The sequence below is a fragment of the Rhinoderma darwinii genome, chromosome 5, assembly GCF_050947455.1.
Source record: "Rhinoderma darwinii isolate aRhiDar2 chromosome 5, aRhiDar2.hap1, whole genome shotgun sequence".
Classification (NCBI taxonomy): domain Eukaryota; kingdom Metazoa; phylum Chordata; class Amphibia; order Anura; family Rhinodermatidae; genus Rhinoderma; species Rhinoderma darwinii.
In genome coordinates, this window is record NC_134691.1 from 109473715 (window position 1) to 109762072 (window position 288358).

Genomic DNA, 288358 nt, shown 5'->3' on the forward strand with positions numbered 1-288358 from the left:
TGGCTGTATGTTTCGGGTCATTGTCGTGCTGGAAGACCCAGCCACGAGCCATTTTTAATGTCCTGGTGGAGGGAAGGAGGTTGTCACTCAGGATTTGACGGTACATGGCTCCATCTATTCTCCCATTGATGCGGTGATGTAGTCCTGTGCCCTTAGCAGAGAAACACCCCCAAAACATGTTTCCACCTCCATGCTTGACAGTGGGGACGTTGTTCTTTGGGTCATAGGCAGCATTTCTCTTCCTCCAAACACGGCGAGTTGAGTTAATGCCAAAGAGCTCAATTTTAGTCTCATCTGACCACAGCACCTTCTCCCAATCGCTCTCAGAATCATCCAGATGTTCATTTGCAAACTTCAGACGGGCCTGAACATGTGTCTTCTTGAGCAGGGGGACCTTGCAGTCACTGCAGGATTTTAATCCATTACGGCGTAATGTGTTACCAATGGTTTTCTTGGTGACTGTGGTCCCAGCTGCCTTGAGATCATTAACAAGTTCCCCCCGTGTAGTTTTCGGCTGAGCTCTCACCTTCCTCAGGATCAAGGATACCCCAAGAGGTGAGATTTTGCATGGAGCCCCAGATCGATGTCGATTGACAGTCATTTTGTATGTCTTCCATTTTCTTACTATTGCACCAACAGTTGTCTCCTTCTCACCCAGCGTCTTACTTATGGTTTTGTAGCCCATTCCAGCCTTGTGCAGGTCTATGATCTTGTACCTGACATCCTTAGAAAGCTCTTTGGTCTTGCCCATGTTGTAGAGGTTAGAGTCAGACTGATTAATTGAGTCTGTGGACAGGAGTCTTTTATACAGGTGACCATGTAAGACAGCTGTCTTTAATGCAGGCACCAAGTTGATTTGGAGCGTGTAACTGGTCTGGAGGAGGCTGAACTCTTAATGGTTGGTAGGGGATCAAATACTTATTTCTCTGTGCACAATGCAAATAAATATATATAATTTTGACTATGTGATTTTCTTTTTTTTTCTATAATCTATCTCTCACTGGTAAAATTAACCTAGCCTAAAAATTCTAGACTGTTCATGACTTTGACAGTGGGCAAACTTACAAAATCAGCAAGGGATCAAATACTTATTTCCTTCACTGTATAAGCCAATTTTTACTATATCTTATAAATTAAAAATGCTTCTTTCTCCACTTATCAGGCTTAACTGTTCATTCATTCTGAATTTAGAGGAGATGGACTATCAGATTACAGCTGCCAATGAAAGTCTATGGAGAAGGGACAGGAGCGGAGTGAGGGAGAGGCAGAGAAACACTGAGACCCTGCTGCAGCTGCTAGTAAGTGTTATATCTCCCCCAGTGCTTGATTCACAGCTACACTGCTCATTGTTTCTATATGATGTCCTCCATGCTACTGTGGGTGCTAGAGATAGGAGAGCATTACGTTCTCTTTTCTCTGTGCAATGTATAATAATAATAATAATAATAATCTTTATTTATATAGCGCCAACATATTACGCAGCACTTTACAATTTAGAGGGAACATGATATAGGAGTGTATAGGAGACATGATAGCAGTTCGGCTCCACCTATTAGCTCAGGGAAAACTGAGAATTAGAAATAGTGACCTCAGGGGAAAAACTGCCTAAAAAATGCACGTTACAAGTCATATTATGGCCAGAAATAGTGTTATTCCTTATGTACACACTTCTAACAGCTTATTCGGAAAAGTCACCTGAAAGGTTAGGAATGGCTTAACAACAGACGCAGTTCAAGATGTGATGTACAGCGTTTATTGGCAAAAGAAAGAAAAGATAAAAGGGTGAAGGTTCAGAAGCAATCATAAGGTCAACAAACATTAAAGCAAGATAAACTTTCTTTAATTTGATTAGCGACAAAACTTATTTTAATAGATTTCCGATAGATTTCCTAATTCATTGTGTAATATATTTTGGCTATAAACCATGACTGGTGCAAATTAGAATGGCAGATTATTTTGTTTTCTTAACAAGGCCAATACATTTTTATTTCACTATAACAAACATTCAACAAATGTTGTGACACAGCAGACGGTAGAATGGAATTATTTGCAGGGTTTGGAACAATATATATACGGTGGGGACTGTACAGGTTAAGGCTTAGCTCTCTAATAGGTATCAGAAGCAGAGAAGCAGTTTTCACTGATAATGGAAAGAAAAATCCATATTAAAAGCACACACAAAGAAAACAATGTGATGCCAAATCATTGTGTAACTAAACTAAGAACACACATATGATCTCTTAAAGAAGTACACATAATGCACACAGTAATGAATGTCAATGCCGATTGCTGATCAGCAGGGTTCAACTTAACAATGTTTATAACATGAAAAAAACAACAACCTTGATTCAATTTAAAACTAAAATAAGGACTACCCCATATGTAATTAGATGGGATATTCATAGCACACGTCATCTGCAGTTAAATAGTCTCACAAGATTCAAGAGGTCTCCTTTTAATCCGTCATAGTAATAAAACAGAGTAAAACAAATGTAATATTCAAGTGGTGTACTTTAAGATGTGTTATTGGCACGTATAAGGTGTGGTCAAACAGTACTATACAGCTTCTAGGGTCTCGCGGTAATTCTTTTTTCTTTTTGTAAACAAAGGCTTACCACCTAACAAATAATACTTTGTTCAGAAGAAGGCATGGACTGTATATATAGTACATTACGTTCACATAGCCTAATATTGTGGTGAGTGTGTGTACGTGCAGATATAACTGGAAACTGAGACATGGAAAAGAAAAAATGCTGCCTTTTAATATTTGCTTCATGCAATACTGATTTAAATATGCTGAATTGCATTGCTTTTAATGGGAAGATATGTCTGACGATGTCTTTGTAAATGGTCAAGCTAAATCCTTCAGGGCTGTAATTTCCCCAGACAGAAGTCAGCCAGGTTCTGTCTGTTGCTCCGCAGAGGTGCTCATATTCCTAATGGTGTACAAGACTGAGCTTGTTTTCAAGCTCCATTATTCCTGCAGGCAAAGGAAAGACACAGTTATAAGAGCCCAGTAGGGAACCAGCATATTGTACTGTACTGGCTCCAGATAAATCACAGTGGGAGAACACACATCTAGCATCTCAGATGATCTTTATCGGGAGGACTGACAAGTTGCCAGTGCCGAAACCATTTCAATAATGACACAGCTTTCAAACTGTGTCTTTCACAAATAGAAAGAGGTTCTGAAACCAAAAATAATATGTTTCCTTTATTATACGCTTCACAAGGTTATCAAATGCACACAGCACAGCAAGAAAAAGCCAAACTGCAGCCACTTCAGGCCATTCAGCACCCAGCACACAATGCAATAAGTGGTTTAGATAGCGTGTTGTTACGTGTATGACATATGCAGACATGGAGTTAACACTAGAGAGTGAGCATGTGTAAGAACCACCACTTGTATAATTGCCCATTAATTACTGCTTGTACTTTTTTTTTACATTAGGCGGGTATAGGCTTTATTCTGGGGAGCGATTGGTACAATGAGGCAGGCACAGGTATGGTGCTTGGCTGTCAGTGCCACCAAACCAGACGTTTTCCCCTGTACCTGGGGCTGTTATGGCAGATTCAAAACCAGTGGAAAAATATGTAATATAAAAAAAGAGCAGGTGAGGGTGACTCCGATCTACTTTACTGTATACTGTGTGCACTGTATAGGATCCTAAAGAAACTTCTGTCTTCTACATGATTTACTGTTTTTTTTTTTTTGCAGCTGTGAATGAGTTTTATGTAAGGACCTAATTTTTTTCTTATTTTGAGTTAACATTTTGCTAGCTTTGGAAGCAACTGCTATTTTTCCAGAAAGTTATGGTCTCAAGTTACAATATCTTAAAATTACGTTCAAACAAATTAATATTGTAATATGAAGGACCACTGTATTTTATTGCTATTTTTGTCCTCTATTGCTCCAATAAGAAAGCAAAGATTATATGAAACGCTTAAAAAGGGTTTTTCCACGACAACTCCTGTTTTTTTTTATTTTTATAACCCGTCAATCAGACAGGTAATTAAAGCACGTTAGGTAAGGACCCAACCTCTGTTACTCGCAACATTGCTAAGAACGTAAGGGTCCAAATCTCCATTCTCGGCCATTGAGCAGGATAAGCATGTGCCGTTTGTCCCTCCAATGGGCTGGTATAACTTTTTTTCTTTTGAAGGATGGAAGAGAGTAGTAGACTACACTATTCCATCCTGAAGGATCCTGCAAAAAAAAACGTATACTGCGCGGTATAATATTTTTTTTTTTCATACATGGGAAGTAGAGATGAGCGAACCGGGACAACCGAACCCGGTTTCGGTCCGAACATCGCGAAAAGTTCGGTTCGCAGCGAATCCGAACTTCACCGGGTTTGGCCGAACACGTTTTGACCGAACCCGGGCGGGCAGAAAAAACATTACAAAAATATTATACTAATCAGCAGCCACTTGTCTCTATCAATCACTGATAGAGAAAAGAGGCTGCGGATTAAAAATAAAATAAAAAGCATTTCATACGTACCCGGTCGTTGTCTTGGTGACGAGTCCCTCTTCTTCCTCCAGTCCGACCTTCTTTCCTGACGCGGCAGCCTGTGATTGGCTGCAGAGGCGGTCACGTGACGTGCATGACCGCCACTACAGCCTGTGATTGGCTGCAGCGGCGACATGGATGAAACGTCATCGCTGGAGGCCGGACAGGAGGAATGTAAGTATGAACGTATTATTATTATTTTTTTATTACATTAAAATTTTATTTTCCGCGCGCCGAGCATGGTACTGTCAAGGTTACTGAAAGAGTTAGTGCAGCCCATTAACTCTTTCAGCACCCTGGACAGTACCATGCTCGGCGCACGGAAATTACAGGTTCGGTCAGAACTAGTTCGGTCCGAATCAAACTTTTTCGTGAAATTCGGCGAACCAGCCGAACCGAACTTTTCATAAGTTCGCTCATCTCTAATGGGAAGCATCAAGAATCATTTGTAATGCCCTGCCCAAGACTCCGCCCCTGCAGATGCTCTTGACATCTGTCCATATATGGACAGTGACATCAAGAGCTTCCCCAGGGCCGAAATTCCCAGGCAGAGCGCTAGCTGATGCTCTGCCAGTGGACTCTGGAAGCTCCCAACGTCACTATCCATATATATGGACGGGAACTTCCCCAGGGCCAGAGTCCCTGATCGACGTATCGGACTTTGTTGCTGCCTTCCGTTGGAGGTATAAGTCGGGAGTCCTCCCGAAGTATACCTCTGACGGAAGGCCAAAACGCATTTTGAAGAGGGCCTTAATTTGTCACATTGTCTATTTCTTAGGGCTACAAACAAATACAGATGGGACCAAAAATACAGCCATATAAATGAGCCCTTAAAGTCAATCGCCACCTTTAATTATTATGTCATTTACAGGTCAAAAATGTATTCTGATTAACTTTATAGCATTTGGAGCTTAGTTTTTGTGATACCGATCTCCGAATCTCCTGTATAGAGCTATAACACAGAAGATTCTGGCTCCCTGCAGCCTCCACTAGAGAGAGTTTACTGCATACTACAGAGTTCAATGTAAAGTATTGCTGTAAGCTCCCTGTAAAAGCGGCTTCATGCATCCAGAATTTTAACTTTCAAATTTATGTCTATGCAGGCGATTTGTAAGAAAAACTGAGCTCCAAACTCTATAACGATACACTGAAATGGTAATCTGTGCAGAATTTGAACCTATTTTAATAGAAAACGAAAAAATAGTGTTTAGGGGTGGACATTCACTTTAAGAATAAACATGGTGCAACATGTCACAGTTTAGGGCCTGTTCACATCACTGTTCATTTCCGTTCCGGGGTTCCGTCGGAGGTTTCCGTCGGGTGAACCCCGCAACGGAAAGTGAAAGCACAGTTTCCGTTTCAGTCACCATTGATCTCAATGGTGACGGAAACATCGCTAATGGTTTCCATTCGTCACCATTCCGGCAGGTTTCCGGTTTTCCGACGGAATCAATAGCAGAGTCGACTGCGCTATTGATTCTGTCGGAAAAGCGGAAACCTGCCGGAATGGTGACGAACGGAAATCATTAGCGATGTTTCCGTCCCCATTGAGATCAATGGTGACTGAAACGGAAACTGTGCTTTCACTTTCCGTTGCGGGGTTCACCCGACGGAAACCTCCGACGGAACCCCGGAACGGAAAGTGAACGGTGATGTGAACAGGCCCTTACAACCCACTTTTGCCTAATGAAGTTTATAATATGGCCCCATCTACCCCAATACTAATGAGAGTTTGTTTATCATTCTGTGTTTTTGGATTCCTTTTGGGAATGTTTTCCTTGTTTGTACTGCTGGGATCCATTCTTGTTTTTGGTCTTATAACACTCATGTAGATGAGACCTATGACGATTAGTTTACCATCATATATTACAATAAGCTGTAATGTTTTGTTATCTTATTAGTGATACTTTCCATTGACAATGTAACAGAATGCTATGCATATGGATATGTGCAACTACGGTAAATATTGTATGAAGCAACATCATTTAAAGAGGCACTTACAATTTCCATTGCTTGCAATTATTAACCTGTATTACTGGGGCAGGCAGTGTAAAGACAGGTGCTAGTCTGCCCAAAAATTTCCAAGCAATGAAATAATTCAATTAAACATCACTGTATTCATGTCTTTGTGATCTGCCTCTTTAAAGCTATTAAACCCAAAGAGCATTGGGTGTATACCCTTCAGCCATAGACAGCATTCAATGATCAGCATGCAGAAAATCCATTATAAAATAATATTATGTATAAATGTGATTTGTTCATGCATAAAAAAAAAACTGCCAATAATAAGCAAAGGGGAAGATGCCTTTTGCACATGCCAGCCTGCTTGGTCCAGGAAAGCAATGGATGCATCTTACCTTTGGTCAGTCCTCCCCATCTTCAGGTGTGATCTCTGTCTCTTTATGTACCACTACTTTGGTCACTGACATGTCAGGGTGCTGCTCTTTGGCCTCTTTAATTGCCTGAGCCAGCGCCTAACACAAGAAGAACCAAAAAGGGACGGAAACAAAAGGGGGTGGAACATGCATGATCAGTGGGAGGTGGATATCCATGAAAAAATTACACCACTTACAAATGAGGAGAGACAATTAAACATGAATTACTTGTAAATTTCATGTAGAAGGCACACAAGAGTTTACACTTAGCCCATTCTTCATCAATATTTTCATATGCAATGTCAATTAAAATCCTTGTGTTGAATGAGGTTGTAATGAAGACAGAAATTGTAGATATACATGTTCTGACACCACAGGTTAATAGTTAAAGGTGAAAGGGTTAAGTATGACCTCTGGTTACCATTTTCTGCTGATGAATCACTCACATCAGGTTACTGCAGCACCCTAGTAAGTATATATAGAATGCTTCCTTGCAGGCGTTTTTACCTGATCATGGTCAATGTCAGCATCTCCTGTAATCACTATCCGCTTTTCAATTCTGGTCTCTGAAATGCCTCCTTTCACAGTCTACGCAGAGATGAAAATAACAACAAAATCAGGAATCAAAAATCAGTTCATGCAAGAAGTTTTCTCTCTCTCTTATCAGGCCTGACCATTAATTCATGGTGGCTGGGTCTGATGTTCCACACTCTGTGCAGGTACGGATAAGAAAAACTTTGTGTGCAATACGTCTAAGCAAAGTAATTGAAACAAGTCTTTTTCCTAATCTCCCAAACTGCTTGTGCAGTTTACCTGCACTGAGTTTAAATTAGCTTCCCACTTGAGGAAGCGCACAGGTACTGCTTACAAACCGTAGACAAACAAGCAACGTCTCAGTTCTGTTTACCGCCGTATTTCTTGACAATGACGTAATTGGTTATATTGCATTCCAGCTTTCAATTCTAAACCATTTTCTGTATTTCTGTAAGACTCAACAAAAAAGTCAAGCTAAACCGTTCGTTGGTCTAAGGGTAAGTCCACACGTAGCAGACCTTTTCCGCTACGGATTTGCCATGGATTTCACCCTATGCATTGCAAAGGGTGAAATATGTAGTGAAAATTTGTGGCATTTCTGTAAAAGATGAGCATATTGTGGAATTAAAAAACTGCAGCAAGCTCCGATTTCCACACCGATTTTTTTCCCTTCATGTGGATGGGGTTTTGAAAACCCCATACGCATGTATTATATTATAAACAACCACAAAACAGTGCATAAAAATACTGGCACATACAGCATTTAACTATTATGCACATTTTATTTGTGTGTTGTAATAAAACAAAAGGTTATATTTTATAAATACTAACAGACTGGAGATCAGTGGTGTCCGATATATCTGGCAGCAGCTTTTCTCACCCTGCTCTATTGAAATAACATGCACATACTTTCAAAAGTATTTATATGTATAGGAAGAGAGCTCTTTCTAGGACTAGTATATTATTGACCTGTTATGATAGGTCATCACAGCTTTGCAATGTCTGATTATACTACTGTGGTATATTTCTCCCATAGGAAATAATGTCACATCACATGCAACACCATTATTTCCAGTAGGTGTCATTTATTACTGTGACATGAGATTCTGCATTAACGGATGAGACAGAGAATTGTTGCTCCACTGTTTGCCCCCAAGTAAGACACAATACTTTCCTATACCATTCACATATGTGAATAGCAAGACTTCCTCTAATATTATGAAATTATGTATCTGACTAGCTTTTATTTTTTATAAACCAGTCCTAAACATATGCTATTAATGCTCATGGGGGGTGGGGGGGGGGGGAACGAAAAAAAAAACCAAAAACAAAACAGCATCAAATGAATTTCAAGTCTCAATCAGTGTGCCTGTATTATAAATTATCACAAAATTGCCTTTGGCTAATATGATCCAGCCTCAGATAACGTACTAGAAGGTAATCACGATAAGAATTCTAAATTAGTCCTGTTGAAAGGAATGCAGAATGTGGGTGAAATTTGTACCTGTATATATTAAATAAGGGTTCACGCACATGGCTGAGCAATGTACTTGGAGATTTTATAGCAGTGCAGGGAGGCCGTTCGAAATATGGAGCCACATGACCTCCACGTCCTGCCTTTAAGTCTATGACGGGTGTTGTGTATATACAGAGCTATTCTCCCCTTGAAACACCGCTTCTAGGGGAGAATAGCTCCGTACATAGGCCATCTGATGGAGCTTACAGAGTTTTTAGCAAATTTGCATAATACGGCTGTAAATACTTACCTTGGCACCCACAGTGTTGAAATCTTTGGGTTCTTAAGGCCTGCCTTCTCAAGAGCATGAGACCGAGACAGCATGGTCCAATCTGCCCGTTGTTTGTATAAATGTATTTGTATTCTGCTGAAGCCTATCATATTCTTTAAATAGCTGATCATATGGATTATTAAATCATTCTGGTGTCATGCTCTGAAGGAGGCATGATAAGAGAACCCTTGAGAACTCATCACAGGAACCTAAGTAAGGACACTCTTACACAGTACAGATTTGTTCAGTATTTTAAATCAGTATTATTAAGCCAAAATGGCTTCTCTCTTTTCCATGCATTATTGGTTTTGGAAATCTGGATGCAAAATATGGATATCAGGATGCGGATAGACTTAAATATTGTGGCGGGAGCAGGGAGCCATCAGCTTCCTGCCAAGCTATACACTCTTTTAGGCCACATTCCCTACGAGGTTTTGGTAACTCGATGCAGACTGGCACAATGCAGTGATGTCGTTATGCCTGCCTGCAGCGAGCTGCAGGCTACAGGCCAAAATAGACCTGTAACTCTCCCCTTCCCCTATCTGACCACAATCTACTTACATTCTCTTTTCTTTTCTCTTTAACTCCTGCCCAGTCCGGAAACTAGCACACCTTCGCAAGAACCTTAAATCTTTTGATACTCATACACTGTATGACACTGTTCTACCACGATTTACCTTTTCTTCACTTCATGAACCAGAAGCCGCCACTGTTCAATAACACCACAATTACTTCAGCTCTCCACTCATTCGCCCATCTCACATACAACAGAACTCAATGAATCAATAGGCCACACTGGTACAACAATCTGCCAAAAAAACAGAGGCAAGCTTCCAGGGTTGTTGAGCGACGTTGGAAGAAAACCCACTCCTAGGAAAACGTCACCACATACAAATAAGCCCTTCTCAACTACTTTGCTACGGACATATTTTCCGTATCCCACAACCCAAAACAATTAACACTTTTAATTCCCTACTCAGTCTCCATGTGCCTGAGAAATTTGTCACACATTTCAAACACAAGATTGACAACATTAGAGAAAGCTTCAATCTACAGTCCCCGCAACCCCTCTCCACAACAGCTAATTTATTTTCCCCATAACCGACTTCTCCACCATTATTGATGGAAAGCTTTCAACCCTACTCTCCAAATCACACCCTGCACTTGACCCAATTCCATCCCACCTCATCCCGGATTTATACCAGCCCTGAGCCACCTCTTCAACCTATTACTATCCACTAGAGTCTTCCCTTTTATATTTAAACATGCAACAATCACACCTATCCTTAAGAACTCATCCCTCGACCCCTCCTCTTTGTCCAGCTATCGCTCCATCTCGCTACTCCAGTTTGCTTCATAACGCCCTGGACAACAGGTCTACCTTGAACTGTCCTACAGCCCCTCATCCAACTCCTATTTTACCATCTACAATCTGGCTTCCGACCCGAACGGTGCACTGAAACGGCCCTTACAAAAGTCACTAATGATCTTTTCATGGCCAAAGCCTCACGACATCACTCTTTGCTCCTCCTCCTAGACCTGTCCTCTGCCTTCGGAACAGTCGAATACTCCCTCCCGTTACAAATTCTCTCATCCCTTGGCATCACAAACTTGGTCGTCCTGGATCAACTCATACCTCACCAACGGAACATTTAGTGTCTCCCACTTACACACCATCTCCTCGTCTCAACCTCTCCCTGTTGGTGTCCCTCAAGGCTCTGTCGTGGGACCTTTGCTTTTCTCCATCTACACCTTTGGCCTGGGACATCTTACCAAACCCCATGGCCTTCAATGCCACTTTTGTATTGACAACACAGAAATGTACCTCTCTGGCCCTATGTTACCGCTCTGCTTTCTAGAGTGTCTAACAGCTATATCCTCATACTTCTCCTCCTGCTTCCTTAAACTCAACATGAACAACTGAAGTAATCCCCCCCCCCATCTCACTCAACCTCCTTACCAGAACTATCAACCACTGTTAATGGTTCCACACTTTCCCTATTCTCACAAGTCTGCCGATTCTGGATAACCGTCTATTGCACGGTCTTGCAAACCACACACACGCACACACAAGCCCTTACTACGTCTTGCCGCCTCCACCTCAAAAACATCTCGAATCCACTCTTTCCTTAACCTCAAGTTAACAAAAATGCTAGTACATGCCCTCTTTATCTTCCACCTGGACTACTGCAACATTCTTCCCTGTGGCCGCCTATCTAACACTCTTGCACCCCTCCATTCCACCCTCAACACTGTGCCTCTCCCCTCATTTCACCTCTGCCTCTCTCCTCTGCCAATTGCTTTCACTAGCTACCCATTGCCCAGCGAATTCAGTTCAAAATATTAACAATGACATCTAAGGCTGTCAACAACCTGTCCCTTCCATATACCTCTACCCTAATCTCAGGATGGAAAGTTTGTGTAGAGGGTGGGGAATTGCCTCTAAATAATACAGTCATACAGTAAACAGCTGAGCAGAGGATGTGGCTGCCTTTTTCACCCGAACACCAGCAGCCACATCCTCTGCTCAACAGCGTCTATTGTATTGAACACAGCCAGACTGTCCTAGCACTCATAATAGTGGCACCAGAGTTATTGCAGGTAAGCTTTTCTAAAGAGGTGGGTTTTTAGGTTGCTTTAGGAAGGTTTGGATGGTGGGAGAAAGTTTTATGTGTTGGGGTAGAGTGTTCCAGAGTATAGGTGATGCACAGGAAAAATCTTGGAGACGATGTGAGGGGCATATAAGAGGAGAGCAAAGCAGAAGGTCTCGTGAGAACCGCAGATTACATGTGAGGACGTACCAGGATATTCGGTCAGAGATGAATGGAGGGAATAGGTTGTGGACAGCATTGTTTGTCATTGTTAATATTTTGAACTGAATTTGATTAGCGATGGGTAGTCAGTGAAGGGATTAGCAAAAGAGAGAGGCAGAGGCGAAACGAGGGTAGAGGTGGCTTAACCTGGCAGCAGAGTTGAGGGTGGATTGGTGGGGATAACACTTGATTACTACTGTTGTCAGCAAGCGTTCTCTTTTGGCACAGCAGTGCTAGGACAGGCAGGGCAGACTTTGTATAGTATAACAGACTTTGCCAAGCAGATGATGTGGCTGCCGATGTTTGTGGAACAGGAGACTAGAAACCTCTCTCCGATTACCGACAGCCACATTCTTTTCCCAGTCAGCTCTAGAAGGAGATATGAGAATAGGGGAAAGTCCAGTGTGCACAACACTCCAAGTCCGGTCAAAGCTTCATAATGAATTTCTTTTTAACACCCCTCTACCTTTGAGAAAATCCTGCATACGCCCAAGGACAGGCATTTTTAACTGTATGTCTATACAGCTGCCTACATCTGCTTTTAATGGTATATGTCTACCATTATTGGTCTACTTTTTGTTTTGTATACAGTTGTATACAATCTTCTACAACTTTCAATACAGTTGGGACTGTGGGATTCTGAAGTATTCCTGGCCAAACATATGCCAAAAGGATCCCCCCTTTTGGCAATTATTTGCCCACTAAAGTCTACGGGTGTATTGGCGGATATGCTTTGAGATTTTTATGGTGTAGATGTCAATAGTAAACCACAATGAATTAATCCAGAGTGGAGTAGTTGAGAACCACACTACTTTTGCATCAAACCATGGAGCAAAAGTACTTATTTGTCATGGTTTTTGTTTTTTGTTCTTGCCTGCCATGGTATGGCATGTATTTATACATTTTGTATTCCATACAAAAAAAAAAAGAGTTGAGATTTCAAAGAAAACAAAAAGTATTTAGAAGAAGTATAAGACATTCACCACAGTTTACTCACCCATTAATATAAACACTGAAGTAATTACAAGAATCAACTAATGCATGTTTGCAATATGAAGAGCATGAAGGGTGACCTTGAGAAGCATGTTATAAGCAATTTGACATGAGTACTTGTTCTGAATCATGGTGGAATGGCGTACACATAGCTAGGTGATTAACTTAATCAGTGAAAGATTTTTCATTTTTCACAGGTTGTGTCTGTTATAGCCAAGATAGTGAGACATGAGCCAAGATAAATACTAGGCCAGGGGAATACCAAAAACATTTTGAGGACAAAAGATCGGCATTGCAGTCAATGATATGTCTTACCAATTTTGAGAGTGAGAAGGGATACAGTATGGTGAACAAGCTCATACAGACCAGTTAAGTATTGTTAACACGGAGCAAAATCAAACTGGGATAAACCTGCTGCACAATTTGATATTAGATTATTTTATTAATAATAGTAATAAGTGGATTCTGCTTTGCTCTATAAATGTTTGTAATGAGTAGGAATTCTATGTATTTTCCATGTTACACTTAGTCAGGTTTTCTGGTTAGTAATTTTAGATGTTATAATGTGGAAAGGGACGTTTTTCCATTGGACACATATAATTTCCCTAGTGCCTTATTCCTTACCAGGTGTAAAAAGACATAAATACACAGTCAGAACTTACTTTGGTAATGTGTGTAGTAGTTGTAGTGCCAAGAGTTTCTGAAGTAATTGTCTGAGCGCTCATTAATACACCAGGATCTGTATCAGGACGGGATACCATCTAAAAACAAAGTGATGCAAGGACTTGGGTTTAATAGCAACATGGAATATTTCTTGGACCTGTGCACTCTGGGGTATATTATGTTCACTAAACCTTAATTATGAATGAATCCACCATAAAAGTATATATTAATATTCACAAATGCATAAGTGTATCCCTGTGTCACAACAGAAGCAGAATACTCCATAATTGTGATTATAGGGTTTACCTAGCTCTCAAATCCTTAGTGGTCTCTTGAATACCAGCCGGATCTAAAAATTGTGATGCCCTCAAAAGTGCACAAGTATTTGTGAATATTACTGAGAACATTACTAAGAGGTATCTACTAAAGGCAGATTAAGATCACTAAAGGACATAGAGCATATGCAGTGAAGTTAATGAGAATCAGCTCAAATAAATATAATAAAGCTACTGCTTCTCCTGGGGAAGTTGTCTTCATGGAGTAGCTGTTCTTTACCATAAACATAGCCCTCAGCTATCTCCACTACATGGTACCAGGCAGTTCCACATATAATAATAGCCCATTTTTCATAGAACAAAAGCAGAATGTAAAGCACAATTTTTAATTCAGTAACATTTTATATTGATATTAGCCATTTCCTTACATGAATTTGAAGTCTGATTTAAGTTAATGACCATCATGTAAAAAGTCAGATGATAAATGTAGTTCCAGTATGTGAACTCTTCTGTTGTATTTAATGGCAATGGTAATGTACACAACATTATGACTTGCATCTGGACAAATCATTTAATAGAAATATCTTATTTTTTTTCAAAACAATTGTTCTTTGTTTATGCAATGCATTATTCTCTGTAAGGCCTCATGCACACGAACTTTTTTTTTTCCTCCCGTAAATACTGGCGTAAATACGGGTCCTTGGTCACACGTATTCGACCCGTATTGAACCTGTATTTACGGACCCGTGCCCGTAAATACGGGTCCGGTGTCACCAGTATTCCACTCGTATTTACAGGGCACGTTTTCGCTGCAAAATTGCACTGCACTAATCGGCAGCCGCTTCTCTCTATCAGTGCAGGATAGAGAGAAGGGGCAGCCCTTTCCGAGGTAAAAGTAAAAGAAATTCATACTTACCCGGCCGTTGTCTTGGTGACGCGTCCCTCTTTCGACATCCAGCCCAACCTGCCTGCATGACGCAGCAGTCCATGTGACCGCTGCAGCCTGTGATTGGCTGCAGCGGTCACATGGGCTGAAACGTCATCCCGGGAGGCCGGACTGGAGGAAGAAGCAGGGAGTTCTGGGTAAGTATGAACTTCTATTTTTTTTATACACGTTGATCTATATTGTGATTTGTAGCCACTGTCCAGGGTGCTGAAAGGTTTACTGCCGATCGTTTAACTCTTTCAGCACCTTGGAAAGTGACTATCCCCTGACGTCGCCTAGCAACGCTCCCATAATTATGGGTGAACACACGTAGTCACTCGTAATTACGGGAGCCCCATAGACTTCTATGGGCCTGCCCGTGCCGTAATTACGGCCTGAAATAGGACATGTTCTATATTTTTCAACGGCACGGGCACCTTCCCGTAAGCATACGGGGAGGTACCCCATAGAACTCTATGGGCCCGTAATTACGGGCGTTTTTACGTTCGTGTGCATGGGGCCTAAGGCCCCATGCACACGACCATGTTTTTTCCCTCCCATAAATACTGGCATAAATACGGGTCCTTTGTCACACGTTTTTTAACCCGTATTTACGGACCCGTTTTCTCTGCTTCTCTTTATTTAAAAATTTAAATCAGGCATGAGCCTGCAGACAGGGGAATCCCCTGACGTCGCCTAGCAACGCACACACGTAGCCACCCGTAATTACAGGAGCCCCATAGGACATGTTCTATATTTTTCAACGGCACGGGCACCTTCCCGTAAGCAAATGGGAAGGTACCTGTGGCCAATAGAAGTCTATGGGCCCGTAATTACGGGTGTAATTACTGTCGTGTGCATGGGGCATAAAACTTTAGATGTATATATTGCAGATACAAGAACTGTTGGGTTACAGGATAGCTTCTGTGAGGCAGCTTGCTTCATCAGCAGTATATTTCATGCTATTGTCAGCGAGAGTATTTGGTCCATCTTTTATGTCTTGTTTTTCTTTAAGGTTTTTTGCAGTTACACAAATATATTACAATGAAATAAAAATACAAAAACATTTTTAACTAATGACAATTTCACCACTGGTAGCTTGTTTCTAGGAACACTGAACTGCATAACTGTAACTTTGTTAAGGCCATATTCACATGAATAGACTTGAGTCTATTGAGGGACCCGTGAAAACAGGCAAATATAGGACATGTCCTATCTTTTCACGGGCCGTTCACACGGTCTATTAAAAAAATACGGCCGTGTGAATAGCCCCATAAAACACACTGATTTTTATGCAGCAGTGTGACGGTCGTTAAAAAAAAGTCATCACACGGCCATTGTCACCGTTCATGTGAATAAGGCCTTACAGAACTAAAACATGAAACACACTATATATCTGCTACCAACAGACATACGTAGCTTATAGCGAATCGGTCAGATATTTATACTTCCTTGTCTGAGGGCAGCATAAAGAAGTGACTGACACGCAAGTAGGAGTTTAGGTATAATCATATATTCACGCACCCTCGCCATTTAGCCGCTGATTGTGCACAGGGAGAAAAGTTAGCTAGAGTGGTCCGATCTCAGAGAGGGAATACATATATTCTTCAAATGAGGGATGAGAGGGGTCAATGCTTACTACAGATTTTATTCATGCCTCTGGTTCCTCAAGGGTGAATTCTACCTCACAACAGTTAGATTGTTTGGAAGGTGTTTCTTTACTATCTCTGGGCCAAGAAGAAAGAGATGCCCTGGAGGAGTCAATTACTCTAGAGGAGATTCAGCAAGCGGTAGGAAGTATTGCAAATGAAAACACCTCGGGCATCGATATCACACCATTATAGAGTTTCTAAGAAATTTTGGGAATAACTTTTTATGCGATTGCTTAATATGGATTAGGATAGCTTTGGCGGTTGCCTGATTCGCTATATTAAGCGGTGGTTGTTGTGCTGCTCAAGGAGGGGATTTGAATCTGCTGGATTCCTATAGTCTGGTGTCCTTATTGACATCGGACATCAAAATACTGGTCAAAAGTTTTGTCTAGAAAGCTGACAAATGTAGTGTTGTAAGTCATTAACCCCGATCAGTCTGGGTTCATGCTGTCCAAACCCTGCAGGATTTTTCTAATTATCCGGAAGGTCCCGGATAACTCCTCGAGTATAGATGCTGCTAAACCGTTTGACAGCAAAGAATGGGAGTATCTGTGGAACGTTCTGGAGAAATTTAGCTTTGGTTGGAATTTTCTCCATTTCGTTAAACTGATGTATCAGGCTCTGACTGCTCGTATTCGAGCTAATGGCGCACTTTCAAGGCATTTCTCTTTTGGCAAGAGGGACATGGTGCTTCACTACCCATAGTTATGGATGTTATAAACCACTTTGGGAGGTATTCTGGGTTGTCCGTTAATTGGATGAAATCCACATTACTGCCATTATCTACCCCTATAATAGGGAATTGAGGATACCCTGTGTTTATAAAATATTTGGGTATTAGGGTGACTAGCAAATGAGGGATTATATATCTTTATCTCACCAGCCCCTATTGATGACTGAGTGAAAAGATTAACGTGTGAATTCAAATGCCCCTGTCGGCCCTGGGTAGAACAAACTTGATTAAGATGACAATGATGCCGCAGATACTCTACATAATTCAGTGCGCCTATATGGATTCCAAAATACGAATATTTGTGAAAATTTATTTTCAACTTGGGGGGGGGGTTTCCATTGTTAGAGGCCCTGGAGCCTCATACATTTTGAATAGAGGCTGCGGGTAAACAAAGCTTTTTGCTTATTGATAACGTGTGATGGTTTTGTAAAAGACTCTTAGGTATATAGGGCAGCTCAAAATTCATTCCTCTGTGGGACAATCCTTACCTGTGGGAATTTTACCAACCGAAGGTATTGCAGAAGTAGGAACAGTAGGGTATTATATAACTGGTATAATTATTTGAGGATGAAGAATTTAGGACATTTTAGAGTCTTAGAGTGCAGTTTAGTCTGGATAACTCCCTCTTTTATCAGTTCTCGAAAATCAGTTAACCAGATCACAAAGGGGCTCATATCCATACTGTATAACAAACTTCTATCCGAGCATTTGGGTGTCCTCCTTGAACCCACTAGACTGAACAGGGAAGTGACCGTGAGGCAGCTATCTACAGATATTTGGGAAGAAGTGGTGGTGTCACTAGGAACTTTATCTTTGAATGTGTTCCAACGTCAGTCCCAATTATTCCTCTTACACAAGGTGTATAGCACCACTATGGTACTCTGGAGCATGAGGATAAGGGGAGATGCCAAGTGGCCCAGGTGCACTGAGGAATTAGCAGATATTAAACGTATGTTCTGGTCTTGTGGAGCTTTATTGGGCCTAAATAGGGATGTGAATGATTTAAAACAAAGAGTGTATAAGGATTTATTCTCCTTGGAGCCTAAAGTAGGATTGTAGGGATATGTGGGGGATCTTGTAGAAGACCGTGTAGTAAGGATGCTAAAGTTAAATCTTTAACAAATGCCGGCTACAGTTGGATACAGAGGTTATTGGTACTGTAAATACAACAATTCTTAGGTATGGAGAATAGATTTCAAGAGAGGGGTCTCTAATAAATTTGAAAAACAGTGGGGTAAATGGATTGAGTACCCAGGCATGGCTATAGCTAATCTACTAGGAAATAGAATGAGTATGCGAGTATTGTACTGGCCAGTTATTCTGGAGAATGTATACTGTATGACACTTGTAATGCTGCATGGCATGTTATTTGATATGGTTAATAAAGTGTTTGATTTAAAAGTCCACATTGCCATTTCTGTGCTGACATCAGCGAGTAAAAATGCAGTCAGATGATCAATCCTAGAGATATGTATCGAGAAAATCATAGTGTATACATTTTCTATGCAAAAAAAGACAAAGACTTAGCATTGCCCTATATGTACTGGAGAGACATTCCATGACATGAAAAATTTGGGTAATGTATATGCCACACACAATGAGCGCTCACTTCCTTTCTAGTGGCGGAAGTCGCAGATAGCGCAGTTCTCCTACTCTATACAAACGCAATCCAAGGATTTGAAAAAACGCATTGTTTTGACCGAAACGTCATCTTTATGTCTGTGGATTGCAAATAAAAATACTTCTGATTCAAGAAAGAATTGTTGAGTGCCGGATTTTCTTGTATAGTTTACAGATTTGAACCCTATCTGAGCACCTCTTGTTTCGAGTGCCGTGGTTTCTTCAAGAACTATGCCACACACAAAGCATGAAGCTTTGGATAATGGAACATAGTAAAGGTTTTTTAGAAACGTGTAAAAAAGTGCCATTTATGTAATATCTTCAATATCTAGTAACTGTTCATTTTTTTTTTTGCATCTAATGTTAGACGGCAAATATTTTCATTTTCTGGAGTACAATGAAAAGAAAAGGTAAAGCAATGAAGTTAGTCAACCCCTTCCTGTGTGACAGGTCCCCCAACAATGAATAGATCACGATCAGCTGCCAGGGGATTTGGCCTCAAGTTCTCATTCCTGAAATGTTACAATGCATCTACTGAAATTAATGGCTGTCCCTGTAATACATGTATGAGCTGGGTCCAGAAGAAGAGACCATCTTTCCAGCCAGACGGCTGATAAGACCGTGTAGAAAAAAATTCTGAATGAACACTATTGTATTCACTATTCTTCAGCAGAAAAACACACCACTAGCTCACGCGAATAAATATGGCATAAAGCTATAGTTAATACATGTGGCCTTGTCTCTGATTTGCTGCAATATTGGTTGTAAATTTTGAGTTTTTAGTAAATGTTCCAAGAACTGCTTCTATGGAAAACTACATTGCAATAATACATGGATGACCCAAGACTGCAGTTGTTCCATCCATTTTTTTTTTTATTGACCTGCAGCATTGCCTAAACATTTGTTATCCGGCTGTAGTGTGTAAATGGGAGTTTTCTAAATTAACATTTGACAGCTGCTGTAAATGACCTCAGCAGCCAATCTGCAACAAAGTGTGAATGTACATTATGTTATGTGAATTAGACCCTTTGCCTCGGTGAGCTGTGTTAGACTACTTGAGGTCACTGAGCAGATGTCTTTCTTGTGTTGGTTGCATTGTACTGTTAAAGCATTCAACCTAACATAAAGAAGAAGCCCAAGATTGCATGTGTTTCTAAAGCCACAGAACCAGTGACTTGAAACCAACAGTCATACCATACATGAGGATGGTTAGGTCTGTCTTGCTAGTATGCTCCAGGACAATCAAATTCTACTAAGCTTCCTACGTATTCTAATTGTTTGATGGTAGTGTACTTAATAACCAGTCCACTGATTGTATGTAAATGTTCTACCCATATTAAAACATAACAATGACCAGGTCAACAGCTAAAATAATTATATACTCGTTAAAGACAAACAATTCAATGAACCACTTTTCTTAATCCATTCCTTCCTTTCCTGGGGGAAAACAACAAACTTTAAAGGGGGCCTGTCACTAGGTCATATAAGTTGAACTGATTTACCGACCTGAATAGCACGGTCTCCCTGATTCCAGCACTGTTTTTCTTTTTTTCCTGGACACCCCTGTTCCAGAGATATGACCCACAGTTGTGTTGGCTCCCTCTATGCTATTTGGATGTAGTTAGCCAACCGGGCGTGAACTACCCTAATGCTGCCTCACACTGATTGATCAGGGGCAGGGAAGCTAGCTCCACCCCATTGGCTAAATGCAGGAAATTAGCATATAGGGAGCCAATACAACAGTGGGTCATATCTCTGGAAGAACTTCTAAAAAATTTTGTGCCATTTTGGCTACTAACAGTACGGACTTATAGATGTGATAAGGGCAGCATATTAAACTGACAGATCTGCTTGAAGAAACTCCCTCTGTTTTTTTTAACTACATTTACACAACATAAATAAGTATTGCAAGTGAATGCTTTTGAAGTGAAAGGTCCCTTTTGAGTATTGATTGTGTTTTTGTTTTTTTTTACCTCTGACGATTCATACGTAATGGTTTTTGTTTCTGTATGTATAACAGGTACATCCTTAGTAGAACTGTCAGGCTTCTCTCCATCTGCAATAGTGCCAAAAGTGATGATCTCTGTTTTCACAAGAGGAGACTGAGAGAAGACAAAGAAAAAACATGTTTTAAATAATGTGTTCGTACAAGAGAAATGCTATCATACTAATCAAGCAAGAAAGAAAACCATCAATCTCATTAAAGGCCTGTCTACACCTAACAATTACTGCTCAAATTCAAACGAATCCGAGTGATCGCAAAGATTATTGGCCACTGTAAATGCACAAGACAATCAACTATAACGTTATCATTGGTTCTTCAGATAGCAAAAATATTGTTACCATTTGCCAAATTGTTGAGTTTGCATTCAATTTTGGTCTTTGTACATATGATAATTGTAATGATGTAAATGTTTCTGTGCTAGAATGATTTTAGGTGTCAGGGATTAATTGGTGGGTAATAAAACTTGTGGTGCGTAAACGGGCCTTCTTTTTAGTTTGCATTGCTGTTGGAGTAACTCATTTCTGAAAATATGAACAAGGTGGATGTGTAGAAAGCATGGAAATATGACCTCACAAGTTACCTGCATGATTTTGTATAGTGACTGTATTCTGTATATAGAGCAGAAGTAAAATAGTCTATATATGCTAATAGAGAAGCCATGGGACGATGAATTCCAAGTGACTTCTGGAAAATATCAAGTCATCCTGCATTTAGGAGTAATATATCTCAAAAGGTACTGGTATTCTCCAGCAGAGATCCAGCTTAAATGGAGTTTTCAGGACAATGCTCCCTACTACTGGCGGGAAGCAAAATCTTCAAAACAGTGCTGACGGTGGTATGGTTTTCAACAAAAGTCATGTTTCAAGTTTTCGGACATGTCTGTTTTAGTAAATACTTGTGCTCCAGAATTGTTATTTTATTGAGAGTACCTTTTCTTAAAACTTTGCGTTGTTCCATTTCTTTTATTGCTCCTAGAAATGTATGAATAGAGTGACAAATGGACACCATTCCCCTTGTTGAAGCGACATGTCCCTATATAGTCTCACACAGTCAAATCAGTGCTGCACTTTCAGACTGTGTAGGGACTCACCCTATAGACAAGTAGAATGGTAAAGCCCAGTTGTAAAAACTTATTTATACCATTTCCAAGAGGAATAACAGATGGAAATTGCAGAAAAGATGTTCCAGAATTGTTGTTTTATGGAGAATACAAGTATTTACTTACATTTTAGGTATGTCTACAGGTCCTCTTTAAAGGGTAGGACAGGTGGCACTAGAGAGACAGAAGTCTGCGTTCTGAAGTTATACATGCAATTTAATCTTGATCATGTGTTTTCAATATTTAAAAATATATCATGTATATTTTACCTGTAAACTTTATTTATTCTAGATTTCAGATTTATAAAATGGCAATAAAAAACCAAAATTATCTCGAATTTGCTATATTATCTATCCATCAGGTCTGGAACATATCTCTATGTTCAATCTGTGCTTTTTTATTTGTGTGTTAACACCACAGACAATATATTTTAAGCAAAATATGGTGATCTATTATAGCTCCATGTCTCTGACAGACGCTTCCCAAATATTACAAAGTTACAGTGGAAACATACGTGGGACTAAGAATACATTATGCTGGTCTTAAATTCAGTTGCTAAGCTGATCTAGGCATTTGAGAACACCTTATATTACATTATTTTCATTATTTGGCCTTTTGTAAACATGTATTCATTCCATAGCATGATAATCATATGCAGCTAAGAAAAAGCTTGCGATAGACCCCGTGAAAGTTTCCACTTAAATTTCCTTTATCATCTTTTTGATCAAATTCGATTTAACATAATATTTATTTAATAAGAATTAAAGCCATATGATAAAGTCCACCTGATATCAGACTGTAGACATCTTGCAGATGTGCTTCTAAGAGCCTCTGGAATTGGATATGAAAGTAGTCCGTACACACATTCTGATGTCCAGATTACTTCTCATAACATGACTGGAGCCTTATCGGACTGTGGCTAGGTCAATAGTGGGTGCTCTTAAAGAGGCTCTGTCACCACATTATAAGTGCCCTATCTCCTATATAAGGAGATCGGCGCTGTAATGTAGGTGACAGTAATGCTTTTTATTTAAAAAAAACTATCTTTTTTCACAAAGGGGCGATTTAAGTTTATGCTAATGAGCTTTCTTAATGCCCAAGTGGGCGTACTTTTACTTTCGACCAAGTGGGCGTTGTACAGAGGAGTGTATGACGCTGACCAATCGGCATCATGCACTCCTCTCCATTCATTTACACTGCACTAGAGCCTAACATTACTACAGTGTCCTGATAATGAATACACATGACCATCCAGCCTGGACATCATGTGTACTCAGAATCCTGACACTTCTGAATCTTCTTTTGTGAGATTCCGGCAAGTGAAACCAAATCTCGTTTACCTCCGTAATCTCGCGAGATTTCGTATCCGTTGCTGGAATCTCACAAAAAAGAGTCAGAAGTGTCAGGATTCTGAGTACACATGACGTCCAGTCTGGATTTCATGTGTATTCATTATCAGGACACTGTAGTAATGTTAGGGCTTGTGTATGAGGCTGCACATAGTGATATATCTATATCGCTAGTGCAGTGTAAATGAATGGAGAGGAGTGCATGATGCGGATTGGTCAGCGTCATGCACTCCTCTGTACAACGCCCACTTGGTCGAAAGTAAAAGTACGCCCACTTGGGCATTAAGAAAGCTCATTAGCATAAACTTAAATCGCTCCTAACTTTGGGAAAAAAGATCGTTTTTTTTAAATAAAAAGCATTACTGTCACCTACATTACAGCGCCCATCTCCTTATGTAGGAGACAGGGCACTTATAATGTGGTGACAGAGTCTCTTTAATGCCAACTAGTTTATCTCTATTGACATCTTGAAGTTGCCTCATTTAGATATACACCGGTCTAATGACCATTGCACTTAAAGTTGATTCACGGCATACAAGGTCTTGAATAGGGAGTAGAATTTTACCCATAAAATATACTTAACAACTTAAACAAGAAATTTTGACCAGCATCACCCAACATGAAGCACTTTATAAACAAACCCATGAAATGTAGCAAAAGGAAAATAATGGAATGCCTAATGTGCAAAGCTCTGTATAGAACAGGCATGATGTTGCCAAACTGCGCACACACACAAACAATAAATAAATAAAAACACTTGATATCAGCCAGTTACCTCCTCTGGAGGCTTGCCATCCAGTAACTCTGCGTCATGAGCCTTTCTGCCATGCTGCTCCTCTTGAGCATAGCTAGCAGCAGAAGCATTAGCAGCCCCATCTTCCTCTTTAGCAGTTTCCTCTGTTAATGCAGCACCCTCACTCCCTTTCAAGCCAGAAGCAATGATTGTGTTTGCCTGCTCTGCACCATCCACCTGCTCTGCAGTCAGGTGGGCAGCATCCCCACTTGCATGCATATCCCCCGTTTCCTCCAAACCGATTATGCCCTGCACAACCTTCTCTTTCGTTCTGTGTTCGGTGTCCTCCTTTTCAGTTATTATGCCACTGGTCTCCCATTCTGTGTTTGTTTCAATTTTCTGCAAGGAAAATGGTGCAATGTTAGCCAAGCAAAAAGTATTAAGTGTTAACAGGGAGTCAGATGGTTTATAAAATTGCCAATAAAAAAATGTACTACATTATTCAAAAAACTTGACAAAAAACCCTGATGCCATTACACACCTCTGCAAACTTTTCACATGAGAATACACGAATATAAAGTGGGAGATTATCATTCTTTCTTAATAGCCAGCAGTATAAAACCTATTATAAATAAGAACTTTGGGAGTTGACTTATTATTTATAACCTTGTATAGGAGTAAACTTTTTTCATTTATAAATTGAAACACAGAGCCATGTGATCTAACACAATGAAGTGCAAATCTGAAATTTAATATAAAGCACTTTCTGGATTTTCTGTATACCTAATGGGCCACTAAATGAAGTGTTCTAGTGAAAGTGAATTTATTTACATTTTATCCATGTTTGGAGCCCATTTCCAGGATATAATAAAAGAGCACTTACACTTGCTTGGCATATATAAGTATTTTATTTATTTCCCTGTTGCTGCTCTGTTTATGTCCCATTAAATGCAAAGTGCTTAGCAATAGAATTTCCATTACTTGGCACCAAATGGCCAGGAAGCTCCATCATTTTGCCCTCCAAGCTATATTCACTGTATGTATTTCCAGACACATTTTATCTGTATCATTTTTAGAGTAACATCTAAATTATTCTAAGTGTAGCAGTGATTGTAGCCCATTGTGTCAAGGCATTTGCAGAAATGCCAGTCTCAAATTACCCATTCCTGTCAGCATCAATTTTCAAAAGCATAAGCAAATTACAAGCAAAAGTTGGATAATAAAACTGATAAAAACATCCAATGAGCAGCCACCTGAGCCCAGTTTTGTGAAGTAGTTGTAACCTCTCCTATGAACTCAGATGGCTTTCTTGTAGACTCTAACAAACTGTAGATGTCAGAACCATCCATGAGTTTGTCACCAGAGGATTGTTTGGTCTAAACAGACAAAGAAATGAAATGTCATATTGGGAGGGCAGAAACAAAAATAGAAGAAAAGTACAGACTGATAGATATAGAGAGACACAGACTGTAAAATAGACATAGAGACACACATTGTAACAACAAAGAAGAAAATATGTGTAATTGTGGGAAAAAGGAAATATTTTAGAGATATCATAGAAAGCTTTGACCAGGATTCGGTAATATTCACTCCCCAGCAGTTTCAATACGGTGACTATTTAAATTTAACTTCACTCAGAGCTTGAAAATTCAGGTGGGACTTCTGTAAAGCCAAAATCTCCAAGTCATGCTCGCAAGAGTCTAGGAGGCAGAAATATGGGGAGTTGTTTGAAGGGTTCACACACTTAAAAGATGTTTTTGTGAGTCTCAGCATGCAGGTCACCACCGATTTTCTTGCTCTACTTACAAAATACTAACTGTAAATTAAAAAAAAAAAAAAAACATATTTATGACTTCTTAACCCTACAGAGCCACTATTTTGTTATACAGGTAAAACCAACTGTCAAGTGCGAGGACATCACCAAACAACTGCTCAGCTTCCTATAACCTAGTGAATGAGACAGAACATTTGAGCGAGTCAGATATTGAGGTTGTTATTGTAGCCACATCTAAATTTTCAAGTTACGAGTTGAGTTAGGTTTTCATTTTTTAAAAGCTATGGGAGCATAGTCAAACTACCACTAGACAATTTAATTTACATACTTTTTTAGAACAGAGGTTGAACAAGATCACAAGTCCTACCAGCCAGCCTCGGAAGGGTCATTCAAATAAGATTAGAAGTGTTTTAGTCAAAAGTTGTAAGAGATAAAGAAAAAGGAACGAACAGCAGGAGTAAGAAAAGATGACATTACATAACCATAAACATTAGCAGGATAAACATACAACACAAGGAGATCTGGGAAAGAAGAAGCCATGAAGGTTAAGGACGTGGCAGAACTAAGGAACGTAAAAGTAGCATTCATCTCTAATGCCTGTAAGAAATGCTGGAAAGCAGAGGGCCCTATTCAACAACCTAAATACATGAAAAATATATTTTTGTAGTAGTAGGCAGGGCCAGCTAATAAAGAATATGGTACTCATTGGACTTTTTACTGCTCTTTCACCACATACGGTAGTACCTATACAATATGTAGTTGACTTATCTTAATAATATAAATTTAAAATGTCGCATTTATTTCAAAGATTTCTCAGTACACATTCACACCTTTCATCAAAATTAGATTATTATTAACTGTCCTCCAACATTTTCCAAGGTAGGTACAGTCATTTATATGTAGACCTGTGATGACTCTTGATTTATAGATAAAAAGATGCTTTAATCATGAGGAATTCGATTATATAACATGGGTTACTTCTTTTACCCATCATGGCGTTTATACCAGGGAAGTGTCCAGAATTAAGAAACGATATAATATCTGTCGTTTAGAAATGTTTTTAACGCACAATCAGTCTGAATGGTTAAAGCCAATAAACACAGAGCTCTACAAACCGTATATTACAGAGTTGGTTCTCAAAATAAAAATGAATTAAACCTTTCAATATATATTTAAAACTTTTCACCCATAACAATGGCAAATCATTTTTTATCTGAACTCCGATAGCCAGTAATTCCACCAAACCCTGCACATCGCTCAGCTGTCTCCTCAGAAAGGGGCGTACGTAGAGGTGAGAAGACCCCATAGCAAAGATTAAAAAGGGGCCCACTACACCTCTAACCATCTGGGACAGGAGAACATGATGCTTGTTTACTTCTGATCTCCTTTCCAGGATCCCTGTGTTAATTCCCCACACCCATGTTTGTTAACATTGCGGTACACAGGGGGATTCTTGCAAAAGGTACTCTTCGCCTATTAAAATAAGGGATACAGCCAACCTGGACTGTGCCCTCTTTCTCAATGGGCACCTTAGCAGCTGCATGGTCCGTCTCTATGGTGCTTACGCCTCTTGTTCAAAGATTACAAGTTATATACTTCACTGAAAGGAACAATTAGACTGGGGTTATAATAGGCTAAAGCCTAGCCTTCAGTTTAGCCTATTATAACCCGTCTAATTGTTCTTTTCAGTGAAATATATACGTAGTTCATCCTACTGTAGGAAGATATATACGTTATATGATTAGTCAGTGAGAGTAAAGACTATTAAGTTGTTTTTTGGAATTGCAGTTCTAAAATTCCACATTATTGTTAAGGCTTAGGCCTCATGCACACGACCGTATTTTTTCGCTCCCGTAAATACTGGTCCGGTGTCACACGTTTTCGACCCGTTTTGCACCAGTATTTACGGACCCGTGCCTGTAAATACAGGCCCGGTGTCACCCGTATTCCACCCGTATTTACAGGCACGTATTCTCTGCAAAATTGCACTGCACTAATCGGCAGCCCCTTCTCTCTATCAGTGCAGGATAGAGAGAAGGGGCAGCCCTTTCCGTGGTAAAAGTAAAAGAAATTCATACTTACCCGGCTGTTGCCTTGGTGACGCGTCCCTCTCTTGACATCCAGCCCGACATCCCTGGATGACGTGGCAGTCCATGTGACCGCTCCAGCATGTGATTGGTCTGTGATTGGCTGCAGCGGTCACATGGGCTGAAACGTCATCCAGGGATGTCGGGCCGGATGTCGAGAGGGACGCGTCCCCAAGGCAACGGCCGGGAGGCCGGACTGGAGGAAGAAGCAGGAAGTTCTCGGTAACTATGAACGTCTTTTCTTTTTTTTTTACAGGTTGCTCTACATTGTGATCGGAATTCACTGTCCAGGGTGCTGAAAGAGTTACTGCCGATCAGTTAACTCTTTCAGCACCCTGGACAGTGACTATTTACTGACGTCGCCTAGCAACGCTGCCGTAATGACGGGTGCACACACGTAGCCACCCGTCATTACGGGAGCTCCATAGACTTCTATGGGCTGCCCGTGCCGTTATTACGGCCTGAAATAGGACAATTTCTATCTTTTTCAACGGCACTGGCACCTTCCCGTAAGAAAACGGGAAGGTACCCGTGGACAATAGAAGTCTATGAGCCCGTTATTACGGGTCGTAATTACGACCCGTAATAACGGGAGTTTTTAACGGTCGTGTGCATGAGGCCTTAGCATTACATTCACCCATCACATAGTATATAGTAGCACAGAAAGATGAAGAGTTGCATGGAAACGTGAGTGTGTTTACACAGCACAACACTGAGCTTATTAAAATAAGGAATAGCTGGATACGCAAGTACAGATAAAAAGAAAGACGCCACTATCAAGAAAGGGATAGAGGTGGTTAATAATTAATCTTACATTTAAAACCGCTTAGTACGTGAATGTTTTGATGTTTTTAGTACTGAGCAGATGAAATGTCTTTCCATACCACTGTGTTTATGGTCTCTTTTGCGTGCACAACATTTTGTGAGACTTTGTTGAATAGGGCCCATATCTGTTAGATCTGAGAAATTGCTGAAGCACACAAATCTAGAAATGGCAAGCTGCATCATTATTGGATTATCAGTTATTTGTTTTTGTCTGGTTATAAAGCTTTACGATGCCCACTTTCGGTTGCAGTGCTTATAAAAAAAAACTGATAAATAAACGTTGCCTGCCAAAATAAAGTAAAGCTGCAAGTGAACAGAAGGGAATTGTGAAGCAAGGGATGTCTGCATTTCATGCTGGTGATCATTAGGATGGGGCATATTGCCGCTTTTTACCACCACTTTGGATGCTGACGATTCTGTGACATAGTGAGCAGTAGCAATGGTAAACGGTTGATCTCTTGTATATCTCCACTCAGATAGCTTTTTATCTTTCCAAGCTGGAGCCTCTGTTTTAATAACTTCATATTCGGGATATCCTACAGTCTTGGAAGTCATCACACTTTCGATCATCTTCATCTCTGTGTCCACATCCTGCACCTTTGTTAGAGTCTCTTCTATTGGACTTGCCAGCTGAGAGTCAGACTCCTTAATAGGAGTCAATGATTCGGACACTCTTCGCTTTATGATCAGTCCCTCCTGGGTTTTCCTACCCTTGTCATCGCTAATGGGTTCTAGGATCTCAAACTCGCCTACAACTGGAATTCGTTTCACAGTTTCAGAAATGTCTTTCTCCACTTGTTGAAGGACTTCAAGAGAGGATGGTTGTGATACCTTGTCACCTTCTTTACCTTTACTTGTCATTGTTACAATTTTACCAGATACAGCGTCATACGTTTTTCCCAATGCGTACATTTTCTGTCTGCTTTCCTCTTCTCTTGCTCTCATTTCCATTTTCAAGGCATCGAGACTCTGAGTTCCGATAGGACTGGTTTTAAATGTTCCAACTGGTTTTTCACTGCTCACAGTTGTCACCTCGTAAGTCATAATGCTTTTTGTTTCACCATCAACTACCTTAGTGGGTACTTTGTCTACAATAACCCAATCCTCAGTGCCCTATGTGAGATATAAAATCTAAATTAGAATTTGTCACTCTTTCATTTATTGTTTTACTGAACTGCAGTAAAATACAGGGACAAATGTATCAATGGTTTTGTAAGAACGACACTTTACAAAGGGTTGTTATACTACAACCACATCTCTTCTATATACCACGCCAGAATATGGTGCTAGTCTATAATAAGTCTGGCAAAATCATTGTGAGCGGTTACATTCTTCAGATACATCTTTTTATGGGTTTTTCTAAAAAAAAAAAATCTGTCTTACATGTCACAGAACATGATTAGAAATCCCTACTTATGCCATTTTTCTGGCATATTTTGCTTGATAAATATACCCTGCATTGTCTGAGTTGGAACATTTCACAATGTTCAGCGTTAAATATGAAATAAATATGTTATATTTTCTGTCCTGGCTTACACTGAGGACACTTAAGCAATGGACTAATCCTCTTTAAAACATTTTTTAGCTGCCGTTTATGGAAATCTAGCATAACTCACGAAGAACCTGATTTATATTTAAAGTGGAGGATTATATCTAGATTAAACGAATAAAAAATAACCTCAGGGGATGATGGGGTACTTTTCTGCATAATGATTTGATGAGAAGTAGCCACAGGGCTGGTGGCCCTTGCTTCCCGAAGTTTCTTCACTATGTCCCCTGGCTAGCGGAAGAAAAACCAATAAGAATCCAAGAATCAGAAGAATTTCAGTTTCATTTCATATACATTTTTGTTGATTATACGGACAGATATACAGGTCTACACTGGGCAACTGACATCTCGCCACGTATTACACACTGTGATGGTAATAAATCTTTCAACTGAACATTAATGAAATACCCGATATTAATATTGGTTATGCTGAAAAATACCAATTAACACTATGTAGGCAAGAAATTTGAAGATTATCTATTTTTTAAAAACATCTGCCTACTCCCCAAAACTTCAATCTGCCACTGATGGCACATAATATTTGACAAGTGTACTACATGATTCCAAACTCGTTCACATTGCTATTGAGTGTAGACAAAAAAAAAAGCTGAACAAAAACAGTAAATGTGCCTCACTGCCTATGTAACACGAGGAGAAAACGTCTCCTATTAATCCTCCATGAAGAAAGGTTCTGTGTATGTGTCGATCCCTGTACACTGGTCACGATCCCATACACAGGACAACAAACAGTGGTCCAATCTTTCTAAGTGTGTTTTCATCTGATTGGATAGCTAAAGAGCTTTGGGTGTGCCCCAAGGACACTCAGTCAAGTCCTTCTTGCACTGGCTGCCGATGCCCTGCATACACAATAAATTTACCATCCTGAAAATAAAAATAACGGAAGCGTAATAATCAAGACTTCAATTTTACAAGAAAACAATAGATTTTTATCTCTACGTTTTAACCAATGTATAAAACAAACAAATGACACAATCAGACATGCCATGCGCTACAAAAAAGAACACACAATTTAGGGTTTTGTGGTTTCTGTGCCAACAAATTATTTACCTGAGATTCTAACATTGAGTAGCTTGTCCTTTCCAAAGAAATACGTCTTTCCATTTCTTCCTTTTCTTCTTTGGTCTGCATTGGAAGACAGATTAAATTATCACTGATATCACTTTCTCCTTTCCCTTCGTACATTCAGAAAAAGAACATTATTACTCATCTTATAAAGTGCAGGGTCAGAATATGTGTTAAACTGCAGAAATACACTTGGGTATTTAACCTTGTAAAACACTGAATATTCAGAGTACATTAACCCCTTAAGGACGCAGCCTAGTTTGAGCCTTAAGGCTCAGAGCCCATTTTTTAAATCTGACATATTTCACTTTATGTGGTAATAACGTCGGAATGCTTAAACCTATCCAAGCGATTCTGAAATTTTTTTCTCGTGAGACATTGGGCTTTATGTTAGTGGTAAAATTTGGTCGATATATTCAGTGTTTATTTGTGACAAATTGCAAAATTTAGAGAGAAATTTGAAAAAATAGAATTTTTCCAAATTTAAATACATCTGCTTGTAAAACAGATGGTTATACCAGCCAAAATAGTTACTAGTTCACATTTCCCATAAGTCTACTTTAGATCGCCATAGTTTTTTGAGCATTATTTTATTTTTCTTGGACGTTACAAGGCTTAGAACATAAACTGCAATTTCTCATATTTTTAAGAAAATTTCAAAAGCCTTTTTTTTAAGGTACCTGTTCAGTTCGGAAGGGGCTTTGAGGGGCTTATGTATTAGAAACCCCCATAAAACTAGACCCCTCAAAGTATTCAAAATAGCATTTAGAAAGTTTTTTAACCCTTCAGGCATTTCACAGGAATTAAAGCAAAGTGGAGGTGAAATTTGCAAATTTCCTTTTTCTTGCTGAATTTAAATTTTATTCTGTTTTTTTTCTGTAACAAAGAAGGTTTTACCAGAGAAATACTACTAAATATGTATTGTCCAGATTCTGCAGTTTTTAGAAATGTCCCACATGTGGCTCTAGTGCGCTCGTGGACTAAAACACAAGCCCCAGAAGCACCTAGTGCATTTTGGTGATTCTTTTTTATTAGCATATATTTTAGGCAGCATGCCAGGTTTGGAGAGGTATTAAGGTGCCAAAACAGTAGGAATCCCCCAAAACTGAACCCATTTTGGAAACTGCACCGCTCAAGGAATTCATTTATGGTTATTGTTACCATTTTGACCCCATAGTTTTTTCACAGTGCGTATTTGAATTGGGCTGTGAAATTAAAAAAATGACAATTTTTCCAATAAGATGTAATTTTTGATCAGAATTTCTTATTTTCACAGGGAACAAAGATGAGGAGGGGTAAGCTGTGCGAAGTGCATCAGGGTGAGTAAAACTGTGGTAAATTAAAAATAAAGGGATGGATGATAAATTTTAAAACACACTTTCATACAGAGCTCTGGTTTTTCGGGACACGCGTCACATTGATATATTGTGTCCTTCCTTATCGCCCTCTTATAGAAGACTTTGCACCTCTTTTGACTTTTTCCCTTCTTGCCAGTTTGGGGAACTTCTCCTAAAAAGTGTTGCCCTGGTACGATGCGTGTGGCCCCGCTTCCAGGAGTACTGTAAGGCTTCAGGACTTGATCTGACAAATCCACCCCTCCCATGTACCTATTGTAGTCCAGGATGCAGTCTGGTTTGGGGGTCTCTGTACTGGTCTCCCTTGTCTTGTACTTGACACACAATATGTTGCTGCTAGATTGTGCCCTGCTCTCACCCGTTCTGAGTGTTTGCCCTGCAGAGTCTTAGGGAGGCCTCTCAGATTTCTTCTAGCAGTGCCGCATGCCGCAGGACTTGAAGCGAGGCAGTTGAAGAGTGGGACGCTGGTATAAAAATTATCCAGGTAGGAGGTGGTAACCCTGGTCCAGCAGTGGGTACACCAAATCCCACACAACTTTTGTATTAACTCCCAGTAAAGGGGGGGCATTCTGGGGGCTGAATACTGGTGTCCTTCCCTTCATATATCCTAAATTTGTAGGTATACCCAGATGCACTCTCGCACAGATTATACATCTTCACGCCATACCTTGCCCTCTTACCCGGCAGGTACTTGCGGAATTGAAGCCTCACTTTAAAATGTACCAAGGACTCGTCAATAGAAATACTCTTCTCGGGGGTGAATGCTTGGGAAAACAAGGGCACTGAAACGATTTAATAGGGGTCTCGGTTTATACAAACGGTCAAAACTGGGGTCATCTCGGGGTGGGCATGGCTCATTATGAGTATAATGTAAGAAGCAAAGTATTGCCTCATTTTTATTTATTTTTTAGTTTCCAGCTCAGTTCTGAAGCTGCTTTGAGGGGCCTATATATTAGACACCCTAATCAAACACCCCATTTTAGAAACTAGACCCCCTCAAAGTATTCACAACAGCATTTAGAAAGTTTATTAACCCTTTAGGTGTTTCACAGGAATTTAGAGCAAAGTAGAGGTGACATTTAATTAATTTAATTTATTAGGCACCATGTCCGGTTTGAAGAGGTCTTGTGGTGCTAAAAGAGTGGAAACCCCCCCAAAAGTGACCCCTTTTTGGAAACTAGAGACCTTGAGGAATTCATTGTAGTTTTCTTGGGGTGCATGCGACTTTTTGATCAGTTTTTATTCTATTTTTAAGAGGTGTGGTGACTAAAAAACAGCAATTTTACTATTGTTTTTTATTCAATTTTTTTTTACAGCGTTCACCGTGCGCTATAAATGACATATTCACTTTATTCTGCAGGGCGATACGATTACGGCGATACCAGATGTTTATAGTTTTATTTATGTCTTATGGCGTTTGCACAATAAAATACATTCTGTAAAATATCATTTACTTTTTGTGTTGCCTTATTCTAAGAGCCATAACTGTTTTATTTTTCCATCAGGAAACCCGTGCGAGGACTTTTTTTTTGCGTAACGAACTGTAGTTTCGATCAGTACCATTTTTAGGTACATTCGACTTTTTGATCTCTTTGTATTCCATTTTTTGGGGGATGAAGTGACCAAACAATTGTGATTCTGGTATGGTTTATTATTATTTTCTTTTACGGCGTTCACCGCGCGGGATAAATAACGACATCGTTTTGTAGTTCAGGACGTTACGGATGCGGCGATACCAATTATGTATAGTTTATTTGTTTATTTATATATTTTTATTAATAATAAAGGACTGATGAGGGAAAAAGGGGGATTTTTACTTTTTGCACTTTTAAAACTTTTATTTTCTTATTTTTACCCAACTTTTTTTTACTTTTTTACACTTTTTTTAACTTTGTCCCATTAGGGGACATGAGGGCAGGAGGCTCTGATCGTTATTCTAATACACTGCACTACATACGTAGTGCAGTGTATTAGAGCTGTCAGCTGTTCGCTTCTCAGGACCCACTAGGCTTCCGTCGATGGCGTAGCCAGAGTCCATTGTTAGTACTCTGGTTGCCATAGTAGCCATCGCGGCCCGCTATCGTGTAGCAGGCCGGCGATGGCAGCTTAACCCCTAAGAAGCCGCGATCGCTATTGAACGCGGCTTCTAAGGGGTTAATCGGTGGGGACCACCACGATCGGTCCCTGCACACTAAGCTGTGATAGCCTGCTGTCGGAAACAGCAGGTATCACAGCTCAAAAACGCACCGGGGAAACATGGTGCCGTGTTAACTCAGGTCAGTACTATTACTGAGCTGAGCGCGAATGATGCGCTCAGCACGACGTAATGGTACTGACCTGAGCGCGAAGGGGTTAATGCTGCAGCCCCCTCCTCTCACGGTCTTCCATTTACGGTTTTACAATAGAAAACTTTTCTTTTGGAGAGACTTGATATTTATGAACATTTACAGACACCCTGCAGGCATGGAAAAGGGGACTGCAGGAAAGTGAGGAAGATGCCACTTTTCACCCACATGTCCACTAAGATATATTACAAAATGTCATATACTCAAATTTACTGCTAATTTATGCAAAAAAATGTATAAGGAAATGTGTCATTGTATCAAAACCTTTTTATGTTCGGTTTACCAAATTTCCCACGAAGTAACTTTTTTTTTTTTTTAACTATTTCTACAGCTGGCTCCTGAATCTAACACAAACAAGGCCACTGACCTCTTCAGGCACAAGTGGTTCAATCATAGGGGCTTCTTCCTGTCTTGCGGCAAGTCGGACTGGAGAAGTAGATAGCCGTTTCTCCCACTCGCTGGCAGCTGTTTCTGTTGACGTTTCCAAAAATGTCCTTTTCAGCTCACTTATGTTCGTCTGATGTTTCATCAATTCTTCCGGGTTTCTATCAAACTCCTAAATAAAACAAACAACAAATATTAAAAGAAATGTACCATCCAACACCTTTATAACTGGGAAAATAAGCAACAAAAACTTTACTTACAGACACATCGTTTATATTTAAGCCTACTTTACCATAGCTATATAGTAATTTAAAGGGAACCTGTCATCTACATTATACCTTTCTCACGGAGGGCAACATAATGTAGTGACAGACACGCTGATTTCGGCGTCTGTCACTTATGTGCTAATGTAAACCCTTTTATAAGAACTTACATTCGGAGCCCAGGCAGCGCCGCCATAGAGGAGTCTGGCATATTCATAGTATATACGTGCTGCCAAAGCAAGAAAAGTCTGGCGCATTCATGAGCTGCCATTAGCTCCGCCCTCTTTCTGCTGATTGACAGATGTCTCCCTATGAACAGTAATAAGGGGACATCTGTCAATCAGCAGAAAGTGGGCAGAACTAGCGGCAGCGAATGAATATGCCAGACCCATCTCTGGCGGTGATGCCTGGGCTCTAAATGTAAGTTCACATTAGCACATAAGTGGCAGATCGCTGAAATCAGTGTGTCTGTCGCTGCATTATGCTGCTCGCAGTTAGGGTAAGTATAATGTAGATGACAAGTTTCCTTTTAAGTTTTTAGTTGCTTGCTTTTCCAACCAGGGAATACGATGTGCAGAAAAAAAGTAGATAAAAAAACAAACTGTTACTATTACCACAAGGCTACAACACAATCTGGTGAAGAGTGAGACTTTGGAGGGGATTACCATAGTGAAGTGTGATCATTTGTGACTGCTAATAGAATAACACAAAAATATAAAGCTACATTTTTATTATTATTATGGTTTACCAAAATATATAATACAAAAACAACTACACATTTTCTAGGCATTAAAAGAAATAACACTGAAATTCCACTCAGTTCACTAGGAGGTGGGGGGGACACTCAGTCCATGCCAAAAATCCAACACACAAGTGCATGCAGTGGTATGTACCAATACCAACCTCTAACATAAGATTACTATGTTTGACATAAACATTTTCACCCTTTATTCGCTTAATGAGACTATTCTGAAAAAGTGAAGAGAGGGAACATTAAGACACACACAAACTGTTGGACAATGATGATTTTGCACTCATGTTCCACTTAGACCAGACAGGCACCAAACAACACACGCTGGGAGATCTGTAGTTCAAGAGTTTTTACCTGAGTTTTTATATCTGCATCTTCTTCTTGATCCGACTGGAAGCATTGTAAAATATCAAATATTACAGTATATTGGTAACTTCGTATTTAATTGGATCCCCTTAACTGTAAATAACCATTATTAGCAAAGTATTTGGTGGTCAGGAGTACACCCAGGTTTGTGTTCTTTCCACACCAGAGGCCTAATGCCCTTTTTGATGTGATGAGGTTCAATAAATTAAAAAAATTAAACATTCACAACTAAAAAAAATGACCGCTTTTATTCCAGTCACACTTTTACATCCCATTAGGCTGTATCATATTGTTCTATGGTCTTATCTATGATTGTGGAACGATCTACCATTGTATATTTCTAACTATTATTAGACATAAATGACGTGTCCTAGGGATTATTTGATTAATATGGGGTAATGTTTTAGGGATATGGAAGAATCAGGGGTAACTTCTTCATAAAAATTACCATCCAGTTTTCTTTTCCCCGCCTTATCACAATAATGGCCTTCCACTCCTGCTGCACCTTCTAATGCTGTGTGATAAACTACCCAAACAGAAGCCATCAATGGTAACTAGTGTTAGTGATTATTAATGCTTCTAGTAATAACAGCTAATTTATTAATTGTATACTTTATACATCACATCTAAATATCTAGATATATAGAGTGCATTATTCTTCTATGCATTTTACTAATGATTTTCCACTAGGTGGCACTGTTGAGCAGGCTTCAGTCAATGTCATGATAATTAAATACCAAAATGTCGAAACCGATAATTAGGTAATTTACGCATTATTTTCTCTAATCTTTTTATGTCTTGTTAAAAAAAATTAACCCCCCCCCCCCCAAAAAACAAACAAACCGGTAATAAAAAATCTGAATGAAATAACCCATTTATTTATACTCTGGACAATTCACCTAATAATGTTTGGGTTTGGAATAAGGGCAGGAGAAACCATCAGACAGCCCCATCCAAATGAAACTGAACTATTTCTCCAAGCCGTCATGCACATGGTCGTATTAAAGCTCAGTACAACTTCGGAGATGTAACCCACCATAACAGGGCACCCATAATTCTATACAGCCCTACTATTTGACAAAGATTTCATACAGAGATTATTTTTTCTGGCAGACTCCTATTCTAAAAATATAAACTAGAGAGCAAAAAGAGTCCATACATATCAAAGTATGAAAAAATTGACCATCTTTATTAGTAGCATCAAAGACAAAAACCAAAAACAGAGAATCTAAAATAAGTCCTTGTCTGGATCACCAATACATACATTGTTCAAGGTAAATGACATACATTTTGTATATAGTATGAAAGGTTTATTAGATCAATGTAACTCCAACACAGGATGCATCAATATTAGTGGGTTAGGGTAAGAACAGTACAAAAGCAAAGTATGAAAAGCTCAATGTAAAAGCTTATGTTTGTTTAAAGTGACTAGTGCATTTAGGTATATGGCATAGAGCCATAAACAAACATAAGCTTTTACATTGAGCTTTTCATACTTTGCTTTTGTACTGTTCTTACCCTAACCCACTAATATTGATGCATCCTGTGTTGGAGTTACATTGATCTAATAAACCTTTCATACTATATACAAAATGTATGTAATTTACCTTGATCAATGTATGTATTGGTGATCCAGACAAGGACTTATTTTAGATTCTCTGTTTTTGGTTTTTGTCTTTGATGCTACTAATAAAGATGGTCAATTTTTTCATACTTTGATATGTATGGACTCTTTTTGCTCTCTAGTTTATATTATCTATAGTTAGAGTCCTTATCTCTAATCAATTTGAATGGGTGGTTGAGATTTGTCTCCCACCCTGATGCTTATATGCCCTGTGGGACTTCTTGTCTAATCCTATTCTAAAAATGTTTTGCTATTTTCCATTGGACACTATATTACAGAATTATCTCCAAAATACTTTTCCACACAGAGCACCAATACAGCAGCACAAGAAGTGCCTACAGCTCTGTAGTACGGAGCCATTTGGACTCTATGTGTCTCCATACAGCCTCCTGCTCAAAGTCTAAAGTGTATGTTCACCTTTAAGCAGCATTTTGCAGTTTATCCAAGGCAATCAACCATTCTAGACAAGGAGCTGCAGGTGCGGCCACATTTCAAAACATACAATGGCTGTGCCGTCATCCAAAGAGAGAGACAATCTTTGCATTGGCTCTCTGTTTAGAGTAATCATATAAAGAATGCTCTCAACTCAGTAGTACCTGCTCTATGATATCTATTTTCCCTAACAGAGAACTCAATTTAACGAAATTTGTCCTTTTATTGAAAATTGAAGAACACATCGTGGGCATATGTGCCTAAAAATGGGCTGTTCTCAGAGGCGAAATTAGAGGGGGTGCAGAAGTTGCGTGTTCACCTGGGGCCTGAAGGGCCCCAAAAGACCCCCTTTTCTCCATAATAGAAGACCAGTACTATAAATAACCTGTGATTTTTAGGTGGCGCTTTTAAGTATTTTGCATTGGGGCCCTGGAGCTTCATTATGCCTCTGGCTGTTCTGAAAACTTCTGAAGATCTAGATCCAGACTTTGACTATGCTTTATGTTAAAATGTCAAAAAACATAGATAAGGGTTCATGTATAAAAACAACAGATAAGAACAATGGTGTAGACCGCATCAGTCATTGGAAACCAAATTAAAAATGGCTTGAGTAGTTGTCATGCGAAACACCACTGTCTTTCATCTGCACTTACACACATGACCCAATAGTCAGGAATAAAAATAAAAATGGGTTTTCAAAAAGTGGGGGAAAAAAAATACAATCCATGTCTGTGAAACATATGTTTCCATTTGGGGTATCTTAATTAGAATAATATCACAGGCATGGGCTCAGCAGAACATATTGCTTTAACAGCTTATATCGTACTGACAGAATAAGCCTCTGTAGACTTTAGGAACACCGAGTTAAACACTACATTTGGGAATAAACACTGCATTTTACACACCTCAGTAGCAGTGGTTTCACCATCAGCTGCTGTATCCGTCTGTTCACTGTCAGTCTATTTAGTTTTACAAGATATGGATTCCAAAATGGAAGCGGAAACAAAGAATAAATCCATGTTGTCAAACTGTAATGATGTTCACTTCAAAACCATTTTGCCATTTCTTAAAAAAACAACAACAACACAGCAGCCCAAAAATAAGGAAATAAAAGGCAAAAGCATAACAGAAACAGAACAGATTCTGAGGAATACGCAAGGCATATACATTCTGTGAGATCATTTATTGTTCTGTGTACATTACTATTATTATAATCTGTACTAGTTCAGCTAGAAATATTATATTCCTCATGTAATATTAATCTGTTCTCAGATACATCTTTATTTTTGGTTTAAAACACTCGGATGAGACTACTATAACAGCCGCCTTACTTTCAGCTCCTCATTTGTAATTGCAGATTTGTGTCTAGCTGCCCGATCGGTCTGCATTACAAAAAAAGGCAAAACAAAAATAAAATCTATTAAAGAAAAATAAAAACATAAATGACGGAGTTCTAAAATCATGCCATTTTCAACACAGGAAAACGTAATAAATTGCACCATTACCGGGGATTGGTCACAATAATGTGCACGATTTGAAAAGTTGTGTATTTCAATCACCTCTCTTCCATTCTTTTCTATTATCTTTCTAATAATATAGGCACTGCTCGTCATGCAGAAACTGCTCTGGGATTACAAAATGATTTACACAAAACGTTTGGCTTTGACAATGTATATAGCCAAATGTAATGCAGACATGTCAGACACAGAACATGCAGTACGTAATACACAATGGATAGAAAGGATCAGGCACAAAAAAGGTTTATGCGGACACTAAACTGTACTTAGAAATATGGATTCACGTCTATTTCATCCCTACTATCCCAATAACATACACAATTCACTTGTCTGTCTCACGGGTCCATTTTGTTCTACAATCAATGTAACAATCCGTAAATCTTACTGATCAGAAGAATTCATATTTTATTTAAACTGTCATCAAATAATATTGTATACAAAGTGCACTGGGCAATGAAACAGGACAGTGATGCTCAAATGGGAAAGAATCAATAAAGTACCGTATTTTTCGGACTATAAGACGCACCAGACTATAAGATGCACCCAGGCTTTAGACAACAGAAAATAGGAAATTTTTTTATATTTTACTTTTTTTTTTTATAAAGAAAAACCGATTGGTTACAAATAAATTATTTGTTCAGTTTCACCACATTCTGAGAGCCATAACTTATGTTTTTTAATCGTTTGAGAGGTGTGAGGGCTTATTTTTTGCGGGACGAACTGTAGTTTTTATTAGCACCATTTTATTGGTACATACGACTTTTTTATTACTTTTTATTTTTTATTTTTTTAGAGCATTGGTGACCAAAAAAACAATGATTCTGGGGTTTTAAACTTATTTTTTTGACGGCATTCACTGTGTGAGTCAAATAATGGTATATTGTAATAGTTTTGGAGTATTACGGACGCAGCAATACCAATTTTTTTATTTTTACATTGTGCTTGATAAAAAAATGGGAAAAGGTGTAAAGGATCTGCCAGACACAGCTTCTGTGTCGACGCCCGTGTCAGTTTGCACCTGCTCCTAAGTCTGATCGAGTGACCCCTCCTTCTACCAATCAGGCTGGGAGGCTGAGGAGTGGGAGAACCTATCACAGCCTGGCCAGACGGCGCTAGCTCCCGCCCTCTGTCTATTTATACCTTCACTTCCTGCTCCTCCTTTGACTGTGATTCTCCTGTTTCCTGGCTCTGCTGCTTGAACTATTTGTCCCTGCTTCATATTGACCCTGGCTTACTGACTACTCTCCTGCTTTGCGTTTGGTACCTCGTACACTCCTGGTTTGACTTGGCTCGTTCACTACTCTTGTTGCTCACGGTGTTGCCGTGGGCAACTGCCCCATTTCCCTTAGCTTCTGTGTACCCTTGTCTGTTTGTCTGTCGTGCACTTATTGAGCGTAGGGACCGTTGCCCAGTTGTACGCCATCGCCTAGGACGGGCCGTTGCAAGTAGCCAGGGACTGAGTGGCGGGTAGATTAGGGCTCACCTGTCTGTCTCCCTTCCCCGTCATTACAAAAGTTTTTTTGTTTTTTTTTTAACTTTTAAAACATTTTTACACTCCTGAAAATGTATCTAACTTTTTTTTTTTTTACACATTTTATTAGTTCCTCTAGGGGACTTGAACCAGCGATCATTAGATCGCTGGTACAATAAACTGCAATACATGGATGAGTTACGGAAACAGCTTAACTTACTGAGCTACGATGTTTCCGTAACTCCCACAGTAGCGAATGGCAGTTACAGAAGCAGCGTAGCTCAGCGAGTTATGTTGTTTCCATAACTCGACCATGTAACCAGGACGTGGCCGGGAGACAGTGGAGCGCCATCGCTGTTCCTGGCCGTTAGAGCAGCGTGTCAGCTGTAAAACACAGCTGACATCTGCAGTGTATGGAGCGGGCTCAGCACGTGAGCCCACTCCGCTCCAAACATCGTCCCCTCCTTGCTTCATGATGTGACGACACATCACGGGTCAGGAAGGGGTTAAGCAAGAAGCGGTCAGGGGGCCTGGCGCTGCCACGTCCCTTGACTGCAGACTATAAGACGCAGGGACTTTTTAGCAAGATTTATTCTAGCTAAAAACTGCGTCTTATAGTCCGAAAAATACGGTAAGTATATTGATTTTTTTTTAATGTTGTTTTAATCCCATTCAAAACATTTTAAACTTACTGGGAAAAATGTTTGCTCTTATGCTTCTAAATATGTACTTAAAGTGTACATATGGTTTGAAGGTACACAGATTAATATATTGGGGAATTTCAGTACTGTGTAATTTAGGCAGTTGTGTAAAAATGCTGCAAAGTAGGAATGCTTTCAAAAATAGAAGTGTTAATAGTCTTTCTTTTAATCAATTAAAAAAATACAAAGTAAATGAACAGAAGAGAAATCAAATCAATATTTGCCTTCAAAACATCATCAATTCTTCTAGGTACACATGCACACAGATTTTGAAGGAAGTCGGCAGGGACGCAGTACCAAACATCTTGGAGAACTGACCACAGATCTTTCGTGGATGTAGACTTCCTCAAATCCTTCTGTCTCTTCATCTAATCCAAGACGAACTCGACGAGGTTGAGATCAGGGCTCTGTGGGGACCATATTATCACTTCCAGGGCTCCTTATTCTTCTGAAAGCTGAAGATAGTTCTTAAAGAGGCTCTGTCACCAGATTATCAAATCCCTATCTCCTATTCTTATTTCCAACTGGGCGTGTTTACTTGTTTTACTAGCTGGGCGTTGTGAATAGAAGTGTATGATGCTGACATATGATGCTGACTTACACTTCTATTCACAACGCCCAGCTAGTAAAACAAGTAAACTCGCCCAGATGTTACAAACACAATACACGCCCAGTTGGAAATAAGAGAAAACACACTCCCAGTTGTCCATTAGACAGGCTCATTTGCATAAATATAAAATTGCTCATAACTTGGCCAAAAATGATCGTTTTAAAAAAAAATATGTTACTGTTATCTACATTGCAGCGCCGATCACATACAATAGGAGATAGGGATTTGATAATCTGGTGACAGAGCCTCTTTAATGACATTGGCTGTATGTTTGGTGGTTGTGGTCTTGCTGCACAATAAATTTAGAGCCAATCACACGCCTCCCTGGTGGTATTGCATGATGGATAATATCTGCCTGTATTTCTCAGAATTTAAGACACCATTAATCCTGACCAAATATCCAACTCCATTTGCTGAAATGCAGCCCCGAACTTGCAAGGAGCCTCCACCATGCTTCACTGTTACATTCAGACACTCCTTATTGTACTGCTGTCCAGCCCTTTATTTCAAATTTTAACTCATCAGTCCAGAGCACCTGCTGCCATTTTTCTGCTCTGCAGTTTCTATGTTTTCGTGCATATTTGAGTCGCTTGGCCTTGTTTCCACTAACGAAGGTATGTCTTTGTCCGCAATTCTACCATGAAGACCACTTCTGACCAGACTTCTCAGAACAGCAGATGGGTGTACCTGGGTCCCACTGGTTACTGCCAGTTCTTAGCTGATGGCACTGCTGGACATCATCCTTCAAAGGGAAGTAAGTATGATGTGTCTTTGATTTGCTGCACTAATCTTCCTTGGTCCTCAATGTTGCCTGTTTCTTTGTGCTTCTTCAAAAGAGCTTGAACAGCACATCTTGAAACCCCAGTCTGCTTTAAAAATCCTTGCCTGGGAGAGACCTTGCTGATGCAGTATAACTACCTTGTGTGTTGTTGCTGTGCTCAGTCTTGCCATGGTGGACTTGTGACATGAAACAGTCTTCCACAACTTCACCATTGTAACAGAGTTTGGCTGTTCCTCATCCAGTTTTAAGCCTCATACACAGCTCTTTCTTTTACAGTTAATGACGGTTTCAACCTACACATGAAAATGATGATCATTATCACCTGTTTGGTATAATTGGTTAATCATACACTTGACTATAATCCTACAAAATCCATGACTTTGTGCAAGTATACCTAGAAGAATTGATTCTGTTTTGAAGGCAAAGTGTGGTCACACCAAATATTGATTTGATTTAGGTTTCTCTTCTATACATTCATATTTTATTTTTTTATCAATTAACAAAATACAAACACTTATTTTTTAAAGCATTTTTCCGCAACTGCCTAAAACATTTGCACAGTACTATACATGATCAGCAATATCCCATTATACTTTCATTAACTGATTCAGCTGCAAGCAGAATTTACATACTGCAGTCTAGAGTTAACCTATGTAGCATGGGCAGCAGATTCTTGCAAAATAGTATATAACCAAATGAGGGTCTGCTCAGAAGCCAATAGTAATGTTTTACTTCTAAATAACTTCTCTTTATTCCTCTAGATTGATCCTGCATGCAGCTTTGTACCTCTTAACTAGAGGTACAATATAATAGCAAGTCCCTACATGAAGACATTTTATTATTTTTAGTACCGTGTATTTTGTGTTCGTTCTTTGACATGAAACAGAAAGAAAAAAAGTTTCTTGCTTCCATGACTATCCTGCTCTGCTTTATCTTATCAGATAAATAGCTTAAAAATGTTGTTGTTTTTTTTAGCCCATCTACATTGTATAATTTCAATGTGCCCTTAAGAACCATTTTTAGAATTATTTATACTAGCACAAAAAATATTTTAAGATGTTGTGCCTAACCCTTGTAGCCTAAGGACAAACTTTAAAAATAGTAGCAAGCAGACATAAATGAGGCTCTGAAAGTTGGACCAGTATGGTAGCATTCTAGCACTGTTTAGGACTAACACTGAACAAGGTAAGATGTGTTCTATGCCAAGGTACACACCTCATCATCTGAACTGTCACTCAGGTCATTGTCAAGTGAGGCACTCAAGGAGACCGCCTTGGGCTCCAGGTAGCAGAGGCACATAGCCAAAGGAAAGGAGAGTGTGAGGGCACATGGCACGGAGAAAGAGGCAGAGAGCAGAAAGAAAAAGATGAAAAGGAAGCATGGGACGAGAGAAGGAGACCGGATTGGGAGATAATACTGTAAACTTTCAGGCAGGAAATTTGCTTCAGAAACGTTAGGGAAGGAAAGATAGCCATCATCATCCAAAAGAGAAGGGAATGAGTCCGGAAGATGCAAGGAGAAGGAAAAGAGTGTTCCACCTTTGCCAGCTTGCTGCTTATAGCTCATTGCTAACTCATCTTCATTGGGGTACAGCATTGCTTTTTGCTCTGAGTCCCATTCGGACTCACTAGACATTGGAACTGTGTCTGTACTTGGCTTACATGCCACTGATTTACCAGCATTCTCCTTACATCTCCTCCGCAAATTAGTTGAAGGTGTGGAGGGGCTAGGAGGTGGGTATGGAGGGGAGTGAAATGAGTCAGTTACAAAACAAGATGGCTGGAGGCAGAGAGCAGCAAACAAGGTGTAAGATTAAAAGGACAAAAAGAAAACTGCGATTAGTTAATTGGTATTCAGCATAGAATTTAATAGAAAAGCATAACAATTCCTACAGTCTTCTATTGGTGGATATACGGTCATCTTACACAATTCACACTGTTCATCCAGAATTTCATTATATAGTATAGTTAATGACCATTAATCTTCATTAATACATCAGAATCAGATAACAGGAGATCACTTTGTAACATAATATAGAGAACTTGTTATATATGAGTAATGCAGGTAAAAATTTTGTTTTTGCCCAAGAAAAGGTTCATCCCAAGCAAAGACCTTACTTAACTGGGATACCATGATACAAAGATCTATGAAGTGTGTGCTATATGCGTCTTTTAAAAAATGACCCCCTCAGCCTCTACATGATGTGGTGTAATGATCAGCATGGTCCTCTGTATAAAGTAATACTGATGATTGGGAAGATCATGACACTACTCATACTATGCTACTGTAGGGACAATCAATGTGGTAAGTAAGGATTTGGGGGATATTTAGTTAGGTCCAGAAGTATTTGGACAGTGGCAATTTTCATAATTTACTCTTTCAACAGCACAATGGATTTGAAACAAAGCAATCAAGATGTGATTAAAGCATAGATTGTGAGCTTTAAAGAGTAAAGTGTCTTTTATACCTGCCGATATTCGTCCGATGCACCAAACGCCGATCAACGAGACAGCGCTCCTGTCACACGTAGCTGTTTGGTGATTAGCGGCCGCTTCTCCGATCGCTCATCCCTATACGTTATTATCATGTCGGCAGCGTGTCTCTGTTTACACAGGGAGATGTGCTCCCGACAGCGAGATTTCACTTTTTTAAAACAATATTATCAGCAGATGATTGAGTGTTTGCTCGTTCATCTGCTGATCGCTGCCCTGTTTACACAGGGCAATTAGCGGCAATGAGCGTTCTATGAACGCTTTTCTACACTATAATCGCCCATTGTAAAAGGGCCTTAAGGGTATTTTTACACAGCCCGGAGTGAGCTGTGTAAACAAGTGTCGATCAACGAGATGGCTAGTTTGCTCCTTTCACAAGGAGCTAGTATGGAGATGACGGGCGTTACTACGATTGCTCGTCCCCATACATTTCTATCATGTCGGCAGCACGTCTCCCTGTTTGCCGACAACGATAATATTTTGGGCGTTTAAACAGGGCAATTAGGCAATTATCGGGAACGAGTATTCTGTGAACGCTCGTTTGCCCGATAATTGGCCGGTGTAAGAGGGCCTTCAGATCTATCAATAACGGTAATTTCAGGAAACTTTTGTAATGGCATAGTCACGTCAGAATTTTTGATTGGTGAGGGTCCGGGTGCCGAGGCGTGCTGCTTGCATTGTTATAGAAAGGCTCTGTTTTTATTTATGTTTGTGAGTATAATTAAAACCCCCTTGTTTTAACAGTTCATCTGAAGTTGTGGAGTTACACGGTTTGGGCCATTTTAAACTTTGTTGCAACGACAGTTGCATTTTGTGTTCTATATCAGTGAGAGGCTACAGTGTGGAATGGAAGCATTCGGGGAGACTCTGATCTGAACGGGGCAAACAGGAAGGAGGTTTGGCCTTAAAAACATATTTCTCTGCACTGCTAGAGTAAGATCACTTGCACCTTTACTACAATCTGGAGTTGAAGGGAGTACAGTCCCTAAGGTGGATCGTTTTGCGGTGCATTAGTGGAGCGTGAGCGGAGGACCTCTTTTGCTTTTAATTTTAATAGCAGGCAGGAAATCTGAGAAAGGATTATACATCCAATCTGACAAAGATTTTCGAAGTAAGTATACCAGCTTAATCAGGTCTAAGAAATTTATTTAAAAATGTATGCGGTTTGTATTGGGAAATATGGTGATAGATCCTCTTTAATTCCATGGGCTTAGGTAAAATAATGCTTTAACAATTTAGGAATTGCAGACATTTTATACATAGTTATTCCATTTTAACCGGCTCAAAAGTAAATGGACAAATTAGCATAATATTATGGGCTCGTTCACACGCTCTGGAATTGCCGGCCAGAAACAACGCAACAGAATACAACAGCATCATAGTGGATGAGATTTAACAAATCTCATCCACATGCTGCGTAAAATTTCTGAGCCAAAATTGACCTGCGGTGCTTATTTTTCGGACCGCAGCATGTCAATTCCTGCTACAGAAAGTGTGCAGAATTTCTGCGTTTTTCATAGGAGATGTCTCCATCTCCTAACATTGGGAAAAACGCAGCAATTTAAGCACCATTTTCTGCCGCAAAAACCGCAGGAAATGGTATGTTTTTGCCGCAGCGGAAAGCCTTTGACTTTCAACAGAAATGCTGCAGCAATTCCGTCGAGTGCGGACAAGCCCTTATTAATTTAAGGATTATTTTTAATACTTGGATGCAAACCCTTTGCAGTCAATGACTCCCTGAAGTCTGGAACCAATTGACATCCCCAAATGCAGAGCATTTCCAGGTATTTACTGCAGCCGCCTCCAGTTGCTACTTGTTTGTGAGTCTTTCTACCTTCAGTTTTCTATTCCGTAAGTGGAAAACATGCTCGAACAGGTTGAGGTTAGGTGAATTTTGTTTGCTCTTGGGTTGTCTATGCAGTATGCTTTGGGTCATTATCCATCTGTACTGCGAAGAGTCCTATCAGTTTTGCATTTGTCTCAATTTGAGTAATAAGTCTCGCTCTATGCAGTTCAGAATTCATCCTGTTTCTTTCCGCAGTAACATTATCAATAAACATCAGTAACCCAGTTCCATTGGTAGCACACATGACCATGCCATAACACTGCCTCCATGTATGACAGATGATGTGGTATGCTTTGGATCATACGCCAAGTCTTTCCTTCGCCATACTTTTCTCTTCACATCAGTCTGGTACAATTTCATCCTGTTTTCATCTATCCACAAAAGATTGCTTCAGAGTTTTAGATCTTTTCTAGCAAAGTCTAATTTGTCCGTTCTCTTTGAGTGTTACCAGTCATTTGCATGTTGAAATAAACCCACTGTATTTCCATCCATTCACGAAGGTGTCTCTTGATTGTAAACTTTGACACTGATATGCCTACCTCTTCGAGAGTTTGAGTGATTTGGCTAGATATTGTGAAAGGGTTTATCTTGACCAAGAAAATTATTCTGCATTCATTAGCTTTGTCTTTTAGGCCTGTTTGTCTTGATAAACTCGCCACTGCATTCCTTCTTTTTAATAATGTACTAGATTATTGATTTGGTCACTTAGGATTGTTCTGTATGTGTAGCCTATCAGATAGATTTAATAAACTCCCTAATGCCCAATGCAATCCTTCACTTGCATTGACACATCTTAAAGCCACATATTGAAAGTTCCCATGAACAGCTACCAAAAACAAATTCTACAATTGGAATTAACTCCAGACCTTTTATATCCTTAATTTGTCATGAAATAAGGAGGGAACATGCCACACCCAGCCATGAAACTACCTATCAGTCAATTGTCCAATTACTTTTGAGGTTGTAAAAATAGAGGGACTATGTAAACCACGTCTGTAATTCCAAATGGTTAATACAATATTTTTATTAAGCCCAATGAATAGAAGCTGAAATTCCACACATCAACCACATCTTTATTGCTTTGTTTCAAATCCATTGTGGTGGTGTAGAGGCTAAATGATAAAAATTGTCTCACTGTCCAAATACTTTTAAACTTAACTGTATATCGACCCTAAACTGGACATAAACTGAATTTTCATCTTCTGCATGAAGATGTACTTGAAAGGAACATACTCTAAATTCGATTTTTTGATCAAATAAAAATGGTTATTTTTGTTTAAGTTGTTTTTTAAAAGTTTAGAAAATTAGTGAACGAATATGTCAAACTGTATTATACTTCCAAAAAAATAAGATAATCACCCAAATTAAAAAGGTCAAACATTCAGTAACTCATAATAACCAAACATTAAAGGGAATGTGTCATCAGAAAATTACCTATTGTTTAAATCAGGCTTTCATGTTAAACATATTGTTAAGAATTTTTGGTGTTTTTCCTTTAAATTTTCTGTCATTATCTACATTAAAAAAGAATCCTAAAATCTTCCAGTTTTCACTCTGGCCACTGAACCTTATAATAGACTGACACTTCCTGTTCTTTAGCGATCACTTCTCAGCAGTCATCATCATCATCACCACCGGCAGGATTACAATGAAAGGTAACACCTCTATATAGATAACACAGGATCCACCATTAACAACAGATGATGGACAGAGTTCCCCACCTATCCCTTCCTGCACAATGACCTCTGCACAGATCACAGAGCACGCCTAGAAAACTCGCCAATAGAAGTCAATTGGTCCTCTCCAGTTACTATGGTCCAATTGGCTGTTGCAAAGCATATATCTAAATGCGGTCAACAGCAGCTCAGGCAAGATGGCTGCCACCATAATGATGTACAGATCATATCATGACAATATAAAAACAGATTAGAAAAAAAGAATCTGTTTCACTATCTTGTTTTAATGCGTAAATCTCTAGGTGTGACTTTCCCTTTAAGTTAAGCTGACCCAGATCAAGTTAAAAACATTGAAGAAAAAAAAATGGTTCGCTATGTGCTGAGCGTTTATTGTGCATGCCTGTGTTTAGCTAATCTTGTGATCATAGGGTGCAATGACTACTGATAGGTTAAATTTGCTGCATTCAAGACAGCTTAAAGTGAAGTATCATAGGTGCAAGGAATCATATTAATTACTAGTATCACTTCACAATGATTTACAGTAAAAGCAGACAATACATGAATATACTCATTTAAAATCAATGGGGAAGCGGTTATGAGTTAGTTTCCAACAGTAACATCTTAAAGAAAAGCAGCAGGAGGCATTCTGCTCTTCTTAGATGTCCCTTTTTGTTTGATCTGAAATTTGTTCTTATTTTATTGCTTATATCAAGAAGATGAGCCTTTTGCAAAAACCCTGCTAAACATATAAAAGTACCTGCAGACTAGACAACATAGTACAAATACACTAGGCTGCTGGATTCCGGAGCACCAGAGCGTTGCGAACTTAAAGAGGCTCTGTCACCAGATTTTGCAACCCCTATCTGCTATTGCAGCAGATAGGCGCTGCAATGTAGATTACAGTAACGTTTTTATTTTTAAAAAACTAGCATTTTTGGCCAAGTTATGACCATTTTTGTAGTTATGCAAATGAGGCTTGCAAAAGTCCAAGTGGGTGTGTTTAAAAGTAAAAGTCCAAGTGGGCGTGTATTATGTGCGTACATCGGGGCGTTTTTAATACTTTTACTAGCTTGGCGTTCTGATGAGAAGTATCATCCACTTCTCTTCAGAACGCCCAGCTTCTGGCAGTGCAGATCTGTGACGTCACTCACAGGTCCTGCATCGTGTCAGACAAGCGAGGCCACATCGGCACCAGAGGCTACAGTTGATTCTGCAGCAGCATCAGCGTTTGCAGGTAAGATCGACTTACCTGCAAACGCTGATGCTGCTGCAGAATCAACTGTAGCCTCTGGTGCCGATGTGGCCGACACGATGCAGGACCTGTGAGTGACGTCACAGATCTGCACTGTCAGAAGCTGGGCGTTCTGAAGAGAAGTGGATGATACTTCTATTCAGAGCGCCCAGCTAGTAAAAGTATTAAAAACGCCCCGATGTACGTACATAATACACGCCCACTTGGACTTTTACTTTTAAACACACCCACTTGGACTTTTGCAAGCCTCATTTGCATAACTACAAAAATGGTCATAACTTGGCCAAAAATGCTCGTTTTTAAAAAATAAAAACGTTACTGTAATCTACATTACAGCGCCTATCTGCTGCAATAGCAGATAGGGGTTGCAAAATCTGGTGACAGAGCCTCTTTAATAAAGTGCACTCCCTGCAAGCAACACAAATGCATGCGAGACAAAAAGTTTACCTATAGTGGAGAAATAAAAATTACACTACAATAGCTTGGAGAGGTGCTACCAATTCTTTACATTATATGAGTGGTCTGGCTTGCGATTCCATTCCTATTTCAGCTATGATATCTTGATGCTACCTGGAAGGTGCGGATTCTATTTAATAGATACAGAATCATTTCTAGTCTATTCTTTCTTAAGATAATTAGAAAACAAAACGGAGAGACACTGTCTGAAAATAAAAGGATAATCAAATATTTAAACGCCCGCCTAAGAAACTTTACTGAACTGATATAAATCCCAAATTCAAGAATTCATTCAAAAGAAATGATAAGTACCTTAGTATCATGACGTATTGTGGTAACAGTAGTGACAACTTCTACTTTCTTGGGTTTTTCTTCCTCCTTACTTTTCTCTTCCTCAACCTTTTTCTCGGGGGTTACCGATGCAATCAAGTTGGTTTGGGATGCACCCTTTGCTGTGATGTACGGGCCGGTGCCTACCTCTGTGGCAGACACAGAATCCTTCATATACAAGTCATGGTTTTCATTCACTGATGCTAAAAGCAAATATGATATTTGAAAAAAATAAAATAAAAAAATAAGTATGGGATGGTCTGTTTAAAGCAAGCAAACAAAAAGGGGCTAAATATGCGCAGGTTGAGATATAAATGGCAAACCCTTCACAGTATTTAACATTTTTATCTTTGAAGACTGTTTATATAACAATATGAATGAAATATATAGATTATTTTACTGTAATTTAACTTATACAGCATTAATGTTAGGAGGAAAAGCTGCAGATCTGTTAGCTGATGAAGTGAGTAAATACAACTTAGGATGCCACTTAAAGAGGCTCTGTCACCAGATTTTGCAACCCCTATCTGCTATTGCAGCAGATAGGCGCTGCAATGTAGATTACAGTAACGTTTTTATTTTTTAAAAACGAGCATTTTTGGCCAAGTTATGACCATTTTTGTATTTATGTAAATGAGGCTTGCAAAAGTACAACTGGGCGTGTATTATGTGCGTACATCGGGGCGTGTTTACTACTTTTACTAGCTGGGAGTTCTGACGAGAAGTATCATCCACTTCTCTTCAGAACGCCCAGCTTCTGGCAGTGCAGACACAGCGTGTTCTCAAGAGATCACGCTGTGACGTCACTCACAGGTCCTGCATCGTGTCGGACGAGCGAGGACACATCGGCACCAGAGGCTACAGTTGATTCTGCAGCAGCATCAGCGTTTGCAGGTAAGTCGATGTAGCTACTTACCTGCAAACGCCGATGCTGCTGCAGAATCAACTGTAGCCTCTGGTGCCGATGAGTCCTCGCTCGTCCGACACGATGCAGGACCTGTGAGTGACGACACAGCGTGATCTCTCGAGAACACGCTGTGTCTGCACTGCCAGAAGCTGGGCGTTCTGAAGAGAAGTGGATGATACTTCTCGTCAGAACGCCCAGCTAGTAAAAGTAGTAAAAACGCCCCGATGTACGCACATAATACACGCCCACTTGGACTTTTACTTTAAACACGCCTACTTGGACTTTTGCAAGCCTCATTTGCATAAATACAAAAATGGTCATAACTTGGCCAAAAATGCTAATTTTTTAAAAATAAAAACGTTACTGTAATCTACATTGCAGCACCTATCTGCTGCAATAGCAGATAGGGGTTGCAAAATCTGGTGACAGAGCCTCTTTAATATCTTGTAATATTAAACTAAACAATAAAACATCCTATTTTCAGAATTATAAAAGACATGTGAGTAATAATGTGTATATACAGTAAGGTCCAGAATTATTTGGACAGTGACACAATCTTCATGATTTTGGCTCTGCGTGCCAATACATTGGATATGAAATGAAACAACTGAGATGCAATAGAAGTTTAGACCATCATTTTTAATTTAAGGGGTTGAACAAAAATATCCTGTGAAACGTTTAGGAATTGCAACCATTTTTCTAAACAGCCTCCTCATTTCAGTGGCTCAAAAGTAATTGGGCAAATTAACATTACCAGAAATAAAATGTTTTTTTTTTAACACTTTGTAGAGATTCCTTTGCAGGCAATGACTGCCTGAAGCCTGGAATACATGGACATCACCACACGCTGGGTTTCCTCCTTTGTGATGCTTGGCCAAGCCTTTACTGCAGCGGTCTTCAGTTGTTGCTGGTTTGTGGGTCTTTCTGCCTTAAGTATTTTGTTAAGTAAGTGAAATGCATGCTCGATCGGGTTGAAATCTGGTGATGCACTTGGCCATTGCAGATTATTCCACTTCTTAAAAAACTCCTGGGTTGCTTTCACAGTATGTTTTGGGTCATTGTCCATCTGTTCTGTGAAGTGACTTCCAATCAACCTTGCTGCATTTGGTTGAATCTGAGCAGAAAGTATATCCCCAACACTTCAGAATTCATCTGGCTGCTTCTGTCACATCATCAATAAACACTAGTGACCCAGTGCCTTTGGCAGCCATGCATGCCCATGCCATCACACTGCCTCCACCATGTTTTACGGAGGATGTGGTGTGCTTTGGATCATGAGCCGTTCCAAGCCTTCTCCATACTTTCTTCCTCCCATCGTTCTGGTACAGGTTGATCTTAGTTTCATCTGTCCAAAGAATGCTGTTCCAGAACTGGGCGGCTTCTTTACATGTTGTTTGGCAAAGTCTAATCTGGCCTTTCTATTTTTGAGGCTGATTAATGGTTTGCACCTTGTGGTGAACCCTCTGTATTTGCTTTCAGGAAGTCTTCTCTTTATTGTAGACTTAGATACTGATAGGCTGGATTCACACGAGCATGTTCGGTCCGTAAAGGACGGAACGTATTTCGTCCGCAAGTCCCGGACCGAACACACTGCAGGGAGCCGGGCTCCTAGCATCATAGTTATGTACGACGCTAGGAGTCACTGCCTCTCCGTTGAACTACTGTCCCATACTGAAAACATGATTACAGTACGGGACAGTTGTCCCGCAGCGAGGCAGTGACTCCTAGCATCGTACATAACTATGATGCTAGGAGCGCGGCTCCCTGCAGTGTGTTCGGTCCGGGACTTGCGGCCGAAATACGTTCCGTCCATTACAGACCGAACATGCTCGGATGAATCCAGCCATACACCTACTTCCAGGAGAGTGTTCCTCACTTGGGTAGATGTTGTGAAGGGGTTTTTCTTCACCATGGAAAGGATTCTGCGATCATTCACCACTGTTGCCTTCCGTGGACGTCCAGATCTTTTGGGAGTTCACGAGATCACCAGTGCGCTCTTTTTATTCAAGAGTGTACCAAACTGTTGATTTGACCACTCCTAACATTTGTGCTATCTCTCTGATGGATTTCTTCAGCCTAACGATGGTCTGTTTCACTTGCATTGAGAGCTCCCCTGACCTCATGTTGTGGGTTCACAGCACCAGCTTCCAAATGCAAATGCCAAAACTGGAATCAACTTTGGACCTTTTACCTGCTTAATTGTTGATGGATTAATGAGGGAATAGCCCATGCAGCCCATTAAATAGCTTTTGAGATAATTGTCCAATTACCTTTGGTCCCTTGAAAAAGAGGCAGCTACATATTAGAGAGCTGTAATTCCTAAACCCTTCCTCAAGTTAGGATGTGAATAAATTAAAGCAGAGAGTCTGCACTTTAAGCCCATATTGATTATATAACTGTATATTCAATAAGTTTTGGTAAACCGCTAAAATGCCAAAACTTATATCACTGTCCAAATAATTCTGGACATAACTGTATATACTAGTTTATTGCTCACAATAATGCATATATGTATTCTAAATGCACAAGGTTAGGCCCCATGCACACGGCCGTAATTTTGATCCGCAATTATGGATCAAAAGTACGGACCTATTCATTTCTGTTGCCCTAGGACACCTTCCCATATATTTACGGGAAGGTGTCCGGGCCGTAGAAATGACCCGCAAAAAATACGACGCGCCCGTAATCACTAGCCATGATTACGACCATGGCCGTGTGCAGGGGCCTTAAAGAGGCTCTGTCACCACATTATAAGTGCCCTATCTCCTACATAATGTGATAGGCGCTGTAATGTAGGTAACAGCAATGGTTTTTCTTAAGAAAAACGATAAATTTTCACCAAGTTATTACCTATTTTAGCTTTATGCTAATGACTTTCTTAATGCCCAACTGGGCGTGTTTTTACTTTTGACAAAGTGGGCGTTGTGGAGGGAAGTGTATGACGCTGACTAATCAGCGTCATGCAATCAGCAGAGCGTGTGTTGTCACTTACACCCACATTAACCTTACTGAAGTGTCTTGAGAGTAAATAGACATCGCTTCCAGCCAGGACGCCATGTCTACTAAACACTCCCGACGCTTCGGTAACGTTAAAGTGTGTCACTTACTCGAGATCACGCTTGCTGTCATTTACAGCGTGATCTCGCTGTAAAAGACAGCAAGCGTGATCTCGAGTAAGTACCACACATTAACGTTACCGAAGCGTCGGGAGTGTTTAATAGACATCGCATGTTTACTTAAAGGGGTCGTCCCATCAAGCCACACAAGGTTAATCTAAAAAATGGATATTATAGAATAAGCACCAAAGTCAATATTTTCAGGACAACACATCCAAGTGCAGTAAAACAAAAAGGATTTTTTTTTTTTACCAGGGTTTACAGCATAGAGCAATGTTACATGTATTGCATTATCGGTCACTGCATAAGCCACAAATCAAAGGCTATTCATCACAGCCAAGATGCCTTAGTGCACTTGTTACTGCTGCAATAACTGTATACTACCAATACAGCACCTCTGAGGAGTTGGGAATGCAATGAAATGCGTAGGGTGCTGTGTTGAATATTGATTACGTTAGACACATTTTTTTTCCCTGCGTTTCTTCAGATCTCTATTAAACTAATGTCTTACTTTTACTCTTTTGGAAAGGTCCATTTTAAGCTTTATCACTCAATATGTATATTGAGGGGAGTGTGATTAGTTCTAAACTGAATAAAAAAAATATAGAATACAAATTTCTCTTAGTAAAGAAAGAACAAAGTGCAGGATGTACAGTGCTGCTTGATTGTATTTTTCCTTTTTTAAATGTGTTAAAAAAAAAAAGACAGAACCAAAAAGTAAAAGTTTTTATTAAAGTTTCCAGTTCGCTTCACTCAAAACAGCTTGACTGCAATTGGTTGATACCAGTTATTACTTTTGTGTAATTCTGCTTTAATAGGCTTCATTTCACTTGTTATTAGAGGGGCCAATTATTACCCACTAACTCATGTATGTGTATATTTGCTGTATGCGTCAGTGGCAAGCAAGCACATTGCCTGCTTTATTTTCTGTATCTCCATTATACCGTGAGGTCTTACCATGCGTGCTTCTATATTCAGATCTACATATATTTGCTTGTCTCTAGTATCACCACGGAGAGAAGCGATTTCTTTACCAATTCTAGTTGTAGAATGTACAATCTTAAAACCCTAATTACGGATATAATGGACTCATGAATATATGGATAAGGATAAGATAAGGAAAATGATAGCTAACAAATTCTGGAAGTTTTTTTTACTTTTCTATTAAGAATGTGCATTTTTTTCACACAGACATACCTGATCAGTAAGAAATATAGCAAATAAATGGGGACTTTTAGAGGTAGACTTGATGGAAAAGATTTTTGTTGTTTTTTTAGGATCAATACTTAGTGTAGATTGTACATATATCCTGGAAAACTATGAAAGGTTTCTGGTGTTATCACAAAATGTGCTGTGAAAAGATTAATGAGGGCCGAAATTTCTGTGTCACAGAAATAAATATATAAAAGACATAGCAGAAAAAGAGCACTACAGTGGCCAGAAACGGGACCTTGTTACTAAGCAACTGCTTCTCATGAACACAGAAAGAGAGATACCCAAATTGCAGCACCACGACAACAACGAGTAGAATAAAGTATTCACAAGGAAGATGTCACCACTGGGTTACATGCTTTTCTCGTCTTTGGTTTGCAGCAATTTTTACAACTGAAATTACAGCTGAAAGGGTTTGAACATTCTTGTGTTTTGCTCTTTGGAAGGGGGAAAGCTGGAATTTAGTGCGTATCCAGGAGAACGTTTATACACACGCCACAATACTGTGTGGTGTTGCATTGCTCTTTACAGTAATACCTGTCACACTGAAGATGATAAAACAAAGTTTAAATGCATACTTATTGTAATGATAACAAGTAGAGGAACTGGAGTATACCGGGTTACATAGGGTAGGTATGCGTTATAGAAGCACCAACGTACAAATATTAGGCATAACCATAGAGATTGCGCTATAACAGGGACTGGTATAAGCCAAAAGTGTAGATGCATTTTAAAAGGGGTACAGCAGAGTGCACTGTTTTAATTAAAATATAATAAAATTATGCTTTTTTTTATATGGGAAAACATTTTCTTTATAGGTTATATAAATACTGCGCCAATGTGACCTCCCAGAGTAGAATCTCCCCACTCCAGATCCTCCTTCATATATATATATATTTCACGGCCACTTCCCCTCCCATCTCACTATTCCTGAATCAAAGCAGTCCGGCTCTCTTCCCAAAGCGCTCAGAACTGGTGCATGCGCAATGGGAACTCACAGTAGGAGAAGACATGCCGATGCTGGGCTAACAGAGACTATAGCATGCGTGGTGTACATTGCATCAACCACGCATGCTCAAAGGAGGAGGATTAAGAGTATCCAACCCTATCCCACAGAGTACAGTTACGTCATTAATGACATGACCGTACAATCAGACCGCTGGAAAAAGGAAGTTACAGCTCATGTACAGGGCTGCGGCGGAAGTTAGGATTTCGGCTTAGGGACGCATCACGTGATCGTATATGAGATATGCCGTTAGAAATATCTACTGAAACGCAAGCACATTAGAAAAATATTTTGTTTTATATATTTATATTAACACACACACACACACACACACACACACACACACACACACACACACACACACACACACACACACACACACACACACACACACACACACACAACAAAAGGGTGTATTCTGACAATTTAAATAAAACTAAAAGGAGAGTTTGAAGTGATTCCACTAAAATGCAGAGTGTAGGAGTCATGTGTGGGTGTCCTTTGTTCATTTCATTGTGATACTGTCAGGGAGGGTAATAAAATTGTTAAAACAGATGCTAAATTTCCAATTTTAATTAAACCTTATAACAGATAATGTCTTCGCTCTGTTCTTAGATCATCATTAAATGTCCTATTACTCATTTAAGGTAAATACATGACTCTTACCCCCATCTAAGCTCCGGGACATTGTATAACGTTTGCTAGTAGAACGTTCAAAATAGGGTGCGGGCCTATCGATCAGTGCACTTGCTCTTCTCGTCTGAGCTTGCGTTCTTCCGCTGTATCGGAACTTCGACCCTAAGGTAAGGAATTTTTTGGGAGGTGCCTCTGGTAACAGCAGCCTATAAACATGGATATATTGGTCAGAGATATGACAACACATGGGATAAAAGAAGAGGTGTTTTAGAAATAAAGATTCTGTTTTTCTCGGGGAACAGATGTGCGGAATCACATTACAAGCTAGACAAGAAGACTCAGGGAAGATCTATGTGCACGGCATGATGTATAAATCATCTGACAGGCAAATTTCAGCATTTGTGCCATCTGTGGCTCATCAATGCAAAGTACAGTTCTAAGGATAATTATCATCTTTGTAAAACATCCAATTGTAAAGCACTGAGAAATACGTTGTATATAAAGGGATGCATTATTATCTAATGCTATGTTTTTCCTGGTAATGAGAATGTAATGCTCCATGTATAAAATTTAGCACCAGTGCCCCATGATAGAAATTGTAAAAATGATACAATAAATTAAGTACATGTAAATAATACTATACTATACACGAGGATAAGGCAAATCAAAATGCACCATATATATTTAAAAAAAATAAATAAATGTTATACCTAAAGAAAGTATGATGTTCCACACACACTTTCCATAAGCGTTTGGCAGCTCGGTGGTTTGGCAACTTGAAACCAATGGTGCTTTCAAATTGTTCAAACTGAAAGGAAAATAAATATTTTACAGTCCGTTAAATATGTAATAATAAGGTTCAGTTTATAGAGAGCCTATTTATCAGTCTATGTAAATGCAGTAATATAAATGCTAAAGGTCATAGCCTACACAATTAAAAAGGATCTCAAACCAAAATGTAAAGTTGGCCACATATTAGTAGATCAGAAGTCAGAGCTGTGGGTGAAGTTTGGTAATTACGTTACTTTTACATAGATATTAGTATTTTTCTATTTTATAGCGATGGACACGCTTTCAAAAGTGACCACATTAAATGGATCTATATTATTAGTTAACAATGAATTGGCTTTTCAGAAACTGGTGACCAGCTCTTAAGTTGTTAGCATGTTCAATCAATAACAAATACATGACAATTTACTGCAAAGCCGATTTAAAGGTGACAACCAATATGGCTGCACTTCCTTTTGTCACTTTTGCAAAAAAAAAAAAATGACCTTATCTATAAAACAAAAAAATACCAATATAACAAATTAAAATAATTATAGCGTCCAAAATGTGGCTATTGATCGAACTAATCAGATAGAGACTTCTAGAGTTCCCAAATGTTGCATTTAGGTAGAAAGGATTGTTCAAACACTGAACACTTTTGTTGAAGAAATGTTTTACCCGGTATGTTTTTTTGTTTTTTTTCATTCAATTAATCATTCTCTTACACACAAGGGATCTATTAAAACAGGCTTTCTCGTGCAAGTACCTGTGATAGACACTTTAAATAACTGGGGCTTCATATTACCGTAAGTTTTTAACGGTTTTATTCAAGGTCAGTGCCAGTGAACAGATACTATGTCTTAAAATACCCCTCTGAGAAAACATACTATTTTAGCCTTCTCCATTCTGTTTTGGTTAAGTGGCTATTCTTGTAAAGCCAAATAACCGTATATATAATATACATGCCACCCCCCTCCATCAGTCCACGTCTTCTATTCAGGCATGATCGGCAATGCAGGAGAGGCTTCAGGAAGAAGTAGAGTGGAGATCTATGCAGGTAGTGAGCTGCATTTTTAAGGGGACACCTTTATAGGGACATGCAATGTTATAGCCACCTCAGGTCATAGTCAACTTTGACATTCCTGTCAAAATAACCAGGAAAGCAGTAGATCATCATTCAAAAACATAACCTCATTTATATTAAGATGCAGATAAAGACAATTTACTATTACATTTTAGGGGAAAATGTTCTATAAAACCTAATTGTTTTATAAAAGTGCGTCACCACAGGTCTCTCCAATACCAGTTATTATTGCAGAGTATTTCTAGAATTTGCCAGATCTCCATTTTGATAACCATTTCATTTGGCTAACACATACACAACGACATCTGCACAAAATGTAGTTCTTTATTGTGCTGATCGGATACTAACAAAGAAAATGTAGTCAAATATCCCGATCTATTAGAGCTTTTACATACCTCCCCGGGGCGGATCTTGATGTAAAAATTATTCCTTTTGTATGAAATTTTCAGAACCTTTGGCCAGGCAAACCGATTTATCCGTAGCCTATCACGATATATCAGTAGACCACTGGCGCAAACACCCAACATAATTTCAACTCCTTCCGAATCCTGCAAAAGATGTATTGTTTTAGCTTTCTGTCAGAATGCAAAAAAATAGAATACAATAATATTTACAGTAATTGTCACCAGATATTTAAGTAATTGTCTCCAATATATTTTCTTTATGAATTCCTCAGAGTTTTCAAGATCTCTGCTTACGGTCATTCAATAGGAACATGTGGTTTACAAATTTATACAGTTCTGATACACATACAGTAACTGTAATCCGCGCTGTACCCGTGTGTGTCCATCACATGACCGGAACATATTCTTGCCCCAGATGTATGAATATGTCTGGCATTGACTCCCATAAAACACACTGGTGTATACGGTGAAATTACAGGCAAAATCTAGTATGAACATAACCTAAATTTGCTTAATTTTTGTCTTAACCAAAACAGTTTTGCTAGTTACGGGATAAACAATAGTTATTCATTTAATTACCAGGGCTTAAAATCTAAATTTTTTTTCAAAAATCAGCTTTTAAAAAAGGTCGACACTCACAAAACCTTCGTTTTAATGGAAGTAATAAGATTTCGCCACCTGCAATTTTCTTTTCCAGTTTCATTTAGAGGTTCACTCGCAATGATTAAAATAGCTTAATAAAACGAGAACTACTTAACTAATTTTTAGGGATTCAGCCTTTTAGTGATTTTCCATTGCAATGGGCTTTGCAGTAGGAAGTGTAAAGTCATGTCAGCACATCTGTCCTCACTTATCATCCCCCCTGTGGTGCATTGGAAGCACTGCATCATCCATAGTTGATCAATACAACGGTACTGCTAGTCCTGATTACGATGCACATCCATTCCAGCCTCTGCGTCTTAAAACAGCAATTTCCTTTCAGTTCAGTATAGCTCGTATAACTCTGACTGTCAAAAATCCCAGACTATGTTTTAATAGCCAAGAAAATACCTCTATGGTTATTGGCTGCTATGGGCAATGCTTTTACTATGTTTTAGCTTTTACAAATGTACCCCTCCTGATACCAGGGAACTGTTATTGGCCAACCATACCATGTACATGCAAATAAAAGAAAATATAAAATGGTGTGAGCTGATCATTTGCAAACTATAAAATAGCTTCTATGAAAAGGCAGGGCACTATAAAACGCTACATTAGCAAGCTGAGGCCAAGATCTACTGAATAGTTAGCTGTAATATTTTATAGGCTTCCTATCATGTGCCGTTAAAGCAATTTGAGAACCTGTCAGCTCTATTTAGTTTACTAAAGCTGATTTGACTGCGTCAACTGTAAACCGGAGGTTTGGAAATGTAAATACCATTAGAAGAAATAATACGTCTCTCCCCTCTCATCATCCTATTAATGCAACCCTCGTGTTTTACTCATTGTTTATTCCCCCAAAAATCTATTTTGTGGCACATTTATCACAAAATAAAGTACGGTATTTTTCGGACTATAAGGCGCACCCTGGTTTTAGATAACATATTTTACTACTTTTACAAAGAAAAAAATTTGTCACAAAATTTGTTCTGTTTCACCACATTCTGAGAGCCATAACTTTTATATTTTTTTCATTTATTGAGCGGTGTGAGGGCTTATTTTTTGTGGGACAAGCTGTCGTTTTTATTGGCATTATTTTTTGGTACATACAATTCTTCTTATCAGTTTTTATTAAAAAAAATTTTTTTAGCGCTTAAGTGACCAAAAAAGCAACGATTCCGGGGTTTTAATAAAAAATGTATTTACGCAGTTCACCGTGTGAGTCATATAATGCTATGTTGTAATAGTTCGGACATTCACGGATGCAGCAATACCCAATTTTTTCTTTTTTTCCTTTTACATTGTGCTTGGAGAAAAATGGGAAAAGGTTTTTTTTTTTTAACTTTTAATATTATTTCACACTCCTGAAATTGTATGTAACTTTTTGTTTTACACATTTTATTAGTTCCCCTAGGGTATAATACACTGCAATACATGGATGGGTTACAGAAACATCGTAACTCGCTGAGCTACGCTGTTTCCATAACTCCCATAGTAGTCAATGGCAGTACAGAAGCTGCATAGCATGCAAGTTACGCGTTTTCCGTAACTACTATTCAGTTCTTTGGGAGTTACGGAATCAGCGTAGCTCAGCAACTGTGTACACTGTTTTCGTAGATACCGAGTTCAGGAAACAGTGTAGCTCACAGTGCTACGCTGTATCCGTAACTCCCATTCACTTCTATGGGAGTTATGGAAACAGCGTAGCTCAGCGAGCACTTGACTGTTTCCGTAACTCCCGACCACGTAACCAGGAAATGGCCGGGAGACAGCGGAGCCGAGTAAGATAGAACGGGGTTCAGGAGGCCCCATTCTATAGATAGGTGCGGCTCACAGAGCTGGTACACGCATCTATCTGACATTTATGACATATCCTGTGGATTTGTCATAAATGTCCTTCATGGGAAAACCCTATAAATGCAGTGGTCGCTGTTGACATTAACAAGTTAAACGGCCAGGAACAGCGCAATCGCTTTTCCTGGCCGTTAGAGCAGCGTGTCAGCTGTAAACCACAGCTGACATCGGCAGTGTATGAAGCGGGCTCAGCGCGTGAGCCTGCTCCACTCCAAACATCATCCCCTCCCCGCTCCATGAAGAGCCGGAACATCATGTGTCGGGTTGGGGTTAAGTAAGGAAGAGGTCAGGGGGCCCGACGCAGCCAGGTCCCTTGACTGCCGACTATAAGACGCAGGGACTTTTTAGCATGATTTATTCTTGCTAAAAACTGCATCTTATAGTCCGAAAAATACGGTATCTTCAGCCACGGAACTGGTAAAATGAAAAATAACAAAAACACAATAGGTTACCAATTTGCAGAACAATCTCAAGCTGTAATAGGACATCCATAGAGGTGCATGGTGCCTTTACCGTACCTCCGTATGCCTCTTCATACAAAGGCACATGGGAGTTTTTTTTTTTTTTTTTCAGATTTCATTAAAGTCCAATGGAAAACAAATTGTGGCATGCTTAATCGGATGTTGTATGTACAGAGCTTACTTCTCTAGAAGCATTGCTTCTGGCGGTAAATAACTCCATACATACGCACCCAATGGTGCATTGTAGGGCAGCACACTGTAGTATGGAGCCATAAGGGACTCAGTATGCCACTATACTGTGTCTCAATACTATATGCATGCAGACTAAGGGAATGTGGTATCGCCCAAATCAAGGGTCGGATCCGGCCGGTTCGCTCCGGTTTTCCCTAACCGATTGTTAAAATTACAGCCGGTCATAGAGCCGGGGTGAAGCGGGAACCCGGAATTGGTCCCCTGAACTCAATTGTATGAGCGTCCTTAGGACGCGGATACAATTGATTTACCTAGTGCTGCATCGGTAAATGAAGTCGGCGCGATGACGTCATTGCGCCGCTGCGTAGTTCTGCTGTATGAGGCCTGGTGTCACTGGAGGACGGCGCGGGAACGGGGACAGGTAAGCATACATTTTTTTTTTCTTACAGTGGGCAGTATTGGGGTCCCTATCTACAGGAGACTATATAGGGGGCCGAAGCTACAGGGGACTATATAAGGGACCCCATCTACAGGAAGCACTATCTTCAGGGGCCCTATCTACAGGGGGAACTATCTACAGGGGATGCTATCAGAGGCCCTATCAACAAGTGGACGCTACAGAGGGCACTAGCTACAGGGGACTCTATAGGGGCCATATCTACAGGAAGCACTATCTTCAGGGGCCCTATCTACAGGGGGAACTATCTACAGGGGTAACTATAGGGGCCACTATCTACTGTGGACACTATCTACAGGGGGCTCTATGGGGAGCACTATCTACAGAGGGCTCTATGAGGGGCACAGTCTACAGAGGGCTCTATGAGGTGCACGATCTACAGGGGGAATTGTAAGTGGCACTATCTACAGGGAGCACTGTGTGTGTGGTGCATTACCTTACAATGATTGACACAATTTTATTAATGGGCACAGTGTATGGTACTATTATATTCAGGGGCACAGTGTGTAGCACTATTAAATTCAGGGGCACAGTGTATGATTCCATTATATTCAGGGGCATTATTTTTGGTTTTTACTTTTATTTTTCCCCTCTAAATGATTTGAGCTTTTTTCAATTGAATTGTACAGATTATGGGTCACATTAAAGATGGAAAAAGTTCTGAAATTATTCATCTTGTACTGACTTTGCAACATGACAAAAACTAGCATTTTAACAGGGGTGGGTAGACTTTTTATATCCACTGTATATGTACAGATCATGGTTCTGGAGTTGTATATATGTACTGAGCTTGGTTCTGGTACTGTAAATCCATACTGAGCTTGGTTCTGGTACTGTATATATATATGAACTTGGTTCTGTATATATGTACTGAGCTTGGTTCTGGTGCTGTATTTATGTACTGAGCTTTGTTCTGGTGCTGTATATATGTACTGAGCTTTGTTCTGGTGCTGTATATATGTACTGAGCTCTGTTCTGGTGCTGTATATATGTACTGAGCTCTGTTCTGGTGCTGTACATATGCACTGAGCTTAGTTCTGGTGCTGTATATATGTACTGTGCTTTGTTCTGGCACTGTATATATGTACTGAGCTTGGTTATCGCAATTACCCGGAAGATTTGTCACGGCTTACTGCGCACGCCGCACTGTCCTCCACCCTTCTCACAGTGCACAGCCTAACTAAATGAGCTGAGCATGCTTAAGATATTTAATGTGCGCATATAGGTCTATACGTAATGGGTGATTTTAATATGTGTGGGTTGGTAGGCAGGCATGTAGGCTTATGTAATTATATACATAGTGTGGCAATCCAGTTAAACATTCTGGACAGGGAATTTATTTAGAGTCCACTATAATATATGGCGTATTTGGAATATTGTAATTGTTTTATTTTATTATTAGAATCATTTTCCATTGTACGATAAACAGTGAAACACCGCGATCCCCCAGGCATGAATGTTTTTGTTGGCAAAACATAGAACCTGTTGTTAAAAATTTGAATCCCACCCCTGGCACAATTAGTATGAGACCTGGTTTAGTAAGTGCCATAGTTTGATCTAATTTTACTATGGGGAATCTTGCAGCTTGTTTATATAACAACTACTCGTCATTTAAACTGTACTTTCAATTTTTTATTTAACCTGTAAGCTCTGATGACTGGTGTGTCCCGTTGCGTACCATATTTTTCCTACTAATATAATATCCTACTGAAATAACATAACCTTATTAGATGGGAATATTTCTTTATATATCACTAAAGTTCCCTTAGAACAAGAAAATTACATATTTACGAAGAACACTGCAAAGCATTACAATGCATACAGGTGTCAATATTGAAAGCAAACTTCACGTTGGAACGAAAGAAACATGACTGCCAGATATAGCCAATACCTTAGCATGATGTAGATCAACCCCATACATTGACAATTTTTTGGCATTTTCCAGGAAGTGCATTTCCGCTTCAGCAGGAGTCATTCCTCTGCAGAAGATAGATAGATTTGGTAATTTATTTATTTCAAAATATATTCTTGCTGTTGAAATACAATTGTGGCATGTTCAGACTGCATTATTAACTCAAAGAATGTTCTTCACAATAAGGCATCTGTGCAAGGAAATGATATCTAGAATTTGTCAATCATGCTAAAACATGTGGAAACGTCCTTAAAGAGGCTCTGTCACCAGATTTTGCAACCCCTATCTGCTATTGCAGCAGATCGGCGATGCAATGTAGATTACAGTAACGTTTTTATTTTAAAAAAAACGAGCATTTTTGGCCAAGTTATGACCATTTTCGTATTTATGCAAATGAGGCTTGCAAAAGTACAACTGGGCGTGTTGAAAAGTAAAAGTACAACTGGGCGTGTATTATGTGCGTACATCGGGGCGTGTTTACTACTTTTACTAGCTGGGCGCTCTGATGAGAAGTATCATCCACTTCTCTTCAGAACGCCCAGCTTCTGGCAGTGCAGATCTGTGACGTCACTCACAGGTCCTGCATCGTGTCGGCACCAGAGGCTACAGTTGATTCTGCAGCAGCATCAGCATTTGCAGGTAAGTAGCTACATCGACTTACCTGCAAACGCCGATGCTGCTGTAGAATCATCTGTAGCCTCTGGTGCCGATGTGTCCTCGCTCGTCTGACACGATGCAGGACCTGTGAGTGACGACACAGCGTGATCTCTGGAGAACACGCTGTGTCTGCACTGCCAGAAGCTGGGCGTTGTGAAGAGAAGTGGATGATACTTCTATACACAACGCCCAGCTAGTAAAAGTAGTAAACACGCCCCGATGTACTTTTGCAAGCCTCATTTGCATAAATACGAAAATGGTCATAACTTGGCCAAAAATGCTCGTTTTTAAAAAATAAAAACGTTACTGTAATCTACATTGCAGCGCCTATCTGCTGCAATAGCAGATAGGGGTTGCAAAATCTGGTGACAGAGCCTCTTTAAGCTTGCACTGCTTACATTACTTTGAAAATAGCATTTTGTGAAGCCAAGCAACATATATAGTGGTTGTAGAGTGTAAACATGAGCTGCTATCTAAAACTATAAAAAGTGACAGCGCTGACACCTATAAAATGTCAACAATAGCTCCAAAACCAAGCTACAGGAAATAAAAATATATGTATCCAGCTTTAAATAAATGCCATAGAAAAGAAGAGATCCCTTCACATTTGATGACAGCTGTCATAAAAAGCGAGCAAACAAATAAAAGGCAATAATAGTCTGCAATTTGCTGTGTTTTTCCCAAGGTGTTTGTTAGTGTGTGGGAGTAAGTGTTATGCACATATATAGAAGTGGCACAAAATAAGAAAAAAGAGCTGCAGCTGCAAATATTGGTAATGCTAAAGGGTGGTAAACCCAATTATTATATAAATTAAAGCTTCATAATTATTATAAAACATATACAATGGGACAGATTTACTATGAAAATTGCCTGCTGTGCATTACATTTATTAACTGTTTTAGACAATTTTTTGCTCGAAAAGGGGCGTGACTTAGTAGGGAAAGGGGACGTGGCTCAAAATGCATCATTTTGCACCAAAATTTTGGCACAGTAGACTAAGCCAACTAATACTGTGGCTGGTATAAGGAAAAGTGTTTAGCATGTCTAGCAAGATGCACAAAATGTATCATAAGCATGAACCACTTTCATAAATTTTGAACATTTTTGACTGCCTTGTCTAAGCTTACGCTATCTAAAACTTAGGCAGTATTAGTAAATATGCCCCAAAGTGTCCAAATAAAAGATAAATTATATATTATATAGCTTGTACAAGCCATAATGGCTACTGAAGTACAAGTTTACAAATGCATATATATCTATTGCTTATAGTAATGTCACATCCACTTTAATCATAGGGCAAACGGTGCTTCTCCACTGGCCTCCGGTTGACGGCACCATTTTCAACTGTATACTTGTCCTCAGGACGCAACTTCAGTTAAAAACTATGGTGGAGCAGGGAGCCACCTGTGTAGTAGGCCACAGGCATCTGGGCTCAGCAGGCGGCCTGTGCTGGGCCAATGACAGCACAGGCCGTAGAGGTCCCAGACACTCTGCAGGTTGTGGGAGTATAATTTCTTATTATTTTCGGACTAATATTTCTGTGAAAGAGGGGCACTAATTCGATGTATGAAGGCACAAAAGGTGGCACTAATGATGTGTACAGGAGCACAAAAAGGGGGATTATTGCTGTGTGGGGAGAACAAAGGGGGCATTATTGTTGTGTGGAAGCACTAAGGGGGAACTGTTACTGTGTGGGGCACTAGGAGAGGAACTATTACAGTGTTGGGCTTAAAAGGGGAAAATACTACTGTGTGGAGCACAAAGAAAAGGACTTTTACAGTGTGGGGCCTAAAATGAGGCACTACTACAGTGTGGGGCCTAAAATGAGGGCACTACTACAGTGTGGGGTCTAAAAGGGGCACTACTACTGTTTGGGGCCAAAAGGAGGCACTGTATACATGTGGGGCACAAACTTTTACTGTGTGGGGCACGATCAAGTCGTGGCTTAAAAAAGTATTTATGGTGGTCTGTGGCGATAAAGAAGAAAATGGAGAGTGAACAACTACATCACCTGTGATTTAAAACCTTTCCCATTAAAATTGCCCCACTAAATAGACATAATTGACAATGCAAAGCCGGTTCACACATCGCTTAAATATTACGCTGGTGAACCAGTCTACATACGCGCACCAAAATTTATGATGAAATCTGTATATGTTACATGCGAATTTCATTGTGGATTGTGGTGCGGACACAGCCATGCATTTCACCTACTACATTGCAATGAACTAAATCCGCTTTGGTTTTGATACATGCATGCAACCACAGAAGACTTTAGATCCTTTACAGCTTATAAGTGAGACAACCACCATGTGTCATCGTGCACAATATATGTTAATCAGCCTTATGTGGCATTTATAATAGCAAAATAAAAACCAGAAACTCTAGCCTGTTCATGGGTTTTTGTAATTTAATAAGCCTTTTCACTGTAAATTTCTGTACAGCAATATTCTGCTTCCCAAAGGGAATTTCCCTGACAAAAGACGCTATTTTTAGCAGATTATAGATTTGAAGTTCTTTGTATTGTAAAAATCAATTACATTGCTTATTTTCCTTTTTGAAGTTTGAATTCCCCAAAACACAGAATAGCCAGACTGTCTAGTTTGCAGCCTGATTCTTCCTTTCCCTGGGCTCCCCGCTTCCCTGGACTAATTCTGTCACTTAAATGATCTTTTGTTGAGAGCTCTTATTGAGTTTGTATCCATCTGGCTGTTATATGTACTCAAGAAACAGATGGAAAACATCCAGAAAAAAATTAAAACATAGTAGACACTTCGTAGTGGTTAGGCCCTGTTCACATCCCAACGTATACCTCCGACAGAAAGCTAAAACATATTCCACTGTGTAGTTATACAGTGGAAAACGTCACTCGTACCCCCTGAACCTGAAGCGCTGTGCCTGGGGAAGATCCGGACTTCACTGTCCATATATGGACGGTGATGTCAGGAGCTACAATGCCATAAGAACATGTAGGACCCTTAGATAGTGGTAATGGGGAGTTGGTCACAGGGGATCAAGAGAAGGCAGAGTTACTAAATGGGTTCTTCCGCTCTGTATATACAACAGAAGAAGGAGCAGCTGATGTAGCCGCTGCCAGTGCTGTTAATATATCAGTTGATATACTGAATTGGATAAATGTAGATATGGTGCAAGCTAAATTAAATAAAATAAATGTACACAAGGCCCCCGGGACCAGATGGGTTACACCCTAGAGTTCTTAAGGAGCTTAGTTCAGTTATTTCTGTCCCCCTCTTCATAATATTTAGAGAGTCTCTCATGACTGGTATAGTGCCAAGGGACTGGCGCAGGGCAAATGTGGTGCCTATTTTCAAAAAGGGCTCTAGGTCTTCGCCGGGTAATTATAGACCAGTAAGCTTAACATCAATTGTGGGGAAAATGTTTGAGGGGCTATTGAGGGACTATATACAGAATTATGTGACAATAAATAGTATTATAAGTGACAGCCAGCACGGTTTTACAAAGGACAGAAGCTGTCAAACCAACCTGATTTGTTTTTATGAAGAGGTAAGCAGAAGCCTAGACAGAGGGGCCGCTGTGGATATAGTGTTTTTGGACTTTGCAAAGGCATTTGACACTGTCCCTCATAGACATCTACTGGGTAAATTAAGGACTATAGGTTTAGAAAGTATAGTTTGTAATTGGATTGAGAATTGGCTCAAGGACCGTATCCAGAGAGTTGTGGTCAATGATTCCTACTCTGAATGGTCCCCAGTTATAAGTGGTGTACCCCAGGGTTCAGTGCTGGGACCACTATTATTCAACTTATTTATTAATGATATAGAGGATGGGATTAATAGCACTATTTCTACTTTTGCAGATGACGCCAAGCTATGCAATATAGTTCAGACTATGGAAGATGTTCATGAATTACAGGCAGATTTAAACAAACTAAGTGTTTGGGCGTCCACTTGGCAAATGAAGTTTAATGTAGATAAATGTAAAGTTATGCACCTGGGTACGAACAACCTGCATACATCATATGTCCTAGGGGGAGCTATACTGGGGGAGTCACTTGTTGAGAAGGATCTGGGTGTACTTGTAAATCATAAACTAAATAACAGCATGCAGTGTCAATCAGCTGCTTCAAAGGCCAGCAAAATATTGTCGTGTATCAAAAGAGGCATGGACTCGCGGGACAGGGATGTAATATTACCACTTTACAAAGCATTAGTGAGGCCTCATCTAGAATATGCAGTCCAGTTCTGGGCTCCAGTTCATAGAAAGGATGCCCTGGAGTTGGAAAAAATACAAAGAAGAGCAATGAAGCTAATAAGGGGCATGGAGAATCTAAGTTATGAGCAAAGATTAAAAGAACTAAACCTATTTAGCCTTGAGATAAGACGACTAAGGGGGGACATGATTAACTTATATAAATATATGAATGGCACATACAAAAAATATGGTGAAATCCTGTTCCATGTAAAACCCCCTCAAAAAACCAGGGGGCACTCCCTCCGTCTAGAAAAAGAAAGGTTCACCCTGCAGAGGCGACAAGCCTTCTTTACTGTGAGAACGGTGAATTTATGGAATAGCCTACCGCAGGAGCTGGTCACAGCAGGGACAGTAGATGGCTTTAAAAAAGGCTTAGATAATTTCCTAGAACAAAAAAATATTAGCTCCTATGTGTAGAAATTTTTTACTTCTTCTTTCCCATCCCACTTCCCTCCTTTCCCATCCCCTGGTTGAACTTGATGGACATGTGTCTTTTTTCAACCGTACAAACTATGTAACTATGTAACCCTGGCTCCGGCCAGGGACTCCGTAGTGAAAGTTCCAGACATCAATGTCCATAAATAAACAGTGGCGTCAGGGGATTCCCCAGGGTGGAAATTCCCAGACTGAGTGCTACCTGATGCTCTTCCCAGGGCCCTTGGGAAGCTCCCCAAGATATACATTTAACGTGTACCTGTGACAGATGCCATACAGTGGCATCCTTCACACATAGGCTCCCATGTTAAAAAAAAAACAACGTATACCACGCAGTACATTTTTTAGCGGGATCCCTCAGGATGGAATAGCATAATCTACTAAGCTATTCCAGTCTTTAAAAAGAAAGTTATACCGATGTATAAAAGCCGACCATAAGGACACTCTTTTGGCCTCTCTCAAACCAATGGAGCCCCATGGACACGTTAAGCAATGTAATGTGAACTAGACCTATAACGTGATATGAACTAGGCTTTAGTTCTCTTTTTTTATTGTACTAAGTAAAAACTTAGGCTCTGTTCCCTCTACCTATCCATGAAAGATATGATGGATCAGTTTTTGAAACAGATCACAACGAATCCTGATGGATCCCAGAGATTTATTTCCTATTGTGTAAAAAGTGCCATCATCTTTAACACTAGTCCATGTCACCAGCGGATCTCAAAGTCTGATTTCCCTTCCTAACAAGCCCAATAGGGCTTAGGAAGCCAATTAATCTAATAGGATGTCTCTGGAGTAGGGGTGGAACCTGGAGGAAAAACATGCAAGCATGGGGAGAACATAAAAGTTCCTTGCAGATGTTGTTTATACTTAGTTTAAGCCAATGAACTCTTTGCTACAGGGCAACAGTGCTAACCACTGAGCACGCCAACTTTACATTGTAAAGTACAAACCACTGATCCATTACCAGATGGTCCACAATACCCACTAATCTGGCATTCAACAAAAATAGTTCAGATGGCCTGAGGAAAATGAGCCATAGAGGTCATCAGAGATATGTTTAACCCTTTCTAGTCATACGCTGTAATAGTACGTCGCAGGCTCACGGGTGAGTCCCTAAAATCGCCGTACTATTACGGCACAGTGATAGTACAGGCAGGAGCTGTGTGAACACAATCACCTGCTGGTGCTGGCTTCATTAGGTGCAGTTACACATGGCAGATTTTGTTGCAGAAATTTCTGCGACTGAAAATCAGTTCCATTCATCTAAATTGAACTTGCAGAAGGCCATGTACCTGCTGCAGGAACAACCCCATTCAGATAAATAGAACTGATTTTCAGTCTGAAAATGTCTGCACCAAAATCTGATGCGTTTGACGGCACCCTTATACAGCCAACAACCCGCTATAACGACTGGGATCAGAGAACGCCGATCCTGGCTGTTTAACTCAATAGTGACCGCAGCGCCTAAGGAGTTTGACAGAGGGAGTGGGTTGCTTCTGACAGCCCATCAGCACCCCGGATGGGTTAAAATGGCAGCCGGGGGCCTAAAAAAAAGATCCCAGGACTGCCAATGGTAGCTTTTAGGCCATGCCATAGGCCTGTCAGTGTAACACTGATAGTATTCCAAAGCAATAGTGCCTAAGTATTCCAAAGCATTACACAGATAACAAAACAATCGCAGCTTCAAGTCCCCTAGTGGGAAAAAAATGAAAATAACCCTTTTTTTTTCATAAAAAAAATATTTTATTCTGGAAAAATAGTAAACTATAAAAAAAAATAATAATAATAATACATAAGGTATTGCCACATTCACCACGACCTGCACAAATAACCCCTTAAGGACACGGCATAGTTTTGGCTTTAAAGGGTTATCAGGTGAAGTAAAACTGATCCTCAGGATAGGCCATCAATATCTGATCCGACCCTCGCAACCAGGGCAGTACAGCCAGTACTCTTAGTAAAACATGGGGCCCTGCCATAATCATGCAGCTTTATATGGCACACGGACAGAGCCGGCCTTAGATGTGTGCGACTTTGGCGGCTGCACAGGACGCATCACCACTCTTAAGTAAAGGGGGCACCGTCACCGACAACAAACAGGCTTCTCAGTACTTCCACTGATTACTGCCTCTGTAGCCCTTTCTCGCAGCAATCTCTCTCCCTTATAGCACAGTATCCCCTCTTCACTTACGGGTTCAGCATCTGCAGAGCCGGTCAAGTCAAGAAGTGGAAGCTCAGTTTATACTACTCTTCCTCTTTCGTGCTGCGTCCCCCCATCTCTCCCATTTTGTGTTTCCTTTCTCTCATATTTTGTGTCTTTTTCCTCTTCTGTGTCTCCCTCTCCTCTCCTGTCTCCCTCTTCTTGCTAACTAGTCACTTCTGCAGCTGGTTATGCCCTGTCCAGGTTATTTGAAACAGAGGACACCGTGGAGCCTCCGCAAAGTATCATTGACGATCCTATATTACTTAACACAACAACGCTCAGGCAATGAGTGAAAGGGCAGAGCCCTTTTTATAGTCCAGGGTGATCATGGGTTAATTGATGATTATTTTCATGTGCGCGCGCTGGCCCTTTAAGGCTGGGCACGAGCGCTGGCGTCTCCTGGGGAGGAGATGCGGGCCAGCGCTCACAGATCCATGGCTGCGGCCGTTGGGGTGAGTAATCCAGACGGTCCACGGCCGTGGACGCTACACATACCCATTGCATTTATTATATTTAGTTAGGCTTTTTCATTTTATAAACGTGAATGACGACTCACATGTGAATTATGCATTGGTATAAAACTAAAATTACATCACTTAGTGTTATCAAGCATCCATTTTCTGAGCCTTTTAAGTGAAGGAAACTATGTTTACAGAAGAATCAATGTATTTTCTGTTCTCTTAAATTCAAATATAGATGCGGTGCAGTGGTGCCCATCGGTACTGCTTTTACTTGCTCTAAAGAAATTGACCATTCAAATATGTTTTATTTTTATTTACAGGGGGCCTTTCTCTTTATGTAAATTATGTTAGTTAAAATGAATGCATAAGTGCACGTCATGCAGCAATTAAGTCCCAAAGATCTGTTCTTGGAGACCCAATTGCTGCTTAAGATACATAAAAAAATTGTGCACTTCATGTGCTAATTTTAATGAGCTGTATTTATAGTAACCCAGATAAATCCTTTAAAAGATCCTTCTTTTAAAAAGAGAAACGGTCCACTGTATTTAGTGGTATATAAAGCTTTTAAAGGTAAGCACCACATTTGTTATATCAGCTTACACTATATAACATGATATTGATTGGAATATAAAGTGGCTCTCCACTTTAGACAATCCCTAGTTGTTAAAAGGACCTTGACAATAAACTGATCACAAAATGTCTGCCCTGCTGCAACTCCTAGCAATCATCTGTTATTTGTGGGGAAAACTGGCAGTAAGCGTTCTATTTCCCTGCAGCGCTACCACAGGAGAATTTAAGCATTACACAATGCCCATTCCAGTCTATGGGCTGTCTGCGTAATGCAGGACATGTCCCCAGGAACACAAGACGCTCTTTTACCAACTCTGGCCAAGAGATGAAGATCCTGAACTGGGGACCCCACCCTCTATAGACTTGGAATTCCCTAAGAGGGTATATGAAAATGGGTTTTCTAAACTAAGACCATAAAATGAATGCAAACACTAAATTGGTTTTCTCACCTATAACTTTTGTGCAGCTCAACAACTTTGTCTTCCAGTTCTTTTGTCTGATTTGGTGCAAAGCGAAATTCACTGGCATAGTCACTACCATACTCATCAGGGTCATAGTCTCCGAGTTCTGACTGCACAGTGTAAGATCCCAGGAGAGCCAGTGTGACAAAGGAACATGGGAGACGCCCTGATACAATGTCATCCCGCAACTGTAAGCAAAGATAATACCTGTATGGGGATAAAGGAAAAGTCACATCATCATATAACCAACAAACAAAGTGATCGCCATCTGACATGTCACAATAAATGTGTAACCTTCATAGAAGTCGCGATAAATAACAGTTAATAATAAATAAAAGAAAATCGAAAACTATTTTAGAAATATTTGCTCTTTAGTGTGTATCGGTGTACGGACTCAATAGAAAGTCTATGAGCCCATACTCCGATACATCGGCTTTCTGGAAAAATCCGAACAGACATGAAGTGGCTGAGAACTCACACGAGCGCTTCAGCTGCTTCGTTCTAGCGATTGGTGCGGGTCTCAGTGATCGGACCCCCATCAATCCAAACTATGACATGTCAGAGGTTTGTCAAACATTTAGCTACATTTTAACATATATTGTGTGATATATAGCTTTTTTACAATATGAATTTATGGGATATGTATTCATGTAAACCAAAAATGAGACGTAAAGCAGTAGTGCATTGCATCAATGATGTGCTCTTACCAACACGGATACTGAACATCAAAAGCCAGTGGCAGATTGGATGCTATTTACAATAGCACAATTATCTTGTGTGCAGTGTTTGCATTCATTACGGCTTATTTAGGGAGTCTAAAATCAGACCCTGTTAACCTGATCCTCTGCAGAACTGTGTTTACTTTCCATGGTGACACAAACTGCAGAAATGGATAGCAGTAATGGAATTTGCTTACTATATTTATGGCAAGTAAAGAAAGAACATAATAAGACAATATAGATATGTCATTCTTCATATGTTTACTACACCAATCAGTCTGAGTATAAATCATCAATCATGGTATAAATAATACAGATGTGCTTCCATTCACATGACCCAATCAAATGCATTCAAGTCACTATGGTCACACTTCAATACGAATGACCTGAGTTACAGGACATCAGGTAGTGCTGACGGACAAATCCATAAAGATGACATCGAAGCATCCAGACCGGTTACTAAAGGGTGTCTGAAATACAGAAAAGTCATCTGCCATCCACTCCTTATGCACTACCTGAACACAACCTACATGACGGATGAACAATGCCTGCCAATAATGCTGCACATGTGTGTGCCATAAATCAAGCTTACATTACAATTATTAAAGTATGAGGAACAATCTAATGACATTCTGGTGGTGATTCATTGACTAGATGGACTGTAACTGATGACATATGCAAGAGTCTACGTTTGGTAAAGTTATGATTTTCATGAAGGGCACCAGTGCCACTACTAATGGGCATAGTGCTGTGCTAGAGCTGCTAATTAAAACAACCATTATCATTTTTACATCCTCAAGATAGCTAGCTGTATTGACAAGTACTCTGTTCAATGGTCTTTATGATCCACTTTTCTAAGGTTTTATAAAAAAAAGAAAATACAAGCCACTTTTATAGCCATTTAGACTCCTGTGACTGGCTGCAAGAGAACAAAAAAATCTTTAGCACAAAGCACTATAAAGAAAATATGTATACCTTGTTATGTCTTCTGAAAGCTGAGAGGGATCGGGTGGATAGAACTTCACATTAAAGGAAAACTGCCAAGAACCATCTGAAAAAAGGAGACCATAAATAATTTGAAACTGGTTTTATTAGATTATTCCCCCGAAAGTCTGACGTAACAAGTAATATGCCCATTTCAGTGTCAGTTGTACAAGCAGAGGTATACAGAGACGCCTGCAGACACAAGATTTCAGCAAGTATTCTATCATTTGAGGCCCAGCATGCTGCAGAACTACTTTATCAGGACTGCAGCAGGGATATACGCTGGAAGACGCAAGGTCATTATGTTGTAGAGAAAAGCAGTAAAATCCAGATCTGAGTGAAAATACAAGTGATGGGTGAGAACGCTGCTGGGAAGGATGCAGAGAGTGTGACACATCAGAGCACATTTCAGCTAAAAATAAGAGAGATAATATGGCAGAGAGGCAGTGTAATTAGAGTTGTGCCAGTGCACATGTCTGGGGGGAAATAATACTAAAGTGCATGACACTTCAATGAATCTGTACTTATTACAAGATGTACATTACAGCAAAAACACGAATATGGTCATTTTGTGATATGTGAGGTTTAATTCAGTCAAGTTTTGATTGTTTTTTTTTTTTGATAAACAGAAAAGAGTAGTCCATGGATAAAAAACAACACACAGAAGCCTGACGGACCCACTATAAGTCCATGGAATTCCTTGCATATCCATCATCTATCCTGAAAACACAGAACCCCGTGATGACATGAACAGTTTGAAGTCGGTGTTTTTGTTTTTCTTTGGTTCACACTTGTGTTCTAATTGGCATTGTTGAATTAAAAAAAATAAAAAAACCTGATCCCTCTCTATACATATCTTTCTATTGTTGCATTGTTACATACTTGAATCGTGGTATGCTATCCAGTGAAATGTGACCTTTCTATATATGGGATTGAGCCTATTTTTCTGGTGGTCTTTGTTGCCCTGTTTTGTTATTCTGTGTTTTCTGGACCATATTTTAATGTTCCTTCATTGGGCATTTCTTTTTGAATGTGCAGAACGGAGTGCTGCTGCAATGCTTACCTGCGGAAACAGGAGGGAGGTTTATTTTATCCCCTTACCGACATCCGCCGTATATATATGGCGATGTCGGGCAGGGCTTCCCGCAAAGCGCAGTACCATTACGTCACAGTGATAGTGCGGGCTCAGGAGCTGAGCCCGCACCATCACCACCGGGTGCGAGCTATATGTTACAGCTGGCACCCTGATGTAACGGCCAGGACCAGAGCTAGCCTCCGATCCGGCCGATTAACCCCTCAGATGCTAGCTCCAATTCCTGCCATTAACCCCTTAGATGCAGCGATCGCTGTATCTTAGTGGTTTGTATAAAATCGGCAGCCATTAGCCTCCTGTCTGCCATTATGATCAGCTTGCTGTCAGTGACAGTTCTAATACATTGCACTACATAGGTAGTACAATGTATTAGAACATCAAACAGTTGGACCTCCAAGTCCCCTAGTGGGACGAAAAAAAAAGTGTAAAAAATAGTGTCAAAAAAGTAGAAATAAAAGTTGTAAAAAATAAAATAAAACATAATCGCCCTTTTTCCCTCATCAAGTCATTTATTATTGAAAAAAAAAGAATAAAACCATACATATTTGGTACCGCTGCATCCGTAACGACCTGAACTATAAAAATATTATGTTATTTGTCCCGCGCAGTGAACGCCGTAAAAAAAACTACTGCCAGAATTGCGGTTTTTTTGGTCACTTCGTCTTTGTCAAATGGTACCAATAAAAACTATAGCTTGTCTCGCAAAAAAACAAGCCCTCATACAGCTCAGTCGACGAAAAAAAAAAATTTAAAAGTTATGGCTCTTACAACATGGCGACAGAAAAAAGCCATTCTTTTTACAAAAGTAATTTTATTGTGCAAAAAGTTGAAAAAAATAAAAAAGTGCTATAAATTTGTTATCACTGGAATCGTACTGACCCGCAGAATAAAGTTAACATGTACTTTATGATGCGTGATGAACGCTATAAAAAAAACGTATCAGAATTGCTGTTTTTTTGGTCACCTTGCCTCCCAAAAAAAGGTGTACCCAAAAATGGTACCAATAATAACTACAGCTCGTCCTGCAGGAAAACAGCCCTCATACCACTACATCTATGAAAAAATAAAATAAGTTAAAGAGGCTCTGTCACCAGATTTTGCAACCCCTATCTGCTATTGCAGCAGATAGGCGCTGCAATGTAGATTACAGTAACGTTTTTATTTTAAAAAAACGAGCATTTTTGGCCAAGTTATAACCATTTTTGTAGTTATGCAAATGAGGCTTGCAAAAGTCCAAGTGGGTGTGTTTAAAAGTACAAGTCCAAGTGGGTGTGTATTATGTGCGTACATCGGGGCGTTTTTAATACTTTCACTAGCTGGGCGCTCTGATGAGAAGTAACATCCTCTTCTCTTCAGAACGCCCAGCTTGTGACAGTGCAGATCTGTGACGTCACTCACAGGTCCTGCATCGTGACGGCCACATCGGCACCAGAGGCTACAGCTGATTCTGCAGCAGCATCAGCGTTTGCAGGTAAGTCGATCTTACCTGCAAACGCTGATGCTGCTGCAGAATCAGCTGTAGCCTCTGGTGCCGATGTGGCCGTCACGATGCAGGACCTGTGAGTGACGTCACAGGTCTGCACTGTCAGAAGCTGGGCGTTCTGAAGAGAAGAGGATGTTACTTCTCTTCACAGCGCCCAGCTAGTACAAGTATTAAAAACGCCCCGATGTACGCACATAATACACACCCACTTGGACTTGTACTTTTAAACACACCCACTTGGACTTTTGCAAGCCTCATTTGCATAACCACAAAAATGGTCATAACTTGGCCAAAAATGCTCGTTTTTTAAAAATAAAAACGTTACTGTAATCTACATTGCAGCGCCTATCTGCTGCAATAGCAGATAGGGGTTGCAAAATCTGGTGACAGAGCCTCTTTAAGGCTCCAATAAGTCAGGAAAGAAAATATGCAGTTGTGCAGGCCCGAGGGGAACATTTCTTGTTTCAAGAGATTTATCAAAGCACTAAAATGAGTGAACCAGGAAGGGGAGAGCCCAAACATATCTGCTGGAAGCGAGGGTGCTCGTATTATACCAGGACAACACTTCCCAGCAAAATTCCCCAAACTGCAAAGCTGCTAAGTGTGGACCAAAAGGGGGATAAGAAAGGACCCCATTTATCAGTGCAACACTGGCCTGTGCATAAAGGATCGTGTCACAGCATAACACAACATCTATGGATTATTTTACCCCATTATTATACCACCTAACTATGCCCCTGATGTACTCGGTTCACATATGCCCCCAGATTATAAACTAACATACCAGTAAAACTTTAAACAAAACTACTACCAAGCAAAATACACGCCCCAAAAGCCAAATGGTGCTCCCTCCTTTCTGAACCCTACAGCGTGCTCAAAAAGCAGTTTACTTCCATATATGTCATCGCCAAACCAGGGAGAACCCTTTTAACAATTTTTGGGGTGTGTGTCCCCAGTGGCACAAGCGGAGCACGACATATTTGTCACTGAAATGGCACATTTGGGAAAAATTGCTATTTTGACTTTGCACCATCCGCAGCGCAATCATTTATGGAAAAGACCTGTGGGGTGAAAATGCTCACTACACCCCTTAATAAATGCCTTGAGGGGGTTGTATTTTCCAAAATGAGGTCACTTCTCAGGAGTTTATTTTATTATTTCACATCTGAGCCTCTGCAATTGTGAACCAATACTTTGTAAGTCGCCAAATTAGGCCTCAATTTTGCATGTTACTCTTTCACTCCTGAGCCCTGTAGATTCGATCCTCCAGGCAAAAGATTAGGGCCACATGTAGGCGGTTTCTAAAACCTGGAAACACAGCATAGTAATTAGTTTACTTTTCATGGTGGCACAAGCTGGGCACCAAATATTGGCATATCTATGGAAAAAAATCCCATTTTCACTCTGCAACATCTAGTGCAAACTAATTTCTGGAAAACACCTGCTCACTACACCCCTAGGTGAATACCTTCTGGAGTGTAGTTTCCAAAATGGGGTAATTTTTGGGGGGTTTCTACTGTTTTGGTCCCACAGGGGCTTTGCAAATGCGACATAGCGCCCAGAAACCAATCCAGCAAAATTTGCACTCCACAAGCCTAATGGCGCTCCTTCCCTTCTGAGCCCTACTGCCCAAACAGCAGTTTATGACCACATATGGAGTAATGCCGTACTCGGGAGAAATTGCTTTACAAATGTTAGGGTGCTTTTTCTCCTTTTATTTGTTGAGAAAATTATTTTTTTTTAGCTAAAGCTACATCTTTTTGGAAAAAATTTTTTTATTTTCACTGCCCAATTCTAATAAAAACTATGAAACACCTCTGGGGTCAAAATGATCACTACACCCCCAGATAAATTCCTCAAAGTGTGCAGTTTCCCAAATAGAGTCACTTTTGGAGCCTTTCCAGTGTTTTGGTCCCACAGGGGCTTTGCAAAAGCGACATGGTGCCAAGAAACCAATACAGCAAAATCTGCGTTGCAAAAGCCAAATAGCACGCCTTCCATTCTAAGCTCTGCCGTGTGCCCAAAGAGCAGTTTATGACAACATATGAGGTATTTCCGTACTCTGGAGAAGTTGCTTTACAAATGTTGGGATTCTTTTTTTCCTTTATTTGTTGAGAAAATGAAACATTTTGAGCTAAAGCTACATTTTATTGGAAAAATAAAATAAAAATATGAAACACACGTGGGTTCAAAATGCTCACTACACCCCTAGATGGATTGCTTGTGGGTGTAGTTTCCAAAATGGGGTCTTTTTTGGGGAGTTTCCTTTGTTTTGGCATAACAAGACTTCTTCAAACCTGACATGGTGCCTAAAATATAGTCTAATAAAAAGAAGGCCCCAAAACCCACTAGGTGCTCCTTTGCTTCTGAGGCCAGTGCTTCAGTCCATTAGCGCACTATTTCTAACAACTACAGAATCTGGGCAATAAATATAGAGTTGTGTTTCTCTTGTAAAACCTGTGTTACAGAAAGAATTAATTAAATATTAATTTCTCGAACAAAAAAAAAAGAAATTTGAAAATTTTACCTCTACTTTGCTTTAATTCCTGTGAAAAGGTTAAAAGGTTAATAAACTTTCTAAATGCTGTTTTGAATACTTTGAGGGGTGCAGTTTTCAAAATGGGGTGGTTTATGGGGGATTTATAATATATAGGGCCCTCAAAACCACTTTCAGAACTGAACTGGTCCATGAAAAAATAGCCTTTTTAAATTTGATTGAAAATGAGAGAAATTGCTGCTAATGTTCTAAGCCTTGTAACGTCCTAGAAAAATAAAAGGACGTTCAAAAAAGGATGCAAACATAAAGTAGACATGTGGGAAATGTATCTGCTTGTAAAATTTATAGGAATACCACACAAAATAGTTACTAGTTAACATTTAAATTTAGAAAACCGCTAATTTTATCAAATTTTCTCTACATTTTGGCGTTTCTCACAAATAAATATTGAATTTATCGACTAAATGTTTTCACTAACATAAAGTACAATATGTCACGAGAAAACAATCTCAGAATCACTTTGATAGGTAAAAGCATTCTGGAGTTCTTACCACATAAAGTGACACGTCAGATTTGAAAAATAAGGCTCTGCCAGGAAGGTCAAAAGTGGCCAAAGAGGGAAGGGGTTAAACAATTAATTTCTAAACCTTCTTATTCTTCATGAATAGAAGAATTAGATAAAAATATTTTTTTTTAAACTTGGACAACCCCCTTATTCCATAATAGAGCTGGATCAGGGGCAGTAACTTTCATTGAGAAATGAAGCAACACAACAAAGGGTAAAAAAAAAAACTTTTAACCCTTCCACTGAAAATGACATGTACAATACAATTGTCACAACTAGAATATAAGGGTTACAGCTTTTTCTGTTGGTATCATTTTAAAGCCTTGAACCCTAGCAATATTTGAGGAGCAGAACTCACTTGAAGTCAAAGAGAAGGATGAAAACTTTTACGTAAGGGTTTTGTGTAGGGGAGAGGATTGGAAGTGGAAGGGGGAGCTGCAAGTGAGAGCAGCAAGAAATAACAGAGCCTGTTAGTCAGATCTCCCCTTGTACAGCCTTTCTGGTGAACCACGAGAGCAGACATATGCTCTCTGATTGTCACCTTTTTTTCACAATAGGGGTGAGTTGGATATTTACCGGCATCTGGATGGCAGAGATTTTTAGCCACTTCAGTTTTGATGATTTTATGAATATATGCTCATGATGACAAACATAGGAGGTATGTATGAACTCTGCACATCTTGAACTTTTATTTTTAGCAGGTGTTGTGTTGCCTCAGGCTCTGCGTGGGTCAGAGTGTTACACAAACATATATTTTTACAAAATGTTACAGTTTGATGCAGAATTGCATGAAGGCGCCTACGACTGTAAAGTGCTGGATGGCATTTTCACAATGTGCCCGATGTTGTAACTGATTGTCAAAGCCGGGAAGGGGGAGTATGAAGCAAGCTCACGGGCTGAGCCCGCTCCATACTCAGTGAGTGGCGGCTGTAACATACACAGTTGAAACTTCACTGTAATGGCCAAGATCGGAGATCACTCCAATCCGGGCAATTTAACCACCTAAATGCTGTGTCCGTAAAAGTCCAAACTATTACGATATAACTTTATTTAACCCACACGGTGAATGCGAAAAAATTACAGAATTGCTATTTTTTGGTTACCCTTTTTGAAATGAAAAGTTGTATGCACCCAAAAATGTTAAAAAAAACAAAACAAACAAAAAACAAACAATATAATATAAGTACAATATAAATTTGGTATTGTCTGAATTGTCTTGACCCGCAGAAAAAAAATTAACATGTCGCTTTGTCTGCACGGTGAACGCCATAAAATTGAAGTCCCAAAAACTATGGAGGAATCTGTTTTTTCCAAGTCCACCCCAAAAAAGAATTTTTGTTCAGTTTCCCAGTACATTATATGGCACATTAAATTGCACCTTTAAAAACTACAACTCGTCCAGCAAAAAACAAGCCCCTATTTTGACAAAAATGTTAAAAGTTATGGCGGCGGGTAAGAAAAGTGGCTGCAGCAGCACAGGGTTAAGAGACTGCATGGGGTATGAAAAATATGAATTATTAGGTTTTTTAAGTACATCAATTGTCACTATATATTTAGAACTCTTTACTATTGTCATTTTCATATTTTATTTAATATATAGTCTCAAACCTGAAACACACTTTTTTTTATTTGCACATAAAATCTTTGAACACGGTTTTATATTCTACATAAAAAGTGAAGTCGTTTGTAAATTAACTGCTTTACTTATTTAGAACAGATTTTGAGTTACAGCCTGCGTGGTTACATGTGGCATAGTTGTTGATGGAATTGCTATTTCTGAAACTTTATTTCATACCTTTGAATGAGGTTGTTTTTGAAGTAGCATGTTTAGATTATGGGTCAGTTGCAGAAATCCCTGCAACAAATCTGCCACAAGTAAATTAGTCTTTGGGGACGGAAAATCTGTAGTGGAATAAAGTAGCAGCAAAGACAATGAGATTTGGAAAATCCACGGGTCTAGATTTTAAAGTAAATTTAAAAAAAAACAAAAAAAACCCTCTATAATCACCTTCCCAGGCAATCACAGGTTGCAGCGGTCACATGTCACCGCTAGATGACAGGTGTACAGAGACGGGAGGGGACTAGGGAAGCTTTGCCATGGATGTGCCAGGGGAGGTGAGTATAGTGTTCTTTCGCCTGTTTTCCGCACGATAATTTGCACAATTTGGTGTGGATTTTCCTGTAGCTTTCTGTGGAAATTGTCCGCAGCAAATACGCTACTTGTGAATTTAGCCTTTTATTTCAGAGCTGCATTTACACTTCTTCAGGTTTTAGATTTCAAATGTTGCAGCATTCTTTGTAGCTCAAAGAAGCGGATTGGCGGCGCTCAATGTCATTTTCTGCATTGGTAATCAGATTTTTCTACAAAATATATTTAGGCAGAGAATATCTTTAGAAAATGCCCCATTTTCTCCTTATTTCTAAGCAGTGGCACTTATAACAAAATTGTACAGTCTATTGAATCAAGTTAGTCAATTTTACTTCAAGATAATTTAGAAAATTACTTTATTTCGAATGCACTACAGAAATAATGGTTGAATATTGTCAGAACATATTTCACTTATTACTTCTCATCATGATTGGAAATATCAATGTGTGTTATGCGCATTTAAGTGTTATTAATTTGATCTCATTATGACAACCACTTATGAGACCGTTGTACCAGAATAAAGGCTTTTATTTGACCAAGTACATTAAATCACTTGTAAATAGTTTCAAATATAAAACATTAGGTACTGAATGATGGCTCTAAGATATTCTTGCCAAGAATACACATTTAAGGGCACTTTACCTTTTTGGGTGTCCATGATTGTCAGGTCTGTGCAGTCACCCCAAAAACAAATTCAATTTCTCTAACTTCTGCCTGGCTAAGCGATCCACTCATTGCTACTCACTCAGCCTTATTTATGGCACTCTCCACTGAGTGGAATAGGTGGCACACTCATATGCTACGGCAGTGTAATAACGGCTATTCAACATTGCAGAAAGTTGAAACTGTTTTAACTTACTTCGTGTTTGTTTCTTGATTTCTTTAGCAGGATCCAACCAGTTCTAAAAGAGGAGACAGAAAGAACAAAATGTAATTATTGAGAATGTAACAGTAAAAAAATACCCCATGTACAGAATGTATAATATATTTATTTCTGTAAAGTATAACAAAGAACATAGTACTGCATAGCAATCTCTATCAGGCAAAGTTTACACTAGCATCTAATTTAGGTGTATCCATTCATTTTAGTTATGTAAATTACATAGTTTGTACGGTTGAAAAAAAGACACATGTCCATCAAGTTCAACCAAGGGATGGTCTTATGTTCTGAAGGGCTTGGACAACTGATGCATGTTCTTTGAAGCAGCTTTCTAATTTAAAACACATTGATCTCAATATGCAAAAAAAGACAGGGAAAAGATAGTATGTCTGAAGGGGTTGTCTCATCTCTAAAACCCCTTCCCAGACATCATAGATAGGGGGTCTCCTGCTCATGACCACCTCTCCATGACTGTAGAGCGGCTATCAAGCAACGTCTTTCGCATTAGTGGATACAGTCCATTCACGTATTACATGGAAAACCATTAATTTGAATATCTGCATGTAATACTATAGCGGGCGCTACATGGGAAATAGGCAGCAGATGGCAACTTCTCCCGGTAAAATCAGCTGTTTGTCTGTCTTGGGAGCAAGACTGAAGTCAACAGAGTACAGATTGAACAACTGATGTAAAAGAAGGTTCAATTAGCCAATGCCACTCCCAGTTGGTTGAAAAAGTATGAACAATAAATGTCTGACAATTGGGAAATATAATCGAAATTGCTTTAGCCTGATCAGACTTAAAAAGCTTTTCCTGTCCTAAGAAATTGATGGCCTATACTCAGGATAGGCCATTAATATCTGATCGGTGGGGGTCAAATCCCGGCACCCCAGCCGATCAGCTGTCTTGAACGGACTGCGACGCTAATGCGAGAACTGCTTCCCCTTCATTCCTGACCTACTCACACTGGGAATCGCTGACACACTAGTAGCGGCCGTTCACAGGATTACAGCCTACATGAATGGGAGGAGGCTGTAATACTGTGAACAGCCGCGACAATTGTCTCGGCAATTCACAGTACAAGAAGATTGAAATGAAGGCGAAGCATCGAACGCCGCAACCCCATCAAAACAGCTGATTGACAGGGGTGCTGGAAGTCAGACCCCCACCCATCAATTTCTTAGGACTGGAAAACCTCTTTAAAATCAGCTTGTTTCTTTTGAATGATCCTCTAGAAGTCCTGTTCAACTTTTGGTTGTCCAATGGGTTTCTGTGCTCTTTCTTATTCAGACATTAGTTCCATTCAAATTCTTGATTTGTTATTGCCAAATAAAAGCTGTTTGGACTATTTACAGTCCAATATGAGCTGGTGTTAATTTTACTGTAATAGTTAAGATTGGTGAAGCTTCTCCTGACTGAATGAGCCAATCTAGTGTCCTAATGGTCCTGTGTTTGACATTGCTTTATCTCATTCTGCAATATAATTTTGGTCTGGAATCCAATGATCTTCTTGTATTTATAAAATGGTACTTGCTTATTCTTGCCTATCTTTTCCCTGCTGTTTCCGAAGGCATGTAGCAGCAAGTCTAAACTTGTCCATACATGCGGTCATCAGCCAACTTTAGTTTAAAGGAGGATGAGTGGGCTGAAATTGTTTGGAAGAAGAATTCAACGAATATATGTTAATAGATCAAAAACATTACATTTCACATGGACATCACCCAAAACGGACATTCAATTTTGTTCATTTTTCATAATATTTTTGTACTGGAGCGCAACAGATGTCCTGGAAACAACCTAAGGCCTTGTTCACACAGCGCTCAAACGACGTGTAAAAAGCGCTAGAGTTTTTGCAAAGCGCTTTTTAAAGTCCAGGCGTTTTTGGTGCAATTTTGACACGTTTTTTGCGTGTTTTTTGGCGCATAATTAGGATTTCCATTGACTATGGGAATTATGTGCCAACAATTGACCAGATGCTTCTTTTTTTACACCACTCGTTTTTAAACACGCGAGCGTAAAAAAAAACAAAAAACATCGTATGCACTACAATGTGTTTTCCCATTGATGTCAATGGGAAGCTTAAATCATGCGTTTTTGATGCGTTTTTCGGCGCGTTAAATACACGACGTGTGAACTAGGCTTAACAGTACTGGAACTAAATATCTCAAAATAATGTTTTGTCCTGCTAAAATGAATTTGTAAAAAAATAAAAAAGCCAATTTATTGGTTCATACATATGTAAATGCAATTAGTAACAAGGTGTTCTCACTAAGTGACTGAAAACCTAATAACAGCTTGAATGCTGGAGTGCCTTGCAGAGATTTCAGTAACAAAGGCCAGCTTATAATTATTTGGCAATTATGTATGCACCTGCCAGCTACATCAGCTCGCCTTAGGCTCTGCTCTCTTCTAATCACTTACGGAAGATGAAAGGTACATGGCCAGCCTGTAGATTACTAGCACGTCAACATCAAGCCCATAGTAGCGAATAACTTATGTGCATTTCACGTGACAGCAGATTTTTCAAGCACAACTACAGGTGAACAGTGTCGAATAATGTGAATATCCTTCTAAACAGGCAAAATAAGCACCTTACACTATTACTCAATCTAGAATACAGTATGCAGCTTACAAAAGTAAATAGTTTACGAAGTACTGCTAAAACCACTCACAAACACGTATCCAAAGCTTTCTGGAGGTTTTTTTTTTAGAGCTAAAGATATAGGACAATGTAGTGACAATTATTCTTAACTCCCCGGCAGTTAGCCCATCGAAGAGCAACGCTTTAGGCCTCATGCACACGACCGTAAAAACTCCCGTTATTACGGGTCGTAAATCACGACCCGTAATAACGGGCTCATAGACTTCTATTGGCGACGGGTGCCTTCCCGTTTTCTCACGGGAAGGTGCCCGTGCCGTTGAAAAAGATAGAACATGTCCTATTTCAGGCCGTAATAACGGCACGGACAGTCCATAGAAGTCTATGGAGCTCTCGTAATAACGGGTGGCTACATGTGTGCACCCGTCATTACGGCAGCGTTGCTAAGCGACGTCAGTAAATAGTCACTGTCCAGGGAGCTGAAAGAGTTAACTGATCGGCAGTAACTCTTTCAGCACCCTGGACAGTGACGACCGATCAGTATAAACCTGTAAAAAATAAAAATAAAAGACTTTCATACTTACCGACAACTTCCTGCTTCCTCCAGTCCGGTCTCCCGCCCGTTGCCTTGGTGACGCGTCCCTCTCGACATCCGGCCCGACGTCCTGGATGACGTTTCAGGCCATGTGACCGCTGCAGCCAATCACAGGCTGCAGCGGTCACATGGACTGCTGCGTCATCCAGGGATGTCGGGCTGGATGTGAAGAGAGGGACGCGTCACCAAGACAACGGCCGGGTAAGTATGAATTTCTTTAACTTTTATTACAGAAAAGGCTGTCCCTTCTCTCTATCCTGCACTGATAGAGAGAAGGGGCTGCCGATTAGTGCAGTGCTATTTTGCCGCCAAAAACGTGCTCGTAAATACGGGTGGAATACGGGTGACACCGGACCCATATTTACGGGCACGGGTTCGTAAATACTGGTGCAAAACGGGTGGAATACGTGTGACACCGGAACCGTATTTACGCCAGTATTTACGGGTGGGAAAAAATACGGTCGTGTGCATGAGGCCTTACTAAGTATTAAATTACTTCTTACTGGTAGCAATAGATTGTATGCAACCGTACAAAAGTAGTATAGGCCCACATTTATCATTGTATTTACACCTCTTTTTGTGGTAAATTTTACTACGAAATATTGTTTTATATGCTGTACGACATATTAACCCCTTCCCGCTTTTGGGCGTGACTGTACGTCCCAATTCAAAGTGCTTTCCCGCACACGGGCGTACAGTCACGCCATGTAGATAAAGCGAGCACAGGAGCTGTGCACGCTTCATCTTCAGCGGCTGTCATACACAGCCGACACCCCGATCGCAGCCATTTAACCCCTCCAATGCGGCTGTCAATGGCGTGCGCCGCATTGAAGTGGTTGACAGAGGGAGGGAGCTCCCTCTGTACCCCCCCCCCCGCGATAGATCGCGGATGGCGATGGTTGCTATGGCAACCAGGAAGCCGTTGCTAGGCTTCCTGGTTGCCCAGGTACGGTAGCCTATTAGGTCCTGCCCGAGGCATGACATAATAGGCTAACTGTCAGTTGAAGAATGACAGTTACGATACACTGCACTACATAAGTAGTGCAGTGTATTGTACCGGGGATCAGAAGACCAGATCTTCAAGTCCCCAGATCAGTGTAATAAAAATAGTGAAACAAGTTAAAAAAAATGTGAAAGAAAAATAAATAAATACAAGTTTCAACTAATAAAAACAGCTCCTTTATTATTAGAATAAAATGAAAACATGAAACAAAACTATACATAATAGATATCGCCGCGTTCGGAACGGCCTGATCTATAAAAATATCACATTATTTTTACCGGTGAACACCGAAATTTTTTTTAATAAAAAACAATTAAAGTATTTTATTTTTTGGTCATCTTGTCTCAAAAAAAAAATGCAATAAAAAGTGATCAAAAAGTTGCAAGTAATACAAAATGGTACCAATAGAAACTACAGTTCGTCACGCATAAAATAAGCCCTCCCACAGCGATATCAACTAAAAAATAAAAAAGTTACGGCTGTCAGGATATGGCGACACTAAAACATGATTTTTTTTTTAGAAAAGAGTATTTTTATTGTGGGAAGGTAGTGAAATGTAAAAAAAACGATATAAATTTGGTGTCGCTGTAATCGTATCGACCCGCAGAATAAAGTTAACATGTTTATACTGCACGGTGAACACTGTAAAAAATTAAAAAAAACAAGAATTGCTGTTTTTTGGTTTCCTCATCTCTCAAAAAATTTAATAAATAGTGATAAAAAAAATTGCATGTACCCCAAAATGGAACCAATAAAAATTATAGCTCGTTACACAAAAAACAAGCCCTCACACAGCTCCGTCACCGGAAAAATAACACGTTATGACTCTCAAAACGCAATGATGATAAATGACGGCCCAGACTAATTTTTTAGGTCCAGTAGAATTTCACTAAATACCCCACATTATCATTTGCTGGACTCCACAGGTGGACCCCGTAGATGCAGCGTAGATGAGGAAACTAGGGCCTTGTGCTGCTTTTAGGGCTAGTGAAGAAGTCAAAGAATAGGCAATTCTGGAGCGCAGATATTTTGTATAATACCCAATAAACCCGGCCTGTGTATAAAGGATTGGTTCAAAGTGTACCACACCAATCCATGGATTACTCATTCACCCCATTATTACATCATCCTATTATGCCCTGATGTACTCCGCACAGCTTACATATACCCTGATGTACTCCGCCCAGTTTACATATACCCTGATGTACTACGCACAGTTTACATATACCCTGATGTACTCTGCCCAGCTTACATATACCCTGATGTACTCCGCCCAGCTTACATATACCCTGACGTACTCTGCCCAGTTTACATATGCCCCCACATTATAAGATAAAATACCACTAAAACACCAAGCAAAATCTGCGATTCAAAAGCCAAATGGTGGTCCAACTGAGCCTAGCAGTGTGCCCAAACGGCAATTTATGACCACATATGGGGTATTACTGTATTCTGGAGAACCCGCTTAACAATTTATGGGATGTGTGTCTATGGTGGTACAAGCTGGGCACATCACATTGGACACTGAAATGGCATATCTGTGGAAAACGGCAATTTTCAATCTGCAACATCTATAGTTTACTCATTTTTGCAAAACACTTGTGCGGTCAAAATGCTCACTACACCCCTAGATAAATTTTTTGAGGGATCTAGTTTCCAAAACGGGGTAATTTTTCGAGGGTACCACTGTACTGGTACTATAGCTCAATGCAACATGGTGTAAAAAAACGAATCTTGTAATATCTCCACTCCAAATACTAAATGGCACCCCTTCCCTTTAGAGCCTTGCTGTTTGTCCAAATAGCAGTTTATGACCACGTGTGGGGTATTTCCCTACTCTGAAGAAGTTGCTTTACAAATGTTACGATGCTTTTTCTCCTTTATTTGTTGAGAAAATGAAAAATTTTGAACTAATGCTACGGAAAATAATGTAATTTTTCATTTTCACTGCCCATTTCTAATAAAATCTATGAGACACCTGTGGGGTCAAAATGCTTACTACCCCCCTAGATGAATTCCTCAATGGGTGTAGTTTGCCAAATGGAGTCACTTTTGGGTAATTTCCACTGTACAGGTACCTAAGGGGCTTTGCAAAAGCGACATGGTGCAGAAAAAATAATCCAGCAAAATCTGCTCTCCAAAAGCCAAATGGCGTTCCTTCCATTTTGAGCCCTGATGTGTATTCATACAGTGGTTTAATACCACATATGGGGTATTTCCGTACTCTGGAGAAGTTGCTTTACAAATGCATTTTCTCCTTTATTTGTGAGAGAATTAAACGTTTTGACCTAAAGCTACATTTTAGTGCCCAATTCTAATGAAATCTATGAAACTCCTGGGGGATCAAAAATGCTCACTACACCCCTAATTGAATTCCTCTAGGGGTGTAGTTTCCCAAATGGAGTCACTTCTGGGGGGTTTCCACTGTACTGGTACCTTAGGAGCTTTACAAATGCGACATGGTGCCGAGAAATCAATCCAGCAAAATCTGTACTCCAAAAGCTAAATGGCGTGCCTTCCCTTCTGAGGCCTGCCGCTTGCCCAAACAGCAGTTTATGACCACATGTTGGGTATTTCCGTACTCTGGAGAAGTTGCTTTACAAATGTTGGGGTGCTTTTCCTCATTTATTTGTTAAAAAAATAAAAAATTCTGAGGTAAAGCTACATCTTATTGGGAAATAATGTAATTTTTCATTTTCACTGCCCAATTCTAATGAAATCTATGAAATACCTGTGGGGTCAAAATTCTCACTACACCCCTAGATTAATTCCTCTAGGGTGTAGTTTCTCAAATTTTGTAACTTTTGGGTGGTTTCCTTTGTTTTTGCACCACAAGACCTCTTCTAACCTGACATGGTGCCTGAAATATAATTTAAGAAAAGGAAGGCTGAAAAATCCACTAGGTGCTCCTTTGCTACTGGGGCCTTTGTTTCAGGCCCGTAGCACACTAGGGCCACATGTGGGATATTTTTCTAAAAACTGCAGAATTAGGGCAATAAACATTCAGTTGTGTTTCTCTGGTAAAAAACCTTCAGTATTACAGGAAAAATGGAATTTCTGCAAAAAAATGTGCAAATTTCCCTTCCACTTTGCTTTAATTCCTGTGAAACGCATAAAGGGTTAAGAAATTTTCTAAATGCTGTTTTGAATACTTTAAGGGGTGCAGTTTTTAAAATGGGGTGATTTGTGGGGGTTCCTAATATATAAGGCCCTCAAAACTACTTCAGATCTGAACTGTTCCCTAAAAAAAATAGGCTTTTAAAATTTTCTTGAAAATTTGTGAAATTGCTGCTAAACTTATAAGCCTTGTAACTTCCTAGAAAAATAAAAGGATGTTCAAAAAATGATGCAAACATAAAGTCGACATAACTAGTCACTATTTTGTGTGGTATAACTATCTGTCTTACAAGCAGATACATGTGAATTTAGAAAAAAGCTAATTCTTGCACATTTTCTCAAAATTGTTGTGTTTTTCACAAAAAATATTGAATTAATCGACCAAATTTTTTCACTAACAAAGTACAATATGTGACGAGAAAACAATATCAGATCGCTTGGATAGGTAAAAGCATTCCAGAGTTATTACCACATAAAGTGACACGTTAGATTTAAAAAATGAGGCTGTGTCATTTGGTCCAAAAGTGGCTGCGTACTTAACGGGTTAATAAAACATTTGCACCATGTACATCAGTTTGTCAAAGTGGAGTGGAAAAAGGGCGTAAAATTGTGTCTTTATAAATTACACATTAGGTAAAATGATGGAACCATGATCGAACCATTTTATCGAATGCCACAAATAATCCAAATCTCCTGTAAAATGCTTATGGCAACACTGATGTTTAAAATAAAATAGTATGATTTTTAAGACATTCTCAATATATCTAAACTTTAATTTCAAGTTAACATTCATTTTGTTATAACTAAACGTCTGATTATGGAAGAAGACACGTCCCTTCAAGCACCAAGTTTCATGTTACAGAGGAGGACACAACAATGAGCCTCACTGCTAGGGAAGTTCTTTCAAGTGGTATCAAGTCTAAGGATAAGGTCTAAATGGCTCAACAAAGTCAATGCAAGTAATACACTTTTGGGGTGGTGGTTATAATAGTAAATTATATGTGAATGCAACTCTTCTATCAATCACGGTTGTGGTTTGGGTCTAAGCTGCATACATTTCCTATTGACATGTGGAATGGATGAGAGATTGAGGCAGCATAATAGATGGATTTAAGTTGCAAAATAAACTCGAAAACTAAGCGCTGCAGAATAAAGTTGTTTCCATGTATTAGCCAATAACTACATATATATATATATATATATATATATATATATATTTATATTAATAATGTCCGTTACAGTATTTGTATGCAATAGAAATAATTATACTGGATAATTACACCCCATCCATAAAAATAAGTATAATTACTATATGTATTTGTACGATAATTTATGATAATTAGACATTGCCTGGGGATATTTTGTGCTTTACTGCCTAGCAAACATATATTATGAATCATTGGACTGAGATATGGCAGTTAAATATACAGTACTGTGCCTTCAAAACAGCATCAATTCTTCTAGATACACTTGCGCACAAACTCGGCAGGGAAACGGTTGTTCCAAACATCTTGGAGAACTAACCACAGATCTTCTGTGGATGTAGCCTTTCTCAAATCCTTCTGTCTCTTCATGCAATCCAAGACAGACTCGATGTTAAGATCAGGGCTCTGTGGGGGCCATATCATCAGTTCCTTGTTCTTCTTTGAATTTGGAGCCAATCAGACTCCTCCCTGATGGTATTGCATGATGGATAGTATCTGCCTGTATTTCGAAGCATTGAAGACACCATTAATCCTGACCAAATCCCCAACTCCATTAGATGAAATGCAGCCCGAAACTTGTAAGGAACCTCCACCATGCTTCACTGTTTTCTGCAGACACTCATTCTACCGCTCTCCAGCCCATCGGTGAACAAACTGCCTTCTATTACAGCCAAATATTTCACCATCTGACTCATCAGTCCAGAGCACCTGCTGCCATTTTTCTTCACCCCAGTCCCTGTTTTTGTGCATAGTTGAGTCGCTTGGACTTGTTTCCACGTCAAAAGTATGGCTTTTTGGCCGCAATTCTTCCATGAAGACCACTTCTGGCTGGACTTCTAACAATAGATGGGTGTACCTGGATCCCACAGGTTTATGCCTGTTCTGAGCTGTTGCCAGTGCTGGACATCTTCCAATTTCGAAGGGACGTAACGATGATGTGTCTTTGATCTGCTGCACTAAGTTTTCTGGGCCGACCACGGTGTCTATGGTCCTCAACGTTGCCCGTTTCTTTGTGCTTCTTCAAAAGAGCTTGAACAGCACATCTTGAAACCCCAGTCTGCTTTGAAATCTTTTCCTGGGAGAGACCTTGCTAATGCAGTATAACTACCTTGTGTCTTGTTGCTGTGCTCAGTCTTGCCATGGTGGATCTGTGACATGAAACGTCACCTTTGTAGCAGAGTTTGACTGTTCCTCACTCAGTTTTAACTCTCCTACACAGCTGTTTGTTACAATTAATGACTGCGTTTCAACCTACATATGAAATGATGATCATTATCACCAGTTTGGTATAATTGCTTAACTACACACTCGACTAATTCTACAAAATCAATGACTTTGTGCAAGTATACCTAGAAGAATTGATGCTGTTTTGAAGGCAAAGTGTGGTCATGCCAAATTTTTATTTGATTTAAGTTTCTCTTCTGTTCATTCATGTTGTATTTTGTTAAATGATAAAAAAAACTATTAACAATTTTAGTTTTGAAAGCATGCTTACTTTGCAGCATCTTTCGACAACTGCCTAAAAAAACAGTACTATATATCTAAATTCATGTGTAGTTTTATCCTTACACATTGGTCACATGCTTGGAGACTTTTATAACTAGGCTTTACAGACAAGTAATTGAAGTTATTTTCATCTTACAGATTCCATCTGATAGCTTTCTGAACAGGAAAATTTGTACCTTTTGATTTTCAGAGTCTCTGTACACTAGGCCAAAGTAATCTTTTTCCAGTAGGTTTAAATGTTCACACACTTTATCAAAAAGAACTTGACCTTTCGACCGTTTCTGCAAAAAGAAAAATAGTTTACTTTAATACAAACTCTCAAACATATTGTAATTCATAATAATGCTAAAATAGCACAAAGAAATTTTAAGTTCAAAAACACTAGAAAACGTAAGATATATAATAACACCTGATTTTGGCAAAGACACGGTTTCTTTGATATTTCTGTGTGTTAATTGATATTGACTTTTTACATTCTTTATTTCCTATCTGGCTTGTGTTATTTAATATCAATGCAGTTGATTCATCTTTGAATTACATTGAGTACAATGCGATTTATACAAATCCATGCTCGGCCCCCTGTAGCGTTAGCATAAAAATGGTATAAACATGTAAAGTGTCCCTCCAGTGATCCTGTTAAAAACTTCTTAGCATATGTACCTCAGTGTGTAAATTCAAAATTGTAATCTCGATTTTACAAACTGAGTGTTATATGCGGTTTATTAGCTTCATTCACTTGCTGGCTGCACCCTTTATTAATTTCAATATGGGCAGAGGAGGACACAAACTACTGCAGCCCTTTACTTCCTCCTTGTTGAGATAGATAGATAGATAGATAGATAGATAGATAGATAGATAGATAGATAGATAGATAGATAGATATAGATCTCAAATTACAGTCTGTAGACAGAATTTCCTAGTTAAAAAAAAACAAAAAACAACTTGTGATCACAGCAGCGTTGGTATTGTTCCTAGCAAGCAGTATCTGCAGAGTGAGATGGGAACGGGTAGGGGAGTGGAAAGGGTAAGTAGATCTAGCAGGTTTGTAGTAACAGTGACCAGAACTGGTCTACAGCTCCACTGTATCTGCAACATGGCTGACAATGCTAACAACTTCCTGTTAGTGAATTATGAAGAAAGAGAGGTCTGTAGCACAAATGCCTGAGCTCTGAAGGAAAGGTTTCAGAAAGGTAATAATGTACATTAGAATCTAAGAGTACTGTAAAGTTTTTATTTTTCACTGGAGGCTTTAACAAGTTGAACTTATTAACGTAATAAAAAAATTATATATAGGCATAGGAAGTGGTTCCCGTTAATAATAGAACATTACATAATAATACATAAAAAAAACAAAAAACTGTATAAATTTGGTATCACCGTAAACGTACTGACCCGCCGAATAAAGTTACTATGTCATTTATACTGCATGGGAAACACAGTAAAGAAAAAAAAGCAAAAAAAAAAAAAAAACAATGCCAGAATCGTTGTTACTTGGTCTCTATCCTACCGAAATTTTTTATAAAATGTGATCAAAAAGTCGCATGCCCCACAAATGGTCGCGCAAAAAAAGCCCTCATATGGCTGCGTGGATGGAAAAACCCCAAAAATTTATGGCACTAGTAAGGCAGTGTTGAAAAAAAATGAAAAATGTTGATCTAAAACTACATCTTAAAGAAAAAACGTTACATTTTTTCATTATTAAGGCTTAATTCTAATTAATTCAGCAAACAACCTTTGGGGTAAAAATTCTCACTATAGCCCTAGATAAATTCCTCCTCAAGGGGTGTAGTTTCCAAAATGGAGTCACGTTTGCGGGGTTTCCACTGTGCTGGCACCTCAGGGGCTCTGCAAATGCGACATGGCGCCCAGAAACCAATCAAACAAAATGTACATTCCAAAAGCCAAATGACGCTCCTTCCATTCGGAGTCCTGCCGAGTGTCCAAAAATCTATTTATGACCACACATGGGGTATTGCCATACTTTGGAGAGATTGCTTCACAAATGTTGGGGGTTAGTTTTTGTCCTTTATTCTTTGTGAAATTGAAAAAAACAATATCTTATTGGGAAAAGAAATGAAATTTTTCATTTTCATGGCCCAATTCTAATAAAATCTATGAAACACCTGTAGGGTTATAATACTCAATGCACCCCTATAGGAATTCCTTGGGATGCAGGTTCCAAAATGGTGTATTTTTTTGTTTATTTCTTCTATATTTTTTCATCACAAAAACTCTTCAAACCACCTGACATGGTGCCTAAAATATATTCTAATAAAAAGGGGGCCCCAAAATTTACAAGGTGCTCCATCATTTCTGAGGCATGTGTTGCAGTCAGGTAGCAAACTAAGGCCACACATATTCAGAATCAGGGTAATAAATATTGAGTTTTGTTTCTCTGTTAACACTTGCTGTGTTAGGGTATGTGCACACGATAGCAGGCCTTTACGTGTGAAAAGACAGACTGTTTTCAAGAGAAAACGGCTGCCTCGTTTCAGCCGTAAATGCTCCTCCTCGTAATATACGAGGCGTCTGTGACGCTCGTAAATCTTGAGCTGCTCTTCATTGAGTTCAATGAAGAACGGCTCAAATTACGTCTGAAAGAAGTGCCCTGCACTTCTTTAGACGAGGCTGTATTTTTACGCGTCGTCGTTTGACAGCTGTCAAACGACGACGCGTAAATGACAGGTTGTCTGCACAGTACGTCGGCAAACCCATTCAAATGAATGGACAGATGTTTGCCGACGTATTGTAGCCCTATTTTCAGGCGTAAAACGAGGCATAATACGCCTCGTTTACGTCTGAAAATAGGTCGTGTGAACCCAGCCTTACAGGGAAAAAAAGGATTCAAATTGAATATCTGCAAAAAAAATACAAATAAAATAAAAATAATTACATTTTGAAATTTCACCTTCACTTTGCATTCATTCCTGTGAAATGCCTAAAGGATTAAGAAACTTTCCAAATGCCATTTGGGGGTGATTTATGGGGGTTTCTAATATATAGGCCCCTCAAAGACACTTCAGAACTGAACTGGTCCCTAAAAAAAATGTGAGAAATTGCTGGTAAAATTATAAGCCTTGTAATGTCCTAGAAAACTAAAAGGATGTTTAAAAAACTATGTCAACATGAGGTAGACATATGGGAAATGTTAAATAGTAACTATTTTGTGTGGTATAACTATCTGTCCTACAACCAAATTTACTTTGAGAAAAATGCTGTTTCCAAATTTTCTCAAAACTGTGGTATTTTTCACAAATAAATACTGAATGTATTGACCAAATTTTACCACTAACATGAAGTACAATTTGTCACAAGAAAATCTCAGAATTGCTTGAATAAGTAAAAGCACTAGAAAGTTATAACCACATAATTGAACACGTCAGATTGGAAAAATGAGGCTCTTTCAGGAAGGTCAAAAGTGGCTGCAGCGGGACGGGGTTAAGCAAAATATTTTCAATAATGAAACAGTCATGTATGAATAGTCGTGTTTGTTTTTTTTTGCATAAACTACATAAAGACCGTAATTCCTAGCAATATCGTGTTTTTGCTCTTCTAATTAAAGTGTGCATACAACTACTTTAGCGTTGAATATCTCCTTTGCGATCTGCTGTACATTAACTCAATATAAAAAAAAACCTGAAATAATCTTAGATACAATATAAATAGGCGCTGCTTACAAAAGAAAAATAAAAAAAATCAAACTATTCTTTGTGCTTGATGGAAGTATTAAATTTGTAGTTACTTGAAAGAAGGAAATGTAGGCAATGTGTTTTGTACACACCTCTCAGGACTGAACAAACAATAGTACAATTCTACAATTGCATACCCATCAAAGAGCCTTTCCTATAGCGAAAAACAGGGTAATTGAATATGACAAATAGTTAAAGAGGCTCTGTCACCACATTATAAGAGCCCTATCTTCTACATAATGTGATCGGCGCTGTAATGTAGATTAGATTACAGCAGTGTTTTTTATTTAGAAAAACTATCAATTTTGACCTATTTTAGATTTATGCTAATGACTTTCTTAACAGACAACTGGGCTTGTTTTTACTTTTTGACCAAGTGGGCGTTGTAAAGAAGTGTATGACGCTGACCAATCAACGTCATACACTTCTCTCCATTCATGTAATCAGCACATAGTGATCCTGCGTTGTTCACTATGTGATGTCACTTACTCAAACATTAATGTTACTGAAGTGTCTTGAGAGTTAATAGACATCACCTCCAGCCAGGACGTGATGTCTATTCACAATCCCGACACTTCGATATCATTTGTGTGGAACTTACAGCACAGCAAGTGTAATCTCGCAAGATCACGCTGTAAATGGCGGTTTACAGCATGATCTCGCGAAATTACGCTTGCTGTGAGTCTACTTCTCCACAACCAACACTGGATAGTCCTGTTGGCGGAACACCTAGCGCATGAAATTCTATTTGTCCACAATTACCAAGGTTTATGAACAACCTCATGGCTTAATCTGGGAAATTTGCTTTATGAAAGAGAGAATTAAAAGTATGCTATATAAGGAGTATGTTGCCACTTTTCAGATTTTCCATTCCATAGCATATTTTATAATGGCAAGAAGCCATTAAACTTTATTATCGTGGCTATCTGCTGACTATTACATAAACGATGGTTACTCTTGAAAGTCTTCGTGTGGGGATAGCAGTACCATTAAAAATAACCCCAGACTCCTAGTGTTATTGAACGGTTTTGTCCTTCATACAAGGCCATCAGCACAGAATAAATGCTGTAATTATAGTAATTATCATTGCAAATCACAAGTGCTGTCAAGCTTTACATATTATGGCTTTTTGGCCTCATGATACATTTGAACCCACCTAATCGGCTGATCTCTTTTCCGGTATGACAGCTAATAAAAAAAAATAATTTCAGTATTTGACAAAACAAAAGTGTAAAACCAGTACCTATGATTTCAAACAAAGCTGTATGGAATTAACTCTTTTCTACTCCTAATGTAGGCTCTCTCTTTACAGCTTATCACTTCTACTTTAATCAATTTTCTATTAAAAGTATCACTTCGTTTCATCACAGCTTATATAAGAATTGACTGCGCTCCTTGAGGTCGCCATTTGTTCTCAATGTAATTGGAGCCTTTTTGTTGCTCATGTGCTGGTTCTCCATGTATAAACTGTCCACTATAAGCACACGGCCTTAATACATGAAAATATCACTGTATATGAATGGATCCTAGGGGTTGTTAGGGGTAAAGTCTGCAACCAGGCGATCATACTGGTAAGACTATTATTAGTACAACGGGTCATTTTCGAGAATATGTTTACTTTTTAGTATAGTATGTTACAAGGGGTGTATATATATATATATATATATATATATATATATATATATATATATATATATATATATATATATACACATACACACACACACACACGTTTCTATAATACATACATTTTTAAAATAACTTTGCATTTAGAATCAAGAAATCCATAACGAATAGCGGGCATAATTTAACCTCTTCCCGCACTGCTCCGCAATAGTACGTCCTGCAGAGGGGTTAGTTCCCGCATCCAGACGTACTATTGCGGAGTAGTTCCCGGCGCACACTGTCCTAACGGACAGTGTCCGGGAACCGGGAGGTCAGCTGTCCCTGACAGCTGACACTCCAGCCTTGCCGGTCAGCGGACCATCGCCGCTGATTTTGGCAATTAACCCCATAAATGCGGCGACGGATTGCCATCGCCGCATTTAAGTGGTTTGAAGCACATCGGCAGCCCCCACGAAGTGATCGTGGGGGCTACCGATGCTTGTCGTGGCAATCGGAGGTCAGATAATGACCTCCGGGTTGCCATGTACGGAAGCCTCGGAGGAGCAGCCTCCTGCCGCTCCTCCGATACTTCCTGTCAGTGTGACTGTCACGTCACAATGACAGTTGGAGTGCATTACACTACGTGTGTAGTGTAATGCATTCCAGCAGCGATCAAAGCTGCAAGTCTAAGTGTCCCCTAGTGGGACAAGTGAAAAAAGTAAAAAAAAGATAATAAAAATGTTTTAGAAAAGTGTAAAAATAAAAGTTATAAGTTATATAAACAAACACTTCATTTTTTTCCTATAAGTCTTTCATTATAGGAAAAAAATGAACACGTTAAAAAAAGTACACATATCTGGTATCACCGCGTTCGTAACGACCCCATCTATAAAACTATAGTGTTATTTTTCCCGCACGATGAACACCCCAAAAAAAAAAAACAATAAAAAACGACACCAGAATCGCTATTTTTTGGTCACCACCCCTCTCAAAATAGAGAATAAAAAGTGATCAAAAAGTCGCATGTACCCGAAAATAATACCGATAAAAACTACAACCCGTCCCGCAAAAAACAAGCCCTTACACCGCTTTTTTGACTGAAAAATAAAAAAGTTACGGCTCTCAGAATATTGTGACACAGAAAATAAATTATTTTATAAAAAAGTGATTTTATTGCGCAAACGCTGCAAAACATAAAAAAAACCTATATACATATGGTATCGCCGTAATCGTACCGACCCGCAGAATAAAATATAATGGTCATTTATAGTGCACGGTGAACGCCGCAAAAAATAAACTAAAAAACATTGTCAGAATTGCTTGTTTTTGGTCACCTGGCTTGCAAAAAAATTTAATAAAAAGTGATCAAAAAAATCGCATGTACCCCAAAATGGTACCAATGAAAAGTACAGATTGTCCCGCAACAAATAAGCCCTCACGCAGCTCCGGTGGTGAAAAAATAAAGAAGTTCTGGCTCCCAGGAATATGGCGATGCAAAATGTGCAGAGCGTTCTAAAAGCGGGTAAGATCGGGCACCATTTATTAGTGCGACACCGGCCACACATCTATGAATTATTATTTATTTACCGCATTTTTATACTCTCTTATTATGCCCTGATGTTCTCCGCACAGATTACATATGCCCCCACATTATAAACTGAAATACCAGCGAAACCCAAAACAGAACAACTACCAAGCAAAATCTGCGCTCCAAAGGCAAAATGGCACTCCCTCCCTTCTGAGCCTTGCAGCGTCCCCAAACAGCAGTTTGCGCCCACATATATGGCATCACTATACCCGGGAGAACCCGTTTAACGTTTTATGAGGTATTTGTCTTCAGTGGCACAAACTGGGCACGACATATTATGCACTAAAATGGCATATCAGTGGAAAATTGCAATATTCACACCATCCGCTGTGCATTAACCCCTTTGAGCACTATGACTTAATAGCACGTCATGGTGCGGGGGTGATGTATGGAGTGGGCTCACATGCTGCGCCCGCTCCATAGGCTGTGGGCGTCGGCTGTGTATTAGAGCTGACACCCAGGACTAACGGACAGGAACAGCGATCGTGCGGTTACAGAAGCCTGTAAAAATAACAATATACTGCAATACATTAGTATCGCAGCATATTGTACCCGCGGATCCAAAGATCGCTGGTACAAGTCCCCTAAGGGGACTAATAAAATGTGTAGAAGAATTCAAGTTAGTAGTAGTGAGAAAGAAAAAAGTTTAAAGTTAAAAAAAAAAAACCTTTTCCCATTTTTCTTCAAAAGTAATGTAAAAAAATAAACAGAATTGATATCGCTACGTCCGTAAAAGGCCGAACTATTACAATATGCCATTATTTAACTCGCACGGTGAACACCGTAAAAAAATTAAATAATTTAAACCGCCAAAATCGCTGTAGTTTTCGTTTTTACCGCACGGCGAAAGCTGTAAAAACGAAAACCCCAAAAAATGGATTCAGATTTTTTTCCTATATTACTATATTTTCCTATTTTTTTTTCAGTTTCCCAGTACTTTTTATTTCACTTTAAATGGTATCAATAGAAACTACAATTCCTCCCGCAAGAAATAAGCCCTCACATCACTCTACTGACGAAAAAAGAAAAAAGTTATGGCTCTTGGAAGGCGGGTAGTGAAAAACGAAAATAAGAAAGCAAAAAATGGATCAGTCCTGAAAGGGTTAATTCATTTCTAATGAAAAAAATGCATGACCCCATGTGGGGTATTTCCGTACCCGGGAGAAATTGCTTTATAAAAATTGGTTGTTTATTTCTCCTTTATCCCTTGTGAAAATGAGAAAATTCAACATTTTAGTGGGAAAAAATTGTGATATTAATTTTCTCCGCCTAATTCTAATAAATTCTGCAAAAGACCCGTGGAGTCTATATTCTCACTATACCCTTAGAAAAATTCCTTGAGGGGTGTTTCCAAAATGGGGTAACTTGGGGGGCTTCCACTGTTTTGGGCTCTCCAGGGCGTTACAAAGGCGGCATGGCACCGAAAAACAATCCATCCAAATCCATGCTCCAAAATCCAAATGGCGCTACTTCCCTTCTGAGCGCTGCCATGGGTCCAATCAGCAGTTTATTACCACATATGGGGTATTGCCGTAATCAGGAGAAAATGCTTTACAAATGATGTGGTTCTTTTTTTCCTTTATTCCTTGTAAAAAATGTAAATTTCTATGCTTTTTCAGAAAAAAAGTTGATTTTCATTTTCACTGCCTAATTCCACTAAATTCTGCAAAAAACCTGTGTGGTCAAAATGCTAACTATACCCCTAGAAAATTTCCTTGATAGGTGTAGTTTCCAAAATGGGGTCACTTTTGGAGGGTTTCCCCTGTTTTGGTCCCTCCAGGGGGTTGCAAACGCGACATGGAACCGAAAACCAATCCACCAAAATCCGTGCTCCAAAATCCAAATGGCGCTCCTTCCCTTCTGAGCCTTGCTGTGGGTCCAATCAACAGTTTATTACCACATATGGGATATTACCGTAATCGGGAGACATTGCTTTACATATGTTGGGGTGCATTTTCTTTATTATTTCTTGTAAATATTAAAAATGTCTGTTTTTTCAGAAAAAAGTAGATTTTCATTTTTACAGACTAATTCTAATAAATTTTGCGAAAAACCTGTGCGGTCAAAATGCTAACTATACACCTAGATAAATTCCTTGAGGTGTGTAGTTTCCAAAATGGGGTAACTTTTGGGGTGTTTCCACTGTTTTGGCACCACAAGACCTCTTCAAACCTGACAAGGTGCCTAAAATATATTCTAAAAAAAAGGAGGCCCAAAATCCACTAGGTGCTCTTTTTTATCACACTAGGGCCACATGTGGGATATTTCTAAAAACTGCAGAATCTGGGTAATAAATATTGAGTTGCATTTCTCTGGTAAAACCTTCTGTGTTACAAAAAAAAAAAAAAAAAGGTATTACAAATTAATTTCTGCAAAAAAAATAAAATTTGTAAATTTCACCTCTACTTTGCTTTAATTCCTGTGAAACGCCTAAAGGGTTAAAACACTTTGTGAATGCTGATTCGGGATGTACGGGAGAACAGATCACCCGTATGTGATGTAAAGGAGGCTTAATTATACATTTCTCCTGTAGGCTCCACTTCATCATAGGTGGAAAACTGATGCAAAGCTGCAAAAAGACGAGCATTTAAAAAAAAAACAAAAAAAAAACAACACTCTTCAGTATTATCATGAGATCGTGAAAAGGGTCTTACAGTTAAAGCTTCTCCATAAGAGCCTACTTGAGACACATTGTGATTTTAAGCTAAATAAAAATTGTCTAATATTAAGAAGCTATTGACATCATTCATAAGTATATACAAAATGATGACATTTGAAAGACACTGTACTGTGTATTTAAGAACATGGTATTGTTTCATATTTCAGACAGTCATGTGCATTGGATTTCAGGATGGGAAGTCCGTTTTGTTTTTTTTTTAGGAAATTATCTCAATAAACAGTCACTACTTTAATAACATTTTTACAAAAACAGTAATTTTATCTATAAAGACATGAGTTAACTTCAGGTTATTTTATATAACCATACTGTGACTACTGCTTTTCTGCAGTTGATCTCAGTTGAGCAGCATGAAATACACTTTGTGTATATAGTTTAATCAATACAAATTGAAAAGGTGCTACTAGAAATTAGAGAATGTTTTCTAAGCAAAAAAAACTAAGATGTAAATAATTTAAAATTATGGAATATTCATGGGATATGCCATGAATGTATCATAGAAGAAGGTAGCATCTCTGGGATCTGCATCTATGTTGAGGACAGGGGTCTCCCGACCCGCCTGCATCTAGGCAGAGAATAAATAAGAGTTGTGTGCGTGGCTCTCTGAATTCTATCTATGGTAGTAAAGGAAACAATTGCGCGCATGCGAGCCTACCTCTCCATTCACGTGCTTGCTCAGATGTCTCCGGAACTCCCATAATACAGAATAAATAAGAGGCATACACATGCACATCCACCTCTCCATTAATTCTTGACCTGGTTGGTCTCCTAACCAGGAGGGGCAGGTAACCCGTTCTCAACATGGGTGGTGGTACCATAACTGTGACTCGCAACTATGAGACATTTATGGTACATGTGGATGTACCATAAATCTCTTAGATGGGAATAATCCTTTATCCTCTGTTCTATGTGTGGCTACTGGCTGGCTAAGTATATCTAATGTCCATCACAGCTCTACAGGGCAGAATAGTATTAGACTTTGTTAGGGTAGCTTAAACATTGGAGCTCAACAATTCAATGGAACCAAAAGTAACTAAAGGTTGTGGATAGTTCTGAACTCATTTTTGTATTATTCCAATGCATCTAAAAATAATTAAGCTTCTTTGTAAACAGTCTTGCCTAAAAATATCCTACCATTCTGCCCTTTTGTGTCTACAGCTCTTATGCAGAACTATGGGTCTCCATGGCTACAGATTACAAACCCTGTGTGTAGTCCAAACCTGCAATCATGTTACTCCTCGGCTCCTAATTATTGAACCCTACAAACTGTACATGGGGTGGATGGAATGGTGCGTCACTGGTGTTACGTGCCTTGCTATACGCTATTTTTCATAATTCAGCCCCCAGCACATTGGCAAAATGACCTGATGATAAAGGTGGACTGATTCTATGAAGTTAACCTCAGCTCTCAATAAATAAAGCAGAAGTTTTGTGTTTTTTTTTTTAAAAGGAACAGGTTTATTAATTTATTTAAGTGTAAATTTAAATATTAACATTAACGTCATCAAAGCAAATGAGAAAACCGTTTCAAAGTAGTTATGAAATACCTGAATATCTAGTAGCCACGAGTCATTTAGTATTAAATTATGTTACGTGCATGAAAACGCAGAGAGATTCTTTCACCGAAAATCCGCAATGACAATTCTCTGACAACAAAGTAAATGTACTCTTTTAACTTGATTCCCCAGATAATGCAGTCCAAATGCTAAACTAGGTCAACGCATCATGGAACTTCTCGCAGAAATTTCACTTTGAGATACAGATCTTTCAAACGGCTAAGCAGCGTGCAGCATTTTATACAGTATGATATCACACAAACACACTGCTTAACCCAGGGTCATGACGAGAGACACGGCAGGGCAGTCCAGACTACTTCATTTCACCTGTACTGTGAGATAGAACTACTTTGAAAATAAATTTCAAACAGCGTGAACTTACTTCAGTTTAACTAACTGCAACCTTGTAACATCTACTCTAGAAATAAACTTTCCATAAAACAGTATTTAAATAAAGCACATAACAATAATACAAAAAAGGGGAATTATTAAACAAAGAATCAAACGAAATAAAAATACTGATACTATTATGTCAACCTGAATAGAATTCTCCACCTCCACTCTAAACTCACTGTAAATAATCTTTCCAAAATTCACACTGAGCCCTTTATAGCTTTGAAAAAAAAATATATCCACAACCTATGCATGTTTTAAGATAAAAAAAAAAACAAAAAAAAAAAAACAGCTTATCATAGTGTTGGATGAACTTCCGTAGAGAATATAAAATCGCAGCAAAAACTGCCATACTACCCCACCGTGTGAACAGACCCTAAGGCAACTGACTGCACCCACTGTGCTATCTGCAATAGGACGTCAGACGCCAGGAACAGGCGCCACTATTTGAACCCTAACACTATGGCAGATACATTTCTTGCCATTGCAACTATGCTTTTTCTGATCAGCCTTTCCTGAAAGATGAGACAGCCTTTATTACCTGTTTAAACACCTATAGACTCCAGGTAAAGCTGGTTTTGGCCTATCTCCCCTGAGGAGTCATTCGGTCTTGAGGAAACGCGTCGGGAGGATTTTTAATAACTTAAAATGAGAGGTTCCCTCGATCCCCTTGTACTGATAAAAAAAGGATGACATCTAATGACTGAACGGGTAGAGGGGCATTAGCCGCTTTTTTCCATATCGTCATTCATACTATGAAATATACAAAATGGGACATTTGTGGCGCCCCCTTTGACATTGCATTTATTTATGAGAATTACGCCTCATTCACACGACAGCGTCCGAGTGTCGGCCGATAAAATCGGCCGTTTTTCCCGGCCGGTTTGCATCCGTTCCGATTCCGTTTTTAACGGACGATTTTGACCTGTTTTTTTCCCTGTCCGTTTTAAAATTGGATGAATTTCATTTAAATTTGTTGCCACACACAGCCCTCTGTAGATAATGCCGCACAGCACCCTGTAGGTAATGCCACCCAGCCCCCTGTTGGTAATGCCACCCAGCCCCCTGCAGGTAATGCCACCCATCCCCCTGTAGGTAATGCCAACCTGCCCCTTGTAGGTAATGCCACACAGCCCCCTGTAGGTAACGCCACACAGCCCCATGTAGGTAATGCCACACAGCCCCCTGTTGGCAATGCCACACTGCCCCCTGTAGGTAATGCCACCCAGCCCCCTGTAGGTAATGCCACCCAGCCCCCTGTAGGTAATGTCACCCAGCCCCCTGTTGGTAATTCCACCCAGCCCCCTGTTGGTAATGCCACCCTGCCCCCTGCAGGTAATGCCAACCATCCCCCTGCAGGTAATGCCAACCTGCCCCCTGTAGGTAATGCCACACAGCCCCCTGTAGGTAATGCCACACAGCCCCCTGTTGGTAATGCCATACAGCCCCCTGTTGGTAATGCCACCCAGCCCCCTGTTGGTAATGCCACCCAGCCCCCTGCAGGTAATGCCACCCAGCCCCCTGCAGGTAATGCCACCCATCCCCCTGTAGGTAATGCCAACCTGCCCCTTGTAGGTAATGCCACACAGCCCCCTGTAGGTAATGCCACACAGCCCCCTGTAGGTAATGCCACACAGCCCCCTGTAGGTAATGCCACACAGCCCCCTGTTGGCAATGCCACCCTGCCCCCTGTAGGTAATGCCACCCAGCCCCCTGTAGGTAATGCCACCCAGCCCCCTGTTGGTAATGTCACCCAGCCCCCTGTTGGTAATTCCACCCAGCCCCCTGTTGGTAATGCCACCCAGCCCCCTGTTGGTAATGTCACCCAGCCCCCTGTAGGTAATGCCACCCAGCCCCCTGTTGGTAATGTCACCCAGCCCCCTGTTGGTAATTCCACCCAGCCCCCTGTTGGTAATGCCACCCTGCCCCCTGTAGGTAATGCCACCCTGCTCCCTGTAGGTAATGTCACCCAGCCCCCTGTAGGTAATGCCACCCAGCCCCCTGTAGGTAATGTCACACAGCCCCCTGTAGGTTGCACCCATCCCCCCCCCTTCCAGGAGAAGTCACTGACTTCAATGTCCATATATGGACAGTTTAGTCACTGACTTCACCTGGAGAGGAATCCCCGGCTACAGGGTCGGGGATTCCACTTCTGAAGTGAGTGACATCACTGTGTCCATATATGGACAGCGTAGTCACTCACTTCTCCTGTAGCGGAATCCCCGGCCAAGGTGTCGGGGATTCCGCTTCAGAAGTGAGTGACGTCGCTGTGTCCATATATGGACAACGTAGTCACTCACTTCTCATGTAGCGGAATCCCCAATCCCCGGCCGGGGATTGGAGATTTCTGACTTCTACAGGGAGTGTAAAAAGACCCTCCTCCTCCTCACATGCACTCTGCCCTGTGAGGAGGAGAGAGAGAGAGCGAGCGACGGAATACATGGCCATCACTCGGGACACATTCCGGTGATGGCTGTGTATTACCCGGCCCCATAGACTTCTATGGGAGCCGGGCGGCCGGGTAAACGGCTGAAAATAGGGCATGTCCCATTTTTTGACGGCCAGGTTTCCCGGGCCGTCAAAAAATCGGTCGTGTGAATAGCCCCATTAGGGGTCTATTGTTCCTAATGCAGCCGGGTGACGGCCGATTTATGAACGGCCGTCACCCGGCCGGGAAATCCTGTCGTGTGAATAAGGGCTAACTGTTCTTGGTGTATATTGCTGTTTGATGATGCAATGTGACTTGCAGAAAAATTCTCTGAAAATTATATCTGAATTTATATTATATGAGATGCAATGTAACTTGCTAAAAATCAATGTTAAAAAAATACATTATTTGAATGTGCTGAAGAATTGATATTTAAACATACAAAAAATTTATGTTACATCATGTGAATCTGCTGTCATTAATGTTTGTGTGTCAGTATTTTTGTATCCGAATATTTTTAAGGAATATAGAAAAAGTTATTTTTTACATATAAAACTCCGGATCTACTCTTTTTTCTAATATATATTACGGTGGACTGCCACAAACCGAGTCCAGGTAGTGGACTGTAGACCACACCATCATATGCTATAACTATGCATGTTTCTTAAAGAGGCTCGGTCACCAGATTATCAAATCCCTATCTCCTATTGAATGTGATCGGCGCTGCAATGTAGATAACAGCAAAGTTTTTTTTGTTTTTTTTTTAAAACGATCATTTTTGCCCAAGTTATGAGCAATTTTATATTTATGCAAATGAGCTTTTCAATGGACAACTGGGCGTGTTTTCTCGTTCTACCAACTGGGCGTGTATTGTGTTTTTACCAACTGGGCGTGTATTGTGTTTTTACCAACTGGGCGTTGTGAATAGAAGTGTATGACGCTGACAAATCAGCATCATACACTTCTCATCGTTCCCACCCAGCTCCTTTCACTGCAGACACACAGCGTCACGTCACCCACAGGTCCTTCAACATTGTCGTCGGACAAAGAAGATACATCGGCTCCAGGCGTCCAAAAGGTTAATATGCTCGTCTCTAGGGAGTTTGCTATGCTTACCTGCACATGGAGATGCTGCAGGTGATTCAACTATACCCTCTGACGCCTGGAGCTGATGTGTCTTCTCTCTTCCGACGCCAAGGTTGAAGGACCTGTGGGTGACCTCATCGTTCCCACCCAGCTTCTTTCACTGCAGACACACAGCGTGACGTGGGAACGATGAGAAGTGTATGATGCTGATTTGTCAGCGTCATACACTTCTATTCACAACGCCCAGTTGGTAAAAACACAATACACGCCCAGTTGGTAAAAACACAATACACGCCCAGTTGGTAAAACGAGAAAACACGCCCAGTTGTCCATTGAAAAGCTAATTTGTATAAATATAAAATTGCTCATAACTTGGGCAAAAATGATCGTTTTAAAAAAAAAAAAAACAAAAAAAAAAACAAAAAAAATACTTTGCTGTTATCTACATTGCAGCGCCGATCACATTTAATAGGAGATAGGGATTTGATAATCTGGTGACAGAGCCTGGTGATTTCAGAATGGTCTGCTGGTGATTTCAGAACGGTCTGCTGGTGATGTCAGAACGGTCTGCTGGTGATGTCAGAACGGTCTGCTGGTGATGTCAGAACGGTCTGCTGGTGATGTCAGAACGGTCTGCTGGTGATGTCAGAACGGTCTGCTGGTGATCCAAAGAGAGAGATCAGCAGCACATCACAGTCCCAGAGAAATTCATGAGGGGCATTAAACAGAAAAAAGTTTCAATCGGTGCAAGCAGTGTCAAGTTGTAGCCAGTCCAACTCCAAATATACACACATAGATTGATAACTGTGTGTTGTTGCTGTTGTTCTAAGTATCCATGTCTTTATTCCAGCATAAATAGCTATGTTTCGATCCAAGTGCTTGAGAAAGACCCTCACTTGGGTCGAAACTTCGCTATTTATGGTGGAATAAAGACATTCTTTTTGATACTATGATAACTGCGTGTGCTGCGGTTTCTCTATCTATGTGGGTCTGCTGGTGATGGCAGAACGGTCTGCTGGTGATGGCAGAACGGTCTGCTGGTGATGGCAGAACGGTCTGCTGGTGATGGCAGAACGGTCTGCTGGTGATGGCAGAACGGTCTGCTGGTGATGGCAGAACGGTCTGCTGGTGATGGCAGAACGGTCTGCTGGTGATGGCAGAACGGTCTGCTGGTGATGGCAGAACGGTCTGCTGGTGATGTGTTTAAATGACAGGTTCACCTTTACATCACTTGTCAGAAGACGTGCAAAGGTGACATTCCCTATATATTACATACAGTCAAAGCAATTGCTTGAGCAAACAATTGCTTGCTATGGGCTGCCATGGCTTCCTGAAAACACACTTTGAAGGGTAACCTAGGACTCTGAGAGCACGTGGCAGACTGTAAGAAAACAATCAATCAATCATACACAGCCAAATCAGGTCACAGAGGAAAACCATTTTATTTTCTCTGAGCTGGAGTTTAGAAATCGAGATTTGATTTGCATCCAAAAGCAGCACTAGGTCAACAATCTTCTTAAAAGGGTTTAACTAACCAGTTTATTTATTTATTTTTAGATTAGTTCAGGCTTTTTTAAAATGTGAGATCAACTTAAAAACATTTAAAATAAAAAAAATAATGCAGTTCCCAATGCGGGGAACGGCTGTTGCATAACACCTCTAGCATTTGGTGCCTCGAATATTATTCTGCAAACACAATAGAGCAACTATGAAAGCTAAAAATAGAACTCTTATCTGGACATGCAACTAGAGACCGTGGATGTGAATGCAGGATTATCTGCCATAACGTCACTCAGCTCGGAGGATTCTAAGCATAGTCTGTGCACGTATGCAGATGATGAAAAGAATAAGGACAAAAGGGGGATGTCAAACCTCATTATTACACTAGAACATTATCTGGGTTATTAATGCAAATTCCAAAATACTTTGATTCTGTGAAACTTCCAATCTAATAATATTTTGTCAGGTGCTGATTCCAAGTGTATAGACAGACTGCATTACAGAAGGAAGCAGAAGCCTCAGGAATGAGGTCATGTACAAGTGACTCATCATGGCTGGAATTTCTATTAAGCATCAGCTTAAATCTGTACACTGAACGTCTGCATAAGCATCACTGTACAATGTGGAAATGCAGAATATACAGAAATAATCAGAATGAGCAACATTTCAGGGATTAGATAAATATGTTTACTGTCATGTAGCTCACTCCACACATTCAAATTTGACTGTAGACATCAAACTTCCTACATATTCCAAGTTCAGACGTGGGAAAACAAAGTAGTACATGGAGTGGGTGGACTACAGTACTCAGAAAGATGATCAAAATTGAGGTTATTTAGTTTAGAAAAAAAGGTACACAACACATCCCTAGCTATGTATGCACGCGGGTTTTTCTCACTTTTTCCAATATAGATCGGATTGGTCGCTGCTGTTAATGCAGAATTTATGATGGGATATGTACAACTAATAGAAATCCATTATCGTTCATAGAACGCATTAAACTAGAGCTTATTACAATCGCTGTAGTATCGCTGTGATAAATCGTTGTCCATAGGAATGCATTGAGTAGCTTGAAATAATCTCTCCAAAATCGCTCCACACAAGTGTGCAGCTCTGAAATGGCAGAATGTAGCGATTAAAAAAAAAAAAAAAAAAAAACGCTAGCAAATTTTTTTAACTGAAGCTATTTTTAAGCTACTCAATGTATTCCTCTATCACAGCGATTATATGTAGAGAGATAATAAGCTCTAGCCCAATGCATTCCTATGGACAGCGATTCATCGATCACTAAAAAACAAAAAACTCTAGCCCCAGCCAGGGTTTAGTGTCCTAAACATTTTCCAGCAGTATACAGACATGCTGATAGTTTAGTGACGAAAATCTAGTGACAGGTGCTTTTTAATATGATGTCTGAACAGTGTATGTCACCCTTATTTCTATTTGACATTGTTATCGACTTCTCGAAATCAGCCAGTGTTGTAAACAAAAAAATGATTATTATGTCCAGAGGTGTTTTTATTCTTTTGTAGATAATTTGTATAAACTTCATGCATGTAATATAGTCTTATAAATTGTTGGATGCATTCTATCCCGCGGTACCTTTCTTTTAACAGAAAGGCACATTTGACATGATCCTCATTAAATTGACTGTAGCATTAGTGTTCTTTGGGGAAATTAGACTGAGACCCAATAAGAGAAAAAAGAACTATGAATTAAGTTGTATATATAGGACAATCTTAAATGTTTATGAAAGAAGTAAGCCGACACTACTCTCGTACACATTTGGAGTCTTTGTCAGTGCGGAGACCAGTGGTTACACAAACGCTGCTCAGAAGTGGTGCTCAGTGTTAAAATGTACAGTCAAATACAAATCAATAGAAGTCCACGGAACTCACCGGTATGGCAAATAGCAGACTTTATTATGGTGATATTTGTTGGTTAAAATATATGAACGCACAAGGTTTGGCAAACTGACCGTTTTATATCACATGACGCTTTTTCAAAGCCATTGAGAACATGTCATGTGAGACAAAAACGTCCGTTGGCTAAATCTTCTGTATTAATATCCCATTTTAACCTGCTGTTAGCACCACAATAAAGTCTACTATTACCTTATTGGCGAGTGCCGTCGACATGTTCTACTATGAACAATCTTAAATACGGTTTGCAGTAGTGAAGAAGAAATTGTGGAAAATTCGCCTGTTTGTCAATTTGTGAATCTGAACTTCCTACTACGTATCTGTATCACTCCCACCTAAGACAATGGTGGCTAATTTTTGGGTCCATACTTTAGCCTACTATATGGCAGAAATATTGTACTATAATAGGAAATAAGTTAAAATTGTTGGGTGGTGAAACAGCTAAATGACACAAACCCATGAGCTTGGAGATCTTGAGTCAATGTTTTTTTTATAAAAAAAATTAAATAAATCTACAGTGCCTTACAAAAGTAAACACCCTCCCCCCCCCTTGGTGTTTTTCCTGTTGCATTACAACCTTAAAGAGGCTCTGTCACCACATTATAAGTTCCCTATCTTGTACATAATGTGATCGGTGCTGTAAAATAGATTACAGCAGTGTTTTTCATTTAGAAAAAGGATCTATTTTCACTAAGTTATGACCTATTTTAGATTTATGCTAATGACTTTAATAGTCAACTGGGCGTGTTTTTACTTTTGACCAAGTGGGCGTTGTGGAGAGAAGGTATGACGCTGACCGATCAGTGACCAATCAGTGACATACACTTCTCCCCATTCATGTACTCTGCACATAGTGATCCTGCATTGTTCACTATGTGCAGTCACATACACACACATTAACGTTACTGAAGTGTCTTGACAGTAAATAGACATCGTGTCCAGCCAGGACACGATGTCTATTCACAATCCCGACACTTCGGTAACGTTTGTGTGCGACTTACAGCACAGCACATCGAGATCATGCTGTGCTGTCATTTACAGCGAGATCTCACGAGATTACCCTTGTAGTGCTGTAAATCACACACAAACGTTACCGAAGTGTCAGGATTGTGAATAGACATTGCATCCTGGCTGGATGCGATGTCTATTTACTGTCAAGACACTTCAGTAACGTTAATGTGTGTGTATGTGGCTGCACATAGTGAACAACGCAGGGTCACTATGTGCAGAGTAAATTAATGGGGAGAAGTGTATGACGCTGATTGGTCAGCGTCATAAACTTCTCTCCACAACGCTCGCTTGGTCAAAAGTAAAAAACACGCCCAGTTGTCTATTAAGAAAGTCATTAGCATAAAGCTAAAATAGGACATAACTTGGTGAAAATAGATTATTTTTCTAAATAAAAAAAACACTGCTGTAATCTACATTACAGCGCCAATCACATTATGTACAAGATAGGGCACTTATAATGTGGTGACAGAGCCTCTTTAAATTAAAATGGATTTTGTGGGTTTTGTACTAGTCAATTTACACAACATGCCTACCACTTTAACACCTTAGTGGCCACTAAGGGGCCTTAGGATAGCCTGCCGCTTTTTCACGGTAGCCTGGTCTAAGTCCTGTCCTGTGCAGCCTGATGACAGCCGGGCTCCTGCTTTAACTGTAGCGATCTACGTTTACTTCGACTGCAGCTGCTTAACCCGTTAAATGCTGTGGTCAATAGCGACCTCAGCATTTAACTTGTTTACAGATGGAGGGAGCTCCCTCTCTCACCCATCAGCAGCCCACAAATTTGGCTTCCGATGGGGTGTCATGGCAGCCGGGGGACTAATAAAGGCCCCCATGCCTGCCCTGGCTATATGCCTATTAGGCCGTGCCAGAGGCACGGCCTAATAGATTACCTGTCAGTTTTACACGGACAGGCAGTAATACTTTGGTATACCAAAGCATTATAGCAGCGATCAAGAGATCGCATAGTGAAGTTCCATAGCCCATTCTTCCAGGCAAAACTACTTCAACTCCTTCAAGTTAGATGGGTTGTGTTGGTGTATAGAAGTCCTCAAGTCATTCCGTAAGTTTCTCAATTGGACCGAGGTTTGGGCTTTGACTAGGTCATTCCAAGACAATTAACCCCTTCAGGACTGAGCCTGTTTTGGCCTTGTGGACGCAGCCAATTTTTTCAAATCTGACATTTGTCACTTTATGTTGTAATAACTTGGGAATGCTTTTACCTATCCAAGCGATGGCCAAAAAGTTTCATTTTAGTCTCAACTGCCCAGAGAATTTGCTTTCATGTGTTTACGGAGTCTGCCACATGCAGTTGAGCGAACTAAAAGGTGACTTTTTCTGGCCACTTTTCCATAGAGCCTCACTCTGTGCAGTGAATAGCTTATAGTGGCCCTACGGGCAAGATACGTCCATCTCCACTGCGGATCTTTGGAGTCTTTGTTGCATCTCTTATTAATATCCTTCTTGCCCGATCTGAAAGTATTGGTGGGCAACCTTCCAGTCAGGTTTATAATGGTCTCATATTCTTTCAATTTTGTTATAATGGATTTGATGGTGCTCCGTGGGATATTCAAAATTTGGGAATTATTTTAATAATCCAACCCTGATCTATACTTTTCCACAACTTTTTATCTGACCAGTTGGGAGAGCTTCTTGGTCTTCATGTTGCTTACTTAGTGGTGTTGCAGTCTAAGTAGTCTAACCTTAAAAGGGTTTTCTCACAAACACATGTATCCGCTATTCACAGGATAGGGGACAATTGTGTGATTGCTAGGGGTCCGACTGTTGGGACCCGCAACGATGAGGAGAACAGGGGACCGAGAGTCCCCCACAGTGCTCCATGAGAATGGAGCTCCTAATGCGCATGCTTGGCTAGCGCTCCTTTCATTTCTATATGATTTCTGGGTCTCTGGCAGCTCCATACAAATGAATGGAGCGCTGGTCGAGCATGCGCACCAGCGCTCCATTCTCATGGAGCATTTCGGGGGACTTTCGGTTCTCCTCATTGCTCGGGGTCCCAGCGGTCGGGCCTCCAGGTATCACACAAGTATCCCCTATCCTGTGGATAGGGGTTACATGTATTTGTGGGAAAAAACTCCTTTAACCCCCTCCCACTCCTTGACGTACTATTCTGTCATGATGAGCGTATCGTTCATGCTCAGTGACAGAATAATATGTCAAGGGAGGAACGGCCATTCCGGCCCCCCTCCCGGCACATACCGGAGCTGTGACAACTGCTGTCTCGTACAGCAGTTGTCGCAGCTCCTTCAGCAGGGACCGATCGCGGTAGTTCCCGCTTATTAGCCCCATAGAAGCTGCATTCAATAGCGTCTTAGGGGTTAAAACAATATCAACATCCCGCAACATGATCGCGGGCGACGATGGTTGCTATGGCAACCAGAGACCTAACAATGGCCTCTGGCTGTGCCATCTACGGAAGCCTAGTGGGTCCTGACAAAGGCAGGACCTGCTATGCTTGCGGTCAGTAAATAGCTGACAGCTCTAATACACTGCACGATGCATGTAGCGCAGTGTATTAGAAAAGCGATCAGGGCCTCCTGCCTTCAAGTCCCATAGTGGGTCAAAAAATAATAATAAAATTAAAAAAAAAGTTAAAAAAAAAGTATAAAAAAGTAATAAAAGTAAAAAATCCCCCTTTTTCCCTTATAAGTCCTTTATTATTAAAAAAATAAATAAATGAATAGACTATAAATAATTGATATTGCTGCGTCCGTAATGGTCTGAACTACAAAAGTATTTTGTTATTTATCCCGCGTGGTGAACACCGTAAAAGAAAATAATAATAAACCATACCAGAATCACAATTTTTTGGTCACTTCACCGATCAAAAAGTTGCTTGTACCCAAAAATGGTACTGATCGAAACTACAGTTCGTTCACACAAAAAACAAGCCCTCACACAGCTTTCCTGATGGAAAAAAAAAAAAAGTTATGGCTCTTAGAATAAGGCAACACAAAAAGTAAATGATTTCTTATAAAAAGTATTTTATTGTGCAAACGCCATAAAAAAAACTATAAACATATGGTATTGCCTAAAATTGTATCGCCCCACAGAATAAAATGAATGTCATTCATAGCGCATGGTGAACGCTGTAACAAAACGGAATAAACGACAATAGTAGAATTGCTGTTTTTTAGTTACCACGCCTCTTAACCCCTTCCCGACATTTGATGTATCCATACATCATAGCCGGGTAGGAGAAGTATGGAACGGGCTCACGGAGTGAACCCACTCCATACGATGCGGGTGTCGGCTGTTTGTTACAGCCGACACTTCACATTAACGAATGGGATCGCGCTTGAGCGCGATACCGCTCGTTTAACCCCTTAAATGCCGTGGACAATAGCGACCGCGGCATTTAAATCGTTAGAAAGAGGGGGGCGACCCCCTCTGGCAGCTCATTGCGCCCCCCGCAATGCAATCTCGGAGAGGCGATGGTTGCTATGGCAGCCTGGGGGCCTAACGAAGGCCCCCAGGTCTGCCATCTTTGTGCTCCTATTAAGCCCTTAATAGAAGCCTGTCAGAAAGATGATATACTGCAATACTTTAGTATTGCAGTATATCATGCAAGCGATCCAACGATCGTTGGTTGAAGTCCCCTTGGGGGGGACTAATAAATATAGTAAAAATTTGTTAAATAAAAGGTTTTTATATGATAAAAAATATTAAAATTAAAAAAAAAACAACACCTTTTCCAATTATCCCCCTAGAGCATTGTAAAAAAATAAATAAATAAACAGAACTGATATCGCCACGTACGTAAAAGTCTGATCTATTACGATAGATCATTATTTAACCCGCACGGTGTACGCCGTAAAAAAAAAATAAAAAGTTAAAAGCCAGAATCGCTATTTTTTGGTCATCTCATCTCCCGCAAAAAATGGAATAAAAAGTGATCAAAACCTCGCATGTACCCCAAAATATTATCATTAAAATCTACAGCTTATCCCGCAAAAAATAAGCCCACATACCACTTACAGTGAAGGAAATAAGTATTTGATCCCTTGCTGATTTTGTAAGTTTGCCCACTGTCAAAGACATGAACAGTCTAGAAATTTTAGGCTAGGTTAATTTTACCAGTGAGAGATAGATTATATAAAAAAAAAAACTGAAAATCACATAGTCAAAATTATATATATTTATTTGCATTGTGCACAGAGAAATAAGTATTTGATCCCTTTGGCAAACAAGACTTAATACTTGGTGGCAAAACCCTTGTCGGCAAGCACAGCAGTCAGACATTTTTAGTAGTTGATGATGAGGTTTGCACACATGTTAGATGGAATTTTGGCCCACTCCTCTTTGCAGATCATCTGTAAATCATTAAGATTTCGAGGCTGTCGCTTGGCAACTCGGATCTTCAGCTCCCTCCATAATTTTTCGATGGGATTAAGGTCTGGAGACTGGCTAGGCCACTCCATGACCTTAATGTGCTTCTTTTTGAGCCACTCCTTTGTTGCCTTGGCTCTATGTTTCGGGTCATTGTCGTACTGGAAGACCCAGCCACGAGCCATTTTTAATGTCCTGGTAGAGGGAAGGAGGTTGTCACTCAGGATTTGACGGTACATGGCTCCATCCATTCTCCCATTGATGCGGTGAAGTAGTCCAGTGCCCTTAGCAGAGAAACACCCCCAAAACATAATGTTTCCACCTCCATGCTGGACAGTGGGGACGGTGTTCTTTGTGTCATTGGCAGCATTTCTCTTCCTCCAAAAACGGCGAGTTGGGTTAATGCCAAAGAGCTCAATTTTAGTCTCATCTGACCACAGCACCTTCTCCCAATCACTCTCAGAATCATCCAGATGTTCATTTGCAAACTTCAGACGGGCCTGTACATGTGCCTTCTTGAGCAGGGGGACCTTAAGGGCACTGCAGGATTTTAATCCATTACAGCGTAATGTGTTACCAATGGTTTTCTTGGTGACTGTGGTCCCAGCTGCCTTGAGATCATTAACAAGTTCCCCCGTGTAGTTTTCGGCTGAGCTCTCACCTTCCTCAGGGTCAAGGATACCCCACGAGGTGAGATTTTGCATGGAGCCCCAGATCGATGTCGATTGACAGTCATTTTGTATGTCTTCCATTTTCTTACTATTGCACCAACAGTTGTCTCCTTCTCATCCAGCATCTTACTTATGGTTTTGTAGCCCATTCCAGCCTTGTGCAGGTCTATATCTTGTCCCTGACATCCTTAGAAAGCTCTTTGGTCTTGCCCATGTTGTAGAGGTTAGAGTCAGACTGATTAATTGAGTCTGTGGACAGGAGTCTTTTATACAGGTGACCATGTAAGACAGCTGTCTTTAATGCAGGCACCAAGTTGATTTGGTGCGTGTAACTGGTCTGGAGGAGGCTGAACTCTTAATGGTTGGTAGGGGATCAAATACTTATTTCTCTGTGCACAATGCAAATAAATACATATAATTTTGACTATGTGATTTTCAGTTTTTTTTTGTTTTTTTTATATATAATCTATCTCTCACTGGTAAAATTAACCTAGCCTTAAAATTCTAGACTGTTCATGTCTTTGACAGTGGGCAAACTTACAAAATCAGCAAGGGATCAAATACTTATTTCCTCCACTGTAATTGACGGAAAAATAAAAAAAGTTATGGCTCTCAGAATTTGGATACAAAATAAATAAAAATGTTTCCTTGTAAAAGCAGTAAATGATAGGAAAAAACTATATATATTTGGTATCGCCGTAATCGTATTGACCCGCAGAATAAAATTAACATGTTGTTTTAATTGCACCGTGAATTCTGTAAAAACGAAGCCCAAAAAAACAATGGAGGAATCGTTTTTTTTTATTTTCTAACACAAATATATTTTTTTTCTGTTTCCTAGTACATTATATGGCACGATAAATGGCGTTAAGAAAAATTACAACTCGTCCCGCAAAAATGAAGCCCTCATAGGATTATATAGACTGAAAAATGAAAAAGTTATGACTTTTGGAATGTGGGGAGGAAAAAACGAAAATTAAAATATGAAAGTTGTTTACGACGGAAAGGGGTTAAAGAGAATACATGTGCAGCTTGAGTGCAGCATGTAATGGGGAGGGCTGCACAAACCCTGGGGGCACTTGACATTTTTTTTTCTACCCTACTCCGTTATTTAGCTATCGGAGCCGTTATATTTGGCGCCCAATATTTAAATAACCCCCTGAATTGTCAATGGCGCGTATAATGGCAAGGGGGAGTTTAACATGGCTGTGACACTGTCCAATCAGCTACGGACAGTATCACAGCAAGAGCTGGAGAGAAGAGCGCGTGTGCGTGCTCTTCAGCTCTTGGCAGACAAGACTGATCTCTCGCGAGAGATCAGTTTTGTACTTTTCTGCCGAACTGGCAAGGTGGCGTGTAATGGCAAGGGGGCATGTCACTGCTGCGGACAGTGCAAGAGCTGGAGAGAGGAAAGCGCGCATGCTCTCACTCTTCAGCTCTCGGCAGACAAGAACAAGACTGTGATCTCTTGCGAGAGATCACGCAGTCTTGTACTTGTCTGCCGAACTGGCAAGGGGGAATGTCTCTGCTACGGACAGTGCAAGAGCTGAAGGGGAGAGGGCGCATGCTCGCTCTCCTCTCTTCAGCTCTTACACTGTGTTCCCGCATGTGTGTTCCCGCGGGAACACACACAGACAGAGAGCGCTCTCTACTGAACCACCAGTCTGAAGGAGGGAACAGTAGCTGATTGGACAGTGTCAGAGCGAAGACCTCACGCCCCCTTGCCATTTAGTTAGATAGAAAAGCCCCATTGACAGTTCAGGGGCTTATTTACATATTTGGCGCCAAATAGAACGGCACAGATATGTAAATAACGGAGGAAGAGAGGAAAAAAAATGTCAAGTGAGAGTGTGTTTGTGAAGCCCTGCCTTTTACATGCTGCACATGTACGGGCAGGTGAAAGGTTCTCTTTAAGGCCCAAACTGGGCTGCGTCATTAAAGGAAACCTGTCACCAGCATTTCACCTATTAAACCAGCAATACCTGGTGGTAATGGGTGAAAAAACATTTTTATGTAACCCATAATTATCTTGTAAGTAGGCTCTGTAGCTTTAGTATTCCATTTTTTGGTGTTCCCCCGAGGTATGCTAATGAGCATAAAAGGATCATATCTTCGTTAGAAAAGAGTCATTTCTTCACTTCTCAAGGTTTCCGAGTATGCCCCGCCTCCTTACTTTTGATTGATGGCTCTTCACCTCCCCCCAGCACACACAAAATTTCACACTTGCACATCGATGTCCTGTTCTGGTGCCTACGCACAACGAGACACCATAGCGGCATATGCGCAGTAACTAGATTTGAGGCCTGGACGAAGCAGGGAAGGGTATCGGAGCATATATGACGGGTGCATGCACGCTATCTCAGACGATATTATGGCATTCAGGGCTGGTTCCCAGCGGTGTGCAAGCATAAGAAGGGGAAGGAACGAGACTGCCGAATTATTGCCATAAAAGGCGCAAAATGTTTGCAGACCGTTATTTGCGGCCGGAGGAGGAGTTTAGCAGAAGGGATAACGGCAATGAACTTCTGACAGCAGCAGCCAGCAAGGGGTGAGTAGAGTTCAATAGGTGAAATGCTAATGACAGGTTCCCTTTAAGGCCCTTTTACATGGGCCAATGATGAGGCAAGCAATCTCCGTTCATATGAACAGGAAAATGATTAGCCATTGATCGGTTTGCTTATGCAGTCAATAAAATGGTCGCTAGTCGGCAGCACATCTCCCTGTGTAAAAAGGGAAACGTGCTGCCAAAACGATGGAAATGTATGGGGACAAACGATTGTAGTAACCATCGTTCTTCCCCATACCGATCATAGCTCCCTGTGAAAGGAGCAAACAAGTGCCGATTGACAAACAGCCTCAATTTCACAGCTTATATCTGTATTTTTAAAACAAGGCAATTTTTTTTCATTCTACTGTAACAATTTAGACTATATTGTCAGGTCCATTACATAAAATCAAATGTAATTTCCATTTTAATTCCAGTCTGTAATGCAACAAAAACAGGAAAAACACCAAGGGGTGAATACGTTTGCAAGGAACTGTATATGGCACCTCCGTTCCCCCCCTGGCATATCACACTAATTTTCATACCATCTTGGAGTTTGTAATAAAGGTGATAATTTCCATTTAATCAATTCAGCTGAAGTCTCATACCTTATAATTGAGAACTGAGTCATCTTACTGCTGTGAACAACCCAGTCCAAAAATGGAACCCAGTCATTTGTGCAGAGAAAATACAAGATGATTCAGTATAAAAGTTTAACAAGGAACTTGTATGCTCTCAAATATATAGAAATCGTCGAAAGTCGAAAGTCAACCATAGCAAAGTCAGAGTTCATGCAGGGCCCAGTGCACGGAGGCTGTAAGGCTCTCTAAAGCACACATTGCGGAATTTGGTGCTGAAAAACTGCAGGTGAACACAGGTAATCCACACCTAATAGTGGTTTTTTTTTTTATATACGTTTTTAGGTGCGGTTTCGACAATTTGTTGCGGAAATAGGTGCATTTTTATGTTGAGAATTGTATGTGACTAGTTTAAAAAAAAAAGTACCAATATCCGCAAGTGGAAACGCAAGATAAATTTACATTTTGCAGATGTTAATCCCTTCACGACTGCCATACAGCTATATACGTTCTAACTGCCCTATGCCCCGTCCAGCTAATGACTGTTCCGTGAAACATGGACCGCATACGGATGGCTTCCGTGTGCAGTCCGTTGTTTCATGGACTAAATCATTGAAAAGGCAGAGACTGTTCCGTCAAAAACGGACAGGAGTAGGACCTGTCCTATTTTTTACGGGAACGGCCGCACGGTTCCGTTAAAACAATGGAAGTGTGCATGGCCCCATTGAATATGTCAGGGTGCTATCAGTTAAAACAACGGATAGCACCCTAACAAAAAAAAACGGAAGTGGGCATGAGGCCTAATTGTTACAGAGCTCTACAGTGTATGTATGTATGTATATATGTATGTATATATACAGTGAAGGAAATAAGTATTTGATCCCTTGCTGATTTTGTAAGTTTGCCCACTATCAAAGATATGAACAGTCTAGAATTTTTAGGCTAGGTTAATTTGACCAGTGAGAGATAGATTATATTTTAAAAAAAACCAGAAAATCACATTGTCAAAATTATATATATTTATTTGCATTGTGCACAGAGAAATAAGTATTTGATCCCTTTGGCTTAGTCCCAGTTCTGGGTGTATGTGCAGCGTAGGTTCCCACCTTACAGAGGTCGCCTTGTCGTGGCAGGTGGGCTAACACTTTTTGATCAAAATGTGCACTAAGAACCTCCCTATTTGTAGGTAGATTTAGCTTTAGTGCATATCTATTTATATTTAGTGGTTTAGGTGGCATTAGTGTTGCAGGGTGCTGTCGCCATTTTTTATATCTGCTGTGTATATATATATATATATGTATATATATATATATATATATATATATATATATATATATATAAGTTACAAAAAGGTGGTATTTTTTTAATTTTTGGTGATTTGTCTGCTCATAGTAAAAATTAAAAACACTGAATTAAACTAATCTAGAACGTTAAAGCCTCATAAGTCTTGTAAAAAAACAAAGTAAAAATATTTGTGATATTCAAAGCCGTTCCGAAGAAATTATCGTTTAGAGAATTGTATATCAAAAATTGAAAATTTGACCTGGACAGAGGGGCATCAATGACCCTTGGTCATGAAAGGGTTAAATTATGCACTGCAGGTCAATATACATGCAGGAAAAAAAAAAGTGTAGATAAGATTTCATAATCTCATTTACTTTGCTGGTACTGTATTACACTGTGCATTTGCCACACTAAAATATGAGTGACAAACCCGCACGCAACACGCATTTCACCTAAGGGTGCAGTCAAATGCGGCAGACTTTTTTGCAGAAATTTCTGCGACTGAAAACTGGTTCCATTCAACGGAATGTAACTTGCAGAAATACATGCATCTGCAGCAGAAACTGTTTTTTATTCACAGAAATGTCTGCAACAAAATTTGATTGGTGTGACTGCAACCTAATAGGAAGCTCTCCTGGAAGAAATGCTAGAAGGAAAGAATACCCCTATACTTGCTGCATCAATTTTGTTTTTCCATATAAATCAGACAGAATAAACATCTGTATTCTTATGCATAAAAACGTAGCCATAAGGAGGTACAGTAGAAGCCTCATAGACCTCTATGGCAGCCCTAATATTGCTCTGTACAAAACGGAGCCGTGATACAGCTGGGTGCATGAGCTCTATGACTTTGTACACACCTTCGTTGTAGCTGATGTTTTTCGGAGGAGAAAGAGGACTACATACATAATGCATTTTGTATTAGTTATCCAATCTAGAAGAACGTAACTAATTTATGAAAAATGTATGTTCTTGCCGTTTTATATGGACAAAAGAGAGAGTATGTATTCTAAATTCTTGACTGCCATTTTTCAGGGGCGCATTTCCTCAGATTGGTGTTTAATTTTAGTTTACGAGGTGCCATATTCGTCAACACAGTGCACGTGACACAAGGCACATATAGCTCAACACCACTGTTTTATTCCGAAAAGTACTAGAAATCTTTTGTAAATAAGTTGCAGTGTAGACAATTTGCAATTTTCAGAAAGAGCGGTGGGGGGCTTGAAAAATATATCATTCAGCCTGAGCAGCATGCCAGTTACTGAATTGATAAATATGTTCCACAATTTAGTATCCTTCGCCACTAGATGTCTATTTTATTTTATGAGCATTACTATATGGAGACAGTTATGCTTTGTGACCACAGTCTGCAATCTTGTGGCAGGTTTTAAATGGTAACTGAAGGGGTTTTCCAGCAAGTACCAGCGCTGCTTCCCCTTCATTTCTTCTTGCTCACTGTGAACCTTCGACACGCATTTAGCGGCGATTCACAGATATTGCAGCCTTCTCACTTATTGAAGTGAATGGGAGAAAAGGCTGCAATACCTGTAAACCGCCGCCAAATGTATGTCGAACATTCACAGCGAGCAAGTAGAAATGAAGGGGATGAGCAGCAATTACGTTGAAAAACACAGACATTCCACTGCGGCAAAAACACACCATTTTCCTGCGTTTTTTCCTGCGTTTTTCACAATGTTAAGAGATGGAGACATCTCCCCTGAAAAGCACAGCAATTCAGCCCACTTTCCGCAGTAGGAATGGACATGCTGCGGTTCGAAAAATACGCACCGCAGCTCAAATTGTGAACGGAAATTTTTACGCAGCGTGTGGATGAGATTTGTTAAATCTCATCCACTGTGATGCTACTGTAGTCTGCTGCGTTTTTTCCATCCGAAATTCCGGCCTGAAAAAACGGGGCAATTCCGCAGCGTGTGGACGAGCCTTAATAATGCATCTTATTAGAGAAAAATGCCTCTTTCTCCACTTATCAGAATTATGTCACAACATTCTGCCAAAATGGTGTGAAAAGTATATTATACATTTTAGACACCTACCTTGACGATTTAAAAAAAAAAAAAAAAAAAAAAGTGTTTACAAACAAAAAAAGGGGGTGTGCCAAATAAGTTCGAAAATGATCCCAATTTACTGTGTGCACCCTGTTTAGGGCTTAATATTGGTACAATTCTATACCAGACATGACATAGTGTAATGAAACTGAGAGAATACCTATTATTTAAAGGTCATATAATCAATATATATCAATAAGAATATGGGAACCCTTATATAGCATAAACACCAAAAAACTTCTCTTGAATGCTACAATAAGACCACATCAATCATTTGATAGAAAAATACAAAAATCTTTTATTAGAGACAAACAACACAGTTGATCAAGACTATTTAAAAATTACACCCATAAAAACAAAATGTACAAACAGTACATGAAATGACAGCATTTAGTCATAAGGCAGGGCAACAATGGTGGTACTATGCATACAGATATCAATAAAGATCAATAGATATACTGTAGATCAAATTTATATATACATCACTACATGTATGCCAAAATGACACATCCTAGGACCATGGTCAAACCGCAATAGCATCAATAGTATTATATATCAACACACCAAAAAGACCTTATGATACCACATACTTCATCCACCATGAGCCATATTTTACTGCCACAACACTGTCTGAACACCCCAACGCGCGTTTAGCCAGGTGCTAGACACCGCAGGTCAATTTATTAAGGTTTACACAGCGTGGGAATGACATTTTTTAAATCTCATCCACTTTGCTGCTACTGTAAATGCTGCGGACTTTCCGCACAAAAAAACCGTTGCGGAAATTCCGCAGCGTTTACGCTACGTGAGAACACGGCCTAAGGCTAGATTCACACGAGAGTTGCAAAGCTCGGACGTGAAAAACTTAAATTTTTCACGCCCGAGGTGCATCCGTGCTGTACCCTGCGAGACGCGTTATCACGCATACCCCATAGACTAGAGTTTATGGAGGGATGCGTGAAGTGCAAAAATGAAGTAGTATATATGTAAGGCCTTAAAGTGTCTTCTCTCCTGGATCCAATTCTAGTTTTGGCAGAATTGCATGCAAAATCTGCAGCAAATCTGCACTGTATGAACAGGGTCAAAGGAAGTGACTAATCGACCTAGCTAGTTTCACCAAATATATTATGCCACATGCGCTATTTTGATAAATTTGGTGATTTTGTGCCGGCTTGTAAATTTATATTTATGAGACCAATACTGATAAATCTCCCACATTTATTTAGTGTCCCACTTTAGTGTCCATGCATACAAGTGAAAAATATAAACTCCATCCTAACGTTAAACTGATCAAATTCATACGCAGGACCACTTTGTTAAAGGGGTTATATGGGGACCGAAATGTATTAGCAGTGTACTCACGGCAGTATGGGAGTACAGTCGCGAATATACATTCCGGTCCGCCATCGCGCTGATTATGAGATTTTAATAGATTTTACAGCGCTGGCAGGGGACCGGAAGTCTAGTTGTGCAGTCTTCCTACAAGACCACACGAATATTCGTCATGTGACCGGCCCCGCAGAGCTCTATGTACAAGCAGCAGCAGTAGTAGTAGTACATCGATTACATAGAGTACAGTGGGGATGGTCACATGACGAAGAGTCGTGTCGCCATGAAGGAAGACTGCGCAACTACAATTCTGGTCCCCCGCCAGCACTGTAAAAATCTATTAAAATCTCATAATCAGCACGACGGGGGACTGAAATTTATATTAGCAGTGTACTCACATTCTGCAGTGAGTACAATGCTAATACTTTTCGGTCCCCAGATAACCCCTTTAACCGCTCAGTCAACATGCTGCCCAAATTTGTATACGTGTCAAAACTACAATCAATCCACTAATGTTTACAGACCCTTCATTTCAAATAATGCATTAACTATGCAAAGGTGTTCACAGGTAAATAAATGTTTTGTTGTTTTTAGCTATTCCTCAAACATATAAACATAAATCAAGGTGATCTTACCTCCACGTCACATGTGTATTCAGAGCCATCAAGAAGTGTCACTTTAGCCTGCATATTTTTAGGTCTTTTAGCAGCTTTAAGAGGAGATTTGGAAAGCTTGCTAGAAACAGATTTCTGAGAGACTTTGTCGTCTTCAAGTTGTTGATACTCAAGTTGTTTTGCAGCAGCAGCCTCTTTATCCCAGTCTTTGTCGAAATTCTGTAAAGAGAAAATTAGTAGATCAGATTTCGCTCAGGAGGCGTAAAGGTGTTATTCAGAAACCAAGTGCAGGTGTAAATTACATCGAACATTGCTAACATTTTAGCTAAAAACATTGCACACTGTAATTCTCCAGACATAAAAATGTAAGACAGCAAAAAAAGAAAATATTTTCTGGTTTTCCGTTTTAACCCCTTAATCATAGCTCCCAACCGTCCCGGATCCGATGGGACGGTCCCGTTTTTTCACCGCTGTCCTGGGCGGTCTGAGCAATGTCCTGCCCTGCCCCGGACCCTCCCTGTTGCCAGCAACGCCCCCCTGCAAGGAGGCTGCCTGCGCAGCAGTCTGCCTGGAGCGAGGGAGCAGTGTGAAGCAGACACACTGGAGCGGAGCACTGCAGAGGAAAAGAAGACACAGGACAGTGGTGAGTACACAGTTTAAACAATTTAGTGCCTGGGATTCTAAAATCATAAAATAAATGACATTATTTTTCATGATTTCAGAAACTCTTGTGTCTCCAGGCAAATTCTTTCTGCGGCTCCCCCACTCGCGACCCATCCCCCGCCCCCCGCGGGACTGCTGTAATAGAGAATAGTAATAATATTAATAAAAAAGTAATAATAGTGGTAATAAAGAAAAAAAAATGTCTCCATTAAACATCTATCTATCTCATACCTACCAACCGTCCCGGATTCAGCGGGACAGTCCCGGATTCCGGGCGGTGTCCGCTGTCCCGGATTCCGGGCGGCCGGGCGTATGTCCCGCTGTCAAACTAATTCTGAAGCAGGGAACCATCAGCTCCCTGCTTCAGAATTAGTTAATAGCGGATGAGCAGAGGGAGCTCCTCCGTTCGCTACTTTAAGCGCTGTGTTTGGGGAAGCCCTTTACGGTACTGTCCATTTATGAGCGGAATCCCCGGAGTCGGCAACGGGGATTCTGCTCAAGTATTAGCCACTGACGTTACTGTCCATATATAGATAGTACCGTCAAGGGCTTCCCCGAGCACAGCGCTTAAAGTAGTCTTCGGCGAGCGGAGGAGCTCTCTCCGCTCTGAACTAATTCTGAAGCAGGGAGAAGATAGTTCCTTGCTTCAGAATTAGTGGTTACTCCTTGAGCGGAATCCCCGTTGTCGATGATCTGGCTGCGGATTCTGCTCCTAGAGGAAAGCCCTGAGGTCACGGTCCATATATGGACATTGACGTCAGTGGCTCCCCCTGGAGCAGAATCCCCGGCCAGAGTCGGCAACGGGGATTCGCTCAAGGAATAGCCACTGATGTCACTGTCCATATATTCTCTGGCTGGGGATTCCGCTCCTAGAGGGAGTCCCAATGGCGCTATCTACTGGGCGGGGGTAGCATTATCTACAGGGGGTGGCACTATCAACATGGAAACTGTGGCGCTATATAGGGGCACTATCTACATGGGCAGTGTGGCACTATCGGGAGGGCATTGGCACTTTATATATGGGCACTGGCACTAGTGGGCAGCTTTGGGGGAATTATACTGTATAAGGGCAGCTATGGGGGCATTATGCTGTAGGGGGGCTTTAAGATGTATGGGGCAGCTATGGGGCTTTATACTGTGTTGGGCAGTTATGGGGGGAACTATACTGTATGGGGGCATCTGTATGGGCATTTTACTGTATGGGGCAACTATGGGGGAATTATGCTGCATGGGGCAGCTATGGGGAATTATGCTGTATGGGGGAATTTGTTTGGGCATTATACTGCATGGGGGCATCTGTGTGGGCATTATACAGCATGGGAGAATCTATGTGGGCATTATACTGTATGGGGGCATTATACTGTATGGTGGCAGCAAGAGGCTGTGGCACTTCCTACATGGGCACTGTGTCACCATCTACAAGGGCACTGGCATTAGGGGCAGCTTTGGGGGTATTATACTGTATAAGGGCAGCTAGGGGGCATTATACTGTATGGGGCAGCTATGGGGGCATCATGCTGTATGGGGGAATTTGTTTGGGCATTATACTGCATGGGGGCATCTGTATGGGCATTATACTGCATGGGCATTATACTATATGGTGGCAGCTATGGGGGCATTATACTGTATTTTGCCAGCTAGAGGGCATTATACTGTGCAGGGGCAGCTATTTGGTATTATACTATGTGGGAGGTACTATGGGAGCATGATACTGTGTGGGCTGAATCAGGTGTGGATTGGGTGGGATTAAAGGCGCGACTTTAAAAAAAAATTGGCGTGGCGCACTGCACGTGCCACATCAATAGTCCCTCTTTGTGGTACTTGAAAGTTGGGAGGTATGCCTTAATACTGAAAGTATTTTAAACCTTAACCCTTTAACGACTCTTTCCGTTTTACTTTTTCACTCTCCGCCTTCCAAGAGCCATAACGTTTTTATTTTTCCGTCAATGGAGTGGTAAGAAGGCTTATTTTTTTGCGGGAGCTGTAGCTTCGATTTGCACCATTTAAAGTACCATATAATGTACTGGGAAACTGATTTTTTTTTTATTTGTGGGGTGGAATTGGAAAAAACGAAATTCCTCCTTTATTCTGCGTCCCAATACAATTACGGTGATACCAAATTTATATAGCTTTTTTTATATTTTACTACTTTTACAAAGAAAAAAACTATTTGTTAACAAAAAAAAAAAAATTGTTCTGTTTCACCACATTCTGAGAGCCATAACTTTTTTATTTTTCTGTCAATTGATCGGTGTGAGGGCTTATTTTTTGCGCGACGAGCTGTAGTTTTTATTGGTTTCAATTTTTGGCACATACGATTTTTTGATCACTTTTTATTTCATTTTTTTCAGCACTAAGGTGACCATTTTTACAGGCTTCTGCTAAGCAGAGGCAGACAGAAGGCAGCCCTGGGGGCCATTATTAGGCCCCCGCGCTGCCATGACAACCATCGGAGCCCCCCGATCGCGCTGCGGGGGGGGGGCGTTGGGCTGTCGGAGGGGGCCGCCCCTCCTCCTAACGGTTTAAATGCAGCGGTCGTTATTGACTGCGGCATTTAACTAGTTAAATGTCCTGGAACAGCACGATCGCTGTTCCTGGCTGTTAGAGCAGCGTGTCAGCTGTAATACACAGCTGACAGCTGCATTGTGTGGAGCGGACTCAGCGCGTGAGCCCGCTCCAAACATCACCCACTGCTCCATGACGTGTATTCTTGTCATGGGTCCTTAAGGGGTTAATGACAAAACAATTTTTTAAGTTTTTCCATCGTCACATTCAGCTATAATTTTCTTTATTTTTGTGTCGACATAGCTGTATAAGGACTTTTTTTTTGTGGAAAAAGTTTTAATTTTTAATAGCACCATTTTTGGGTACATCTAATTTATTGATTAACAATTTATTAACTGGGGTAGTGGAGAAAAAAACAAATTTTGCCATTCTTTTTTGCGTCTTGAATTCACGCAATTTACTGTGTGGTATAAATAACAAAATAAATTTATTCAGCGGGTCGTTACGATAGCAGTGATACCATATTTATATAGTTTTTTTATGTTTTACTACTTTTACACAATAAAAACACTCTTTTTTTAAAAATTATTTATTTTTGTGTCGCCATATTTTAAGAGCGATAACGTTTCTTTTTCCACCGACGTAGCTGTATGAGGACTTTTTTTTGCAGGACAACATGTAGTTTTTATTAGTACCATTTTAGAGTTCATGCGACTTTTTGATCACTTTTTAGCATTTCTGGCTATGTTTTTTATTAGATTTTTTACGGCGTTTACCGTGCGGGTTAAAAAATGTAATCGTTTTATAGTTGGTCGTTACGGACAATGCCAAATATGTGCAACTCTTTACAATTTCATAATAAAGTAATTTGTATGGGGAAAAACTGGGTTTCTCATTTTTTTTTTTTTTTACTTGGAACTTTTATTTATTTATTTCAAACTTTATTAAACTTTTTTTAGTCCCACTTGGTGACTTTACGGTGCAATCTTTTGATCGCTTTTATAATACGCTGCAATACTTCTTCTGTATTGCAGTTTATTATTGACTGTCAATGGGAGGTCCAGAGGCGGAACCGCGGCAAGAAAGGACATGCCGCCTTTTTTTTTCCAGCGAGCGGCTAAAAGCCGTCCAGGGAAAAAAAAACGCCTCCGCCTTCCATTGAAATCATAGGAGGCGGTTTCAGACGTTTTTTGGCCTTGCTTCGGTGGCAAAATCAGCGCCAAAAAACTCAGTGAACTGGGCCTAAGAATGATTTTCTTGAGCTCAATCTTGCTGGACTAGCGCCCGAACAGCCAAATACATGTAACTCCTATTTATAGTAGTATGAACCATCTTTGCAGAATGCAGATATGGTAGTCCTGAATACCATTATCCATCCATGTTAATCCACATTAATTCGCAGGCAGTGTGGAGGAGAGGGGAGGTGGATAGCGCATTTAAGGGGATAAGAGAATAAAGATGTGGTTGTGCGTTTATATTTTTAATTGAGATATGATCGTTAGAATATGAGGCTTAGGCTATATTCACATGACAGTGAAAAACAGCCCTGTTTTTTAATGGCCATCACACGGCCTTTTTCAGAACAATGAACTTCTATGGGTATATTCACACGGCTGTTCATTTTAACAGCCCGTGAATACTGGCCATCAAAAAATAAAATATATGTTCTTTTTTTTGGCGTTTTCATGGCCCGACAGCTACCATAGAAGTCAATGGATCCGTTTTTAACGGCCTATTTTTCAGAAATCAATCCTCGTGATGGCCGTTAATGACTGGTCCTGGCCCTCACAAGGGGACTCCCTGACCACAGAACTACTTTAAATTCTGAGCCTGGGGAAGCCCCTGACATTACTGTCCATATATGCAGTCCCCAGCCATGAAAAATGGATGGCAACTGGATGACAAGTGGCCATTAACAACTACTGGGAAATGGATGAATATTTGGAGACACACTGATGCAGGACGGCCATGAAAAACCGACAGTGGATTCGTAAATTAACGGCCATTTTTTTTTCACGGTTGTGTGAACATAGTCATGTTACAAAATTAGTCCAATATGAATATTTCAAAACTTTTTCCACCTTTAATGTCACCTATAATCTGTAGAATTGTATTGAAAAACAAACTGAAAACTTTTAGGATGGAAAAATAAAAAGAACAAAAATAATGTGGTTGCAGAAATAAGCATACCCTTAAACTAATACTTTGTTGAATTACACTTAGACTTTATGACAGCATTCAGTCTTTTTGGGAAGAAGTCTATAAGCATGGCACATCTTGACTTGGCAATTGTTGTCCACTCTTCCTTGCAAAAGCGCTCCAAATCTGTCAGATTGCGAGGGCATCTCCTGTGTGCAGCCCTCTTCAGGTCACCCCACAGATTTTCAATGGGATTCAGGACTGGGCTCTGGCTGGGCCATTCCAAAATGTTGATCTTCTTCTGGTGAAGCCATTCTTTTGTTGATTTGGAGGTATGCTTTGTGTCATTGTCGTTCTGAAAGGTGAAATTCCTCTTCATCTTCAGCTTTTTAACAGAGGCCTGCAGGTTGTGCCAATATTGCCTAATATTTGGAACTGTTCATAATTCCATCCACCTTGACTAAAGCCCCAGTTCCAGCTGCAGAAAAACAGCCCCAAAGCATAAGGGTATGTTCACACGAGGGCGTCCGTTACGGCTGAAATTACGGGGATGTTTCAGCCTGAAAACATCCCCGTAATTTCAGCCGTACCGGCATGTGCAGGCGCTTGAACGCCGCGTCCATTACGGCCGTAATTAGCGCTGCTATTCATTGGAGTCAATGAATAACGGCTCCAATTACGGCCAAAGAAGTGACAGGTCACTTCTTTGACGCGGGCGTCTAGTTACGCGCCGTCATTTGACAGCGGCGCGTAAATATACGCCTCGTGTGAACAGACAAACGTCTGCCCATTGCTTTCAATGGGCAGATGTTTGTTAGCGCTATTGAGGCGCTATTTTCGGGCGAAATTCGGGGCAAAAACGCCCGATTTACGTCCGTAAATAGGCCGTGTGAACATACCCTAACACTGCCTCCACAATGCTTCACTGTGGGTATGTTGTTCTTTTGGTGATGTGCAGTGTTGGCTTTGCGCCAAACATACCTTTTGGAATTATGGCCAAAAAGTTCAACCTTCGTATCATCAGACCATAACACGTTTTCACACATGCTTTTGGCAGACTTGATGTAGGTCTTTGCAAAACATAACTGGGCTTGGATGTTTTTCTTTGTTAGAAAAGGCTTCCTTCTTGCCACCGTACCCCACAGACATATGAAGAATACGGGAGATTGTTGTCACATGCACTACACAATCAGTACCTGACAAAGTCCTGCAGCTCTTTTAATGTCGCTGTAGGTCTCTTGGTAGCCTCCCGGACCAATTTTCATTTTGTCTTTTCATCAAGTTTTGAGGGATGTCCAGTTCTTGGTAATGTCACTGTTGTGCCAAATCTAATCCACTTCTTGATGACTGTCTTCACGGTGTTCCATGGTATATCTAATGACTTGGAAATTCTTTGATACCCTTCTCCTGACTGATGCTTTTCAACAATCAGATCCCTTTGATGTGTTGTAATCTCTTTAAGGACCATGGCTTTTGCGGACAAAGAAAGTGTCAGGAAAATCCTAATAGAACAGCTGAACTTTATATGGGGTTACTCAGAATCACTTTAAATAATGGCAGCTCTGTACTGACTTCTATTTAACATGAGTTTAAATGTGATTGGGGATGTGGCTGTGTTCAGAATTAGCCAATTATAAGAGGGTGTTCACACTTATGCAACCACATTATTGTACTTTTGCTATTTTTACTTTTCCCCTCTAAATGATTTCAGTTTGTTTTTCAATGGAATTGTACAAATTATGGGTCACATTAAAGGTGGAAAATGATCAATCTTGTACTGATTTAACTTTCTGCCAACTGTGGGCCACAATTGTGGCCCAGCGACCATGGCCTTGCGCTATCCATTCCCGCCTCAATGCCCTTTTTCTTACTACCAGATCTCCTCAGGCTCCCTCAGCATGCTTTGGCTGATGCATGGTCCTGATGCCGAGCAGCATCAGGGTCTTATATGCGACGCAGCCCTCATCATCATCAGTGTCAGTGCCACAGCATGCTGAGGGAGCTATAGGGGATCTAGACGGGAGAAAAGGAGCAGTGAGTTGAGAATACTTTTTTTTTTAATTATGTAACTGTCCGATCTGTTGGGGCAAGGTACGAGGCCCGGCACGAGCTTCTGCCGTGCTACGCCACAAAGAGTGAAATCTACGCCAGCTCATTCCACAATAATTTACCCCTTTTGGGAAGCCATGTCCCTTTCCTACAAAAGTAGTGGGGACAGTGTAAAGAGGCCCTTTTGAAAAAAATTGTGTGGCAGAAAAATGGCATAGATTGGTTTATAAATTCCCCCCTTGTTTTCAACGTTATCGTTTGAAGTGCTGTCTCAAACCTTTATTACGTTACTATAAAATTAGTTTACATGATCTGATAAAGATAGAAGAAATCAGGTGAGGGACAGAACTTTTTTTTTTTTTTTGGACAGAATTTCATGTTTTCTACAAAGGTTTCCATAGACTTTTATTTTGGCCCTGTGTATAGGATTAGGATTTGGAAATGTGTAGTGTTTAATTCTAGTAACATATACAAGTTTTTCGGCTCTCTAATGATTAGTTGCTGCAAGTGCAGAGTTTGCTAGGGAGTCCCAGTCAGAGGGGGCTATACTAAATCGCCATAGTCCTAAGGGAGCAGTATTGCATGTATACAGAAAATAAAGTAAAAGAAAGCCACAAGTAAGTACACCACTATGTATCAGGCTGCTCTGGACCATTTTTGGCCCTGAATAGTGGCCAAAAGGCAACAACAAAAAAAAAAGGTTGATTGTGGCTACATTTCACATAAAATACAAATCTAAAAAAAACAATAATTTTTTTCAAAATAATTCATATATTATTCAATTCTATGTACTGCTTTCGTTTACATTTCAGGAGTAGCAGAAAATTCCCAGGGATCTGTATCTTATTATGTTCCACAAGATTTTCATATCGGTTTTCCATATGTGATATAAACATTCAAGGAAATTGAAGAACCAGTCTAGTTCCCTATACTGGTATTAAAAATGTGTCAAAGTCTTCCCTCACAATGCACATCTTCCTCACTGACACTGCACATCTTGAAGAGGAGCCCATATTCAGGCTTCTACACTTACAAGTCTCCTTTGATTTGGCAGTTTCCTTACGGTACCCAAATTTAAAATGAGTAGTTCTGTACCTGTCAAAACTTCTTAAAATATGGTTTTCTCTGCTGGAGGGACTTGTAAAACACAGGGAGACAAGTGTTACATTTTGTCTCAACACTAGACTTTTGTCTTTTTTCCCTCTCAGAAAGGTTTAATTAGCCAGCACAGGAACCATTCACAGACTTGGCTTGGGGTTCTGCTCCATTTTTCTCCGACAGGTGTTACGAATTTCATATTGAAAGCCATTTAATAGACCTCGAGCAAGTGGAATAAGGGCGTCTTTATCATTATAAATTGTGTCCTACAGCAATCTTAACAAGATCAGATCTTGGCTCTTCAGCGATATGGATGTACTGTTTTATTTCTGTGAAAAGACAAGTATGTAAATGGAGTATATTGTACTAGACCTCATTTTCTATTCTAGGTGCCAAATGTTTACCATTCTGTACCTCCAGCTAAAACGAACTCCTGCTTCATTACTGGTAGTAACTGTGTGCAGTCTTTGTAAATTCAGCAGTTTTTGCTCCAGGCTTCAGTTGCCTTTCCTATTTGGGACAGGATGTAACTGCCTAGCTGCTACCATTTTTACCCATATTAGTTAATTAGTTCAGAAAGTCTTCCCCTCAATATGTCAGCACTCATTTACAGTCAGTTACCAAGAGGGTCCTTTACCTCTAATCCGCTTCTGGTTGAATCTATGGTTATAGTGTGTGAAGCTTCATCTGCATGACATTAGTGAGGGAGGAAGTAGCTAGCTTTTCGCCTACTAAGAATTGTATAGAAATCTGTGAAAAACTAAAGGCATGGGATGTTTAACGCTCAAATGTATAGTCTGAGACACAACCTTGAACAGTTTTTGATATAATGATTTCTAATTCAACAGAAGTATTTAAAAGTGGCAAAACTGAGGTAACTCCCGCTGTGCACGTGACCAATGCAGCGCCGATCCAAACGTGATCACAGCGTGATAAAAGATCACAGCATAACAGAAAGATCTTGGTGTAGCCCGCTTTATTATTATACAAGATCACCCAGAATAAAGTGCAATGTTTCGGCACCATACACCGTGTTATATACATCAATCAAAATGTAATGGATTTTTTCCAGATAAAAGTCAGTTTAAATATGTAAAACTATAATGTGCATGTCAAAGTCCACATACCATACACCACAGGTCAGCCCTACCCCTTTCATCAAACGAACACAACAATAAAAACATTTTTTTCAAGACTGCCTTTGTAAATATCTAACGTGGTGTGATTTGAGCCTTAGATTATTTTCTGGTAATAAATAGATCACCAAGTTAGCCACTTACACTTACAGGTTATGTTTACATTTGAAATATTTTTTTTATAAAAATGTGTGTGTTTGGTGCAACTTTCTAAAGACTTTTTATTAAAAAATATTTTTACTTTTTGAGATACAGCTGCTTTGTATCTTGTATACAGAGCAGATGTATCTTGCGCAGAGACCTGAATCCGTCAGGTGAGCGGCACTGACAGGTTTAGTGACAGTGGGTCCTTGGTGTCTGTAATCGATCACATCTAAGTCAAACATAAATGAGATTGGATCGAGCTGTTACCGGAGGAGTGTCCGACACGGAGGACCCAGTTGACCTGACAGATTCAGGTCTCACGCTAGATACAGCTGCTCTGTATTTAGAAAGTTGCACCAAACACACTGATAGACATTTTTATTTAAAAAACAAAACAAAAATAAGACATGTATCATTCAATAAGACCTGAATCCGTCAGGTCCACGGGACTGATGAGTTCAGTGTCAGCGGTCCTGCGTGTGATTCACCTGTAATCGATCACATCCAAGTTATGAATTTAGATGTGATTGTTAACAGCTCGAACCTGCGTGTCCGAAACATGCAGGACCCACTGACACCCAACCCGTAAATGCACTTAGGAAGTTGGACCAATCACACGGATGCATAATTGATTTATTTATTTTTAAAAACTACGTCAAAAGGAGTACATAGTCTTTAAAGATACCTTCTTGAATTTAAATCTAAGCCCAAATTCAGACGATCGGGGTATACGTCTGTGTGACGGCCGTCACACGGACGCATGTATTTCAATAAGGCCGTTCACTCGGCAGTTGTTTCAACGGACCGTGTGAAGGGCCCGTTGAAAAATAGAACATGTCCTATTTTTTTCAGTTTTCACGTATCCTTCGATAGACAAGTCTATGGGGATTCGTGAAAACTCGCACAATGCAACTCAGACGTGAAAACTGCCGTTTATTACGTCCGAGTTTCCCCACGTTCGTCTGAATTCGGCCTAACAGTTAGGAACCTGTCTTCCTACTGCTAATCATAATAATACACTGGATGTCACAAAAATTGTTAAAGTGCACAAAAGACTATTACTGTAAGGTCAATCCACAGCTTCAACCCAGCCCTCCAACACGGCCCACAGCTCCTCCACAATGACCAACGAGCCCCACTCCCAAATGTCCCACGTGCTGCCCCACCACCCATTGTCACATAGACAATGTGCCATTAGTAATCCAAACATATATTTACTGTAAAATATTTCTTGCTTGTTTCCTACCCTGTAAACGTGGGTACGTCTGATCATCAAGAACACCGCATGACCCTCTTAAAACATAAGGCATTTACAAACTCATTTCCAGCACACATACACACAATAAAGAAATTAATCTTTAATGTGGGAAAGTAGGCAGGGAAATGTACAGTTTTTTCATGTCTTGAACCCCTTGGCGACATCTCATCAGCCTCCTTCCCCCACTGATTGGTTGTCACGGCAGCCGATGACCCCAGGTCTGCCATATTAGCACACCTATTAAGCCTCACAGGACAATACACTGCATTACAGAAGTACTGCATTGCATGGTACAAGCAGTACATAATGGTACAAAAGAAAATGTAAAAAGATATTGAATAAAGTTTTCCAGAAAATATATAATATATTTAAAAACATTATAAGTCTAAAAGGCCTTTTCCGATTTTTTTTTTTTTTAATGTAAAATAACACAAACATTAAAAAAGAAAACATAATTGGTATCGCTAAGTCCGTAACTATACGAACTATTAAAATATAAATGGCATGCATCCTGCACCATGTACAAACTAAAAATGCCAGAATTGCTGTTTTTTGGTCAGCTTGCCTCACAAAAAATGTGAATAAAAAGTGATCAAAAAGTCATATGCGCCCCAAAATGGTACCAATGAAAACTATATCTAGCCCTCACACAGCTCTGACAGAAATATAAAACAGTTATGGGTCTCAGACTATGATGACACAAAAATGTTTTTTTTTTGTATAATGAAAAAAAGAAAACCGATATAAATTTAATAAATCGTAATGACCGGCAGAATAGAGTTAACATGTCATTCTTACAGCACAGTAAAGGCCGTAGAATCAAAACCCAAAAAACAATGGCGGAATGGCAGTTTTTTTTCCATCCCCCCCCCCCATATTTTCTTTTCAGTTTTTCAGTACATTATACAGTACATTAAATGGTGGCATTAAAAAAAAATACCAAAAAAAAGCCCTCATATGGCAAAGTCGGTGGAAAAACAAAAAAAGTTATGACTCTTGGATGAAAAAATTAAAACTAGCTGCGGCGCTAAGGGGTTAAATGTGGGGCTCTGCAATTAAAATCGAAAAATAATCGTAATTCAGCGCAATTAAATCAACGTCATCTTGCGAAATTCGTTTTTTTTCTCCCGGTTTAAACTTTATCTGCATCTTCAGGACGCAGATACAATTGAATCCAATGGTAGAGCAAGGGACCGTAAGGTCCCTGCTCTACCCTTCGCTATGTATGGCTGGTCACGAGGCAGAGACGTCGTCGCGCCTGTCTGCATATTATTTTTATCAAGCATTTATCGGGCAGCTAAGGGGGACTTTATATTGTGTGGGGTGCAGCTATGGGGAAGTTATCGAGGCATTAAACGGTGTGAGGGCAGCTATAGGGGCATTATGATGTGTGGAAGTCCGTTATGGGGCATTATACTATGTAGAGGCAGCTATGGGGGAATTATACTGTGGAGAGGGAAGTTATGGGGGGCATTATACTGTGTGGAGGGCAGCTATGGTTGGCATTATACTGTGTGGGGGCATTATACTGTGTAGAGGAAGTTATAGGGGCATTATAATGTGTGTGGGGCAGCTATGGGGCATTATATTGTGTGGGGCTAGTGTCAAGGGGTATATTATATACAGTAGTATACAGCAGGCTCAGGGGATAAATATTAATTCAAGGCGAAGCATGCAAATAGGGGGTGTGGCATGCAAAAAGGAGCATGGCCTAAATGATCTTTCAATAATTGTAATTGAGGTTACATGTTCAATTAATCGTGATTTTGATTTGGGTCATAATTGACCAGCCCTAGTTAAAGGCCAACAATGCATCCAGAACTGCTGGTGTATAGCACAGCTACACAGTCCACAGCCTCTGCACACACAGCTTATTTTAAGCAAATTTTCTGCCAGGATGTGCAGACGATAAATCTGCAGCATATTACAGTAGCAGCAAGGTGGAGGAGATTACATTTTCATGCAGATATTAACCTGTGATGCAGATTTTTTTAATAGTTGCATATTTGTTGCAGACTTTCCCCATTGAGTTCAATGGGGAAGTGAAATTCCGCAACGAATAGCAAGTCTTTATGCTGCAGAAAAGCTTTGAACTCGCTGCGAAAATTGCAAGTTCGGGCCTGTTCACATCAGCTTTGTCTTTCCATTACGGGGTTCCGTCGGGTAAACCCAAGAACGGAAAGCCAACGCTGATGTGAACAGGCCCTAAGACGTTTCAATTTAAAGGGGCTCTGTCGCCACATTATAAGTGGCCTATCTTGTACATAATGTGATCGGCGCTGTAATGTAGATTACAGCAGTGTTTTTTATTTAGAAAAACTGTCATTTTTGACAGAGTTATGACCTATATTAGCTTTATGCTAATGTGTTTCTTAATGAACAACTGGGCATGTTTTACTTTTTGGCCAAGTGGGCGTTGTACAGAGGAGTGCATGACGCTGACCAATCAGCGTCATACACTTCTCCCCATTCATTTACACAGCACATAGGGATATAGCTATATCACTATGTGCAGCCACATACACACAGAGTAACGTTACTGCGGTGTCCGGACAATGAATATACATTACCTCCAGCCAGGACGTGATCTCTATTCAGAATCCTGACACTTCACTAATACAATCCCAATACTACAGCACAACAAGCGTAATCTCGTTTGAAATGAAAGCACGTGGATGAGAATTTTTAATTCTCATCCACTTCACTGCAACTGTCTTCCGATGCGAATTTTACACCTGCAAATCCAGATGGTAAATCTGCAACAAAATATGCAAGAGGCCTTATAGTTAAGCAGCCATTTATTCCAACTTGCATACAACGGTTTCTGGCTTATTGGCCTTCATCAGTGCAAGATATGGAAATCATGATGTACTTTTTAGACTGTATCTGCTATACACCAGCCGTTCTGGATGCACGGTTGGCTACTAAGGACATAAAGAACCAGTTTGCATTTCTCCGCCCACTATACCGGAATGAGGATTAAGAAAAGTGCCATTGGTTCCTTTTAGCCATCATCACGCAATCATTGTTTCCTAGAATCAGCTGCATACTCGAGTACAAAACTATAGTACTTTCTTTTAATATGCAGCAAAGATCCTAATTTTCTGCAAGATTCACTAGGCTACTGGGTGTTTTCTCATGTTTTTTGGACACCTGACATGAAGTTTGGCTTCTTACAACTATTCAAAATCAGTGCCAAGTGGGTGTTCACTCTGAATACTACACATAAAAAGTGTATTACATATCGGTGGCTTCAGTATTATAACAACATGAAACGATGTGCTTCACAAACCATTGTGAACGTACACAGCTTCATCTCCTACTCTTCTTATCTTCCGTCTCCCGTACTCCCTCTTCTCTGCTCTCCCCTCCTACTTCTCTCAGTGCACAGGACTATTGTTTACGTTCAGTACAGCTGCCTTCAGAAATATTCCTTTTGAGTAGATCCTGAGATTTTATATACTGATCGTGAATGCTTTTTTCATTAAAACAAGAAAATAAATGCAGGTTGGCACAGGTGGCTGACAACCAGCACATACATGGTTTATATTCTCAGTGGCTTTTATCTATCATTGAGCAGAGGCGTAGCTAGGTTCCAGCACCCAGGGCAAAGATTGTTTGGTGCCTCCCCCCTCCACCTCCAATATGTACATTTTACAAGCAATACAGTTATATAAGGGAGTTAACAGAACAATAAATTAAAAGATAATGAAAGGTCAGTGTGCATGACTAAAACAGATTGTATAACTAAGGCTAATGAGACTATATGGTGACATCTTATAGATAGTCCAACACACACCCTCCTGTAGATAGCACTATACCCCCCCCCCCTCCCCGTACATAGCACCATTAGGGCTAGCTAGAGGAGCCCCAGACGTCACTGCCCATATATGGATAGTAACGTCAGGGGCTTCTCCAGAAGCAGAATCCCCGGGAAGAGCTTTGGCAACGCTTTGGCAGGGGATTCCTCCATACCTCCCAACTTCCAAGTATCACAAAGAGGGACAACCTATGTGGCGTGTGTAGAATTTTTTCTTCATCTAAGCCACACCTCTATTCCCACCCAATCCCCGCCCATACACATCCGGTTCAGCCGACACAGTATCATGCTCCCTTAGTGCCTCCCACACAGTATAATGCCCTCTAGCTGCCACCATACAGTATAATGCCCCCATAGATTCACCCATAAAGTATAAAGACCACACAGATGCCCCCATACAGTATAAAGCCCACACAGATTCTCCCATGCAGTACAATGGCCACACAGATGCCCCCATACAGTATAATGCCCAAACAAATTCCCCCATACATCATAATGCCCAATAGCTGCTCCCATACAGCATAATGCCCCTATAGCTGCCCTCATACCGCATAATGCCCCCATAGCTGCCCCCATACAGGATAATGCCCCACATAGCTGCCCCATACAGTATAATGCCCACAGTTGCCCCCATACGGTATAATGCCCAAACCAATGCCCCCATGCAATATAGTGCCCAAACAAATTCCCCCATACATCATAATGCTCAATACCTGCTCCAGTACAGCATAATGCCCCTATAGCTGCCACCATACAGCATAATGCCCCCATACAGTATAATGCCCCTATAGCTTACCTCATACAGTACAATGCCCCCATAGCTGCCCCAAGTGCCACTGCCCATGTAGATTGTGCCACAGTGCCCATGTAAATAGTGCCAGTGTCCCCTGTATAGTGCCCCCATGTCCATGTAGATAGTGCCACACACCCTTAAATATAGCGCCACCGTCCCTGTAGATAGAACCATTGGGACTCCCTCTAGGAGCGGCATCCTCAGCCAGAGCATAGGCAAGGGATTCCACTCCTAGAGGGAACCCCTGATGTCACTGTCCATATTTGGACAGTGACGTCAAGGGTTTACCCCGGGCACAGCTTAAAAGTAGCGATGTGCCCGTGGAGTCCTCGGTGAGCAGAGGAGCTCCCTCTGCTCTTAACTAAAGCTGACAGTTCCTTGCTATAGCATTGGGTTCAACTGTATCTACGTCCTGGAGGAACCCCTGACGTCACTGTTCATATATTGATAGTGACGTCAGGGGGGAATTCCGCTCCAGGGATGCCCGACTCCCCCCCCTACTTTCACTTATAGTTGCGCCCAGGGCCCCCGCCTGACCCCCCTTCCTAGCTATGCCCCTGCCTTGAGATCCTGTCTGGGGTTGAGCCTCACTCGTACCCGAAAACACATGGCAGAGATGGGAAGAAAATGCAAATTACAGTAGAAAACTGGCAAGACATTTTTAATTGACCTTAATTGCTCTGACCCTTAGGCTGGATTCACACACATGGGGAAGATTAGTCAAAACTGCCTAACAGTACAACTGTTTTTGTTGCTAATATCAACCAGTCAGAGCTCAGCTTTCATTGCTCTGACAAATGAAAGTTGTGCTGTCATTGGTGTCTATGGGTAACATGGCCAGTTTTAATTTAGACCATTCTGATGAATTGTCAAAGCTAGGTGTGGATAGAAAGGAAGGACAAGTATGGAAGAAATACTGATCTCCACTCTTTTGTATCCAATCATGGCATTGGCTTAAAAGAATTGCATCAAAAACTGCATGAGTTTTGAATCTGGCCTTAAGCAATCAAAGCACATAATATCAGACGTTTAAATGACATGGAGTTAAAAGGTGGATGTTAACTTTAAGGGCTCATTCACATTAGCCGGAAGCTTGTAGGGTTCTTTTAGTACGGAGCACTACTTGCATCGTCGAAGTCCATGTGTATAGAGATTTTCACTGGAAGCAATACATCTAGGGCAGGGGTCAGCAACCTTCAACACTCCAGCTGTTGTGAAACTACAAATCCCAGCATGCGTTGACAGCCAAAGTCTTTATTATTCCAGCCAAAGTCTGTCAGTGCATGGTGGGAATTTTCGTTTAACACCTGGAGTGTCGAAGGTTGCTGGCTCCTGATCTGAATAATAGCTCATACAAAGTCTTATGGAGAATGCCATGATTTTTTTTCTGTTGGATTCAGGCATTTTGTAAAATCAGGGCATACAGAGGTACAGTAGGGGGCTCATGCTCCTCTAGATAAGCCCTAGTCTGACCCTGTAAAATACAGAGAAGTAATAAGGCCTTGCTCACACAGCAGAAAATTCATGCCGATTCAGAATCAGGGTGAATTCCACTTGTAATTTGCCTACCATTGTGTCCAATGGGATACCGTGCCGTTGTGCATACCACTTTTTGATGCGGTTTCCACAATATATACCGCCGTGAACACAGTGTCAGATAGCCACATGCAGATTATCCTCATTAAATGGGGCTAATCTATGTGCAGAAACACAACAGTTACTACTGCAATACTGTGAGAGAAATCCGAGGGTCAGCCTCAGATTTCTGCCGTGGAATCTGGGCCAAATCCACATTGTGTGAACATAGTGAAAGGCTGTCTGCATAAGCTCTATAGGCCTCCTTCACACAGAATTTTTCTGGTAATTTAGGCCCTGTTTACACAGAGTCTTTTGCAGGCAGAAAAATCTGCCTGCACTTACTTGCCGCGGTTTTCGCTGTGTTTTTCCGTCCATGGCAATTGAGCGCTGCAGGCAAAAACGAAGCGAAAAACACTTTGTCTGCCTCCCATTAACTACAGTAGGAGGTCAGAGACTGAATCGCGGGAAGAAAGAGCATGTCGCTTTTTTTCCTCGCGAGTGGCTAAATGTGTGAGCAGGGAAAAAACAGTGCCAAAAAGCTCAGTGTGAACAGGGCCTTAAACTGCATAAAAAAAAAACAGTTTCTAAAAACGCTAGTGTTATTAAAATGTAACATGTTTTTTAAGGCGTTTATATTGACATTTTTGGTAGCATTTTTCATTTGGTGTCATTTTGTACATGTTTTTTTTCTGGAGTTTTTTCTTTTAAGGCCTATAGAGAAGCTGCCTGAAAAAAAACGCTATACCCAGAGAATGCGGTGTTTGGTAAAAAAACGCCACGGACCACAAACTTGTCTCAAAAATCCAAAGCAAAATTTTGTAGTGTGTAATGCATTTGATATTTTACTAAATACTTTAATGTAACATCTGGCGTCACTAAAAAAATGAAACAAATAAGCCGCTAAAAACGCAAAGAAAAGTACGCAAAAACGCAGTGTGTAAATCTAGCCTCAAAGGTAAAAATGGATGATCCCTTAGGCTCCATGCAAAAACTCACCCGATTCGAAGAACATTTTCTATAGGTATTGAAACACAAAAGGTTTTTATCATTTCAATACATTTTAAAGAACATTTTCTTTGTACAGCTGCTTTGTAATGAATTATAAAAATGTATTTGTGGAATATTCGTTCAGTTATATAAATGTAAGGAAAGACTGGAAAGCATATTACGTTAAATGACTTATCCAAGCCTAGCATACATGTGTTTCCTTACAATACTTTTCAAGGCACACCGCACTTGAATGGTTTCAACATTGCATTCCTGATTAAGATTTGTATTCCAAAATAACTCGAGTGTAATTCTGCCCTCCCAAAGACTGTTTGGAGTATACATTTGCAAGCTGGGCCAAAAATGTGATCAGATTACATTACAAGTTAAATAGCCCACAATGACTTTGTCATTGCTGGAAAAGCAGAACTGGCTATTTTTAGTACAAGACTAGCTGTCAGAATCTGGCGACCATCAGCAAAGGCTTCCCCAAATAAACATGCACAAATGAGGGTTCATTTACAACTAGTAATTGACCCATTGAAAAAAAAAAATCAATGGAACGAATGGAAATTAAAAAAAGCACATTCCAAGCTTCAACCCAGTATTTGATATTTTTTTGTTTTACAGAAAAATATTCATTAGCCAATTTGATTCAGAGATTTGGCTTTTTGAAGGCTATGTACACCTTTGAAACAGGGTTTTTTGTTTTTTTTAAATGAAAGTCAGTCAGTGTGTTTGGTGCAACTTTGCAAATACCTTTTATTAAAAATTATTTTTACTTTTTGAGATAAAGCTGCTTTGTATTCTCTATACAGAGCAGCTGTATCTAGCGCTGAAACCTGAATCTCTCAGGTCAGCGGGACTGACGGGTTCAGTGACAGCGGGTCCTGCATGCCGTTACCGATCACATCTAAGTTCATAACAAAGGTGTACATAGCCCTTAAGTAAAACGTGTCAGCAAAAAAAGACCGATTGACAAAAGCAAATATTTATTAAATAAAATATAAATTTCTAGTCAGTTACATTAAAGGCTCCTACTATGAAAAGTAATGTAACTGCAAAGTCTTTAAAAGAGAATAACCTAAAAGCGCTTTCAATTCCACAGCACAGCGTGATTGTGCAGTGAAAGAAGCTGGGCTGGAACAATGAGAAGTGTATGACACTGATTGGTCACTGATTGGTCAGCGTCATACACTCCTCTTTACAACACCCACTTGGTCAAAAGTAAAAACACGCCCAGTTGGTCTTTAACCCCTTCCCGCAAATGGGCGTTACTGTACGTCCTTTTTAGCGGCTCAGTCCCGCAAATGGGCGTACAGTAATGCCCTGAGGATGAAGCAGGCACAGGAGCTGTGCGCGCTTCATCCTCAGTGGGTGTCGGCTGTAATATACAGCTGACATCCCGCTGCAATGACGGCGATCACTGTTATGTCCGATCGCCGCCATTTAACCCCTCAAATGCCGCTGTCAATAGCGACAGCGGCATTTAAGTGATTGATACAGAGGGAGGGGGCTCCCTCTGTACCCCGTTGGCCCCCCCGTGAAAAATCACGGGGTTCTGATGGTTGCAATGGAAACCAGGAAGCCTAGCAATGGCTTCCTGGTTGCCAGGTACGGGAGCCTATTAGGTCCTGCCCGAGGCAGGACGTAATAGGCTCAACTGTCAGTTATAAAATGACAGTTATAATACACTGCACTACACAAGTACATACAGAAGTAGTGCAGTGTATTGTACAGGGGATCAGAAGATCAGATCTTCCAGTCCCCTAGTATGTGTCAAATAAAAAGTTAAAAAAAAGTTACAAAAAGTTTTAGATAAATAAATAAATAAAAGTTTTATGTAATAAAAACAATAATCATCTTGTGTCCCTGATCAAGTCCTTTATAATTAGAAAAAAATGGAAAAAAAAGACAAAAACTAGACATAATAGGTATCGCCGCGTTCGTATCAGCGTGACCTATAAAAATATAATATTATTTATCCCGCACGGTGAACACCGTAAAAAAAATACAAATAAAAAACAATGCCAGAATTTCCTTTTTTGGTCACGTTGTTTCCAATAAAATGGAATAAAAAGTGATCAAAAAGTCGCATGTACCCAAACATGGTACCAATAAAAACTACAGTGTGTCACGCAAAAAACAAGCCCTCACAAAGCTCCGTCGACAAAAAAATACAGAAGTTATGGCTCTCAGGATAATGACTCTCAGGACATTTTATTTATAAAAAGGGTTTTTATTGTGTAAAAGTGGTAAAACATATAAAAACTATATAAATTTGTTATTGCCATAATCGTATCAAACCGCAGAATAAAGCAAACATGTTGTTTATACTGCACAGAGAACGCCATTAAAAATTGATTTTAAAAAAAAACAGCGAGAGAATTTCTGTTTTTTGGTCTCCTCACCCCCCAAAAAATTGACGAAAAACTGATCACATTATCACATTTACCCCAAAATGATACTAATAAAAACATATGGGGCTAGTGAAGTTAAAGATTAGACAATGCTGGAGTGCGGATATTTTGTACAATACCACGGACACCCTTTAGAAGTGAGACTCCTACACCCAAAAATCCAGCCTGTGCATGAAGGATTGGTTGAAAGCGTACGTCACTATCCAGGGATCATTAATTTTATTATTCATTCTCCCCATTATTACATCATCCTATTATGACCTGTTGCACTCCGCCCAGCTTACATATACCCTGATGTACTCCGCCCAGCTTACATATACCCTGATGTACTCCGCCCAGCTTACATATACCCTGATGTACTCCACATAGCTTACATATACCCTGATGTACTCCTCACAGCTTACATATACCCTGATTTACTCCGCCCAGCTTACATATACCCTGATGTACTCCACATAGCTTACATGTACCCTGATGTACTCCGCCCAGCTTACATATACCCTGATGTACTCCACATAGCTTACATATACCCTGATTTACTCCGCACAGCTTACATATACCCTGATGTACTCCGCACAGCTTACATATACCCTGATGTACTCCCCACAGCTTACATATACCCTGATGTACTCCGCCCAGTTTACATATACCCTGATTTACTCCGCCCAGCTTACATATACCCTGATGTACTCCACATAGCTTACATATACCCTGATGTACTCCACATAGCTTACATATACCCTGATGTACTCCGCCCAGCTTACATATACCCTGATTTACTCCGCCCAGCTTACATATACCCTGATGTACTCCGCCCAGCTTACATATACCCTGATGTACTCCGCCAAGATTACATATACCCTGATGCACTCCGCCCAGCTTACATATACCCTGATACACTCCACCCAGCTAACATATACCCTGATGCACTCCGCCCAGCTTACATATGCCCCCATATTATAAGCTGAAACACCAGTAAAACACTAAACAAAACTACTACCAAGCAAAATCTGCGCTCCAAAAGCCAAATGGAGCTCCTTCTGGGCCTGGCAGTGTGCTCAAACAGCAGTTAATGACCACATATGGGGTATTACTGTACTCTGGAGAACCGCTTAACAATAATTTATGGGGTGTGTGTCTACGGTGGTACAAGCTGGGCACAACACATTGGGCACTGAAATAGCATATATGTTGAAAATGGCAATTTTAAATCTGCAACATCCACTGTGCACTAATTTCTAAAAAACCTTTGGGGTTAAAATGCTCACTACACTTCTAGATGAATTCCTTGAGGGGTGTAGTTTCCCAAATGGGGTCACTTTTCGGGGGTTTTCACTGTACTGGTACCTCAGCGCAATGCAACATGGAGTAAAAAACAAATTTTGTAAAATCTCCACTCCAAAAACGAAATTGCGCTTTTTCCCTTTAGACTCTTGCTGTATGTCCAAATAGCAGTTTACAACCACATATGGGGTACTTCCCTATTCAGGAGAAATTTTGTCACACATTTTGGGGTGTCTTTTCTCCTGTATTGCTTGTGTAAATGAAAAATTATGTGCTAAATCTATGGGTTATTGGAAAAAAAAATGTTTTCATTTTCACGGCCCAATTCTAATAAAATCTGTAAACCACCTCTAATTTATCAAAATGCTCACTACACCTCTAATTTAATTCTTTGATAGGTATAGTCTACAAAATGGGATCACACCTGGGGAATTTCTACTATACTGGTACTTCAGGGGCTCTGCAAATGCGACATGGCCACATATGGGGTATTGCCGTAATCAGGAGAAATTGCTTTACAAATGTGGAGGTGCTTTTTCTCCTTTATTCCTTATAAAAATTAGAAAATTCTATGTTTTTTCAGAAAAAAAGTCTATTTTCATCTTCACAGACTAAGGGTATGTTCACACGGCCTATTTACGGACGTAATTCGGGCGTTTTTGCCCCGAATTACGTCTGAAAATAGCGCCTCAATAGCGCTGACAAACATCTGCCCATTGAAAGCAATGGGCAGACGTTTGTCTGTTCACACGAGGCGTATATTTACGCGCCGCTGTCAAATGACGGCGCGTAAATAGACGCCCGCGTAGAAGTGACCTGTCACTTCTTTGGCCGTAATTGGAGCCGTTATTCATTGACTCCAATGAATAGCAGCGCTAATTACGGCCGTAATTGACGCGGCGTTCAAGCGCCTGCACATGCCGGTACGGCTGAAATTACGGGGATGTTTTCAGGCTGAAACATCCCCGTAATTTCAGCCGTAACGGACGCCCTCGTGTGAACATACCCTAATTCTAATAAATTCAGCAAAAAACCTGAGGGGTCAAAATGCCAACTATACCACTAGAAAAATTCCTTGAGGGGCATAGTTTCCAAAATTGAGTCACTTTTGGGGGGTTTCCCCTGTTTAGATCCCTCCAGGGCATTGCAAACACGACACGGCACCGAAAAATATTCCAGTAAAATCAGTGCTCCAAAATCCAAATGGCCCTCCTTCCCTTCTGAGCACTGCCGTGGGTCCAAGCAGCAGTTTATTACCACATGTGGGGTATTTCCGTAATCGGGAGTAGTAGCTTTACAAGTTTTGGGGTGCTTTTTCTCCTTTATTCCTTGCAAAAATTCGAAAATTCTATGTTTTTCCACAATAAAAGTAGATTTTCATTTTCACAGACTAATTCGAATAAATTTAGCAGAAAACCTATGGGGTCAAAATGCTAACTATACCCCTAGATAAATTCCCTGACGGGTGTAGTTTCAAAAATGGACAAGACCTCTTCAAACCTGACATGGTGCCTAAAATATATTCTAAAAAATGGAGGCCCCAAAATCCTCTAGGTGCTCCTTTGCTTCTGAGGCCTGTGTTTCAGTCCATTAGCGCACTAGGGCCACATGCGGGACATTTCTAAAAACTGCAGAATCTGGGCAATAAATATTGAGTTGCATTTCTCAGGTAAAACCTTCTGTGTTACAGAAAAAAATGTATTACAAATGAATTTTGTAAAAAAAAAATGAAATTTGTAAATTTCACCTCTACTTTCCTTCAATTCCTGTGAAACGCCTAAAGGGTTGAAACACTTTCTAAATGCTGTTTTGAATACTTTGAGGGGTGCAGTTTTCAAAATGGGGTGTTTTATGGGGGTTTCTAATATATAAGGCCCTCAAAACCACTTCAGAACTGAACTCGTCCCTGAAAAAAATAGCCTTTTGAAATGTTCTTAAAAATATGAGAAATTGCTGCTAAAGTTCTAAGCCTTGTAACGTCCTCGAAAAATAAAAGGATGTTCAAAAAACGATGCAAACATAAAGTAGACATATGGGAAATGTTAATTAGTAACTATTTTGTGTGGTATTACTATCTGTTTTACAAGCAGATACATTTAAAATTAGAAAAATCATAATTTCTTCAAATTTTCTCTAAATTTTGGTGTTTTTCACAAATAAGCAATAAATTCATCGACCAAATTTTTTCACTAACCTAAAGTACAATATGTCACGAGAAAACAATCTCATAATCGCTTTGATAGGTAAAAGAATTCCAGAGTTATTACCACATAAAGTGACACGTCAGATTTGAAAAAATGGGTCTGGTCCTGAAGGCCAAAAATAGCTTGAAGGGGTTAAGAAACTAAATCTAAAATTGCTCATAACTTGCTCAAAAATGATCGTTTTTCAAAATAAAAACCACTGCTGTTATCTACATTACAGCGCCGATCAGATTATGTAGGAGACAGGGCATACTATGTAAGTATGATGACGCCCTGACACAGCCCCATATGACACAGGGCTTGCTCCCTCTCTCATTTCGTATTGGCAAATGTGACCCTGTCTGCTTTATTTCTAAGCTTTGGGCCTGGCCCTACCATGCATTGCCTTTCCTGCTCTTAGTGCGCATGCTCCAGAACTCCCATGGAACGGCGGGATTTAAAGTCTTTCAGCAAGCGCTCACAAATGAAATCCCGCCCAAGGAGCGTAACTAGAGGACTGTGTGCGGTGATATCGTGGTTTGGTAAGTAACCCGAAAACAATGCTTACAGCCTGGAGATTGTATATATCAACGAGTTAAGGTGTTAGAAAAGTATTTTGGGGACTTAGCTTTTTTTTGGGGGGGGGGGGGGGGGCTGCCGGAGAATTTAGGAACAATATTTTGGTGATTCTCTTTTAATACATTGGAACATATGCAGCCATGAACACATAACTATTCATTCTTGGGACTAACTTTAGTGTAGGCCCAAAGCGGAACATACCAGAGGGTTAATAACAGCATTACAAGGGTTGTGTCATTACAGAGAATCCCTTTAATATTAGATCTACTATGGTGATCAGATGATCACCACGGGTCCTGCTGATGAGACCCCCGACGTGGAAACCGTGTCGTCATCAGCGCAAAAAAACGCCTCCCATTGATTTTAATGGGAGGCGGAGGCGCTTTTCGCCCGCAGCCCTCAATGGCCGTGGATGAAAAACGCTGCAATAACCGTAGCAAAAAAGTCCAGGCAGGTGAAAATCTGCCTTAAAACTCCCGAAGGAATTTTGAGGCAGATTTGAACAGACCCTAAGGGTTAGCTATGTTGTCGGAAAACTAAAACAGTATTGAGTGCAACTATAGTTTTTGCTGTTTCCAAGTTTCATTGTAAGGAGCAGTATGAAGAGTAGGGGCACTAACTATGTCTTCGCATTTGGATTTGATATGCCTCAGCTGCACTCTCCAGGTCAATAGCAGATGTGTAGGAATACCGTGGTAAGGCACTATGATGATTACATGTTTTCAGCCTAATTATCAAAGTTTGGCTGCTCTGCTTGATTTTGTTACTTAACCTATTGAGATTTCTTGTTGACCTCATATCTAGAAAACTTAATTTGTCAAAAATCACATAAAAATACCTGAATTGGCAATTTTCTCATCTGCATTTACATTCCATATAAGAAATTAATCTTTTAAACCCATGCAACATGATTAAATGGCAGCATGCAGTAAGCCAGAGTGATGGTCACGCTGATAAGCAATCATTCGTACCCAGCTGATATAATGGGGAAGCGATTTAAGGCCATTAATCACCCAAAATGAAGACACTTTTTATGAAAATTACTATCACATTTTAGCCATCTTTGCTTATGAAAATGAGCATTCTGCCATTTGTAGTAAATGTTTCCTTAAAATTTTACTCCAATTTCTAAAACTCAAGATATGGCTATGGAGTGTGGCCCAGGTGTGTGCTTCCGACTATTATCCATCCTGGATTGCCTGGTTTGAAAAAAGCTTAGGGCCTGTTCACATCAGCGTTTGGTTTCCATTAATAGATTTCGTTCAACCTTTCCGTCGGGACGAACCAATGAACGGAAACTATCGCTTCCATGTGCATTACCATTGATTTCAATGGTAATGCTTCCGTTGCAGTTGGTTTCTGTTTGTTTCTGTTCCATAAAGTTTCAGTTTTTTTCACAAAACAATAGCTTAGTCGACTACGCTATAGTTTCGGTTTAAAAAAAATGTAAACTTTACGGAAAAACCGCAAGTGCATCCGTGATCTACAGTCTATGGAGGGACGCGTGAAAAAATAGGAAATGTCCTATTTTTTCACAGACCCTTCACACGCTTCGTTGAAACAACGGCCGTGTGAACGGCCCCGTTGAATTACATAGGTCCGTGTGACGGCCATCACACGGATGTATAACTTGTTCGTGTCAATAAGGCCTAAGTTTGTGTTGTTAATCAGATTCCATCTTTTAGCAATAGACATATTAACTTACGATCATTTGAGCTCTTAAACAAAAAATGGAAAATATTTTTGTGTTGAGATAACTGCATTAAACTTCTAAATCTGACAATTCGTAGGGGCATCAAATACGACCCTTTACTGCATCTAAGAGCCATAAATTACATTCAGTTAGGGCTGGGTCACGGAGTAAATGTACACAAACACACACCCACAGACACGCACCTCCTTTTACACTTCTGTATTTGTGCCCTTAACTTCAACCATATATTTAGTTTTGATAAAAACATGTTTGAGGGGGACGACGACACATTACACAACAGATTTGTTGAGGTCTGTTCTCGTTTCTCCACACAGACAATGATACATAAACATACATATGACACAGCTTTTGGAGATTCGGACACTACCATAGTGCCCCCATAACACCAGAGAAAACAGTAGCTCTTGTTCCTTATAGTTGGCAGAGCACTCAGGATTTAGTAGCGCTCATGCCTGATCATTCTCCTGGGATATATGAAATTTATTCCCCTGGAAACCACATAAAAAGCACATGATATGCCACTTGGGCATCACTGGTTTAAATTTACATTTTAAGGGCTTATTCAGACAAACGTGATACACGTCCGTGCAACACGCGTGATTTTCACGCGCCTCACACGGACCTATGTTCTCTGTGACGCGCGTGATTCGCGCAACAGCAGTAAAAAGTACGAATGAAAACAGAAAAGCACGACGTGGCCACAATGATGGCGGCTGCGCGAAAATCAAGCAGCCACGCATCATATGCTGCTGACACACGGAGCTGTTATGTACCTTTTGTTTGCGCAAAACGCCACTTTTTTGCGCGCGGCAAAACGCACACGCTCGTGTAAATTCGGCCTTACACAAACTTAATTAATGGGGTTCTCTGAGGCAAAAATACTGATGGCAAATTAATGTTTGATCGTGGGGGGCTGCAGCGTTCGCCTTCATTGGTTACACAGGCACAGCAGCTTGTCCTTACCGGTAGCTGTGCCTGGTACTGGATAAGCCGCTGTGCCTGTGTATATATTGGAGGGGACGCTTCATTCTGCTGATCAGGAAAGAAACCCGAATGTCAGACCCCCACAGATTAAACCTTGATGGCCTATCCTAAGAACAGCCCATCAATATTTAAGTCTCAAATAATACTTTTAATAGAATAAAATAACGACTTCAACAAAAAAACAAAAAAAAAAACAAAAAGGGAATAATGAAAGCAAATGCATTTTACTCTCATGTCCAGCCCTTTCCACATTTGTAGAATATGCCCAATAGAGAAGGTTAATAGGTTTTCGAAGCTGGGATCTGAGCCTTTAAAAGTCTTTTTACAGTTATTCTGAGCAGAGCATACAAATGCGGACTGGAAATCATTAGGTTATATTGATTTTGCACTCAAAGTAAGAACACTTTTCATAAATGAAAAGTGGTTGAATGGTATTGGCAATGGTTGTAGCATGATGAGATGGAAAATATGAAAATAAAGGACACTTGCCTTTTCACTTTTCAAAGGTGTACTATGTGCAGCTGCAGCCGGGAAGGGTTCCAATGCGTTCGGATTATCTTCCCCAGTCTGCTGCACTGGTTGGATTCCACTAGTCCCTTTCTGGTCTTTCTCTTGGTCTTGTTTGGATTCAGAATCAGGACCGGTTTCTAAAGTCATGTTTTATTTTCTGGGGTAAAAAAAAGATATTAATGTAAACACATTGCAATAACTAAAAATATAAATTTGTTAACACAGTAGGGCACATTCAGCTCACTCAAAAAGAACAATAAAAGAGTGAAAACTGCACATAATTGAAGCACAAACTAGACAGAAAAGGCTTTTAGAACTCATCATCATACATTTTTCATAGAAAGATCGCTTATGCTTAAAGCATACCTTAATTATTTAATAAAAAATCTAATAACTACAATACTTTTAGCCATTACATTTTTTTCTATAATATAAAATAAATAAAAAATAAAGCGGTGTTCACATCCGCATCGAAGGCTCCGTTAGTAGCCTCTGTCGCAGATCGGTTCAAAATTTACAGAAGAGGCTTTTAAAACGAACAAAGCCCTTGATGCAGCCTGATGCGCTATTATGTTGTCTAACATTATAACGGAAACCCAACCGTGGGTACCATTGGTGTCTGTCATGCAACGAATCCGGCGCTTTTGGTATTTTTGTTATTCTGCTCCTATGACAAAGCAGAACAATAAGAAAACTGAACACAGATGTGAACATAGCCTAACTTTAATATGCAAAATGGCGCTAAATCTGCATGGACATTAATAAGATCATAATGTAAGTAAGGCACACACAATGACTGCTCATATTTTTATTTATTCTGTTGCCTCCTACCTAGATCATAAAATTCTTCCAGCGTGCACACATTGTATCAGGGAGTGCAATTATCCAATTTTATTATTAATTTTGACATGGAATTCTTTTTCATTTTGTAGGTTAACCATATAATATATAGTTTTGTTTTGAAACTCAGTCTTGGCTGCCTGACACTTTATGTGGGAGTATAAAGGGTGAGAGAAAAGAGTTTTGTGGGGGGTTTTTTTAACCAGAAGCTGTAAGAGCTCATAATCACCTCACAACTATAAATATGTTTAAAATGACAGGAGTGTTAGGGCGCAGTCACACGCGGCAGATTTTGTTGCATAAATTTCAGCGAAAATCAGTTTCATTCATCATAATGGGGTTGTTTCTGAAGCAGGTGGATGGATTTGTGCAAGTTCTATTTAGATGAAGGGAACTGAAATTTCTGCAACAAAATCGGTCCGTGTGTGACTTCACCCATAGGGTCAGTTCACACGTTGCGTAACTACTGCGGACTTTCCGCAATGGAATTTTTTGCGGAAAATCTGCAGCATAATACAGTAGCAGCAAAGTGGATAAGCTAGAACAAATGTCATCCACACGCTGCACAAACACTGAGTGGAAAAATCGCTCAGAAATTTACACGCGGTGCAGAATTTTATTTCCGCAGCATGTTAATAGTATTTGCGTAAATGCTGCTTATTTGCTGCGAATTTTCCCCATTGAATTCATAGCAGTTGCTGAGTTTTTTACGGTGGATTTGGAGCGATTCCACTGCAAAAAAAAACGCAACTCAAAAAATAAATCTTATACTTACCCAGCAGTCTGTGTTTCTTCCTCAAGGCCGGCCTCCAGGGATGGCGTTTCATCCCATGTGAGCGCTGCAGCCAATCACAGACTGTTGCCGGCCTGGATGACGTCAGAGGTCTGGCCTCCTGGGAAGAGGTGTCATCCCATGTGACAGCCGCTGCAGCCAATCGCAGGCTGCAGCAGTATCCTGGGATGAAACGTCATCCCAGGAGGCTGGCCTGCTAAATGCTGCAGTTTTCCGCAGCAGATATACAGGGTGAAAAACTGCACCACAGTCTTGTCCTGTTTTTCATCTGAAGTTCTCTGTGGCGCACAGGGCGGATATCCTGCGTGCTTTTACACAGCGTATCCGCCCCGTGTGAACTCAACCTTAGGGTATGTGCACACACAAAATAAAAAATGTCTGAAAATACGGAGCTGTTTTCAAGGGAAAACGGCTCATGATTTTCGTGCGTTTTTTAATAGAACACGCGTTTTTCACGGCCGTTATTGGACCTGTTTTTCAATGAAAAGCGGCTACAAAAACGTCCCAAGAACTGACATGCACTTCTTTTTCGCGGGCGTCTTTTTACGTGCCGTTTTTGAAAAAGAGGCGTAAAAAAAAACGCCCCGTCTGAACAGGACGCCGTATTTCCCATTGAAATCAATGCGCAGACGTTTGGAGGCGTTCTGTTTCCGATTTTTCAGGCCGTAAACAGCTGAAAAGACTTCGTGTGCACATACCCTTAGACTACCATACATAAAAACACAAAATGCATAGAATAATAATATAAGCGATGATTAATAATAAGTGATTTTATCTCAAGAGACTACTTAGAACGCTAGGTCTATACCTAGATGTTTTGTAGTAAGACTTTTTTCTATAGAGTTATAAACCCAACAAAACCTAAACAAGCAATTTGCAAGAGATTTTTAGATTACTCTCTGCAGGTAAAAAGTAGCTCATACTTTTAAAATAACACAGAAACCCAATCTTGTGGCAATTAATAAAAAAAGAATTGAGCGACTTGCTTGACTGGAGCGAATACATGACTGTGCCCCTGAATCCTTATGCCTGTAAAACATGGGCTGGTATCAGTTTTATTGGTCCATCTGGGATGTGCTACGGCTTTTCACCCTAATTTACCTCTATCTAGAAGGTAACACATTTTTCTTTTTTTGTTTAAAGCCATGGCTACGTTCACATTATAAAAACTGAAGCCATGAAGCATATGGCAGATCCTCATGGATCCACTGCAGCAACAAGAGAAAGCGGAGCCATTTGAATTTTAATAATAAAATGTTATTAGAAATAAAAGCAGCCTGAACAGTTTTTGGTTAAATCACCTGTAGTATTTTATAGATTTATAAGGTCTAAAATGTGTCCTGTCAGTGGCTTATCTCCAAATAAACAAAAAGGATCGGGCATGTGGAAATTCAACTGTTAGGAAACGTCCGTTCCTTTAAGATTACCATGACTACTAGTCTAGCTTCTGGGAGGTTCTGGTTTTAGTTGTTGAGCCTATTCCACTTCTCTGTCTTTCCTCCTATCAGATTGAAGGGTGGAGTATTTAAATCTGCATTCGTTCTGTTTACTTTGCTTGTGATTTTCCTTGTTTCCTTGTGTTTGCTCAAGCTACAGACTATACCCTGTACAACAACCTGGGTTCTACACTGCAAAGTCCAACCTGCCTTGCGGTGGGCTCTGGCGAAAACAATAGAGTAGCCTTAGATTCTGTTGATCAGAGTTGTGACGGATTTCGGGTTGCAGATCTATTTGCACGCTCATTCCTGACAGTCTCCAGCAGCCTTTGGGGAATCGCTCACATAGCAATTCCATACATTTCCACCATGGGAATTGCTAAACTGGTGATTCCATAACATCAACATGCTCGACCCTTCTCTCCCCCGACATTTACCATTGGCGGAGAGTCGGGAAGCCGCCATACACATCAGATTGTCAGCTGATCCTGCTGAAATTGGCAGGTTTAGCCGACATACATCTAATGTGTATGGACAGCTTCACTGTCTGTGGATCTGTATATTTTTTGGAGTTATAAAAAAAGAAAAAACAAACAATTCGCATAATAAAAAATGGTATAACGACAAAAAAAAAAAAGAATATCTTAGAAAAACTGAACTGATTGTAACCATGGCAGTATCCCCAAATGGACTTTTAATCAGGCAATCATAGTTGATACAAATCTCTTTGAAGAATTTAACTCTTCTCTAAAGAACTTGTGCTGCTCATCTCTGCCAGAAGCCTTTTTTGTAGTAATTTGTTCTGAACATTCATTTCATATTCCAAGATAAAAACCAGCATAACCACACAAAAATACCTAGTTTAGTACTGGAAGATGTCTTCTCTTCCCCTGTTAGGACTTCAGAATGCTCCTCTTGATATCGCCGGCATTAGAAAAAAAAAATCTCTACCAGGAGACTGAAATAACCTTTCACAGATGTACTGAAGCCAGGTATATTCTTTCAAGTCTACTTTTATGTCCTCTAGTTTATTTTTTCCAAATTATTCTAATATTTAAGTAATAGATGGTCCTGTTTGGTATTGACAGGGGTTCTATCTTTTGTTAAATACACAATGGCCCAAATAGAATTTTGATTCTATATAATGTACAATATATTATACAACCAACTTCAGGCACATAACACCAAGGTCAGAGTATGGGAAGCATTGTAAAGGGTATTAAAATCAGATGAAAATTCCATCAATATATTTAGCTACACGCAGTTTACGATTGCATAAAGGTCAAATAAAGATGAGACTTTATATAATCAAAGATATTAAATTACTTAACCCCTTCCTGCCCCATGGCGTAATAGTATGTCACAGTGATCAAGTCATTCCCATGAACCCCTATAGTATTACGTTATAGTCAAGCAACAGGCACAAAGGAGGTGCCCACACCATCACCAGCAGATGCCAACTGCAACCAAGCGCGGATATCGCCCCACATAAGAAACGACCCGTATAATAAAGTTAAAATTTGTATTTATACTGCATGGTGAAAGTGACCTAAAAAAACGAATCAAAGAAAACTATGGTGGTATCGCTGTTTTTTAACATAAACTGTAAAAATGTATAAAAGTTCATCAAATTTATATATACGCCAAAATGGCTCCAATGAAAAATATAACTCGTCCTGCGAAAACACAAGCCCTCATTCAGTTATATGGACTGAAAAATAAAAAAAATTTGCTCTTGGACTGCAATGATGAAAAAAACAACAACAAAAAAATAGCTGCCACCTAAAGGCCAAAATAGGCTGCATTCTCTGGGGGATAAATAAGTATTCTGACGATAGATATGTATGGCATATAGAATTTGCCATAAATGTCTATTAGGTGGGGTCCCACTACATATGAACAAACCCACTCCACTCTCCCCCTTTTCTTTACCCACTGCAGTCGGCTTCTGCTAGACTCAAGGCACAATGGGGGACAAAGGACCACAAAATACACTTCTTGCCTTGTTATGATATTGACGCACACTAGTCAGAATCCCCCAACTTGTGGCTGTTGCAATAGAATAATAGTTTATACTTAATTATTTAATCCTTCAGAATATACTGTACAATGAATTGTATCAAGTCGTTTGGTACACAACGAAACCCAGAATAGCAAACAATACCCTTATCCTTCCCAAGAAGCTAGGGGAAAATTTGACTTTCAAACAGAGACATACTACAATTCGGTGCAATTAGCTTGGATAATAGATTGGTTAGATCAAAACTCCCCTAAGCTTGAGGTCCCTGTGGAGGAGGCAATGGTGGGACTTCCACTGAAGTCTCTGCTGTGGATAGACATAGACAGTACTAAGGCAACATCTCACCTGGTACAAAACTCTTTTACCTCAGCATGTATCCAGACATTGCAGGAGGATAGATATTTACGTTCCCTTCATCAAGTACCCTCTCTGCTGATGTCAGTTGGAGACTAAGGCCTCATGGACACGACCGTAGTGCTGTGCACGGCCATGATTTGCGGCTCGGACGGCCACGGCCTGTCTGCAAATCGCGGGCCATGCACATGGCCGTGTGCATTCATTTCTATGAGCTTGGACCGCAAAATACGGCCATAATAAGACATGTTCTATCTTTTTGCGGTCCAGTCTCCTGGGCAATGCACGGGCTGTGGAAACCACAGTCGTGTGAATGGGCGCGTTGAAATTAATGGGGCCGCAATTGACCCGCAGATTTTCGGGTGAATTGCGGCCGCAAAAATACGTTTGTGCGTATGGGGCCTTAGTATTCTCCCAAACTACACACCCTTTGGAATGCCCATCCTTACCTAAAGCCGCATTTCATACTGCGTACGACTCCGTTCTACAGGAAGGTGCTATCTTCACTTTTCAAGACCTAAAAGGTCACCCAGGCTTTACATCACTTAACTTTCTCACCTACCATCATCTTAAACAATATTATGTGGCGGCGCTTAAAAAGAGTTCCCCTGAACGTTCAGTGACATGGATTTCTCTCTTATATAGTCATCTCAGCAAATTGCATACTTCAGCTTTCCCCACCTTCATTAAATCTTGGGAGGGCGAATTAAACACTACTTTCACAGAGGGTAAATTGAACGAGATTTTTAAGAATTCCCTAGGGATCTCCAGATGCATAAAGATGCAGGAATCCACATATAAACTAACTACTAGATGGTACAAAACTCCTTGGGTTCTGAACAAAATTTACCCTGAGACCTCCCCACTATGCTGGAGATGCAACAAAGCTATAGGTACCTACCTCCACATGTGGTGGGAAAGCAAGAAAATAGCTCCATACTGGGATCGTGTACAGACCTTACTAAATACCATCACTGAGACTTCCTTCACAACAAACCCTCATCTTATATTCCTTAACATGAGACCACCCTCAACCAATGGCAAACTTGAGGTACTTTGGACACTCTTTAGTGCGGCAAGAGAACTCATCCCGCTCTACTGGAAAACGGAAATGACCCCCCCCCCCCCCCAATATGCAACTGGCTGAGGAAAGGAGCTCAACTAGCTAAAATGGAAGAATTGTCCCATCTGGAAATACACAACTTTACTAAATTTAAAAAAATATGGAAACCCTGGTTCACATTCCGTACAGGAAGATGATTAGATCATAATTTAACTTTCATTAGCTAAATGCATGGTCTATTTTTGAACGAAGTTTTTCAATATGATTGCTCATAGCAATGTTTCCATGCTAAATTATTACCATTCTGGCAAAATTACTGCTCTAAGCTAAGAGGGATTGAGGAGTATTTAAAAAGGGTTACTTAAAAAAAAAAAAAAATGACAGCTGCAAGAGTCATACCATAAATTTAAAAGAAAATAATAATACCTGTACTCAAATTTAAATACCCCTCCGATACAGCTCCCCTATCCAGTAGTCTCCCTGTCAGTCTCTGTTTACCTTGCCGTGAAGGCTGCACCCTTAATAAAGAAGCCTGAACGTCTTTTTAAATCAAAAGACCAATTATTTGCATTTTAAGGTCAGTAAACTTCATAGCTGCGCTGGAAACATATGCAGTATGATGATATTCTAAAATACAAAAGTGTAAAAACTGTTCCACAGACTGTCCACAAAGTGCTGCCATGAGGCCATAGAAATTTAAAAAAATTAATAGCTAGTTCTGGACAAATCTGAAAAGTGGGAAACATAATTACAAGTAAACTCTCTTTGCCTTTCAGAGTCATTTGGATTTGAATAGGCATTCATCAAAATCATGAAATAAAAGTTTACATTTTACACATTAGTTCATACGTTAGGGCTGGGCGATCAAATTAATTTGCACTGGAATCCCGTGACAATTCTATCCTTAAACAGAATCGCTATTATTTAATAATCTCACCATCGGGCTGAGCTACAGGAGGAAGCTCCGCTCCGCCGTTTGTCACCACCCCCGTCGCATTGTCACCCGTGACTAAAATGGAGTCGCTCACTTAACACTGCTGCTCCCCTGCATGGACGTTGGGCGCCATTCCATCCATTCAGTGAAGAGAGCAGACCGTGTACAGGACGCAACAATGCTGACTCCTCCCACCTCTTCTTCACCTCTACTGCATCTGTTAGTCTTCTATTTTATGGCAGCTTTTGAAGTCATATGCTGCCAGCCAATGGCAGGAGGGCATTCAGAAAAGGGATGGGTGGGGAATGTAAACGGAGATTTACAACCCCAGTGCCAAAGTCCCGGGCAGAGCGCTACTAGCACTCTGCCATTTACTAGGCTACAGACTCTCAGGCAGAGTAGGGAGCTTGAATGTGGCGTCGCTACCGCTGTAGTAGCCATAGCGGCTGCCACGGGGCCCATGGCATGAAGGGGCCAGTGCCGTCCGCCGTCACAGGCCCCCGAGCCAATTTGCCCCGCTAGCAACTGATATGGCTGCTACAATGGTAGTGACGCCACATTTAATAGCATCTGCGCCCTTAGGACGCAGATACTATTGAACGCTATGGCAGAGCAGGGAGGGAGCCATTTATTAGGCTACAGACTCCCAGGCAGAGTGCTAGTTGCACACTGCCCGGGACTTAGGTTCTGGGGTTGCCCCTGACATCACTGTCCATATATGGACAGTGATGCCAGGAGGAGATGAGTCCCAGGCAGAGTGCTAGAAGCGGCTCTGCTCCGGGACTCCATCTCTAGGGAAGCCCCTGACATCACTGTAGCGCTCTGCCTGGGACTTTGGCTCTGGGATTGCCCCTGACATCACTATCCATATATGGACAGTGATATCAGGGACTTCCACAGAGCCGGAGTACTGGAGCAGAGCCTTTATTTGTGCTCTGTCCAGGACTTCAGCTCTGCTCCAGACATCACTATACATATATGGACAGTGATGTTAGGAGCGGAGCAGGAGTCCCAGGCAGAATGCTAGTACTCTGCCCGGGACTATGGCTCTAAGGTTGCACCTGACATCACTGTCCATATAAAATCGACAGTGACGTCAGGATCTCCTCCTGAAGCGGAATCCCCGGCTAGAGCGTCGGCAATGCTCTGGTTGGGGATTCCACTCCTAGAGGGAGCCCCAAAGGGAGGGGGGCTGTTGGGAGGGGGGGCTGTTTGGCACTACGTGGAAGGGGGGCTGTGTGGAACTACCAGGGAGAGGGGGCTGTGTGGCACTACGTGGGAGGGGGAGCTGTGTGGCACTACGTGGGAGGGGGAGCTGTGTGGCACTCCCAGGGAGGGGGGCTGTGTGGCACTCCCAGGGAGGGGGGCTGTGTGGCACTCCCAGGGAGAGGGGAAGTGTGAAACTATCTACAGTGGGCACTAAATCTATGGGGGTACAAACTGGAGGCCTAACTTCTTTATAGGGGCATAAACAGGGCCTAACTTCTATATGGGGGCACAAAGAGACGTTTTCTGCCATTTTACTGCCGCCGAGAGTTCCCCCATAAAAGGGGCCCACATAAACAAGGAGCCGGCCCTGATTGGTAGGCAGGGTTGGAAACGGCAGGCTGGCTATTTTGTATATAAAGGAATGGGAGGCAGGGCTAATTCTTTCCGCATTTTATAGGCTACATGTGAGAGATGAGTGAGTGGCTATATGAGCTGTTCCTCAGAGCCCCAGGTGAGTTAAAATGATGGCCCTTTTAGCATTTGTTTGTGCCCCCAACACACACACAAACAGTACCCTCACTGTGTTCCCGCTACCAGCATAGCCTCAGGTTAACGTAAAGACTATGTACACTTAAAATATTTCTTTTTTTTTTTTTTTTTTATAAAAATATGTATCTGTGTTTTGTGCAACTTTCGAAATACTTATTAAAAGTTATTTTTTACTTTTTCAGATACAGCTGCTTTGTATACTGTATGCAAAGCAGCTGTATCTAGCGCAGAAACCTTTATCCGTCAGGTCAGCGGTGCTGACGAGTTTAGTATCAGCGGGTCCTGCGGGATCGAGCTGTTAACGATCACATCTAAGTTCATAACGAAGTTGTGATGGATTAGAGGTGGATCATGCTGGACCCGCTGTCACTGAACCAGTCAGTCCCGCGGACCTGACTGATTTAGATCTTAGCGAATGATACATCTGCTATATACAGGATACAAAGCAGCTGCATCTTAAAAAAGTAAAAATAATTTTTGATAAGATGTAATCACAAAGTTGATCCAATCACAACTTGTTTTGTTTTCTAACTTTTCTTTTTAGAAAAGCATTATAAATACACATAAATCAGATTACATATTATAACCCACCCCCCCCCCACACACACACACACCTCCCTCATACCGTAGGAGAAAAGAAAAGAACACAAACATTTAAATATTCAGAAATTCCCCCGTTCTAGCTTTAAAGAAAAAAAAAAAAGAAGACATCTCAGAAGGTTTAACAGTATCAATCCATTTATGCCAAATAGCAAAACAATTCTGCAAACACCCTCTATATTTATAGGTATGGTACTTATATGACATTAGCTTAGAGGTTTCCTACTTCCATAATTTCATAGTTGGGACTTTCTTACTCATCCAAAATCTGGCGATTAGTTTTATAGCAACAAACATAAGTTTTAATATCCCCACAGTTGTTGGAGTAATAGGGCCAAGCTGATCCGGTTCACCTAACAAGCACATTTTTAAATTCATACAAAGATTTATTTCCTAAATCCTATTAATTTAATTTGCTACATATATCCAATATCTGACCAACTTGGGACATCTCCATATTAAATGTATCCATTTCGAGTCAGGGAAATCACATTTAGGGCAATTTAGGGAATCAGAATAACCTATTGTGTGCAAAACATTTAGAGTAATAAGGGAAATATTGAATAATTTTATGTGCCCCATTTAGAATAACCTTATAGGAAATCTTCTAAATTAGTGTCCATTCCTAATCTAAGACAATCCCCAAATCCTCTATCCATTTAGAACGTGAGTTAATATCTACCTCTTGTGATTTATTAACCATCAAATGATCATGTAGCTTAGAAATAAAGCCATTTTTTGGCTGAGCCACTAAGATATCATAAGCCACAAATTTACTAATTATTTCTTTTTTCCCTCTTATAAATGCGTTTAAGTGCATGAGATAATTGTGTATATCTAAATTTAGTGTTCCATGTGATTACTTTGCCTACAAGAATTTCTCCCAACTCTCGAATTTTACCCCCTCTGTATACATCTGTGATATTAAAGACACCTCTTTTCTGCCAGAATTTAGCTAGATCAACATCCCATAAAGCCATAATAAAATTATTTAACCAGAGGGGTGAGAATTCCAAAAAGAATTCAGACTGCTGTAATCCCTTTTTAACTTCATGCCATACTTTGTCCATAAATTTGTATTTCTGTTAGAAAACAGCATTTGCAGAGGTTAAAAGCTGTGAAGTTACTTACAATTATTATAGAAATATATGTTAAAATGTTATTTATATAAAGAAAATAATTTATTAATCAAGAACTCCCATGAAAATTTGTATTGCTTTGCTCGTTTGTAATGGGCATCTTGTACACTTGTATGATTTTTTTTTACTCATCGAGCGTCTATCTTTTAATACATAGACTTACATAGAGAAAGTTGCTTCCGGTCCACACATAAGAAACTGCGTGAATCGGTTTACAGATGACGTGACAGCATGGGGGAGCCGAAATAAATCCTATGTATTGAAAGCTAGATGCTCGGTGAGGAAATAAATATCATATACGTGTACAAGATCCCATTACAAACGGGCAAAGCAATAAACATTTTCATGGGAGTTCTTCTTTAAATTACCTCTTGGTATTTTTTTTAGTTTATTTAATAGTAATAAGAAAATCGCGATTCAAAATCGAAAATCATTCATAGGGTTGAAAAAAATCTAGATTTTATTCTTTGGGAAAATCTCTTAGCCTGATCATATGTATAATATTATTTGTACCAATGTTTTGCCATGTATAGCTGAGCTCTTGTTGGCTTAAAAAACAATTAACATGTTAATGTCTTGTTTATTTTTGTATAACTTTGAAAAACCTTTAATAAAAATTGTGTTAAAGAAAAAACAATTAATATGTAAGATCTAACTATAGCTTTAAAATATGTAGGATGTATCACAATGGCTATAAACAGGGGAGTAGAGGAATAGTTGCCCATGATATTCAACCTCTCATTTTTCAGAGGTCCTTTGGAAAGTGAATGCAGCCACCTGATTGGTTGCTATAAGCAACTACTCCATTTTTCATTTGCGCCAGTATTGATAAATCACCCCCATAGTTACATAGAAAGTACAGTTGAAAAAAGACACATGCCCATCAAGTTCAACCAAGGGATGTGAAAAAGGGAAGGGATGAAACAAAAATTCTACACACGTTCTAGACTTTTTTTTAAATCCATCTACTGAAGCTGCTGTGACCAGCTCCTGCGGTAGGCCGTTTCAGATTCACAGTTCTCACAGTAAAAAAGGCTTGTCGATCGTGCAAATGTAACTTTTTTTTTCCCCATAGGGAGTGCCCCCTTGTCTTTCGAGGGGGTTTTACATGGAACAGGATTTCACCATATTTTTTGTATGTGCGATTCATATATTTATATAAATTAATCATGTCCCACCTTAGTCGTCTTTTTTCAAGGCTAAATAGGTTTAATTCTTTTAATCTTTCCTCATAACTTAGATTCTCCATGCCCCTTATTAGCTTCGTTGCTCTTCTTTGTAATTTTTATAACTCCAGGGCATCCTTTCTATGAACTGGAGCCCAGAACTGAACTGCATATTCTAGATGAGGCCGCACTAATGCTGTAATGTCAGGATAGGGAGACAGACAAGTGTGCCCTAATCTACCCGCCACTCAGTCCCTGCCTACTTGCACAGCCCGTCCTAGGCGACGGCATACAACTGGGTGACAGTCCCTACGCTCAATATGTGCACGACAGACAAACAAGACAAGGGAACACAAAAGCAAAGGAATGTGGGCCAGTTGCCCATGGCAACACCGTGAGCAACAGAGAAGTGGACGAGCCGAGTCAAAGCAGGAGTGTACGTGGTAACAAATGCAGAGCAGGAGAATAGTCAGTCAAGCCAGGGTCAATATGAAGCAGAGGTCAATAGTAACAGCAGAGCCAGGAAACAGGAGAATCACAGGCAAAAGACAAGCAGCAAATGAAGGTATAAGTGGACCACGGGCGAGAGCAAATCGAGTCACTCTAGCAGACCTAGGAACAGATGCAGGCCGATTAACCACGGGCGTCGACACAAAAGCTGTGTCAGGCAAATCCTTCACAAATGCTTTGTAAAGTGGTAATATTACATCCCTGTCCCGCGAGTCCATGCCTCTTTTAATACACGACAATATCTTGCTGGCCTTCGAAGAAGCTGATTGACATTACATGCTGTTATTTAGTCGATAATCTACAAGAAGACCCAGATCCTTCTCAACAAGTGACTCCCCCAGTGTAGCTCCCCCTAGGACATATGATGCATGCAGATTGTTGGTACCCAGATGCATAACTTTACATTTATTTACATTAAACTTAATTTGCCAAGTGGATGCCCAAACACTTTGTGTGTTCAAATCAGCTTGCAATTCACAAACATCTTCCATAGACTGAACATTACTACATAGCTTGGTGTCATCTGCAAAAATAGAAATAGTGCTATTAATCCCAGCACTGAACCCTGGGGTACACCACTTATAACCAGGGACCATTCAGAGTAGGAATCATTGACCACAACTCTCTGGATACGGTCCTTAAAGAGGCTTTGTCACCACATTATAAATGCCCTAGTGTGATCGGCGCCATAATGTGGATTACAGCAGTGTTTTTTATTCCGAAAAACGTTCATTTTTGATGGAGTTATGACCTATTTTAGCTTTATGCTAATGAGTTTCTTAATGGACAACGTTACCGAAGTGTCAGGATTATGAATAGACATCACGTCCTGGCTGGTAGTGATCTCTATTCACGGTCAGGACACTTGAGTAACGTTAATGTTTGTGTATGTGACTGCACATAGTGATTTAGCTAGAACACTATGTGCTGTGTAAATGAATAGAGAGAAGTGTATGACGCTGATTGGTCAGCGTCATACACTTCTCTTTACAACGCCCACTTGGTCAAAAAGTAAAACACGCCGCGTTGTCCATTAAGAAAGTCATTAGCATAAAGTTAAAACGGTTCATAACTCCATCAAAAATTATCGTTTTTCTAAATAAAAAACACTGCTATAATCTACATTACAGCGCCAATCTCATTATGTACAAGCTAGGACACTTATAATGTGGTGACAGAGCCTCTTTAAGCCAATTCTCAATCCAATTACAAACTATACTTTTTAAACCTATAGTCCTTAAAGAGACTCTGTCACCACATTATAAATGCCCTATCTCCTACATGGGCGCTGTAATGTAGGTGACAGCAGGTCTTTTTATTTAGAAAAACTATCTATTTTTACCACTTTATGAGCGATTTTTAGCTTTATGCTAGTGACTTTCTTAAAGAGGCTCTGTCACCAGATTTAAAATGCCCTATCTCCTGCATCATTTTACCTGCGCTGGAATGTAGTTAACAGCAGTGTTTTTTATTTTGAGAAACAATCCTTTTTCAGCAAGTTATGACCTTTATTACATTTATGCAAATTAGTTTCTTAATGCCCAAGTGGGCGTTTTTTAACTTTTAACCAAGTGGGCGTATTACAAAGAAGTGTATGACGCTGACCAATCAGCATCATACACTCTTCATTACACCCAAGCTTGTTTCACTGAACACCGTGATCTTACGAGACCACGCTGTGACGTCACTTCCGCCCACAGGTCCTTTATCCCTGCATCTGAAGACTGAACATAGATCGTCTCCAGGCGTATGAGAAGTTACAGTCGTCGGATCTGCAAAAGCAGCGGAGGAGGCAGCATCACACAGTGCAGGTAAGTATATAAAACTCCCTAGAGACTAAGAACCTGTGGGTGGAAGTGACGTCACACGAGATCCCGCTATTCAGTGAAACAAGCTTCGGTGTAATGGAGAGAAGTGTATGATGCCGATTGGTCAGCGTCATACACTTCTTTGTAATACGCCCACTTGGTTCAAAGTAAAAAAAACGCCCACTTGGGCATTAAGAAAGTAATTTGCATAAATGCAATAGAGGTCATAACTTGCTGAAAAAAGATGGTTTCTCAAAATAAAAAACACTGCTGTTAACTACATTCCAGCGCCGATAAAATGATGTATGAGATAGGGCATTTTGAATCTGATGACAGAGCCTCTTTAATGCCCAAGTGGGCGTGTTCTTACTTTAGACCAAGTGGGCGTTGTACAGAGGAGTGTATGACGCTGACCAATCAGAGCCATACACTTCTCTCCATTCATTTACACTGCAGATTCATTTACACTCGCGAGATTACGATGTAAACTGTCATTTAAAACGAGATTACGTTTGCCTAGCTGGAAATCTCACAGAAAAGATTCAGAAGTGTCAGGATTCTGAATACAGATCACATCCTGGCAGGAGGTAATGTATATTCATTATCAGGACACTGCAGTAATGTCATAGTGTGTTTATGTGGCTGCACATAGCGATATAGCTATATCGCTATCTGCAGTGTAAATGAATGGACAGAAGTGCATGACGCTGATTGGTCACTGATTAGACCACGTGGGCGTTGTACAGAGGAGTGTATGACACTGACCAAAGTAAAATCACACCCACTTGGGCATTAACCCCTTAATACCGAAGGTGTTTTAAACCTTAGTGACCAGAGCAATTTTCGCAGTTTTGCTATTCACAGATGTAACTCAGTGTAACTCTGTATGTGTTTTATGTATCGATGTGAATTTTGCACTGTTTTCTTGGGACATGTAGTGCTTCCTTTTTGTGGTATATATGTATAGGTACCATTTTTGTTACTTTTTTTATAGCCGTGGAAAGAAAGAAAAAATTTGATTTTTCATCATTTAAAATGTAACAGTTTGAAAATAAAAGTAATTGTATCATACAAATGTATTGAAATATATTTTTTCATTTATTCTGATCATAAAGACACCTGACTTGGAGGTGTAGTTTATTTTTTTGACCAGAAATATAGTATAAAACACAAGTGCCCCTTTTTTTCAATTGCGCACTAAAATGTCTTAAAGGGAATGTGTCGCTAGAAAAAAATATATATTTTTTTTAGTAAAACTGTTAGTATATAAATGATTACACATTGTTCTAATTTTTTCACAATTCAGGAAATATTATAAATTAGATTCTAATTTATAACATTTCCATGTGCTGGTCACTAGAGGGAGCAATTCCCAAAATTGCAGCATTGGCATGTGGTAAAGCAACCTCATTGCTTTATGCTGCAAAATTGGAGAAGACACACTCGCTCTAGTGTGCTCAAACAATCCCCCCTCCTTTCTCGTGGCTAGTGCCAGGAGAAAGGAGGGGGTTGAATGTTCAAACCTCCTACACTGTGTGCCGCCATTTTTTGAGCGAATGCAGTGTAGGAGGATTAGATACAGTGGTAATCACATAGTATAACACGAACATACACACACATCACATACACAAACATAACTTGCCTGCTCCTGCCGCTGCTCCCTCCGCTCCTAGTCCTTGCTTCTGAACATATGGACGGAATCCTCGACCGGAAGTAGTCAACTTACTGTCCGGCCGCGGCTTCCGTTCCACATGAAAATGGCACCGGATGTCGCTCACCCGAAGACCTTCCTTTTGGACTGTGTGAGAGCGGCGCATGCGTCGTTCCCTCACAGACGGCGAACGCTATAGTGAATGGAACGGCTCCCGTTCGCATTCTCTATGAGGATGTATGTGCCGTATTCCATCTCTGTATGTGTCATTAATCGACACATACAGAGATGAAAAAAAAATGGCAGCCCCCCCATAGAGAAGTAAAAGAAAGAAAAAAGTACAACACAAAAACACAAATAAATTAAAAAAAATGTAATGACTAAAAGCAATAACATAAAAAAAAAAATTGTGAGACACCCCTTTAATTTTGTTTTTTACACCATGGTATTAATGTATGGGCAATGGACTTGAAGTCCAATAAATAATGGTAAAAAAACATCATGTTCTACAAACTAGACACTCGAAAGTCTATTTCTAGCGGTTAAATTTCCGTTTTAACCCTTCACACTTATTACAGAATTTGTCCAAACTTGGGCCCAAAAAATGTAAATCACTTTTTTTTTTACAAGAGTGTCACTTTTCTTAAGCCATTTCGAAACACCACATGACATACTGGTAAAAGTTACACCTTTCCACATTCTGCTATTTCTCCCGTGTACGGCGATACCAAATATGTGCGTCTAATCTATTATATGGACCCGTTATAGGGCATATCATAGAAGAAGTCCATTTCGGCTTTTGGAGGACTTTTTACGCCAGAGCTGATTTTAGGGAACCACGCTATATTTGCTGTGGTACTGCAGGTCATTTTGACAAGTATAAATGTCCTGCTAATATTCATCTAGGGTATAGTGAGTATTTTTAATAGGCGGAAAGAAAAAAATACATATGTTTTTCCAGAAAATACAGTATTGCTGCATTTTACAGTGAAAGATTATCCAATAAGCAACCCTCCCTTTTGGTTCTCCCTACAAAAACAATATGAAAGTAAATGAGTTAATAATGTGGGTAATATCACGGTCTTTGCCTTCATAGGTTCTAAAGGCAGATGTGTAGCTTGTACCGCTCTCACAGAGCTTGTAGATTTTAATCCTATATTTTGCGGTCTTTGAGGGGCTGTACTGGAGGAATGAGAGCCTGCCTTTGTAACTCATCAGCGATTCATAGACCGCTAGTTTTTTTTCGGGGTTGTACATCGGCATAAATAACTCCTCCAAAATTTTTATCAGGAGCCTTATTTTATAAAGGCGGTCACGGCCTGGATCACTACAGGGGGCCTGGTGATTGTCGTTAAAATGAAGGAAGCGCATTAGCACCTCATATCTGCTTCTGGTCATAACGGCTGGAAAACCAGGTGTGGCATGTGTAGGGCTTGTTGCCCAATATGACCGGATTGAGGGAATTTTCAGTAACACCATGTTGAGGATGAGCACCGATGAGCACACTCCTCTCCATTGATTTACAAAGCAGCGATGTGCAGCCACATACAGAGATTAACGTTAATCAAGTGTCCTGATAATGAATACACATGATCATCCAGCCTGGACGTCATGTGTATTCAGAATCCTGACACTTCTGAATCTTTTCTTTGAGATTTCTAGCAAGGGAAACGAAATCACGCGAGATTACGGAGGTAAACGAGATTTCGTTTCCCTTGCTGGAAATCTCACAGAAAAGATTCAGAAGTATCAGGATTCTGAATACACATGACGTCCAGGCTGGATGATCATGTGTATTCATTATCAGGACACTTCTGAATCTTTTCTGTGAGATTTGCAGCAAGGGAAACGAAATCTCGTTTACCTCCGTAATCTCGCGAGATTTCGTTTCCCTTGCTAGAAATCTCAAAGAAAAGAGTCAGAAGTGTCAGGATTCTGAATACACATGACGTCCAGGCTGGATTGTCATGTGTATTCATTATCAGGACACTTGATTAACGTTAATCTCTGTATGTGGCTGCACATCGCTGCTGTGTAAATGAATGTAGAGGAGTGTATGACGCTGACTGGTCAGCGTCATACACGTAAACACGCCCAGTTAAAAACACAATACACGCCCAGTTGGACATAACGAAAAAAAAACGCCCAGTTGTCCATTTCAAACCTCATTTGCATATATATAAAATAGCTCATAACTTGGCCAAAAATTAACGTTTTTTAAAAAAAAAACACGTTACTGTTATCTACATTGCAGCGCCGATCACATGCAATAGGAGATAGGGATTTGAGAATCTGGTGACAGAGCCTCGTTAAGTTCGCCAGTATGTGGGGTGCCACTGCTTTGCATAGGCTTACGTTGGCTTTTCGGCAAAGAATGGCGAGCATACAGATTGGTTTAGGTTAACAACCAGCTCCAATAGTTCATCTGTAATGAATATTTTTTTTTTAAAAATCAAGGGCTGTAAAATTTTCCACATTAATATTTATCCCTGGTGTGGCAATAAGTTCTGGGTTATTAGGGGAAAATTACTTTGTGGATACGCACTCAATATATTCTGGGGGAATAGAGTAGGCCGTGTTTTGTGGTACTTCTGCGACATGCCCTGTGCTTGTGGACTCTGCAGCGCCACTTGAATTGCAGAAAGCGTATCACTGTCGTTGCTATCACTAGTAGACAACATTTCTACCTTGCACGCGGTTTTTGTATCGCTTTCATCACAGTCAGAAATTAACATGGCGTATGCCTCTTCCACCGTGAACCTTTTATGGGCCATTGTAATTGCACACACGTACGACAAAGACTGTAACCAGGTAGACGAGGAGACAGCACTTCCAACATATGTCAGCTTTTTAATCACCCGTGCGACGTTTCAGTCCAACAGGACCTTTCTCAAGTTGTTGGACTGAAACGTCGCACGGGTGATTAAAAAGCTGACATATGTTGGAAGTGCTGTCTCCTCGTCTATTTTGTCTATCTGATAGCAGGGACCGCGGATCCGGTCCTATTGAGGCGTGCACCCACTTGTGGTCCAGTGCTGTGGTCATTTTCTGCTTTAAAGACTGTAACCGGACGCACACGCAGACAAATTTTATAATTTTTTTCTTTACTTTTTTCACAGACAAAAATACACGGACGTCACAAAAGCACGCTCCACAAAAAACTGATGTCGAACAAACACGTAGACAATAAAACTTTTTTTTTTTTACATATTTTTTTTTTTTTTACACAAATAAAATACACAGACGTCACACACGTACGCTACACAAAAAACATAGGCTAAACCTAGTCTAACCCTAGACTAACTCTAGAATAGAACCTAGAATAACCCTAAGGGCACGTTCACACGTGGCGGAATTGCTGTGGACAGTCCGCAGTGGAATTCTCCAGCGGCCGTTTTTTACATTTGTTTCAATACATTTTTAGGCAAGTTAGTTCAGACATTGCGGGAAACTCCGCTGCGGACCATGGGCTGCGGTGCAGAATTTTCTCTCCACAGCATGCACTGTCTGTGGCGGAGAAGTAGCGGAATTTGACTGGCAAGTCCGCTGTGTTTTCTGCAACGTCTGAATTACCTGTCAAATATGCAAATGTTGGTGCAGATTCGTTGCGTAATTGCCCCAAATGTGCACCAACATTTGCAGCGGAAAAACTCTACCACGTGTGAACGTGCCCTAAGGATAACCCTAGCCTAGGTATACAATTGAAGTTTATATATTAGATTTTTTGTAATTTAGTGTCTTTGGTGTCACAGTAAAATTCTCTCCGTCTCTTCTCATACAGAGTAACAAGTGTGAGGAGTGACAGAGAGACAGGTAGGAGAAACACTTCGTTTTGTTTTTTTGTGATCACTGTAAATGGTTCTCACAGTGATCACATGAACGGAGACCACTGTTAATGGTCTCCGATCATCACTCTGAAGCCAAGGCTGTTGCTAACAGCCTTGGCTTCAGAAGCAGATTACCCGATGACCGGGAAAACCACTCCGATGCAGCTCCCTCCCAAACCACTCAGATGCGGCACTTGCTATGGAGTGCCGCATCTGAGCGGTTAAAACTGATCGCAGGCCACTGCTAGTGGTCTTCGATCGTTGCCCTGAAGTCCGAGGCTGTTACCAGCAGCCCGGACTTAAGGAGATCCCCCGAAACCGCTCCGATGCAGCTCCTTCCCTCCCAAACCACTCAGATACGGCACTTGCTATTCAGCAACGCATCTGAGGGGTTAAAAATGATAGGAGACCGCTGCTAGTGGTCTCCGATCGTTGCCCTGAAGCCCGATGCTGTTACCAACAGCCCGGTATTCAAGAGATCCCGGCACGATGGCAGAAAGGTTCTTCTGAAGTGCCGACGTGAAAAGCCGACACTTCAGAAGAACTACCCTAAAAACACTATACGCTGGTCGTTAAGGGGTTAAGAAACGAATTAGCATAATGCTAAAAATCGCTCATAAAGTGGTAAAAATAGATAGTTTTTCTAAATAAAAAGCACTTCTGTCACCTACATTATAGCGCTGATCTCCTTATGTAGGAGACAGGGCACTTATAATGTGGTGACAGAGTCTCTTTAAAGGAAAGGTGTCATGCATTTTTTTTTATATAAATTTGTTTTTATTTAATAAAATCATATTGACTTTTTTCACACAGAATGTTTTTTTATTATTAACACTTTCTTACTTTACTGGGGGCTGCCATGTTTTATTTCATCTGTGTATGTGTCTGTTAACGACACATACACAGATGCAATACGGCAGCTACAGTGCATAGGACATAATGAGCGGCTCCCATTCATTGCGTGCTCCGCTTCTGCTATCTCACTCTGTACTGCGCAAGCGCACTTCAGAGCGACCCACCTAGAAGCTGGTTTGTAGGGGGAAGACCGGCCGCACTGCAGGTAAAGTGTGTGTGTGTCTCTCTCGCACGTACGCACGTACGCACGTACGTACGTACGATCGACCCCCCGCGCTGCACCCCCTCGCCGGGGGGGAGGTGGTGTGTGTGTGTGTGTGTGTGTGTGTGTGTGTGTGAACATGCAACTGTGCCACACACAACCCCCCATGGTGCTTGCGGGGGGGGGGGGGTTCTGTGAAGGTGGGAGTGTGTGTGTGTGTGTGGTGGGTGGGGGGGCATGCAGGGTGCTTGTGTGATGGTTTGCGTGGGCATATGTGTGTGTGGGGGGGGGGGGGGGGGGAGTGCGTGCAGGGTGCTTGTGGGGACCTCTAGTATTTATTGTGGGGAGTAGACAGAAGTCACTGTAGGGGAGAATTTATATTTTTCATATTACTAACTTTATTTTTTTGTTTTGCAGGTTCCGCTGGACCTAATGGATTACGTCGCAGATTCAGCGGACTACTGCGATGATGTACGTTTTTTTGTTTTTAATAAAATGGTTAACGAGGATTGTGTGGGGGAGTTTTTATTTCAATAAAAATTTTTAGGTCTCTTTTTTTTTAATACTTTATTAGTAATCGCAGTTGCCTGTTTGACGATGTCCATTACTAAGACGGGGATTAGCGTGTGCCAGTAAAAAGGATTGCACTAACCCCCTATTATTACCCCGGTACCCACCGCCACCAGGGGTATAGTGAAGAGCCGGGTATGATCCAGTACCCGACCATCTGTTGTAATGGAAGGGTATTGGGGCGGCCGCAGGCTGGTATTATTAGGCTGGGAAGGGCCAAAAAGAGTGGCCCTTCCCACCCTGGTAATGCTAGCCTGCTGTTGCTGTTTTGTATCCGGCTGGTTATGAAAATGGGGGGGACCCCATTTAAAAAAATAAAATAAAAAAAAGTATTCAAAAAATGACGTGGGGTCCCCCCCCATTTTTCATAACCAGCCAGATACAACACAGCAGCAAACTAGCATTACCAGGGTGGGAAGCGCCACTGTTTTTTGCCTTTCAGTGTAATAATACCAGTCTGTGGCTGCCCCAGTGCCCGACCATCACTACAGATGGTCGGGTACTGGATCGTACCCGGCTCTTCCCGATACCCATGGTGGTGGTGGGTACCAGGGTAATTTATGGGGGTTACTAGCGAATACTAAGCCCCGCCTTAGTAATGGACGCTGTCAAACAGACAACTGCCATTATCCAGGCGCTAATAAACTATTAAACAGAGACATAAAAAAATATTTTTATTAAAATAAAAACTCCCCCACACAATCATCCCTAACCATTTTATTTAAACAAAAACCGTAGATCATCGCAGTATCATCCACCGAATATACGACGTAGTCCAATAGGTCCAGCGGAACCTGCAAAAAAATAAAGTTAGGCCTCAAGCACACTTCAGTGAAATGCTTCATTGTGCTATCCGTTTATTTTAACGGATTGCAGAGCGACCCATTCATTTCTATGGGGCATGCACACTTCTTTTATTTTTTTTGCAGGGTTTTTTTGCGCTTTTTGTGTGCGCTTTTTGCAAGTTTTTGGGCGCATAGTTAGGACTCCGGGAACATTTGGCGCATTTTATGCATCAAAGAATAGATCGAACGCTTGTTTTTTTATGCCACACGGTTTTTAAAACGCTTGCGCAAAAAACTAACGTCTCACTTTCCCATTGATGTAAATTCCAAGCTTAATCAAGTGTTTGACGGATTTTGTGTGCGCTTTTTGACTCATAATTAGGACTCCCATTTGGAATGTTTTACGTGCAAAGGAATTGACTCGACTCTTCTTTACATACACAACGCGTTTTTAAAAATGCGTGTGTAAAAAAACACGTATGTACCAACAGAGCCCTTTACCATTTATGTAAATAAAAAGCGTAATCAAGCGGTTTTTTAATGCGGTTTTTGGCACGTAAAATGCCCCAAAAAAATGCATCTAATACACGCTGTGTAAACCGGTCAACTGAAAAGTCCCTCTTGACTTTCATCATTCTTAGCCATTTGATGTGTCCTATAGCTTCTACCAGCTGTCATTTTAAAAGCACTCCCAAAATGGGAGCCGGACAAAGCTTAGCAATTTGAAGACACCTTTTACTGGCTTGTAGCCAAAAAATAGGGAGGGGGGCAAGATTCCCTCCCACATTTTCAGCAGCTGTAGGTCAGGCTGCTCTGCCCGATTCACTTTGCTGTAATTCTGGGAAGTGCTCCCTCTGGTGGCCAACATAGGAAAAATGTCAAATGATTATTTAAATTTTTAATACTTTCGACCTCGTGGAAAAGAAAACCGCAAAAAAAACACGTAAAAATCTAATAAAAATAAGTAACTTACTTTTAAAAAAAAATTAATTTGCGACACATTCCCTTTAAAATGTTTTCTGAATATTTCATGGTAGGCTTCGGTCTCCCAGTTTGATATGCACATTTTGAGCTTTTTATGGGAAATGCTGTCAGGTGTAAATAGGAAAATATAGGCGGTCTCACACATCAGCTTTTCGGTGTTATATTTAAACACATTCCTCTTCCTCTGTGCAGTTTTCTTTGCGACAGATTTCCCTTAAACAGATCCTGACTTTTTCTCTCATCACTTTACACAAATCTGTATCAGTTGAGTTTTATAGGAAGCTGAAATTATTTCTTTAAGCTTTCCCTTAAACCAGATTTTTAAGATTATCAAACAAAAGATCTACCAGCACAAAAACTTAAATTTTAAAAAGATAAGGTAAAATAATAATAATAATATTTGTTTCAATATAACATCAACACATAAACAGGAATAATCCAGATTTTAGCAATGTGAAAATACATATAATGTTATTTGAATGTCGAATACTATAAAATATTGCATTTATTAGATATTGTCCCATGTTTAGAAATCACAGACATATTTTGCAGCACTAAAGTCACAAAGGTTTCCGGCCTCCAGTGGAGCTTGCAATCGAACTTCATTTTATTTATTGTGTATGTATTAGTGATTATATACATAACAATTAAATTTACACAATAATAGAACTAGACTTTATTTTTGACACTATGATATCAATGTCCTTCAGCACCATGAACAAAGAACAGCAACAATGACTTGACTCTTCACTAGTGAACTTTTCCCAAACTGCTGAACTATTGGCTTCTGCGACCAGGGTCTTAGACAAAAAATATTTTAATATTTAACCCCTTCCTGCCGCAGACATTTTGTTTTTCATTTTCGTTTTTTCCTCCATGCTCTCCAAAAGCCATGCCTTTTTTATTTTTCAATCGACATAGCCGTATGAGGGTTTGTTTTTTGCAGGACGAGTTGTAGATTTTAATGGAACAATTTATCGTACCATATAATGTACTGGGAAAAAAAACAGTTAAATGTGGGGTGGAATGGGAGAAAAACAGCTAGTCTACATTTTTGTTTCATTTTTACAGCGTTCACCGTATGGTAAAAATAACATGTTAACTTTGGTACTCCCGTAATTGTATTGACCAACAGAATAAAGTTATAGGTTTAACCACCTAAGAGTTATCCCAATCCCACCTGGAGTTATCCCAATCCCGGCCGTTACAGTAAATTGTAGCTTTACTGTATGTTACAGCCCACACCTGCTGAGTATGGAGCAGGATCAGCACATAAGCCTATATACTTCCCCCTCCCCCTACCGACTATTACGTACAGTTACAAAAAATATCAGCAAGGGGTTAAAGGCTATTTTTTATGTGGTCGCCTTTAAGAAATTTGTGTTTTGCCATTCTCAACATTATTGTAATACAGTTATATTAAAAATGTTATTTCGTTTTAGTGCTGCAGCTTCTATGTATCCACTAAGGCACTAAATTTTTTTTAACACTTTGGGCGATTTTCGATTTGAATCTCGATATTCTTTTTTTGTTTTTGTTTATTTAACAGTAATACCAAGAGGTAATCTAATAAATTATTTTCTTTATATAAAATAACTTTTTAACATATATTGCTATAGTTACTGTACGTAACTTCACAACTTTTAACCTCTGCAAATACTTTTATCAGAAATACAATTGGATAAATGTCTATCTAATAGATTATAACTTCTGTGTTCCCGGCATGGAACAGGTTAATAGAATCTATAATTAATGATACGCTGCGTGCACTAACATCCCTCTCTGCCCGTCACCACCTCAGCCTGTCTCCAACATTGGAGACGAGAGCAGTCTAAATTGCAGTAGGTGAGATTACATAAAGTCTGAGCAGGACTCTGTGCAGTACCGGCTCCGCCATGGGGTTTTAAATAAAATGAAATTAAGGCCAGATTCACACGACCGTGATTGGACCGTGAAAAACGGTCCGTGTGTCAGCCGGCCCGACCACAGTACATGTGAACAGGACTCCTGACATCGTAGTGATTTAGGCTACAGTCACACGACAGTGAAAAAAATGGCCATTAAAAACTGATCAACTGTCAGTTTTTTATGTCCATTTTGCATCAGTGTCTCCAAATTCTCATCCATTTCCAGTCTGTTTTTCATGGCTGTTAAAAGAAAAAAGTTTCCTTTGTCAAGGTTTTTTTGTCCCAATCCCCTGAAAACACCACTGTTCCCATGTAGATAGTGCTGCAATGTCCCAGTAGATAGTGCCCACATATTGTGACACAGTGCCCACATAGTGACAGTGCCCACATATAGAGTGCCACAGTGCCCATATACTCAGTGCCCACATAGTGACAGTGCCCACATACAGTGACAGTGCCCACATAATGTCACCCCTCCAATACAGTGCCACAACCCCTTGCATTTAGCACCCCCTTGCAGACAGCACCTCCATGTAGATCACAGCACCCCCTCTCTTGTAGATAGCACCCCCACAAGCAGACCGCACCCCCCTCCCTTGTAGATGGCACCTCCACATTTGTTGGTGGCACCCCCATGGCGGTGCGATCTGCAAGGGCGAGCAGGGACAGAATGGGGCAGACTTGGCAGTGAGGTGGCGGGGCGGAGCTTCCTCCTGCAGCATGGCGCCACTAAAGAATCGATTTAACGAATCTGTTAAAAAAATTTTGCCTTTACGTTAATGGGTTCCCTCGACGGAAAGGTCTGACGCAACCCATCACCGAAAACCGAACGGTAATGGCAACAGGCCCTAATACTAAGTTTTGCACTATAGAAGTTGCTATTTTTTTTCCTCTATTTTCATTTCCAAATTTGTGATGTCTTCTAAGTTGGAGTGCCTTATTTACCAAGAAATATGGTGCAAAGAACCAATACATGTTATAATTGCTCACAGAACACAGAACCACAGTGTACACATGAGATATAAGCTCCTGCAAAGCCAGCCTTATACTTCATAAATCCTTTATTTGGAACCTACACTTACAACTCTTTTCAAAATCTCAACCACAAACCTATTGGCATTCTCTCGGTTAGAAAACAGCTTATACTGTAATTAACTGGAACCAATGCTTATGTCATGCACAACAAATTCTGCCGAGATCTAGAACATACATTTTACTGAAATATGGCTTATATTAAAAAGTGTTAACCAGCTTATCTGATTCTTGCTTAAACATGAAAAAAAAAGTTATTATTTGAAACAGGTAGATTTTTCTCGGAGAACTGGCTCATCAACAATCTGTGGCATTAATCCACTCCGTTGTGTGCTTTGCAACAGAAATGGAGCCTGCAATTGCTATCAGAATGAAATACTGCAGAGATCAGCACTCTTCTCAGCTCTCGCCTGGGAAAACGCATTAGTCAGTACTTTGGGATGTGACATCTACAAAACAAATTAAATCTCAAAAGCCGGCTTCAACCCCATTGTGCAGTACAAAAGGTGGAAGAGTAAACAGCTTCCCTTCCGCATCACTTGTCTGATGGAACTGTGTTTATCCAGAATAGAATTTTAGTCATCAGTGTCAGTAACCATCAGATATTCTAGAACACTGTAAACCATGGAGGCCATCATCCAGCAAACTTAATCAATGAGACTCTTCTAACGGGAGGTAGAGATTGAAGTGTGTACTAGGTTTTACCTATGATATGCCATCATTGCACTGTGAGTCACAAGCGTAGTCTACTACGGTATGGATTCCGTCAAAACGACTGAACCCTTGCACAACTGAGACAAACGGAAACCATTGGCACCGGTTTCCATTTATGTCAGTCAGGGCTCCGTTCCGACTGAAAGCTCTGACAGAACGTCGGAACGGAGCCCTAGTGCAGATGTGAACGAAGCCTTAGTCATCCATGAGCTGCCTACACACAATCAGGCCACGAGGCCAGGCATTGTCCTCCACCAGGAGGAACCCAGGGCCCACTGCAACAGCATAAGGTCTGACAATGGTTTTGAGGATTTCATCCTGGTACCTAACAGCAGTCAGGGTACCGTTGGCTATCACCTGAAGGTTTGTGCAACCCTCCAAGGATATGTCTCCCCAGACTATACCTGACCCACCACCAAATCAGTTTTGATGAATGATGTTGCAGGCAGCATAACATTCCCACAGTGTTTCCAGACTCTTTCACGTGTGCTCAGTGTGAACTTGCGCTTATCTGAAAAGACAACTGGCCACTGGCAGACCTGCGGCTACAGCTGAAGTCAAGTGAATGCATTGAGTTAGGGCTCATTAAGACGAGCGTGTAACTCGTCCGTGTGACGGCGGTTAAAACAATAGCCGTCACACGGACACGTATTTCAATGGGGCCATTCACACGGCCGTTGTATCAACAGAGCGTGTGAAGGGTCCGTGGAAAAATGGGACATGTCCTATTTTCTTGCGTTTTCCCACATCCCTCCATAGACTCGAATATATGAGGGATCCGTGAGCACGCGTCCCACACGGGAGTACACGCTCTTCTGAATGTAGCATTACATGCAATCTTTTTGGACAGCTGTCAACTCAATAGTTACTATCAATCAGTAGCGCTACAAAAAGTCTGTGTAGCCCTGGCCTACCTAGACAGATTGATATCCCTGAAGGCTAATTGACCAAGACCTCATGCACACAACTGTAGCCATGTGCACGCCCGTGATTTTCGGGTCAGCCGGCAGAGGAGTGTCGGCCGCGGGCCGGCCTCAAATCGCGGGCCGTGCACATGGCCGCGTTCATTATTTCCTATGAGCCTGGACCGCAGAACACGGCCGTAATAAGACATGCCCGTTCTTTCTGCGGTCCGGGCTTCTGGGCCATGCACGGACCGTGGAAACCAAAGCCGTGTGCATGGCCCCATAGGAATGAATGGGGCCGCAATTCTCCCGTGACTTTTCGGGAGAATTGCGGGTGCAAAAGCACGTTCGTGTGCATGGGGCCTTATACTTTTTGAGCAGTGTAGAATACAAGTTACTTTATAAGAAGCAGCAACTGATCACATAGATAATACACAGTTGAAAAGTCTTTCTAGGAGGAAGCAATAAACATACATACAGTGGAGGAAATAAGTATTTGATCCCTTGCTGATTTTGTAAGTTTGCCCACTGTCAAAGACATGAACAGTCTAGAATTTTTAGGCTAGGTTAATTTTACCAGTGAGAGATAGATTATATAAAAAAACAACAAAACAGAAAATCACATAGTCAAAATTATATATATTTATTTGCATTGTGCACAGAGAAATAAGTATTTGATCCCCTACCAACCATTAAGGGTATGTTCACACGGCGGGGGTCCGTAACGGCTGAAATTACGGGGATGTTTCAGCCTGAAAACATCCCCGTAATTTCAGCCGTACCGGCATGTGCAGGCGCTTGAACGCCACGTCAATTACGGCCGTAATTAGCGCTGCTATTCATTGGAGTCAATGAATAGCGGCTCCAACTACGGCCAAAGAAGTGACAGGTCACTTCTTTGACGCGGGCGTCTATTTACGCGCCGTCATTTGACAGCGGCGCGTAAATATACGCCTCGTGTGAACAGACAAACGTCTGCCCATTGCTTTCAATGGGCAGATGTTTGTCAGCGCTATTGAGGCGCTATTTTCGGGCGTAATTCGGGGCAAAAACGCCCGAATTACGTCCGTAAATAGGCCGTGTGAACATACCCTAAGAGTTCAGCCTCCTCCAGACCAGTTACACGCTCCAAATCAACTTGGTGCCTGCATTAAAGACAGCTGTCTTACATGGTCACCTGTATAAAAGACTCCTGTCCACCCACAGACTCAATTAATCAGTCTGACTAACCTCTACAACATGGGCAAGACCAAAGAGCTTTCTAAGGATGTCAGGGACAAGATCATAGACCTGCACAAGGCTGGAATGGGCTACAAAACCATAAGTAATACGCTGGGTGAGAAGAAGACAACTGTTGGTGCAATAGTAAGAAAATGGAAGACATACAAAATGACTGTCAATCGACATCGATCTGGGGCTCCATGCAAAATCTCACCTCGTGGGGTATCCTTGATCCTGAGGAAGGTGAGAGCTCAGCCGAAAACTACACGGGGGGAACTTGTTAATGATCTCAAGGCAGCTGGGACCACAGTCACCAAGAAAACCATTAGTAACACATTACGCCGTAATGGATTAAAATCCTGCAGTGCCCGCAAGGTCCCCCTGCTCAAGAAGGCACATGTACAGGCCCGTCTGAAGTTTGCAAATGAACATCTGGATGATTCTGAGAGTGATTGGGAGAAGGTGCTGTGGTCAGATGAGACTAAAATTGAGCTCTTTGGCATTAACTCTACTCGCCGTGTTTGGAGGAAGAGAAATGCTGCCTATGACCCAAAGAACACCGTCCCCACTGTCAAGCATGGAGGTGGAAACATTATGTTTTGGGGGTGTTTCTCTGCTAAGGGCACAGGACTACTTCACCGCATTAATGGGAGAATGGATGGAGCCATGTACCGTCAAATCCTGAGTGACAACCTCCTTCCCTCCACCAGGACATTAAAAATGGCTCGTGGCTGGGTCTTCCAGCACGACAATGACCCGAAACATACAGCCAAGGCAACAAAGGAGTGGCTCAAAAAGAAGCACATTAAGGTCATGGAGAGGCCTAGCCAGTCTCCAGACCTTAATCCCATCGAAAACTTATGGAGGGAGCTGAAGATCCGAGTTGCCAAGCGACAGTCTCGAAATCTTAATGATTTACAGATGATCTGCAAAGAGGAGTGGTCCAAAATTCCATCTAACATGTGTGCAAACCTCATCATCAACTACAAAAACAGTCTGACTGCTGTGCTTGCCAACAAGGGTTTTGCCACCAAGTATTAAGTCTTGTTTGCCAAAGGGATCAAATACTTATTTCTCTGTGCACAATGAAAATAAATATATATAATTTTGACAATGTGATGTTCTGTTTTTTTTTAAATATAATCTATCTCTCACTGGTAAAATTAACCTAGCCTAAAAATTCTAGACTGTTCATGTCTGACAGTGGGCAAACTTACAAAATCAGTAAGGGATCAAATACTTATTTCCTTCACTGTATATGTATATGCATGTTTTATACCACTAAATGTTCCTGAACACGAAGAAATCATGCATTCAAATTGAATGGCTTCATAGCCGTTACATAGAAATTAATAGATTTTGGAGGTACATTTCAGAGTTAAAGAGGCTCTGTCACCACATAATAAGTGCCCTATCTCCTACATAAGGAGATGGGCGCTGTAATGTAGGTGACAGCAGTGCTTTTTATTTAGAAAACGATCAATTTTTACCACTTTGAGCGATTTTTCCAATTATGCTTATTACTTTCTTAATGCCCAAGTGGGCGTTGTACAGAGGAGTGTATGACGCTGACCAATCAGTGACCAATCAGCGTCATACACTTCTCTCCATTCATTTACACTGCACTAGCGATATAGCTATATCGTTATGTGCAGCTACATATACACACTATAACATTACTGCAGTGTCCTGATAATGAACATACATCACCACCAGCCTGGACGGGATGTGTATTCAGAATCCTGACACTTCTGAATCTTTTCTGTGAGATTTTCAGCAAGGCAAACGTAATCTCGTTCACATCGTAATCTCGCGAGATTACGTTTGCCTTGCTGGAAATCTTACAGAAAAGATTCAGACGGGTCAGGATTCTGAATACACATCACGTCCTGGCTGGAGGTAATGTATATTCATTGTCAGGACACTGCAGTAACGTTATAGTGTGTTTATGTGGCTGCACATAGCGATATAGCTATATCGCTAGTGCAGTGTAAATGAATGGAGAGAAGTGTATGATGCGGATTGGTCAGCGTCATACACTCCTCTGTACAGCGCCCACTTGGTCTAAAAGTAAAAACACGCCCACTTGGGCATTAAGAAACTAATTAGCATAAAGCTAAAAATCGCTCATAAAGTGGTAAAAATAGATCGTTTTTCGAAATAAAAAGCACTGCTGTCACTTACATTATAGCGCCGATCTCCTTATGTAGGAGATAGAGCACTTATGATGTGGTGACAGAGCCTCTTTAAGTTAAAATATGCTGCCATCTGCTTAAAGCTTAAAATCCACTAAAAGCTGAAGCAAAAGGTGATGCATCAAGCTAGCACTTTGCTAATGCCGGTATAATATCTGAATTTAAAAAAGCCTGCTCCTTCCCAAGTGCGTGCTACGGTATCATGTAACTAAATTTTTATTCATTCAAGAGGCCATAATTCCATGGCTCCAGCAATTTAATATGAGAGAAATAATTGCCAAAATAATTTCATAGTACGCAACATAAGAAGCAAGAGAATCAATGCCACAACGTAAACTTATGCCTGATAGCACAAAGCCCTTTGGCTGGAAATAAAGTCATAGGTGAAATAGAATACAAAAAGAGTTGGGCAAATCATGCAGGAATTCAAGAGCATTTTGGAGAAATGCCAGTTTCTCTGTCATTGTATAAATCTTATATGAACCTTACGTTTATCCTGAGTGAAGCACATCGCTTAATTCTAAGTCCTGAAATAAAAGGATTCTACGAAAATACATAAATAACGTTGAAATAACCGAGCGCCAAATGTTCTGTAGCGAATATACTCACTCTTGAAATTGGACAATAATTTGCTTACATAGACTTGTCTATTTTGTGATAAGCAGGTTTTGTGGTGGTTTTACTTACGCAATTATGTGAATACACCCTTCGGGTATGTGCACACGGAGCGTTAAAATTGGCGCGTATAAAGACGCCCGAGAAAAAGAAGTGCATGCCACTTCTTGAGACGTTTTTGGCGCCGTCTTTCATGGACTCTATAGAAAAACCGCTCCAAAAACGGCCGTAAAAAAAACTCAGACGTTTTTTTCGCTAAAAATCAGGAGCGGTTTTCCCTTGAAAACAGCTCCGTATTTTCAGACGTTTTTCATTTTGTGTGTGCACATACCCTTACAGTTGAACAAGGCAACTCTAGCAAAGCAGAAATTGTAACTTTTTAGAAACCTGAAATCTTATGCCACATTGAAAATCACTAAGCTCTTCAGACATTGCCATGATTTTAATGTAACTTGGCTGCTTCCTTCTAAAAAACCACACCACATTTGTCCATGGGTTGTGTCTGGTATTGCAGCTCCACCGAAGTGAATGGAGCGGACCTGCAATAACACACACACAACCATACTTGTCAAATCCTGTACAAGAAAGTTGTGCATCTGTCGTACATATCACATTGTCATCGGCAACTCTGGTGCAATCAGGAGTCGCAGAAGGATTAACCTTTTAATAATGACCAGCCTATTTTGGCCCTAAATGACCAATCAATTTTGTTCATCGTCGCATTCAAAGAGCCATAACGTATTTATTTTTCAGTCTACATAGCTATATGAGGACTTTTTTCAATGGCACCATTTTGGGGTACGGATAATTTACTGATCAACTTTTTTGGAGGTGGGATGGAAAAAAACCAGCATTTCCGCTTTTTTTTTTACTACTTTTGTACAGTGAAACACTTTTTTTTCTTCAAATAATTAGTTTTTGAATCAACACATTCCAAAAGCCATAATTTATTTTTCAGTTGCTATAGCCGAACAAGGGCTTGTATTTTGCGGGACGAGATGTAGTTTTCATTTTGAGGTATGGCCTAATAGGCATATAGCCATGGTAGGCCTGGGGGCTTTTGTTAGGTTATGGCAACCCATCGGCGGCCCTCCCTCTGTAAACCACTTATATGCTGCCGTCACTATTGATTGCAGCATATGAGGGATTAATTGGTTGCGATCTAAAAATAAATCCGATCCCAGCCATTAGCGGCTGTCACCTGTGTCAGGCTTATTCCAATGCACCGCGAAAAAGTGAATTAAATCGGAATAAGGACCCTTAGTGACCACCGTAAAAAGGTGTATTGGCAGTCACGGAAGGGCTAAATCACACAACGACAACCAATTTCGTAGCATAAAGCTAGCCACATAGGAGGTCTACGACTAGAAAATATAAAAAAGCACTTTAATAGACATTAGAAATGTGCCCGTAGAGTAGAGCTAACCTTAAACGAGGCCTACAAGAAGATATAAACAGGTACTTCAATATACATTGAAAATGTGATAACTCCGTTTTTATATTGTTGCTTCTATACTGACTTATGATAGCATGAAATTACAGACCCAATGCCTGAAGAGAATCTGATGACATTACGTGAAGAGTTGTCATGGAAACGTGGTGTAGATTCACTTGACTAAATGTAGCAATATCTACATTCTATCCGGCAGTTATTTGTGTGTGAATACTAGTCCTTCTCAAGGAATTAGAATATCATCAAAAAGTTCATTTATTTCAGTAATTCAATTCAAAAAGTGAAACTCATATATTATATAAATTCATTACACACAGAGTGATCTATTTCCAGCATTTTTTTCTTGTAATGTTGATGATTATGGGAACAGTTAATGAAAACCCAAAATTTAGTGTCTCAGAAAATGAGAATATTATATTAGCCCAATTTCAAAAATTATTTTTAAAACCGAAGAGTCGTCCTATTGAAAAGTATGTACAGTATATGCACTCAATACTTGGTCGGGGCTCCTTTTGCATGAATTACTGCATCAATGCGGCGTGACATGGAGGCGATCAGCCTGTGGCACTGCTGAGCTGTTATGGAAGCCCAGGTTGCTTAGATAGCGGCCTTCAGCCCGTCTGCATTGTTGGGTCTGGTGTCTCATCTTCTCCTTGACAATACCCCATAGATTCTCTATGGGGTTTAGGTCAGGAGAGTTTGCTGGCCAATCAAGCGCAGTGATACTGTGGTTATTAAACCAGGTATTAGTTTCGTTTAGACAGCGGCATAAAAAAAAAAAAAAAGACGCCTCGCCTAAACGAAACGCAGTTTTTCCCATTCAATTCAATGGGCAGATTAGGCGTTTAGCTACCGATTTTTCAAGCAGATTTTGAGGCGTTTACTTAATACGCATGAAAACTCTGCGATTTTATATCATTACTAGATTCAGTGTGGCTCAACACCAAAAGTAGTTTGAAAGTGGCCCATGACCTACCAAAGATTGGGCACCGCTAATGTAAATAATCAGGCTATATAGATAAAACATAACATATATTTATTGAAATACAATTTCTGAACAAAAAACTTTTTTAAACACAATAGGTCTGCAATTTTTAAAGGAATCATTGTTTTTATGATTTACTAAAATTAATGTTTTGACTAAATTGGACTTTGGGTAGAGTTCAAGAATCGGTAACTGGATTTAACTGGTTCCTGACCGAAGGCTGTGTTTTTACGCCCGGCGGTCAGGGTCCTTAAAACCCGTGCCATAGACTTTTTACGGCTCGGGTTTTAACTTGCTGCTTGAGCGACCGGGCAGCTGAATGTCAGGTCTCCGGCTGTCAGTGACTGCCGGGGACCCTGAGGAGAAGATAGAAGCTGCCGCTGTCTCTATTGCTCCCGGTGTTCATGTGACTGGTCACATGATCGCCGGGTGCAGTTACTGACAGACTGCTGCTGGGTCTTACTAGACCCAGCACAGCCCTATTACTGACGATCGTTACTATATGAGGGCTGATTTCCCCTGTAACTGGGGCTGCTGTGCAGCTGCAGTTACAGTGGAAAAGCATGGTGTAAAAGAAAGAAAAAATATATATAAAGTTCCCCAAAGGTCTTTTTTGACCTTTGAGGGACAGACCATAGTAATAAAAAAATAGCAACGTAAAGTGCAAAAAAAATGAATAATAAATACACATAAAATAGCCACCCCAAAAAAAACATTCCCCCCCCCACCAATCATTGTTGTAACGCTAGCGCTGACCCAATTACCCTAATATAGACATGTAATATATTAAAATTTACGGTAGACAATGATGATCACAAATAAAAGGTCTATTTTGGGGTAAAACTATGTTATTACCCCAAAAAATAGCTGAAACTTAAAAAAGCTGCTTTTCTTACTATTATTTTCAAACTTTATGAATAAAAATTCTAAAATAGCAAAAAGGATGTGTATAAAAACGATTAAAAAAAGAAACCTGCATGGTCTACGGAAAAAACATTGCAAAAATCATGTCGCTAGCCCAACAAATAAAAAAGTTATAGCCATTTAACTAACACGTGCTAAAAAGGGCTAAACAGTGTCTGGTCCTGAAGGCTCAAAATAGCCCGGTCCTGAAATGGTTAAGATTTGCGAAATGTAATAAAACATGAAAGCAGCAGTCGTTCTCCCCCCCCCCCCCCCCCCAAAAAAAAATATTTTTTTCTGATCATTCTGTCTCAGATCTGTTTAACTAGCTTATGATTTATAATAAAAAAAAAAAAAAAAAAAAAAATTAACACCATTTTTTTTTCAATATACACTCCTCAACATTTACATCGGAACACCAAGGCGGCCAAGCCGTAAGATTATGCAAATCGAGAAGTAGAACTTGTCGCTAAAATCTGCAAATTATCAAATTTTCAAGCATCTAGCTCCAATCTGTGGCATGTGGGAGGGGCATAAAAGCCAGATTGAAAGAAAAGTTTTTTAGACACGAGTGTGGGATGATTGTGCATTGCCTGTTCATCGACGTGCCTATTATGGCCACTTATCGCAATCTGGGAGGGACAGAATCCTTGAACAGAGAGGCCTTGTTTATAACTCCGGCAGATCGCTACGCGCCTAATCCGAGATGTCAGCACTGTGCAACGTTGCGTGTCCCGGAGGGTAAGAGAACCTCAACGAATGGGAATGAAAGCGAGAGGTGCGCGGAGGCGAACCTCTGCACTGATGGAGCGTCTGATTCAAAGAACGGCGTGTAGTGATCCATTCTGTACTGCAAGTAAAATTGGATGTCACGTAGGGTACGTAGACCCACTGGGGCGTACCGCCTTGACGGTATGGCAGCTGGCAAACAGGACAGAGGAGGAAGTCTATAGTTCTATAGGTGTACCTGTGGTAACTCTCAGACAGTAGCAGACAGGCTCCGACGGGACTTTGGCAGCAGACAGGCACCAGGCTTGGTGTAGCGGAGCAGGCGTATACTCAGTGAAGTACAACTCCAATATTACACGACACTTTAGACCGGGATAACACGGGATACAGGTTACAGGAACGGGGAACACTGGGAACTGGAAGACACTTAGGAGACCATTTGCATAGACGAACATAGGATAACGACAACAAAGCTAAGGCAAGGCAGGAAGGGGCTGGGCCCCTCTTATAGCCCAGGGTGCTCATGGGCTAATTTTGACTTTAACTTAGGTGCGCGCGCTGACCCTTTAAGAGCGGGCACGAGCGTGCGTGTGCACCCTACGGGACCCAGCCGAGGTGAGCAGAAGTGAGCGCTGGTGTCTCCTGAGGAGGAAACTGGTGCCAGCGCTCACAGATCCATGGCTGCGGCCGTCAGGAGGTGAGTGAGCCTGACGGCCATGACATTGGACATCACATCCCTAGCCTAGGGCGGCAACTAGTGTTACCACAAACCATCAGAAGGCATTTGCACGACATTGGGCTATGAGCCAGACATCCAGCTACAGGCGATTCATTGACCACATACCACCGCTCTCAAAGGATATCATGGTGAACAAAAAGACAGCAATTGAGGCTGGAATGAAGGTCCATCCTCTGCAGCGATGAGTCTCGCTTTTGTCTCGGACGCAATGATAGCCGGAGATTGTAATCTCAGGTACACTAACAGCTCGGAGTTACATTGATTTGGTCGTGGAACCAGTGGTGCGGCCATTTCTCCAAAGTGTCCCAGAAGCAGTTTTCCAACAGGACGCCAGGCCGTACGTTGCTCATGCTACGGTGAGCAGCATGCGTGGCCTAAACGTGCTACCATGGCCTGCATAGTCTCCGGACTTGTCTCCCATCGAGCGCATCTGGCACGTCATTGGTCAGCAATTGCAAAGGGAGCTGCCAGCAGTCAAATCTTGATGATTTGTATGCCCAAGTGTATTCAGTGTGGAATAACATTCCTCAGACAACCATTAACCTCAATAACCTCATTGATAGCATGCCAAGGCATGTAAGTGTGTGTATTTCTGCACGTGGTGCTCATACTCAATAACTCAAGATGCTTGGAATATTGTGTTTTCATTTTTTTATAATTTGCATATCATTAACATGTCTTTCGATCCTGTTATTTCCAGAATTCCAAAATTTTGGACATTTGAACAGTCAGTCAGACATTTGGATGGGATTGTCCTCAATGAGGTGGATTGTCCCCAATAATTCAGTCCTTCGACTAGTACACTAAATACACAATAAAATGCAAATGTGGCCTTAATATGTTATTTTATCTGATGTATCTGCTTAGTCATCTAAAAGCGACCCCCAGGTCCCGCGACAACATTTTAAATATGACGAGGTACATGGAGTTATATTGCCTGGTGCCCTCCATTTGCCCCCCTCTGCCTCAGATCAGACTCTTTGTGGTCCCCTCTGTGTTGTCCCAACATGGCTGCAGCACTTCTTATGCTACAAGTCTGAGACACCCCTACTGTTCTCGGATTGGCCAGAGCGGCTCACGTGAACAGTTCTGGCCAATCTGAGAACAGTGGGAACGTCTTAGACTCAGTTTGTGAAGTGCTACGGCCATTTTGAGACAACACAGTGGGGACCCAAAAGCGGCGGATCTACGGCAAAGGGGCGCAACTGGAGGGCACCAGGTAAAATAACTCCATATACCCCATCACATCACATATAATTTTGTCCTGGGATCAGAGGGTCGCTTTAAGCCATGCTCAGGATTGTGTCAGGATTTAGACGCGGACTCATTCTGCTGGTAATGCATAAGAAAGGGAACTTTTTTTGTTTTTTTAACTCATTCGATTGCTCAGGAAAATATCTGAGAATTACTAAACTCACTATGGATTTTAAAATTTGCAGTATGCTCATTATTGGCACGGTTTACACACTAAAAAGCTGCAAATTAGCTCTCTTGAAATACAATAAGGGTAATTTGCAGTAGAAATCAGAGTGTCAGCTGCAGAATTCTGCAGCAGATTTTCTGAAAAATACACTCTGTATTTGGCATGTGAACATACCTTAAGGCCCTGTTCACACAGAGTTTTTTTGACGAGTTTTTTGACGCAGAAGCCGCGCCAAAAAACTCCTCAAAAAACGCCTGAAAATGCCTCCCATTGATTTCAATGGGAGTTGGACGAGTTTTTTTACCGCGAGTAAAAAAAAAACGCGTCGCGGTAAAAAGAAGCGTCATGACCCATCTTGAGGCCGTTTCCGCCTCCAAAACCCCATTTCAATCAGTCAGAAAGAGGAAAAAAAACCTCGACGAGTGTTTTGACGAGTTTTTGTCAAACCACTGTGCAAAAACCTACTGGAGCAGTTTTTGCAGGAGGAATTTTCCTCCTGCAAAAAACTCAGTGTGAACACAGCCTAAAAGGAATCTGGAGTTTATTAGATTTAGGCTCCACGGATTTGTGTGGAAAACTCCTGATAGGGCATATGGCCGTCATGGAGGGTGGCCACTCTATGTTCCAGAATGGAAAACTGTTCTGTAAAAGCGGCTCCTGCTCTGGTGGACCCGGCAAATACTTGCATTACCTGCAATAAACAAATAATCCAAAAACTATGACCTCATTAAGCATGCGCCACCTTGTTAACATGGAAAATGTAAAAAGGATAAATGTGATGCGATCTGTAAACAACAATGCTGTTAGACACTGGAAGAAATTTGTTAAGACTGGTGTTGTCAAGAAAAATCCGCCGTAGTTACAGAGCAGAGGAAATGGACTGCAGGAAGTAGGGGTGTGTCTCTTTATAGCCTGCCCATAGAAATGTATGGAGAGAGAAGGGGTAGCAGGAGGAGGGAGCAGGGAGAGAGACACAGACACTGGCGATAGAAGTCTATGAAGATGGGAGGGGGAGCAAAGAGAGAAAGACAGAGACAGATACGCTGCCCATAGAAGTCTACAAGGAGGGAAGGGAGAACCAGAGTGAGACACTAGCCATAGAAGTCTTTGCTCTCTCTTTCTTCCCCCCTACCATCTCCAGAGTGAGAAACACAGGCACACACATACATGCAGCAGATGTTGGTAAGATTTATATTTATATGTTTAAACCTCCCCCATGCTGCTGTAGTATGTATGTATATACACACACACACACACACACACACACACACACACAGAGCAGAAGTCTCCTTTTCTATGTGTGCTGGTTATAGAAGACATGATAGCAATTAGGCTCCACCCATTAGCTCAGGGAAAACTGAAAATTAGAGCTGGAGACTGCAGAGGGGAAAGCTGCTATTAAAAAAAAAAGTAATATAATGGTAATAGGATAAGTTAGGTACACTTTATAGGGAATCTGTCAGCAGTTTTGAGCCCTCAAAACTGCTGAAAAAGTGATATAATAGGGGGAGTGGAAGGGCATTGTAAGCATACAGTTTGTCAAACCAACATTGATTTACCCGGCACGGCAGTCACAATTGTCACTCTCTGCTCTGAGTGGCAGCTCTAGTGGCCAATCAGGAGACCGCTAAAGCCGCCACTTGGAGCAGGGCTGGCAGCCTGCAGTACGGGAGCACCTGCACATCAATTGCGGCGCTGTGGCAATAAAGGATGCACGATGCATCGAAACTTCGATACTGTGCATCCCCTAACGGTTCGATACCGTTATTTTATGTATTTCGATACTTAGCTGTGCGGCCACACAGCTAAGTATAGTAACACATGAATGTATGAGAGTGGGGCTGCGGCTGTGGCTGTGTGATAGTCATTGCCCCGCTCCTGAGTCCTGACAAGTGCGCGCGGTCAGGATGATGCGATGCGGCCGGCGCTGCACTAATGAGCGGCGGCACTGAAGACAGAACAGGGCGGGCGCATTACAAAACACCCACATGTTCGGTCTTCAGTGTCTGAACCGCCGCTCATTAGTGCAGCGCCGGCCGCATCACCTCATGCTGACTGCGCGCGCACTTACTGTCAGGAGCGAGGCAATGGTTGTATTACACAGCCGCAGCCCCGCTCTATAACGGCGGAGATCAGAGAAACCTCTCATCGCTGCCGTTATTCCCCTGAATGCTGCGATCAAAGCTGACTGCAACATTCAAGAGGAAGTGAGAAGGGGGATGCCCCTTGGATCGCGTCACAGGAAATCCCTGTGACGTGATTGAGGGTCATACCATATATGGGCAGACAGCCCTGGGTCCATTAAAGGACCCCAGGGCTGTCTTACCATATTTCCTGTTAGGGCATACTTAGGTACGTCCTAACAACTGCCTGTGTACTATCAGTACACAGGCTAATGTACTGGCATATAGATATATGCCAGTACATTAAACTTTAAAAATAAAGTAAAAACAAAAAGTAATATAAAAAAATTTAAAAAAATACACATACCTTTTTTTTTTACAATAAACATTAAAATAAGTCTCAATACATAAAATATACACATATTTGGTATTGGCGCGGTCGTAATAACCTTCACAACAATTTTTTTGCATCCTTTATAATGTGTAAGCTGTAAAAGAATTAAATAAAAACGGCTTTCTATCACTTATTGTGAGGCACGAGGTGTGATGAATTTAACCTCCATGTTCCTCACATTAATAGTAATTAACCCCATCATGCACCTTACACATTAACCCATTATGACTGAGAAACATGATGGGGTCAATTACTATTAATGTGAGGCACATTCAAAATTCAGCACACCTCGCGCCTCCCATCAGAAAATGGAAGGATTTTTTTTATTACTGTTGGCAAAGTATAGTTTTGGTACCGAAATCGCAATACTACACGAAGTATCGGTATCGAAGTTCAAATTCTGGTATCGTGACATCCCTAGTGGCAATTAAACATCTTTCTCAGTCATGCAACTTGATTAACCAAGACAAAAGATGTTTAAAATGCCCTCCCCCGCCCCTAAATAGTTCTGTTAGAAGTTTGGAGGCCTCAAAACTGCTGACAGAATACCTTTAAACTCACAGGTCAAACATTAGGACTGGACAGGAAGAATTTATTCTTCATTCCGGTCATGGAACCCATCAAGGATCTGTCAGGCCACATAGACTTTAAGTAATCACTGACTACTATCTTTGTAATTCCGCTAGTAGAATGAAAACTTCTATTTATTCTAATTGTATTCTAAAATTTAACTTATTAATGTTATACGTTACAAAAACATTGCTTTGCTAGTAGTGACAGAGAGGGTAAGGGCATTATAGACGTATGACATATACTTACCCAAAGAGAGTATGGGCAGCACAGCAGAACATAAACCTCAAGGGTATCAGGGTGCAAGCCTCCAGGGATCCGACTTGTAAATCCCCAAATTTGAACAAAATAGAAAAAAAAAAAAAGAGGCAGCACTCCAGAGTTCGTATCAAAAATAGACAAAGGCTGCATGGAGCAGCTGAAACCTTGCTACCCTTTCTCACTGATGGGTGAATAAAAAAGCTTTATTTTTGATACGAACTCTGGAGTGCTGCCTCTTTTGACATATACTTAAGTCATAGCCGGGTATGTGAAGTATGAACAGGCTGAGCCTGCTCCATACAAATCGGGTATCGGCTGCATGTTATAGCTGACACTTCACTGTAACGAGCACAATCCCGCTAGTTTAACCCTTTGGGTATGTTCACACGTACAGGTCCGATACGCCTGAAATTACGGCGCTCTTTTCCGGCATTTCAGACGTAATGGCATGTGCAGGCGCTTTTCGCTGCGTCCATTACGGACATAATTGGAGCAGTTTTTCCATGGTGTCAATGGAAAACGGCTCCATTGCCAATGAGAAACTACCAGATAGGGCTATATCGATGGAGAAAAAGTTATGACTTTTAGAAGGTGGGGAAGAAAAAAATTAAAATTAAAATAAAAAAAAATGGCTGTGGCAGGAAAGGGGTTAAGTATCTATCTAGTTAAAATACATATTTTGAGTGCAGTTTTAACATTTATCATTACAAGTTACATTTCAGAATATAATGACCTAACAAAATCAACGAGTCACATAAAAAATTAGATTGTTCTCATGATACGTCCAAAAAAAAAAAAAAAAAAAAATCGAATGTCTACGTCCGGCTAAGAAACATCTGTACATCCAAACTTGGCAGACTTTAGTAATGGTTGACCAATGAGAGGCATGCATTTGGCCATAGATATAAATGGACATGGTGCATTAGTAGATTATGGTATTGAAGCACGGCTATCCTATACTGCATGCATTCCATTTCTGTTTTGCAAAGCATTCTGTTACTGTCAGATTTTTCTGTTATATCAGCATGATGCACGCTACTCTAAAGTTGGGATATATGAACGCATGCAGAGATAATATCAGACACATAACAAAATAAGTCTCTCTTTACCATTGATGGCAACCTACAAGCTGTGAGAAGGAAAGGGCGCATTTGATATTTATACTGCCATAGTGTTCAATATTATTACATAAACTGCCACCCAACTACTTTGTGTGAAGACAGGAATAAATCTACTGGGACATGGAATTACAGCCAAACAGGATATTTCTCATAAGCAACAAACAAATAAAGAAGGCTTTCCTCATACAGTAAAGTTGTTTTTTTTTCTGTATACTGCTTTTTTGTGTTTCTGCTTATTATTTAGGTATCAGACATAGACTTTTTTGGGCAATTTAAACTGAATAAAAAAAATGCTTCTAAAAACGCTAGCGTTATTAACATGCAACGTGTTTTTAAGGCTTTTTAGTGGCGTTATTTTATTTGTTTTTATTTTGTACATGCTTTTTTTTCTAGCATTTTTAAAGTCCTATAGAGGAGCTTGTGTGAAACACGCCTGAACCCCCCCCCCCCGTCCAAAAAAACATACCCAGAGCATGCTGCATTTGGTAAAAAAAATGCCAGTGACCACAATTGCCTAGAAAATACAAGGAACCAAAACTCAGTTGTGTGCAATGAATTTTATCTTTTACTATAGACTTTAATGTACCATCCGGCTGCACTAAAGGATGCTGCAAAAAATGCAGCGGTGTGTGAATCCAGCCTTATGATTGGATATATTTTATCATCATGCTGTTATAAGATAGATAGCAGACAATACTGCAATACTCAAGAAAAAATATATATTTTGTGAGTGTAGACCATATATCAGGTATATAGGATTTCAATGTGTGGTTGCTTGTGTTTAGATAAACTTTAACAAAAGTTAAATTCTAAAAGTGGTCTAGACTTCTCAATTATTATTAAAAGCTAACTATACGGTATTCTAAATATTTTGCAAGTGGTGTGTATGGTAACTACAGTACTATCATCACCATGTAAAATCATATTTTTATTTTAATACGTTTTCACTCTGGGGGGCCTGTGCAGCAGCTATGCATACATCTCCGACTGTCACCTCTCTCTGCCTCTATCCCAGCAGGAAGTCTCTGGCCCATCTCAAGCACCAATCAACTTGAGCATTTAATTCACCTATCATTCAGGCTACCTTCAATTATCCATCATTTATGTGTTCAGAACAGTGCTGATTGACGGCAGTACAATGCACATATTCTACCTTAATACAGCATTATATGTGCTTATTCACATCTTACCTTTAAATGAATTAGTGTATAGCCATTTAAAAATATTTTAAGCTTTAAATCATAGAAAAATTAAGATATCCTAGCAAATATATAGCTGGAAATACATCTGTAAATGGTACACTTCGCTAATTATCTAACTTTGACTGTTGGAAAATGTATCCCAAGTCGTTTTTGCTGCTGAAATAGCCAAATAAAAAGTGTGTAACTATGCCAGACTATCAGAATTCTCATGGAACACATCAACAACAAATTAATTAGAAATAATGAAAAAAAGAAAACTGTCTATGTCGACAAAAAATGAAAGCCATTAATGTTCTATGTCATGGGTAGGCAAACCCAGAGAGCAGCGGGACAAATGCCAACGAGACAGTTCTTCAAAGCACACCAATTACTCCCTCATCTAGCAATGCTTGAATGGCTTATTATACATTAATTTGCAATGTACCAACATAACCTAATTCTACTATTACACAAAATGAGCATCTGTATTATTCTCTGCTCATCTTGTGAGCTGGTTGAAGACTTGCTGGTTAACAATAAAAAATTATCAAACATTTATACAACAATCTGCTTTCCATGTTTAAAAGAATAATAATGGGTGGATTCAACTTGGGAGCCTTGGAGTCATCAATAAACATTAACTAGTCCAAACTGTGCCAGCTCCGGTTGCAATGTTCATTTCCATAGAGCACGTCCATTGAAAAGATAAAGACAAATTATGTGAAATACACATACAGGCTGATTCCCTCTTATTAATATTGGAAAGTAATCAAGTAACTTTGGCAAAGTTTAGTGGAAAACGGCTGCTGTAAAATCTGCAGTTAAATGCTCATTTACAGCACATTCCAGCTCATTTCCTTTGTGAACAGAAGGCTAATGAACAACATTACAAGAGAACAACATTACGAGCAGGTCAAATTACACTCTTATTTCAGCAACACAAAAATAGAACAACCACATGAACCAACTGGAATCTATCAGATATTGAAAACGGTCTATGAAAAGTACAATGAAAACAAACTTGTAAGAACATGGAAATGGACATAATAAAATATGTGCACTTCATAATGGCAGCTTATTAAAAAGCTTCAACATGAATCTATACAGGCAATAATGGGATCAGAAATACACCCAAAAAAATATTGGCAGAGAATTCATTTTCTACGTAGCCACCAGGACTCGGCTGTGTTAAAAATGTAACCCCTCAGATGCCGGTGTCAGATGTGACCACCAGCATCTGAGTTTTTTTTTACTGCCCCTTTCACTTTGTGGCCGGTCACCGGCTCCCACACGACAAGATCGCGGGAGCCAGTGTGTTCCTCTAGCAGCTGGGAGCCTTGTGAACGCTCCCATGCCTGCTATAGGAAGATGGCTATTGAGACCTGCCGGTGGCAGCACCACCGGATCTACCTTGGAGGCTTTGACACAGATGTAATTAACTTCATATTTGGTAAGCACCTGCAATTTATGCAATTAATTACAGGCATCTCAAATATATATATATTTACCTTCACTTATAACTAGCAAACAACTTCTAAGCCAATGAAACTAAAGGGGGTTTTACACTGGGCGATTATCGGACAGACAAGCGTTCATGGAACGCTCGTTGCCTATAATTGCCCTGTGTAAACAGGGCAGCGATCAGCAGATGAACGAGCAAACGATGGTTTGACTGCTGATTGTATCGTTTTAAAAAAATTTAATATTATCGTTGTCAGCAGCACATCTCCCGGTCTCGTTGATCAGCGCTCGCTGCACTGGCCAAAATCGGCCAGTGTAATAGGGCCTTAAGTCTTATTACATAGTAACGTAGGTTGAAAAAGACACAGATACATCAAGTTCAACCCTTCTCAATAAATTACAGATTATTCATTGCTTAATTAATTATAACCTTCAATGCCATTTGTCAGAAAATAATCACCTAAGCTTTTTTAAATGCGGACATAGTTTCTGCCATTACTTCCTCTTGGGGTAGGGCATTCCATAGTTTGACTACTCGAACTGTAAAGAACCCTTTCCTATATTGATGTCTGAAACTTCCTTCTTCCACATGCAATAAATGCTCCCTGGTCCTTTGTGGAGTCCATGGAAAGAACAGATTATGTGCTAGTTCTATGTATTGACCACACATACTAGTCCTTCTCAATTAATTTGAATATCAGCAAAAAGTTAATATCAGTAATTCAATTCAAAAAGTGAAACTCATATTATATAGATTCATTACACACTGAGTGATCTATTTCCAGCATTTTTTAATTTTAATGTTGATGATTATAACAGTTAATGAAAACCCAAAATTTAGACTCTGAAAAATAGAATATTGGGTAAAAGTTCAAGACTGTAGACTCATGGGGTCACACTCTAATCAGCTAATCAACACAAAACACCTGCAAAAGGTTTCCTAAGCCTTTAAATGGTCCAACAGTCTGGAATGCTGTATCCAAGCATATTAATGGGAAGTTGAGAGGAAGGAAAAAGTGTGGTAGAAAAAGGTGCACAAGTAACAGGGATAACCGCAGCCTTGAAAGGATTGTCAAGAAAAGGTCATTGAGAAATCTGGGGGAGATTCACAAGGATAGGACTGCGGCTGGAGTCAGTGCTTCAAGAGCCACCACACACAGACGTATCCAGGACATGGGCTACAACTGTTGCATTCCTTGAGACAACGTCAAATGCGTCTTACCTGGCCTAAGGAGAAAAAGGACTGATTTGTTGCTCAGTGGTCCAAAGTCTTTGTTTTCAGATGAAAGTAAATTTTGCATTTAATTTGGAAATCAAGGTCCCAGAGTCTGGAGGAAGAGTGGAGAGGCATCAATCCAAGTGTCTTGTGGTCCAGTGTGACGTTTCCACAGTCAGTGATGGTTTGGGGGGCCATGTCATCTGCTGGTGTTGGTCCACTGTATTATATCAAGTCCAGCGTCAACACAGCCGTCTACCAGGACATTTTAGAGCTCTTCATGCTTCCCTCTGCTGATGGAGATGCTGATTTCATTTTTTAGCAGGACTTGGCACCTGCCCACACTGACAAAAGTACCAATACCTGGTTTAATTACCACAGGATCACTGTGCTTGATTGGCCAGTAAACTCGCCTGACCAAAAGCCCATAGAGAATCTATGGGGTATTGTCAAGAGGAAGATGAGACACCAGACCCAACAATGCAGACGAGCTGAAGGCCGCTATCAAAGCAACCTGGGGTTCCATAACACCTCAGCAGTGCCACAGGCTGATCGCCTCCATGCCACGCCGCATTGATGCAGTAATTCATGTAAAAGGAGCCCCGACCAAGTATTGAGTGCATATACTGTACATACTTTTCAGTAGACCTACATTTTGGTTTTAAAAATAATTTTTTAAATTGGGCTTATATAATATTCTAATTTTCTGAAACACAAAATTTTGGATTTTCATTAACGGTTAGCCATAATCAACATTAAAAGAATAAAATGCTGGACATAGATCACTCTATGTGTAATGAATCTATAGAATATAGGAGTTTCACTTTTTGAATTGAATTACTGAAATAAATTAACTTTTTGATGATATTCTAATTCATTGAGAAGGACTAGTATACTTATACATGTTAATAAGATCACTTCTAAGATGTCTTTTTTCCAAGCTGAACAAGCCCAAATTTCTCTAGAATTTCATTGTAAGCGAGATCTCCCATCCCATTTAATAATTTAGTCGCATGCCTTTGTATTTTCTATGTATGATGCAAAGGTTTCAATTACATGAAGATAAATTATTACTTCCAAATTAAAATAAATTCTGTGTGTAAATGATAAAATAATGTGAAAATGTATAATTTTTGTTTTGTAGCTTTACCCGTAGTTAAAGTATATTTTACTACATGAGATACATTTTCTGACTAATATACTAATGCCTTCCAGTACAATCTGAGATTGCATTTACATTTTCATCCTGGTCAAATATTCACAAGCAAGAAATCAGGACAAACAACTAAGGCTATATTTACACCCAGAAGTAGTGTAGTAGAATGATACTTGAAAAGAAAACTGTCTCACCTGTCAGAAAATAGATCTGACTATTAGGGATACCAGAATTTGGACTTTGATACCGATACTTTGTGTAGTATTGCGATTTCGATACCAAAACGATACTTTGCCAACAGTAATAAAAAAAAATTAAAAAAATGTCTTCCATTTTCTGATGTGAGGCGCAAGGTGCGATGATGAATTTAACCTCCATGTGTCTCACATTAATAGTAATTAAACCCATCATGTTTCTCAGTAATAATGGGTTAACGTGTGAGGTACATTATGGGGTTAATTACTATTAATGTGAGGCACATAGAGGTTAAATTCATCACACCTCGTGCCTTACATTAATAATTGAAAGTTTTTTATTTTTTTTACAGCGTACACATCATAAATGGCGCAAAAAAATTGTTGTGCAGGTTATTACGGCCGCGCCAATACCCAATATGTGTATTTTATGTATTGAGACTTATTTTCATTTTTATTGTAAAAAAAGGTGTATGTATATTTTTTTAAATTTAAAGAGGCTCTGTCACCAGATTCTCAAATCCCTATCTCCTATTGCATGTGATCGGCGCTGCAATGTAGAGAACAGTAAAGTTTTAGTTTTTTTTAAAAACGTTCATTTTTGGCCAAGTTATGAGCTATTTTATATATATGCAAATGAGCTTTGAAATGGACAATTGGGCGATTTTTTTTTCCCGTTATGTCTCGCGAGATTACGAGGTAAACGAGATTTCGTTTCCCTTGCTGGAAATCTCAAAGAAAAGAGTCAGAAGTGTCAGAATTCTGAATACACATGACGTCCAGGCTGGATTTCATGTGTATTCATCATCAGGACACTTGATTAATGTTAATCTCTGTGTATGCGGCTGCACATCGCTGCTGTGTAAATCAATGGAGAGGAGTGTATGACGCTGACTGGTCACTGATTGGTCAGCGTCATACACGTAAACACGCCCAGTTAAAAACACAATACACGCCCAGTTGGACATAACGGAAAAAAAAATGCCCAGTTGTCCATTTCAAAGTCCATTTGCGCATATATATATATAGGCTTGAGAAAGGCTCTAGAGGATAGAGCTGAAACGTTGCACGCACAGGGGGCAATAAATATACCCTTTATCATATTTTCTGCGGAGTGCTGCCTCTTTTTTGGATACTATTGGAATTAGAACGTGGTCTGTTCCTGAGGAGTTGCACCCACCGTATACTGGTGCTGCTGGATATATTTGTTTAACTATATATATATATATATATATATATATATATATATATATAAAAAATAGCTCATAACTTAGCCAAAAATGAAAGTTTTTAAAAAAAACAAAAAGGTTACTGTTATCTACATTGCAGCGCCGATCACATGCAATAGGAGATAGGGATTTGAGAATCTGGTGACAGAGCCTCTTTAATATTACTTTGTTTTTACTTTATTTTTAAACTTTAATGTACTGGCATATATCAGATATACATTAGCATGTGTACGTATAGTACACAGGCAGTTGTTAGGACATACCTCAGTATGCCCTAACAGGAAATATGGTAAGACAGCCCTGGGGTCCTTCAATAGACCCTGGGCTGTCTGGCTATATATGGTATGGCCCTCGATCACGTCACAGGAGACGCGATCCAAGGGCATCCCCCTTCTCATTTTCCTCTTAATGCTGCAGTCAGCTTTGATCGCAGCATTCAGGGGAATAGCGGCAGAGATGAGAGGTTTACCTGATCTCTGCCGTTATAGAGCGTGGCTGCGGCTGTGTAATACAGCCATTGCCCCACTCCTGACAACAAGTGCGCGCGCGGTCAGCATGAGGAGATGCGGCCGGCGCTGCATTAATGATGTTTACTTGCATTATATTTACAACTTTTTGGATGCAGCCAGGTCTTCAATGCTGGGAGAGCATGGTGTGTAGCTGTCTGGCATAGCAAGCAGGGCCAGTTTCTTAATGAACAACTGGGCGTGTTTTACTTTTTGGCCAAGTGGGCGTTGTGGAGAGAAGTGTATGATGGCGACCAATCAGCGTCATACACTTCTCCCCATTCATTTACACAGCACATAGAGATATAGCTATATCGTTATGTGCAGCCACATAAACACACTATAACATTACTGCAGTGTCCGGACATTAAATATACATTACCTCCAGCCAGGACGTGCTGTGTATTCAGAATCCTGACACTTTGCTAAAACAATCCCGACACTACAGCACAGCAAGCGTAATCTCGTTTGAAATGACAGTTTACAGCGTAATCTCGCGAGATTACGCTTCCTGTGCTGTAGTGTCGGGATTGTGTTAGCGAAGTGTCAGGATTCTGACTAGACATCACGTCCTGGCTGGAGGTAATGTATATTCATTGTCAGGACACTGCAGTAACGTTAGTGTTTGTGTATGTGGCTGCACATAACAATATAGCTATATCGCTATGTGCAGAGTAAGTGAATGGAGAGAAGTGTATGACACGGATTGGTCAGCGTCATACACTTCTCTCCACAACGCCCACTTGGCCAAAAAGTAAAACATGCCCAGTTGTTCATTAAGAAACTCATTAGCATAAAGCTAATATAGGTCATAACTCCGCAAAAATGTTAGTTTTTCAAAATAAAAAAACACGGCTGTAATCTACATTACAGCGTCGATCACATCATGTACAATATAGGCCACTTATAATGTGGTGACAGAGCCTCTTTAAAAGACCTCCTACCCTATAATTAAACTTTCCAACTGCTGCCCTGATAATATAATGTCTCCTAGATAATGTATCCCAATTTTAGAGCTGTAAAGTAATGAAAGAAAGGTTAAAACTAGCAACACAAAAATGGCAATAAATCTACACCTGCCCGTTCTCACTTTAACTCCTAAACGACCGCCCACCGTATTTTGACTGCAGGCGGAGCCAGTGCTTCGTCTACAGCGACGTCTTTTGGCATCGCTGTAGAAGAGGTTGATGAGCTGTATGTTGCAGCACCTGATCTTAGAGCAGCCTGCTAAATACAGCTGGGGTCGAAAAACCATTCCGTCTCCTTTGATCGCCGCAAACGGCATGATCAAAGAGAACTCCCCTCTTTAAATCAAGTCATCGGAAACTTAATCAAAGACTGGGGAATTTCTCTGCAGTCAGCCCCTTGGGACCTAGAAAGGACCCCAGGGCTGTCTGTTCAGTTTGCCTGCTGTTAGGGCACACTATGTGCTTCCCTAACAGCAGTCTGTGTTAAAGTGACATAGTATAATGTATAAGGGCCCTTTCACATCAGCGTTCCTTTTCCGCTGAGGGGTTCCGTCGGAGGTTTCCGTCGGATTAACGCCTTTAACGGAAAGGCAAACTGAAACCTTAGCTAACGGTTCCCTAACCATTGAACTCAATGGTGACGGAAACCTAGCTAATGGTTTCCGTTTGTTACCGCTGTGACAGGGTTCCGTCGTATTTTACTAAATCAATAGCGCAGTCGACTGCGCTATTGATTCTGTCAAAACAACGGAACCCTGTCACAACAGTGACAAACGGAAACCTTTAGTAAAGTTTGCGTCACCATTGAGATCAATGGTGAGGGAAACAGAAGCTAAGGTTTCAGTCTGCCTTTCTGTTGACGGGTTAACCCGACGGAAACCTCCGACAGAACCCCTCAGCGGAAAGGAACGCTGATGTGAATACAGCCTTAGCATACAAGAGTATGTGAATACATTACAAGTAAAATAAATTAATTTGTAAGTAAAGTTCTCCCTTAATAGAATTTAAAAAAAGTAACAAAAATAAACAAAACGTTACAAAAAAAATCAAAATATATTTTATTGCAGCTACATTACATAAAAACAAAAAACCTAAACATATTAGGTATCTACACGACCATAATAGCCTGAAAAATTATTTTATCAGGCACAATAGAAAGGAGTTGGCACTACTCAGTCTTTTATGTATGTCCTATGAAGCAAAGATTGGGGCAGGAGTTTCTTTAACCAAAACACTTGGGTGGTGCTCAGCAAAAAATAAATTGAACAATCTGTAAACAGCATGTAGTGAGAGATGAAATTACGGCACTCACCCGTTTGGTTTGTATTCTTCCTTTAATGTGACATTAAGCAAAAACTAAAAAGCGTACAAGGGGGGGACATAGCAGATTGCAGGTTACAGCCTGTTTCGTGCTAAGCGTAGCGCTTCTTCTGACCTGCTTTTAACAGCTTATTTAGCGTGCAACGTGAACAAGATAAAAAAATAAACATGAAAAACGATGGAGAATTGCTTTTTCCTATATTCAGGCCGTAAAAAAATATTTTTTCTACCCAGCAACTGTAAAAAAAAAAAAAAAAAAAAAAAAAAAAAAAAAATTCTCCCACATAAATCAAGGCCTCATACAGCCACGTCAATGAAAAAAATTAAAAAAAGTTATGGCTGCTGAAATGCAGAGAGGCAAAAACAGAAAAATTAACCTTGTTATTAAGGTCTTTTCAGGCCCGGTCATTAAGGGGGTAAGAGAAAGTATGAAAGATATGGAATGCTCTGTGGCATCTCATGCACATACCACCAATACCATCTGACCCAAGGGGCCCAGATAGATATAGAATCCGACTGACTCACTGCTCTCTTCTACAATGAGCATCTATTTTTACTACACTGTTTACTATAGTTAGCGGTCCAGGACTCTCATGACGTGTTTACAATTACACTATGTAACAGCAGAAATGAAAACAGAACGCTAAAAGTCATAAAACCAGTCCAATGTTTATACATGGATACATTTTCTGAATGTCTTCTCAGCAAGGTCAGCAGTATTTTGATTACAATTTCTTAAAATTAAAACAGCAACTAATCAGATTCTGCCAAGAACTATTCCAAATTCACAGATTTTTGGCATATCCACAGGATATTCTAGAAATATGTGATAAGTGCAGGTCCAAGACTTATGAGGCTTTCATTTTCAAGATTAGTTTAATTAAAGAGGCTCTGTCACCAAATTATAAGTGCCCTGTCTCCTACATAAGGGGATGGGCGCTACAATGTAGGTGACAGCAGTGCTTTTTATTTTTAAAAAACGATCTATTTTTACCACATTATTAGCGATTTTTACTTTATGCTATTGAGTTTCTGAATGCCCAAGTGGGCGTGTTTTTACTTTAGACCAAGTGGGCGTTGTGGAGAGAAGTGTATGACACTGACCAATCAGCCTCATGCACTCCTCTCCATTCATTTAATTAGCGCATAGGGATCCTTTTAGATCCCTATGTGCTGTCTTATACTAACACATTAACGATACTGAAGTGTTTAACAGTGAATCACAATCCCGACACTTTGTTAATGTCTCTGTGGTACTTACAGCAGAGCAAGCGTAATCTCGCGAGATCACGCTGTAAATGACATGTAACAGCGAGATTACGCTTGTTCTGCTGTATCTACCACAGAAACATTAACGAAGTGTCTGAATTGTGAATAGACATCCCGTGGAATGTCTATTCACTGTCTAAACACTTCAGTATTGTTAATGTGTTAAAACCAACAGAGAGAAATGATCGACTGAAGCACAACAAATGGATAGCAAAAAATACAAAATTTTATTAACATGAAGCCATAACAAAGGTTAAAACTGGAACAGGGAATGAGTCACTCAATAAAAGGACATCGACAACAATCATGTACTGGATGTAGATGTAACATAAATCTATACAAGCTTGTTTATTTGTTGATACAGCAAGGGAGGACAGTGTACGTGCCTATGCGGACCTAAGGCTAATGAGGCCTAATAAATGATGGCAAGAAAGAGGTCAACAAGGAATAAAAATGCATGTATGTACTGCCTGGATTCCCTCTATGAAAGTATATATGTGGCAATAATTATGTGCGGATACCTGATTATAGTGATTATCTGTATATGTATGATAATCAGATATACGCCATAGTGTGTATTACACGATCAGTGCTACAGGTAACATGCAGCAATGTGCATGAACGCATAGAAAGGTACCAGGCCAATGCCAGGCAAAAAAGTCAGTGAAAGCTGTATAACATGGACGCATAGAAAGGTACCAGGCCAATGCCAGGCAAAAAAGTCAGTGAAAGCTGTATAACATACCAGTGGACATGATGAGGATGTCTGGACCCGACGCGCGTTTCGGCAACTGCCTTCGTCCGGGGTTAGGGTCAAGCTGCTAAAATCTACCCATATATAGAGCATAGTTCAGGTGTTTGTAATGTAAGAAGAGGAGGAGGCAGAATCAAATGACGAAAAACGGCGTCTGGTGCGGGGTACCAAGATGGCGCTGCCCCACTTCCGGTCCGCGTCATCAGAGAGGATGTGGGGCAGCGCGGACTAACCACGCCCCCCACATATCCTACTCCGAATCTAGACAGCGGTCTGAAGAGGCCAGGGCCACTCCCCCCTCGGACATAGACATCTGATCAGGATGTCATGAACACCAGCGCGCGATCCATCAGCGATGTGTGCCAGAGGGAAACAGGAAAAAGAAGAACTTACAATATGAATGGTTTGCAGGGTGTTGTGTATAGTTAAAAATAAAGAGTAGCATAGAACGGCTTCCTATGGTGTGGATTCTGTGATGTGTAACATGAAAAAGGAGGGGGAAAAGAGGGTTGGTTGTGATGTGAAACGATAAATAAATGCACCACTGGCAATAGTGAGATGAATGTGAATGTAGAAAATTAAAAATGAAAATTTGTGAATGTATAGGATGATGAATGTGAGTGCTAATAAAATCGTGAATGGGATGACAGATGTGAAGTGTGATGCTGGTGAGTTGTGCTGGGAATGTGATGAAACATAGAGAAAGCAAAAAAATCAAAAAAATATAAAAAAATATATATATATACCGGTTAATGTGTGTGTAAAAATGCAAGTGTAGTAAACACCCAATTATGCTATAAAAATCAATTACTGAATAACACCTAAATACTAAGTCTGGAAGAACCATAATATTGAAGCCGCATGTATTAGTACAAAAATACACTGCACACCAATGTCCATACATACAGTAAGCAATATATACATCACTTTAAGTTCTCTATGTTTATAAGAACTGAACATATATAATTGTGTCTGATAAATGCTACTGGTGGCACTAAATAAATTTATACAGAACACATACACAAGAGCATAATATAACAAAATACAGAAATAAAGTATTGGAAATGAATCGTACAACATAAAGGATCGAAATGATCCATACAGGATAAAAATAAATAGTAAATGAGAAGTATGTGATACAAATAATACCATATCTATATAATGGCCAATGCAGAAAATATATGTAGAGCGCAGTATAATGTATCTTGTTTCCTCCTGGAAGTAGCGAAGCATGGACCGCAAGACACCTCCTCAGATGAACTCAATGGAAAAATATCGTAATTCTGTATATCAGGAAAACACAACAAAAGAGGGTAGTTAGTTTTTAAAAAAAATGACAACAGGGATGAGGAAAAGATAAAAGCCAAGACCCACAAGGAGTCAATGGTTACAGAAACGAAACAAAGCTCAAAGATTCGTTTAATCCATGTGGAGACATTGTCCCAAGGGTCCAGATCCAACGAGACTCGCATTGTGCGAGTTTTTGTTTAGTGGCCCCGCCTCTCGTACCGCATATAATATGATCAATCCCTCTCACCTTAAGCTTAGAGGGATCGCATGCATGGTGTGTTCTAAAATGTCGGGCCACAGGTTTCAACATCTCCAAAATTTCTGCCCCTGCTGCTCGCTTTATGTCCGCCATATGTTCACGTACTCGCACCTTCAGCTCTCTGGAAGTAAGACCAATATAAATCTTCGGGCACGGACATACAGCATAATATATGACGGCTTTGGTAGTACATGTGATGGAGTGAGTGATATTAAAGGTTTTACTGCCAGATACATCGGTGAAAGTAGTGACATCTTCTACATTAGGGCACGCTACACATCTTCCGCAAGGCTTACATCCCCATCTTGGACCCTTGGTCCCGAATGGATATTTAGTTTTTATTGGGTCATAGAAACTTCTTACAAGATGATCTTTTAGATTTTTAGATCGTCTTGCAGTCACGGAGGGATATTTTGTGATGATCTGCTTTTTCCTAAAAAGAAGGCAGAGAAACAGAACCAGGTCAGGTTCATTACAGGATACCATTCTCGATGGCCTCAAATGAAGGAAATCCTTAAAAGATACTGGCCGATTCTCCTGACCGATCCCTCCCTAAGCAGATTCATCACAAAATATCCCTCCGTGACTGCAAGACGATCTAAAAATCTAAAAGATCATCTTGTAAGAAGTTTCTATGACCCAATAAAAACTAAATATCCATTCGGGACCAAGGGTCCAAGATGGGGATGTAAGCCTTGCGGAAGATGTGTAGCGTGCCCTAATGTAGAAGATGTCACTACTTTCACCGATGTATCTGGCAGTAAAACCTTTAATATCACTCACTCCATCACATGTACTACCAAAGCCGTCATATATTATGCTGTATGTCCGTGCCCGAAGATTTATATTGGTCTTACTTCCAGAGAGCTGAAGGTGCGAGTACGTGAACATATGGCGGACATAAAGCGAGCAGCAGGGGCAGAAATTTTGGAGATGTTGAAACCTGTGGCCCGACATTTTAGAACACACCATGCATGCGATCCCTCTAAGCTTAAGGTGAGAGGGATTGATCATATTATATGCGGTACGAGAGGCGGGGCCACTAAACAAAAACTCGCACAATGCGAGTCTCGTTGGATCTGGACCCTTGGGACAATGTCTCCACATGGATTAAACGAATCTTTGAGCTTTGTTTCGTTTCTGTAACCATTGACTCCTTGTGGGTCTTGGCTTTTATCTTTTCCTCATCCCTGTTGTCATTTTTTTTAAAAACTAACTACCCTCTTTTGTTGTGTTTTCCTGATATACAGAATTACGATATTTTTCCATTGAGTTCATCTGAGGAGGTGTCTTGCGGTCCATGCTTCGCTACTTCCAGGAGGAAACAAGATACATTATACTGCGCTCTACATATATTTTCTGCATTGGCCATTATATAGATATGGTATTATTTGTATCACATACTTCTCATTTACTATTTATTTTTATCCTGTATGGATCATTTCGATCCTTTATGTTGTACGATTCATTTCCAATACTTTATTTCTGTATTTTGTTATATTATGCTCTTGTGTATGTGTTCTGTATAAATTTATTTAGTGCCACCAGTAGCATTTATCAGACACAATTATATATGTTCAGTTCTTATAAACATAGAGAACTTAAAGTGATGTATATATTGCTTACTGTATGTATGGACATTGGTGTGCAGTGTATTTTTGTACTAATACATGCGGCTTCAATATTATGGTTCTTCCAGACTTAGTATTTAGGTGTTATTCAGTAATTGATTTTTATAGCATAATTGGGTGTTTACTACACTTGCATTTTTACACACACATTAACCGGTATATATATATATTTTTTTATATTTTTTTGATTTTTTTGCTTTCTCTATGTTTCATCACATTCCCAGCACAACTCACCAGCATCACACTTCACATCTGTCATCCCATTCACGATTTTATTAGCACTCACATTCATCATCCTATACATTCACAAATTTTCATTTTTAATTTTCTACATTCACATTCATCTCACTATTGCCAGTGGTGCATTTATTTATCGTTTCACATCACAACCAACCCTCTTTTCCCCCTCCTTTTTCATGTTACACATCACAGAATCCACACCATAGGAAGCCGTTCTATGCTACTCTTTATTTTTAACTATACACAACACCCTGCAAACCATTCATATTGTAAGTTCTTCTTTTTCCTGTTTCCCTCTGGCACACATCGCTGATGGATCGCGCGCTGGTGTTCATGACATCCTGATCAGATGTCTATGTCCGAGGGGGGAGTGGCCCTGGCCTCTTCAGACCGCTGTCTAGATTCGGAGTAGGATATGTGGGGGGCGTGGTTAGTCCGCGCTGCCCCACATCCTCTCTGATGACGCGGACCGGAAGTGGGGCAGCGCCATCTTGGTACCCCGCACCAGACGCCGTTTTTCGTCATTTGATTCTGCCTCCTCCTCTTCTTACATTACAAACACCTGAACTATGCTCTATATATGGGTAGATTTTAGCAGCTTGACCCTAACCCCGGACGAAGGCAGTTGCCGAAACGCGCGTCGGGTCCAGACATCCTCATCATGTCCACTGGTATGTTATACAGCTTTCACTGACTTTTTTGCCTGGCATTGGCCTGGTACCTTTCTATGCGTCCATGTTATACAGCTTTCACTGACTTTTTTGCCTGGCATTGGCCTGGTACCTTTCTATGCGTTCATGCACATTGCTGCATGTTACCTGTAGCACTGATCGTGTAATACACACTATGGCGTATATCTGATTATCATACATATACAGATAATCACTATAATCAGGTATCCGCACATAATTATTGCCACATATATACTTTCATAGAGGGAATCCAGGCAGTACATACATGCATTTTTATTCCTTGTTGACCTCTTTCTTGCCATCATTTATTAGGCCTCATTAGCCTTAGGTCCGCATAGGCACGTACACTGTCCTCCCTTGCTGTATCAACAAATAAACAAGCTTGTATAGATTTATGTTACATCTACATCCAGTACATGATTGTTGTCGATGTCCTTTTATTGAGTGACTCATTCCCTGTTCCAGTTTTAACCTTTGTTATGGCTTCATGTTAATAAAATTTTGTATTTTTTGCTATCCATTTGTTGTGCTTCAGTCGATCATTTCTCTCTGTTGGTTTCATCTATTGTTGATCGATGCACCAAGGTCATCTTGGTCATATTTGGGATGCAAACACAGTAGATTTCATATTGTTCAGCAACGTTGCTTTATATTGAACATTACTCTGTGTCTGTGCCCCTTTTTTTCGGTGGTATTGTATTTGTATATTGTTAATGTGTTAGTATAAGACAACACATAAGGATCTAAAAGGATCCCTATGCGCTGACTAAATGAATGGAGAGAAGTGTATGACGCTGATTGGTCAGCGTCATACACTTCTCTCCACAACGCCCACTTGGTCTAAAGTAAAAACACGCCCACTTGGGCATTAAGGAAGTAATTAGCATAAAGCTAAAATCGCTAATAAAGTGGGGAAAATAGATTGTTTTTTAAAATAAAAAGCACTGCTGTCACCAACATTATAGCGCCAATCTCCTTATGTAGGAGACAGGGCACTTATAATGTGGTGACAGAGCATTTTTAATTCCATGCTTTTATTATTTATTATGAGCAGACAAACCACTATAAATGTGAAAAAAAACTGGCTGCAATAGAGTTCAAGACGCTAGTCTTTCCTGATCCATCCAGCCCAAGCACTAAAACCTGCTTGCATGGTGCATGTATTTCCTATTAAAGAAGCAAAGCAGACAGTCAGCAATAAGTAAGCTCTTAGAACTGTGAACAGGTGTCTATGTTGTTTGCTGCACAACAACACAAACATCGGAGCCGTCAGAATAATATGCATTATTAATACTTGCATTAGGTATTAAGGAGCTATTTAGTCCTACAGCCCAATCACACCTCAAAATAAAACACATAATAAGAATAACAGGTCCATAAACAGCAGCTTGTATATAGTTTCCAGGTAACATCAAACAAAATGAAGATCTATTAATTCCATGCTTTTATTATTTAATATTGGCAAACAAAACACTATAAATGTGGAAAATAACTTTTTTTTGTAATATATATATATATATACATATACATATATATACATACATACATACATACACACACACACACACACACACACACACAGTCAAAAAAGATAAATAAATAGTTTTATGGGGAAAAAAAGCTTTCCTTTTTTTGTGTTTTTCTTTGGCCATTTAATAAACTTTTTTTTTCCGTTTTTGTTAAAAGGACCTGTCATCACGGTCTGTTTTAGTAAAGAATAGTATTCAGCATGAAACAACAATTCTGGAGCATCTTTACTTAGAACTCTACGTCATGCCGTTCCTTTGTTATGCCTCCTAGAACTTTATGAATAAATTGACAACTGGGTATTTACCAATTGGGTATATCCTTGCACAGACTGACAATAACCAATCAGTGCTGGCAGAGTGAGCCAGTGTAGGGACACGCCCCTTTGACAAGTGGTAGAACACGAGAAAGCCTGCATACACAGAATTTTGGTTAGTGGAATTTTTGGAGCGTTTTGTGGGTCAGTAGTATCTTTTTCAAAGCCCAGCATGCCCTAGGTACTGCTAGGTACCTAGGTGTTTGTTTTTTTGCACAGATTTCTCCATTGGACACCAGGGAAAATGCATTTACAAAATGACACAAAATAAAAAACACAGACAAAAATGCATGTAAAAACAAAACGCATGTAATGATTACATAAAAAACACACTTTACATTTTAACATGCGTACCCCAAAAACCCTGTGTGAAGAAAGCCTAAGGCCAGTTTCACGCAGCTACAGCCGCATCTTAGAGGCCATAGAGTACTACGCTAATCTTAAATTGGTTTAGTGGAAAATTTGGAGGTTCAGATGTTACGGAGTTGTTACAGAGCAGGCCACCAACAAAGTAAGTAGAGGTTGAGCCTAGGGCCAGATTTAGGTCCCATGCACACGAACGTGCTTTTGCGGCCGCAATTCCCCCGAAAATCCACGGGAGAATTGCGGCCCCGTTCATTTATATGGGCCGATGCACACGACATGCGTTTCCATGGTCCGTGCATTGCCCAGGTGCCTGGACTGCAGAAATAACGGACATGTCTTATTACGGCCGTGTTCTGTGGTCCAGGCTCATAGAAAATAATGGACGCGGCGATGTGCACGGCCTGCATTTTGCGGGTGGCATCTTTTTTAACCAAAACAAAAGTGCAGATACAATAAAGTAAAGTATATGTGAGTTCATTCTTTTGTTTCCTTTAGGATCCACTTCTGGCTTTGGCTTAAAGGAACAGTGTCATGGCAAATAATTTTTTTTATATGTTAAAGATGTTAGTGCTTTAATAAAAACGTTTTTATTCATTTGTGTGTTTGTGTTTCACTTTTTCTTATTTTTACACTTTTTCTTCCCTATGGGGGCTGCCATTTTTTGTTCCATTTCTGTGTGTGTCGATTAACGACACACACAGACATGGAGTACGGCAGCCACAGTCCCATAGGGACTGCGAACGGCTCCCGTCCCATTGACTGCCGTGTACGGCGTCTGTGTGGGAACTGCGCATGCGCCGCTCCCACACAGTCCTATTCGAAATTGGCGCCGTCCGGCGCCATTTTCCTGTGGACCGGAAGTCGCGGCCGGACAGTAATATTACTACTTCCGGTCGCGGCTTCCGGACTTGTGCACATGGAACAGCGGCAGCAAAGGGAGCGGACGGGCCGGAGGGAGCCGCGGCGGCAGGAGCAGGTAAGAGATTTCAATGTATGTTAGTGTTTGTGTGTGTTTACTACTGTATGTAAACCTACTACACTGTGGGTTACCTCAAAAAATGGCGACACACAGTGTAGGAGGTTAAACCTTTCAAACCCCTCGTTTATCCCGGCACTAGCCAGGATAAAGGAGGGGGGGATGCTTAGAGCTCACTAGAGCGAGGGCTTTTAACCCAATGTTGCAATGCTGCAATTTTGGGAACTAGCTCCATCTAGTGACCAAAAATGGGTAGTATTATAAATTAGAATTAATTTATAATATTTCCTGACTATTTCCTGACTCGTGAAAAAAATAAAAAAAATTTGAACCATGTTTAATCACCCACACACTAAATGTTTAATTTTTTAAAAAAAAACATGTTTTTCTGGCAACACATTCCCTTTAAAAAAAGAACTGTATAAAACTGCATTATATGAAGAGTGGAGACTAAGGCACCATAGGATTACACCCTGTCGAATTTCAAAGACCTGGGGAAATGCACCAGACCATTTAATCCACTTATTTAGATTATGAAACCAAATCGAGACAAATTGTATTACTACGTGACAGAGTATACATACAATATGTATCCACATTTACCACATCCATTTAAATTCAGGATGAGTTATTAGGGATGAAGCTTTGTTACAATTTTCTAGTCTAGAGGTACTATAAACGACAGATCTTGAACAATGCTGGATGCTCTCTTAGCATAAATACCAGAAAGACAGTGAGGCACATATACGCACACACACATTACATACACACATACACACTACATTATACAGGGTGGGCCATTTATATGGATACACCTAAATAAAATGGGAATGGTTGGTGATATTAACTTCCTCTTTGTGGCACATTAGTATATGGGAGGGAGGAAACTTTTCAAGCTGGGTGTTGACCATGGCGGCCATTTTGAAGTTGGCCATTTTGTATCCAATTTAAGTTTTTTCAATGGGAAGAGGGTCATGTGACACATCAAACTTATTGAGAATTTCACAAGAAAAACAATGGTGTGCTTGGTTTTAACGTTCCTTTATTCCTTCATGAGTTATTTACAAGCTTATCTTTGTTTACAGCCATTGACATGTCGCAGAGGTTAACACGTGAGGAGCGGATAGAAATTGTGTTAACGTCTGGTGAACGCAGTACCCGGGTCATTGCAGCAGATTTCAATGCAAGACACCCTACGAGACCACCCATCTCCCATGCTACAGTTTGCAAACTGCTTGCCAAGTTTCGTGAAACTGGTTCAGTGTTGGATTTGCCCAAATGTGGACGCATGAAAACTGTCACTAATGACGAAACATCAGTGGCTGTCCTAGCTTCATTCAGCAAGAGCCCACAGCGTAGCACTCGCCGCATGTCACTGGAGAGTGGCATCAGTCGAACATCCCTTCGGCGGATATTAGCTACTCACAAATGGCACCCTTACAAACTCCAGCTGCTGCAGCATCTCAACGAGGATGACCCAGATCGGCGCACTGAATTTGCAGAATGGGCAAAACAAAAATTGGAACAGGACCCTCAGTTTACACAGAACATTTTGTTCAGTGATGAGGCAAACTTTTATGCGAATGGTGAATGTGCAGCAACTGAAACTACGGATACCGGAAGCCTGTGCTAGCATTTCTTCTGCGGTGTTTCTATCAGTGTGTGAAGAGTGGGAGAAGAGGGTTGCATTGACAATCCAATACAATGGGCAGCACTTTGAACACATTTTATAAGTGGTCAGAAACTTGTAAATAACTCATGAAAGAATAAAGGAACGTTAAAACCAAGCACACCATTGTTTTTCTTGTGAAATTCTCGATAAGTTTGATGTGTCACATGACCCTCTTCCCATTGAAAAAACTAAAGTTGGATACAAAATGGCCGACTTCAAAATGGCCACCATGGTCAACACCCAGCTTGAAAAGTTTCCCCCCCCTCCCATATATTAATGTGCCACAAACAGGAAGTTAATATCACCAACCATTCCCATTTTATTTAGGTGTATCCATATAAATGGCCCACCCTGTATATATATATTCATACACACACGTGTATATATATATATATATATATATATATATATATATACACACACATACATACATATAGCAAAATCCAAGACCGCACTCCAAATGTAGTGAAAAATACAAGCTGTTTGCTTGAGAAAGGCTCCATGGAGTACGGCTGAAACGTCGCAGGGGGTAATTAAAGTGATCCTATTTTTCACTACATTTGGAGTGCTATCTTGTATCTTGCTGATATTTGGGACACTGGTCGTGTGGCTGAACAGGAACTTTTGCACCCTACACTGACGGAACGTTCCGGTCCTGCTGTGTGTGTGTGTGTATATATATATATATTTAGAATATAAATATATATATATATTGGGGGGGAAAAAAAACCGAGTAAAAGCAGCACAGCAACAGCAGTGGGTGCAGGCCTCCTGGGTTTAGGCTAGGAACCCTCGTCAGTGTAAGAATTAAAAAATGAAGAGGCAGCACTCCAGGGAAAACGGTAAAAAAAGGTGATGTGTTTATTCACCCCATAGGCAGGCAACGTTTCGATCCGTCTCAATGGGAGATAGATATATATATATATATATATATATACACACACATACATACATACTATATATATAAAAAATATATAGACATATTAAAATATATATATAAATATTACAATATATATATTAAAATTGTGTCTCTGTGCAGGTTTTTTCCACTAGAAATGTTGCAAAACCTAGAGGATGCGCGTCAAATTCTCAAAACCTCATGTGCCATACAGAAGAAGTTCTAGTAAAGGTTGCTTTAACTGCTTTGATGACTGGAAACTGAAATTATGGGTTTTACATGCTGTGTTTTTACCCATTGAGGACAATTGGGGAAAAAGGTGTCAAATCTGCAGCACAAGCATGGCTTAAAAGAAACTGCTGTTTTTGTCTGCATTGCGTGTAAAGGATTTTAAACAAATCCAATTCACTGCAGTGCCACATGTGGCAAAAACTGTAAATGACTGCAGTGGCCAAACCTCAGCAGAAAAGCAAGAAGAAAATGTAGCCTAAAGAAGGGATTCACAAGTAAATGTTAGGCTTTATTCAGATGAACGGGAAAAACGTCCGTGCAACGCGCGCGATTTGCACGCGCGTTGCACGGACCTATATTTGTCTATGGGGCCGTGCAGACATGTCCGTGATTTTTCCTCAGCGTGAGTCCGCTGAAAAAGAGTCACGCCATGTCCATTCTTTCGGCGTTTTTCACGCATCACGCACCCATTGAAGTCAATGGGTGCGTGAAAACCACGCATGCCGCACGGAAGCACTTCCGTGCGAACTGCGTGATTCGCGCAAGAGCTGTCAAACTCTGAATGTAAACAGAAAAGAACCACGTGCTTTTCTGTTTACAAACATCCAAACGGAGTGTGTTTGAGATGAGCGAGCCCGGACAACCGAACCGAACTTCACCGGGTTCGGCCGAACTCGTTTTGACCGAACCAGGCAAAAAAATTTTGGGTACGCGACGTCAGGAGATAGTCACTGTCCAGGGTGCTGAAAGAGTTAAACTGTTTCAGCACCATGGACAGTGACTTCCGATCGCAATATACATGAACGTGTAAAAAAAAAAAAGAAGTTCTGACTTACCGATAACTCCCTGCTTCTTCCTCCAGTCTGACCTCCCGGGATGACAATTCAGTCCAAGTGACAGCTGCAGCCAATCACAGGCCAAGCACAGGCTGCAGCGGTCACATGGACTGCCGCGTCATCCAGGGAGGTGGGGCCGGATGTCAAGAGAGGGACGCGTCACCAAGGCAACGGCCGGGAAGTTCTCGGTAAGTACGAACGGCTTTTTTTTTTTTTTTTTTTTTAACAGGTTGCTCGATATTGTGATCGGAATTCACTGTCGAAGGTGCTGAAAGAGCTACTGCCGATCAGTTAACTCTTTCAGCACCCTGGACAGTGACTATTTACGGACGTCGACTAGCCTCATCACTATGATGGCGGCTGTGCGAAAATCACGCAGCCGTGCATCATACACTGATGACACACGAAGCGGTCAAGTGTTTTTTGCGCGCGCAAAACGCTGCGTTTTTGCGTCCGCAAAAACGCCACGCTTGTGTGAATCCAGCCTTAATGTAAGAGAAAACTTGCCTAGCAGCGCGTCTCATATAACCTTCCCCTTGAGGACATTCGGTCTACACCACTAATGTACAATACAAATTACATGCGTAGGTAAATACACTTTGATCATAGTTGAAATATTAACACTGGCATATTTCTAATTACAATCACTTCTCCTTTAGCTACAGGAAGGAATTATAGTTGACTTGTTCGGTCACATGGAATAAAATAATCCCTTACGATAATAAATCCGGTTTAGTGCAAAGTTGATTTATTGCACATCAACATTTACTTCTGATATTGTCCACTGGCTGACAATGGGCCAGTATTCTCTAACATCACTACAATAGGATTGCCCCCGTTATTGCACACAGATATCAGCCCGGCCACCATTCTGGTGGGAGAGGGACCCACACAAAACTCATCTCACTCAAGGCTCCCCGGCTGCTATAGCACTAAACACAGCAGGCCTACTAATAGCAAAACTAAAAGGAATGAAAAACTAATAGCTTGCATGAAGAGAGTCCCATAGTGATGTAGAACTACTATTCTCCCACTATGCACACAATCTGCAAGCTAGCCTACTCTAAGGCCATGCTCACACAGGATATTTTCAGACGTACTTTGGAAAACGCTCTTATTACTTTTCAAAATACACTTGAAATATGCCTGTTAACAGTTTCCATTGATTTCAATGGAAAACAAAGCATAGTTTATACAAGGCGTATTTTTACGCTGATAATTTTTTTTTAAAAACTCCTTATTAAGCTACGCTTCATAAAAAAGTGACACCACTTACTGAAGCATTGTACAACCTCATACTACCCATTGATACTTAAAAAAACGCTTTGAAAACTATTGCAAAAAATCAAAAACGCTTTGAAAAGCAGCTCCAAAAATGCCTGGGTTTCTGAGGCGGTTTTTTCACGGAATCAGCTTTGTGTTTTCAGCTTGAACTTCTGCCGTGTTAACATAACCTTAAATGGGTTGTCCGACGAGAGAAAGAACCACCTCCTCAATCTCCCATACAATGCAAAATAAGCAACATCGTAAATACTTTTCATTTCCAAAAACCCACTGTTTCCCTGCTAGGTCCACTAGTCACGTTATGCCTTTTGCCAAAATTCCTCTTCTTCCACGGACGTCACGCACACATAATCTTGTGCGGGTCTGTGTATGAGTGCGTCACATCAGTGGGACAGCCTTTCAGCATGCGCCCATTCTCCACTATAGAAGCGCCTGATATTCAAAGCTCATATCGGCTGAGCATGTGCAATTTATTTCACAACGCATGCTCAGTCCATTATTGACATATTACAGACTGGAGAACTTATCATGGATTGCTGTTGTACATATGTTATGTTCTTTCCAAAACCCCACAGTATATTCATCTTTAAAACATTTTGATTTTGTTGCTTATGTGGTCACCACTCGGATACATTATTGGATTTGTATCAAGGTTTAACCCAATAAAAACTAACTGACCCTACACTTACAAGTAGGTTGGACGCTATCCACATTTTAAGGCCTCATGCACAAGGTGCAGAGAGTGTATGGAAATACACAAAGTCCCTGCTGCACCATACTACAGAGTTGTAGGTACTCCGTATGATGCCATCAGGTGCCTCTGTAAGGAGCCAAATTACATAAATATTTTCCAGTAGAATGAATGCCTCTAAGGAGAGTATATATCTCCTTAATATGGCATCTGATGGAGCATAGCACAAGACCTCTGTGTGCCTCTGTAAAGGTTGTATTATGGCTCCATATAACTTAAAGGTTGTACGACAGAGCTGAAATCTGGTAGTGTGTACGAGCCCTAAGGAGTAGCAGCAATTTATTCAACTTGGTGGACCCAACATTTCGAACAGGCGAGGAATATGGAATCATCTGTGGCATAGGCTAAATATTTTTTGGAACATAAAAATAATGTGTAATGTAGTTTTGGACCTCAATCTGTAAAATCCCATCCCAGGAAACAGCTGTGGATAAGATTTAGCAAATAATTGAGCTATTTCTTAAGCCACATTAACCATCTTGAGAACTATTACCAAATGTTCATATACAAACTCAAAATTCTACTTTTTACTTTGTTACAAATCTTGAAAGAGAAATGCCTAAATCCCCAGCTGGAAAAAAACCTGCATATATAAAACATGTAAAGTATTAGGGCTTCGTACATATTAGCAGATATAGTAGCTGCAACTACTGGATAGAACAGCAGTATAAGGCCCCTGCACACGGCCGTGCCCTAATCACAGCCAGTGATTAGGGGTATGGTAGGCCGCGGACAGTCATGCGTATTTGCGTGCCGTGCTCCCATTATAAAGTAAGGAGGCAAGGTCCATAAAATCCCAAAAATCGGACAAGTCCTATTTTTTGCGTGTCATTTCTATGACCGAACACCTTTCTATAAATATACAGGAAGGTGTCCGTGGGCAATAGAAATTAATGGGTCCGTACTTTGATCCGCAATTACGGTCCGTAAATGCGGATTAAAATTATGGCCATGTACATGGGCCTAAATAAGTTGACAATCCAAGAACATATTTTCATTTCTATGGTCATAAGAAGTTGCTAAAATCAACGTATCAAATAGGGAGGAAATTTCAATAGTTTAGTTTTGTAGGTCTGAAAAAACACTAGACATTAGGAGCCAGACCACCTGTCCAAAGTTTGTTCCTGTTCTCTTCTCTCCTGAAGTACTCCTCTGTCGGTAAATATCGTCGTATAAACTCTTCGCACCTTTTATGGTAATTATTTTTCACTCTGTGATGCAGCTTCTTAACCCCACCCATCGCCGCCACCTGTCCGGCGCTGTCTGGCTAAATTTTGTTCAAAACATCGTGCATGCATGCTACACTACCCAGCTGTAGCATGACTGTTGCCGACGAGAAATGTGGTGGAGAGCAATACAGCACAGCAACAAACGCTTACCTCTGCACTGCTTCGTCCACTCTGCTGTCAGGAAACGGTGGCTGGATTCGGAGACGAACCGACTGTGATGACGTCACACTGAGCGCCGAGCATTCGCAGTAAAAGAATGTGAGAACAGCAGCTTTGCTCAATGCACAAGCGCGGGATTTCTTGTGCGGTGCAGTGAGAGGAGCTGTCACTCAGACGCTGGAGGAATGAAAATCTGACTCTTTTCTAATGAAGATTTGACGCTTTTCTGCTCGTTTGCATACGGCGCGGGACCACTGAAAAACGGAATACTAAAAGGTACAGAGCTTACTTAGAACATATTTATAGGTTAGATAACAATGATTTTTGACCCACTTTCACCAGGTATTGCTGGCTTTCTAGCTAAAATGCTGGTGACAGGTTCCCTTTAAATATATTTTGCCATTTTAGCAGGAAATCACTAATAAAACAAATGTTAACCACAATAGGATTTTTGAACCATCTCAACAAAATGAAAACCAGTAGAGAAGCGAAGTGCACAATGATTCTACTGCGTCCCTAGAGAATAAACTGCCAAATGAAAAACACAGCTACTGCACAGATAAATAAAGGGATAAAATCCCCTTTATATCCACACCAGGATTGTATTGCCCTTTCTGCAAAGAAGTCTACTAAAAAATAGGAATAAATAAAATAAAATATCTGATACATTACACAAGGATGCCATAAACTATGGCTTGTCACAATTTTGTGTTTGTGTATTCCTATTTATGTAACACAAGTATTGCTGCACTGAGCTGGACTCGTTACATTTCCACTAATAGAACCCTAGTCAGTCCATCAGAAATGCATGAAAGCTATAAAAACGTATTTATTCATTTTAAAACAGTTTCTATGCTATTCATATCCTATGCAAAACTCCATATACTCAAACTCATTCTAGCGACCGCAGCATTTAAATCGTTAGAAAGAGGGGGCGACCCCCTCTAACAACTCATTGTGCCCCCCGCAATGGAATCGCAGGGTGGCGATGGTTGCCTGGGGGCCTAATGAAGGACCCCATATCCGCCATCTTTGTGCTCCTATTAAGCCCTGCCTCTGGCAGGGCTTAATAGATGCCTGTCAGAATCACGATATACTGCAATACATTAGTATTGCAGTATGTAGTGCAAGCGATCTAACGATCGCTGGTTGAAGTCTGCTAGGGTGACTAATAAAAAAAGTAAAAATTTGTAAAATAACGTGGTTTTTTTTATGTAAAAAAAAAAAAAAAAAAAACACATTAAAAGTTCAAAAAAAATCTCCTTTTCCCCATTTTTCCCCTAGTGCATAGTAAAAAAATAAAATAATCATAATTGGTATCGCCGCGCCCGTAAAAGTCTGAGCTATTATAATATATCATTATTTAACCCGCACAGTGAACGCCGTAAAAAAAAAATTGTAAACGCCAGAATCTCTATTTTTTGGTCACCTAATCTCCCACAAAAAATGAAATAAAAAGTGATCAAAACGTCGCATGTACACCAAAATTTTATTATTAAAAACTACAGCTTATCCCGCAAAAAATAAGCTCTCATACCATTTAAAGAAGCTCTGTCACCACATTATAAGTGCCCTGTCTTCTACATAAGGAGATGGGCGCTGTAATGTAGGTGACAGCAGTGCTTTTTATTTAATAAAACGATCTATTTTCACCACTTTATTAGCGATTTTAGATTTATGCTAATGAGTTGCTGAATGCCCAAGTGGGCGTGTTTTTACTTTAGACCAAGTGGACGTTGTACAGAGGAGTGTATGACGCTGACCAATCAGCATCATACACTCCTCTCCATTCATTTAGGCAGCGCATAGGGATCCTTTTAGATCAGTATGTGCGTCTTATACGAACACATTAACAATACCGAAGTGTTTAGACAGTGAATAGACATTCCACGGGATGTCTATTCACAATCTCTGCAATTCGTTACTCTGTCTGTGGTAGTTACAGCAGAGGAAGCGCGATCTCGCGAAAATAGATCGTATTAAATAAAAAGCACTGCTATCTACATTATAGCGCCAATCTCCTTATGTAGGAGACAGGGCACTTATAATGTGGTGACAGAGCCTCTTTAAATTGACGGAAAAATAAAAAAAAAGTTATGGCTCTCGGAATTTGGTGACACAAAATAAATTTTATTTTTTACACTTACTTATAAAATAGTAAAATATAAAAAAAAAACTATATATATTTGGTATCGCCGTAATCATATTGACCCACAGAATAAAGTTAACATGTTTTAATTGTACAGTGAATTCCGTAAAAACGAAGCGCAAAAAACAATGGAGGAATCGCTATTAGTTTAATTTTCTACCCCACAAATGCATTTTTCCCGTTTCCTAGTACATTATATGGCACAATAAATGGCTCTACGAAAAACTACAACTCGTTCGGCAAAAATCAAGCCCTCATAGGACTATAATCGACCGAAAAATAAAAAAAGTTATGGCTTTTGGAAAGCAGGGAGGAAAAAACGAAAATGAAAATCTGAAAAATGGCTGTGGTGGGAAGGGGTTAATGGTGATTTCATTTATTTAAGGGAAAATGCTGTTCAGCCCTACCTGGTTCGGTGTGAAAAAGTAATTGCCCCCTTAGCACCAAATCAACCAGTTAATCAAATTCAATTGACAATTGGGTTAAATTTCATTAGCCCAATCCAGGCATGATCACTGCCGGACCTGTTCAATCTAAATATCTCTATCAATATAAAATAGAATCTATCTGGCAATGTGAAGCAGGCTAGAAGTTCTCAAAAAGCAGCACATGATGCCATGTTCTGAAGAGATTGTAAATGCATAGGTCAAATAAAGGAATTAAAATCTACCAGCCATTGCTAAGGCTCTGGGGACGCCAGCGAATGGCTCTCCACCGTCAGAGCAATTCTCCACAAATGGAAAAAACTTGGAACAGTTCTTCCCAGGAGTGGCGGTATACCAAAATTTCACCAAGATCGCATCGACCACTTATCCAGGAGGTCCCAAAATAACCCAGACTAAAGAAATGCAGGTCTCACTTGCCTCAGTTAATGTCAATGTACAAAAATTCACAATAAGGAAGAAACTGTGTTCCTTTTGGTCAGCAGTAACGCTCCCATGAATGTAATTTCTGCCCAAAGGCTTCTCACATTTGCGCAAAAACAAAAAAAATTAGATGACCCCCAAGACTTAATAATATTCTGTGGACTGATCAGTCACAGATGGAACTTTATGGAAGACATGGCTCTTCCAATAAGTTTCACACCACATTCCACCATAAGAACATCATACCAACAGTAAAACACAGTGGTGGTAGTGTGATGTTCTGGGGCCGCTCTGATTCTGCAGGACCTGGATGACTTGTCATAATTGATGGAACCATGAATCAGAAAATCCTGAAGGAGAATGTCCACCCGTCAGTTCATGACCTAAAGCTCAATCGCAGTAGGACAATGTTCCGAAACACACAAACAAGTCCACCTCTAAATGGCTCAAAAGAAACAAAAGTAAGATTTTAGAGTTCGGACTAGAATCCCCTTGTGATGCTGTGGCAAAAGCATAAACGGGCAGTTTATGTTCTAAAACCTTCCAATGTAGCCGAAATAAAACGATTCTGCAGAGCAGAGGGAGGTGAAATGCCTCCCCACAATGTAAAAGACTCTTCGCAAGCTATCAAAAAAGTTTATTTGCAGTGGTTACTGCAAAAAGTTGTAGTTTTTAGGTTTAGCGGGCGGGGGCGGGGTAATTATTTTTTCCCATTGGTGATACAGGTCCTGAATAAATCTTTATCCTTAATAAATGGAAGGATCATTTAAAAAGCTGCATTTTGTAATTACTCGTGTTGTCTTTTATATTAAAATTTATTGGATAATTTGAAACATTTAAATATGACAAATTAGCAAAAATTTAAGGAATTGGGTGGGGGCAAACACTGTCACAGCACTGTAGATGTGAAGAGGTAAGCGTACACTGTATATAAGATAATACATTTGTCCTATTTGCAGGGTTATAAAATGGTCTTTATTAAATAACTGAAATAATTTTGCATTAAAGTTCGTTATTTATCTTACAGTTGTGGGAGCAGAATGTACTAGAGCCTATGAGCACATTTATTATTCTTTTATCAATTCCCCTAATTTAGTATTTAACTTAGTCATACAACTGATGTTCACAAATTCATTTGAACCTGGCTATTATGTTAAAGGATAAACACATTGAAGACGAGATCCCCAATATAAGGCCCCTCTGATTTCTAAGCAGCAGTAATAATATGTACAGAACCAAAGTCAGCAGAGGACACATCCTGATCTAATCTCTTGTAAAGGTCTCAATGTACCACTCCCGCTCACTGCAGGTGCTATCCAGCAACAGAGAGTAAAGGTAAGTTGACTACCACTCCCCCACTCTGAAGCAAGCGTAATATGGCAAGCACGTATTTGTGTTGGTTTGGTGGGGGAGAGGTAAGATCTGGTGGTTACATTGTGAAAGCAAACACTTTACGTAGACGAATAATGATACGCAATGGAACGTGGGAAAAATTACATTGTGTCTTGGTCACTCTTTAAAAAAACAAAAAAAACAAAGATCTGAATGGATCATTATATAGCGAATTGAGGCTTTTTTTTTTTCATAATGCAACGTTTGGTTTTTGAAGTAATCATTTTCTAGCATAAGAGTCACTCTAGCATTCTTTTTTTGTGACAGCTTACAGAAAAGGCTGAATATAGTAACTGCTGCTTTATAGGTTGAATACACATCGTTGTACAGGTCCTTCTCAATGAATTAGAATATCATCAAAAAGTTCATTTCAGTAATTCAATTCAAATGGTGAAACTCCTATATAGATTCATTACACACAGAGTAAGCTTTTCCGGCATTTTTTTTATTTTAATGTTGATGATTATGGCGAACAGTTAATAAAACCCCCAAATTTAGTCTCTTAGAAAATTTGAATATTGGGTAAAAGTTCGAGACTGTAGACTCATGGGGGGTCACACTCCAATCAGCTAATCAACACAAAACACCTGCAAAGGTTTCCTAAGCCTTTAAATGGTCCAACAGTCAGTCTGGTTCAGTAGGCTACTCAATCATGGGGAAGACTGCTGACTTGACAGTTGTCCAGAAGACCGTCATTGACACCCTCCACAAGGAGGGTATGCCACAAAAGGACATTGCTAAAGAAACTGGCTGTTCACAGAATACATTTTGGTATTAAAATCATTTTTGAAATTGGGCTTATATAATATTCTAGTTTTCTGAGAGACTAAATTTTGGGTTTTCATTAACTGTTAGTCATAATCATCAACATTAAAAGAAAAAAATGCTGGAAGTAGATCACTCTGTGTGTAATGAATCTATAGAATATGCAAGTTTCACTTTTTGAATTGAATTACTGAAATAAATTAACTTTTTGCTGATATTCTAATTCATTGAGAAGGACTTGTAAATGAAAGATTCAAAGTATAACAGTATAGAACAGTCCTGAAAGCTTATGGGATCTTCATTCCATTCATAAAGGAATTTATTAGACGTATTGCCATATATTAGGGCATTCCTTTCCTACAGTTGCCCAAGCAGTGACCTTCCCATACCCATTTATTTGGGTACTACACACTTTCATCTAATCATCATCATGTGGCCTCACTATTTTCGTTTTGTATCCAGAAGACAAATATGTCATGCAGCTTCTGACAGACGACTTCCTCTAAGTTTGCATTTTCTTCCCTCTAGTAAAGTCATAGCATAGTACTTGCCTTTACTATATACTGGTGACAGCCAAATTGAAAAAGCCACAAGCTATCAGATTTCATGTCACGATCTTAATGGTGCAGTCGCTTTCCAAGTCTATTTGTTGTTGGAAAGCTCAACTTTTCTCCTTAATGGCTCAGAAAAGGCCTTGGAGCAACTCTTTGTCTCACTATAGTTGTTAAACCAAGTACTGTAACGGATCCGTAGCAGAGATCATTTGCAATGAATTGTGGGGTTTTTTCCAGCAAATTCTGTACAAAGGACAACGACACTTACATCGGAGCAGAATACTAAGTCCGTCATTACTGGCCAGAAAGGGAGAGAAATGTAGTCCACTGTGTTCATAGAGCATGGATGTCACTTGTAATGTTACACACACTTATTAATACGGAGTGACACTTTAAATCCTGCATTTATGCACTGGTTGGGTATAGTACATGATTTTTTCTTTACTATTGGCCGACTTCTATTTGTGCTACTTGGCTGACGTAGATGCATTGTCACACAGTCAGTCACACCATGAAGCCTGGAGCTGAATGTTAAATATACAGTATATAGGAAGGTTCATTCAGTATGCTGAAGAGACTCGCAACAGCAGATTACAAATTACTACATGAGGAGTATCTTAATTCCAATAAAACAAAGCAAGGAGTCAGTTTGCAGACATTTTGTACCCACGTTTTAGCATCATTATTCCTTTAGGACTTAGATTGCTAAAGAAAAATACATTCAATTACAAAGTTTCGTTTAGACATTTAACTGCTAGTCTCTGCATCCATATAGTACCATGATTTACTATTTGCACAGTGTAATGTTTTGGGATTATGTGTGCAAATACGGCCTATGGTTGTAGGTATTGCAATGTCCATGTGGAGAGCAGCCAGTACTCTGCCTGTGTCCACCATTCTCAAGATCGACAGCTATCGATATATTTATACATTTCCAGGAGGAATAACAGAGCAACAGATGCTCCTAAATGGTCATTCAATTGGGGATAAAAGTATTTACTACACCGAACAGGTCAGGAGAGCTGACAGGTCATATTTAATAAATATCCCCCAATGTATTGATACACAACTTACTTTGTTACTCATGAAATCAGTACAATCCACCTTAGGCTGCATGAACATGGCCGCTAAGGACGGTTCCGTGAAACACGGATGGCTTCCGTGAAACACGGATGGCTTCCGTGAAACACGGATGGCTTCCGTGTGCAGTCTGTTGTTTCACGGGCCAAAGCAATAAAAAGGCAGAGACTGTTCCATCAAAAATGGGCAGGAGTAGGACCTGTCCTATTTTTGACGGAACGGCCGCACGGTTCCTTTAAAACAACGGAAGTGTGTATGGCCCCATTGAAATGAATGTGTCAGGGTGCTATCAATTAAAACAACGGATAGCACCCTGACGAAAATACTGAAGTGGGCATGAGGCCTAAGGCTACATTCACACGACAGTGGAAAAAAATGGCCATTAAAAACTGATCAACTGCCAGTTTTTCATGGCCATTTTGCATCAGTGTCTCTAAATTTTCATCCATTTACAGTTTGCCATGAGTTTTTCATGGTAATTATAAGGTAGAAAGAAAGGGGATGTAACCACGGCGCTGCTACTCAATAAGGATCCAGAAATTGATAATAGTATTTATTGGTAAGAAGGCTACGCGTTTCAATGCCGCACCGGCATCTTCCTCAGGCCTGAGGAAGATGCCGGTGCGGCATTGAAACGCGTAGCCTTCTTACCAATAAATACTATTATCAATTTCTGGATCCTTATTGAGTAGCAGCGCCGTGGTTACATCCCCTTTCTTTCTACCTTCTAATTACCAATATTGCACGGTTACCCATTGGTGTTACCGTTTGGGATTTCGGCAGCAGCACTCTCCACGATCTACTTCTATTTCAAAGTGTTTTGACCTATCCAGCTGTGGTAAGCATCCATCTGTCATACTCTGACTGTCTGATTGGGCTTACTCACACTATGTGGCGCCGTGTTTGTTTCTTTATGAGTTTTTCATGGCCGTTAAAAAAAATGATGGGTTTCATTTGTCTGTTTTTTTTTTTGTCCCAACCCCCTGAAAACACCACAGTGCCCATGTAGATAGTGCTGCAATGTCCCTATAGATACTGCCACAGTGCCCACTGTAGATAATGCCCACACAGGGCCAGTACTCCCATAGTACCCCAGTTCCCACATATAAAGTGCCAGTGCCCACTATAGATAGTGCCATAGTGCCCACATATAGATTGACAGCGCCCACATATAAAGTGCCGGTGACCAGTGCCCATTATAGATAGTGCCACAGTGCTCACATAGTATCACAGTGCCCACATATAAAGGGACAGTGCCCACTATATAGTGCCATAGTGCCCACATATAGATTGACAGCGCCCACATATAAAGTGCCGGTGACCAGTGCCCATTATAGATAGTGCCACAGTGCTCACATAGTATCACAGTGCCCACATATAAAGGGACAGTGCCCACTATATAGTGCCACAGCGCCCACATAGTACCACAGTGCCAACATATAAAGTGTCAGTGCCTACATAGTGCCACAGTGCCCATTATAGATAGTGCCACAGTCCCCATGTAGATAGCGCCGGTGTCCCCTGTAGATAGTACCACAGTGCCCAAATAGAGCCACAGTGTTTCCTGTAGATCGTGCCACACGCCCATATAGCACCCCTCCTGTAGATAGCACGCCCACTGTAGATAGCAGCCCGCTTGTAGACAGCACACCCCTCCCCTGTGAATAGTGCCACTGTAGGCGCGGAATCCCTCTGGCCGGGGATTCCGACCATAGAAGAGCCCCTAAAGTCTCTGTCCATATATGGACAGTGAAGTCAGGAGAGCGGATCCCCTGCCAGTGCGGGCCGGGGATTCCCCTCATAGACGGAGCCCCTGACGTCTCTGTCCGCACCAAGAGTAACCCCTTGAAGTTACTGTCCATAAATGGATAGTGATGCAGGGGGCTTCTGCAGGAGCAGAATCCCCTGCCAGAGCGGGGTCTGGCCGCCGGGGATTCAAACTCCTACAGGGAGCTACAGTGGCGCCATCTACGGGGGATGGGGGGTTGCTATCTTCAGGCAGGGGCGTGCTATCTACATGTAGGGGTGCTATCTGCAAGACTGAAGTCCACGGCCAGAGATCTTGCGATGCTCTGGCCGGGGATTCCATTGTTGGAAGCCCCGACTTCACTGTCCTTATATGGACAGTAATGTCAAGGGCTTCCCAGGGCTCAGCGCTCAAAGTAGCGCTGTGTGTATGGAGTCCTCGGCCAGGATCAGTTTTTACCAGCATTTTTACCGTTACAAAGGATTGTTTCTTGAAAAACGGCTGGTAAAAACTGATCTATTGACTTCTACGGGAGCCGTCTGGCCTTGAAAACGGCCAAAAATAGGACATGTCCTATCTTTTGACAGCCAATAATCACGGGCCATTAAAAAAAACGGCCATTTGAATACAACCATAAAACGTAATTGTTCTGAAAACAAACTCATCTTGCACTGAAGCCACTAAACGTCCCCACATGTCAAGTCACAACGAAACATTTTTTTTGCAAATTTATTATAACTATCCTGTTGGACAAACATATTTCAGCTCTCATGTACATAGTGGGTGAGATTAATTAATACTGGCTTAAAGTTAGACAGGCTAAGAACTAGACCAGACAGGCAGAAACTGCGCCAAATTGATCTCAGTGGCTGTATGATAAATTTGGGGAATAGACTTGCTAGACATGTTCGACATTTTTCTGTTTCTTAAGCCACTTTATGGCTGGCGTACTTTACACCAATATTTTGCGCAGAAAGAATTACGCACTCCATTAATCTAATGGATTTTACGACTCATCTTAACCACACCCCTATTTCTAGACACTGTTGAAAATCGTCAAGCGAGGTGTAAAAAGTGTTTCAAACACATAATAGATTTGGCGCATGGCATGTACGCCAGTTTTATGGTGCAATTTGAGTCAGAATTCTGGCGCATTTTACATTGTAATTCTCCCCAAGTGTTTATATTATACAGTAAGAATACCAATATGCATGGAGATCATTCATTTAGCATTAACATGTTTATACCTCACAAAATAACTGTTAATATATGTTAACTGTTAAGGGTAGTAGAAGTTTTACAAGGCTCAGAATACATTTACAGGAGGGTGGTAATAAGATTTCACAGCCAAAGCAGCCCACTGAAATAGGAGAACGCACAGATCATTTATCTTAAGACTAAAATATTATTAATGATAATTTCCAGAAAAACACAAATTTACTTAAAAATAGAATAACCCATTAAAACATAAGCATTTGATTGGTTTTTAATTCATGCTATTCACCAAAAGTGACCAACTCTACTGGCCAACCTCACAGCTGTTATAAGGGTGATCACCCAGCTTTCACAGACTTCTGAAAGGCAAATCACCCTATTGATGCTGCAGCATTGGCGTATTACATGTACTTCTCCCAAGAGCATCTCAAGGACTTTATTTGTAGATGATTTAGGAGTGTTTATGTTCTAACATTTCAATAAGACAAATATTGATGAAAAGTATTCAATGTTACATCAAATGTTTTCTACAAAGCTGGTGAAAAGAACACAAGAATACATCAGAATAGGATAGGACTCTGGAGACATTCTGACTGCAATTTTAGCAATGTATTTACTCATGCAGAAAGAGTCCATCATCTGTATAAAGCACTTCCCTACACTGCCCACTATGGGACCAGTCATATTCACTCAATAAGTGATGTGAAATCATACAGAAGATCCAGACAGTCACTAGGTGCCCCACCCTTAACTCCCAGTGCTGTAATGATGTCCGAGTACATAGTGTACCAATGCAATAGCAATGTAGGATGCTGCATACATTGTGTAATATATACAATACTTGCATGTTGTGTCTTATATAATTAGCATGTGAGAAAAGAAGAAGACAATAAGCCATTGGGATGCTGCACACAGGGTGTGGCTACTGGACTAACCCAACCTGCAGATGGAATAATAACTCACTGGTCAAAAGGACTAAAGTTTCAGAAAAGTGACATGATCTTCTAGGAAACAGTTTAGGATGTAGAAAAAGACAGAATCTAAAACATGTGCAATAGTAAAGCATTACATACAGCCATTCTTATTTTATTATTAGATTATTTGAGAACGAGAGAGGTCATATACACACTATATCTCCTTACAACATTGCGCTGTATGGATTATATAAACATATATGTTGATCAAATAGCAGTCACTGCATTTATTACATTTGCCTTGTTCCGATAGTTGCGTACAATGAGCAATACATTAATATAATGTAAAAATACTAATAAAAGCCAACCTAAAACCGGTCTTAAAGCGATCCAGAATAAGCATGGAGTTTATATAAAGTACTGAATGAGTTAAAGTGGTCTAGTGATCTCAGGAGACCATAGGATCTGGGGAGGGGCTGCTAAGGTCAACAAGAATGAGGGTATGCTTCAAGGATCTGCACAGGCCAATGGAGGATTACATCAAATCATGCCACAGGGCGACACAAGGGAGCAAAGCAGAGTCCTATAGGCTGTCATGTAAACTTGTACGTACCACAGCATCAAACTAGACTACAATACGATGAAGAAGGGCAAAGCTTATAGTAAAGAATCTGGAAGAAGACACTATACAATTATGATGGAGTCTACAACAACGGAAACATCATTTAAAGAAGGTCAATAATGGGAAAGTAGTCCAGGTGCTTATGAGTGAAATCTATATACACATAATACATAGACATTCACTCTTCCAGCCATGATCTCCGAGCCCGGCCACTAGTTCTATCCGGTGGAGTTGGGATCCAGTTATCCCTGCACAGGACAGATAACACTCCCTGAATAACCTATTGATACAGCAGCCTTTTCCATTGCTCAGAGTCCAGCTGTGTATAATGAAAGCCACATGTCCTGTACTCACTCAGCAGCCAGGTCCTGAGAGGAGGGGAGCCGTGAAGACACTGGCAGGGACCTCAGAGAGGATGCCTGGCACTGCAGAGGTCCACATCTCCAATTTACTATATCACCACACCCACCGCATTGCAGAAGCCACGGGCTGCTGCTGGGGATGATCACAAGCTGGATGGAGCTCAGTGACCAACACGACTACATCCATAAATAGACAGCAGCAGAGCCCCCCTCCCCCAACATGGAGGGCAGGTAAGTGCACCCCAGACACACGTCTCCTGTGCAGACCCCATTAGCGCAGAGCTGCTACAGTACCCCATGCCCCTGATGTGATTTGTCTCAGGCAGCCAGAAGGTAACATGATAACATTATTGCTGTAAAGTGAGAGCAGCATATGTTACATGAATCGCGCAGCACTATCCAGCGACACCCTGCGCCCCTCACCTTACATTACCCTGCAGCAAGGCGGAAAATGGTGCCTCAGAAAGCGCCTACATGCACAGTCGTATGGATGCAGCCTGGCACTGGACGGCAGCCTGGCATTTGAGGGGCGCTTGTGTGAGGCGCAGGACATACCTTGGTTTCAGCACCACAGCCGCCGGGGTTGCTCTCTAGAATCGGGTCACCACAGTGTGCAGCCACGCGTCAGCTGCCCGGCCCAACACACAGCAGAGCAGCAGTGGCGGCTCCCCCTCACCACACTGCGCGCCCCCTCTACTGCACGCCGCAGCCAATAGGAGACCACACAATGCAATTAACCCCGCCCACAGGATGGGAAGCCCACCAATTACCGCAATGACTAGGAGCCAGGAGACGAGTTGTCCCCACAGATGACTGGCACTCCGCAATGGGGCAACACTAGGACTAGAGACCTCGTTGTTGAGGACTTCAAGGGGCTGTCCGTAAAACTAGGACACCGGCTCGGTTACTTTAGGGGACAACCACGGCGTTCTGGAGGCTGCTCTCTACAGCAATGATTCACCCTGCAGTGCTGTTCAGAGCATCCTATGCATCCTTGTCCTGCTCCAGGCAACTCCTCCTCCCCCTGCTACACAGGCATCTGGCTGCAGTGAGGGGGAGGCTGAGCTGCATGCCCATGGTGACCACAGCAGGGCGAGCAGGAAGAAGAGATGACAGAGGTAGTTCACCGGCCGGCCTCCGCAATAGTGGCAGCAGGGCATGAATACTAGTCTTAGCCCTTGTCGAACTGAACTTTTTTCCTATACTGAAATAAATGGGGATGGTCTCCCCTGATAAGTCACCATGGTAAGAAAGGTTTCCATTGATTTCAATGGGATTTTTCGGATGGCAAATGCCATAATTTAAACTCCGGTATGTCAGGTTTCTGTAAGGCCTCGTTCACATCTGCATTGGGGTCCCGTTCTGACGTTCCGTCGGAGCTTTCCGTCAGAACGGGACCCTAAACAGACACAAACCAGAGGTTTCGGTTACCATCACCATTGATTTCAATAGTGACGGATCCGGTGCCCATGGTTTCCATTTGTCTCTGTTGTGCACCGGACCAGTCGTTTTGCCTGAAGCAATAGTGTAGTCGACCTCAGCTTTGTCTCTGTTCAGGGTCTCGTTCTGACGGAAAGCTCCGACGGAACGTCAGAACGGGACCCCAACGCAGATGTGAACGAAGCCTAAATTTTGGAGACAATTGTCTGTAATTCTATCCAGTAAAAAAAAATAGATCCGAAGCAAAGGACTAGATGTTCACATCGGTGTTGGAGCCTCCATCGCAGATCCGGTCCAAACTGCTGCGCCATTTATTCTAGTAAAATCATGGACACCATGACGGAAACCAAACGGAATTTCTTAAAGTCAACAGGTTCCGTCTGGCGCCATTGGTATTCACATTTCGACCGATCAGTCACTGCCGATATTTTTGTTGTTCTACTATGACGGAGCAGAACAACAGAAACGCAATCCCCTGGAGTACTAAAACTGCTGGCTGTGAGATTATATATATATATATATATATATATATATATATATATATATATATATATATATATATATATAATCTCCAATTGTCACTTCAAATATCCACAAATCGAAAAAGAAAAAAAAAGTTTCACTCTAAAGATCAGCAGCAACTCTTTATTGTAAAGTCTTCATGCAGGTGTTTGATTTTTACAATATAAAGTTGCCGCTGCTCATTAGGGGGAAGGTGCCGTGAACTTATTATTTTCCAATTTGTGGAAAGCTGCCAATATATGTGCCCAGCAAGCAAAGTGCTCTCCCAGTGCCCGTGGTTATGATAACAGTGTGCGCTGCAGTAAAGCACACACTAGAATCAATGACAATAAAGATAGACCTGAGCCACATTAGGATAACCCGGGCTTTATATAAGGAAGGAAACCGTATGGTGGAAAATGACTAATATAGATTGCATGGGGAATGAGCATTTACATCAGCTTAAAATCCCGGAAAGTGCTGCTTAGCAACCGACAGCACAGACATGATGTATCTGCTGCCGCTGTCACCATTCACCCCGTGACTCTGGATCACTGTTCATTCACAAGCACAAGAGTCACAGTGAATGCAAATGTGTTGTGCAATGTAAACATGTTAGGGGTACTAATGATCTTTCCTATTGAGGATCCAAGCTCACTGAATATTGCCTGGATTTCCCCACGGTTAGGTCAATATCCAATACTATTAATTAGAATTATTGACGTCATCCCTTTACATGTATCCTATCCATGCTGTCATGTGCAATGTAAGACGTTGATCAATGTGTAGCATATTGCGCAATACAAAAAACAGCCCACACCATAGACAAGTCTCTTGTGTGACTAGGACACGTCCAGTGTGCCAGTTGTGGGCAAATTGGTGACGTTTCTAATCTATGAAAGTGAATTGGCCTTACACAAATGCAATATTACCGATTGTTACTGTTGTATTGCTATCGGACACAGATTTTGAGGTACATGACAAAGTGAATACGTTTGAAGTCATGATTTCCTATATTTCCAAATGTAGCGGACACCGTAATAGAACCGGTCTGTCACATAATAGCGGATAATGAACATTTTTTTTTATTTCTACTATATAAGCTATTATCCTTGTATTGCGGATATCATTTTCTTTATAAAGGTTTTTCTTTTCCTGGTAATTGCAAGTGACCTTACTAAAAATTACCTTAGCAGTCCCAGTGAAATGTCAGCTGGGACTTTATGCAGCGGAGATGAATGAGATATTTAGCAGTCGGATAGTTTTATAAATGAAATGTCAATAGCTTGACCATGTGTAATGGACATTTAGCATTAGACAGGGATAGGGGCATGTACAAGAAACCCATGAAGGGTTAAATTAACATGAGCTGGTAGACCCCCAACTCCGTTCTTGAGGCTGTACATTGCATCTGCTTACCGGCGGAATTGCACAGCTATGAAATGCAGCATAAGGGTTGGTATTTTTGTTTGTCGCCATTTACTAATCATCATTGATGAGACCGCTGAGGCGCTGCCATTGTGCCACCCCGCTTTACCATAAGGCTCCATTCACATGGGCCTAGTTCATTTCTGTTTAAGTTGAATATTTAGAAGGTTGTAAATACAGAGTTTGTCAGACATTGCATGCATTTCATATATAAAACACAAAAAATGTTCAATCTTTGTCCATATTGGTACTTTAAGGGATTGACCACTTTCTAATGACATTTTTCAAAATGCCCTAAGTTGCTGCGTTCTGACACAGACAACTGTAAATACCCCCATCACACACCTCTGCGCTACATTTCAGGGCCCCCTTCTCCCTCTGGAGGGGCTTAGTAAACAGCCAACAACGCACTTATCTTGTCCATAGATTTCAAAGATGGCGGTGGTCAGGTGATTTTGCCACGTGACCACCTCCTAAGCTGCCTGCCCTTCTGTGCTACTCCGAACCATAGATGAATACGTTCAGCACATGTGTAGATACAGGCAGCAGAATCTTCCGTATCTGGCATGGGCTAGAATCATTCAGCTGCAGAAGAGCAGGATGCCCGTCACGTGGCAAAATTGCCTGACCACGGCAATATTTGAAACCTATGGATGGTATAATCGCGCCATCCTCGGTTTACTAAGCTTTTCCACAGGGAGATTTAATATGCGTTTTAGACACTTTTTGCGCCTCACTTGACTTTTTAAAAGTGTCTAGAAAAGGGGGCATGGGTGCAATATATTGGTCTAAAGTCAGCCAACCAAGAGGTGGTGTAAGGGAGAGAAAAGTGTCTAACACGTCTAGCAAGTGCCAAATTTATACAGCACGCACCACTGCAATAAATTTGTCATCTTTTGCCTGCCTACACTCTCTAATATACATTCCGGTCCCCTGCCGTGCAGCTTATGAGATTTTAATAGATTTTTATAGCACTGGCCGGGGACCGGAAGTCTAGTTGCGCAGTCTTCCTTCATGATTTCATCATGTAATCGGGCCCGCTGTACTCTATGTAAATCGCTGTACTACTGCTACTGCATTTTTCATGGCGCTTTTTACAAGCGTTTTTTATGGCATTTATAATTTTGTACAGACGAGTTCCCTGGTGTTTTTAAATCCTAAAGAAAAGCCTATGGAAAAAAAAAAAGCAGAAGGAAAGGCCATACCTCGAGCATGCTGCGTTTTGTTATTTTTAAAAAACGCCACAAACCCCGACAAACGCAAACTTTGTTTAAGGCAAAAGGAAAAACATGCCACTGTGTGAATCCAGCCTAAGGCTGGGTTCCCACGAAGCGTAAACGCTGAAGAATTTCCACACCGGAATTCTATGCAGAAATTCCGCAGCATTTACAGTAACAGCAAAGGGTATGAGATTTAGAAAATCTGCCCTGGAGCCCGCAGGGAATTCCGGCCGAAAAACTGCACCAAATTGTGGTGCAGTTTTTCGGGTGGAATGTCTGCTGCAGAATACAGCAGTAAAAAAAATAAAAATCCTATACTTACCCGTAGTCATGGCGACGCATCATTCGGATGTCCTGCAGCCTGGCCTCCTGGGATGACGTTTTATCCAATGTGACCGCTGCAGCCTGTGACTTGATAGAACACCGTGGACAAACGCTGTTGCTCAGTGGTCCAAAGTCCTGTTTTCAGATGAAAGTAAATTTTGCATATAATTTGGAAATCAAGGTCCCAGAGACTGGAGGAAGAGTGGAGAGGCGTCAATCCAAGTTGCTTGCGGTCCAGTATGAAGTTTCCACAGTCAGTGATTGTTTGGTGAGCCATGTCATCTGCTGGTGTTGGTCCACTGTGTTATATCAAGTCCAGAGTCAATGCAGACGTCTACCAGGAAATTTTAGAGCGCTTCATGCTTCCCTCTGCTGACAATTTATGGAGATGCCGATTTCATTTTCCAGCAGGACTTGGCACCTGCCCATACTGCCAAAAGTACCAATACCTGGTTTAATAACCACAGTATCACTGCGCATGATTGGCCAGCAAACTCGCCTGACCTAAACCCCATAGAGAATCTATGGGGTATTGTCAAGAGGAAGATGAGACACCAGACCCAACAATATAGACGAGCTGAAGGCCGCTTTCAAAGAAACCTGGGCTTCCATAACACCTCAACAGTAGTCCATTTGTAAGTATGGCCTTTTTCTGTGTTTTCGTATATGTCCCCTTGTTTTTATCGGTTCTGTTAACACCTCAACAGTGCCACAGTCTGATCACCTCCATGCCACGCCGAATTGATGCAGTAATATTGTACATATTGTTTAGTAGGCTAACATTTCGGTATTAAAAATCATTTTTTAAATTGGGCTTCTATAATATTCTAATTTTCTGAGACTAAATTTGGGGTTTTCATTAACGGTTAGCCATAATCATCAACATTAAAAGAAAAAAAATGATGGAAATAGATCACTGTGTAATGAATCTATATAATATATGAGTTTCCCTTTTTGAATTGAATTACTGAGCTCACGACAAATCCGTTAAAAGTATACCTGTGTTGTATGCCAGCTTAAGAAAAAAAAAAAGTATACGAACGTAAACCAGTCTAGGGAAGGCCAAAAAGGACACTCTGTTGGCCTCCGGTGGGCTAATGGAGCCATATGGACATGTTTAGTGTGCAGATGAAGAGCTTCCCCGACATACACGCTAAACATAGGGGAAAAATGTGATGTGCAGATAGCCTTCGACTGTAAAAATACTTAAACTTCCAAGGGTACTAAGCTCACTGTCAGGATTTGAAGACAGAAACTCCTGTGTCCCAAGCAGTAGCTCTTCTCATTGAGCTACTGATGCTGCTAGACAGCTCCATTGCGGAATCTATTGTCTAGGTTCTCTTGATTCCTTCCCTTGATTACCTAATTAGTCTTAACCTTTTAACTTCCTAAATAGGCCCGGTCCTTGCACTTTCTACTTGCCAGACTATTAAACTTCATACCTCTAGACTAGGTGTGGACCGAACGTGGATTGTTTCCGGACTACGTCTCTGGCTTACCCTACAAACTTTTGCTGCTGATCTGTGTAACGAACTTGGATTGTTTCCTGATCTTTGCTTTACTCTACAAACTAATGCCGCATATCCGTGAACCGAATTTGGATATGTTCCGGTCCATGTTTCTGCCATATACTACAAAACGTTGCCGCTTATCTGTGTACCGAGCCTGGAACATTATTATGAGACCCGCACCTATTTCTAGAACGGAGCCCCCAAACCCGGTTCTACCTCTCTGTGTTGCGGCTGAAGCGTGTGATTTCCGACCATGAAGAAGAAAACAGCATAGCTCGCTGAGTCCCATAGAACTGAATGGTAGTTATGGAAATAGTGTATCTCGCATGATACGCTGCTTCCGTAACTGCCATGTACTACTATGGAGTTACAGAAACCGTGTAGCTCAGCGTTTTCTGCGTCATGGTCGGAAATCCCACGCTTCAGCCGCAACACAGAGAGGTATAACGGGGTTTAGGGGGCCCTGTTCTAGAGATAGGTGCAGGTCTCAGAGGTGGGACCCGCATCTATCTGACATTTATGACATACCCTGTGGATATCCAAAAAATAAATAGTATTTGAAGCAACACAAATCCCGATATCAGGAGCGGTGTCACACTGTAAAATCAGACAAACCCAGTCTGACGTAATGTAATCCTCAGAAAAAGCGTGGTGAACAGCAGCACACGTCTCCCAACTTTCAATCATCCAGTAAAAAATGGCAACATTTAGAGCCGTGACAAGTGGCTTGAGAAAGACCCTCCACTTGTCACGGCTCGAAACGTTGCCATTTTTTACTGGATGTTTGACCAATAAAAGAATATATGGATTGAAAGTTGGGAGACGTGTGCCGCTGTTCAACCACGCTTTTTCTGAGGATATCCTGGGGATATATCATAAATGTCCCTGATGGGAGAACCCCTTTAAAGACCCATTACCTTCAAAATATGAATAATTTCAGGATGTGATAAAATACAGATAAGCTTCCTCTGTTCATATCATTGTCCAAAAGAACTATTACCCAGAGCTAAAATACCCTTTGGTCATATCTACTCGCTTTCTGAAACAGAACTAGAAGACAACCGGGAATATTAAAATTAAAAAAAAAAAAAAAAAAAAGGTTTTAACCCGCCATCTACATCTCCTGCTGGAGCAACTTTGTTCTTTGTTAGGAAGAAATATTCCACCTTACGTCCCTGTATTAGCAGCTGAATAACATTACAGTTAAAACCCGATAACTAAAAAGCTGCATTTAAAGCGCTAATGCTAAGTTCTCATGTAAAGCTAAAAATGGCACCGTTTTGCTACGATCAAAAAATCATTTTTAGTACAACAAATTCTTGCCGTGATGTGAGAGCCCAGCATTAGCACTTACATGCATCTCTTCAGTTATTATTAAGAGATACTTGCAGAAAACATTAAGCAGCATAGGACAAATTGCACATGGAGTCAGAGAAAATATTCAAGGACATCGCAAGTAATAGAGAAATGGTAGTAAAGCAGAGTATAAGAATGATACACCCGAGAGAGAGAGAAAAAGTAAGTATGAAATAGATTAGGAAATAAGTACGCTGGCTTGCTGAAACAGAACATAGCTGTAGAAAGGCAGATAGAGACTCAAGCAGCTACTGCAAGGATTACATGAGAGGAGAAGTACTAAGAAGAGAACTTACAGGTGTCTCAGGAGCGATGGACTGGCTGATTATATAAAGAGAGATGAGTATCTCTATCATTAGAGCCAGCCTATTGGTTTATTATCATTTGTGCTTCTGATGGAGGTGCAAGGCATGCTTGGAAGTGTGGGCAGGAAGTCCACACTGTATTGGCAGATATATATATATATATATATATATATATATATATATATATATCTCAATCAGACAGTGACAAGCCCCCCACTATGGAGAGAACAAAAAATAGCGGGGCAGCAGAATTGGAGGTGACAAATAATTCTGAAAGCACTAAAACGCGGGTTGAATGTCATAGCATCGTTGGGGACTGAGGAGCATAATGATTTTGAACTTTTGATAAAAACACAGGTACGAATTAAGCAAAGTTCACAACCTGTGTTGGAGGTTTGGATCCTCTGTGGAGAGTTCCAACAGATGTACTAAAGGTAGTGCTATATTTGCTATCAAAATACCGGAACCACCAAGGAACCCGGATGGACTCCACTGTAAGTCAATGGGTTCTGTCAGACGTCATTAGGATCTATTGTATGACGGAACCAGCACTGCGCCGTGACTTCCGTTATAAACAACCTTACACTGGTCCATATTGACAACCACTAATAAATGTCTTTGCAGTTTCCATAGGGATGGTCACCAAGATTTCTAATAACCCTGAATGACATACGGTATAAACCTGCATTGCGGACATCATGGCTAAATAGGACTACACACGCAATTTTTTTTTTTTGTGGAAATAGTCTTTAAGTCTGCAAATGGAACGGTTTCCTTGTTGTCGATTTTGGGCATATGATAAAAGAGGTATGTGCAATATGGTGATAAGGTCCCTGCAATGTAATGAAAATGTGTATTCTTCCAAACAGCACTAAAAATATATCTTTTGATAAGGGATATGGCAAATAAAATGATACAGTATTTGTTTAGTAATTTACCTAAAGTGTCACCAAGTAAGGATTTGATATATGCGTATTCTATCACATTAGAATAGTATTTTATTTCCTTGTCGAATAGTATAACAAAATCTACTTATACAAGCCTGATATAACATGACAATATGTGCAATATCAATGAAAAAAGGGGGTGTTTGAAATCTACAGACAAATCCTATTTACCAAATACTTATACCTGCATTGTTATGTTTATTATAACTGTGTTATGTCTCCTATTAGGTCTTGATTTCACTGGTAATGGATCCAATGCCAATGGTTTCCGTTTGTCTCTGTTGTGCAAGGGTTCTGTCGTTTTGACGGAATCAATAGCCTAGTCCACGATGATGGAACCCTTGCACAACCAACGGAGACAAATTGAAACCATTCGCCACGGATCCGTCACCATTGACATCAATAACCTATGGTTTCTGTTTGTGCCGGTCAGGGCTCCGTTCCAGCAGAAAGGTCGGAATGGAGCACTAGCGCAGATGTGAACGAAGCCTTAGCCTGAATTCTTTGTTACATAAATTCAATAAGGTGCTGGAAACATTCTAGGTTGAATTCCATCTAGGTTGAATTCATAGAAGATTTACCAGATGCATTAATCTCTTTTCCACCACATCCCAATCTCTATGGGATTGAGATCTGGTAGCTCTAAAGGCCATTTGTGTATATCGAAGTCATTGCCATGTTCGTAAAACCAGCTTTTTTTGGACATGCATGTGCATTGTGACATTGCATCTTCTCCATCTGGGCTAAGTTGGGTACACTGTTGCCATAGAGGAATGCCAATCTTCAGCAACAATACTCAGGACCCATATTTGTAATAGTCTACCTACCACCACCACAACAGGAACTGCCAGAACTAGGCATAGCAAATTCAGAGATTCATGTGGTGTCTAACCTTACTAGCCAAAATTGATCCTCGAACCAGACACATTTTTCGAATCTTCACCTGCCTCATTTTGGTGAACTTTTGCCTATTGCAGCCACAATGTTCTTAGCTGGCAGATGGAGAATCCGGTGTTGTCTTCTCCTATAAGCCATTTCCTATAAGGCCTTATTTACACCAACGCGGTTAACGTCCGTGATACGCGCGTGAAAATCACACACGTCGCACGGACCTATGTAAGGCAATGGGGACATTCAGACATTCCGTGTTTTTCACGCAGCGTGTGTCCGCTGCATGAAACTCACGACATGTCCTATACTTGAGTTTTTTGCGCATCACGCACCCATTGAAGTCAATGGGTGCGTGAAAATCACACGGACGCACTTCCGTGTGCTGCGCGTGATTCGCGCAACAGTAAATCAAGAAATGAAGGGAAAAATAAAACCACCTTCATTTCTTTTTCTAAACATCAAAACCGTGTGTCACAAGGATGACATATGTGCGAAAATCACGCAGCCACAAACCAAACACTTATGACACACGGAGCTGCAACGCGCGCAAGACGCAGCGTTTTTTGCGCGCGCAAAACGCACACGTTCGTGTAAAGAAGGCCTAAGTCTGATGCTCTGTGCATTCAGTGATGCTTTCTGCGTATCACTGTTGTACTTCTAGTTACTTTAGCCGTCATATGGTACATCTCTGAGGCATAGTATCATCCCCCAGACAAAATACTTCTGAGGGAGAATACCTCCATAATATGGCATTTTATGTGGAGGTACTCCACTGCTGGGATCCAATCCTGTGTTTGGCACTAAACATACAGCTCTTGCATAAAAACGTAATATGGCTGTGTGAACAAAGCCCAACAGTGCAATTTGGTCAATGTTATATTGTGGCCCTATTAAGTATTACAATCTGATAATGTGGCTCAGATTGTACACCCAGCTCTTATATGATAGAAACCGAGTGTTTATTTGCAGAGAACATAGTGACAATGTATGAACTGTAGTCAAAGTTATGTAATAACATTCTATTCGGACTCTTGATAGCAGCAACCTACAAAAGTCTTTCTGGTGCAAGTTTGCACCAAAGTAGTAGAGATGTTAGAACAGATTCCTCATCAAAGCCCAGAGTCTTGGATGTAGTACTGGAGGGCCGCCTGTGGGTCCTGCTGTACATGTCAGGCATGAGGCGCTTATATACGGATTCTTCTTTTTATTACTCTCTGACATCTCCTTGAATACTGCTCTCCGCTTATTTACTGTATGTAATGAAACACCTCGTGAAATCTTGTGAAAAATGATGAGAAATATGACAGATGAGCTGGAAGTTCTAGCTACCTTGTTTGTCTCTCGAGAAATAAATAAAAAATTGAGAACCCGATCTAGTTTCTTGATTCTCAAATAAATTGAGCCCCATGCTATATTTTAGGTACCAAAAAAAGTTAATCGTCAAATCATTTGCATTGTGGTTTAGCTTACCAAGTGCAGAGTGTTCATTATAATTTAAAATATATATTTTTTTATAGATAACCCCTTAATGTCCATGCGTTTTTTGGGCCTTAAAAGGGAACCGGTAACCAGCATTTCACCTATTAAACCAGCAATACCTGGTGATAGTGGGTAACAAAAATTTTTATGTAACCTTTTTTTACCGGCTCTGTAACCTTAGTATTCAGTTTTTTAGTGTTCCCACGCCATATGCTAATGAGCATGAAAGTCACATCTTCGTTTGAAAAGAGTCATATCTTCGTGCCTCAAACCTTTCTGAGTTCCCCGCCTCCTTACTTTTGATTGACAGCTCCAAGCCTCCCCCCAGCACATGCGAAATCCCAAAATTGTGCATCGATGTCCTGTTCTGGAGCGTGCATCCGACAAGACATCATAGCGGCGCATGCGCATTAACTAGACTTGAGGCCCAGACGAAGCAGCGAAGGATATCGGACCATACATGATGGGCGAATGCGTGCTATCTCAGACGAGGTTTTGGCATTCAGGGCAGGCAAGTTTTCGGCGGTGGGTGGGCATAGGAGGAGGAACAAATGAGACTGCCAGATTATTACCATAAAAGGCATGAAATGCTTGCAGACCGTTATTTACGGTTGGAAGACGAGTTTAGGTGAGGGGATAACGGCAATGAACTTTTGCCAGCAGCAGCCAGCGAGGTGTGAGTAGGTAGTTCAGTAGGTAAAATGTTGTTGACTTGACAGGTTCCCTTTAACCCCTTAGTGACCACTAATACGCCTTTTTACGTGATTCACTAATGGGCTTTAGGCTAGGCTGACGCCTTTTCACGTCAGCCTAGTCTAAGTCCTGCACGGGTCCCGTGATGACAGCTGAGCTCCTGCTCCAACGCCCGGGATCGAAGTTTACTTCGATCGCGGCCGTTTAACCCGTTAAATGCCGCCGTCAATAGCGACCGCGGCATTTAACTTTGTTTACAGAGGGAGTGCGCTCCCTCTGTCACCCATCGGCGGCCCGCGAATGCAATCGCGGGTCTCCGATGGGGTGTCATGGCAGCCGGGGGACTGATAAAAGCCCCCAGGTCTGCCCTGGACATATGCCTGTTAGGACGCACCGGAGGCACGTCCTAACAGATTGCCTGTCAGATTTACACTGACAGGCAATAATGCTCTGGTATACGAAGTATACCAGAGCATTATAGCAGCGATCGGAATATTATAGCAGCGATCGGAATATCGCACAGTAAAGTCCCCTAGTGGGACTAATAAAATAAGTCAAAGTGAAATAAAGATTATTAATAAAAAGTACAGTAAAAAAAAATTTTGCCCATTGCCCCCCAAAAAAGTCATAATAAAAATGAATCAATAAGTCCCATGCACCCCAAAACAGTACCATTCAAAACTACGTCTTGTCCCGCAGAAAACAAGCCCAAAAAATCACTACATTGATGGAAAAATAAAAAAAAATTACGGCTCTTGGAAAGAGACGAGGCAAAAACAAATAATTTTAGTTCAAAAGTGTTTTTATTGTGCAAAAGTCGTAAAACATAAAAAAACCTCCACATATGTGGTATCGCCGTAATAGTACCGACCCATAGAATAAAGATAACATGTTATTTACGTCGCACAGTGAACGGCGTCAATTTAAAAACGCATAGAACAATGGTGGAATTTCAGTTTTTTTTTTATAATCCCCCCCAAAAAGGTTAATAAAAGTTAATATAAAAATTATATGTACCCAAAAATGGTGCTATTAAAAAGCACAACTAATCCCGCAAAAAACAAGTCCTCATACAGCTATGTAGACGAAAAAAGAAAAAAGTTATAGCTCTTTGAATGAGACTATAGAAAAACGAATAAAATAGCTTGGTCATTAAGGCCTAAAATGGGCTGGTCACTAAGGGGTTAAAGTGTAGCTAAACGTTTAGCAAACTTTTGACCTGTCATAGTGACAGGTCAGAGGTTTTGATTGGTGGGGGTCCGAGCACGGAGACCCGCACCAATCGCTAAAACGAAGCAGTTGAATCGCTCAACCTCTTCGTTTCTGTTCGGCTTTTTTTGGAAAGTACATAGACTTTCTATTGAGTCCATCCTCCGATACATTGATTTCCGGAAAAAGCCGAACAGAAACAAAGCGGCTGAACGCTCACACATCAGAAGTTTGTTAAACATTTAGCTATACTTTAATGACCAAACCATTTTCTTTCATCCTCTCATTTCAAGAGCCAAAACTTTATTTTTCTGTCGTAGCTGTACGAGGGATTGTTTTTTGCGGGATGAGTTGCAGTTTTTGTTGGTACCATTTTGGGGTACAGATCATTTATTGATTGGCTTTTATAATTTTTTAGAGAGAGGAAAGCAGGAAAAAAAAACAAAAACAGAAATTCCAACGTTTTTTGCACGTGTTTTTTTTACACCATGTGCCTTGTAGTATAACTAATAAGTTATGTTTGTTCTACGGGGCATTATAATTGTGCCAGTACCTGAAAATTGCGTTTTCTTTTTTTTTTTTTTACAGTGACCCATTTTAAAAAAGTTTTTTTGGTGGGGTACTTTTTAATTTTTATTATACTTTGTTAAACTCCATTTGACTTTTTTTGTCCTATTAGAGGACTTGAAGCAGCGATTCTGTGATTTCTTAAATAATGATTTGGAATACTTCGTATTTTAAAGCATTATTGCCTGTCATGTATCACTGCGTGCACAAAAAACGGACCAGATTTCCTGCATTTCATGTCCGTGTGCCACCAGTGTGCTTTCCATTCCGCATCAGTGTGCTTTGCATGTGGCATCCGTTTTTCACATCCATTATTCTCCTCTACAACCATTTCCTTTTTTTTATTTTTTATTTCTCTGCATTTCTTTAGCAACTGAGGCATGAAACACGGACAGCACACGGATGTCGTCAGTGTGCTGTCCGTGTTTTTCATGCACCCATAGACTACGCTATTGATTCCGTCAAAACGATGGAACCCTTGCACAATGGAGGCAAACGTAAACCATTGGCACCGGATCAGTCACCATTGAAATCAATGTTGATGGAAACGGAAACCTATGGTTGCCATTTGTGTCTGTCAGGGCTTCGTTCCGTCAGAAAGCTCAGACGGAACGTCAGAACGAAGCCCTAGCACAGATGTGAACGAAGCCTTAGGGTATGTTCACACGCACTAATTACGGACGTAAATCGGGCGTTTTTGTCCCGAATTACGTCCGAAAAATGCGCCTCGATAGCGTTGACAAACATCTGCCCATTGAAAGCAATGGGCTGACGTTTGTCTGTTCACACGAGGAGTTTATTTACGCGCCGCTGTCAAATGACGGCGCGTAAATAGACGCCCGCGTCAAAAAAGTGACCTGTCACTTCTTTGGGAGTAATTGGAGCCGTTATTCATTGACTCCAATGAAAAGCAGCGCCAATTACGTCCGTAATGGACGCAGCGTTCAAGCTCCTGCACATGCCGTTACGGCTGAAATTACGGGGATGTTTCCTCCTGAAAACATCCCCGTAATTTCAGCCGTTACGGACGCTGTCGTGTGAACATACCCTTAGTTACCCTTTAACGCTTTTTCCAGCCTGACCTGACACAAACAAGTGAATTGATTGCATTTCTGAATTTATCTAGGGACGGTTAGGATAATTTAGTTGTGATTAAGATAATTTAGTTGAATACAATTTAGTATCAATACTAATTGTACGTTTATTGACCGTAATCGAATTGGTGTACTGCAAATCAGAAATGTGTAGAATATGCGTAAATTGCTTCCCACCACAACTTCAGTAGTCTAAAGGCCTTTTTACATGGGCCAATGATCAGGCAAATGAGCGTTAATATGAACACACGTTCCCGATCATTGCCCTGTGTAAACAGAAAATGCTCGTTCATCGGCTGATCATATCGTTTATGCAGCCGAAAATATGATTGTGGCCACATCTCCTTGTGTGAACAGGGAAATGTGCTGCCAACATGATATTAATGCATGAAAGCGAGCGATCGTAGTAACGATCGCTCGTCCCCATGTATTACTGATTAAAGTTCCTTGTGAAAGGAGCAAACGAGCACCGATCAATGAGCTGTCTAGTTGATCGGCGCTACGGCTAAAATTGGCGAGTGTAGAAGCATCTTCAGTACACCTTTTCTTGAGAATCTAATAATGCTAATGATGCCATATGATGTAATTGCCATGGTCATAGCCGTGTATGTGGTCTTCGATTTGAACATCGTTGTTAAGCATTATTTTAATAAATCAGCCCTACGTCTCTACACTGCTTACTACACCACTTATCTCTTCTAAGAACACGTCACTTATGTAACAATTACATCTGCAATATGCTATTCTGTAGAGATTTTTCCTAATTGGACACACAATCTCATTGTCCTTTGTTAGGGCAGAAAACCATGTCAATAAAGAAGAGCTGCGAGTCAGAATAACCGTCTCCCGCTATGAAAATGAATGCTTGAACTTTGCTAAACATGTAGTTTGCACAAGGAGCTTTGTCTTGGCATAGATATCTTTGTTACAGGGGACTATTATCCTTTAATGGTCTATTATTTTGTTGTCACTTCTTTCCTAAATAAGTTCCCTGCTGTTATAAGACATGTTATTTGTACTTCATCAAAAAACATCAGGACAGATATTGTATTCCCAAAACACAAGAGCACACAAATACCAAACAAACACACACACACACACACACACACACACATTAGGCACAACACACAACTATTTCTATGTGATGCATATATATGATACATGGATATTTATATTGGTGCCGGAGGCCACAATCCAGTGAAAGGAGAGGAGAGCTGCTGACTGACCGGACCCTCCTCCAGGACCCCTGCCTATGCATCCTTTTCAGAGGACTGGCTGGCAGCCCCCCTGAATTCAATTTTTTTCACTTTGGGTTGGTTGAGGAATTATAAATAAACAATATTGGTGACTGGAATCCACAGGAGTTGTCCATGCATGTCCATGGACTCTCTGGCATACAATTGTTTTAGGTTTCTCCACTACCAGCACTCAGTGGTTGTGCCAAAGTTTATGTATCTGCTACTAGATAATTAATCACAACCTACAGCAATGTCATCATCATCATCATTATCTCCAATGACGCACACTATTTTACAGTGAGCGTGCACTACCAGAATTGCAAAACATCCTTTTTCCATCAATGGAGTGGTGTAAAGGCTTGTTTTTGGCGGGAGAAGTTGTAGTTTCTATTGGCACTATATAATGTACTGGGAAACTGAAAATATTTTTTTTTTGAGGGGTGGAAATAGAAAAAAAATAAAAGTGCGTTAAAAATGACAATTTAACTTTATTCTGCTGGTCAATAAGATTACGGTGATTCCAAATTTAGAGAGATCTTTTATGTTTTACTACTCTTACAAAATTGTTTTGGGTTGACACATTCTGAGAGCCATAACTTTTAGTGGTGTGACGGCTTATTTTTGTGGGACGAGCTGTAGTTTTTATTGGTACATACGACTTTCTGATCCCTTTTTATTAGATTTTTTTTAGCGCTAAGGTGACCAAAAAAAACGTGATTTTGGCGGTTTACGGTTTTTTTTCATGGCGTTCACCGTGCGGGTTAAATAATGTTATATTGTAATAGTTTGAACTTTTACGAACACAGAGATACCAATTTTATTTTTGACATTACTTTAGAGGAAAAATGGGAAAAGTTTTTTTGGAACTTTTTTTTTACGCTTTTTATTAGTTCCCTTAGGAAATTCGAACTAGCGATTGTCAGATCTCTGGTTCAATACACTGCAATACTAATGTCTCGCAGTATATTGTCATTTTTACAGTGCAGTGCTTATCAGGAGCAGAAAAAAGGCAGACCTGGGAGCCTTTATTAGGCCCCCCAGGCTGTAATGACAACCATAGGCACCCCGCGATTGCGTCGCAGTGGAGCCCGTAGGCTGTTGGAGGGGGCCACCCCCTCTTTCTAACAACTTCGATGTCGTGGTCGCTATTGACTGCGGCATCTAAGTGGTTAAACGGCCAGGATCAGCATTCGGTCTGTTCCCGTCCGTTGGTGCGAGGTCTCAGCTGTTCTACACAGCTGACATCCGAAGCATAGGACGCAGACTCAGACCCTGAGCCCACTCCATACTTCAACACCAGGACGTACTGGCACGTCCTGGTGCATCAAGGGGTTAACACACACTTTATCTTTTCTATGGGTATTATGATTTTTGTAACCTTTAGGGTATGTTCACAAGCAGCGGTTTCAGACGTAATTTGGGCCATTTACGCCTCGAATTACGCCTAAAAAAACGGCACCATTACGCCTACAAACATCTGCCCATTGCTTGCAATGGGATTTACGGTGTTCTGTTCCCACGAGGCTTAATTTTACGTGTCGCTGTCAAAATACGGCGCGTAAAAAGACTCCCGCGAAAAAGTGCAGGACACTTCTTGGGACGTTTTTGGAGGTGTTTTTCATTGACTCCATTGAAAAACAGCTCCAATAACGGCCGTAAAATACGCCGCGAAAAACGCGAGTTGTTACACAAACGTCTGAAAATCAGGAGCGGTTTTCGCTTGAAAACAGTTTCCGGATTTTGAGACGTATTTTGCCAAGCGTGTGAGCATACCATTAATGTAATAATAAAGACTATTGATTTCTTGGATTTGGTATTTATTATTGATCCTGGTATGATCTATTGGTTGAAAGGCATTTAGTCTGACCACGCATACTATCTGTACACATCAATGGGCAAAATGTATAGGCCTTTTCTATCAAGGGGAACAGTGTTTGCGGATCACACAAAGACACAATGGATAATATATTAGAATAGATTGTCTATTTATATACAACATACCTACATTCTGATTCTTCATGGGACTAAGAAGCTCTTTGGACACAGATAATGGACAATTTTTGCAAGATTTTTGGTAAATGTCAACACAAATAAGATCTTGCCTCAAATCTCAAGAGCAGAACAAAATTAAGTAATCGCTTTTCAACTTTCCTCAGCATGTTTGTAATAAAACTGTTAAAGGGCAAGTAATTTCGTCCCCATTAGTAGTTCCATGGTCTTCTCCATCAAATGCATTCAAATGAATGCGAAGAAAAATTTGTATCAATGTACATAAATACTTTACAATAGTGTTTGCTTTGTGCATTGGCAAATTAATTGGTACTGGTAACATATTTGCTGTTCTCGTGATTGTTTACATACAGGTAGCATGTGACCGCTGCAGCAAATTAGAAATACATACCATTTGATTGGCTGCAGCAGTCACATGCTGCCTGCATACGAACACCGGGAGTGCTGCCATTGCGTCATCACTAGATTGCCGGGGAAAACGGTAGGGGAGTATTGCTTCTTTTGTTAATTAGTGTCATTTGCAGCCATCAGGTAAAAGAACCTGATCGTTTGCCCGATAATTGCCCAGTGTAAAACCCCCTTAAGGCACAGGTAGCAGAAGACTAAGTGCTCTTTGAGATTTGAATATTTAGGAAAATCCAGGCCGTTATCAGCCTCATTGAGGCCATTATAATGTATGTTCAGAATGAACCAAAAGTGCTAAACGCTTAATCCTCTGAAGGAGGTAGGATGAGTGGCCGCCAGTGACTTCCACCGCCCACACACTGCTGATTGACAGCCGTCCCGGTTTCCACACTAACAGAGAAAGTTGTCACTGATCCTGTTTTGGAAAGGGGAGCAAGATTCAGAGGATCACAGGATCTCTTTACGAGTCAGCTTTTTACATGAAAATTCAGAATCAAATTTAACAAAATTATAATACAACACCGTGCGGCTATTAACAAGCAATTTCACAACCCCGCTGAACAGCGTGCCGGTGCGGTTTTCGGTTACGTTGTAACTGGGTCAATCTCGCTCCTTGGGAAATAGATACCATTATTCCTTTCACAGAAAATAGTTCAAAGATTGTTGTTGTTGTTGTTTTAATCCCTAACCATATCTATAAAAAAAATTAACCCTGTAATTTTGCTTGTTTTATATTGGGCTAGATACCACAATACACAAAATGTTGATACCAATCATTTTAGGATTCTTTCAGGTATGTGACACCCTAAAATGCAGGATATTTACAAGAGATCTATAGACAACATGCCACTGGACTGGCTCACAAACCACAACCTGGATTACGAAGTATAAAAAAAATACATACAGTAACTTCAATAGAAGTTTCTAAATCGTGAAAAACAGATTTGGAGATGCTGAAAGGCACAATTGCTAAATCAATTTCAGAAAACATATCCAAACAGTTCTCTATTTTCCCACCAGGACCGCATCTGCCTCTCTGTGGGAAATGACGGACTACTGATTGATCAGCATTAAACAATCGCACAGGCAGCTCAGAAGACACAAACAAGCGGACCTCTATTTTTTATGGCCCTCTTGTGAGAGCAAACACATACTGTATTAATGACACCGCTTACATCGGCTATTACACGTAGCTCTGCCTCTACATCACATCCAGAAGATGCTTTTTACAACAAAACAATATTTCATTGTGACTGTAACAAAGGGTTTATACAATCCTATATTACTTAAAGTGACGCACCACTAGTACAGGACAAAGGCAACTTTCTAATATCTAGATCTTTTCCGTGCTTCTGTCAGTTTGACCGATTTAGAACTTCAGTAAAAATTTGCGTTGTGTTGTGTTGGGTCATGATTCTCTTGGGCACACCCCAGAGCATCTCTACTGCACACTTACATATGTGGTCTCCTCTATACGAAACAAGTTCCCAAATTATTAGCTCATTTGAGCTTTTTATTGTCACTATTTGACAAAGTAGGACTGCACCGAGCACTTCCATAGAGCTCTGATGCGTGTGTTCTTGACAGCCTCTCCCCACTTCCAGTTTGAAATTTCCATACCTAGAGTAATTTAGGTCAGACCTGAACTACCAGTACCATCATGACTCACACAACACTCCATATTGAACATACATCTCGCAAATACAGCCGTTCTGCCAATAATCCTTCTCCGATCACATCAATGAAAGGCAACAGATTTAACCATATTGTCTGAATAATACTGGTGATATTTTTATCACGTCAACGTCTCAAGAAGTAAGGCTGAAATCACACATAGCTTATTTGTCCGCCGCGGATTTGGCCACAGTGAATCTGCTGCAATATCAGTTTGTGTTAAATGCGGATTTAAATGAGGACTTGCTGTCGATTTCATCCTCCTTTGCAATAGAACCCGCATCCAAATCTGCAAGTAATACATGCAGATTTTGCGGCAGATTAGATGCGGCCAAATCCGCGGCAGTAACATACGTGTGATTCCAGCCTTCGAAACCGGTCCAGTATTCAATCTTCTGTTTCCAATAAATTTTATTTATTTATTATGCGTTAAACTAGGGCTGCCAAGATTCACTGGCATTAACAGGAGACTGGTGCGAGTAATTTTGCAGACAGATTATTACCTGGATTAGAGGCTTTTACTTTGCCAGCCCTCGATAGGTCAGCATTCAGTACTAGGTCATGGGTGGGATTGGTGCCAGAGAGACAGAGGCACTTATGTTGGCAACAAGGGAGCTCACAGGATTCATTCAGATTTACATTCTCCATCATGTAGAGTAGTTTTTGCTAGCCATGGCAAAACATCATTATTTTAACACATAGATTTAATCACCTAGAGGTATTTATTGGGTGAAATGGAAGGTGAGGACCCATTATCATTGCTGGCAAAAATAACTCCTTTACATAAATGGCAAATCCCACTCTGTGTAGAGCGATGCCCCCAAAACCACGCACTCCCTTTTAGAAAACCTGATCTATTTGGGTATAAAAAGGGGTAACCCTTCTTACTAGAATTTTATTTTCATATAAATTGGCGGGTACCTCCCATGGTGAAGTGTGTTTTTTTCAACCATACTATGTAACTGCATAACACGATGGTCATACAAAGTACCTAGTGAGTCCCTTGCTGTGTAAGCTCCTGCAGGATACAATCATATATTTGTAGGGGATCTATTCAACAGTATGCTAGGAGTGCAGAATATTTTACTTTTTAACAAACAAGTTTAATCATGAATAATGTATTTTATACAATGATTTATACCTAAAATATTCAACTGTGGGGTTTCTATGATTAAACTTTGATTGAGATTGCAGGGTATAACAAGTTGGTAATTCATGCTAGACAATGCTAGCTATTATGTGCTAGGTAATACTGAGCATAGGCGGGAGATAGACTTTAAAACTACAAATAATGAAAATTATTAGGTTTAATCAAACAACTTAATGCTGGGATTGATAATATCTTATGAACATCGCTGTAACAAGAAGTATTGCAGTACTTTAACGTTGTAGAATGAGGTGAATGTACCACAAAACAAAAATTGTGACCCTAGAATGCCTGGGGCTCAATACTAATCATCATTCATTATTAGGTCTGGAAAACATATCATAAAACTGCAAAAGTACATTAAAGTGATTCTATAGTTTCACAGAACTATTCCTAAACTAGCAACATACAGTTCTCTGGTCCTATAATACCGCTCCATTCAAACTCCTCCTCCTTGTAGTCTTGCGGTAAGGATGAACAGGGGGCTCGAGACCAAGTTCTAGTGATCGATGGGGTCCCGACGTTGCGGGTACCACATGCGGCCAAGACTCTACTCAGCTGTAGGTCATTGGCCACTGCAAGTGGCCAGGGTTTCGGCCGCATGCGGCTGCCACTGCATCGGTCGTGCCCTCAATGTGATCTGCTCAATTAGCAATTAAACTCCCAAAAAGGGCTCAAAAGTTGCAATTTGCATTGCAAAAGTGGTGAGGGGGTCTTTGTACTCTGCCCTTGACACTTACATGATATGGGGGCAGGGCCACGACAGCCTGAAAAATGTATTGTAATTTACGCCAGAAAACTGGAGCCATGCTAAACCCTGTACCCTGCCCATCGGACTACCCCCATCGGACCAGTAAATAAATAAAATGTACTGTAATTTAAAAAAAAATAATTAATGCTCACCTCGACGTTCCTCTGCTCTCCTCCCGGTCCCCTTAGGCTCCCCACTTAGCATGTTGCACTGACATTGGGCAGTGTCAGGACATTATATGTGACACAGTACTGATGATCCTTGTATGAGCTATGGGAGGATGCGGAGGGAGCCTAAAGGGACACAGAGGGTAAAAGTGGAATGGTGAGATGTGTACCTATTTTTTATTTTATGTTTTTTAAATAGTGTAAAATGTGGTATTGATTTAAGTTACACTAAAAAGCTTTAAGGATCCAATTAAATTTCACCATCAAGTAAAGGCCTTTTCACACGGGCCAATCATCAGCTGATTGTATAGTTTTAGCTGCCTAAAATATTATGAATGTTGGCAGCACATCTCCCTGTGTAAACAGGAGGACATACTGCCGGCATGATAGAAATGTATGGAGACGAGCGATCGGAGTCTCGTTGATCGGCGCTCGTTTACACGGTCCACGTCGGGCCGTGTAAGAGGACCTGTAGCTACATGGGAAATATGCTATAGAACCTGATAAAGAAACGGAACTATTATTTCACTCTGTGCATGATTTCTGCCACTAGAACAGATTATGCATAGGCTTACTAGAAAATGCATTTTGGAAATGGTATGAAATGCCTGAGGCCACTTTTACAAGAGTCTCCCATATATTGAGACCCTGCAGCGGGGGGCAGTCGCTGAACATTCATATTACACCTTCATTATGACTGACCTGTGTGAAATATCAGATGGAAGCTCACCCACTGTAGATAAAGGGCTCCATTTCCTGCCTGCCACTGCTGTACTCCAACTGATGTGGTGCTGCGGAATCTTTGCTGGCAATGCTTGGCGTATTCTTGCCATAGACCGCAGAGAACTAAAAGGTGCTTTACCTCTTGTAAACAGTTTAGTTGATCATGTAGAAATTCTGACTAGATTGATGTTAAAGGGGTTTGAAGGGGCCCGGCACTCGTACAAGCGCTGCAGCCTCTTCATTGTTTACATCGTTTTCGTTCCTGTTCGTACTTGCACACGCCGTTTATTTCGTACCGGCTGTCCAAGTATTGCAGCGCAATCCCATTCACTTGAATGGAACAGTGCTTCAATACCTCGCACAGCTACTATGAAAGGAACCGCATGTGCAAGTACGAACAGCCTGAAACCCATGTAAACAATGAAGAGGCTGCAGCGCTTGTACGAGTGCCGGGCCCCTTCAAACATCTGAACTGCGGGTGTGCCGAGAGTCGAACCCCCACCAATTTAATATTGATGGCCCTTACGAAGGATAGCTCACAAATTTTGAAATCCTGGATAACCCCTTTAATGTAGATGTGACTGGAGACTGATTTTATCGGCAATGATGTCAGTCGGACAATCTTTCCCAGTTCTTATTCTCTACAATTAGTAGAAAGTTTGGGTCAGCACTCCGTGGGTGATGGTGCCAAAGTGAAAAATCAATATTCGAACACAGATAATTCATTGCACACATAAAAAAAAATTAAAAAAAATTAATCAATGCACACGGTTAGTAAAAAGATCAAAAATATCCACAATCCTCTGTCAAACCCTGCTGTTACAAGAGAAAGCAGAGGGCCCCTGTCCAAGAACAGTATATGGGCCCCTTGCTCATTATAGAGCACCCCTTATGTCTCTCTAACAATCCAATACAAATTGTGAGATATGAAATTCATTAGCGGAGGCCCTTACATGCAAACTAGTATATTCTAGGAAGCCGCTAGTCTTTTTTTTAATGGGGCAATGGTCCCACTTACCTACTTGGCCCTTGTGCAGCTGCACAGATTGCACATATGGCATAGACAGCAGAAGGCTCCTGTGCAAGAAAGGTATAAGGGCCACTTGTTAACCAATGGCCGATTTGCAAAGCTAGCAGTCCCTTCGTACTAGGGATTGGTGGGGTCCATTTATTTGGACCCACATCGTTCAGTGCACAAGAGCATATCCTAGAGAAATGCCAAGACATCTTCAAATGATAAAATCTTGGCTGTCTGCAGCTGCAACTAGGGGGATTACTGTATACAATTATATACAGCCCCCATTTAATTCAATAAAAGCAGTTTAAAGGGAACCTGTCACCAGCATTTCACCTATTGAACTTTACTTATCCCTCACTGGCCGCTGCTATCAAAAGTTCATTGGCGTTATCCCCTCTCATAAACTCCTCCTCCGACTGTAAACAACAGTCTGCAAACATTTTGCGCCTTTTATCGTAATAATCCGGTGTCCCTTTGTGTGCACACACTAGAAGAGGACATCAATGCAAAACCACAGGATTTAGTGTGCTGGGGGATAGCGAGGAGCTGTCAATCACAAGTAAGGAGGCGGGGTAAACTCGGAAAGGCTTCGGGAGTGAAGATTTGACTCTTTTCAAACAAAGATCTGACTCTTTTATGCTCATTAGCATATGCTGTTGGAACACTAAAAAACTGACTCCTAAAGCTACAGAGCCGACTAAGAAGACAATTATAGGTTATATGGAAATGATTTTTCACCCACTACCATCAGGTATTGCTGGTTTAATAGGTGAAATGCTGGTGACAGGTTCCCTTTAAATCCCTATGAATTGAGCGCCATCTGGTGACAGTTGCAGGCAGCCATATATGACTGTGTAAAGGGAAGCAGGGGATTTCGACCCCGATAAAGAATTATTATGATGTTAATCAGCACAGAGGTTTGTATCAATTTGATGAAATAAAACGTAATAACACTTAAAGATGGTAATTGTCCCCCCTTTCTGCCAGGACACGGTGGAGCTGCACATATATTATGCCCTTCTTGGTCCATTGCTGATGAAATTGCTTCTATAGTAAGAACTGCTATTTGTCCTTAAAATTTGCAGAGAAGTATAAAACATTAGGTCCTGATCGGTGGTACTGGATGTGTTTTCAATTCAAACACCTGGCACGACACAAAAATGATCAAAGCGATCACTCGTGTTAACCAAGGATAAAAAAAATCTGTATCTTTAGATAATACTTATGTCATCTGAAAAAAAAAAAAAGTCTATTTTACAGCAACAGAAATGTCATATGTACTAATCAGGGCTAAACCAACATGAAAACCAATTGTTTGAAGCAAGAAAACATTGTAATATAGTCAGCACTGCTGCTTTTGACAATTTAAGTGATATACTAGATAAACCAAAAGTAGCTTATGTTCTGAAAGCAGCCACCGGGTCACGCTACTTGCAGCATAAACAATCAGTCTGCAATATAAGCTATTACAGTAAATCACAAGCATTTGGCAGTAGTATGCGTATCCTGGAATGTGCCAGGGCTGCATCCTGCCATCTCACAAATACATTTCTAACTGAATCATTTTCATTTTTAAGGTTGATAGCTTGTACTGCAATGCATTACTGTATCTAGCAGTCAGACGGTACGGATTCTCCTTGCGGAGATCCAGCTGGTAGGAAGTCTTTAGGGCACTGCACCCTGGGAAGACGTATGCAAAACAGCATTCCCCCAGATCAAAGAAAACTGTCTCTCTAGTGCCACCTATAGGCGCCTACCATTGTGTTTGCTTTTTACTTAAAGAGGCTCTGTCACCACATTATAAGTGGCCTATATTGCACATTATGTGATCGGCGCTGTAATGTAGATTACAGCAGTGTTTTTTATTTAGAAAAACGATCATTTTTGACAGAGTTATGACCTATATTAGCTTTATGCTAATGAGTTTCTTAATGAACAATTGGGCGTGTTTTACTTTTTGGCCAAGTGGGCGTTGGAGAGAAGTGTATGACACTGACCAATCAGCGTCCTACACTACTCCCCATTCATTTACACTGCAGAGATAGCAATGTAGCTATATCGCTATGTGCAGCCACATAAACACACTATAACATTACTGCAGTGTCCGGACAATGAATATACATTACCTCCAGCCAGGACGTGATGTGTATTCAGAATCCTGACACTTCTGTAGCGTCTCTGTGATATTTACAGCAAGGCAAGCGTAATCTCGCGAGATTACAATGTAACCTGTCATTTCAAATGAGATTACGCTTGCCTTGCTGTAAATATCACACAGACGCTACAGAAATGTCAGAATTCCGAATAAACATCACGTCCTGGCTGGAGGTAATGTATATTCATTGTCCGGACACTGCAGTAACGTTAGTGTATGTGGCTGCACATAGCGATATAGCTATATCGCTATCTGCAGTGTAAATGAATGAATTATCGCGTTTGAATTCTCGCAGCAACCATTTTTATGAATAATTTTACGGCTTGGAATGGACTATTGGAGCTTTTGGATATTTTGTGCTATAATTAAACCGCTATGAGTCCTAGGCTTTGTTCACACGGTTGTTATTTTGGCACTCCTGTGTCTGAAGAGAAAAATATTAATTTTTTTCTGCTGCCATGTGATGTAAAATATATTCAAGAAAAAGTGTGCAGACCTGCAGAGAAGACTGACTTTTATGATGACAGTAATATGAACATCTCAACAATGTTAAAAGACCAGGTTTGCAATACATTGATTGATTTCATTTGAAGTTAAAGGGGTCTGGTTTAGACAGCCCCTTTCTGTTAGAAAGGCCGCCAAACACTAAACTGAATGCAGGGAGTCCCGCTGATATCCAACAATCAGGTAGCCAGTACGTGGACCAGCAAGTCCTCATTTCCCTTGTTGCAAAGTAGAATTACATTCAAAGATAAAGCCACAAAAGATAAATAACAAAATAAAAAATACTCACCACAAAAAGACACTTTTTTAAAAACTTTAACATGCCACGAGCAGTATAAAACTAACAGTGAATAGAAATTTGCAAACAAACCTCTTTGTGGAGACTACATAGGTACAACCTCCATATAAAAATATGAGCTCCAGGATTTTAAATAAATGTAACAATAAAAATAAAATCTGTTATTTTATAGACCGTATGTTTTGTCCCAGACTGTACGTTCCCATCCTACTTATTTTAAAGCTATGATCACATTTGTGTCATCGCTTCCATTCCCAACGATAACCATGACGCTGTGCCAGATTTGTCTTATGTCAGGTCCAGGCAGCACCTAACGGACCCCATTGGCCTACAATGGGCTTTGTCAGAGGTCCGCTGTGCTACTCTTGCTGTTAAAAATAAGAACAAAACCAAATCCCCGAAAAAGGTGCTGAATGGCAGAGCCTAACAATAATAGCCAAAAGGCTACTGCTCAATGCCATAAAAGAGAGGAGGGAAGGTTGGATTGTACTAGCAGAACCTTGTAAATGGCCTACAACTGACTTTCTGTGTGTTTGTTATCTAGGTATCTTATATCTCGGTCCACATACTGCTAATGAATTACACTACTAGTAATGTGATGTAGGACCTAGGATAAGCTCAGGAGACATTACAATTGTTCTATTTGCCAAAAAATTAAATGCAATTCTGAATAGAAACAAGCGTGCACTAATATAAAGGCATTTTCACACTGCATATCAAGGTGTACAATGTTCAGGAGTACGCGGTCTTTATCAGAACCCTGCATGGTAAGAATGTATCAGATGAAAAAGCCTCCCTTATGACATAGCCCTTAGGGATTTACATTTGAATACCATTATTTAGAACCACCATGTGTCTAAAACCAGTTAAACTTGCCACCTACATTTCAGTAAGGCCTCATGCACACAAACGTAAAAACGCCTGTAATTATGGGCCCATAGACTTCTATTGGCCACGGGTACCTCCCCATATGCTTACGGGAAGGTGCCCGTGCCGTTGAAAAATATAGAACATGTCCTATTTCAGGCCATAATAACAGCACGGGCAGGCCCATAGTAGTCTATGGGACTTCCGGAATTACGGGTGACTACGTGTGTGTACCCGTAATTACGGGAGCGTTGCTAGGCTACGTCAGGAGATAGTCACTGTCCAGGGTGCTGAAAGAGTTAAACGATCGGCAGTAACTCTTTCAGCACCCTGGACAGTGACTACCGATCACAATATAGATCAACGTGTAAAAATAAATAGAAGTTCATACTTACCGAGAACTCCCTGCTTCTTTCCTGCCTCCAGGGATGACGTTTCAGCCCATGTGACCGCTGCAGCCAATCACAGGCCAATCACAGGCAGCAGCGGTCACATGGACTGCCGCGTGATCCAGGGAGGTCGGGCTGGATGTCAAAAGAGGGACGCGTCACCAAGACAACGGCTGGGCAAGTATGAATTTCTTTTACTTTTACTACGGTAAGGGCTGCCCCTTCTCTCTATCCTGCACTGATCGAGATAAGAGGCTGCCGATTAGTGCAGTGCAATTTTGCAGCGAAAACGTGCCCGTAAATACGGGTGGAAAACTGGCGACACCAGACCCGTATTTACGGGCACGGGTTCGTAAATACGGGGCAATACTTCTGCTGTTTCGCTTCTCCTCAGCATATTTTTACTGCCATTTTGCACAAACTACACAGAAACCGCACATGTAAATACATCCAGAAAGGAAGCATGGGGTTGGTGGCAGTACAAACATTTGAAGGTTGAACATGGAGAAGGAAATGTAAAATGCAAAATCATATAGATTTTTCAGCTATTTTTAGAATTTCCTGCATATTTAGCAGCTCCTTTGGGACAATAGTCTTAAATTATTAAGATAAGTCATTTGCTTTTAAAAAAAAAAGAATGGAAAAAGATGTAACCGTAGGCTCACACGTGGCAGATTTTTTTGCGCAATTTTTGTGAATATTACATACATCTGAATGAAGTTTATAACAATTCTGTTGTATGACATTTGTAGCATGTGAAACACATTGCTTACCTTTAGGGCTTATTCAGACGAGCGTGTTATACGCCCGTGCAACGCGAGTGATTATCACGCGCCTCTCAAGGACCTATATTAGTCTATGGGGCTGTGCAGACAGTCCGTGATTTTTACGCAGCGTGAGTCTGCTGCGTAAAACTCCCGACATGTCCGTTCTTTGTGCGTATTTCGCACATCACGCACCCATTGAAGTCAATGGGTGCGTGAAAATCACGCGCAGCACACAGAAGCACTTCCGTGGGACGCGCGTGAATCGCGCAACAGCAGTGAAAATTATGAATGAAAACAGAAAAGCACCACGTGCTTTTCTGTTTACAAACATACAAACAGAGTGACAAAATGATGGCGGCTGCTCGAAAAGCACGCAGCCGCGCACCATATGATCATGACACACGGAGCTGTTAAGTGCCTTTTGCGCACGCAAAACGCCGCGTTCTTTGCGTGCGCAAAACGCACACGCTCGTGTGAATCCGGCCTTAAAGAGAGGTCACTTCAAAAAGCCTGAATGATGCCATACATCTACGTCCTGGTGATCATGCGATCATTAGCAGGAGTGCGGCTGTGTTTGGGTCAAAATTCCCATGAATATGAACATAAATAGAATACATATAAATTATACCAGGTAAATTAACACGTAGAAGATACTATACTCACAACCCTCTAGTATAATCATAGACCTATTTGTGCTCTATAATTTGACATAAGCGTTTGAGAATTATTTAAAAAGACCTGCACAGTACTTACCTGCATTGGTTGCTCAATGTGAGCCTTTTTTTTTTTAACTAATGTACAGTTACAACATCTCAGGAAATATTTAGCCCATAAATTCAACTAGGTACAATATTAAATTGTCATAGAAGATGTGTCTAAATATCACGGGCATTCATGGTGCGAACTCTGATGATCATTCACATTTAGCGCCATAGTTTAGTCACTCAACTCCTTTGACGAAACGGATACAAAAAATGAAAAAGCTCATCTAAGTTTCCAAAATTCGATTTCCATGTCCCATTTTGTTTACACACACTAGCTAGGGCTAGCAGATGGTGTAGGCCGGTGTTTCACCAGACGCCAAGTCCATTTATCCCAAAGTGCACCTCCCTACACCATTATCTGATTTATTCATTGATTAAAGTACACAAAATTTATATGGTTTTACGTAACCCCAAGAATTAACGGTGTTAACCCAACTTGCTAAAAAAAAAAATGTTTATCCATTCTTGGAAGCATGCTGGAATGTATGTTCTATATAAGTATATTGTATTGGAAAGAGCGCTTCTTGTATAGTGAGGTTCATACTGCAGAGGCAATTTATACGGTTTATGTGCATGATACAGTGGAATTGTAAAGAATTGAAGGAAAAGTCTACCTTTGCAGCCATTTTTTTCCAGCTTTTTGGGGTAAAAGTCTACCTTTAAAGTTATTTTACTTTTTGTATAATTTTACACAGAATTTTGTTTGTTGCATTCTAAAACTCATGTAAAAATCATTAGCAGTTTGAAGTGTGTTTATGCTGTTTTTTTTACATGCATCTGTAAAGTAATTCTTTAATTTGTAAATGCCTTTTTCTCAGTTTTGAAGTCCTATATAGAAGCCTATGGATAAAAATGCCTGAAAATAAATTATGTTTTGATAAAAAAAGACCACGGTCCTTGAAAATGCCGCTAAAACACCACAAACGAAAAAAAACTATATATGTATACTTTTAAATTTTACTATAGACTTTAAACTAAAACTATCTGGCTGCAGCGTTTTAGCTGTCAAATAACAGGCCCAAAAATACTGTGAACGCCACGTAAAATGCTAAATGCTGTGTGTGAAAATGGCCTAAAGGCTGGTTTACACGGGAAGATTTGACCATAACGCTCACTGGCCAATGCTTTCTGTATGGGGACGAATGAGCGTTAATATAAAATCGCTCAGTCCCCATCAGTCTGCCTCATTGTCGGCAGCACATCCCGTTTGCAATGGGGAGATGTGCTGCCAACAATGATGAATATATAGGCTGCACAAATATTGTTTGCAAGTTTGTCAGCGGATCGCTGCCCTGTTTACAGCGGCCAATAAATCGGGAACTCGTGTTTGGCCGATTATTGGCTTGTGTAAATGGGCCTTAAGAATCAGCAAACTAGTGAAGGAAGCCATCATTTCTGCAACGTCGTTTCCAGGGACATGGCTCAAAAGCTTCACTTTGGGCTTATATTTTTGAGGCAATAAAAGGAGGGTAATTGTATGTATAGGCAAATGTAAAAAATGTATGGCATTTACTTTGCAGGTAATACACTGAAAACACTTGCCATTTCAAATGCACGTACCTCAAGCAGAGAAAAAAAGTTAGCACTATGTTACATAAGGTAATACCATTGTAATGCAACTTTGGCCAGTAGGGGCAACCCTTGAAAGTCACTCGTGTTTCATGCTTCGTAGTCGTCTCTACCATCTGTCAATCTCATTAAATACTAAATTCCACAATATTTGAACATATTTACATTCGACTTTCTCGTGTCTGTTTTTAGAAGTTTTATGCTATTTACTTCTATAGATTCAGCCCATTATAAGATTGAAGTTGTGAAGACGAACAAACAATTGCTAATTAAAGTTCCAAAATAAGCACAACATAATTGGAAAAGAGCAGAAATCAACACATTTATTGTTTAAACACTTATTGTGAGAACATTTCCGAACTTTAATAACTAATGACATACGGCATCTCAGTAATCATTTTCACAGTGGACTCAGATGATTAAAAGTATGCCAAGGCAAAATTAATCCATGGCAGCAGAAAATTGTATTAGCCATTACATTAATAATGTAGAATGTCCCAAGATATTTCTTTAATAAGTAGAGAAATGCTATATGCCGCCTGTCAAAATCTGCACGCTGCATAGAGAAGGGCAGCCAGAGAAGAAAGAGATGTTAAATAATTATCGCAAGGTTTGGACAGGACACGATGTATGAGATTTGGCTGTACAAGCAGAGGCTCAAACATAATTACTAATTCATGAAATAATTAAATAGAAAAATTAAGTCAATTAAATGGAAATATAATCACAACATAGCAGTTGTATCAGTGCAACACCTTATGGTGGCCTCGAATGTAGCCCTCAACTCCATCAAAAGGGCACAGATTAATTTCAACAAGGGTTAGGATAAGAGGTAGGCATAGACACAACACATCCGTCTCGTCTGCATGTAAATCGCAAGGGTCGAAGCAATAGTCGCCACACGGCCGAGTAATGCACAGCAAAGCCGCACATGCTTTTACAGCAAATTGCCACGGTTTTGAAATGTGGTTTTAAGACGCGTGGCTTGTACTTGCCGTGCGGTTAAAAACCGCAGCAACTACCATGGGTCGGCTACATACATGTAAGGGCATGCTTACTTTATTCTGTTCTATAGCAGTTCAAAGCACTCAGCCTGATCGTTAAGGCTACGTTCACTTTCAGCCCTTAGAGTAGTCCAGTTTTGCACTTTCGACATGCCAATGAAATCACGGTTTATATGTATGCACACAATTATCATTTATGCTGTATCTATTATTATTCAAGCATTAAAAGTATTAAAAGTTATCTGCAATTGATTTGATAACATTTGTAATTTTATCTGTATACTGTCAAACTGCCTGGATATAAGGGGTAACACGATACAACCTAATTCTGTACTTCTGGGTAAATTTGATTTGTTAGGCCTCATGCACACGAACGTAAAAACGCCCGTAATTACGGGCCCATAGACTTCTATTGGCCACGGGTACCTTCCCGTATGCTTACGGGAAGGTGCCCGTGCCGTTGAAAAATATAGAACATGTCCTATTTCAGGCCGTAATTACGGCACGGGCAGGCCCATAGAAGTCTATGGGGCTCCCATAATTACGGGTGGCTACGAGTGTGCACCCGTAATTACGGGAGCGTTGCTAGGGGACGTCAGGGTGTAGTCACTGTCCAGGGTGCTGAAAGAGCTAACTGATCGGCAGTAACTCTTTCAGCACCCGGGACAGTGACTACCGCTGGAGTTAATAGTATTAAAAGTTAACTTACCCAGAACTCCCTTCTTCCTCCAGTCCGGCCTCCTGGGATGACGTTTCATACCATGTGACCGCTGCAGCCAATGACAGGCTGCAGCGGTCACATGTACTGCCGTGTCATCCTGGGAGGTCGGACTGGATGTCAAAAGAGGGACGCGTCACCAAGACAACAGTACGTATGAACTTCTTTTACTTTCAATCGCTGCGGAGACTCTGCCCGAAAGGGCTGACCCTTTTCTCTTTCCAGCAGTGATAGAGAGAAGGGGCTGCCGATTAGTGCAGAGAAAACAAGTCCGTAAATACGGGTGGAATACTGGTGACACCGGACCCGTATTTACGGGCACGGGTCCGTAAATACTGGTGGAATACGGGTCGAATATGTGTGACAAAGGACCCGTATTTAGGGGAGGAAAAAAATACGTTCCTGTGCATGAGGCCTTAGTAAGAATGTCCTGGAAATTTGCTCTAGCTTATTTCTGCCACAGATTTTTTCAAGTCCCCCCTCATTTGGTTCAAAATATGTGTCAGTTACCTGATAATCTTTTTCAGTTGTTTGTGGTTTTAGAATCCTTTTATTCATGTTGTAAAAGAAGTCAAACTCAACATGTACGGATGTCCTGGTGAGGTTGTGCTGGGATTGTGATTATGCACAGTAGCCAATCTTCGTAGACAGCGCTGCAGTATAAAGAATGCATAAAGCACATAGCTGCTGAGCTACAGGTGGTGCGTTTCAGACTACCTCAAACTTCAGATGCAGCAGAAACTAAAACACAGCTAAGCTGCTGATCATGCTTTGCCCTAAAAAGTAGTGATACTGAAGAAAATAAGGAGCAGGCATGGTGTAGCAACTTAAATATAATTTTTTTAGACCTCAATTGCAATTCTGATTTTATTATTACTGCAATTACTTTAGAGGCTATTAGACTGGTAAAGGCAGATAGTCACCCCATGTTACAGAATAAAAAAAATAAATAAAAAATGACCTCCGTGTGTCCTTGTGCCATCTATGAGAGGGCTCCCTTCTCGACCAGAATCCCTGGTCAGAGCAATGCCGGAGATTCTGTCCAGAGATTACGCTCCTAGAGGTAACCCCTGTTGTGACTGTCCATATATGGACAGTGATGACAGGGTTCCTCAGCAGGCAGAGGAATACCTGGCCAGAGCAACATTTCAATAAAATACACTGTGGGATATAAAATCTTACAAGCAAAAATTGCCTGACTGCGCCCTCAACACCATTCTCAACTGAACTTTCCAATGAGCCAATAAGATCAGGGGTGGGATCCGGCCGGTTCGTCCCGGGTCTCCCGAACCGGTTGTTAAAATGACAGCCGGTTCGCATTACCAGGTGAAGAGGGAAGCCGGAACCGGTCCGGTCCCCTGCACTCAATTGTATCCACGCCCTTCGGACGCGGATACAATTCAGTTGACTAGCGCTGCCTCGCCATTTGGCGCTTTAGTGATTATGCAGTCGGCGCAATGGCGATGAAGTCATCGCGCCGCTGCATCGTTCCGATGGAGGAGGATGACGTCGCTGGAGGATGGCGCGGTAACGGGACAGGTAAGAAAATGTGTTTTTTTCCTTCTACTGTGGGCACTACATAGGGGACTATACAGGGAACGAGAACTACAGAAGACTATATAGGGAACTAACTACAGGGGACTATATAGGGGCCCTTATCTACAGGGAAAGCCACAGGGGGCCCCATCTACAGTGTAACGCCACATAGTGCCCCATGTGGCGTTCCCTGTAGATTGGGCCCCATGTGGCATTCCCTGTAGATTTGGCCCCATCTACAGGAAACGCCACAAGGGCACAGGGGGCTCTAGCTACAGGGAACGTCACAAGTGACCCTATCTACAGGAAACGCCACAGGGGGCCCTATCTACAGGGAACACCACATGGGGCCCTATATACAGGCAACCCCACAGGAGGGCCTATCTACAGGGGGAACTATACAGGGAACGCTACAGGGGGCACTATACAGGGAACACTACAGTGAATGCCACAGGGGGCACTATCTACAACAGGGGTCTCAAACTCAGCCGGGTAAGTGGGCCACATATAGAAAAAATGGGAAGGTGACGGGCCGCATTACTTTCAAATTTGATACAATACAAAATTGTTAATCAATTAGTTATTTGAACTACTGTATATTACTACATTATTATAATAATACATTACTAGAATATACCGCAAGTTTTAAAATTTGAGATATTTCTCCACGTGCTTATTTCAACAATCCAGTTTTCCAGTTAAGTGCAGTCCGGTGGCTCAGTTAGCAGTGTTTGGCAGACACACGTGTCAAGATTGGGCAGCCCCTTTTTAGATAGTGCCACAGTGCCATCCGCAGATAATGGCACACACCCCCCAAGTAGATAGCTCCATTGGGGCTCCCTCTAGGAGTGAAATCCCCAGCTAGAGCGTTGCCGACGCTTTGGCTAGGGATTCCTCTACTGTTGGAGCCCCTGACGTCACTGTCCATACACCGTGACGTCAGGGGATCCTCCTGGACCGGAATGTGATATCAGGGGCAACCCCAGAGCCGGAGTCCCAGAACGGAGCACTAGTATAGACTCTGCGCCGGAACTCTGGGGAAGCAATTAACATCAGTGTCCATATATGGACAGTGATGTCAGGGGCTTGCTCAGAGTTGGAGTCGCGCAGCAGAGCCGCTTCTAGCACTCTGCTTGGGATTCCAGTTCTGCTGACATCACTGTCCATATATAGACATGGATGTCAGGGGCAACCCCAGAGCTGGAGTCCCAGGCAGAGCGCTAGTAGGCTCTTCCTGAGACTCCAGCTGTGCTCCTGACATCACTGGGACTCCTGCTCTGGGGAAGCCCCTGACATCAGTGTCGATGTATGGACAGCGATGTCAGAGGCTTCCCCAGAGTCCCAGAGCAGAGCCTATACTAGCGCTCTGCCCGGGACTCCGGCTCTGGGGAAGCTCCAGACATCGTGTGTCCAAACATGGACACTGATGTCAGGGAATTCCGCAGAGCCTATACTAGCACTCTGCCTGGGACTCCGCTCTGGGGAAGGCGCAGACATCGCTGTTCATATGTGGACAGCGATGTCAGGGAATTCCAGAGTCCCGGAGCAGAGTCTGTACTAGCAGCTCTGTGTCCCGCGGGCTGCAGATGACAGCCCCAGGGGCCGCATGCGGACCGCGGGCGGCGTGCTTGAGACCCCTGATCTACAGGGCACGCTATAGGGGGCCCTGTCTGCAGGGAACGCGACTACCTACAGAGGGCTCTATGGGGAGAACTATCTATAGAGGTTTCTACTGGGAGCACTATCTAGAGAGGGCTCTACTGGGAGAACGATCCACAGAGAGCTCTATGAGGGGCACTATCTATTCGGGGACACAGTATATAATACTATTATATTTGGGGGCATAGAGTGTGGTACCATAAGAATTTGCTCTTCGTATATATATATATATATATATATATATATATATATATATATACCGAGCTTGGTTCTAGTGCTGTATAGATGTACCGAGCTTTGTTCTGGTGCTGTATATATGTACCGAGCTTTGTTCTGGTGCTGTATATATGTACCGAGCTTGGTTCTGGTGCTGTATATATGTACCGAGCTTGGTTCTGGTGCTGTATATATGTACTGAGCTTTGTTCTGGTGCTGTATATATGTAAAGAGCTTTGTTCTGGTGCTGTATATATGTACCAAGCTTTGTTCTTGTGGTGTATATACAGTGAAGGAAATAAGTATTTGATCCCTTGCTGATTTTGTAAGTTTGCCCACTGTCAAAGACATGAACAGTCTCGAATTTTTAGGCTAGGTTAATTTTACCAGTGAGAGATAGATTATATTTAAAAAAAAAAAAACTGAAAATAACATTGTCAAAATTATATATATTTATTTGCATAGTGCACAGAGAAATAAGTATTTGATCCCCTACCAACCATTAAGAGTTCAGCCTCCTCCAGACCAGTTACACGCTCCAAATCAACTTGGTGCCTGCATTAAAGACAGCTGTCTTACATGGTCACCTGTATAAAAGACTCCTGTCCACAGACTCAATTCATCAGTCTGACTCTAACCTCTACAACATGGGCAAGACCAAAGAGCTTTCTAAGGATGTCAGGGACAAGATCATAGACCTGCACAAGGCTGGAATGGGCTACAAAACCATAAGTAAGACGCTGGGTGAAAAGGAGACAACTGTTGGTGCAATAGTTAGAAAATGGAAGACATACAAAATGACTGTCAATCGACATCGATCTGGGGCTCCATGCAAAATCTCACCTCGTGGGGTATCCTTGATCCTGAGGAAGGTGGGAGCTCAGTCGAAAACTACACGGGGGGAACTTGTTAATGATCTCAAGGCAGCTGGGACCACATTCACCAAGAAAACCATTGGTAACACATTACGCCGTAATGGATTAAAATCCTGCAGTGCCCGCAAGGTCCCCCTGCTCAAGAAGGCACTTGTACAGGCCCGTCTGATGTTTGCAAATGAACATCTGGATGATTCTGAGAGTGATTGGGAGAAGGTGCTGTGGTCAGATGAGACTAAAATTGAGCTTTTTGGCATTAACTCAACTCGCCGTGTTTGGAGGAAGAGAAATGCTACCTATGACCCAAAGAACACCGTCCCCACTGTCAAGCATGGAGGTGGAAACATTATGTTTTGGGGGTGTTTCTCTGCTAATGGCACAGGACTACTTCACCGCATCAATGGGAGAATGGATGGAGCCATGTACCGTCAAATCCTGAGTGACAACCTCCTTCCCTCCATCAGAACATTAAAAATGGCCAGCACGAATGACCGGCACGACAATGACCCGAAACATACAGCCAAGGCAACAAAGGAGTGACTCAAAAAGAAGCACATTAAAGGTCATGGAATGGCCTAGCCAGTCTCCAGACCTTAATCCCATCGAAAACTTATGGAGCTGAAGATCCGAGTTGCCAAGCGACAGCCTCGAAATCTTAATGATTTACAGATGATCTGCAAAGAGGAGTGGGCCAAAATTCCATCTAACATGTGTGCAAACCTCATCATCAACTACAAAAAACGTCTGACTGCTGTGCTTGCCAACAAGGGTTTTGCCACCAAGTATTAAGTCTTGTTTGCCAAAGGGATCAAATACTTATTTCTCCGTGCACAACGCAAAAAAAGATATATAATAATATAAGAATAATATAAAGAATATAATTTTGACAATGTGATTTTCTGGCTTTTTTTTAATATAATCTATCTCTCACTGGTAAAATTAACCTAGCCTAAAAATTCTAGACTGTTCATGTCTTGGACAGTGGGCAAACTTACAAAATTAGCAAGGGATCAAATACTTATTTCCTTCACTGTATGTACCAAGCTTTGTTCTGGTGCTGTATATATGTACTGGGCTTTGTTCTGGTGCTGTATAGATGTACCAAGCTTTGTTCTGGTGCTGTATATATGTACCAAGCTTTGTTCTGGTGCTGTATATATGTACCAAGCTTTGTTCTGGTGCTGTATATATGTACCAAGCTTTGTTTTGGTGCTGTATATATGTACCGAGCTTTGTTCTGGTGCTGTATATATGTGCTGAGCTTTGTTCTGGTGCTGTATATATGTACTGAGCTTTGTTCTGGTGCTGTATATATGTACTGAGCTGTGTTCTGGTGATATATATGTACTGAGCTTTGTTCTGGTGCAGTATTTATGTACTGAGCTTGGTTCTGTTGCTGTAGATTTGTACCGAACTTTGTTCTGGTGCTGTACATATGTACTGAGCTTGCTCCTTGCACCGTATCTGTGCATTAGCTGCGCATGCTGCACTGTCCTCCACCCTTCTCATGTACACAGCCTAACTAAATGGGCTGAGCACACTTAGGATATTGAATGTGGACATATAGGCCCATACGTAATGGGTGAGTTTAATATAATGTGTGGGTAGGTCTGTACGCTTATGTAATTACATAAATAGTGTGGCAATCCACACTAAAACATTCTGGACAGGGAATTTCTTTATTTAGAGTCCACTTTAATGTAGGGGGTATTTGGAATATCACAATTGTTTTATTTTATTATTAGAATCATTTTCAATGGCGCGATACACCGCAAAACACTGTGAACCCATCCCCCCCTCGCATGTCTTCGTCCGAAGAACAGGGAACCTGTTAAGAATTTGAATCCCACCCCTGAATAAGTGATTCACTGTAAAATTGGTAAAGAATGTCGTTCCAATATTTTAAATTAAATTCACCGCCTGAAAGAATGATTAAGAAATTGTTTATTAATTGTATTAGTTAAAAATGTGGCTCAACCAGCCACTAATTCCAGAACCAGGCATAAGCAAGTGATTTGCGACAAGAAAAGCATCCAGAGTGAATGATGTCTCCCTAACACCCAGAGACCAACTTTCCCTGCTTGTAGTATAATGATTCGCTATATCCTTGCCATTAAATTACGATCTATCCAGATCCTACGCGTTTCAGCATCACAATCTAAGTGATGCCTCCTCAGGGATTACTAGATATAGATTCTTAAATTGTTAAAATGTTTGAACACTGGATAGCACTGTTCATGTGCTGATTATAGCCTCCGGACGTGTGCACGACTCTGATACACTGGCCGCACACGCGCCGGAGAAACTACAGGCTTATAAGGTTGAGGGCCCGCCCTCCAAAAGTCGTCACGGCGCGAACCACCAATCCGCATTGCACACGACACACTGTGACGTGCCGGAGGCGGCGCCCCTCGGTCCTAGCAACCAATGAGGATTCCGCGATGACCAATGCGTCCATAGTAACTAGAGGACGCTAGACGCGGCTCCTGCACTGTCCATCAACATCAAACAGCGAATATGGATAGTGATCGAGTATCCCTACTGTCACACACAGCCCTGTCCATAACAGGCAGGGCAGTGTGGAATCAGAGGGAGGTGTAGTCTGTCACAGGAGAATTTGAATCCCACCCCTGAATAAGATTACATCCACTTCACTAGGATCCTAGAAAAGATATCCATTCCCTGTTGGCCCAGTGGGTAAGCTTACCTTTTTTGAAGATCATGGGAAATAGTGTCGTATCTTGGTTGTCCCAGTCATTTTGTGTCTTGGTAAGGGAAAATAAACTATCCTTAAAGAAGTATTTTTACCAATCGACATGGGCTAACAAAAATCTGCACCACACCTCTTAAAATGGTACAATTGTAGCATATCATTGAGCTGTGTAGGTAACATAATGCTGACCTTGAAGCAACCTAACTATGTATGCCAGGAATTACTGCATTACTAGCAATCAAAGCAAATTGTGTTGGCAGACACACAATGTGTCCCACTTACTTGCAAATACATTAAAGTGAATAATGGATTATGAACCATGCTAAACTTCTGTATGAACGTAGATGAAATTGACAAGTATAGAATGCAAAATTTTATTTTAACACGTTAGCAATAGTCCCAATGCAGCGGATTTATCATGTTACTATACTTAAAGAGGCTCTGTCACCAGATTTTGCAACCCCTATCTGCTATTGCAGCAGATAGGCGCTGCAATGTAGATTACAGTAACGTTTTTATTTTTAAAAAACAAGCATTTTTGGCCAAGGTATGACCATTTTTGTAGTTATGCAAATGAGGCTTGCAAAAGTCCAAGTGGGTGTGTTTAAAAGTAAAAGTCCAAGTGGGCGTGTATTATGTGCGTACATCGGGGCGTTTTTACTTCTTTTACTAGCTGGGCGTTCTGACGAGAAGTATCATCCCCTTCTCTTCAGAACGCCCAGCTTCTGGCAGATCACGCTGTGACGTCACTCACAGGTCCTGCATCGTGTCAGACGAGCGAGGACACATCGGCACCAGAGGCTACAGTTGATTCTGCAGCAGCATCAGCGTTTGCAGGTAAGTAGCTACATCGACTTACCTGCAAACGCCGATGCTGCTGCAGAATCAACTGTAGCCTCTGGTGCCGATGTGTCCTCGCTCATCCGACACGATGCAGGACCTGTGAGTGACGTCACAGCGTGATCTCTCGAGAACACGGCTGTGTCTGCACTGCCAGAAGCTGGGCGTTCTGAAGAGAAGTGGATGATACTTCTCATCAGAACGCCCAGCTAGTAAAAGAAGTAAAACCGCCCGATGTACGCACATAATACACGCCCAGTTGTACTTTTACTTTTCAACACGCCCAGTTGTACTTTTGCAAGCCTCATTTGCATAAATACAAAAATGGTCATAACTTGGCCAAAAATGCTCGTTTTTAAAAAATAAAAACGTTACTGTAATATACATTGCAGCGCCTATCTGCTGCAATAGCAGATAGGGGTTGCAAAATCTGGTGACAGAGCCTCTTTAACATACACAACTATACATCAACAATGCAGAATTAGTACTTTCCCTAATTCCTAATGGTTATTATTTATGCTGTAAAAAGAGCAGACAGCTTAAAATGATACACAATTCACCTCCTCTCTTACTAAATAACATTTTTCCCATACTGGAAATCAGTTTAAGTTATGACTCCCTGTCGACTCCAATCTCCTTTCATTGCCAACCACCAAGGTCAGAAAATGTGAGTTCTATCATGATGTTGCTCAGACACATTAGATAACTTCAGAAAACAGCTAAAATATTTATTAGCTTAGAAATTGTTAGGAGAGATTTTTCTCTGAGGGACATTATATCAGTTACTTATAGTGAAAAAAAATCTGAAGATATGAAATTAAATTGCTTTTAGGCCACTTTTAGCATGTGTCCTTTGGCTGGCCTCTGCAAAACCTAGGAAGATTCTACATCTGTATAAAAATGCATGTTAATGCCTGGTTCTTCTGTAACAATAAACACTTCAATATAATGCAGCCAAGTTCACAGTCTTCGCTATGCAGTTAAGCAGCAGTAGAATACGATCGATGATGGGTCTTCTTTTATGTAGAATGACTACAAGTCATGATTTGAAATATTGAAAGAGTTTTTCCGGTTTCCGCAAATAAATGTTATTTTTCGTGTAAGGAAAAAGTTATTAAAAAAAAAATTCAACATAGGTCATGTAACCTATATAACATGTAATAACGTATGAGGCCCCATGCACACGAACGCGCTTTTGCCGCCACAATTCCTCCGAAAATCCACGGGAGAATTGCAGCCCCATTCATTCCTATAGGGCCATGTACACGACCGTGGTTTTGCCGGTCTGTGCATGGCCCCGGAGCACGGACCGCAGAAAGAACGGACAAGTCTTATTACGGCCGTGTTCTGTGGTCTGGGCTCATTGAAAATAATGGCCGCGGCCATGTGCACAGCCCGCGATTTGCGAGCGGCTCGCGGCTGTCGCTCCGTGGCCGGCCGACCTGAAAATCACGACCGTGCACATGGCTACGGTCGAGTGCATGAGGCCTTAATTCCTCGGTTTTTTTACTTTTCTCAATGGGAACTTTCATTCTTCCCTTATTAGAAATCTGTTCTGGTCATGTGATGGACACAAGACACAACCCTGATACACATCAGAGAAAGAACCCGAGATGTACTTTTTAATTTGCATAGCAACACTTAAATCATGTCGAAATGTGTCTAAGTTTTATTATTTTTATATCAGTCTGAATAATAAACTATATGATGAATGATTAGACACTACTATAAACTGCGGCATTTGTCACTTGGGAAATTGAATTTATAATACACTTTCCTCATTGTGACACTGAAGAGATATTATGTTAGACAAATAAAATAAATCCATTTTAGTGTGTCAACTAAATCCCCCAACCTTCTATGAAACTGACATAATAACTTTTCCAATTATACTCTCAACTGCTTATAGCTATTGGCAAGTTACAACATTTCTGTTCTTTAAAACAATTCTCTTTTTTTTTTTAAGTACAAAAAGACATGCGTGTGTAGAAATATTCGAATCTTAGCAATAGTACACAATTTATTTTATAAATCCCCTTCATCCTCCTATCCCTTTCTCTCGACTATGCTATGGTTTCCGTTTAAAAAACGGAAACCTATGGAACACAAAACAAACTGAAATGGAAGCATTACCATTGAAACCAATGGTAATGCAAACAGAAGCGATAGTTTCCGTTCGGCTTTCCTTTCATCGGTTCCTCTGACAGAGAGGTTGAACGGAACCGATGGATGTAGCCCAAACATGAACAGGCCCTAACACCCAACAATCCTTTGTTGGACATTCTTTCAGCATCCATTTAGTTATAATCACTTTCCTTGCAAAATACAACAGTTTCATTACTGCCCAAAATGCATATCACTGGATACAACAGAATATTAATTCTATACAATTCATCAATAAATTCCACAATTTCATTCCAAAATTTTACTATTAAAGTCAATATCTCCAACTACCACCCCACATTTTGGGCAGGATGGATCTTTATTCTTAGACATTTTCGCCAACCTATAGGGATAGTAATATGCTCTAACAATATATAGTTGGGTAATACGAAACATAGGACTCAACGAGATCTTGAGTATATTAATCAAGGCCTTATCCCACTACGTTGGATCGAAGTCTTGTTTCAAGCTATTCAATGCCACCATTTGTTATCCCCAAATTTTTTATTCTTAATTATTTCAGAGATCTTAGACAATCTACCTCTTCTCCCAAATTTACTTGTAATGCCAGCAGCGGGACCCGCTCCTGCCAGCGGTCCCCTTCGCCGGGTCCTGTACCTTCCTCAGTGGCCTCTCCTCCAACGAGGCTGCCGACGTCTTCTACCTTCTCCTGTCAGCAGCCGCTGTGTTTCTAGTGAGCACGGTCTGGCAGTCTCTTAAAAGGCCAGCATGTGCAAAATTCAAAAACATTACCCAATTATCCCTGCTGTTCCCCAGGACTATTTAAGGCCCCTTTACCAACTCCCAGGGTCTGAGAAATAATGGAAACACCTAGCGTTATTCTGCAAAGGTTCCTGTACACACCTGATTCTGTCTGCTGTTGCTATCCGCTACCAGCCTGTCCCCGGTAATCCGCTACCAGCCTGCGTCCGGTAACCCGCTACCAGCCTGCGTCCGGTAATCCGCTACCAGCCTGCGTCCGGTAACCCGCTACCAGCCTGCGTCCGGTAACCCGCTACCAGCCTGCGTCCGGTAACCCGCTACCAGCCTGCGTCCGGTAACCCGCTACCAGCCTGCGTCCGGTAACCCGCTACCAGCCTGCGTCCGGTAACCCGCTACCAGCCTGCGTCCGGTAACCCGCTACCAGCCTGCGTCCGGTAACCCGCTACCAGCCTGCGTCCGGTAACCCGCTACCAGCCTGCGTCCGGTAACCCGCTACCAGCCTGCGTCCGGTAACCCGCTACCAGCCTGCGTCCGGTAACCCGCTACCAGCCTGCGTCCGGTAATCCCCTACTGTCTGCTTCCGCTTTCCAGCTTCCAGCTGCCTGCCTGTGTCCAGCTGCCCGCCTGTGTCCAGCTGCCCGCCTGTGTCCAGCTGTCTGCTATCTAGCGGTCATCCATAATCTGCAGTCAAGCCTACATCCATCAAGGTACTATCTACTTGTGCCACGTTTGCATCTGTCTGGCCAGCAGCTACTCCCAGACCAGATCTTTGCATAGGGGTTAAAGGGTGAAGACTGAGGAAACTGCTTAGACAACACCCATAGAGGTGGCCCTAAACCAAATCAGGAGGCATAGACCCGTGAGTCCACAAACCCTCTGGGTCGTTACAGTACTCATTATCTTCAATAAATTTTCCAATGGATTTTTGCTATACTCTATGCAAATTTCATCCGTACTTTTTAGTCCTAACCAAACCAAGAAAATATTTAAGCTGTCACTCTTTATATACTTGGCTAAATTTACAAATCCCGATAAGTTTTTAAAATCTATATTCCTATATAGGATATAATTATCTCTCAAAAACCCAAAATAGGTGTATCAATAATTTTGGGTTGTTTACCTCTCCAAACTAATTCTGAGAACAAACTATTGTTCTGAACACCTTATCTGATAACCACACTGGATTATTAGCCACAACATGCAAAATCTAGCGCAACACCATTTTGATCAGGGAAACCCTCGCTGCTATTCCCAAATTCAATTTATTCCAAATCCAAATCCGTGGCTCTAATAGTCTGCAAAAGAGGGGAAACAGTCAATCCTTCAAAATCTTGTGGGTTCTGTCACGATGCGGGGTGTGGACCCACTGGGCCGTACCGCATAGCGGGATGGCAGCTGGCCAAACAGTTATGGTACAGAGTCTATAGTCCAGAAAGGGTACCTGGGGCAATGTAGACCATAGCACGGCAGGCTCAACTGGGACCAGGCAGCAGGTAGATGTCAGGCGTGGAGTAGCAGAACAGGCGTGGAATGCAGCACAACACGACAACAGCTCAGCACGGCAGTAGACCAGGGTAGTACTGGATAGCACGGGATACAGGATACAGGTACGGGGAACACTGGGAACTGGAAGACACACTTAGCAGACCATTTGCAAGACAAACTTTGGGAAACAACAACAACGCTCAGGCGAGGATCAGAAGGGCGGTGGCCTTCTTATAGTCCAGGAAATCATGTGAGTGAATGATGATTATGATTTTCATGTGCGCGCGCACCCTCCGGGAGACCGTCTCAAAACCCGGAAGTGAGTGCCGGCGCCTCACAGGGGGGACGGCGCAGCACAGCAGCAGGATGTTCATGGCCGCGGTCGTCGAGGGGTAAGTTAGAACGACGGACCGCGGCCATATTCGTTACAGGTTCACTGAAACATTAATTCCCAAATAAACTCGTTGTTTCAGGGGTCGTGGAAGCGAGGGTTCAATGCTGCATATCTGGTGGGCTTGCCCCAGAGTACACGGTTACCGGATATACTTTTATTATATTGTACAATCGGTGACACACATCTCCCTCAGTAAATCTCCCTGGGAAGCATTACTAAATAAACCTGTTCCTGATATCCCCAAACATACTCAACAATTAATCTTATTTATGTTCCTGGCTACCAGAATTACGATAGCAGGGACATAGAAGATTCCTTCGGTTAGCTTAGATTGTGTGAATTTAAAGAGGCTCTGTCACCAGTTTATAACTGCCCTATCTTCTACCTTATCTAATAGGCGCTTTAATGTAGATAAGTAATGGGTTGTTTTTTTTTTGTTTTTTTTTAAACGTTTATTTTTGACAAAGTTATGAGCATGTTAAGTATTATGCAAATTTATTCTTAATGCCCAAGTGGGCGTTTTACTCTTGACCAAGTGGGCGTAGTAAAGAGAAGTGTATAACGCTGACCAATCAGCGTCATAAATTTCTCATCATTTATGTCCAGCTTAATCCACAGCACGATCACGCGGTGCTGTGATTTACTCCCGTAGTTCCTTCACACAAGCGACGGGAGTATGACCAGACATCGCCTCCGGGTCATGCCCACTTGGTCAAGAGTAAAAAAAACGTCCACTTTTGCATTAAAAACAAATTTGCATAACACTTAAACCGCTCATAACTGTCAAAAATAGGGACCAGATCTTCGCAAACATTTTAACATTATCCTGAAGAATGCTAGAAAGTTTCTCATTGACCATAATCCAGGATAACTTTAAAGAGGCTCTGTCATCAGTTGAGAACTGCCCTATCTTCTACCTAATCTAATAGGCGCTTTAATGTACATAAGTAATGTGTTGTCATACTTCCGTCGCTTGTGTGAAGGAACTACGGGAGTAAGTTACAGCACCGCGTGATCACGCTGTGCTGTGGATTAAGCTGGACATAAATGGAGAGAAGTGTATGACGCTGATTGGTCAGAGTCATACACTTCTCTTTACTACGTCCACTTGGGCAGTAAGAATAAATTTGCATAATACTTAAAATGCTCATAACTTTGTCATAAATAAAAGTTTAAAAAAAAACAAAACACCACATTACTTATGTACATTAAAGCGCCTATTAGATTAGGTAGAAGATAGGGCAGTTATAAAGTGATGACAGAGCCTCTTTAAAGTTATCCTGGATTATGGTCAATAAGAAACTTTCTAGCATTCTTCAGGATAAAGTTAAATTGTTTGCGAAGATTTGGTCCCCCTGTATAATTTACTTTGCAGACATGAGAATTTTCTCTGCTCCTGCTTGATGAACGGAGGAACATTCATTCTATTTAGGCTCTCCTTGACTTAGGATCCGAATTGGCAGAGTGATCCCTCTATCCCTTCCTCACCCTTTTCATTTTTTTCGCTCTCTTCTTTTCACGCCCGAGTAGGTTTTCTGTGTCTTGTATTTGAGATCACTAAATTGTCTATAAATTATTTTCCTTATATGGATACTGTTCTTTATTGACACACTTGTTATGTGCTCCACCTTGCTCCCCACTGTGGGGCCATGTTAACTCCATAGATTTTAATGTTTTTCTTGATTACTATGTCGATACGTATTTAACTTTTTTTTTTTTTTTTTTTTTAAAAGGTAAAATACTTTTTTTAGTACTTAATGGACTCCCCACTGTCTAGATTTCTTAATTGGACCACCGGAAGAGCATCATTCTCATCAATTGCGATCATAACTGATCTTTTCAAGATAATCCTTAAGCTGGTCAAATTTCCCAACTGTTCAAATATTTCAAACATTGTGCTAATAGATTTATGTGAGCCAGGAATTGTACGATGCCATAAGCAGATAATGCTATTTTTTCCTCTACACAACCATAATGAAATTCCACTATTTCTGGGCTTGCTAACCCTTGATGCTCAAAACAAACAGTGGCGACAAGGGACCACCTTTTAATTCTAAAGGAATCTGAGACACCACCATTTTTCCACAGCCATGCGCCTGGTTCACCATAGAATAATTTTGTCAAATTCAAAAAATATGACCCAAAGTCCATCAATAAAAAAACCTCATTCATCTGAATCAAAGGCCTTGGCTGCCTCCAAGGAAAGTGTCACGGGTTCTCCAGGGTTATAAGGTTCCAGTTGAATATTTCTGTATAGCCTACTCAGATTATCTGACATATTTTAGAAACCATAAATCCAGCTTGATCTTTATTTATCATATCTTCCAGAACAGTTCTTAAAGAGGCTCTGTCACCAGATTCTCAAATCCCTATCTCCTATTGCATGGGATCGGCGCTGCAATGTAGATAACAGTAGTGTCAGGATTCTGAATACACATGACGTCCAGGCTGGATGATCATGTGTATTCATTATCAGGACACTTGATTAACGTTAATCTTTGTTTATGTGGCTGCACATCGCTGCTGTGTACATCAATGGAGATTAGTGTATGGTCAGCGTCATACACGTAAACACGCCCAGTTGGACATAACGAAAAAAAAACGCCCAGTTGTCCATGCCAAACCTCATCTGCATGCATATATATATATATATATATATATATAAAAAAAATAGCTCATAACTTGGCCAAAAATTAAAGTTTTTAAAAAAAACAAAAAAACGTTACTGTTATCTACATTGCAGCGCCGATCCCATGCAATAGGAGATAGGGATTTGAGAATCTGGTGACAGAGCCTCTTTAACCTAGATCTTGGCATCTGTATTCATGAATGAGACTGGTCTGTAAGTGTCTTAAAGGGAACCTGTCACCAGCATTTCACCTATTGAACTTTACTTATCCCTCACTGGCCGCTGTTATCAAAAGTTAATTGCCGTTATCCCCTCTCCTAAACTCCTCCTCTGACTGTAAATAATGGTCTGCAAACATTTTTCGCCTTTTATCGAAATAATCCGGTGTCCCTTTGTGCGTACACACCAGTAGAGGACATCAATGCACAAGAGCGGGATTTTGTGTGCTGGGGGAAGGCGAGGAGCTGTCAATCACAAGTAAGGAGGCGGGGTAAACTCGGAAAGACTTGAGGAATAAAGATATGACTTTTCAAACGAAGATTTGACTCTTATGCTCATTAGCATACGGTGTGGGAACACTAAATAACTGAATACTAAAGCTACAGAGCCGACAATTCTAGGTTATATAGAAATGATTTTTCACCCACTACTGCCTGGTATTGCTTGTTTATTAGGTGAAATGCTGGTGACAAGTTCCCTTTAAAGCAGGGGATCCTTTCCCTCTTTAAGAAGTACAATCAGGCCCTCCCTCATGGACTCAGTCAGACACCCTACCTCCAATTGTTTTTCATAGATCACTAATATTTTAGGTATTGTCGTGCCAGCAGTCGACAAATCATACTTACCGGGAACCGCAGGACACAAAGAACTTGCCGACGCCTCCCTCCCAGGAGGCGCCAGCACTCGCGGCTGCTTCCTGCCTCTGTTTCTACTAGGGTGCACGCACGTGCTGGTCCCCAGCCATAAAAGGCCAGCGCGCGCACCAATATTGTGTTCCCTACCCAATCCCCATATCATCCTGGACTACTTAAATGACTCTGCCTTTCCCTTCCTTACCTGAGCGTTGTTGTGGTCTACCCAGGTTTGTATTGCAAATGGTCCCCAAGTTGTATCCTGCTCCCAGTGTTCCCATATCCTGCTTCCCTTAACCTGTTGCCGGGTTTGTGCCGGAGCCTATTGTTGGAGTCGTGTGTGCCTGATCTGCCACGTCTGGTGTCATCTGCCACGTCAATCATCATCTGTGCCATGAACCATCTGTGCCAAAGCGTCAGCTACACCTCATGTCTGTCTGGACTCTTACAGGTACTCTTGTGCTAAAGACTGTTGCATAAATCTTTTGTTTGGCCAGTTGCCACTCAGCTATGACCTAGTGGGTCCACATACCCCAGGACCGTGATAGGTATCATTATCTCCTGGAATTTCTTATATATTTCAAATGGAAAGGAATCCAACCCTGGAGCCATTCCACCTGTAGATGAAGCCATGGCCTCTCTCTCCTCTTTAATTCTAATTGGGGTATCTAATTTATCTCTTCTTCGGACAATGAGTGTTGCCCTGACGTTACTAAGAATTCGTACATCTCTCAAGGAGACCCCCATAACAGAGGAATATATATTTTTAGAATTCAAAAAAACCTTCAGGATATTTTCAGATTCTACAACCCCCTTTCTTTCATTAATTTTATTGGATGTCATATAATTCCTCTGTTACTAATTACAAACAATGTTAGCTAATTTCTTTCCTTGAATACCAAGTTCCACAGCCCAACCATAACTTATAAATTGTTGTGCTTACTGTGCCTTTAATAACATAATTCTCATACTCTGTAATGGTGGATTACCAACTTATTGTTTCTTCCCTAGATGGTGTTCTTTTTCTCTTTATGCAATATTTTTTAGCAGATATTCTTGCCACTTTCCCTTTAACTTCAAATAATTATTTTCTTTAAATTAACAACCCCCTTAAATAGGCCTTTAAAGAACTCCATATAATTAATTATGGTGCTGACCCTTTATTATAAACCATAAACTCTTTTAATAACCCCTTCCCGACATTTGCCGTAAATGTACGTCATGGAAAGCATTGACTTCCCGCATCTTGCCGTACATTTACGCCGAATGTTTGGGACCGGCTCAGAAGCTGAGCCGGTGCCATCATCACCGGATCTCAGCTGTATCTTACAGCTGACATCCGGCTGTAACGGCGGGGACCGAAATTAGCTTCGATCCCCGCCATTAACCCCTTAAGTGCAGCGCTCAAAAGCGATCGCTGCACTTAAGGTGTTTGCAGCTTATCGGAACCCCAGTAATGAAATTGCCGGGGTTCCGGTGGCTGCAATGGCAACCGGAGGCCTAATACTGGCCTAACGGTCTGCCTAGCACCGAAGCCGGTCAAGATCCGCCCGGCGGCGGAGCCTGATCGGCTTCCGTAGCTGCCGGCAAGATGGCGCCGGGTCAGGAGCTGATCCGGCGTCATCAGCGGTGGAAGTCAGCTGTACTGTACAGCTGACATCTACCTGTAACGGGAGGAACCGGAGCTAGCTCCGATCCCTGCCATTAACCCCTTCGATGCAGCAATCGAAAGCGATTGCTTCATCGTAGCGGTTACCAGCAGATCGCCAGCCCTGACAGGCAAATCAGGACTGGCGACTGCTGTTATGGCAACAGGAGACACAATGGTCTCCTGCTCTGCCATTACGGAAGCAGATTTAGGCCCCGCCAGGAGGCGAAGCCTAATCGGCTTGCTGTCAGTGAATGACTGACAGATCTAATACATTGCACTACATAGGTAGTGCAATGTATTAGAAAAAAAAATATCTGACCGTTGGACCTTCAAGTCCCCTAGTGGGACTTGAGAAAAAGTGTAAAAAAAGTGCAAATAATAAAAGTTTGAAAACAATAAAAGTTTCAAGTAATCAAATAAAACACAATCCCCCTTTTATTCTTATCAAGTCCTTTATTATTGAAAAATAATAAACCATATGTATTTGGTATCGCCACGACCGTAAGGACCTGAGGTATCAAAATATATTATTTATTGCACGCGGTGAACAGCGTAAAAAAAAAAAAAACGTCAAGAACTTTACCAGAGTTTCTGTTTTTTAGTCACTTTGCCCTACAAATGTTAGAATAAAAAGTGATCAAAAAGTCGCACGTATCCAAAAATGGTACCTATAAAAACTATAGCTCGTCCCGCAAAAAACAAGCCCTCATACACCTCCGTCGACAAAAAAATTAAAAAAAGTTATGGTTCTCACAACTTGGCGACAGAAAAAAATACATTCTTTTTACAAAAG

At 40.7% G+C, this 288358-nt stretch overlaps 1 protein-coding gene across 10 annotated transcripts; it reads right to left on the bottom strand.

Moving 5' to 3' along the window:
- Positions 1–1730: 1730 nt before the first annotated feature.
- On the bottom strand, positions 1731–237397 carry EPB41L3 (erythrocyte membrane protein band 4.1 like 3). 10 transcript variants are annotated; one of them, XM_075826402.1, is made up of 26 exons: positions 237253–237397; positions 156815–156992; positions 129013–129210; positions 96282–96386; positions 86060–86102; positions 77405–77480; positions 75699–75917; positions 66667–66754; positions 61164–61316; positions 59627–59724; positions 58947–59122; positions 52022–52242; positions 45203–45766; positions 39813–39866; positions 36840–36875; positions 35455–35643; positions 31373–31447; positions 30434–30535; positions 29149–29868; positions 25323–25445; positions 24112–24468; positions 20857–20985; positions 13678–13776; positions 7396–7476; positions 6871–6987; positions 1731–2980 (listed from the first exon to the last, which is right to left on the bottom strand). In XM_075826402.1, exons 2-25 carry the CDS (start codon positions 156980–156982, stop codon positions 6877–6879), a joined length of 4185 nt encoding a protein of 1394 aa, XP_075682517.1. In that variant the 5' UTR covers positions 156983–156992; positions 237253–237397; the 3' UTR covers positions 1731–2980; positions 6871–6876. The 10 variants fall into 10 exon arrangements, with proteins under 10 accessions (XP_075682517.1, XP_075682511.1, XP_075682510.1 ...); XM_075826396.1 differs by lacking the exons at positions 156815–156992; positions 237253–237397 and having other exon boundaries at positions 129013–129207; XM_075826395.1 differs by lacking the exons at positions 156815–156992; positions 237253–237397 and having other exon boundaries at positions 24388–24468; positions 129013–129159.
- Between the last annotated feature and the right edge of the window lie 50961 nt (positions 237398–288358).

Bases quoted from the DNA above. Each gene is read 5' to 3' on its own strand.
- EPB41L3 (XM_075826402.1), bottom strand. From the start codon at position 156,982: ATGACTTTAGAAACCGGTCCTGATTCTGAATCCAAACAAGACCAAGAG. The intron at 96,387-129,012 runs GTAAGATCACCT...TTCTTTTTGCAG, and splicing joins AATACACATGTGACGTGGAG to AAACGGTCGAAAGGTCAAGT. The intron at 66,755-75,698 runs GTGAGAAAACCA...TATCTTCTGCAG, and splicing joins GAGCTGCACAAAAGTTATAG to AGGAATGACTCCTGCTGAAG.